The sequence below is a fragment of the Meleagris gallopavo genome, chromosome 12 (genome assembly GCF_905368555.1).
Source record: "Meleagris gallopavo chromosome 12, MGAL_WU_HG_1.1, whole genome shotgun sequence".
NCBI classification, from domain to species: Eukaryota; Metazoa; Chordata; class Aves; order Galliformes; family Phasianidae; genus Meleagris; species Meleagris gallopavo.
In genome coordinates, this window is record NC_139415.1 from 3,517,422 (window position 1) to 3,756,891 (window position 239,470).

Consider the following 239,470-nt stretch of genomic DNA (forward strand, 5'->3'; position numbering starts at 1 on the left):
GAACAAATGGTCTGAACTCACTCAGGCACATCATGTAGGACCCAAGCACAGATCCTGGATCATAAACACAATTCAGTGGAGCAGGCAGCACATTTAATCATACAAGACTCATAGCCAGGAGCCAGGAACTCCTCTGATCAGCTCCCAGAACAGCCTCAGGCCCAGCCCTGCAAACTACTACCTTCTTAGCATAAGATTTCCTGCTGCAAACAGCCCTACTGACTCCAGCAGTGCCACTCAAAGCTGGGGGCTTGAGCTCTCAGAGCCCAATTATCCATCGTTTTATCCTTGCGCTAAGAAACAAGAATGAGATTAGTTTAACTTACTGCTGCAAATCTGTTATTTGGAGATTTAGACTGTCAGGCTCCAACAGAAGCTTAAGGCACTACCAGAGCTTTTTAACACTTATTTTGCCTCCTAAAGGCACTTACATGGGAATGTAAAGCCACACATCCCCTTTCCATTCAGGTTGGTTTCGCAGCAGCCAATGAATCATGCAGTGGCTTGCAATGCTGCAAACTTCTGCCAAAATAAAAAAAAAAAAAAACAAAAAGAACCAAAACAACCCTTCCTCCACCCCCACCAAAACCCACCTCCCTATGACTCCCCTTTAACCTGACACCACCGTGTACTACTTCACCCTTTTACTGCTACACAAGCTGCTGAATCACTTCATTTCAATTGCTTGCTAAGAAGATCCTCTGATGATCTGGAGGGCTATTTATAACTGTCTCCTACCAAGCTCCTTACTGCTACAAGGATGCACAGCATCAGCTTTCAGTGATGTACTAAAGAAAAAAAAGGGATGAAAATTATTATGAAAGACATGCAATGCTTTTACTGAAAGCAGTTTTAGTGAACAATGAATTTTTCAAATGTTTGTCTTCCCTTGAGCGGTGGTCACTGCCTGCATCCATGTGGAAACACAATCAAGTGATGGGAATAGATACTCAGAGTATGGTCCCTCTAAGCAGCTGCTGATCCAAGCAAGTCTAAACCACAGCATTTCACTGCATTTTTTATGCATTAGCTTAATAGCAAACGAGAGACTATAAACCAGTGTGGTAACAGTGTACCCCAATGAGCCAGTGCCAATATACACATTTTACACAGCAATACCGACACAAGCATGATGAAAAATCACAGGAGAGTAAAATTTAAAAAATGTCCTAAAATGTGCATTTTATTCCATATCATTATACAATGTTTACATACAGGTATACTTTTAAAACTGCTCAAAAGAAAGTGTGAAAAATAAAGTGAGGCGAATATCGATTTGTAAGTTCCACCCCCTCCCCAAGCTCCACACAAATAAAATACATTTTAAACAATCTCTTCCAAATTTGTGTTTTCTCCTGAATTTATTGAATCTTTCATTTGAACATGAAAAATACAATTGAAGGAATACTCAAGCTGAAATGTTGACCTACACTTATGTAACGAGTCGCAAGTTTACAATTTAAAACCTTCATAAGCCTTTGTTTTACTATGTTGACGACATATCCTTTGTGCTACTGAAATAGAAGGCACAAAGTCCAAATCCTCACAGATCAGTAAAATGCTGATAAAAATAAATTACTGTGCTCAACAAATCCTGACTTGTCAGGTATCAAATAAAAGCCCCCAGTAGAGCTTTTTGATCCAAATAGCACCCTTTACACTGGATCTTTTTTGAAGATGCATCATTCTTGTTAAAAATTGTGGTTGGCACTTGAGGTGGGACGCTATCTGACACAGCCAGGATTCTCCCAAAAACTAAGCACTCCAATCACTGAACTCTCTACAAAGTGTAGGTAACATTTTGTTGGGAAATGGCACATTTAAACCATAATGAAATAGCTTAACCCGCATACAGCTTGCCCTTTTTGGTGTTTCCCTGACCCCTGCCTGATAATTGAGCTGATGTTCTTGTGACTGTGGCGAAACTAAAATAAAGACATGTTTATGGGGCTTCACGGCAAGCAGGTGTAAAAATAATAACAATGTGGTTGCTGCTAAGAAGGTTTTCACATGTTGTTTAACTCCAGTAAAGTTTGATCCAGCATCTGATGCATATTAAGGTTTTCTTCTTTGGCATGCGCCACTTTCTCTGTTGTGGGATCAGAAAATCAAAACATGAATAGCAGTTCTTCAGAGGCACTGATTCTCAGAACATGAAGGCATGCAGTGATCATTTCTAATTAAAGGCTCAGAAGGTGAGAAATATGCATGATCATAAATACTGATACCCTCGGAGAATACATCTAGAAAGAATTTCAAATTAAGAGAGCAAACAGCAAGCAATACAGCTTTAGAACTGTTTGCAGGTGCATCTGTTAAGAAAATGCACTGCGAACAGATGAGATTCTTGTATGTTCTGGAAGCTCTTTGATGCAAGAATGCAGGACAAGGAACAGAGGTTTTGTTTGTTTGTTTTAGGTTTTTGCTTTGTTTTTAAGTAGGGCAAGAAGAAAATAATTAGGTTCTTTGGAGATCCATACTTGAAATTCAGTGTAATTCAGAACTTCAAAAGAACAAACAAGAAATAAAACCAATCTTCTTCTAGTCAAGTGATTTTTAATAAATGTATTTCTTCTACAGCTTAAAAAAATAAAAAGTTAGTAGCTTTATGTTGCATGCACATTTTTATAGGACTATCATTCAACACACTTACATGATACAATAAATAAGCACAATGCTATAGAATTGCATCCTACCAGAATCCAGTAACAGTGACTTCACACTAATGCAGGCATACCTTTGAACAACTGACCAGGTAATTTTCAGGTGGAGCTTGCATTCCTAGCATGTTTTTTTTTTTTTTTTTTTTTTTTTCCCCTCTTTTTGTCAATGGCTTTTGTTTTTGCCCAATCCATAGTAATCCAAAATTAACGCACTGAAGTGTCCAGACAGCAAAACAGCTGTAAGTAAATTCTGTGCTGTTTTTGGAATAGGAATCCTGAACACTTTCCTCTCACCTACTTTCCAGTAAAGCTCTCAGGGATAATTCTGACACCAACAAAAAGGTGGGTCTCTGCACAAGCAAAGCTCTTTTTTTTTTTTTTTAATACTGCTCGTTAAGTCCTCTGAGTGTTTACTGAAGTAGAAAGAAGTTATTACTGCCCAGTCACATTAAGAGCAAACTGCTCCTCTAGTTTAGCTGTGCATACAGATAAACAAAAGCCTCATCAGAAGGAACAGTCTATTTTTCCAAGACAAAATTAGAATTTAATCCGTCAATATACCATGTAATCAATGGCCTGAAAAGTCAGTTTCTATGTTTCTTGCTCATTTCTACATTTACTGATTCATTCTCGAGGAACTTTTGGAAGAAGCAGTTTTAAAATAAGTTAACAACATAGTCACACTACTTTAATCCTCATTCAATGCCAGCTTTAGTTCATTAGTTAGGCGACTGTTTTGCTCAAGTTGCTGGTAGAGTTGGTCTGTACAGGCAGCAAGCAGGTTAGAAGGAAAAAAGAGGCAGAATGAAGACAGATTAGACAGAGAAAACAGATAAGTTAATAAAGAAACTGGTCACACCACAGACAGATCAGTAACAGAAACATTTTACCTTTGCTTCTAGAATCTTAGTAATTAAATAGCCACCCCAAGGAATGGCTATTGCAGCTGGCAATGGACTGGCTACCTCTCCTCTACAGAGAACAGCTGTGCAACAAGCAAGTGTGAATAGAAGAGCTATGGCTACATTCCTAGAAGAACGATGTCCTCCTTTAATCTCTACAAACAATGCATGGCAGATTGGTTTTATGAGTGCCAATTCTCTTTGTGAATAATTCAAGATGTGGTGGAACCTCATCTGACAGCTGGTAGAAAGCAACAGTGTCATAATCAATCTAACTAATGGCAGGAGAGATGCTGATAGCATGAACTGCCCTTAGGTTTCATTCTCATTATACTTCTACTATGGAATTTAACAACTGAAATGTTACTTCTGGTAGTGAAACATACGGTTATTATTGCTATAAACACACTCCAGTATCTTTAAACTGTCAAGTGGTACCTCATAAAAAAAAATCAACTCCAAAACACTCGGTGAAAATGAACAGGATGGTTCACTTTTATAGACAGAAAGAACACCCACAGTAATGTTGTGACAGTGAATTTTAGTTAGCATTCTGCAGAATGAAAGCAAGCTTTGTGAGAAGTTTTGACTATTTTTCCTCAAATTGTTAGTATTGATCTCAACAGTTTAGATTCAAACTGCACTTCTAACTTCTTGATCCTAGATTTCTACAGGAAATGACTGGTTCTTTTCCATAAGCTTCCTAGCAGCTTTCACAGAAATCATCTTCCCCACAGAGTCTGGTCACAGCAGCTCACAGCTACAGCACAGCATGCACAGTGAGCTGCTCTGCAGAGCCTGCCTGCACCGAGTGACAACAGCTCACTTCTCCCCACAGCCAGCTCAGTGGGAGCAGGACACAGTTCACATTCCTATTCTTGGACATCTGGATTTCTGTCTCTCTTATGAGGATAACATTAGACACTAAGACATACATGTAAAAAATCAGAGACCTCATAAATAACTTAAACTCTATTTTGTTTGGCACAATGTATTTAGTTGTTATTTAAACATGACAACAGAATTTCAATCAAGAACTTGATGCTTACCTTCATCACAGAGAATTACTCTCTTGATGTGAGGCAGAAACTTCCAGTATTTCACAACATCCAAAATGAGACTAAAAGTCTCAGGTCAAGTGTGGGAAGCATTTTCTGAGAGTACTGTAAGCTTTTAACTACTCACACACCTGTGGCTAGGCCACAACTATCTTACTTGGAGGAAGAGCCAAAGGTCTCTGCACGGAGCCACCTCAGGCAGAGCGAGGTGTCTGACAACTGGCATAGATCCCCTGGAGCTCAGCCTCAGCAGAACTACCCCTGTACACCATGCAGTCCAGGCAAATGAAGTGCCAGAGCCTACCCTGCACTTGTGTCAACAAGACACACACACCACTTGCTGCACACAGCCAGCCCTCGCGGGATGTATGAAGTTATGCACAGTTTAGGTCCGATGGTGCTGAAATATGCTACACTGAAAAACCAGAACAGCCAACATCAGTGCAGATGGGCCAGCTATGAACTGTGTGTGCAGCTATCTGGATAAATGTGCTGTATTGCCTGTTTCTAATACCCTGTCTAGCAATCCATCACTCCTACAATGAAGACAGCTGATTGTGTACGTTTGTTTGGTGGGAAGATTTAAAGTATGAAGAACAATCATGAAATTTCCACCTTTTTTATTATTACTAAGCTTCTACTCTGGATTTTACTTTACTTACTTCTTAAGAAATGAGTATTGAAAGGAGTTGAGATAAAAAACCACCGTGGACACAGTAAAACAAACTACAGAATCAGAGGCTGGGCTTGCTGTAGTGTAACATACACTGGCTGAGCTGATAAGTGATGAGTGATCAAATGTCTGAGCTTTCAAATCTGAAATCGGTGTTTGACACTGCATCTGATCCATCTAATTATTACATTAATCGTGAAAAGTTTCCTAGTCCAATTCTGAAACATTTTTCATAAATGAGAAGTCTAAGCTCATAAATCTAGGCTAAGCACAAGAGTGGAAAGCTACAGTAGTCTCTGTGCAACCTTAGATCACACCCTGCTGCTCAAGAGAAGCATAATGAAAAAAAAAAAGCAAGCAAGCAAAATCTTTGCAGAGGAATCCAGGTGTGAAAGAGGGGAACACTTCTTTCTGCAGAACATTCTGGAGCTTTTGATATTGACCCTTTAAATCTTTGATTTAACTCACTGAACAAATACATTTACTTAAAAGCAGAAAGTCTGAATCATCAGAGCTAGGAGAAGATGTAAAGAGAAAAGTCAAGGCCTTAAGTGCTCTCTCAGACATGCTCCCACGACCAAGTGACCCCAAGGCAGCAGTGTCTCTGCAGATATTGGCCCAACAATAACAACTGAAAAAATTCCCACTATATTTGTCATTTTAACTGCATCACAGTTTGAGAAAGGGAGAGAGCACAACAGGTCAGCATTAACCCCAAATACCAAGAATGGGCATTCTCACTGCTAGCACTGCCTTTGCATTGTCAACATTAAGGCAAAAGCATTTCTGGGAAAAAAAAGAAAAGTGAAACATGAACAAAAATGAAATCTCTGATGGCAAAAAGCAAAAAAAAAAAAAAAACCACACAACTTTTTATTTTTTTATTAATAACTAAAATAGCTATTTGAATAAATAAAAGGCAAGGGGATAGCCAAAGGAATACAGCTGGGATGTTTATTTTACATTTAGAGATGTAGAGTTTCTGTACAATAGAGCACAAAGAGCATATTCTGAAACAGGTGCTAGAAAGATAGAGCCAAGTAAGCTAGAAGACAGGACAGTGAACCATGAAACATCCAAAAGCTTGGAAAGATGTTTTATCCAACCCGATGAAGATGTCTTTGGAGAAGTGAAGCAAAGAAAATTATCTGCATAAAAAGAAAAAGTGAGATAAGGTAGGAAATAAAAAAAAGTGCAGTAAGAAGTCCAAAAAAAGCAATAACAGCACAGCAGAATCCAGCATGCCAGGATGACTACTAGTGAAATGCCACACCATGCTGGGATTGGAATGCTATAGCAATTTCCTCATGTACCAGAGGAGGACTACATTTTAAAGCTTGTTTTCCATCAGCAAATATCCCAAATGAAAAGCAAAACAAAACAAAACAAAAAAAAACAACAAAGCCACCAAAAACAAGTTGTAACCTCTGTTACAAAGGAGGGGGAAAAAAAACCATTTGTTCAAAAAGCTGAGCAAATACAGATGTGTTGGTACATAAAAAGTTGCTGAAGAGTGGGAGGGCAGTAATAAAGAAATGCAGGGATTAGAAAGGAAAAAAAAGGAAAAAAATAGTTAAAATATGGATGCATGCAAAACACATTTTTAGCTCTGAGCAAAGCTGCAGTACTGCTGAAAGTGCCAGCTTCCAAAAGAAACACTGGAACTGAATGTCACACCTCACAGGCATTTGAGAAAGCCACATCTCTTCTTTCCCATGCCAGCTGCATGGGGCTCATGCAAATGAAAGGGATGAGCATGGGAAGGGGGATTTAGCATAGCTGACCTCTGCTCAGAGTTTTATGTCAATGTGGGAAAAGATGGTATATATCAAACACCACGTGGATTACTCACACTCCTTGCAAATGATCACTTTCTGTTTTTTTTTCCCCACCTCAAACCCTTTCTCCCCTAGCTAAAGCTGGTATTATCACAACTCTGGGATTTACTAATTAATTACTATTGCCCTCCACAAGATACATACGAACAACCAGCACTACGCTTGTCACCTTTCTGGGTCTAAATCACAAGATGTCCTTACTTGTAATTTAGTGGTAGCAGTAGAAAATTCAACTGCAGTGGAATTCAATTCAAGCAGTTCAGGAAATTTAAGATCAACACAATCTACTCTTATTAACAGAGCTAATTCTAAGTCCCTCTGAAACTTCTGTAAAAGCTTTGGCAGAATAAAACCGTGAAGGCAAAAGAACACCCTCTGAGTGCAGCATGTGTTGAGATAACGACTGGCAAATTCAAAATGATGGTAAAAAATACTTGAACAGAGGTCAACTAGAAGGATAAATACAGAGCTACAAACAAATGGCAACCACAGGATATAAGAATCACTGATGCACACTGATAAAACACACATGAGCTCATCGATTAGCTTACAAAATCACCATGAGTATTTACCAGGCTTGGCACGACACCCACCCACACTCAGCCACAGTAAATAAATGGTTCATGGTATTTTGTACATCTAATCTCACTAAATAATGCATCTCCCACTACAAGGGAGTATAATTTCACAAAGCCAGAACCACACAATCAATGAGGGCAGAGAAGCAGGCACAGGCACAAGCTGGAAAGACATTTACATGGAAGTCATATCGTTGAGAGCATGGTCCAGCTCCTCGCTGATGGCTTTGTACTTCAGTTTCTGAGCATAAAGCTCATCTACAGTCCCCAAGGGAAGGTAGAGGTGCACAAGAAAATGGGAGTGTGATCATGGGATGGAATGAGAGGGCAGTGGTGTGGGATACCATCCAAAAGCAGCAGGAAAGGGTAGGAATGCACAGAAAGAAGCGTTGAGGCAGACAGGACAACAAAAAAAACAAAATACAAAATTAGGAAAGAATAAAAAAACAACAGTAAATAGTTTTCTGTGATAAGTTCATTAAACAGCACTGCCAGTGGACAACCTGTGATTTTGGTAAAACAAAGCATAGAAGGGAAGGAAAATCTGTTTCCTTGTCCTGGAAATTTGTTTTAATGCTCATCAGAAAGGCACACAGGAATTGCAAAAGTGAGTACCGTGGATAGGAGAGCTGAAAACAGGGCTCAAGGAAGATGCTAACTGTTTTAAGTACTTAGCTTTCTTCTCTGCTTCCTGAAACAGTAACCATACATTTCCCACCTGCTACCTAGCTATACTTCATACTCTTTATGTGTAAGCCTGCCATGCCAAGGTAATCAAACTACATAAAATCCTAGATTTGATAGAACACATTGAAGTAGTAAGCTCCATATAAACTTTAATTACCAAACTGCTGAATTATTTTCTCTGGAAGGAGAAAGCACATTCAGCTGCAGTTCTGAAAGATCTATCAAAACTTTAAAACAAACTCCATGTCTGTAAATGAGGTGTCCTTCTCAATAAGTATACAATCTATTAGCTTTACTAAAAAACCAGTAACTGTTGTTCTGCCCTGCCCTTATCAGAACAATAAATTAAGTCAGCTTGCTACATTTTAACTATTAGAAAACTAACACAGTTCTTTACCAGCTTTTTGGTAACATGATACTATTTATCTCATAATTTACCCTATGTATTTATATACTTCCAAGCAGAAGCGTGTAAAGCAAAAAAATGAAGAGTCTGGAAAAGACCAGAGAAAAAGGAACAGGCGAGAGCAAAACATTTCACCAGAAACGTTTAAGTTATCAATGTATTTGAATGGGAAATCGTTTTACCTTTTTTACTTTTTAAGTAGACCCATTTATGTAATCTGGACAGTTTAGGTGAGTAGGAGTTGGGTAGTGAATAAAACCAGGAGAATAGAAGACCTGTATCTCTTTAGTAAGCACAGAAAACAAAGATCCATACCTTCTAGATCATCAATGCTCTTCTCCAGCTTGGTTACTGACCTCTCAGCAAATTCAGCACGGGTCTCAGCCTGAAGTCAAGATCAATACAAACAATTGTAGGAAATACACACATGCTAGTTACAAATAGAGAAGCAACAATTCAAAGGAAAAAAAAAAAAAAAACGATGAGAAGAAGTAGATTTAAAATAAAACATTAAGATGATGCTCCTTTTTATGAGATATTCAATAATTAACTGTTCCCAAAGGGATATGTTCATCCTTAAAGAATTCAAGTGTTTTTTATATTAAAAGAATCAACATAGAGCTGTTATGTACAACAGATCTCCCAGTACAAATTTTACCTCCTTCAGTTTGTCAGTTAGAACTTTAATCTCCTCTTCATATTTGTCTTCTTTCTGTGAGTACTGTAATTAGAAAGAAAACCACTGCTATTAGACCAGGTATTCTATATATATAAAACACCACTCTTCTAATAGATCAACTGTATAAAAGGGAGTAATATGGGCCTAACTAGATTAATTCCACTTATCAGACTGTGATTGCACACAACTTATTACAAAAGCAGAATTTCCCTGGAATTGTATTCTAGCACTACACAGTGGAAAATGAGCAGAATTTAGCATTACAGTTTTGAAGAGGAATAGTATTTGGAGAAATTAAATGTTAGCACGTAAGTGCCATATTATATAAATAATATTTAACTCTTATAGGCTACTTAACAGAAGATTTATTCAAATAATACCAATTTATGTGGAACCAGGTTCTGATAACTACTTAATTCATATTTGACTGTAAGTCCAAATGCTTCTACTAACAAATGGCCTTGCTGAAATGCTGAAAAGTGATCAGCATATTAAAAAACATAACAAACCAAAAGGCCAATCCAGGGGACAGCATAAGGAACACGTTCTCATGTAAGTCTCTAGCCTACCTTCTCAGCCTGAGCCTCCAGCGACTTCAGGTTGTTGGTCACAGTTTTCAACTCCTCTTCAAGCTCAGCACATTTGCTGTTATTTCGGAAGGAAGGCAGGAAAGGGGTGGATGGAAGATTCAGTCAAGCAAAAGAAACAGAAGGAAAAAAAGGGGGGAAAAGATAGAGAAAAATGAAACAACTACAGAGCAAAAGAACGGCCTTAAAAGCAGCTGAATCCATCACAGACTGAAAGCGACTGTTTACGATGCCAAATTCCATTTTAAGTGTGCATTTCAACAATGGCCAGACGTAAGTTATTTACAGTCCTTGGCTTACACAGAAATATTTACAAAGCTTTTACAAATAAGACAGTTCAGCTTCTTTTTGGCTGCATAGGAGACCAGTTTTAAAGGTAAAAAATGAATTAACAAAAAAGAGACCAAAGAAAACAACCAAAGCAAGATGCAAGGAGTAGAGAGCATAGTGAGGATTTATTTGCTACTGAGTGAGCTAACTGGCTATGGAAGCTGAAAGACTCGGGTTGCAGTTAAACCTAAAAACTGTTTATTAGTATCAGTACCTTATCCTCTGCAGCCATTAATGCTTTCAAGGATTGATCCATTATTCTTAACTGTTCTTCCAGCTGTCGGACTTGGCTGTTAGTGAACACATGAAATGCACAAAAGCCATTCACAAAATCAGTGTGCAGGTACAGCATGCAGTGACAAAACACACGCGCACACATACAAACACATTTACTTCAGTGTTGACCATTTATTTCAACCATTGAAGAGCAAACATAGCCTTGAGCTGAACACACAGTGTACTGCCAATGTTTCCATGCTGTTACAGTTTCTGTCTTGTAGCACCTCACAGGATCTCAGGGACAATTGCACACTTACCTTTCCGATAGTTCAGCACGTTCCTCAGCCCGCTCCAGGTCACCCTCAATGATCACAAGCTTACGAGCCACCTACAGACACAGGCAAACAACAATCATGGATATCATTTTATTGCAGCCAACACCATCTGACCCTAGAATCCAAAGTGTGGATAAAGTACTCTAAGCTGCTCCCTGTGCCCCAAAACTGACCTCTTCATACTTGCGGTCGGCCTCTTCAGCAATGTGCTTAGCTTCTTTAAGCTGGATCTCTTGGATTTCCATCTTCTCTTCATCCTTCTGGGCTCTATTTTCAATGACCTTCATTCCTCTGAAAGAATGAAAAAACCCCAACCCAGTAAATAAAAAGTTCAGAGCTTGCCAGTTAATTTTCAGTTCTACCACTGACTGGAGTGTGTCTTTCAGGCAGATGTATTACAATGAATGAAGCACATCAGGCACTTGATTCTTCACACCCACCATCTAATCCTGTGTATTTACACCTCAGAAGTTTAAAGGAAAAGCAGCATGACTTACAAAGAAAGAGAAGTTAATTTGTTTTAACTCTTGCCATAATTCAACTCTGCCCAGAAACTCAACCACTTGACTATCCTTTTTTCTTTTAAATTCCTGGAAAACTGTTCTTGTAGAAAGATAAATAAATGGTCTTGCTTCTAAAGACCCAATAATATGACTGAAGACACCTGTATTTCTAACATTCACCGTGAGATAGCATACTCCAACTCCTGCAGGACTAACAGATATGTTTATGAGAAAACAAATTCCCATGAGTTTTCTCACGTCAGAGTCCTAAAGCACTGACCCAAAGCTCTCTGCACTCTGAGCAAGCAAAATTTAAACTCCTCCATGATAAGAAGTACAGTGAATTGCCCCCTCCTTCCACACAGATTTGACTCAAATTCTCTTCACACTGTCTGCGAGGTAGAAACAGATATGCAGAATACTTTGGATTCTTACCCAATATAAAGTACTATGAAAGTTACATAAAATATTATTTGCATTAGTAGAAGATATCTTTTAAATCCAACAAATCTTGAGTTCCTAAATGCGTCTGGAAATTCCAGCCTAAACCTAAAGGAATTTATGTGATCTCTCTCCTTTGTTCACCTTCAAGCACAAATCTTAACAGCAGGAGAACCAAAGCCTTTTCTAGCACTGGTTCTCCATGTAACATTTTCTAACCACAGTACAATTAAGAATCACTCAACAGCATGAGTACACATCAACTCTGTCACTTGTCATTCAAATACAGAGGTCTGGACTGGGTCCAACAATTTTCCCAGGAAGCAGTATGATATAACAAAAGCTCTAGCCCACTCTATCTTATCTTTACAGCTGAGACACGAACAAGTATTTAAGCCTGTGTGTGTATTCTGGACATCCCTCTAGACAAGCTGTGACTGAAGACTGTGTGACTGAAGTCCAAAGGCAGAGTGCATGACATATGCAGAGGGACATAGGAGTGGTTTAATTTATTTCCCTAACCCACACCCTAGCAATTACCACCTTTGTCATACAGACAATCCAGCTAATCACTTTCAAAAGTAACCCCACCCACCTTTCACTCTCATCTGCAGCCTTCTCAGCCTCTTCCAGCTTCTGCAGGGCAGTAGCCAAGCGCTCCTGAGCCCGATCCAACTCTTCCTCAACCAGCTGGATGCGTCTGTTCAGGGAAGCTACTTCACTCTCAGCCTAAGCACAGAAGAACAGAGGTTAGATCATAACAATGCACGCATGACCCTCTGCAGAGGATTACCCCATGTACCTAGTAGTGCTATTTAATGGCACTTCAATGGCTTCTGTCTTCATTCACTAAAAGTCCATAGACAGAGATGTGCATATCTTTACAATGTTTCTTTTTTATTAAGCAGATTAAGAAATGTGCAACTTATACATAGTCGTCCTAGTCCTGCTCTAGCACAGTCCCTAAATATGTTATCTTATTAGCAGACACAAACCAATCCTTACATCCTTTCTTCTTTCCTAGGAAATCAGCAGAAACTATCACAACCCTTACATATTACCTCAAATCCATTACTTTTGCCATATTTAGATAATAAATACTTATAATGTTACCTCAAGTTCCATAAAAAGAGCTCAAAGTAGGAGTGCAAAAACATACTTACATCAGCATCTGCAATGAGACAGCTCCTACAGGGATAGCCTAAGAGCATTTAGGCACCTCAACACTCACAAATGTGAGTTTTGTTTATAGGCAAGATACTCAGTAGCTAACAGGGTACCAGCAGAAGTTACATCTTGGAAGGGTCCTGTTAGCAACAATTGCTTAAAACATTTCATCCTCCTCTGTGCTGCCAACCTCAGAACTCCCCCAGATCCATCTCTCCTGCACAACATATCTGCTTATTCCTTCATACAGTAACACTCACAACGTGTCTACCTCTTATTACAAGCCTTTACTTCTAACATTTTCAAACCTACACTTCTTAAGTCGCAGAATACCAGCCTTTCCCTAATCATTCTGTTATTAAATGTTATTTCATTCTAAAGAAAGAACAAAAGCCATAAATTAACTATTAATCTAAATAGTTAATACTACCAGGAATAATAGTTATTTTGAATTAGTACTGAAAATGATCTTGCTATATGTGAGGATGTGCAAATCTGAATTTCCAGCAGGGGGGGAATTAAAAAACAACAAAAAACAGGGAAATCTATCCCACAAAAGTATCAGTTTGATGCTTTTCTTTTCTAAAATGTTTAAGGAACTGTTGATATTTGCTTGTTTTATTGCTGCTGAGGTACTCAGATACAGCTGGCTACTACCAGAATTCTGTTGTGCCCAACACCAGTAAGAACAACTTAGGCACTACAAAAGCAAAACAACCTCAGAGAGCAGTAACACTGCCATTGGAGTTGCTAGCAGTAACAGCAACATCTGGGAAGCAAATATAAGTATCTGAACATTCATGGGTGCTGGGAGTGAGCACACTAAGCCAGGAGTGGAGGAGACTACATTCTTACGCTTCCATATCAGCCCCCAAATTAAATCTTCACCTAGCCATGTAATCAAGCAATGGCATTCCAAACCTGCAGGTTTCAGGCTTTGAATAGTAAGAATTTGAACCTTTAGAGAAACAAAGCAGCAGGGGTGGTGGTAGAAATGTCCTTTCATTAACGTTACCCTTGGGAAATCTGTAATAGTACAAGTTAATTATTATCATGTCAAGACTTCTCATCACGATAAGCACACAGAATATGCTTAGAAACACTGGGTGACTAAAGTTCGAGTTTTTACTTCCTGCTCCACCACCAGTAATGTGCTGTGGGTTTCACCAACCAACCTTATATGGCCCCACTCACCCTTCCGCGGAGCAGGACTTCTTCCTTATATGGCAAGGAAGGAAAGAACCCCAGTGACATTAGGGGCACTCCCACAGCAAATATAACCTACTGCATTTTTGACACAGCACTCAGACACCACATATTTTTACAATGAGCGATGACATGGGCATGTTACAATTCCCTGTTAATTGCTACTGCTGTAAGAAAGACTGTTTTCCAGCTAATCATACAGTTGAAGAAGGAAAATCGTATTAGCAAGACAGCCACAGCCTGGTGAGACACAACCACAGTGACTTTTTGTAAAGGCAACGGCTGCTGCTCACAGACCCCATACTTCATCGATCTGGTTTAACAACCACAAGTTGTGAACTGTGATATGCTTTGGCTGCAGTTTCAGCTTTTGCATTGTTTGCATATCTGTACCTTGCGCAGGAAGAAATAAAATTAAAAAAACCCAGCAACAGCACTAGCCAGTCACATGCCATACACATACAGCACTGCACTAAGGGAAGGGTCAGGTTCACACCTCAGCTTGCTCGCTCCATGTTCTCACAGCCTCCCTCAGTCATGCAGAAATACAGCTGTGACAGTAAAAAAAAAAAAACAACCTGGCAGTAAGAAAGAAGCACAGGTCAGTATGTATCCATGAGTTCATTTTTCTGCATTTGTTCACTAAAGTGCTGATCCTCTCCAAACAAAAACTTTGTGCCACACAAACATACTGTGCAGAATTCCGTACAATCCACGTAAACCTGCTGCAGGCAACAGACTGACACTACCCTTAAGGATGCTAAGCCTCACCCCACAGTCAGGCTCTCATGGTAAGACTTCACAGGCAAGTGGGATTCCCTCCGGCACTGTGCCTTCTGCACCCAAAGGTGTCATCAGCACTCCCATGGCAGGGACACAGCAGCTAACCTAGTTTAGAACTATGTATGTTGCTGAAGGCATTCTTCACTCACAGAAAGTAGTTTAGAAAACAAATCCAGCTTTCTTTAAGACAGAAACCCTTACAGGTTAATCACGAAATCACAGAACTGTAGGGGTCAGAAGGACCCTCTGTGGATCTCCCCATCCAACCCTCTGCAAAAGCAGGTTCCCTACAGTAGGCTGCACAGGAAAACATCCAGGTAGGTTTTGAATGTCTGCAGAGATGACTTCCCCACCTCTCTGGGCTGTTCCAGTGCTCTGTCACCCTCACAGTAAAGAAGTTTTTCCTCACGTTCATATGGAACTTCCTGTGTTGGAGTTTATGCCCACTGCCTCGTCCTGTTGCTGGGCACCACCAAAGAGCCCAGCCCCATCCACTTGACTCCCACCCAACAGACACTGTTAAGTACTGATCAAATCTCCCCTCACCCTTCTCTCCGTACTGAACAGCCCCAGATCTCTCAGCCTTTCCTCATAATGCAGATGCTCCAAGCCCCCATCATCTTTGTGCCCCTCCGCTGGACTCTCACCAGCAGTCCTCTGCCTGTGGGGACCCACTTTCCAGATCTGCCCCACGATGTGGAGCGATGCCTTGCGATGCGATCTCTCACTCAAACAACATTACAAAGGCTACGTGCACTGCCTTGTGGGTCTGCTTCACAGCTGCACGGGTCAGGAGTCACATACGGTGCTCCTCTGCTCGAGCAGCTCTGAACGCTCACCAACACCAGACACTGCTTTTTTAAGCTCGCTGCCCAGAACACGAATAACAAACGAGTTATTTGGCATGAGTTCCCCGCAAACTCCGAAGATACGGTCACAAAGAGCACTCTACATTTTACAGAAAAAAAGAACTCCAGCCGCCACCATGCCCCAAGGTCAGCGCTATCGGCTTCGTGCCGCATCGGGCACCCACAGCCGCATCCACACCGATCTGCGCTGCCTACACCTGCCTGCCCTGCCCAAAGCTGCGCACACCGCTGCCCCGCAGCCCGGCCGGGCCCTCGGGCTGAGCTGAGCCCAGCTCCGCCCGCCGTGCCGCGGCCGCCGCTCGCAGGTACCGCCGTGCCGGGGAGCGGCTGCCCGCGGCCCTGAGACGCCCGGGGCCCTACCTCCTCCCGCAGGGCCCGCTCCTGGTCCACCTCCCGCTGCAGCCTGCCCGCCCGCTCCTCCGCGGCGTCCGCCTGCTCTTGCAGGCTGCGGATCTTCCTCCGCACGGCCTCGAGCGAGCTCATCGCCGCCATGCCCGCGCCGTCCGATCGGCTCCGACCCGCTCCGCGCCTCGCCGCCGGCCTGCGCCGCCTCCCTCCCTCCGCCCCGGCCCCGGAAGTCCTCCGCGCCGCGCCGCACACCGGGGCGGGGCCGGCGACAACGAGCGGGAGGGGAGCGGCGCTGGGAGGCGGCGGGGCAGCGCGCCGCTCCGCGCCGGGGTGGGGCGGGCGCCGGGCGAGGCCGGGGCCGGCGGGGAGAGGCTCGGCGGCGGGGCCGGGCCGCCAGGTGGGCGCGGGGGCTGTAGCGCCCTCTGGCGGCCGCCCCGCTCCCCGCCGTAGCCCCGCACCGCACCGGCCGAGCGGCGTAAAGCGATGCCGAGCGGCCGGCCGGCCGCCGTCCTTCGCCCGGGCGAGTTCCCGGGACGTGAGGAGCGGGGCTGAACGCGGGGCGGAAGGACGTGCCCCGCGCTGCCGAGGTGAGTCGGGCGGTGCTGCTCCCTCATCCCGTGTGAGGTTGCTCCGCCTCGGCAGCGGCGCTCCCTGCCCTGCTCTGCCCTTTTCCTGGGGCTCGGAACTATCCGAACGAGTCGAGCAAACACCGGGTCATGCAGTGCCCCAAGACACTTCACGTGGCCCAAAAGCACGGCAGCCTGACATTCCACGCACACCAGTAAGTACAGCGTTCTCTCAAGCCAGCTTCTCCACCCCGGGGTGACTGCACCCAACACCCGTCCCAACGAGCTCCCAAACGCTGCTCTCCAGCAAAGGGAAACAGCGCTGGGATTGGTCGGGGGGATCGTGCTTTTCAGGCAGGGAATCTGGTAGCACTGCTCTCGCCTTCATCCCCGGCGATTCCCAAATAGTCTGCATACTTTTCCTTATAAGGAATATCTCCCCTGGATCTGTATGCGGTTCCTTTGAACGAGCCCAATAAGGGCCCTGCTAGGAAGTGCCTCTCCTCCGTGCGGCCTCGCTCAGAAGACAGACATCTGATCCACATTACACACAGAACCTCTCTCTCATCCCTATGTGCGCTTATTATTGAGGTCTCTCTCAAAACTACACAACTTAATTGCTTCGCTTTATAGTTTGCTCTTTTAAAAAGTAAAGCAAGATAAAAGCACGTTGTCTTTGATGCCAAGTTGGCTTTAGTAACATTTCCCTTTCTAAAAGTATCCTTCCTCCACTTTGCTCTGTGACAACTCCTTAGCTTTGAGGCCGATTCTGAAAGCTGTGCTATAGGAAAAGGACGGTCGTGGCTTTGGAAGCGCTGCGATTTCACCACGTCCTGTAATTCAGACCCGAGATGTATTTGGAGAGAACTGGGTTGGACTGTAGGAGCCACGCTGCCCTGGGCCTTATCTGCAGGAACAGGAAATTTGCATTGCTCCATGCGTGAGTTACATTAATTAGATGTGTGTCAGGGGGCGGACAGGTGGGTGGGCTGAGGCCTGGGAGGGACACAGGCTCTTGCACTATTACCATATAAAGTGCTGAGCTATATATATCCCCCAGCCTGCTCCCAAGATCCCTGTCCTCTGAACTGCAAACCCAGCAAGTATCATCTTCCAATTTTCTCTCACACAAGACTGAACTTTTCTTTGAGGTGTGAAATCATCTTCAATTTTTCCAAGAATAAAAACTAGAAGCAGAGACTTTATCTGTGGGATGAGTGACTGAGCCCAACTAGCACCAGCACTAATGCATGTATGCCTACAACTCTCCTGCAGAAACAACCAGCAGCCCTTATTCTGCATCTGTGGGATGTACAGGATGTCCCAGCTGTCCCTCTCCCAGGCCTGTTAGCTCTCTGATTCTGTCTCATCGACTATCACAGCAATACTGTTCCAACCCAAGCTATTTTTCCCCATCATCTCAACTGACAATCCACAGCAAATGGAACAACAGCAAGTACACACAAAAAGCATGTGTTGAGTGAGCAGAAACCCAATCAATGCCTCGGACAATGTGCAAATCTCATGCAAGGAGGCAGTGCTGTGTCTCCCACCTCCCTGCCCAGGAGGTGCCAGGAGCCTGAGCCCAGCACAGCCGCAGAGCACTGCCTGGTGGGAGTCCTGGCTGTCCTGTGCAGTGGAGGTGCCTGTTCCTTGTATGAAGGGGGTGGTGGAAGGGACAGGGGTAACTTACATCTGTGGCCTTTTTGTCAGCCAGTTCCAACTTTTCCTGTGCATCTTTAAGGGACTCGGAGTATTTGTCCAGCTCATCCTCAGTGCCCTTCAGCTTCTTTTGCAGAGCCACCAGCTCGTCCTCCAGCTGTGACACGGGCGGAAGGTGGTGGAGAGGGGAGGGCAGGCAGGAAAAGGTGCAGCAGGCAATGTGATCGTGCAAAGGGAGAAGTGCGAGTGCAGAAGAGACAGAAAAGAACGGACGGACAGAGAGACAGAGAGAGAGAAAGAAGGAGAGACAGTTAGATTCTCTGTGCTTACAGTAAGGGCACGATACCTTGGCAGCATTCTCCTCTGCGGAGAGGAGGCTGTCCTCAGACTTGTGCAGCTCTTCCAGCACTTGGTCCCTCGAATCCTCCGTCACACGCAATTGCTTTTCCAATTGCACAATGTCATCCTCTAACTAGGTGCACAAGAGGAAATACAATGCACAGATACATTTCTCCCTGGGCACTGAAAAGGGGGAAGGTCATCTTTAAATCTCTCTCCTTTCCTCTGGCCTTCTCTGGGATCTCCAAGAAACTCACAACCATCATGCCTCCGACCCCCAAACTAACAAAACTCCATGTGTGCTGTTGGGGCGGCTTGGAGCAGACCAGGAAAATGGGACACATATCTGGAAAGAGGGGGAGCAGCTAGAACTGGACAAGTCTGCTGGATAGTGCTGGGGAAGGGGGGCACAAACTCAGCTTTAAGTCCTTTGCCAAATCACAGCATGTCTGTCCAGAGCTAACAGCTGCTCGAAGCAGTGTCCCTCAGCCATGCCCCTGTGACAAAGGCACGGAGGCCACGCTGCTGTGCCAGGACCCCTCCCCAGCAGGATGGAGCAGGGACACGTCTCCTGCCCGGCCCCGGGAGCCTCCAGCCACACGGCGTCAGAACGAAACTGTTTAGGGGAGTTTCAGTAGTTCAATCGGTCCTTCGGGCAATGGAAGGGGAGGTGGGGAAGGATACAATAAGGTACGTTAAAAAAAGGTTAGAGAAAGAGATCGCCTGGAAAGGCATGTGCCCCGGCACCAGTAACACCCGGTCTCTCGGTGCAGACCTGCTTGCTCCTCTCCTCCGCTGCCTTCTTGTCCGCTTCGGCTTGCTCGGCTCTGTCCAAGGCATTCTCCTTGTCCAGTTTCAGCATCTGCATCTTTTTCTTGATGGCATCCATGGCGGCGGTGGGTTAGGGCGCGTCCCGCGCGAAGTACAGCCGAAATCAGAGCAGGGAAAGCGGCGGCAGAGCCCCGATACGAATCCGAGCCGCGGCCCCGGGGAGCGCTGGGGCCAACGAGTGCGGGACGGGCGCCGGCGGAGTGCGGGCGGCGGGCGGGGAGCGCCTCACTGATATGGCCTTTCCCAGGGGGCTGACTGCATTCCTCAGGACATCCAATACTTTTTTGGAAAGGGTTTTTTTTTTTTTTTTTCCCCTCCCTCCTCCGTTTGTCCCTACCCCTTTCCCTCGCTTCGCTCGCCCTCGGCTTTTTTCGGCGGCTCGGCTCTCCCATTCGCTGCCGCCCGCCTTTTGACCGTGGATATGCCTATATATGGGATGTGACGGGCGAGGTAAGGCGGGGGAGAGGTTCGTTCCTGGTTCTAAGCGGGCAAGACGGGGCATTTCGCTGCTACTCCTGGGAGGAAAAAATAAATAAAAAAAGGGGGAAGGGCAGAGACTCGGGGCGGGGAACGGGAGCAGAGAGCCGTGGGGGCCGCTCAGAGCGGCTGCGATGCCGGGGTGGCTGGCAGCAGCACCGTGCCGGAGCCGCACGAACCCGTGGAAATGGTTGTTAAAAAGCAGAAGGGGCGCGGGGCGACAACGGGTCACGGCAAGCGCGCTCCGAGTCCTTCACCGCGCCCCGGGGCACGGGAGGACAGCACGGCGAGCGAGAGCTGCCGGCAGCCCGGGCACCAGGACCGCCGTGGTAATGCCAGCCCGGGACAGTGGCACGGCACGGCTCTGAGGCCGCAAGCGCTTCCCGGGCCGACCACGCTCCTCTACTGGACCGCAGTCGGGTTAAAGGGAGGGGAGCGGGGCTCAGCTGCCCCCGGAGCCGCGAAGCCCGGGGAAAGCCGGCGCACGGACCGGCTGCCACCGTGCCTCGCACCCTCCGCCTGCGACGCCAGCGAGAAACTGAGGCAGCGAAGAAAGACGAGCAACCTGGAGAACAATTAACAAACCACGTAATTAAGTAGAAACCGATTTTCGCTTGTGGCAGATGTCTGCCTCCTTAGCACACCGAGCAAGACGCAACACGCTCCGCCAGCACCACGCACGCTCCTTTACACAGCGCAGGAAGCACACGGACGTGCACGAGCCCCGAGGATTTGATTGCACAAAGAGAAAATTAAGCAGCCTCTTTGTCTGAGCTCACAACTTGCACCAGAAAATTCCTCCCTAGTGCCGTCATCGGCTCTGCTGAACCGATGTCACCGCGGCATGAGGGCTTGTGGCTTGCAGGACTGCAGGGCAAATAGGGGCAGCGGTCGGCAAAGCAGGCCGTGGGGCGGCTCCTGCACAGCCCACAGAGTTACGGCGCAGAGCTTCGGCTCCGAGCGACCGGATAGCAGAGCCCCCTGGGTTCTGAGCGCAGGTCATCTTCCTCTGCCCCTGAGAACGGCCTGAGTGTGGCTGCAGCCCCTGAACCGCACAGCGTTCATACGAGCTTACAGCCAGTCTCCGGGACGTGTGTGATGTTAATGCTGCTGGCAGAAGAGAAGCTTTCCTATTCCCATCCCTAAGATGGTTTCTTCCTGTATTCCCTAAAAAACAGACTCATCAGAGTAATAGCAAAGTAACAGAAATGATGTAAAAATAGCAAGAAAGACCTTTCTGGAGGGTGAAATTCCCACTTTTCCACACAATCCTTATTCATTAGTCCTTATTGCTTTAAAAAAAAAAAATACTGGCTAAACCTGCCTACATACAAACAGCACAGGCTGTAAATGTAAAGAGTGAATGTAAGAGTAAAAACGCCAGAGTACTGACAAAGCCTGCAGACTTATTTGCAGCAAATTCTTAAGCATAGTTTTGCTCTTGTTGCTTATCTTGCTTTTACTGTATGGCCAGTTATAATGCAAGGGCCCTTTAAAGTGCTTTGAATATTTAAAAGGCATTTAGTTATATTCTGTTCAACAACTTGATTATATTCTTAAATACATCAATGTTTTGTCCGGAGTTGAGGAGAACTTACCTCCACTGCCACAAAAAATTCCTTTAGAAGTGTATTGTGGCTGGGAATCCAGTGAGGCAGCCCTTTGCCTTTGGGTAAGCACATGTTGTGAAATTAAACAAACAGTGTCCTGTCTGGCTCATTTGGGAGTGGTGCTGATAGGCTCTTAAAGAATTCCTGTGCAGAGCCATTTTTCTACAAGAATGTTAATGATGACATGGGAACCTCTGGAATACATGAGAAAGTATGATATGGGGAAGAGGAAAGTGATAGAAAAAGAAAATGATACGGCCTGGAAGATGCCACCACCACAACAGCAAAACCAAATCCCGAGGCCCCATATGCATGAAAATGTCCAAAAATAAGCTTGGTTTAAGTCAAAGACAACTCTGCATCCACAGAGCTAAATTGGCTGACGTTTTTGTTGTTGTTTTTCTGTGGTACAGAATACGAAAAGTACAGACACATGTAAGCATGCCTGCTTTACCTTAATTAACAATTTGAATTGCTTGGAAATTTCCAGCTGGCAAAAAAAAGATAGGTTTGGAAATCAAGAAGCTTGTATAGTCACTCCCTTTTTAATTGGGACGTGAAGAAAGACTGTATACAAATTAATCTTGTATACTGAAAAAAGAAGGCAGCACAAAGCTTGTGTCTCTGACAAAACATTACTTCCCCCATGGCCACCCCACCGCTGCAGGAGCTGGCTCATCTCTCGTTGACAAATGGTGCACAAACACCCCAGCAGCAGTTTTACTCAGTTCTGCACCTCCTACACTGGTTTTGAGTTCTGTTATTTAAATCAGACTCTTCAGAACACCAAGGCAGCCAACACAAAGAACTGGCAAAACATATACATAAGCCATATACGCATACATCCATATACATACGCTGTATGTAAGTAAGTGATGTGGCACTTCAGGCTTCCCAACAATATTTTGTTTTCCAGGATGAGGCCAGAATCTGCTTCTATCACGATGTTCCTGCCATGCCATAGATCTCTTGACACAGGCAGAATTTGCCTTGAGAAGAATCTGCTTTTCTGTTCACAGTTGGACCAGCTGAAGGCGTTTCTCAACAGAGATGCTGATGCCATACGGAAGGGCAGGTAGACTCGCTTGGAAAAATCCTTCAAACAGAGTCTTTCTAAAAAACTGGAGTTGCCTCTTTTTTCTTTTCTTTTTTTTTTTTTTTTGGAATATGCAGGAAGTGACACCTAACTTCATGCTATACTGGTTCTTCCAGTTCTGTGAAAACATGCCTCTTAAAAGATGATGAAGGATTCGAATTAGGTCAGTCAGAATGAACCCATAAGACTACACGTGTCAGTAAAGTGTTCCCCCAGAGGGAGACAAATGTAAATAAAATACAAACATTTTGAAAAAGTTTCCGAGCCCTTTGCAGCCTTTCTAAAAATGGAAAGTTTATTTTGGATGAAGAGAGAAAGAGGACTATGGCTTATCAGTAAAAAGTGGGAAATAGGAAACATCTGGATTTACCTGGAAAATAAATTAAAAAATGGTACTCAATCAATAAGTAGGTTTTACTACCACAAGTAGTATATATTTAATCTTGTAAGGATCTCAAAGAACTTTGCACAAAGGGAGCTGAGGGACAATATTTCTATAAGTGTAGAAATGGCAAAACTTCCCTTGAAGAAACTGGTCATATATACTTAGCCTTGAGGCTACAGAAAGGCTTAAAATAGAAGGGAGGAATCCTGCTGGTCAGTTCTCTGCAGCTCCCAGTGGGCAGCAAAGGAGTACAGAAATACCCATGAACATGCCATCACACTTGAGAAATGCATGCTGTATCCTTTTAAAGGCTATCCATAGTATTCCTAAGGTAACTGTGAAGAGCGCTTCGGCTTTGGAAATTAAAGAACTGGGAGATGATCTGTTGGAAAACAAATCTCTGAATTCTTCTAAAATCCTTTTGATACTCTTCCCCGTCAGAACTAACGTGTTTCTGTTCAGTTGTCATTCAACGAGGCAACTCTATGAAATTTGTGAACTCCTTAAGGGTAAAAGTATTTATAGTACAGCCCTCTGCACCTGCCCTGATCTGTAATCCAAGGGTCTATTCAGATGCCACAGCAAATGCTAAGGAACTCATGACCTAACTCATGACCTAAGGGTCCTAAAATATCTCTGAGGTCTTCTTCTGCACAGCTCCTTTCACTCTAATTCCTTTTCAGCTGAGCAAATTTGAGTATCCCAGTATTTTGCACTGTTTTTTATTTTAAAATTGGGAACTTCGACTTAACTGATAGCTACCAAAACTACCTTAATTCTCGGGAAGTAATAAACAAGAATCAAGTAACACAGACAAAAACAAATACAACAACAAAACAAGGAAACAGAAGAACCAAAAAACAACCACTTTTGGTAAGATGTTTTCCCACACCCTTCCTTTTAGAGGTTCAGATAGTTTTAGGCTAGATAAAGAAAAGTCATTTCTTTCAAACTGCCTGTACTTACACATTGCTGTGCTTGTGCTCCACTCCGTTAAGTCTCTACAGAAGTCACTTAATTGAGTTCAACTACACTCATCTGGTACTTAACAAAAATAGTCTTGCAAAAAACATCCCATCCATTTCAATTTAAAGCACGTTAGTGTGAAAGAGAAAAGAATGCAAAGGAGGAAGGTCGCAGTAAAGAGCAAGTCATATGTTATGGGGGAAAAGGCTTCTATCTGGTTGTGCCAAAGTGCTCAACCGAAAAGAAGTGTGCATCAGCAGATCCAAAAGGAAGTAATTTGCTCCTGGGGAAAGGGCCCACCCATAACTTCATGTGGACATAGAAATGGCACTAAATACAAATGGATTTCCTTCTAAATTGCACTATATCAAATGATATCAGACTCAATTCTGCTGAATGCAAGGTGAGAAAAAAGTTGTTGAAATATCCACTGTCCTGGACAGTGCCTTCAATAGATGTAGCTCCATCCTTGTTAAGCAGCCCATTTGCCAGAGCTCTGAGCTATATATAGATAAATACACTATCGTTGTAGCATCTACTGCCACATCTATGTGATTATAAGCTATACCAGAGTATAGCTTTGCAGTTTTGTTGGAGATTCTCTTCTGGCAGAACAGTTACTCTACTGATCCTTAAAAGATCTGTGTTCCTGACCTGCAGGAACATATGATGAAAGTAAATAGTGGAGGAGAGCAGGAATGGAAGAAATAGCCAAGACACCCAATGATTTTTCTGACATCCACCCTTTGATACAATAGTACAAAAGGAGATATTATAGACATAGCAGGACAGACAGCTACCTCCCTTGTCTTGGCCACAGCTGAGAACACTAGAAGACTTTTAAGAATTTCCTGAAAGCAGATATCTAAGTTCACAGCAGGTGAAAGCTAGACAAGGAAAAGCAGCTCTTCTAAGTGTATCAGCAGAAGCTTCTAGGCTGTACATGTGAATGCTCATCTTCAGCCATGGTTTTTTTTTGTTTTTTGTTTTATGGAGGCTCTCGAACTGTCATACAACAACAATCAGACTGAATGTGGACAGCATGAAGGAAAATACATCCACATTCATGCAGCCTAAATTCCAGCTACCTGCTCATGACTGATAACCTAGGAAAGTAAAAAGTCTTCAGAGATTCTGAGCCAAGCAGAAACACTGGCATAGGTTTCCCATCTGGCTCTGGGATAAGCAAATTTTATATCACAGCACTTGATCATCAACATTTCCTCAATTTCAATTGGATTGGATGTATCATTCAAGAAAATAAGTCATTAAATTGCCAAAATGCATTATATGAGCCTAAAAGGTAAAAAAGATTATTTCTGAAAGACAGTAAACTTCCTGATTTGAACTGAATATTCACCTTGCTGGTGGTAAGATCCTGAGAACCAAATGACTACACCTTTAAATAACGTTATTCTTTTTTTTTTAGCTGGCCTACCAGGTCTGGCCCAAGGTTTTCATTACCCTACAAGATTACACACATAGGAGGAAAAAAAATAAAAAGTTCAAACGCATTCGCAGTCTAATATTCCCAATTCCACGATGTTTTTGGAGCAAATATAAGCAAATTGCTTACTTGAGCTTTGAGCTCCCTGTAGGAGCTTGGCAGAGCCAGTGAAAGTAAAGGTAGTGATTTTTGTGACATGGTCTCCTGCCCACTTTCCAGATGGCAATCAGCTAATTTTAACAATATTCAGCCAAACCTAGTAGGGACCAACTGGTATTGAGGCTATCTACCTAGTTTCTCATCCCTGCTGTCATTCTTCATGCATTTAAAGACTTAATTTAAAAATCTCTACTGTAATGTAGAGGGTTTTTTTTTCCTTTTTCTTTCTTTTTTTTTTTTAAGGGAGGAAAGACTGTGAAGAAAGATGCATTTAGCATTATTTTATAAGCAATAATTCATCATGTTGCTGTAGAAATAATGTTTTATCCCCTTCACTTTAGGCCTTGTGTTTGAACAGTGCAAAACCTGCTGACATAGCAAAAGAGCTGTGAAATTGTTTAGTCTCAGTTCAGGTAATTGTGTGCACTCAGGTACCACCTCTGTCCTTCCAACACATATCTCTGTGTATCCCACAATCCCAGCTTGTTCTTTCCCATCCTCCCTAATAGCAAATACACATTTCATATCACTCAGATCTTTGAGCTGGCAACTTGACGTGTTATTATTTAAACATGACAGATGATATTCAGTAATAATAAACATAGAAAAGTCAGTCCACTGGAATAACAAATACAGATTAATCTGTCCTCTCATTAGTTCCTTATCCTTTTTATCTCTGAAACCTTTCACTAATTCCTGGCAGTTAATGCTTTTCTGGTTAAAGCAGTTGATGTCCTCGTTAGTCTTCATGCTGCTTTTTTCTAAGGAAAGCTGTTTGGGCAGAACTCATGGGCCCTCTGTATAATTTACATTTACAGATTTGCCTCCCTCCATGAAATGAAAAAAATAGACTAAAGTCACTTTCTTGGAATTATTTCTGATTTGATGTCGAATGTGTTTCCCCAAAACTCAGAGGACATACTTTTATGTCACAGTGCAAGTCTAAAATTACCAGATCCAAAGGGAAGATGTGAAATAAGTTGTTGAATTCCACCAAGAATAATGTATTTCTTTAGAAAAAAATTACCTTTCTATCACTTAATTAAAGTCAGCTTACAAACCACGACGCCAAAGTGAAGAGCTTTCCATTTGCTTGGGAAAGCTATATGAGAATGCTGGATACCGGGTTGCCATAGAAATGCTGTACAGCAGCATCTGGGTAACAGCAGAGATCAGCATCTGCAGGCCCTTTGTAGAAGTAGTGTAATAGTTAATTCAGTATATCACAACACGCTTATTTCAGCATTCAGACAACAGTTTCAAGCATTAAGATCACTGCAGGTTGTTTGGAGCTTACAGCTTCTTTTCATTACGAAGGTAATACGGCCCTTATATTTCAAATTTACAGATCAATTTTAGGGAGCATTGTTTTGAAATATGTCTAAGACCTTGTGGTGTTCTTTGATTGCCAGTACTTCTCTCAGCTAATCGCTGGTGCTGTAACAACGCTTATCAAAACAACAGCAGCTTACAGGTGCCAACAATAAAAATGTTTGAAGAGGTAATCCTCTGCATGTCAACATGCTTAACATCCATTTCAACCATGCCATGGTCTGTATGAATTGTTAATCAAGTAGAATTGAAAACTGGCACGCAGATGCCATAACAGTTACAGCTGGATAGCAGGCAAAGCGCCAGCCAGAAGCTAAAGTTTCATTAGAAGCTATTTTAACATTCATGGGTCTAGGGGGACAAAAGGCTTAGCAAACAATTGGACTTGTGCTATTGCAGCTCTCTGCCAGAGTGATTCTTGACAGTTCGCGGCTGAAGTTAACAAGTTAAGAATCGTCTGCACACTGTTCCTCTGCAGCCACCAGCAGGCTTAACCAGAGACACAATTCCCCAGTGGCTTTTTTTGCCAAAATTTTACTTTGTTGATTACAGTTTCTCTTCAGCTGTTTATGAGAAGGAACAACAGTTTCTAACAGAGGCTGCACAACCAGCAGCATACTGAACACAAGTCCATATGAAGTTGAAGGCTGCTCACAAATTTTCTTCTCTAGCATGCAGCTCTACAGCACTGACTTCGAAAACACACAACTACCCAGCGCTAGGCAGATTTAGATGTTCTGGACTGACTGATCTGAGTTACAGAGATGAGTAGGACAGCACGTTCTGCTGCATTTGGTTACTGACAGAACAAGGTTCTGCACACCATCACCTGTTAATTCCAGACACCTTGCTGCAAACTGATAACCACTACAAAGCTAGGATATGTAAAGCAGAAGCAGTTTTTGTGTTCCTTACAGGCTGCCAATTCAACTTCTGCATAGGCAACTTTTAATTTTTTGCTACTGCGCCTTGCAGCCTGAATGCTTTTAAAGACAACACTTGGACAGTTTGCCATTTCTTTCGTCACCGAAACACCTGGCAGCACGTGACAGCTCTGAGACAACTGCACATTGGCACCAAGTACGGACCAGGAAAAGAAGATGTGTTTTTCGAATTCTACTACTATATTTGACTTTCAGTGCATAGCATGTGCATTTCATTTCAACATGTGTTGGCTTGCTGAAATTAATCCTGTGTCCAAAATTGGGGCATCTGCTAGGCAGTTAAATGTATTTGCTTTAGACAAGCAATCAGCCATACTTGTAATTGTTTCACATGTTTTTTTTCTTGTGCAAGCAAAGCATGAATTTCATTGTGTTGTTCTCCACAAGCTCACAAATCAGAGAAGCAGATCATACACATCACACATGAAACCTTCTTTTTCACTCTATATATTTTCCACACTACTTTGCTCTGAATAAAGACATGGCTGTCTGTATACTCCAGGGTATAAATGCATTTCCTGTACTTAAGGCAATGGTATCTGGTACATTTACCAGAATTATTATTTATTTTTTCCCTTCCCACAGTGTCACTTATTACTGGGTTCACTGCAGATCCTCTGGGCACGTGTATGTCACATAATGAGCACCCTGTGAAAATCCTCAAGCAGGAGTTAAACTCAGTGGCAGAACTGAAAGAAGTTTAGCTGCATGAAAACACGAAGGTATGCAGGCTAATTAACTTGCACCTAGAGCACTGCCAGGACACAAACTGTGCTTAGCATCTCTGCACAATACTGTGCTGCCCAGTGTAGATCAGCAGCTTGCTTGGAGCCAACTTGGGATCTCTGATATGGGAGGTCTTTTCTGCAGAGTAAGCTCGGTCTTTGTTTTCTCTAAATAAACAGGACCTCTTCTGTTCTGCAGAATACAACATCTGCATGAGTGTATAGTGAAAAATACTTACTTCTGATTTCTGCATGCTCTAAAGACAATAAATATAACATACTCCTGCACCATATGTTAGAAATAGAAATAATAAAATATAATCTGGTCAGAAATGTTATGTATGGCATATTTCATTTTAATGAAAAATATATTTTAAAACAAAAACAATGGGATCCTTCTGCCCCCAACCTGAGATGAATTAATTCTCAATATTGGCGTAGTGGTTTGGTACTGAGAACAAGATCTTTGTTCTTCTTTTTATTCTTTTTGAACTTTGGAAAACCTTACATTTCTCTCCTTCCTCTGTGCAGTTTATTTTGTTTAATAACTGGTTTTCAAAGCATGAAATCCTTAGGCTTTCAAGGATTCTGACAAAATGGTTGGGTGGATAAATGTATTTTTTTTTTTAAATAAGTAATTTATTCATAGATGAAAACACCACTTCCTCCATAGCTTTGACTATTATGCTTAAAATTAGGCAGAAACTAGGGATAAATGTAACTGTTTTGATAGATTGGATTCCAGAAATCTGACACAGTTTTCCTAATTAAAAGAGAAGCTTTATAAAAGCTCATGCAGTGAGCTTTTATATCAGAAGGAAGAAAGGACTCTTATTTTAAGTCAGAGCATGTCACTGATTCCCAGGCGGTGCCTTACCACGTCACTTACCCTCTATGTATCTCTGCTTCTGAATCTGTATACTATGAAAACATGTGGGGCTGGTCAGAACTTACTTGGGAAGCACCATCACAACTGTACACACAGTAACTGTATTGTTATCTTTTACTACACTGCTTGTTATCACGGGTCTGTCATAATTATTTCTAGCAGTCTATGAATCACATCTTAGCATCAGGATCAAGGGAAGAGAAATTTTTACTAATAAATTAAAAACATCAACATGAAACATTATTAAAATAACTGTAACTGAAATCTGTATGGAATCACACCAGTTCCTTTAGCAGTCTTCAAGATATTACAGCAGGAGATGATGAAAATTCTAAGGATTTAATTGAGCCAACTATTTCAGAGCGTGCTTAAAAACATGCTTACATTCAAATTCACTAACTATGAAAAGGAAACAATTACTCACTATTTTTTCTTGTGAGCACCCAACTTGAATTATCAGCCTTAAAAGAAAAGCAAATGCTTTTTCATACAACATGTAATTAAACTATGGAACTCTCTGCCACAGGATGCTTTGAAGGCCAACAGTATAAATAGGTTAAAAAGCCCCAACAAAACTACTACATGAATACACAGACTATTAGCTCATGAAAATTTGTTAAATGTGTTTGCTTGGATGGAAAACTGATCATGAAATCCCTAAACTGTGGCTGGAAGGAGTGAGGAAGACCAGACAGTGCAGCTGGGAAAGAAGCCTTTCATTGTGTTTTTTGTTTTTTTCAGTCCTTCCTTAACGATTTGCTAGCAAGTACCCCAATGCTCTCATGTTTCTTTGACCCAGTACCTATATTAATTTAATTTCTTTTCTCGCCAATTACCTCTTCTCTTGAGAAGCTTCAGAGGAGGACTAACCTGGAATACATGAATTTCCTGAAAACGAATAAATTCAGCAGATGATTAGGCAAGAATCTGCGATATGAGAAAGCAACTTCTGAAGACTGTATAATGCCCAAGAAGAAGGAGGAAATGTTCATTTTAAGAGAATCTCACTGTAACTATTGCTAACATCCAGGCCCAGTCCTTACAGACACTGTCTCTACACTGTGAAGCTTGCTGGTACACAATAAAGCTGCTACTATGATGTGCAGAACCCATTACTGGGAGAACAGCAGTGTTATTCTCAAGGTTTGATTAGATCCTCCCATGGAAAAAGTATACTGGAAGCATCAAGAGTATCAAAAGAGTTCATGAAAACTCACGGCGTAAATCTGTTTGGAGGAAAAAAATACTGTGCTGAACAACATGAAAAGAAATCTTCCACTCTCTAATTAAGAGTCAGCTAATAACAACACTGGAAACATGCTTCTTCTGACTACAGAGAGGAAATACAATCTTTACACATTAGACAATTTTCTACATTGAGACAACTAAAAAAATGAAGATTTCAAAAAAAAATTCCTATTTTTCCCTTCTGGTGGGAACCTCAGTTGTGAAGAATGTTAGCAGTTATCTTAAGGATACAATAAATCAGCATTGCTGTTTCTATGCAAAGAGATTACACTGTCATCATGTTTATCTACAAAACATTACATCTCAGTTAAAATACTTCTCTCCCTTATAGGGCCTGACACACTTCTCCTTGTCTTCCTCTCAGGGTGTAAGTCCTGTGTATAGACACCAGAGCTTTTGTTAGCACAGGGATATTTCCACAACGTACCACCAGTGTAAACAACAACAATATGCAAAGAATCATTCAAACCAAACATTGAAATTCACAGAACAAACAAAAACTCCAAGCAAAGTCAGTCTCTTTATAAACACCAACCAAGACAAGAAAAGTGCTAGAAGTATATGTGCTTGTGAAAATCATGTAAGTGAAAAAGAATTTATGAAAGTGTTTAGAATCTGGCATGTTGAGCTGAGTTTGTATGACAGATATTTCTGAGCACATCCTGTAAAGGTAGGTCTGGTTTAGGCTGCAGGATCTTATTCCTTCCCTTGTTTGTCAAACCTAGCTGACCTAGCTCACTAAATCTGCACAAAATAACTCAGTAACTCACAAAAAATCTGTAGGGCTTTTTGCTATTGATTGTTGTTTCCCAGTTCAGTGATCTGAATTTGCTCACCATGTCATCAGACAAAGCTGATGTGGCAAAAGGGAATGAATGGCCAAATGTGGAGCCGTCCATAAGTTGCATCAGCTAAGGTACCTCATGGAGCTTAGCTCTAGGTAATCTAGACAGCTGCCTTTGCAACCTGACAGGTTAGTGCCTTTCAATTTGAAGATATATAAAATTCCAACTAAGATGTCAAGCCTGTGAAGTTCATTTTAATCTGCAATATTTGATTTCTTGATTCTCTTCAGCTCCTAGAGAACCACGTACTACAGAAAGGGAACTGCTGCTGAACGTCTGGCAGAGCCAGCATCTTCCAGCCATCTAGTGAGAACCTAACTAATATACTATGTTATAAACATGCAGACTTGGATAGTGACAGATATGAAGTGTGCTACAGATTAATGTATCTCCCTGTATGCCCAGCTGGGTTGCTTATAAACTAGAACAAATTTCCTGCTGTTTTACTGATTGAATTCATCCCTGTTATCATGCATTTATATAAAGTAAACCATTTTTTCAGTGAAAAACTACCTTACCATTCTCATCACTCCAACCCAAAGCTTATTTTCTGGACAGGAAGCATTAACAACAGTTGAATTCCCATGGCACCATATGTGCTCTGTTTTGCACAGACCTGCCCAGAGGGCTAAATTGAAGAGCTTGACATTTGTCCCTCACCTTTCACCTCTGCTCAGTTTGTCCGTTTTGGAAGAATGGGAGTGAGCATGGAGGGGAGGAACTACCCATGTGTATATTATATTAGATATCAAGGAACACTCACTAACTGCTGTGTAACTCAAAAGCTGCTGCCTTGAAGCTTTACATCTTGTTCCAGAATGCCAGTTCACAAGTGTGGCACTTGTAGCTGAAGTCACTGTGATGCTTGTGGTACACCACACATCTGAGAAATGCAGCATCACAACATCACTGTCTGAAGGTTCTGAGAGGTTGTGGATGCCCCTCCCTGGAAGCATTCAAGGCTTGTCTGCATGGAGCTGTGAGCAACCTGATCTGGAGGGAGGTGTTTCTGCCTATGGCAGGGGGATTGGAACCTGGTGATCTTAAAGGTCCGTTTCAACCCAAACCATTCTACGATTTACAGGTTTTAATAAACTAATTCTATTTGTCTAAATGTTTTCAAGTCTGAACAAATGCTATGTGTGACCTGAAACTTTTTTTCTGTCTTCCTGGCTGTAGAATACATAGCACACAGGGATTTCCTAGCCTGAGTAAATGATACTTGCTAACAGAACATGCATACTGGGACATAAGGACATCATCCCAACATCATACAGTCAACAAAGCAACTACATTTCCTGGACAAACTCATCAGGACTTTAAAATGGCCTTCTATAGCACAACGCAAACATCATTTGAAGTGTCTGTTCAGCATCTATAGAAAATAGAATTTATGCTATTTAGCAAGACAAACTTAAGCTACTGAGTTTCTACTCAGACTACCAGGCCACACCGTGGTCAGCTTTGCCCCAGAGTGACTAACACAATTTGAGGCAAAGCAATCCCATTCATGTCAGGTGTCAGTAAAACATGGATTATGGCACTGCTCTTTCTTATGATTCAAATATGAGCGCTCATCGCCAAGTGCATTTGTTTTCTAAGATCTTAGGGCAACAGAATCCCATCCTGCATCACAGATAGCATAAGAAAGGAACTAATACCCTACGTTCACAGGTAACGTACAAAACAAAACTCTGACTGAGAACAGTTGATTCTTTGCTCCTTCACAGCAATTTGTTTGAACTTATAAAAACCTCACGGTTTATGTTATGCAGTATTGGAACTACACTGCTTATTTTTAAAGCAAAGTTAGACACCTGAGATAAAAAGAAAAACAAAGAAGTCACTCAGTGAGGTCTCTTCTCTGCCAGCTCAGCATCTTGCAGCTCAAAAACTTCAGGGGATTCTCCATTCAGAGTACAGCTGCTTCCTTTCCTAAATACCCTTTCTGTTACACTTCAGTGTTTTCTTGATTTAAGAAGATTTCCTAATTTTCTTTTAATCTCTCACTAACTTAAAAGTATTTTCTTGATGTCGTAATTCTTTATATTCCAAATACCCTCCCTTCCTCTGAGTTCCCTTATCATGTTAAAATTGTTTAAGTCATGAGGTACTGGCCAGACAGAAGCTAAACATTTATTTCCCAGACCAGCAGAAATATGACTAAAACAATTTCTGTGGCTATTCTCTTCACAACAGGCCACGTATTTCAGGGATAGCTGGAAATCTGTCTGCTGCAAGAGTTAAAATGATTGGGGGAAAAAAAGATGGTTTCAGGACAGCATAGGCTGCCTAGTAGACATTACATGTAGGCATAGAAAGCATTCACTGTGTACAGAATACACATCCAGAACTTCTCTGTATCCAGAAGTTCTCAAAGAAACCCTCTGCTATCAAAAGTCAATGGGCATTACAGGGTTTTGCAAATCCCTAATTGAATGAAAGAGAAAAATGAGGAAGAATAAACACAAGTATGCTTTTATTTATCCCTGTCATGGGCCGTGATGAAGTGCAAAAAAAAAAAAAAAAAAAGGAGAGGCAGAATGGAGGCAAAGTAGGGGGCAGAGTCCTGTGGCCTCCATTAATTCCATAAATACTCTGAAACCAGAATGATGTCAGGAATGTCTATCTTAAAACAACCACAAAGTCTTTTTCCTACTTTAAAATGACCAAATAGGTTAAATTCAAGTTTAAGAAAAAAAAAATCCTGGACTTCCTCTTTTAATGCCAAGTTTCTGTCTGCAAAAAATTTTTGTGGTTGTATATTAATCTGGTAAACACAGCATAGAAACGTTGTCAGTTGTTGTAATAGTTATTCCTACTGGTTCCTTACTGCCATAAAGTTGTTAAGATCTTAATTATCTATGGTTAATTATAACATCAAGATTAAAAAATAAATAATCTCCCTTCTAGTCATTTTCAAGAAAAGGAACCCATATCTGTCTGTAACACCAACACAGATAACATTTGGCCATTGGACCCCACGCTTTTGATCAGTACAATAAAAATAAACAAACAAAAATAAATAAACAGAGCACAATATGGCTACTGAAGACAACAAGTTGGTAAAACAAGGTGTTTCTTTACTCACATATGATATCTGTTGTAAGGTTAGAAACAAAAATGAGCGCCCAGTGTTAAAGCTATCATGTAAGCAAGTTTAGTAAAATATGTTAAGGGCCAGGAGTCTGGGCTAATTTCAAAGCAGATCCAAAGGAACTGAGCTTGAAGGGAGGAATTACATCCTTGTTCATTACTCAGAGGGGTAGGAATTTCCAGATTTCAGCCTAAACTTGTAAGAGGAAGCAAGAACAGGACAGGGCAGGGATACATTAAAGGCAGATTTTAAACGGAAACTGAATAAAATTTTAATGAGTAGCTTGACCAAACTGAATTTAACTGCTTCCAGCAGGACCCTGATACCTTGATATTATCTGAACTTGAGCTATGGGTGATGCAGTGAGGTTTAGAGTGATGAGGTAGCTTAGATGTTATACCAGTAGAGTACAATAAAATATACTTTCTGTTTTTGTTAACATGCAGTGGTTAGGATAAAGCAAATCAAAACTAAAATTAAGCAGTCCTCTCTTGGTGGAGTTGCAATAGGAATTTTTGATAAGGAAGTTTAGGATTTTAATTGTACTGTGCTAAAGTTCTGCATATGGGTGTATCTGCCTCTACCATGAGATGCATTTTTACAAAATGATTTTATGACAAATTTAAATAAAACATTTGTTTCAGTTAAATTCTTCCTGTTTTGATTCCTATTTTAAGGTTACCAGTAGTAAGGTGAAAGTCCTACTACTATTTTTTTTTTTTTTCCACTTTGCTGGAATCAGAATCAATATTTTTGGTCCAATTTGTTTGAGATTGCTACTTTTTCTTTTTTCCCCTCTACAGAACAAGAAATTGTGGAATGGAGTTTCTGTAGACAAACAGGCTAACAATGAAGACACTGTATTCCAGTTTGACTGTTAAGGGAGAAATCATATTAAACCATACAATTTAAAGAAAATTACTCAAAATGAGGAAGCTAGTCAAAAGAACACTGGCTCTAGATAATATGAAATTATTGTGATTCAGAATCCTAAATTCAAAATGTATGATTAAAAGTCCTTAGATTCTGTTATTTCAACAGCTACTCACAAAAGCCATCAGAAATTGTTAGAGATTTCATGTCCTCTCCTGTGATTTTAAATGGGTAGAAATGAGAAATGTAGATTAACAGAGTGGAGTAATGTACCTTGCAAAGAGCATTCTGAATTTCAGCTGTTTGTAACTGAATGTAACTGCTCATGAGAAAGATACGGGCTAATGGTGGGGAGTTCTGCTAAATAATTATTCATGCAGCTGATGAGATCTAAAAGATTACAACTCAAATGGGAAAGAGTATTATAAAATTAAAATGCTCTTCTAAAGTGAAAGGTGTGCGTTCACCTCTATTAGTGGGCAAAAGCAGAGTCGAGGCTGGTGAGGAAAGTGACTAAAGGAAAGATTTCTCACTGAAAAACACTAGGGTGAAAGGAACTATTTTAAAAAGGAGATTAACAACAACTAGATTATGTGAAAACAATAAATGGTGCGGGGAAAAAAAAAGACAGGAATTTCTCCTTGGCTATTCCCATGTTAAAAGGAAAATCAGACATTATGTAAGATGCTGGAAGTCCTAAAATGGATGAACAGAAAACTCGGCTAAAAGACGTTTAATCTATGAAATTTCTGCAGTTATAATTAAGGCTAAAACTTAGCAGATACAAATTAGGACCTAATGGCCACGAGATCATCAAGAATCCAAAACACCAAGGGAATTCTGCACAGCACACTTTTGCAGCCTTCCATGTTGCCTCTTTCCCCTCTTCAAATTAACAGACTTAAAATATAGACTCAGAGTATAAAGCTCCACGGTTCAGGGAGGAATTCAGTAATTAAAAAAAAATAAAAAATAAAATAAAAAAAAAACAGTCAGGTTATGTCAGAATTGTGCTTTACAAATATTCAGTATTCTCCTTGAAACATCTGCCTCTGACTATCAGAGACAGACTTCTGGACTACATAAATCATTGTTCTGAGCTGGCATGTCAAGTTTAGACTTAGCCTTTATATTGAGTATTTTGCTTTTCTGTCTCTCTATCTGTTAGAGACACAGTCAAAGCTTCCTGTGTTTATGGAATGTCTGCAAAAACCACTAACATTTTGGGTGGGGAAAACTGACCACAAGTGCTGAATGTTCAGAGATTGTCTCAAAATTCAGCCAGTGATTAAAAACAGGCTTTGGGAAAAGGAGAATCCCTCTCTTCCTCTTTTGGAGGAAGTGTACTGATTTAAATTATTTAAATGCATGCACTTTTTAAAAGGAAGATGAGGGATTTTAATTTCAATTTTTTTTTTTTTTTAAGTAAAGGAACAAATAAAGGAAGTTGTTTTTTTTTTCTTTTTTTTTTCCCTAGAAGCAAGAATTTGAGACTGTGTTGGCTTTGAACTGCAAGCTGTTTCATTCATGCTTGGATCCCAGTTGGGCATCTTCTCCCACTGTGTACACACATGCAAATAATCCTCAGTATTTTCTGTGGAGCAGGGGGAATAACAAGGAAAAAAACAAACACCCTACCGCTCTGCCCCAAATGCAAGCTAACTCCTTCAAGTCCTTAAAAAAGAACTACCACAACAGCTTGGGACTTTCTCTCTCTCCTGCATCCTCTCTGAGCAGTTAAGTGAAAGTTCATTGAGTGGAGCGTGGAATAAGTGTCACAGCCTTTGCTAGAGCCACAGTCCAGTGCCTTCTTTAAGAAATACACATTAAGCACCACGGCTGCAATGATTCCCACCCACATCTCCTTCAAAATACATCAGGTTGGTACTCCCCATACAGCAAGCTGTAATGAGGCAATACAATTAGCCTTAGTGCAGAACTGAGGAGGTGAAGCACAGAAAGGTGAAACCACTTGCCCACTGTAGGCATACTCACGAGAGAATGGACTTACACTCTGGTCTCCTAAGTATGAAAATAATGATCCAACTGCTGAAACGCCTCTTCCTAGAGATACATACTATTAATTCCCTACTTCGCATTCCTGACTGCCTTATTTAGGCTAAGACACCAGTCAGACATAGAAAAAAATCATGTAATATTGAAAAATATCCATTCTTCTTTATCTCATACTTGTTTTTGACGCAGTAAACAAACCTCTTTTCTTTGTAAGGACTCAATAGTACAACATTCATACAGGAGGAGCTCAGAACAAAGGAAAACAAAACTTCTGTAAGACAAATTGAAATGAAAGCTGAAGAAGGTTGTTTCCTCACAGCAATTCATCACATAAAAAATTTCAACTAGCTGCAACCCACTGTATTTCTTTCTCATTGCAGTGAACATGTGTACTGGACTCTATGAAGAGCTCTATGGAACGGCCCTACAAAACATTCCCTCTCTCCTTTTTCCAAGAGACAGTTCACCCAAAACAGAGCTAAGAGTTGTCCCTTGCCATTTGACAATTGCTAAATTGCATAGTTTAACTCACAATGTAACAAACACATCCAACTGAAAATGCAGAGGAATTTTAAGTAGGATAATGATGGTTACTCACATTGGACTTCAGTACGAAGATGGAGTTATCAGCAATAGCAGGTAGCTTAGACTTCTGTTTGTCACATACAGTATCTCTTGAAGTATCTTAGCACCCTCAAGGAACGTCAAGGAAGGAAGATGTTGAAATTTGAGCTTCAGTTCCATTTATTCAACCATTGCTTTGTTTCTGTGGAAACAGAAAAGCATTAAATGTGGAGCATATTCAACAAAGCACGCAAAATTAGCAGCAATAGTAACAACTACAGAGTCAAACCAGTATAGCGTAACTGCTTGTAAACAAAGAAGGTATTTACCATCTAAGTAAGATCTGCTCATGAGGATAATTTGTGTTAGGATGGTCTAATAATCCCCTCAACATTATTGCAAAACAGTGTCAGAAACTAAAAGTACCATTTCTTAGAATCTAAGGAGAAAGTAATTTTGGTAATAAAGGGAGAGCAGGGAGGAATCAATCCTTCTGTTCTTCGAGGACTGCTGTATAAAAAGTCATCTCCATTAACTTCCAGACACTGCTCTCTTAGCAGACAGCCTGTGGTGTCATTCACTCACCATGTTTTTCAAGCAGCTTGTTTCCTTTAATATGTGCATATATAAGGAGTTAGTTTTACTCCCTGCCTTTCCCACTGATGCTCATCTTTAAGCTATCCTCAAGTGCCTTGGCCAACTTAATTAGTCCAGTCAGGCCAGGCTCATTTCCCTGGCACCAGAACTTAACAGTTCTGGTCAGCAGACAGGTATTTGGGGTTGGTTTTATGTGGCTTCATTTTGAAATCATAAGAGGGAGGGAAAAAAAAAAAAGGTTCTCTAGCCTGGGGAGGTGTTGCCATGCATCTGTTTAAGACACAAGTAAAAGAGAAAATAACTTCATAACTTAATCTCATACTTCAGATTTTCACTACTGTAAGATTAGAACCAATGTGGAAGTAGTGGTAGTGGCTGTTTTTTTTTTTTTTTTTTTTCCCTGCATTAACAAACTGTAAAGTTGCAATTTAGTCAGAGATGCAGAAAGAGGAAACAGTTAAGGAACAGCACTCCTTGGCTAAGGCACACTAGTTGATGCAAAAAACGCACAATGAGCCCAATATAGTAGTTCTTCAACTGCATAAGCTACCAATTTATTACATGATTTATATTTCCCATTTATAAGTATGTGAAGGGAAGAAAAAGAATACTCCTTTGATGTAACAGATACTCTACAATGGCAAAGCTATTGTACATGGAACATGTTTACATTCTGTGGTGATAGGCAGCAGCATAGGCCTCTAATAACTTTAGAGCTACCTTTTCTGACATCTTCCCATTTTTGTTCTTGGAAGTGGGAAAACTTGCATTGTCCTGACATCACTGTCTAATAAACTGTGTTTCTCACCACAGCTAAACACTTGGAGGAATGCAGCTTTCCTGTGGCTATATTGCATCACTGCTGTGGGGCTGTGTCCCTTGCTTTAGACAGGCTGAACTTAGGAAGAAAGAACAGATTTTTGAACTCAGCTGCCAATGTGTAGTGAACAACGCCAGAGTCTGGGCTCTAAGTTGTGCCCCAGGAGAATTGATTTCTCTGCACTGATTTTATTCAAGCCCAAACCATTCTTTGATACTGCTTTTTAATACTGGTAGGTCAAGTGAAGTGACTCTTAAGCACATAGTTTTGTTAAGTAATTGTTTAAGGCAAGCTTTGGGACTGATAATAATTTATAGGGCGAGCTGCTTTTCCTTTAAATGCTGTGATCCAGAGAGCATTAAAATAAATGAAGTTTTACGTGGGCAAAAAGAATGGCAAGAAAAAAGCTTGGGATGAAATGCTTAACATTTTTCTTTTAATCTAAATTTGAGATTACTGGATAAATCACTTGGAAAAAAATATAGCAAATATGTCAATCCTCCATGAAATACACATCTTAAATCAGTATGCAGTAAAATAGCATCTTCTGTAGAAATATCACAGCTAGATAAGATACACCTTGCCAGAGACTCCTTCTATCTTAAGACTCTTTAGCAATCCCAGCACTTGATGCAGTGATCCTATGAATTTCCCATAGCAGTCAGTGGGAATGACTAACATTCTTTTCAGTGCTATCCTCAGTAGCGGACCCCTTGCACAGACTGCAAAAAACAATCTCTTAATCCCCTCCACTCAGTGCTGATCTAAAGGAGGAGATCAAAACACGACCCCTAGAATGACCTCAGCCTGCTCAGCAAGGGTCAGAGGTGTCAATCAGCTCCCTACAGGCCCTTGTTATTCTCTGAGGAATGCACTCTGCGTCAGACAAACAAGAAAACTCCTTTAGAAGTATGCAATACAGATACATGAGGATTACTGGCCATCTTCTTCATGAGATGTACACGCAAAACAGAGAGCAAAAATTACATGTATATGATCAGTTTACTGAGGCCAAATTCTTTCAATGCTTAATGTTTACATTTCAGTCATCAAATGATTTCTCAAAATACAGCAGAAGACACTAGTGGCACAGCTATTAAAAATAATTGCACAAATCAGCATAGAAAAAAAGACATCTCAAGCAGTTTGCTTCTGCTGCCAACTTGTTAAATGTACTATTTTCCATTTTTGAGCCTTAGAAAGGGGGAATAAAGCTGGGAACACGACTACATTAAAGACCACAATGCAGATTCCATTTTGTACGAGGTTGGATGAGAGGGGGAGAATTTAGATAGTTTTATAAGTCTAATTAAAGTATCTCTAACAGAAGTATCTGTTCAACTTGATTGTCTTGAAGATAAAAAAGGTTCATCCATTCACTCTTAGGAAAACTATGAACTAGCTGCTTGACTAATTAGCCTCTAATTACAGTGTCAGCAGTATAGAAACATGAACACGGTGGTAAAGAATGCATTACTTAATCCCTTTGACATACTTAAGTCGACTTACAAGCTATTCATTTATTTGAGGATAATTACTTATCTTTTGGCATATTTGTTCTGTTACTCTGTCAGGATTCTCCAGCTGTCCACTCACCCAAAAATGACATCTTTATCTGAAAACATGGATCTTTTGGACCAGTTATGAAGATTTTGATCTGTGTAAGACAATGTATAGCATTTGCTGCCTGTGACAAAACTCAGGTAAATGAGCAATGTCAGCATTAAAAAAAAAGCTCATACCTGAATGTGGAAGACCCCCTCAGTTTTCAGGCTCCATTCCCAAATACAATTTGTAAGTAGCTAGAGGGAACTCAAGGATTACAGCATCTTGGAGATGATCAGAACTGTGTAAGTTAATTCTGAAAAAATAAAAGCAACAAAACCCATATTATTATAAATCTCAGGAGCACACTATTTTTCTATTGCTTATCATATTTGTAAAGAAGCACACTTTTATACCAGTGCTTTTTCACTTGTACTCCCTAGACCAGTGGTGGCCTGAGATAAGCAAGAGAAGGAAGTCTGCAAAATAACTGGAAAAAAAAACCACCCTCAAATGAACAACCACAAAACAGAAACATGCATTTGATATTCTATTGCACTTACTTGAAGGAGACATCAAGCAAAATGAAAGAAACTACAAATTACAGAAGAACAGTTCAAATTTATCCTCATTTTTATCACCCTAACAATGTGTTTGATGGTCTTCCTATCATTTAGATGATGTCTAAACCACAGATTAGATAGAGACGAGGAAATATCTGAATAAGTCTCTCTACAAATGCACCTTGTCCTTCTACTTTCTTCCAGGCATCCAGTAGCAGGGAGAGAACCTTAGGCTCAAGGTTGGAAGAGGGCACTCACTCCTCACAGAAAACTGCAACTGCTGACCAGAAAAGCATTTATATGAAGAGTAAAACACTGATGGAGTCAAGGGGAAAGCGGGGGGCGTTAGAATCTTTGTGATTTTCCTTTCCTGCTTCTACACAGAGTAAGGATAAAGGCAAGCTGATAGTGGAACAGCAAAACCCAACCAGTCCACAGATTCAAAATCCTGCTGCAACATTCTAGGTCTTTTTTTACTGTAGTTTAGTGTCAGAAGCAATTGAAAAACATGTCAGCTAGATTGAGGATTTCCATCGGCAGAGTTAGCAAAGAGCGCTGTCTACCTTCAAAATCAACTTCTGGATCAGCTGACAAAAGTACAAAGGGAGATGTTACTTTAGGCACTGTCACTTCTGGCCAATTCTGCAAGGTTCTGCAGATGGTCAGGTCTGCCCATCTGAAGCATTTGAAAGATCCAAATGAGTGAGACGAAGAAAGTTCCAAGTGCAGAATCAACTAACTTATCACAAAAGTTAGCAATCTGACATTAGCCCTGACTGTTAATCACAAGTCTGCTAGAATATAAAGATTTGTTTCCCTTTACTAACTGAACATATGCCAGAATTTACTGGAAGTCAGCATAAGATCACATTTGCATTACAGCATTCATCTTGTCAGGTTACTTATTTTCTAAAGAGACAGTTGCCACTATAGTAAACAGATGCTACTGTCTGCACTTAACATGCTGAATCACAACAAACAAAAGAAATTGGAATGCAGTTCTTCCTAAGTAGCTTCCATGTACCATACCTTTCTAATGCCCATCTATGTCCAAAACCAGCTGTTTGTTCATTCACAGATTGTGTTTTAAAGTGCTGAGGGGTCTCAGAAATGATCAAATCATTTCTTGGGATGTCTTGTTTGATGCAATGAAAGCTCTCTGCCTCTCTGGCAGGAGAAAGCCTACGGGCTATGCTACCAACATTCTTATGGCATCGCATCCCGCAAACATAACTGAGCTAGTTTTGCTAGCACTGTTGGCACATCTCATATTTGTCTAGCTGCTAACTAAATTTTACAGCCAGTACTGCCCTAACTGTAACTACTCTCAGTGTCAAAATTGCTTGTTTAAGGAAAGACGCATTAAATCTTCAGTCAGAGCCTTTCAGTCTAATTATAGTTTCTGCTCTCATCTAGACTCTTGAAGGAATGTCTCCAAGAAAGGCATTTTCTAGGCATTTTCTTTTTTAAAATCTAAAGAGCAGAGATGGAGAAGCAGATTCATGCTTAAAACAGCTTGGAAGGAAACGCTTGGGATCCCCAGGGGGATTGAGAAACATGTGGGTTTGGGATGAAAAGAACCCAGCCAAGAACTAGCTGGCCACTTCCAGCTTTCACACCATAAATCATTACATTCTTTAATAGTTGGCCAGCTTTCACAAAAGGAAAGAAAATGAATACAGTAGGACGTAGCAGACAAGATACAGCATAGTCAAGGGCACACTGTGTCAGGTATCCTTTCATACTCGTAGTGGCAGTGCAAAGAAACAACTGGCAGGAGGCCCAGCATCTCTGTAAATCAATACAGCTGTTTATTCAAACCAAATGCCTGGCAAAAATATCAAGCTTTGATTGTTGTAGCAATTTCCAAAAGGAAATTAATAACATTTCAGGAGATGACAGCAAACCCATGTGAGAACAAAAGAATTCTTTCCAACTAAGTTTTTATTCAATGTAGGGCTTGCTTTCAGTTCACTGCTTCAAGGTAATAATAGACAGTACCCATTATTATTAGAATTGATTATCATAAAACCCAACAGATAACAAGACAGATATTCCTTCCCAAGTATTCCTGACAGTAGAAAGCTTCAAAATATATTTGCAGTCACAGACGGCATGTGTATAAGCTTCTTGGCAACGTGTGGGAATCAAATGCCTAGATTTACATTTGACTGCAAAGTCTGCTTAAGACTGGCATGGACATATGGTGCTGCAGTGCTACATAATCCTCTGGGTGAGAAGTCAGATTTGGCACGAATCTGGCCCGAGGTTCTGCCTGCATACAGGAGTAACTGCAGCAGGAGAACTGATTTTCTGCCATGTGATATCTCGCTCTAATCCATTTTTTCCCATTTGTGGCTAAGACAGCAGATACATAAATCACTGTTACAGTGAAGTAGGAAACCAAGAGAGAAGGATAACGTGCATCTTTAACTTCCCTTTCCAGACTATCCTGGGTCATACTAATGTTGATAGTATTTTTGCAATAAATAATTTGCTTTTTATTGTACAAGTGATCCCTTTCTATTTTCAAGGTTATTGTTAATTTTTTTAAATAACCTCCCAAGAGATGGAACTAGATATCTTATAAAAAACCACCACCAACAAAACAACAAACAAAAAAACCCACTATGACCTTTGCCATTTTTAAGCTATGTTGTTACAAAATTATTGAAAAGAATTTAATACAACAGGGCCGAGTAAATTTGACAACTGTAAATGAGCACTAGGAAAAAAACCTAAAAACTGTCCTTTTTACAATGACAATATTGTTTCACCATGGATGGGACTCACAACACAGACACTGGTCTGGCCCACTGTCAGAGTTACAAACCTCTTCTTTCAAAGTTACTGATTACATGCAAGAGGACTTCTGACTGGAGCAGCACTAAAAAGATCAAGGGTGAGAAAGCAGGAAATTCAGCAAATATAAATTACTACTGTAATTTACAGGGAAATCTGTAGGGAATCTGCTTTAGCAGCAGGGTTGGACTCCATCAATGATATTTCTAGGTCCTTTCTAAATCCTTCAATTCTGTGATTCTGTGATTCCTTTTTATCACACCTACTGCAGGAGTTATGGATTCCAGAACATTCATATATTTAAATAAAATCTGTGGTTACTGACACTGCCTATGGACAAGGCAGAAAAACAGCTTATTCCATGAAAGGCTGCCAAGCTGAAAGCAGGCAACATTAGGATGTTCAGAACAACCACTATAATAGCAAGGACCAGCAATCTGCTCTGAGAGACAGGATTCCTTTCATGCTCTGCAAACCCACTTGATTAAGAAGCACAAGGTCCATCTTGCTATTTTTAGTCTCTGTTTTTTGAAAAGAAACAAAGCCTGTATTCCCAAGGATCACAACTGCTCAAATGGCAGAAAAAAAGTTGTTTGCACTGTGTTGTGGAAGAGATTTGTAGGAGAAGACAGCCAAGGTCAGCATTAGGAAGTTAGGAGTCTGGTATTGTCCTTCATTCCTGCATTGATACATTGCTGCGACTTCTCAGATACAGCCATGATCTGAAAATAGGTGCAAGGCCATTTCATAAAAGTCCTTCAACTGGCGATAGAAGGTATCTAACCTTGTCAGACACAACTCAGAGAGTGTCTCACCTCTCACAATGAGAGGTGCAAAAGAAGTAGAGTTTTGTTCAGCATATTTGCTATTACTGTATTGTTACTGATATAACTTTTCCTTTATTGCTTTAAGCTTGATGATAGCCATAATAATCTAAGAGAAAAGGAGCACTGAAGATGCTCCCAGGTAAAGGTACTTCAGATGGCAACCTGCAGAATTTCTTCTAATCTATCACTTTCCCTTGCAGAAACTCCTGCATCCAAGTTGAAGCATAGATGCCCTATTGCACCTGTGCAAAACAAAGAATGTTGAAACATAAACAACCGTTTCACACAGGCTGTAATTGAGGTCTAAATTGCATCATTAAATGATTGTTTTGCCCTACATAACACACAGCCTGCAAACACAGGAACTCTATACCACAAACATAACCTTACATTACATCTAGCCTTCTCCCCTAGCTAGTGATCCTGGCCAGGATTAATCTTCATCTGTTTCAGTAAAAGAAGATGAAATGAGAAAATAAGCCTTACGTTACTTCAAACACTACTTGAATCTGGACTCAAAATCAGTTTAGCAGACAAAGCTGTAACAAGGAAAAAGAGATTAGAACATTATTTAAGAACAGAGATACAAAGTCTGATCTATCACAGCATCAACCTGGAAACGAGTGAAATTATTCCTTGTACTTGGCCCAAAATTAAAGCACTCAGTCTACAGTAAACTTTGATGTGTTTTGTGTTAAAGGATGTAATAGCTTCCCTGCTCAAAACAGTAATGCATTAAGTATGATAGTGCATTATTATGTCTTACATCATAGACAGGAGAGCAGTCTATTCCTCTTCTAAGGTAGAAGCTCTGTCCTGAACAATCTGACTGTTCCTTTCCCAAACCAGGAAAAATGTGCCTGTTTTGGTCTTCAGTAGGTCTGTTGCAATATTCTTAACCCTGTAATCAACAAAGAAGTACAGACAATCTCACTGCTGGCTGGAAGACATGGACTCCACGATACTAAATATATGACCAAGCACATACAAAAAACTTGCTTCTCAACATCATCAAAGGACTTATGATCAACAAGAACATAGATGATGTACGTGCTATTGGGAACACTGTGTGATCTTGGCCACTGGAATCACAGAATCACAAAATTGCAGGGGTTGGAAAGGACCATTGAGTCCAATCCCCCTGATACAGGGGATTGATACAGGGGGATGTAGGTTCCCTACAATAAGTCACACAGGCAGGTGTTCAGATGGGGGGACTTGAGTATCTCCATAGAATCTCTCCACAACCTCTCTGGGGAACCTGTTCCAGTGCTCCATCACCCTTACTGTAAAGTTCTTCTGCATGTTTCTATGATACTTCCTATGTTTAAGTTTTAGGCCATTGCTCCTTGTCCTGTTGCTACGCACCACTGAGAAGAGCCTGCCCTCATCCATTTGCCTCCTACCTCCCTTTAGATATTTATAAATATTCATCAGATCCTCCCCACAGTCTTCTTTTCCCCAGGCTGGACAGACTCAGGTTACTCATCCTTTCCTCACACAGGAGATGCTCCAAGCCCTGTATCATCTTTGTGGCCCTCCACTGAACTCCTTCACCTTCTATCTTTTTTGAAGTAAGAAGCCCAGAACTGAACACAGTATTCTAAATGTGGCTTCATCAGGGCAGAGTAGAGGGGGACGATCATCTCCCTTGACCTGCTGGCCATGCTCTTTTTAATGCAACCCAGGAAACCATTGGCCTACTTGGCTACAAGGGCACATTGCTGGCTCATGGCCAACCTGTTATTCATCAGAATACCCAGGTCCTTCTCCACAGAGCTCCTCTCTAGCAGGTCATTTCCTAACCTGTACAATACAGAGTAGGTCCTCACATTTTTCTATTTCAACTCCTTTCCTAAGTTTCAGAATGTAGATGTCACATCTGCTATGGAAAGACAATCCTATTACATCTAATGACTGGGGGATGGTACAACTTAGATCACATGACACTGGTCACTTCAGTCTCTCAAGTCCAAAACCCAACTCAATTTTGATCGTGCAAAACAGACTCTATGACTAGAAAAGAATAGCATGAGGGTCATTTGTAGATGAAGGACTTCATATTTCACAGAATCTCAGGATAGGATTCAGTGTTTAGACAGTGCTGTGAGAAACAGGCAGGAAATGTGTAACCTGCTCATCTTTGCATCAAACCAAGCATGTTGCTGACATTCAAACAGAAAAAAAATAAAAGCATCCTGGAATATTTTAATATAGTCTTTAAACAAAGGACCAAAGGAAATTTTAGCCCAGCTCTTCAGAAATAGAGTTCTAAAAGTAGCCCCTAGTGGGTGAAAGTGTATAAAATCATAGCCACCACTGAGGGAACTAAAAGTTATACTCAGCCTAAAAGAGCAGAAATAACAAGCTAGTGTTATATTCTAAAATACCCAGGTAGTTGCGATTCTATTAATAATAAAAACAAAATAAAAAGAGTTTGCGAATAGCATCAGTCGAGTAATGAATCACTTTATAGGGCAGCTGTGACCAGTGCAGTTGCAACATTACAGTTTATGTATTTGTCTATTTGATTGCTGCTGGTACTCTGTTTGCTACGTAGGTACAAAAGCTTCTCTCTTTCTGGATTGTGACACATCTCAGAATAGCAGACAGTGACTCCAGATAACCCATTTGCCATTATTGAGTTGATATTCAGGGAATGAGGATTTTAGAATAGACCTTCCTTATACAAACAAAATGCATTTCTCTGGATCTTTCCAGAACACTGATGGGAAGGCTCAGTCTCCTCTGCCATACCACCAACATCTGCCTCTGATGTCATAGGCCTACATAATAAAACAGGAGGCATTACTTTCAAAGCATTCCTCACACACGTGTTTATGCATATGCACATATGTATACACACATACACTACATTCCAGGTGTTAGAAATCTGCCTCTACATAAGTTTGAACAATTTTTTACTACTGTCCTCTAAATCAAAATAATGCTACTGCAGACAGTAAGTACTTGACGATCTATCTTAAAGTCACCAAAGTTTATCCTTTCTGTTTTACGCGTCTTACTTGACGTTCATGCTGAGTGAGCATATGATAGGATTCTTCTAAGATACCATACAAGGAGTGCTACAAAAATAAGAGCAGAGAAGATTCTTAGTTCAATTTAAATGCATTTTTAACTGAAACAAGCTCACCTCTACACTCATGGGGAACATGCAGCAAATACTGTAGCAAAGAGCAAGAGGATACATTCAGCTTTTCAAATCTACAAAATGCTGCAAGCTCACTGTTCTCATTTCTGTCACACTTCTACATACTTTCTCAGTCTATCATCACTCCAAAGCTGAATGCCAAAGTCAGATGTCAATAAAGATATGATTTAGAGCCATGGGCTGTGCACAGTATGCAAATCTCTATTTTTATAAGAAATTCAAAGTAGGGCCCGTGGTTTCTTCTGTCAGACAAAAAGAGACAGCATTTTCAAAGGCAACAGGTGGAAATTTGTTTTTGACAGTAGAAATTTTTCACCTAATACGGAACATGTGGAACACTTGCAATAGGATATAATATTGCCCTGCCATCAGGAAATTCCACTGGTGCTCTCTGGAGTGCTGGTTTAGGAAAAGAAAAAGGGAAAAAAGAAAATAAGAACAGGAATTGGCTAAGCAAAATATTTTTTCTGGATTCTGCACCAACAGATGCATTAGAATCACGCTACTTGCAGGGTAGGAGTGCTGGAAATTTGTGCACTTGCATACTCTGTAGCTTGAGAGAGAATATATGGAAACAGAGTTGTACAAAGCTTGTAAAGATTTATTTTGAAAAATGAAACAATAGCTTCAATCACATTTATGTAGTATAAAAAAATAACAGCATCTCACATTACTGTTGATGCAGAAGGTTGTTTAGATTTCCTAAACATTAGAAAGGACTTCAGTAGAAGAATTGATTTTGAGAGTAAGACAAATGTATTTCTTTTCTTGTGTAAGTTGCATTTCACAACAGGAACATTTTCAAATCTGAAGTTAGTTCTCGCAATGGCAGCTGTGCTTTCTTTTTATATGTTCTGAAAAAAGCTGAAAAAAGAAAGCAGACTTATAGCCCAGGGCTTTTCTCTCAATTGCCATGCACTGTTCTGTTAGGTCAATGCTTCCTGCAAAAGCAAATTTATTTGTTCATTTAAATTAAACAGAATATTTTATTTTCTTCCAATTTTCTGAATAACCTGGTTATTCAATTAGTAATAAATAACTAAATGGGGTTAAAGATTCCCTCAGAACCAACCCATTCCTGAATACATTCTAGAAGAAAGAAGTGGTTCTCTCATCTCCAGTGCAACATAGCTCATAACATGTTTGTTTTCCAAAGACACAGCTGTGGAAATGTATTGTGACTTGCACTGTCCTTTAATAGGTGTTGTATCAAGCACTGCATAGTTATCTTGTTGCTCTGGAATCTAGGCTTCGTGGAGGTACCTTAGCTTCTTGCTCCCATCATTACCATCTTTACCTTTCCAGATGTTATCTACTTTCTCACCAATCACACAACTCACTTTTCACACAAAAATGAAGAATATGGCACTTGGAAGTGTCAAAGACAGAGAACTGTTTATATTTGTCATCAATATCTTTGTTCACGCTATGTTGTGATCTCAAATATGGACAGACTCAAGAATAAAACCCAGTTCCCTGGAACTGGAGCTATAAATTCTAGACTATGTGGTTTGAATGGAAGGGATACTGGCAGCTTAAGTCACATGCTATAGTTAGCTTCTTTCTCAAAGGTGACATCACTGAAAAGCTTTTTGGCTAAACAACCATCTGGTCACCATTAGAGAACAATAAAGCCAGAGACAGTAAATAGCAAGGGGCATTACAGGATCTGGAAATGCGTGTCAATAAATTTTATAATCTGTGGACACAGCAGCCAGCGATCCAGGTGCTACTGATGAAAGCTTTTTCCTATCACTTCACGATCATTCCAATCACTTGTGGTTATTGCAGATTTAAATGACAATGCCTGCTAAGAGAAAAGATCTCTTACACGTTATTATGTTCTGCCTCGCCTGCTGCTCCAGCTAGATACAGTCCTATCATCTTTCCAGTCTTTGCAGAAATTAATGGCATCTCCTTTTGCTATCCGAAGGATGAATAACTTAAGCAACCTCATTTTATATGGCACAGTTAGGTACAGATTACAGGACTCCACTAAGATGAAATGTGAAACTAAATTTGATAGCAGCACCGAGATGAACCACTCAAACAGACAAAGTCTAGGTTTTACACTGTGTAGTATAAAAGGCATTTCCTTCTGCCCACAGTGAACAACAGTCTACAAGTCTTTATCATCCCTGGTTGAGATATTCAAGGAGGTTTTTAGCTCAGAGACTGAAATGCCTACAACAGTGTAAACATCTACATCTCCACCAAGCAGGTCATTAGAACTATGTGGGTAGATTTTTCCATCAAACTGTCCAGCAAGAGCTTAAAGTTTTAATTCCCTGTGTGGAGATGGATGTACATGGCAAGGAACCAAATACGCCATAAGTGACCAAAATGTTGCTAAAGAATGGCAAAGTAGGGGTGGAAGGAGCAGGGAAGTGTCCTTGGAGATGAAAAAGAGAAAGTATCAGCCAACAGATATCTGTTGAGTCACAACTAGAGTGGCTTTCAATTGCAGTAAAGAAGGGCATTTTAAGAACTCAATGCCAAAATTCCTTTCTTTCAAGAAAATTGAAACATTTATAAAAATATGGTATCTGTCATCTGGTATATGTCATTTTACAGAGAGGATGGTGGGGCACTAGAATAGGTTGGCCAGGTTAAGTCCCTTCCAATTCTAAGGATTCTGTGATTCGATGTGTCACAATAGGATAAGACAGACTGGCCTCAAGTCATGCCAGGGCAAGTTCCAGTTGGATATCAGGAAAAATTTCCTCTCTGAAATGTGGTCAGGCACTGGAATGGGCTGCCCAGGGAGGCGTTCAAGAAACACGTAGATGTGGTCATATGGAACATGGTTTAGTGGGTAACATTTGTGGTAGGTGGGCAGTTGGACTAGATGGTCTTAGAGATTTTTCCCAACCTTTATGATTCTGTGATATCTGAGGCAGTTGAGAGGACTGATTTCTCATTCAAAAGTTCCATGTATGCACAGCTGTACAAAAAGTTTTCTATTTCTGAGCTATTAAATAACTCCATTTCTGATTATCCTTCATCTTAAATACAGCCAGCCCCTGTAGTGAGCAAATATCTATAAAAATGTTCTGTAATCTGACCTGCTGAGTTTATGAAATTACTATCACTCTGGTAGTACTGATTTTTGCAGAAAGCATACTTAATTTCCTAGAGACATGCTGAAATATGATAACAGACATATGAATCACCATGGCTTACAGCAAGCAGAACATGAGCCAGCAATGTGCCCTCACAGTCCAGAAAGCCAAACATACCCTGGGCCGCATCAAAAGAAACATGGTTAGCAGGTTGAGGGAGGTGATCCTGCCCCTCTGCTCTGCACTGCTAAGACCTCACCTGGAGTACTGCATCCAGATGTTGAGTCCTCAGTAGAGGAGAAATGTGGACCTGGTAGAATGTGTCCAGAGAAGGGACACAAATGATCCAAGGGGTGGAACACCTCCCCTACAAGGACAGGCTGAGAGAGATGGGACTGCTCACTCTGGAGAGAAGCCTCTGGGGAGACCTTATAAGCAGCCTTCCAGGACCTGAAAAGGGAGGCTATAAGAAAGAAAGGGGCAAACTCTTTAACAGGATTTGCTGTGACAGGACAAGGGAAATGGTTTCAAACTAAAGAAGGGGAGATTTAGATTGGACATAAGGAATAAGTTCTTTACAGTAAAGGTGGTGAGGCACTAGAACAGCTTGCCCAGAGAGGTGCTGGATGCCCATTGGACACATTCAAGGTCAGGCTGGACCAGGCTCTGAGCAACCTGATCTAGCTGCAGATGTCCCTGTTCATGGCAGGGGAATTGGACTAGATGACCTTTAAAAGTCCCTTATAACTCAATTCTGTGACTCTATGAATTAAAGGAAGTACCCGTGAGCCAGGTGGACAGTTCCTCACTTAGAGGATCTTGGGAGTGGCATTCATATTATACTGACAAAAGCTGATAGGGAAAAGATAGGATAGAGGCCAGTCTATCATGTATCCTGCTTTACCTGGATATAACTTCCTACTCTTTTGCATATAAGGGAAGGCATAGTTATGCCTTTTGTTTCTGTCAGAGTAGTTATGTTGTCAGCAGTCCAGGTACTTCACTCCTCCAAGCTAAATGTATGAGTTTATACAATCTGAACTAAGAAGGTAACACTTCTCTGGCTGGGGCAGTAGCTAACTGGTAATATTTTGTAGGTTGGACAAGAGGCAGATGTACACCACAGGTTCACTGACAAGTTTCATTTGTCCAGTTCCTAAATTTACTGCTGGTAAATCTACATAAGAAGAACACACAGAAATAATCTCTGCCAAGTTGCTGTCAATTTGGGTAAAACCAGAGTCCTTGCAATAACAGCTGAAACAGGAGTGGGTAAGGTACATTACAGTCTGAAAGCCCAGTTATATATTCTTTCATCCTTCTAGCCCTGTCATACACTGGACGTTTGTTTAAAAAAGCAGCTTAAGATATACATTTAAAACATTTAATTTCTTCACTCAACGTTTTTCAGATCAAGGCTTCTCATTTAAAGCTGAGGAATGACTTGTACCTCAAAGGTTTGAGCTGTTGAGGCATTACTTATCAAAGACTTGTGACTAGTAAATACGCTATATTAATTACAAGAGATGCTTGCTCTGCAAATGCAGGGAGGGGTTTCAGTTTTCCAGCAATTCTCCTTTGCCCAGTTCTACATGCTCAACAGGTCTTTTTTATTGCAGCTCTAGGGATTCTATACGTTCAGGCACTGATAATAAGCAGAGGGGTTAGTGATGTGACCAAATGGAAGAGCAAGTCAGGGTTACAAAATGCTTCTCTGCTTGACACTAACATTAATTCTAAGACTTCTTGATATGAATTGAATCGTTTTTAAACAACACAGCCTTCAGCTCACTAATACATACGTACCAGCATACTAGTGATTCTAGTCTGGAAAACTCTTCTCCAGTCTGCCTGCTGGCTGCAAGTGCATTGATAGACAGGAAGTGTGTTCATCTTCTCTGAGCTTTTTCCATATCCATCAATGGAGAACGCTGGGTCTAAGAAGGGGATGCTGAATGTGCACCATTAGGAAATTGCTTGCCCCCTAATGGTTTGCTAGACCTTCAGCTTGGGAAGCTTCTAAACACAAGGCTAAGCTTGGTTTTAAGCACTGAATCAATTGCTTAGTATTTACATGAGCTCTGTCAAAGCGTTATGGCAGGGATCCTACGTTTTGCTCTCTGGGAAGATCTCCAGATAGGAAGGCTACAGATAACAACAGTAAGGCTTTCAGACAAGGATCTCCTCCTTGGTTATAAATCTGTTCTTTTAGAGGGCTAGGACTAACCTGAAATAATTTGCTTTGGCAGTCTGACAATGTTTGCACAATGCCTATTTGCTTTACACCTTGCTCATGCCAACACAATGAGCTACTTGCTTTCATTATCACTAAGTACATTACCAAACTTGAAAGAATGTGACTGTTAGAAATCAAGGAGGATCCCATAGCAATCCTCTGTTGAATACAATTAATTTTCCTTCTGCAAATTACCTGCACTTTTCAAAAGCTCAAAATTCAGAGTCAGCCTTATGGAATATGATAGGAAAAAGGGGACTGAGATGCAATATGGAACCTCTGTATTAGCAAACACCATTCACACAGGTCTCCGAACTAGCAGCCTGACATTTATTTTACCTCCTTACTCAGCTTCTTAGCTTGCCTCTACTAGATCTACACTCATCTGCAAAACTCTTCTGTCTTTAAGGGTTATGTCATCTTCATCCCAATAACATCTACTTACTACATCTACTTACTGGCATTGAGCTGCTAAAAACCTAGACTCCCTTCCTTGATTGTCTGCTTGCTAACGCTTGCTAACAAGTCAGTTCTTTAGATTTTAAGAAAAAAGTTAATTTTACTGGCATATGCATATATTCCTTGAGGCACACCCTCTCTTTTTAGTACTTTACAGCTCTAAAGAATGGGCTGTTTCCTTTGATATAACTGAATCCCCTGCAATTGTAAATAAGTGTAGAACATGACTAGTAACCTCCTCTCCCCCCCCCCCCCAAAAAAAAAATTAAAAAATCAAGGCAAGATCTGTGCAGTATATTTCTTCCTCTGTTCCATCTGTGTTTGAAAGACAGAAAAAACAGTTTCAGTGATCCACTTACATTCTAAAGCTTTCCAGCTACTGAAGGAGCATCCGGATAGATACTTCAGACTGCCTTCCAAACAGATACAATAGAAGTTCTCCACAGAGAGATCTCAGGAGCTTTTATAAAATAAGAGCTTGAGTGCTTCCACAGTTGCTCAGCAATCCCTTATCTCTCACTAGCTTTAAATTCAGAACTCAGATTTAAAACATCACAGGAACTTTTAGAGCTGATAGTTTACTAGTCTTTCATTACCTCCAGCAGAGTTGCTCTGCTGAATAACATGAACTGAAAGCTTCTATAAATTACGTGACAAGCGAAAGCAGGCAGATTTTCATTTCATATACACTGTATATAAAGGTATACCTACTTAAATCTATGCTTAAACACGATCATTTTCTTGCATACAACTTCTGATTCTGTGGGGTTTTTCATTTCTTTTTTTGAAGAGCAGAAGTAAAAAAATATTAAACCTCCTACAAGAAGGTTAAATGGTTCTTCCTGTCTTACAGAGTAAGAATACCAATATCTTCAGCAGGTTTTTTTTTTTTTTTTTTTTTTTCTTTTGAAGATTGACAAAAGGACAATCTCACACTGAGCTCCTTAAATTCTTTATGGAACTGGCTTCCAACCTCAAAAGTACATTCCAGATAGACTTATTTTGCCTTTCTCTAAAGAAATTCTGTTTTTACTATGACAGAACCAACATGACAAATTTCACAGCCCCTGTTCATCTTCTGTTTGGGAAGGGAATCTCAAAACAATCTCTGCTGTTCTACTATTATCAAATCTGACTGTATTTGTTTCCCACCTTTGACCTCATCAACCACTCAGAAATCCCTGTCTGAACACTTTCCGGCTGGTTTTCATGCATGCAGATGACATAATTTCCTGTTAAGTACACCACAAAATGTGACTCCTTATCATCTCTGATTAGTCAGATAGCTCCGTGCACAACCACAAAACAAGCAAAAACCAGCTATAAGTAATACTATAGCTCCTTAGTTTTTAATACTATCCTGCTTCCTACTCCTTATATGTAGGCTGGGCTAGCTGGATTTATTTACCCACGCTGAGGTTTAAAAATACTTATTTCCTTTGTCATTGCTTGTTTAAGGATTGCTGCTATGTGCAGTTCATAAATGCCAAAAGCTCCATGTCAAAGGTTACTTGTCTTGCTTCTAACTTGCCCCCAGGCACTAAAATTGGCTCCTGCTGCTCTCAGAGAGAGAAGCTTCCAAAAAAGTGAAGTCACTCCTTGAGTGACCATCTGCTACAATACAATATTTCTGAAATATCTAGACAGATTCTATATAATTTTTATACACGTTAAGACTTTGCAGCCCAATAAAAAGGAAGTAAACTGATATTTTTAATCAAATAAAACACCATGGAAGTAAAAACAACAACAAAACATAACTAACTTTCACAGCAGCATTGTTGTTCCTTACTTGTATTTACATTAACATAAAGCATAATACCTTTTCAGTACTTGCTTTCTAAATTAGACAAACACGCATAAAATCACTGGTGAATTTGGCACAGGATGTCTTATTCATCCCTTCACCTGTTCCTTGCCTCAGACGGAGTCATATATAGAACATATGTGTATAGAGTATACATAGAATATATATGATTCTCTCTGAGGATACATATACATATAGAATATCCCACGTTGGAAGAAAACCCCAAGGATCACAGTGTACAACTTCTTATATTGTGGTGCCCAAACCTGCATGCAGTGCTTGAGGTGAAGATACACCAGTGAAGTGCAGAGTGGGACAATTCCGTCCCTAACCTGCCTGGCATTGCCAGGCTGATACACCCCAGGGCACCCTGCTGGCTCACATTCAACTTGCCATCAACCAGAACCCCCAGATTCTTTCCTGTGGGGCTGGACTTCAGCTTTTCATCCTCTCAGCTGTACGTACAGCCAGGGTCACCCCCTTCTCAAGTGCAGAATCTGGCACTTGCTCTCGTTACACTTCATGTGGCTGGTGATTACCCAGCGCGTCAGTTTGTCAAGATCTCTCTGCAGGGCCTCTTCACCTGCAAAGGAGTCAACACTCCACCTAATTCAGTATGCACTTGAGTCCTGCATCCAAAACATTTATAAAAACATCAAAGAAAACTTGCTCTATAATAGAGCTCTGGGGAACTCCCCTAGTGGCTGGTCACCAGCTTGATGTAAGCTCATTTACTATATATAACCCTTTGAGCCAGCAGTTAACCCATAGTATAACGTAGTTGTCTAGCTGTATACTAGATATTTTGTTTCATATTTTGTATGAAACAGTTTTGAACACACTGTGGCACTGCTTTGGAAGTGATGATGCAACTGCTTCACAGTGTCTCTTACATTCAGCTGAGCCTGCAAAACTCTGGATAGTCTTCTGCTCCCAATAATTTCCATGCTTTTCTGATGTAAGAAGTTAGAAGAATTGATTATTTTACACTTCCCCTGTTCCATCAGCCCAGGAACCTACCGTTTTGAAGTTATTTAAAAACCTGATGGATTGCCTTTATATGAAACTCCAATGCTTTGATTACCAGTCCCATTTCAATAAAGTAAAACTTCTGTCAAAGTGCAATGCACGTAGAGAAATAAGCATTGCACTGAGTTCTTTGGGGTAAAAAGTTAGTAACATTGTACTTCTGAAATGGAATTCTTTGATATTTCATTCTTGTTTCAAAATCAACATTCTTCATTAAAGGTTAACAGAGCACACAACATACTAAAGAACTGAACAAATAGCTTCAGTGTATTCATAAGTATCTTCATCTTCTTTCCAGCAAAGCACGGTGGGGACAGCGTAATCCATTTCTAGCTATGTCTTCATATGTTAAATGATAAATACAGAGTTACAGACACATGACGAAGAACAAACCAAAACAAAACATTGCCACTTCAGCTACCTGCCAGAAGATACAGGTACGCTAGGTCAATTTTCTGCTGAACAGTTTCAGACACCCTCCTCTGATTATCATGCTCGTTTTCTAACCACTCCGTGAATATGTTTTTTGGCTTCATAATGCTCTGACACCTAAACTGTGAGCTACTCTGGAGAACAAATTGTTGCCTGATGTTTTCAAATCTGTTCAGGTTTTCTTATTGCTATTACAATGGTTCAAGAGCCAAAATGCCAAATGATAAGGAAGATTTACTTCCAGTGAGGGAAGTTACTATTCCAGGATGAAAAACATTCCATACTGCGAACTTAGATACGAAGCTAATCAATTTCTCAGTACTAGGGGTATGCAAAACACAACAGGTCATGAAAAATTCCTCTTTTCAAAGCTTCAACAAAAGGGGGAAACTTCTGGCAAATTCTGCAAGACTTTGAAATCCACCATGACATGCAAATTTCTTCATATTTTGCAGAGGAAAGGCAAGAATAAAGAACACTCCAAACTTCATCCAAGCTACCTCTTCCTTTTGAACGTTTTTAACTTCACTGGTACACGAGCTGTGAAAAATCAGAATTTCTTTTGGGGAGAGACTCTTGCTCTGTGTTGACACCACGAGATATGAATAGCTGAGAATTGAATTGATAGCTGTTTTCAGAATGGATGGAATTGAGGATAGTGCTATTAATTTATGACACCAGAAAAGAGAGGTAACAATTAGCACAAATGAAACATGAGAAATCCTTCACATAAGAAAGGCTGTAAAATATCTTGTAAGGAAAAGCTAGTCTACGCAACTTCTCGCAGTGAGCTAAGATCAACAACTCTGTCTTGATTCACATCTCTCTGGCATCACCAGCCATTTAAATTCCAGTAACAGAAAATAAAATGTTAATGCTTTGATGCCATCACTGAATATGGCTTCCTCTTTTGACGTGATTTACCCAAAGTATGTAGAACATGAGACTCACTCCTACCCATCTTCTATGTTCGTCGTTTCCTTTCTCCCTTGACAGCTGGCATATATAACAACTCTAATTTCATCTGTTAATGAAGCAAACGCTAAAAGTAAGGGTTTGGTAGGTATAAGTAGTATAAAGGTATTTAAGTTCAGCCCTGATCTTAACGGGGTCCTTCAGGAGGAGACTTTAAGATTTCCTCACATTTCCCATATTTCCTCTTTCTATTTAGACTGGCTATGCCCGTGATGGCTCTATACCTCCTAGCCAGCTTGGGAGCACAACGAAGTGAAAAGACCTGAAAGATGAAGGCTAACTGGATGTGATTTGTGTGAAGTTTTAGATTAGATGGTTTATTAGGAACATTTATTTTATAATTAAACTCCATTGTTTGTTGTAAAGGGACACCTATGTGCAGCTCAAGAATCAAAATCTCCCATTATGGCTGGTACTGCCACACCACGCGTGAATTTCTTTTTTAAATCCTGGCAGTTTTGATTTTAAATGAATCAGTCAGAGGTTCGGTGAAAGAAGCATGCAAGCATTAGCATTTGAATGCTGTTCTTCAATTCATTTTGCTATCAGTAAGTGCTGCAGCAGAAACAAAACTAAGGGAGGAAATTAGAAAGGTAAATCATAGGAAAAACACATGCCTGATATACTGCTTCTTCTGAAGCCCCCAAAATGGAAGTGTGGATCAGTATCACAGTGTTAACTCAACAGGCTTATATTCATTGCTGTGCTCTCTCTACTTGGTTCTGTGGGAAAGGCAATGGATGGAGGTGGCAAGAATGTATTCCCAATCTTAAGACCAGTTTGATATCAACCTCAGCAGTCATGATAGCAGTTTGATGGTGCAAACTCCACAAGAGCTGTAATCACAGGAGTAATTAAAATGGAGATGCACTATCAGCCTCTTCCTCCTGTTTCTTCCCTGGACAACAAGTGTTATTGCTGGGCAAACTGTGCTTACTACATACAGCAGTAAGTATCTCTGGCATGTGATACGTTTGTGCTTTTTGATATTCTCAAAAAATATAGCAGGAGCAGAGATGTGGTTTGCAAATCATCGACAGTGGTCTACATATCTTTTGTGCTGACAGATATTGGACCAAAAGTATTCAATCTTATTCACTTACCTCTGTTAACATATTTCCTGGATTTTCTACAGACGCCTCTGCTTCTGTATCCACACACATTCTGCTTTGCTTCAAGTTTGAACACTGGAAAAGAAATGCTCTATAGTTCTCTGCATATTCCAAAGGAATGCTCTTTAATCTGCAGAAAAAAAAACAAACCAACAATACAGTTCATTTTTTCCTAGGACCATTCCCAGAAACCTAGAATAATTACCTGAAGAACACATACTGACTCTTCATTATTGTAACCCTCTATACCTATCACAGATGTCAACATGTTGATGCTGTCAGTATTGATAAATAAATTACATGTCATTCCTCTCCAATGATCTGCACTGTAAAGGGGAACAATGTTATGCCACACTCCAAACATATACAGAGAGAACAGAAACCCTAAGAACCAAAACTGACAGTGAGACTGGAAGCAAGTGCATATTATCCCTCTGGTTACATACTATCCTAACCCATTCAGCTCTACCAAAGGTTCCTTTCATAGTAGTAAAGGAAAAGTGAAACAGCACTTATCATCTTTTGTCTGAACTTACATTTTAGTCATGGAAATCAGAACTTTTATTCTATTCTACACCAGTGATATGGAGTATTTTATGTACAGAATATTCTATTCTATACCACATGCCCTGCCAGTAGTGTCGCAAAAACTGTTGGTTTGGTTTCCTCATGGACTCCTAGCTCAGCCCGGAGAAGCATCTCACTCCCACATTCAGCCATAACTTGAAAAAGATACGCCAAAGAGGCTGTTCAAAATGTTCACTAGCCAGGGCAGGAAAAAGAAAAATATGAACAGTAAACCATTTCCCATTCCTTTCCATGGAGGCTACTTCCAAACCTTACACTCAAGCCTAGAACAAGTCAATTCAGAGGGCAAAATAACAAATTCCCTTGTCTGCCCTTCCTGCCTGGGAAGCTGGAGGGGAAGGGAACACCCTTCTTCTGATAAACACAGACCCAGCTTCCACTCCGGGCTCACACAGCCGAGCCCAGATTTGATAGGCTGACAGGAAGAATGGTAATTCCTCACTTGCAGAACACCTTTAACTTGGCTGTGATATCACACAGAGCAAACATAAGACAACCACTGGCTGTAAAGCCCCCAGCTCAAATCCTGAGCAGGAAAACAAATTCCAATACCTAGGATTTTTTGAATAACTGCTCAGCTACGTAGACACAGTATCCTTACAGGCAAATCACTGTGGACAGAGGAGAAATAGAGGAGCCAGTACAGTTCTTTGCTGAACTCAGAACTAGAGATGTTTCCTCTAGAAAAAAGAACAATCTCACAAAACCTCCCTGTTTCAAAAACATTCTCACAATTTCAAAAATCTCACTGGATTTTTGAAAGGAAATCACATGATGAAGCTATAGCAATGAAGACAAATATAATTCATATAAAATTAGGAAATATGAGTTAAATAATCTAAGAACTTCTACCAGAACAAAAGCTAGACCAAAAATAGATTTTTCCTGGCCAGAAAAAAAAAACAACACCTGTTTAGAATCAGTGGTCACACATGAAGCAGCTTAATTTAATCCAGTATGTGCAGATCATAATGCTTTGCACTTGCACACAAGGATGAAATAACATTTTGAAAATTCAGTTTAAAAACACTTCAGTACAACATGTTATAAACTGGATTCTTCTTTTTCTTTTTTATTTTAAGTCCACTTCCCCAAACTCTGAAAGGGGCTCAAGAAATCTACTTTTCCAGTCCTTGTTTCATATGGCCAACATGGCACATTAAATATAGTTAATCTGAAAATAACACAGGACAAGTGAGACAACTGTGTAATTACAAGATAAGGCAAAAGAGTTCATTTATGCTGTGAAGAAATTCCAGAATCAGTACTATGTTTACTTAAAAACATATCTCAGTATACAATCAAAACCAAACTATGAATAATCAAAAGTAGTTCATGCAAAAGGCCTGGAAAATAACTCAAGTTCTACAGCCAAATAATAGAACTGTCTCTAGAATTTCAGGCTCAAGTCTCTAGTCTATGCACCTCCTCTCACCTCCTGTAAAGAGGTCACACTTGTCACATCCCTATTGATTGGATTTAGAAGCAGAGCAGATCAGTGATTATTCCAGTAGTTACTGACACACCTTCAGAAAAATCTGTTCTCGGATGAACTATGATGCAACCCCAGCTGCTCCACTCCCAATTAATAACAGCGTAAAGGAATATTGCACAAAAAAAGTTTAGTATTGTGTATAATTTTTCACTGTGTGGTTTTGCCCAACAGTTTTCACTTGGCATTCTTTGTCTTAGAAAATCAGAAAACATCTTACTTCCTCTATAAGTGTCAGCAAGTGGAGGTAGTGGCACAGCTGAGTGATTTCTGAAAGCCTTGCCACTTACCCTTTACACCTTGCACAACATAGCACTGATATGGTTGGAATTGGACCCTCCTGACAGGATTTAGAGTTCTCTGAGGATTTTGTGCTGATTATATTTGAAAACATATTGTAATTTATCTAAGCAGCATAATTACTTTTGTTCCATCTATGCATGTCTCGTCACACTTAGTGGGGTTGCTCAATTTCTAGTCAGGCAACGCTGCTGCCTCTTTCAGTAATTACTCTGCTATCATCCTGCCTCCAGTGGGTAACCTCAGACCTGTGCTATCTATTCCCCTTTTCTTGTTACATTTTCCCTCTGCCATTGCTTTGAGAAGTACTCCACAACCACCACGGGCTGAGAAAAGCACATCCTAAATCATAACTCCCTACTGGCAATTTCTGAAGACGTTGCTTTGCATAGAGCAATACACACCAATGGGCTATGCTCAAAACCAAACCTTGACAACTGACAATGGAGAGAACAGAACATCTCATTTACCTTATTTTCCCTTAATGTAGCCACATTAGAACTTCAGGAAACAGCTTAATTGCTAGAAGAATAATCAACAAAGTGTTTTGTCTGAAAGCAGATACTGATTCTATGCTGAACTTCTACCAAAATATTCCCAAGCTCACAAGTGCATTGGATATACAAATTGCATGTAGCCCAGACTGCCAATTTGTTCTTGTCTGGCTTGAGACAACGCACTGAGAAGGATATTACGGGGCTGAGCTAACACTACATTTGACACAGTTTGCTCTATGTGCTTAAAGCTGTCATCAAGAACTTCGTCTTTCCAGCATGAGAGAAAAGTGCCTCTTCAAACTGCCATTTCTCAAGGCGAGTAGTATGAAGTACACAATGGCAACCAGGATTCCATTTCCTACTGTTGTAACTTTGAGAGGTTGTTTTCTTTGTTTGTTTTATTAAATAAGGCCAAGGGAAGACCTGGAAACAGGCATAGCTGTTCTGAATACAGAGGAAGGATCTGTGACCAGGGTACAGTGGTAGGAGATGTCACAGAGATGGGACAGCCTTCTATTCAGGTCATCAGCCATTTTCTATACAACTAATTATTTGTTAAGAATGCCATTTTCCACTATGACTCTGCTGACCTTCAATCAGTAATAAAATGTTTCACTTGCATTCAGAGACCTGACCTCAGCCTTGTATGGAATTTAGGAGCTCACAAAGAATGCAGTAAAGCTCTTGTCCCTTCACTGAGGCAAATATTCTTTAAGGAGAATAATGTTAGAGATCCTTTGAGAAATGTAGGAATTTCAAGATCAAGCTACAGGCTGGTTTCTAAGGGAAAATTAAGTTCTGCGTCCAGATTTTTTTTTCTAAAGTGTATTTTTCACAATGGTAGATAAAGTAAGCATTGAAAATACTAAGATGAAGAGAAAAATTTATTCATGGACCAAGTATAATGAACTTTCACAAACTAAGTTTTAGCACTACAAAGAAGATGATTTTGAACACTGCCGGGTTAATCTGTTTCTAGGAAGTAGATTCTAGGCTTCCTATCCACCTGATGCAATATGTTGCTCCTGCATGCAGAATCTCACAGCAGGAAGACTGTTGGACTGGTCGCTCCAAGGACTTCCCAAGGAAACTCCTGACCATGGGATTCATTTCTGCTAAAAAACTGGGTCATAAGCAAATTAGACTTCTACAGCTCTCCTCTGACAATGGTAGGTGGCTATCAAGAAAACTGTCTGAATGCAGGAGCTGGTGCAGGCCAGTTGGGCTCATCAGAAGGAAATGGCAGTTGGACAAGTACTGGGTGCATCCAGGTGTACAAATCCCAGCTCACTTGTTGCAACAAGACCCACAGCAGTCCAAGCTGTATAAGATGTATACTCTGACAAAAGTTACAGCAGCCAACTTTCACCTAGACTTTGAAAGAGTTTTAACTAAAAAAAGCCAATTTTTTTTTGGTTTTCCCACCTATCAGAGAGCTTTTTCAATGAAGTGTCTCAGATCTGAATTCATTGGTGTATTCATATCATGAGTCTAAGAATGCCTACTTACTTAGAAGAACAACAGCCTTTCATTCACTGACAGAATCAGGGTGATGTAAGGGAATCTGAATTAATATTTTCAGAATGCTATTTCAAAACAGGGTGTTTTTGAAGTGCACATTCTTAGGTAGACTGAAGGTACAAACACTGAAACTTTGGTTGCCAGATGAAAACTTCCATATCAAACCAGGATGAAGGTGGTGGTTTGTGAGGAAAACATCTGCCTAAAGCCTCCCATTTCTGCTCTTTTTCAGAACCAATGTTTCAAAATGAACATCTTAGCAATTGACAGCTTGCTTGTAAGAGACATTGCCGTGCTTTTCACCACTTTCCAATGATTGGTATATAACAAAAATGCAGCATGCTTTACAGATTTTCTGGAAAGTGTATTCTTTTACTGAGGTGCTTTGAGACAATTCATATATGGAATTCTCTAAAGCTTCAAGTTGCTTTGGAGATGGGAGAAAAAATTTCACCTCTTCACGCAGCCATCCTTCCTTGAGGTAGATATCTGATAGAGAAAGGCTGCTCAAACACTGGCTGGAAGAAATAAAGTCCAGGTTTTCCAGCACTGCAGACTAATTTTTTTGGTTCTTACTGTCTCCTGTTAAACAGGTACAGGCCTCTACTTCTCTGGCTTATACTTAGAGGGCCCCACTCACACAGGAAAGTAAAGTAGAGGCTTGATAAGATTTGATTTCAAGGCTGTTTCAAAACAAACACTTTGTAAAGAATGAGATCCAGTGCACAAAGCTATTTAATACTGAATGCAGGAATGGTTTTTGTCTCCTCTAGTCACTCTTCAAGTGAAGGCACCCCAGGCAAGAGGGGCAATGCAAACTAGAGGAGCCTAATCAGTCTAAATCAATGTTTGAGGAGCTCTGTAAACAGAGGGCATGTGGAAATGCTCTCCCCTGTTAGTTTCAAATAACACTGAATTTTTATTCTCAATGCCCAAAGTACTGAAAAAGCTTAAACTAGTGCATCAGCATCAGGCAGAGAGCTCTGAAACACTATTATCCAAGAAGAAAGCAGACAAATACCCAAAAATGTATACTGTACCTAGACTAGGAAGGGGCCAATAAAGAAAAGTGACTTTCCAAAGCTTCTGACACTACCTCCTATTGTAATTGTATGAGACTTTTAAAGTCTAAAACTCTGTGCAAGAACATCAGTGTACTTTGGAGTGGGTACTTGTGTTTGGAGGTCAGCTTTTGTATATGCTTCTCATCAGAAACCTGTGTCCTTCAGTCAACCTGGTCTCACCAGTGAAACTTGAAATCTTGCCCTATTCTACAAAGAGAAGGATGTGGAACTGCAATTCCCATTGCCCACTGCAAAGTGCCTAAGCACAACAAAGCTTGGCTGGCTGCAAGTAAGGGAACACAGCAAGCTTTCAGCCTCCTAAGCAGTACAACCCTTACAGGAAGCAGGCAGAACACCATATCTACGGTATCACTGTTTTCTTTCCATCATTCTGAAATTGTTAGTGCATACATTCAGAAACACAGTACCAGGTGTCACCACAGTTAATCCTAATAAAATTGTCAAATAGATTATCAGCATGAAATTTACTCCATGTAGTTAAACTTCTTCCTACTTCTTCCTTGCAAAAGGCATATTCCAGTGTTTACTGAAATTTGCAGGAGACTGCATCAGCTTTAAAGGCTTCTTCAATATTTTTAAGCTTCTCAGGAATTTCTCAACAGAGATGACAGATGAGATTAAACTTCAAATTTCAAATTAAATTCTTAGAAAACTTACTGCTGGGAAATCTCAAGAACAGGGATATTTGTTTGGAGTCAGTTTGGGCCAGAAAACAATTCTCAAAAGAGAAGGGAGTTGAAGAGAAGGTGCATGGATGAGATTTGAGGTTGGTTTAGGGGCACTTCTGCTTTCAGTGCTTTCCGTTCCCTCCTCAAAAATGTAAATTAACATATCAAATTCAGGGTGACATTTCTGATAAAGATCAGTTTAAATATAATACTGGAGGTCCTTCAACTGAACAATACAGAGTGAAAACATCATTTTTACCTGCAAAAACTGCCAGTGCAAGCTGCTGCTGAATCCAGATCAGACACTATTTGGCATGAAATCACCAGTGCATTTAATTCTTTCATTCACAGAAAACTTAATCTTATATGGAGTATGGCAATGTGGTGGATCACATTGTTGCAATGGTATAATAATGAGAAGGCATTAGATCAACAGGAATTGCGCTCCATGACAGGCTCTTGCTGAATGCAGAAGGCACATATTTCAAGTACAGTTAACACACAATATTAAAATGCTGTAAGGTAAACTATTTATTTTCTTCCACTAAAGCTCTATCTTTCCACATTTTCTATATGTGGAAAGAACAGAGGAACGTAATAAGAGAATAAAAGCTGTCCCGACATTTTCTATGCTTTCTCTATCAGATAATCTCTACCTTTTGCCCTCTGAAAGCCACTCCTTTTTCATTATGAAATTAATGCATTAATTAATGAGACAGCTACCTCAGTAGGAGTCAGCAAAATGCACTGAACTATTCCTTCCTCAACTAGATCAACACCTCCTAAGAAGCTGGAGAACTTCTAGTAGCCATAGCCAGCCTGTCACAGCTTGTTATATACTGGAACAGGGACCACAGTCAAAGAGCAATCAGCTCCTTTCCATTAGAATTCCTGCTATGGGACAAATCTTGCACTGCTCACTCCTGTGTTATGCTTACACCCTAGAGAACAGCACAGGTCAGTGTCTCTCCAGCTGTTGTGCCAAGCAAGCAAGAAATTGCTCTGGCCTAGAAGTAACATAAGAAATGACAGCACAGGGGGAGAAAAACAAATCCTCCCACTGCAATTCCAAGCAGAGACCAGAATCGCTGCTATACTGGGTAGGGATTTCTGGCAGAAAAGAGCACAAGTCTGCCATTTTTGTAGGGTAAACCAGGCAATGACAGATTCGCATGTCTGAGACAAGATCTTGAATCTTCCCTTTTTACTTCCCATATTTTGCCACTTCAAGGTCTGCTGAGTAACGGACATCCAGTCAACTGAAGAGACAGCCTCACACCAGTTTGCTGAGCAGTGTACTGCTGCTGCCTTATATTCTTCTGTCAAATTATATTCAAAACGAAGACAGACAGCAGATAACTTCATAATGGCTTCAGTTACCTTGAGCCTGGCTCATGGAACAGGCACACGCCTGGAGTTGGGCTTTAGGATAGACTCCGACATGCAGTAACCTTGTAAGACAGCTACGTTTCAGTAGCTCATAAAAGTGCAACCAGCACCTGCCACCATACAGCAAAATCCCAATATAGCGTTTAATAAATCAGAAACCTACCCCGATCCTGTCAGTCCAAAACTAGCCCTGCTCGACGGATGCCATTTTAACTCCACAGCCACCGCGAAAAGCTGGAAGGGCTCTCTCCTTTTTCCCCATCGAACATGTGGGGGGGTGGGGGTGCTGGAGGAGGAGACAGGTGCACCCGCGGGAGGGAGGGACTGCCTCGAGGGGCTGAAACTACAGAGGCAGCCGCTCGGCCGCACACCACCCTCAGCACCGCCGGCCCCTCAGTGCGGGAGGCGGGCTGGGTGCTGAGGCGCGAGGGAGCGCGCACTCACCTCGTGAGGCCCCGCCGCCATAGCAGGTCCACCTCTTCCTGGCAGCTGCCTTGAGCGCAGCTGAGCAACGAAGAGGTGGGACAGGCGGATACATCGAGGTGTTCAGGGTGTGTGCCTGCATGGTGGAGGATGCAACGTATACAGGTCTTAGCATTCAGGTCTTCCTATGTAAATAAGAAGGCCATGAGAGTACTGCTTTGCTCAATAGCATCTGAGTTGTTACTACGTGCTATTGGCCACAAAAATCTTTCTAATATGTATAGATAAAACCAACCACTGTGCTGTTGTAAGGCTCAGAGACAGTGGCAGAGGGAGAATGCAAAGCTCCACAGGCTTTGACTGTGCTCCAGAGAAACTGTCGCCACAGTGGCTTAAGGCATTACTGGTCCCACACAAGCACCGTGCCTCCAGGTGGGAGCTGCCATCCCTCGGCACAGGGAGCAGAAAGATGAGGTGTTCCCACTCTTCAGCTGCTGCAGTACATAATCCACATTGAGACAAAAAATGGATGTTGGTGGAGCAAAGACACTAACATGTGCAAGGGAAAGGCTCAAGCACAGATGCTGTTCTGAGGACAGTGAGCTTAGCAGGTGGACAGCAGGAGCAATCTTGGCTTCTATGGCTTTACTGAGTTGAGTCCTTGCCCGACTTAACTTGGATGGATCAGTGCTTGTCTGTCAAAGCCTCCAGTTTGGTAAAATACACCAAGCTTTGCAATGAACAGAGCCTGTCTGAAGCCTCTTCTGAAACACTCCATGAAAGGACAGCTTAGGTAAGATTCTGAACACTGACACAGAAATCTCATTTGTTCTGTATAAGTTTGAAACAGTAGCTATCTTTCCTTTCTCTACTCTGGAGTAACTTACTTGACTGTAGCTGTTTTCTGTGAGATAACAGAAGCTCCACTTTGATGTTCATGAACTTTCAGAGAGTTCTGAACATCTGGTAGCTCAAAAAAAAAAAAAAAATTGAAATCGTTGGCTCATATTAGACAATGATGGTGTTCCATGAGTTCCTGAGGCTGATTCCAGAGAGGAGACACCTGTACTGCCATGCTCTGTGTTTACTTGTACAGCACAGGTAGCCAAAGTAAAGGTAGTGTGGGAATTGTGCCTAATAGCACGCCTCAAAAATGGAGAAGTTGAAAGCGTAATAGTTGTAACAATCAGAAAGATCGATGTAGTAGAATAGCAATACAGAAGGTGTTATAACAAAGGAACTAGCACAAATGGAAAGGCATTACAAAGAGAAAAGTGCTCACCCATCCCTGAAGATTTAGGTTCACAGGGAAAACTCCACAAGGGAGAAATCCCCCCAACTAAAGATCCTTCCCTAGTGCCAGTTAGCCCTTAAATGTGGTCTAGGAAAGGTGCAACCAGGCTCCACCCCTTCCAGTCACACAGCTGAACTGCCTTCACCTGTGCTCCCAGGGCTGGCCCGATCCTTTCCCCAGGTGCTCAGTCAGTGGTTCAGGCCAGGACTCAGCAATTTCCATGCAGCATTAAAGAGGTAAGTTACACTGTAATATTCTTAAGAAGCTAATTCTGGAGAAACAGCAAACTCACTACTATATTGGCAATGTGGACTGGATTTTAAATTGCAGGTTATATTCATCTAGTTGAGTAACTTAGAAAGAACAATGACCACTTCTCAGAGTTACTTGAACAATCGGTGAAATTATGCCTGGTATTATCTGTTGTCTACAGAGCAAATCTGGTTGAAGACTTGTGTAATGTCTGGACCAACAGCAAAATAAATCTTTTGTATAATACAATGCAATTTTAAAAACCAGTATATATGCAGAAGAGAAGGTGATTTCTGGTATCTGTAGAACTACAGAATATAAAATCTTCAAATTTAGGGTAGGTTTTAACACTAAAATATAGGTTTTTTTTTCTTTCATTCTTTCTTTCTTTCTTTCTTTTTTTTTTTCCCCAGGATTAAATACAGTGTTACAGACAATTGTATCCCACACGTGCCCACGCATAATATTCTGACTGAAGTAAGACTTGGTGTCTTAAAAAGAAATTGTTGAAGTATCACGTGAAAATAGCAATATCCCCACAGGTTTCTTAAGTGAGGCAGGGAAATAACTAGATAAGTGACTGGTAGTCTTACATTTTTTTTCTTTTAGTACTCTCAAAACAGCACCACAACAGTATGTTCAGACTCATGCTTCATGCAAACCATAGTCCAGCGGTATGTGTCTACTTCACCGTCATCATAGCATTGCTGCTTAGAATCTCTGATCCAAAGTTTGCATGGGGAGATGGGTCCGCTTAGATATTTAAAAACTCTTGGCTAGTCTTCTCTCTTTCAAAATCACTAGTGAAACAATGAACAGCCTCTGAGGGAATAACATGCTTAGGTAGACAGCAGAGAGAACAGACGAGGTGCCAGCAGATGGCACTCAAGAATGTGAGCAAGCACTCCTGAGCAAGCAGAGAAAATGGTTGTGTGGTGCACTGTCCAGTACTTGCATGCAGGCTGTATGTGCCCTGTATGTTCCTAGACTGAACTCACGAAGAGTAATTAGTAGTGCTTTCAGTGTTTCACATCTTTAATCGGGAATATAAATCCTGTCTTCAGCTTAGGAAATCTTCACATGTGGGACCAAAGTACTCTATGAAGTAGCTTCTTTCTGGATTTGGATTAAAACCAGGTTTTGCTGCATCATGGATAAGCTGAGCCATTGCTTCTAATTTTTTTGCCAAGCTCTAGAAATTTTATTGCCTCTTCCTTAGGTCCTGGCAGTCAGATTGAGGAAATGAAACTTGGATGCTTTATGTGTTAAGAGCTCTTTCTAAAGGACAGCTTTGGTCTCTAGCCTGCTACTCTTTACTGAGATCACTGCAGAAGGTTATTTCTACTTATGAAATAAGTTAATGTCCTCCTATAATTTGATTTTAATTAATAACACTAAAGAGATTCTGTCTGCTAGAATTTTACTGTTGGAGTCTAGGAAATGTTTGGAAAGAAACATCAGGCTCTGTCTGTCACCGACCTTAAATCACCTCAGATCTACCAGCTAACCTTCCAACTTGCAAGAGGTCATGACTTCAGTTGATGCGGAAGATAAAGTTGCATCTTAGAAGGGTGACTTTAACTAAGGAAGGGAGTCTTGCTACTCTAATTAATGAAGTTTGCCCCTCATTTGCTAAGACTTTTCGTCTATGATTTATACCTGGACCATAGGGAATTTGAAGGGTTTTTTCCTTCTTCTTACACTGTGACTGTGTTGAATATATCCAGCATTCTTACACTCTGGAGTTTTCAAAGTGCCTGAGTCATACTTTTGCTTGTGTTTCTTTGGTCTAATATGGGCAGGTAAAAAAGAAGTCTGCCAATGCCAAAAGCTTTTTCTAGCGCTCTCCCTCTAAGGCTTACAGACTGAATATTAAACTCTGGGCTAAAGTCCAGCATGCTGAATCCACAGAGGTTTCATAAGTTAAATAAAAGAATTAAAAAATATTTCTGCAGTTTCAAGTCTATCCATAGCACCATGGGACTGAATGTGGCATGGATATGAAGCTCTTGAAAAAGTCGAATGCAATTTCCCCTATGAATATAGCTGTACAGTGGTTTAAAAACTTAGCACTTAAATTGTATCTGCTGAAAGCTTGGTATGCAAGTTAACATGACAGTATTTTTCTTTTGGTCTGAAGTATGGTTTAAATTGGTAATACCGTTTCAAAATGTTTTTGTGGTTTATATTCTGGTGGTTTTCATTTATTTGTTTATTTTTGTTGTTGTTTAATAGCCCATGAAAATAGGGCTTAATTAGAAAGCTGACATTTTTGTACCGATCTGTTTTTCTCTGAGAAAGGCAAAGAAATGAGCCACACATGCACACACAGGCAGCATTTCTGGCTTCCAGCCCACTCTGAGATTAGCCTGCAGAAAAATTTATTGCCTATTTCCAGAGAGGTCATCTGCCATTCACAAATGTCTTAATTATTTGAGATAAATTACCACAACTCCAGTTGCCATACATCTGTGGATAGATTTTCCTCCAAAATATGTAGTCACCCTGATTGAGGGAAGAGTTGGTTAAAAAGTGGGACTGAACTAAGTAAAAGAAAATAAAAATACTTAGTTGAAAATTATACATCTGTGTTTACACCTAGACTATTATGTGAGATAGTGGCCTGGAAACTTGCACAGAAATTCAACTCTGAATCCATCTGTTTGTTTATGTTCTGATTTTGAGCAAGTCCTGCTTTACTGAGTTTTCTTTTCCCCATCAGTTTTGGCTGGTAGTCCTAGTTAAGACAAAGAGATTAACTAGGATTCTTCTCTAAACACTGGTTAGTATAGTTGATCTGATTGCATTATGGATTATGGTCCTTGCTGTGTGGTTTGAAGGCACCTTGCAGTGAGACTGAAAATTAAAATAGTTTTCATTCTGAAGACCTGGTCTGTCTGGGAGACAGCAAGTCCCTGTGGAGCCTGTAGGGCCATTGGAAGCCTGGCAAGAATTTTGATTCCATGTTGTAGAGAGACATTGTGGAGGAACTGAGGAGAGACTTTTTATACGGGCATTTAGTGACAGGAGGAGGGGAAATGGTTTTAAACCGGAAGAGGGTAGATTTAGACTAGATATCAGGAAGAAATTCTTTACTGTTAGGGTGGCGGGACACTGGAACAGGTTGCCCAGCAAGGCTGTGTATACCCCTTCCCTGAAAGCATTCAAGGCCAGGCTGGATAGGGCTGTGAGCAAGCTGGTTTAGAGGGAGGTGTTCCTGCCTATAGCAGGGGGATTGGAATGAGGTGATCTTAAAGGTCATTCCACGATTCTATGAAACATATATTTATACTGTGGCTATATAAATAAAGCCTTAGGGGACTCAAGTGGAGAACATATCTATATAAAAACTCAGAATCATTTAAGTTAGGGTTTGGAGATAAGTACTACAGAACTGTCATGGAATCTGGAAAAAAGACTAGATAAAAGAGTGGATAGAGTGAGATACAATCAGCACAGCTGGAGATACTAACTGGGCCAAATGAAAGGCATGAAAAATGAAGCTGAAGTAATAAAAAGCAAACAAAGCAGGCTGGATGAAATGGTGGAAATAGAAAGCAAGCAAAGAGGACCCAGAAGGGCAACCACTGCTCGGCCTATGCAACAACCATTCCTAAATGAATTCTGCACAAGCTTGCTGAAAATGAGCAAAAGGTTCTGTAAGTGATGTATGCTGCAGAAGAGAAACAATAAGTGAAAATGTGATGCAAGTTGTATACTGCAGGAAAGATGACCTGCAAGATAACTGTACACATATTTTCCCAAGTTGCATAGTCCTATGCATACTCAATAATCATTTGTAGATGGTGGATTGATCTTTAAGCTATTAGCCAAAATTCCACAGAAGGCAAACGGTATCTTCATTAGAACTTGCAGCAGAGAGGAGGGGTCCAACATTTGATTAAGAAGCTGGCTTGCACTGGTCTAAATTTGAAGTAAGCTCATTTCCCAAGATAGAAGAAAAAAATCCAAATCTGGGGATGTTTGCTTGTGGCAGTTTTGTGCTTGTTTTTGTTTTACTTCCCTTCAGATCACAGTTAAAATGCTTTAGCAACAAGAAAGTCTTGATTCTGATTTTACAAGGCATTTCATACCAGGACAACTTCACAGACTGTAGTTGAATTACTTCCAAATATGCTAGCGTAAATGACTCAGAATTAGACCCAGGGTTTCATGGCTTCATAATTGTTCAGGCTCCTGAATGACGCGTTTTCTTATAAGTGACATGGGCACATGCAGAAGTTGGAGCATTGATGGAGATCAGTTCTAAACAATTGCTGTTGTGAATAAAATTTATAAACAGCTGACATTCATTGCACTTGTACATTCTCTCCTCTCTGAGTGCTAACATGTTGCCTGCCTGCATTAAAGCATATATAATTCAATGTTTATTTTCACACAATTCAAATGGCTACCACAAATGGCAATTCATACAATCATGAAAGCAAACAAATGGTAAAATGGACACGTGATAGGAGAAAAAAAAATCATTTGATAGAATTCTGTCTTAATGAGACAGCCAAGAGCCTCACAGTATTCTGTCTCGCCTGTGGGATCCCAGTGCAAGTGACAGGTCTTGGCAGACAGCTTCTGAAGAGAGGCAAAAGCATCATACTGAGCTCACAACTGCAGTCAGTCTTGGCAGATGCTATTTCATTGCCATACTTGGGATTTCTCACTGGGGATGAGGTTCCAGCTGCTCCCTGAAGCTGAATAAGGAAGTGTGAGTGAACACAGTCTTACGTTATCCTTCTCATTTGGGAGTATTTGAAATCTAATCCTTGACAATGACAGGACAAGACAAAACTGTGACAAAATAATATGATGGAAATTTTAATTTTGAACCTTTGCTTTCTCTTCCTGTCCAAAATTACTTTTTGAAAGTAATTCTTCACAGTCATCTGAGTGGAAAAATCTATAAATATCAAAGCAAGTTCCTTTCAGCACTGAAACTAGTTTCCAGCCAAGCTGAACAGATTATATCTGGAGTTAAACAGATACCTCTGAAAGCTATGGTTGAGGAAAACACTAAGTAAATCAAGATTGTGGTGCCTTGACATTAAATTCTTATAAACTGCAGTTTCATTACTTCCCATATTGCCTTTTTCAATTTTAATTTCCATATTCAAGGACAGGAAAGGTGCTCATGTTCAGGTAACTAGGTACTAATGATAAATATTGATTCATCTATTTCTAACATCCCATTTAATAGGCTTTGTTTTTAATATATCCTTTAATCTGGGAATTATTTTATTCATTCTGAAGGTACATCTGGTATTGATTCGACAGCGTTTAATCTTGATTTTAATATTTGTTTTTGCATGCAGTTAATCCATTTAATGGGTATTTTTAAGAGAGTTTGAAGAAACATATCGAAATACACATTTCAATCCATATGAAAACATTGTCATATAGAAAATCTGCTGGTCATATCAAGGTGAAGGGCAAAGAAGTAATCAGACCACAGATTTATCCGTTGGCTGCATTCTTTGAATTTAGAGTTCCTCAACTATAGGAATGGGAATCCTGCTACTTAGAACAACTCCAATTATCTATCCTTAGGCTTGCTGAGATTCTATTTTAAAGAACAAGGGTCAGTACCTGGCAAACTTAGCTGGCTGTAATACTACAGTAGGATTTAGGATGGATTATAATAGCTGGTTTCAATGACACTGCATTTGGCTTTATGCTAGCTAGGTGTCCAGCCCAATAAATCTGAAAGTGTGACGAACAGGAGCTCTTTATACATCTACATATACATATATATATTTATATGTATGTATGTAGTGAAAGGCAAACCCAACTATATGCCTGTAGATGTATGCAGAAATAACAGATTTATAGGGCAAATCTTTTGGTACTAAACAACACAGTTTATCCTATAGCTATTTTAGAAGGTTTTATTTCAGACTTCTTCTAGTCCTGTGTGGACTGAACGTCTGTTGATGGTCAGTCCATAGCTTCTGTTTCATCCAAAAGGTACCTAACCTAGTCTCTGTGCCCCAAGACCACCCAACAATATGAACAAAAGCACAGCAAATGAGGTTAACAGAAGTTCACATCAATGCTACATTTGATTTGATTTAAAATGCTAATGAAGTTGCATGCTTTGTCCTTGCTGCAGTGTGTATTTGAGTGGGTGATGCAGTGCAGTACCGTTCTCAAAGAGAAATCTTCAGTACCATTAGATGTCAATGATATCTAAATCAGTAATTTCTCTTACGTACATCACTTTGATTTTTCCCATGTATTTAACTGCCATTTCAAGTTCATTGCTTTCTAGGGTGGCTTTAAATCACATTTAAATTTCTTGTGGCACCTGAAGCTTATAATACCACACCATAAATGTACTATGCTGTCCATTCTGTTTACAGATGAGAAAATGTTTCCTTTTCAGCCTTTTTTTTTTTTTTTTAAAGTGAACAGTCTCTATGTCGTTAGTTAACTCAGTCAATTTTCACTGGCCTGTAAATGAGAAGGGAAAATAAAATATGCTAAGCTGAAGCTAAAATACCAAGACATACTTCACTGATTTACTGGGGAATAAACAAAGGACAGATCTTGCCTTTTATAGATGTGAGCTTCTCTGTGCCAGAGTTGTATAATCTGCCTTTGCCAAAGTTACATTACTACACACAACAGTGTTTACAGGCCTTTAAAATCACAATCTCTCTTAAATTCCATTAATTTTTTTTTTTTTTTTTTAAACCTATGTTTAAATACCTCACCAAAAGAAATTTTCCATCATGGGTAGGCTGTCACAAAGGAATCTACAGCAAAATAATATTTTGCTGATAAATGAAGATGCTCTGTCTCCTCCCAGGAAACAGTATTTGCATGTAGATATTTCTGATTTAACATAGCAAATACATTGCTCCATAAATGTCAAGGACAGTAGGATGCCCAAGACTGGCCTGAATATTTAGAAAAGAACAATAAAATCCCAGCTCTTAGAACAGCCCTAATGCTGCAACAGTTGAGATCCATAGCACTCAGAGTGTAGAGAGAAGACCATCCAAAGTCACACTGAAAGCTCAGGGCACCACAAACCCAACAATTTAGCACTGTCAGCGTTCCCACTGTGCATCCTAGTATTGTGTACTCAGGTACATTTCACATACTAGGATCCTCAGTATCTGTCAGAATGTCATAAACCTCATTGTTACTGTAATAAAATCTGTGAATATTTTTATAAAGTGAAAAAATCAATCATTCAATCACTTTTTGGTTAAATATATGCTTCAAAGACCCAGCTGTACATAGTCACTTGGATTTAATTTTTTCTTTGTTCCATTTGGCAATTTTTTCTCCCTCGTATCGTCACTCTGCTTCAGTTGTGGACAGAACTGAGGCTGTGGTTTAAATTCAGCTATCCAAGCTTCCTAAGCAGAACACCAGCACAGCCAAAGCCTTCAGCTGGCAGAGTTTTCCAAGACATGCAGAGAATTTTGAGGCAATCTGAGTAGTTCTTTTCTCACATGCCTCTTTCCCAGCTTCCCATACAGTCATTCGGATGGCTACCATTAGCTGCCTATTTACATTTGACAGTTCAAGAGGCAAGTGGCAACAGTAAGCTGGGTCTGCCAGATAGCAAGATGATGATGCACATTTTGGATTGTTTGTCACTGGCCACTGGAATGAGCTAGAACACAGAGCTTTAACCAAATACCCTTAGGCTGGAGCTATTTTAGAGCTGCCTCTAGCAGCCTACCTGGCAACAGCCTCTGACATATATATGCTTTATTAGTGCAAAACTTATCCTACTGTGCATTGATTGTACCCCCAAAAGTTATGGTGATAACTTCACTGTTGGATTTCTGCTGCTGAGATAAGAGCACGGCTTGAATGTTTGCTGCAGAAGTATTAATGAGAGACAATCTTTGAGTGCATGTTACTTGAACAATCAAAAAAAAAAAAAATTACAGATTTATAGAATTCCAGAATATTCTTGAATCTGATGGATTTTGCTTTCTGAACTATATTTTTAAGATATACAGTAAAAGTCCTGGCCCCAGTGCTAGAAAAGGTGAATACTAAGCTTTTAATGTTTATTTAAGTTTTTAAATCAGTTATATAATGTCATCCAACCTTGCGCTGACTGGCTACAGGTATTTTACCCATAGACAAGTTTTCCTCTGAAACCTACTAATCACATGAGAGCTTGAACTGATTACATCCTTATATTTTCCAAAATCTGTTCTACATTTTCCTTTTCCAAGAGCAATGGCATAAACTAGCATGACCTATGTTAAATTGATTTTAATTAAATCATTTCAGTTTATACTGGTTGAGCATTTGGCCAAAAATCCATCCCAAGAACAGCCACTATTTCACTTTGGCACAATTTCTCTACTGTGCTCCAACTCCTATGAGGAGTTGGGGAGAGGAAGAAAAAACATCTATCCACTTGCATTCAAAACCAGATGTACCCAACTTATGTACGTTCCCAAATAATCAATTCTTGGGAGGTAGGGGAAAATGACATTTTCTTTGCTTTAGATTCTTGGCCAAGTTTGTTCTAAGCAACGCAGAGCCTCCAGTCCTGGCAGGAAGCAGGTATACTTCTACAGAGAAAACATGCAGACAATCATTGGTCTTTAGTATCTACATCTAGCAGATTATGTAGCTGCTGTCCCCAGTAACACGTGTAAAACACTTGACACCAGTGAGTGCCAGACAACGTGTTACTGAGCTGAGGATGATAAGCATATCTCCAATAGCAATAACTGTTGTAACTTATCCAGCACATTCCCTGACCAATTAACATCTTAACTGCACATGCATTGCCTGAAGGACATACGGAATTTGACAAGGGATTAGACTAGATAACTTGGCATTATTTTTATCGTGATCCTACCAGTGTTGCATCTTGCTTCTATAAAGATATTCTTAACAGCATTCCTGCTGGGAAACAAGCTTCCGTCTGTTACTGTTGTTTCCCAGGTTAAGTTTATACTCTTGGCAAGTGGAAATAGGGACACTCCTGAGTGATACTAACACAGCAGACTACTCTCTTTTACTTACTAACTTGATATGCATTCTAGTGTGCTGTAGAAAACATTCCCAGCACATTAATTAGAAAGTGACACTGAACTAGGATGTCCTTTACAGTCCCGTTTACCTGCAACTATCTGTAGAGATAAAAACATAAGTACACATTAGAGGCTGATTCAACCTCCTTCAGAAAAAAAGGAGTCCCAAACTGGGGTTCCTCTTTTCTAAAAGAACTGATTGGTGTAATTCATATTTACACCTCTGCAAAGCTCTCTAGAAACCAAGACAGTGTAAGATCAAATCACTTCTCAAGTCTTCAGTGTGTTTAATTTTGCCATCTATCTCTGTGAGTTTTGTGTGTCATTTTATAGATTGGCTACGAAGCGTAGAGAACAAAACTAGCAACTAAGGTCATTCAGGGACTGGAATGGGCTGCCCAGGGAGGTGGTGAAGTCACTGACCCTGCTTTTCAAGGAACGTTTGGATGTTGCACTGAGGGACATGGTTTAGGGACATGGTAACTGGTGATAGGAGGATGGTTGGACTGGGTAATCTTTTAGGTGTTTTCCACCTACAAGAGTGATTCTATGATTGTTCACAGGAAATCTGTGAGAAGATGAACTACTGAACAGGTTAATCTCCTGACACCATCACTAGTATGGTACAGAAGGTTAGCCTTTGTCACTGCAATGGACTTTGAAAGAAACCATGGAGTGTCCCTGCTGAGAGTGCCACGATCATCGTTTTGTTTCTGAATACTTCCCAGTGCTGTATGAATGCATTTGTGTGTACACTTAAAGGGACAGATGAAGGGAATCAGTCTGGGACACCAATTACAGCTTTGATCAGTTTGTTTATGGTACTGTGATGTTAATTGAGAAGAACAAATCTCCACTCTGGGTGACTTAAAGAATACAGCTCCTTTCCTTACCATGGGGGGCTGTGAAATCCCTTGGGATGAACAGTCTTGGTGAATACTTGGCAGGTTGCAAGGTATTTTTTGGTTAAAAATAATAGTTGGTGCTCTTTGGATGCCTTTGATTCCAACTCACTTCACTCACTGCTGTGCTAGAAGTCATACTTGGTGAATTTCTGATGTTAGCACATGAAGAGCTCAAGGCAGAGCAGCACACCTTTTAACTGAGTGGAGAAAAGTGGTGAGAATTAAGAACACAATTATTCAGTGTGGATTTTTACAAGAATATAGAAAACAACATTCAGCTTCTTAGTTAAAAAACATGGAAAAAGTAAAAAAAACTAACACAGAAAGCTTTTCATGCGAGGAATTAATTTTCTTTGCATGCCACAGCTATCACCAGGACTCATTCAAAGTTTATAGCTGCATTTTCAGAAGTGCTACACTACAACATCTGCAGGACAAGATACAGCACATCTTTCAGTCAGAGGGACCACTCCTTCCTTCAAATAAAGAAGAATCTCCATGTCTTACATAATAAAACATCTACCCTTTTACCCTTCAAAGCCTGTAGACATAGCCTCTTTGGACAGGATTACATCGTGGAACATCCATATCAGGTTTTAGATACCTGTACCTATCTATCTAAATAATGAGACAGTCTTAAGACTGTCTATTCCATTGAAGTGGCAAGTTAAAATTTGCAGGTGGCCACAAAACTGAACGTGGCTATGAAATCATATAATCATCATAGAGTGGTTTGGGTTTGAACGGACCCCAAGGATCAAGTTCCAACCCCCCTGCTGCAAGCAGGGTTGCCAGTCACTAGATCAACTACTAGACCAGGCTGCCTAGGGCCCCCAACCTGGCCTTAAACACCTCCAGGGATAGGGCATCCACAGCATCTCTGGGCAGCCTGTTCCAGCACCTCGCCACTCTCCCAGTAAAAAACTTCCCCTAATACCTAATCTAAATCTCCCCTCCTTTAAATCTTCCCCCTTGTCCTATCACTATCTACCCTTGCAAAAAGTTGATTTCCCTCATGCTTATAAACTCCCTTTAAATATTGGAAGGCCGCAATGAGATCTCCCTGCAGCCTTTTCTTGTCCCAGCTGAACAAACCCAGTTCAGCCTATTTTCATAGCAGTGCTCCAGCCATCTGATCATCTTTGTGGCCTCCCTTGGGCATTCTCCAAAAGCTCCACATCTTTTCTGTATTGGGGGTCCCAGATTTGGATGCAGTAAAGTAAGAGATGGCAGGATAGCACAAGTCACTTTTTCTCTGGTGAAACGAGTTCCTCTTTCTATGGTCAGCCTTTTCCTGCACCTGAAGAGACCTCTCTATGTGATATTAGTTTTGTTTAAAGGAAACCAAACTGACAAAATGAAAACCCCCAATCCTTCAAAATGATTTTATAGGCCCAGTAAATATTTTTAACTTGTTGTTAGGAGCATAGAATCTTTGTGGAAAGCTATTATGTAGTGTCAGACTACATCAATGTCCTGTACTAGAAGCAGGAGTATTTCAAAAATGCTATGTGGTAAAAAGACAAAGAAATTTCATTACCCTTTCCAACTGTATGGTTCTTATGAAGGTCAAAAATGTTCAGGCATAACACTGAAGTTACAGAATTAAAAGGGTTGGAAGCAACCTCTAGAGATTATCAAGTCCAACCCCTCCTGCAAAGCAGGCTCCCTGCAGGAGGCTACACAGGTAGGTGTTCAGATGGGTTTTCAATATCTCCAGAGGAGACTCCACAACCTCCTTGGGCAGCCCATTCCAGTGCTCCGTCACCTTCACAGTGAAGAAATCACAGATATCCTTTGCATATTACTGTGGAACTTCCTATGCTCAAGTTTATGGCTGTTTCCCCTTGTCCTGTCCCCACAGACTGCTGAAAAGAGATTGGCCATGTCTCTTTGACTCCCACACTTAAGATGTTTAAAAACATTAATAAGATCCCCTTATCCAAATACCTTCTTTTCATTTTGATTCAGCTGTCTTCAGAAATGCTTGCTTATAATGCTTAGCTCACTGAGAAATCACCTAAAAATTTCTTCACCTTCCCTAGGAAACGTGGAATTGACTGCTGCTCAAGGTGCATTGGCCTCAGGCCTCATTGGGGTGTCTAGCTCCAGAGGACTAAGGGTTTGCATCGTAATGGAAGTATGGTCTCAGACAGGGATTCCATTCCCCAGGGCTATACCCTGCAGCAAGAGAATTAAGACATAATCCATAATCTCTTCCATTCTTTCAAGAAAAACACTCACTGTACAAAATAGAGGTTTGATTCTTTCTCTGCTGACAAAAAGCCAACCAGGGCCCCAGGAACTACAGCAAGCAATAAAGAACAGACAGCTTCTAGAGATGGGGCTGGTACCAATACATGCAAGTAGACATTAATTTACAAAGCCAAGTATCACTTTTAAAGAGGCATCTCATGAAATTACCAAGGATTTGGGGTCTATTAAACACAAAAAACCTGTGAGACTTTCCTGGTCTCCAGCTTTGTTTTCTGTTACATTTTAGGAGCAAAGAAGTAGATTTATATACACTTGCCACTTATTGTTCTCCAACCTGATTCCATCACTCACTCTTTAGCATAAAGAGCTTTCAGACTACTGGAGTTACATTCCAAATTCTTTCCCTTCTTTACTAAGCACTTCAGGTCCACAATATGATGTTCTATTTCGCAGCATAAAGAAGTTCCCTTAAAACCATAAAATGTGACATATTGCTATTCCAGGCTTTCCCCTGCTCTTGTTGTATGACTCCCTCTTTTCCTTACGCACCATAATTCTCTAGGAAGAAAGTCAAAACTCCCTGATCAATTATGGAAGAAAATCATAACACTTAAATACAGTTAAGCTGCAGAATCTGGTAGACTTGCATCATTCAGAGATTACTATGCACTACTGTCATCTGGAGTAGCCCCTAAAATCTTATGCAAGAAAATATTATACAAGTTCAAAGCTAGAAACTGAGAGAAAATATTATTTAAGTGAGGGAGAAATGTACAGGGACTGACTTAAGTTGTACTGAAAGTCATTTTTCTGTTTCATTTTTAAATCAGTCAGTATCTCTTAAAAGCTGCTTGACAGCTTTGAAGATGGAAAGCAGATCTCTCTAATGCATGTCGAGCAGCAACCCAGGAATGCTAGCATGTTCATAAGCCTTCTCTACAGCTAGAGAAGGACTGTGAAGAGAAGTGGCCAAATATGGTATTGCTTCAGCATCTCAAAATGCCTCAGGGGTTGCATGTGTCTGAGTAGCAGTAGGTTCACCTCATCACACACACACAAAGTAACAGAGAACATTTACAACTGCAGCTATTCCCTCTGCATTTTTACCACTCAAATTACCAATAGTTGCACCTAACCCTGTCTCCTCCCTCCTTTAAAAAAAATAAAGATAGTAGCTTGGATGGATGCAGTGTGATAGCTAGAAGATAGATAACTGAAGCAACTAAGCCCCTGCCAGAGGGTCAGTGTTGGCACATGCAAAGAAGCAAGTCTACATAGCTCTGCTTTTGGAAGGCTTTCACAGCTTTGTGCAGAGTTATCTGCTGCTGCAAGATGACAACTGCTGGTTTTCAAGTTAGCAGCTGAATAGCATTTGTAATGGTCAGTCTTTCAATGCGGACATGGTAGATAATTTAGAATAGCGACAGATGTGAGAGATTGACATCCAGATCAGTCTTATAATGGAGAAAAGGGTGATATCAATTTGTGTACAAAATGAATCTCTGCCTTTCTTATCGTGGCAATGATTTGTACCTCAAAGAAGAGTTAGCTGTGACATGAAAGAAAGTATAGACTTAGTGTTAGCTTCCTCTATTTGCACAGCTGGATTTCTCAGCAGCACAGTCTGGAGATATTCAAGTCCTAAATGGGAGACTGGACACCAGATGTAGTCATATGAAAAACAAAATGCTTCTGAGGAAGGCCTTCTCATCTCTTTACCATGGTTAATAGTTACCACAGCTGAGAAACTCCCCTTGTTTGTGTCCTTCTCACGTTAAGAGCAGTTGATTCTGTGCTGAACTGCAGAAATAAGAAAAATGGTTTAATTCAAATGTGGGAGAGGGAAGAAGCTATCTGCTGCTTCATTTCCTGGGTATCACAAGGAGGGGGCAGGAATGGAACACAGCTGTGATGCTGAGCAGCTTGGCTAAGCATTATGCTGAACTATTCCAAGGTATGTTAAAAGCATGCAATGTTCACTGGTTGGCCTACTTCACCCAAAATATCTTATGGGAATGTAAATGAAGAGAAAGCAATATAAGTTAGAAAATAATCTAAGAACCAAAATTAGCATTAACATTTATTCAGTTTCTCAAGTAATTATGTAACCTTTTTTTTTTTTTTTTTTTTTTTTTTTAAGAGCAGTTTAGATGTGAGGCCAAATTTACTCTCTGCCCTAAGTGTATCATTAACCTTAATGTCTCACGCTAATAAGAAAAATGAGTGCCATTGTCTGTACTCCGTAAGAAAATAGGAAATTTCCAAGAACTATTCAGCTCAATGGTGAAAGAAATTCAGCTCTCAGGCTTGGGGGCTTTAAGTTACTAACAGAAATTTTGCACAGTGACATAGTCATTTCTGCTTAGGACAATTTCTGCTTAGCACTAGTGATAACAAGTAGAGGGGCATGTTTGGCATATGAAGGCAGAGGCATAAATTTCACCCAGTTCTTTGTTCTTTTGTTTCCCAGCATTAGCCGAATTCTTCCCCTTTTCCATGATTTAAGAGCTCTTGCAGATGTTTTAGATTTCTTCTAATCATAGTTAAACACTACTTACATTTTTTTTTTAAACATGCAATATATAATTTTGCGTTAAGTTCGAGCTTTCCAAGGCCTATGCTGCCCTGTGCTTTTTGTTCTCATGTTACCCATTATATGTCTTGTTGGCCAAAAATTATATCCACAAATATTTTCAGCCTTTACTCATTTTGCCTGTCTATAGACATTTCATCTATCTATTAGTACACGGGCACTAAGTGGAACTGTGGACACTAGTATATTTGCAGTTTTACACTTTTCCTGGAGAAAAACTGACAGTTCAATATTGCTTGCTGAAGAAGAGATGAATAGTAGTTGTGCTTGTAGAATCAAGTTGGACAGCACAGATAGCATCTGTAGCCATGAGTTAGCTGTGCAGTCCATCAGCCTCTGCTCTCCATACCCAAGATGAAGTTCCTAACTATGTGCTCTGCCGCTGTCCAAACCCTGCTTGGAAGACTGCAGGTTTCAGACCACCTTGCTGCCCACACAGAGGAGCTAACAAATCAAATCAGCTCCGAGAGGAAGCAGGGAATCCAGAACAACATTAACAAATCTAATGAAGTTTCTCTACTTCCTCCTTCCTTCCCTTCAGTCTTGCAGCTTTTTTCAAGCAAAGCCAAGTTAGGTGGTTTCAAGCACCAGTATCCCAGAAACACTGCTTAGGATTTATAGAGCTTACATTTGTTTTTCTCTTATGTTCAGTCCAAGGGCAAGCAACAAATAGGAAACGAAACAGGCAATCTTCACCCAAAATGACTTCCTGAAACAATGATTTCCTCAGTAGTTTATCTCCCTCCTGAGGGCAAAGAGGGAGTGTGAACAGATCGACATGGGCAGGAAATGTGTTCAAGTAAAACACTCCCTCAGTGAGTGAATGCAAAAGACAACAGAAGTGGGTCATTCACTCAGGCATACAAGAACTGTCGGCACTAGCAGGCATGGCTGAGAGGAGAGAGGCTCTGTTGAAGAGCTCAGGGCAAGCCTCCAAGTTCACAGTCAAATCATCACCAGAGTTAAGTGGAGAGAGAGCCTTAGTAAAACAGGTCCGAGTTTCTACAGTGCGAGCCCTTCTCTATACCAGTTAGTTGAATCTTATCTGTTACTGCATTCGCCCAGCTAGTTGGACGTTGCCTGTAATTCCAGGCTGTATTCCATGGTGAAATGGTGCATTCTACAATGCCTACAAAGACATTGAATTATCCTTTATGGCTGGGTAAACAATCCAGAGAAAACAGATACTACTTTTTCCTTAGAAGAAAGGAGTTATTTGCAGCACATATAGAATTTTCAAGGGAAGAGGCAGTTGTATTCTCCATGACAGTTTAGCCATACCTGCACTCCAGGGTACAGTTTGCATGTAGAGGAGTTGGCTGCATATGACAAGTTTGCCTGGCACATGGAAGCAAATAGGATCAAGAGAACTTTGACATGATTCTTCCCCATACAGCACAGGCTCACGTGATACGTTAAGTTACTAAGCTACAAGCAACGTCATCTAGACTCTTCCTCTGCTATTTCTCTCCATGGATCTTTGGAGCAGATTTCCTAAAAGATTTTCTGTAGAGCTGTGTGCTTCTGAAAACTTTTAAGAGCTCTCTGCTTGTAGCAGTCATCATTTTCCAGACCTTGTTAAATGTTATTCTGGGCACTGTTCTATACCCTTGAGAAATTCCTTACTAAGCAACCAGTGACCCCATAACCTTCATTTTCGTGGGATGAGGCAATGGCCAGTTCATGTTCAGGAAGTACAGTGGGCTGAGCAGAACGTGAAACGAGCTGCTGAAATTCCCATGTCAGCATTTTATTTCCAATCTATTGAGGGTAAGATTTCAAAGCACAGAACCGTCCTTTAAGTTCTCTCTTTTATGAGGTCAGGCTAAATGCTTCCCTTTTATATATGAGGAGAGGGTAATCTTTGCCAGAGTCCACACTGAGTTTGCTCTTGTTTTGATTTATGTTTTGGTTGAGAGCTCTGTGTGGCAGGAAATGCAACTTTCAACAATAGTTCAGGCTTTGTTAGAAAATGTCCCCTTTAAGAAAAACAGTGGACTTAAAAGCATTGAAGCAGAGCAGCAGCAGCAGAGAAGCACCCAGTTAAAATACACTGCCTACAGGCTCTCAAGTAATCTTCCTTTCTGTCTAGTCCTCAGCTTCAAGACTCCATGCTTGATTTTGGGAATACTCTAAGTGAAAGAATAAGATGGAAAAAAGTTCATAAGAGTAGGCCAGGCTGTGAGAAGAAGGATTTCAACAGAGATTTCAACTCCGGCCTAACTGTAAGGAAGCATATAAAATCCAGGACTGCATGAGAGGAATCCTGTAAGATATTCTTTGCAGTACTTCTTGTTTTTTCTTGCCTAGTTGGTTAAACCAACTCCCAACACAGTCTGCAGGAAGCTCCAGGAAAGCATTGGAAAGTCCATTAAAACCGGAAGATTGGATGAAGGAATATGAAAACGTTCAGTGATGGTACTTGCAGAGAAATGAACAGAATGCACTAACCCAATTGTCCGTAGTTTGCCTTGACTGCAGGCACAAGCAAGGTCCTGAAGTCCACACTACTTTTAAGATTACAGCAGAAGTGGCTTGAACACTAATTTCAGCCATGTAGAGCATAGTTGTATCTGATCTTACAGAACAGATTGTTTCACATGATATGTGTATGAGAACAATGTCATGTTCTCATATTCCATGAAATACAGTCCCACTGGATGGAGAAAGCACAGCATCACGCTGGAACACTATTCCCCAAGAGCTCAGTTAAGTTTTCACAGCCCCCAGTAATGGGGAAATTGTTTAGAATTCAGGCTGATTAACCTATGAAAATACCTCTGGCTTACCATCACACATTTCAGTGTCAATTTGTAAGAGAAAGAAGCAGAAGGGCCCTGTCTAAACCTGTTTCTCAGCTGTGATGTCAAAAGAAGCTTGACTGCTACTCCCCTCTAGCCATACTTAAAGACAAGTCCAGTGTTTCCTGGTCTGATGACCATGAAATATCATCTTATGTAAACTCATTCACAACCAGTACATACCAATTCTTATGCTAACTGTTCTGAATTTAAATAGCTCTGTTTCCCAACTCTGTACTTACCTTCTTGCTGTTCTTAGGCAACAGATTCATATCCTCTCTCAGACTCTTTAGCAAAAAATCTCCACCTTGCTCCCATGACACTTCCCTCTCCTTTCAATATCAGAATTTATTACCCTTAGAAATGCTGTGGTTTGCCAGCTCAAGATTTCTGATCACAGGGATTTCTGCAGGAAAAAATAAAAATAAATAATCAGTGCATTCAGCACTGACACCTAGAATTAGTTCTAGGGGAACTAGCTTTGTTACTGAGCTCACTGGGGCTCTGTGGAAGTGTTTGGGCTGAAGAGCTGCCAACAGAATTTTGAGAAAACACGTCTTTTTCTTCGAAAATCCAAATGAGACGACAGAAATTGCTGCTGATGGAAGAGGTTGCACTTGAAACTGGACAAGTACTGCTAACTCATTAGAATTTTCCAGGGACCATGTAACACTTGTGGAAACAAGCCTTCAGCAGATGCAAGATTACTCCTCAAGAACAGACTATATATGTTCTTAGTCTAGAAGGGAACAAAATCAGAAGAATTTGATGCTAAGTAGTGGGGAAAAAAAAAAAAAAAAGAAAAAAAGCCAGACATTTTCTGGATGTCTGTCTTATGAGAAGGACTAGCCAGGGATGAGTTATTTGTCTTTGAGCTATACAGCTGTTAAAGTTCCAAGAAATGAAGTCACAGCTTTCAACATGCTCTGGTTATAGCATGTGTTTATGTTTCAACTCTGAAGGTGGCCCTGCTTCTCAGAAATACACAGAAGTCTCAAAGGCCACCATCTATGTATCTGCAAGATCAGAAGGGACCAAAGCAACAACTGAGCATACCTTATTTTAAATGTAATCCTGTAATTCAGTGAGTCCTACTATCATTACCAACAGCATCACTGCAGTCTGACTTACCTCTTCCAAGACTTGGGGAAACTTGTTTGCAGAGCAAGGCCATCCCAGCATCACAGAACACTAGTATTCAGTTGACAGTGGCTTTTGCTGTATGAATTTTGTGGTTAACTTTTACTAGCAGGGAACAACTACAGTCTTGGCTTGGAAATAAAAATCTGAAACAAACCTCAAATACTTTGAGATAGTTTTCTTAATTTATGTATTTTCAGTGTTTCTCTAGGAATTTGAAAGTAGCACAGCATTTCCTGACCCTGAAACTTGTGCCAGCATTTACCTTGCAGGAAAACCTGAGTGTATCTACCATAACCTTTATTGTTTCCTTTTTTCAACAGTATCTTTCATAGTGTCAGTAGAAAAATCAGAAGTTGTTATCTAATGCTTTACACCTTGCTCTTGCTCAGTGAAGTTCTTTTCTCTACCACAGGAATTAGACTTTTCTGTGGAGTGATGTCTGGCATCTTTCTAGCCACATTTCTAGTACACATTCACACATATCCAAATCTTTGCTGGCACCTTGATACCACTGCAGTGCAGATATCTCTCTGCAAAACCCACTGCTGCCAGTATCCCTCCCTCCACTCAAAAGGCAATTAATACATTTAAACCCACCCAACATGTTAAGCACACAAAAAGAAGAGTGTGAAACAACTGAATACAAGTGAATATTTGTTGTGTTTATCTACTGACATAATAAATTTACTCATTATAAATCTACCTGAGGACCAAAGACTGAACTTTGCTGTTAGCAAACACTTTCAAAAAAGGGCTACATGTTGAAGATCCTCTTTTTAGTGATTGCTACCCTTCGGAAAGGGAAGAAGATCTGAAAAGGCTCTGACCTCTTCTGGTACAAGAGCACTAGCAGCCTATATTGCCTCACAAATTGTTTAGTCTAGAAGGTGCTCAGCATATTTACAGTTTTTCTAGTGGAACAGGAAACTCCTCAAAAGGAAGTTTTGCATCCAGGCTCTTTTTAGATAACAAGATCTTGGACAAACCAAAATATGACTGGTCTTGTCGTATAATAAGGAGCTACTCACATGACTTTGAAGAGATCAGAGATGACTCCTGAACAGTCAGATTTACCAGAAAATTCTCTCTGTGGCTAGAATTGATGGGTCAACAGGATCTGGAAGTATCACAGACATCATAGCAGTGGTTTGGCAAGAGAATTACCCTAAATAGCCTTAATATCACCAAATAATAGAGAATAGAAGTGGGAACCTAAGCCAAACACAACAGAATGACTTTGAAGCTGTTCCTCTGTGATCTTCTGTTTGAAATTGCCTATTTTCTTTCCCCTCAACTTTGGTATCTGAAATGATGATCTCAATAACACACAGTTCTAGATCTGAAGAGATCAGCAGTACATAAGAGATATTAGCAACATGTTCATACCAGAGTTCTCATTCATTTTCATTTTCCCAAGGCAAAAAGAAACATGCTTAAAGTTATGCTGGCCCACAAACTGAAATCACTAGTGATTTCATGAAGCAAAATTTCAGGCTTGTCTTGAAAAATATATCGAATTTGTTGCCTGATATTCCTCCGTCTTAACTTATAACAGATATTGCTACAACGTCTGCACTGCTTAAATTTACATAATTTCAAATCTATTCATTCTAATTTCAAATTCTATTCATCTATTCTATTCACTGACCATACGTGAAGGGTCAAATTTTGTTCCTATAATGCAGTTTCATGAATTTAGGGATTGAGTGTCATATCACTAATAGCAGTTGATACTTCAGATAACTTCAGAAGATGTAGCGTTCCTGATTTTGGTAACAAATCTCTAAGAGCTCTAGTTTCTCCCCAGATAGAAACAACTGTGACTAACACTCCGTGCACTGAAACATGCTGACTTTCAAGGAACAAAAGCCTATCACGAGTAGCTGAAAGCAGACAAAACCAATTACAAAAGGAAACAAAACAAAAAACAATTAAAAAAAACAAAATAACACACACACACACACACACACACAAAACCAAAAACCAACCAGCCAAACAAAACAATGAAACAAAGCAAAAAAAACCCAGACAGGAGAGAAATAAACATTTATCTGAAATCTCCAATGATTTTATGGGACAAAAGTTCAGTCCAGGCTTGAAGAACACACTCATTTAGTTTCCTAATGAGCTTCTGTCTTAAGTCATAACCAAAATACTCCCACGGTGACTGGATTAATCCAATTCCAAATTTCAAGTCCATTAATCATTAAATTGTTAGTAATGAACTTCCCCCCCAGTAAAGGATACAGAAATATCACAAGGATAAGCATTTAACATACACTTGAGCTACCAGATGTCTCACACCAGCTTTAAAATGCATGCCATGTTGTGGTTCTTTTTTTAACATAGCCAATAATTTTTTTCATAGAAAAATAGAACTAGATACAATCCTCAGACTGGATCTAGAGAAACTGCACTAGCGTGTTAGAAATATAGTGTAATTTCATGTTTTTACTGTTAAAAATATAGACAAAGGATGGATATTTAGAAGAGACAAGATTCTCATACTTCTATAGCCAATGGCAAAAAGTAACTGCAGACAAGACAGGAGTAATTGCTGTGGTGCTGTGGTGTCTAATTCTCACATAGATGACTAAAGGTATCTGTAACTGAACTTCAAAACTGGTTCTGTTGCTAAAAGTGTTCCAGTAGAAGGCCTCAGTGCCTCAGGATTTTCATCAGATTTTGTGGGCAGCAAAATAAAATAGGAGGCTGATTTAAATAACCTGCAAGAACTCTGTCCAAATTATTATAGCTGTCTCTTCTCTTGTAGAAAATGACAGAAAAATAAAGCATTAAATAAAAACTGGAGAATAACTGAGGCTAGTGCATAACAGGAGTAGTTGCATGAGGCAAAGCCATAGCGCTGTGCACGGATTGCCGCAGATTAATTTCAGCTCTGGAAGACAGGATGTTTATCTAAAGCATTGGCAGTGAAAGACAGAGTTGTTCTTGGCACCAATCACAATCACTGTTTAAGTCCCTCTGCTATATAGTTACAGGAAAAGAATGCATCTGATTTCTGTGGAGCTAACATAGTACCAAAACTTTAATGCAAAAAATAACGTAGAGCAGTTAGCAACAAAATGGTATATAAATATTAACCTGTTCCTTGACAAGGCCTCTGCTGGTCTATCTTGTTCTTGGCTCACAGTAAGTAACTTGTTATTTCATTCAGTGCAACCTGCTCAGTGGACCCAAACAAACCATCTCTTCTCCTGCAACATAATTTCACTTTTATGTAAAATACAGTAAAATTTGCTCTTATCAAAATGAGAGCTACTCATCTGTAGTGTTTTTTGGTCCACAAGTAAAAAAATAAATCTTCTCTAAGAGCAGAGTATTCCTACCAATTCTTGAAAACCACAACAGTAATATTGGGCTGGATATGATGGAGAAGACTGTGCTGACTAGCAGCATGCAGTAAAGCTTATGGGTTCTGAGTGTCTGAAACATCATACTTTGGGAAATCCCATGAGGATGGGCTTAAATCACATTTAAGTTAAAAATACAGGAGAATACAGGAGAAAGAATCTGAAGGAGTTTCTTCTTTTTAAACAACGTAAATATGTGCTATAACATTTCCTGAACTGGAACATAAATATCTTTTCTGCTTCACAAACAAAGCATATGAAACTATCATCTGACAGTACATTCATAATAAATTGCAATTCATTTGGTGTGAAACTGGAAAAGTTACATCCACTGCCCCAGAATCTGACCAATCTTTCAAGACTTAAGCAGATCAACTATATGATTACTTATGTGCAAGTAAACATTTTATTCAATAACTTACAAATAAGATATGCAGTTTCAATTGAAAGATTGTCAACTATAATGCTGGAACAAACAACTGCATGGATTTTTTTAATTGATTCACTGCACATTACAAGCAGTTCTGCCTGAAAAAGATTGCATACTGTATTCAGAGAAGATGAAGCACACTAGCTGTGCTTATTTCAAAACGAAAGGATTATATGAACAGCCTAGAAAGCACTGAATAGTGATCTGTGCAGGATCACAGATTACAATTAACATTATGAAGTCCTGCATTTTAAAAGCAAGAACTGTATTAAGAAAACAATATATTTTTATTTTTACTATCTTTATGCAGCATCTTTTCCAAACTTCAGAACACTTTTGAGACTGCTAAATCAACATTTAATTCTGTACTGCAAACAAATTTTCATCTTCCAAAGTTCTGGATTTCTGAGCTTGAAGTTCTACCTAACACTTTCAATAAAGAGATTTTGACTTTATAGGAACATAAATTACAGGTAATGACAAAAGAAAACCTCTTCATATAGGATAAACTCTCACAGTAGACGTTTTAGGACACTGAGAAATCACCAGCTCCTCCTATCAATTTTTAAAATAAGTAAATATACTTAAAGAAAATAACGCGTAAAGAATTATAATGTCTGATGTATAAACCTTATGTTATCCAAACTAGCAGTGGGCAAACCCCACGTATTATTGTGGATAAGAATCCTGTAAAAAAAACAAAACACCACAGTTTAGTCTTAAAGTCTTCAGGTATTACTGTGCAAGCACAAAGAATTAATTTCTCTTGCACCTCTGAAGTTGTTTCAACACATACTGAAATCATGCTGCACAGAAAATAAGGACAGCAAATTCCCCAAATGCTTTTTCTAGTAATTTAAATTATCTTAAATGTTCAGTACTTTAAATAGGTATTTTGAAAGAATTTAGCCTAAAACATGCATAGTGCCTCTGCATCTGCCATTTCATTACTAAGCTAACCAGCCCTGAAAACAGAGCATCTTCAGCCTTGTTTCCACCATGGAGACCACAGAGAAGTAAGTCACCATATTCTCAGCAACAAGATACATACATCTGGTGATGGATCCAACTGACAAGCAATGCAAAAAAAATCCCAATGAGTGCAGCAAAATCAAAACCAGCCACCCTGCCAACAGCAGTGTCAGACTACCAGTAAAGCAACTAATCAGAATTCTGGAATAGATTTCATGTAGATGAAGTACCCTATATGTACGTAAGAGCTGCACATGACATGGAAAACTGTTGAATAATACAGAAACCGTAACGTACATAAAAGCAACGTCAGCCTTCCCTCCAAAATAACCAAGGAACATGGCAACAGAACCAAACATTAGGCACCTTTGAATAACTGGCATTTGTCTTTTATATATACGTGTAGTTAACATGGTTTAAAGATACTGAAGAATTACTGACATACGAAGTAAGCATTCATATTTATGTCTGTGCAGAAGAGCTGTACATAGAACTTCTGCCAAATGGGAATTCTGCCTTTTCCCCACACTGCAGAAAGATACTTCTGCCTTATTTCAATGAAGTAGTAAAAGAATCCTTTGCATGACAACAAGTGCAACATAAGTCACAAATACTTTCATACAAAACCAAAACAACAGAAGAGGAATTCCTTCAAGGGCTTATTGTTGGCATAGAGGAAAACGCAATATATTATTTATACATTTTTGCTGGTGTAGACAAAATACAGTGTATTATTTAGACATTTTTGTTGGTGTAGACAAAAACACAATGTATTATTTAATTTTGTGTCCAGATAAGAACTACACATAATGGTGCAACAATGTGACTATGAACTCCTCTGTACCTTTCTTGGGTGTAAAACTGTAATGGAAAAAGTGAGAGTTCACTATTCCTAGACATTCCGATATATACTTACAAAGATGCTGGAGGTTCTTCCACTGCAACAAAGTGTACTAATTTGAGATAAAACAGAAGTCTCTGCTGCTTTATTAGTTTTTAAAAAGTGTGACAAAATGTCAAGTACTTGTAGCTCAATAAGTGAAATAATAATCTTCAGTTAAAATGACTCATGCTGTCAGATATAAACTGTCACTTGTTTATCATTCCCACTGTTTAAGACATGGTTGCTTCTTCCTGCTCACTGAGCTTGGCTATATCCGATCAGTCCTGTTATTAAATTTCTCTGGTGCTGAAACATTGTGGTCCAAGAACTCCCCTGCAGTATCTGCTTTATGCAGAAGCTCCTCAATGCACACAGCTTAGCACCACCTTTATCATGCCTTCTGGAGACCTCTCTATAGCTCACATAAAGCTGTAAACAGCTATTACACAGAGTCCAACAGTTTGTTGACTACAACTGCTAAGAGCCCTGATCTGACACCCAGAAGCTGAATTAGGCCATACTCTGCCAATACTAGAACTACTAGCTACTGAAGAAATGAATGCTGTTGTGCCTCAGTACCAGGTCTTCCTGCATGGTACAGAACAAAATGGCACGAGTCTGGAGGTGCATTCCTCCACCACCTTGATAAGCGTAGGGATGTTACCTCTGGGTCTGAAATATCCCTGTGTGACTCTACCCTGTGCTGCATGTACTTAGTGACATTTGCTCAAGGATCTCTGTAGTGTTCTTCATTCAGTAATGCTCTGTGCCCAAGGACAGAGTTCACATGTTAAATGAAATATAGCTCATGAGCCAGATGCAGCCTGTGCATCTATCACTTCTAAGGCAATTCATCAGAATTCACTGTGGATACTAAGGTTAGTCAAATTAGCCATTTGCAGCAGACTAGCATCTCAAATGACCTAATAGCTTCTGCACTTGGCATCAACCTTCGTGCCACAGAAATGCGTTGTTCCACAAGCAGGAACAACTACCACATGTTTAACTTACACTGCTGTGAGTACTGAAAAGTAAGTTACAGAAGTCGCATCAAATACAGGCAAATAATTTGGTAATCATTACACAGTTACAGAAGGACAAAACATTTGCAGTACAAAGCATAAAAATATTTAAACCTGTAGATTTAGAAAAAATTAGGGAAGGTAAGTTTAGTGATGGCATGAGCCATACTTCTGGTGTAAACATTTTATCAGTTTGGTCCAATTAAAAGTGAAAACGTGCTCACAAGCTATATGTATTTTGAGTGAGGAGGTTTCTAGAATATTTATGCTTTCCCTCATTAGGAATTAAGTAAAGAAGATGCAGAAAGGGGAAGGAACTGATGAAACAAGAGTCCAGCCATCAATTTTTGCTTTAAATCTCTTCTTACTTCAAAGCTTCTGACGTAGAAAAGGAAAAGCTTAGACACGATAAAATGTTCCATTCAAATTATTTCCTGGGCACTTGGGGAAAACAACACTAGACTATTTGTACACAAACAACTTTGAGGCATTTTGCTTTTAATTTGCATACAATTTCTTAAAGTGAAATCCACATGAAGAAGGGTGAGATACAACAGAGCCCATTTATCGTTTCACAAGTTAACAGCACAAAGTAAACATCTGCCTTGCTTATTAATTAACCTTCATCCCTTACCCCAACTTGTCACTTCCTGCTGCAAGTTTCCATGCCAAACAAATGCACGGACTAGTTCCAAACTCCACAGACGTGCACATCTGGACTTCAGTGGTACTGCAAATTATAACAGCAAGAATAAATTGAAATAGAAAGCTTTCAGATAAGTTTATGTTCTCTGAATGTTTCCCAGATCAAGACTCAAAGTTCACAGTAAAAAAAACCTCACTGAGCTGTTCAAGTTCAGCTACTTAGCTGACTGTGTTTCCTCTGTGGAGCACATAGCTAAGGAGAAAAAAGAATAATACTTCCTTGTCCGATAAGAGGGAGTACTAAATCTGAAACAGATAGGCCTCAAAACAAGTGTGCTGAAATGGACTTTCCAAACACCTTTATCTGGTACACAATTAGAGCATGCTCTTCCCATCCATAGTATGATAAAATATCCTAGCCATGCAATTCCCACATATAGCTGCATTTGACCAGGATTTTGGCTTCTTTCAAACTGGCAAATACTATTCCGATCAAAATATATTACAGCATTATATATACCTACAGTAAAATACTGTCATGGTACTAAGAACAGTGTCATCTTTCTTCTTGCTTTGATGAAACTAAATAGGTCAAACACAGCTTGAAAGAGGAGCAGTAACAAATCTGTCTGGAAGATCTATCAAAAAAACAGAGATGGGAATGTGAGGCTACCTGAATTAAAAAAAAGAAAAAAAACTGCAAAGAAGCTTGACCTACCAGCAGCAGCAGAAAATCTCTGTCACCTGGAGCTGTCTTTATTTAGGCCTTAGAAAAATAAAACTGATTTACCTTTCTACCTAAGATTCTGTGACACTATTCACTGAATTCACTGTGTAACAGTTGAAAGAAAAAAAATATTAATTGTGCTGAATTGGAAATTGCAGAACTCAGAACTGCCTGCATCTGATAGTAAGGGTTTGTGTATGGACACAAGCCTACACTTCATAGCACATCTGTCAATGCCAGCAGTTCTATCTGGGATCTACCTTTTTTTTCCCCTCTCAGTGTAGATTATCCAACAGTTCAACTGAATCTGAAATATTTCAGTACCAGAGAAGAAACTCTGCCAAAAAGAAAATCTTCATACACACTAATACTTATTAATTCTGTAATCATGTTTCCTATATATTTAACACTAGTGTGACAAAATTCTTGGTAATTATATGTCATGCAAGTAACTTAAATGAAAAGTTAGCACTATCTAAACCCATAAGCATATCACTAGGAGTTACTTCTGAGTCTACAAGACAAATATTTCTGCAATATTGACTAGGTGGGTATGCTCATAACATAATAGGCTCAGTTGGAGGTATGTAACAGGTATCTAAAGACAGCACAGCCTTCAGAAGCACTGTAGCAGCAACACCTTTGACCTAAATAGATTTGACTTTTTTTTTTTTTTTTTTTTTTGAAGAGGGTTTGAACGGAGGTACACTGGAAATTGTTGTTAGGAAAAATGATGGTTCTGTAGTTACTCAAATAGTTTAGCTTTTATTACTTAAAGTTGCTGTAGTTTGTGTTCTTTCTCTGACAGGATAAAATGTTTTTACTCACTCTACCCATGTTGCTATTGTTTAGGTCACAACAGAGATATTGAAAACATACAGTACCTTTCTGCAGCTGCTTATTCCTTCTCTGCAATTCTTTGGTGAGTACATTTTCATCAATTCCAAGTATGAAAATAAACTCCCTAGAGTCCAAAATTTTATTTTTTATATTACAAGAAAGGTCTACTTGTAAATCACTTATTCTTTTCTCCTACAATACCCACAGGTTTCAAAACAAAATAATTACAAATGAAATTATTAGAATACCAAGAGTTGTGATAGTCTTCTGTTGTACTGGGGTATTTCCCTTTTTTAACTAGCATACATTCTAACAGAAATCCCACAGTACAAACCAGATAATTTAAACTAGAAAACAAAACACAAACTACTCAGTCCAATGTGAGAGCATGTGTATGTGTGTATAATACTGTAAAAGTAGTCACACATTAGAGGTATATAATTGGAACAGCATTTTCCTTCATGAACCTGCTATTATTGAGGCAGTGACAAGGTTTCCATTTCTTTGTTTTCTGCGCTATTGCCACATTTTGTGAACCATAATACTGCACAAGCAGAAGCTTGTTGCTATCAGGTAAGGAGTAATAATACTAGTGCAAACAGGTGCAGAGAATTTCTCCAGTTTTGGGATGAACTAGTTATATAACAGACAGGCCAGGCATTTTCTTCAAAAGCACACTTGTGCATCTTTCCCACTCAGACATACATCCTTTTCTGTCTTGGTCTTCTTATTACAAGGGTGGGTGGGGGAGAACCACCAGCTCATGTGGTATTTATCACAGGCATGATTTCTTGATTGTTTTCCTACTAATATTATGAACATTTTATATCAAGTCAAGGAACAATAAATGTGTCAAGCATCAAGAAAGTGACAATAATACTGATTTAAAATATTCAGTAAAAAGAGAAAGATTCTCTTCTGAGATGTAAGTCCAGGAAGGAACAGGAATGAACTTAATACTGTACCATTACTTGATCATCACAGAATGCACTCCCAGATGACAAAGAACAAGTAGTTATTGCTCTCTGTTCATCCAAAACTGTGATAGGCAGTTTATTTAGGTAAGTGCTTGACATACCGAATGTTGTCAGATCAGTTCTCCCTTTACTGTCCCCCCTTAGCTTATTTCTTTAAAAGGAAATTTTTTAAAAAGAGGAATAAAGGAAAAAAGGCAAGAAGAAAATCTCAGCAGGCTAACCCTCATCTTCTCTCAGCTCTGTGGGGAGAAATTTGTATTGCTGTTGGCGGATCTGAGCAAGTTTTTTCCTCGCCTCTTCCAGCTCTCTTTCCTTCTTCAACATTTCTTCTTGGGCTGCAATGATCTAGAAAAAGAAGCATTAATTATGACAGAAATGAATGCAGTCTGTAAAACAACTTTTCTATGACACTAGTTTCACAATGGCTGTAAGCATTTTCCAGAGAAGTTTCAATGACTTCAGTAGGAATTGCTCGAACGCTTTCCAGGTTCCAACAAGAACAGTACTTTATTCCCTCTTGTTTCTTTTAGAGAACTAAGTAGACTCTTCCAGCAGTTTTCCCATACATCCATGTTGGATTTTACAGTGCTATGCTCTCCACAGCACTGAGTGAGGGGTTACCAAAAACTGGATATTCATTTTTCCAGGTATTCATAGTATTTTTCTGCATCTTGAAATGTAAGAAAAGAAAATACCATGGACACGCAGAAATAACAAGGTTCAGTACATTTTAAAAGGTAACCACAGTACATGCTGATCCAAATTCACAACATCGAATTCAGAAGCTAGTATAACCTCAGACCCTTGGAATCTATTATTTTCTCATATTAAGGTTAGGGTAATGAAATTTCATCATTCTTATCTCTTATTATCTTTGTCTTTGATGATGACACATATGCAAAACTGATGTTTCAGTAAGACTATGGGATATTTCAAGGGCTTTATAGAGGTTTGAAAAGAACCATTAATTTAATTGGGAAAAAAAAAAAAGATATTGTACTATTGCAGCTGCTTTTATGGTAAAAGCTCAGTGAAGAGATGCAGTCATGCTATATTATTTCACTTTGCTGCTGTCAGTGGTTACCTAACAGTGAGTCATCAAGCAACTCGCAGATTTCTAGGAAGCTTTGTCTAGTCCACAATACAGCATATGGACATTGTAACACTATGCTGCTTATCCATGAGACAGTTTTTCTCTGCTATAGTTTTTCACAATTGTACCAACCTGAGCAATGCCACCCACAAATTTTGTTTTGACCACAACGTCATCATCTTCTGCTTTTCCAAAAGCTGCTTTTTGGGCTGCCCTGACAAGATTGTCTGATGCTCTCTTGACAGCATTCCCTGCAGCCTTGGGAAAAGACAAAAGAAATTTAGTAATAATAAAAAAGGCATAATTGTAACATCAGTTCTTCTGACCACCAAAACTGAAACATCTTTGCTTAACTGTGCAATAATTGGTTATCCTTCTTTTTGATTTGTTTCCATGAAAAGCAAATTAATCTTCAAAAATCAGTGCTTTGGTCAAAATCCATCTTCCTTAATAGAGCTAAAAGGCAGAGGTGCACACGGAAGTGTAAATTATATCTTCCATATACCACTGGCAGTTCTTTAAACTGCCCCCATAAGTCACATTTCATATTTCAATATTTTGTATTTCAAAGATTTGACCTATACCACCTCCTTGGTTCTTACTGGAATCCTTCTTCCTACCTCTCCATCATCAGTAATTGAACACAGGCAAGAAATCTCTAGGCTGATGAGGATTTAGAGCTGAGAGGTATCATGGATTACTCATTCTGAGAGACTGACTGAGAGACTGAGCTATATGTTCTACTCAGTTGTACACAGAAATACTGAAAAGTGGATTCCGTAAATGTATTTCAAGTGCGTTAGGAAAGAAACAACTTCACAGAACGGGATAGGCCACCATTCAAAGACATTTCCACCTCCTGAGCAAAAGAAACAGTTGTGAAGAATTTAGTAGAGATACCAGAAGGAACATGTTACCTAGACTCCTGTAGTAACAGGCTAAATCATCATTCATGGAAAACACAGTTCAAATGCCTGCTCACAAACCTTGCTGTTGTTTGTAGGGGTAGGAAAGAAAAAGGTAATATACTCAAACCTAACCCATTGACTACACTAAATGAAAACATTTGTGCTACGGGCATAGCCAGCTGAAAAATCATAGTACATCTGGCAAATCCACCAGTAAAAATATCTGATAGATATCAACTAAATAGTTTAACTATGATAAAGGATCCTGTTCCAAGCACAAACTGCTTTTCCCTTCATTATTCATTTTAGGACAAATGCAACACTTGGTAAAGTGGCAAAGTTCAATTTCAGTCAGTGCTTGGACTTCTTTCCATATTCCCTTCCAACTTTTCACATTCCATGTCTATTTAATAATATTTGCCTACAGTGACTAAGTATCCTGAATTTCCTGACAGAGCTGAGAAAATATGGTCTCTAGTACATGATTTTGTTCCTCTTCGTATTCTTTCTTCTGCATTTAAAATTCATTCACACTTATCTCAAAGTTTGGATATAAAATGAAGATTGAATTACAGTCAGAACTATCTACCAGCTCTGATACCTCCCACCACAGACCCATGACAAGTCAATCCATATGAATTCACTTTATAGCACTAAAACCATCTCATCTCCAAGGTTAACATTAAGATGCCACCACTGTCTCCAAAAACAAAAGATTTTATATACTCCTACATTTTCTACTCCTAAGTACTTAACCCACTTTTCTATTTGGAAAAAAAAAGATATTATCAGTTTCTGTTGCTCAAACAGATACTCAATTACATGTATTTCTATGAGACTTGATTCAGTCTATCCATACACCAACTGTTATAGTGAGTGTCCATTAGTAACACCTCTGGAAATAACAAAAAAGGGGAAATTCCACTATCACCAAAGATTCTCTATGTTGGTGGTGTAAATAAATAAATAAATAAATAAATAAAAGGAGCTGAAGTAGTTCTTACATTCCAAGCTGAACCTGCAAGACTGAACTCAGAAAAGGCTGCAGCCATTTTTAAAATGAATACTCTTAAAACAGTAGACTTAATTCCTCCTCATAACTCAGTGCTAATTCAGTAGAATTTCATACAAACTCAACATGAAATGACATGTAATGCAAAAGGAAACAATTTTCACTCAAAAATGTTATGATAGACTATAGTTGAGATATTGCTTCAGTGGTTCTTTGTCTTAATTTCCTTTTTTGTTTTTGGTCTGATGACAATTCACCACTTTAGAAACATTCTGCTTGTAATTGATGTCGCTTGCCTCCTAGAAACAAAGGAAAACTAACCACAAGCCTAGCTGGAAGCACTGAAGTGATTACTTTGTTGAACATATACATATAATCTTGCAGAAGTCAGAAAATATACTTGTGCAACCAACTTAAGCATGCTTATCAGTTTGCAGGCTGTTTGCAAGGAGTCTAACTGAATACAGAACAATTGCAGAAAAACTCACTATATTCAGTTGCCACAAAAATGCACACAGTAAACATTCTCAGCTGGAGTATTCCTGAGATTGACCATGAGGATGAGCCTATTGATACTGCATCTAAACCAGGGCTAGGCACAGACTAGTACCTACTTGCATTTCTCAGCATCATTCAAAAGTGAAGAATAAAACAAGCAGTGAAGTGAGCTTCAGCTACTGCCGAATAATGCCCAATGCACAATCACTTGATCTTTGATGAACGGTAGTCTCCCCTAGAATCTTACAAAGAAGAAAAACTGGACTGAAGTCTGAAAACACAGAAAACTTCCTAATATTTTGGATTTGTCCACGCAGTACTAAAACAATGTGTACATTGCGCTACTACGGGTTTTTGGTAATAAAGAAACAAGTACCTGCAGCCTCCTCATGGCTTCAGAGTCATGATCAGCCTTCACTTTGCAAGCCACAAGCAATTGTGCTGTAGAAGCTGCGACTTGTTTTGCAGATGAGATGAGCTTCTCCTCACTAGCGTGGCCTTGTACTGAAGCATTAGCTGCTTCACAAAGATTGCTGGTTGCAGCTGCCACCATTCGGGCCTAGGAGTCGGTAAAGAAAGTCACTGCGTATTGTCACAGGATATAGTTTCTTTAGAGAAGGTGCTACCTTCACTAATATTTTCAAGTCCACCATAAGAGAAGTAGTTACTCACAGCGGAAATAAGTCCCTGAGACCACTGTCCATCATCAGCTGCATTTGCAGGGATTGCTCCAACCTGGAAAAACAGTTCAGAGATGACTTACAGTGAAACAGAAAGTCTTAGATTTAAGCATGCAACAAATAGTGGAAAAAGGAGAACACCTGTAGCTGTGACTGTGCAGTACACAACACAAAGGCCACCTGAAAGTTAGTAGTCAGCAAGCATACTTTCAGCTTGAACTGTCCCATCCTTTAATCACATTTAGAAATCCCAGAGTAATATCTGTTGCACTGTAATCTTTGGCATAAGCAACACTGAACAGTGGATCACAATTAGTGATCTTTAATACAAGTTATTTCTGTCTTTACCACACATTTACACTATTTCTGAATCTCTTCTGATCCTAGCATTAGAAAAGGTACCAAATAGGATGTGGATCCATATGGATGCTAACTCTAACTGCCTTCATGCTTAATAGTGATATTTGAGGAAAGCATCCCATTTTTCTTCTTAGTTTAACCACTGAAGAGTCCATGGCATCAGCAGTACTAGCAACAAACAACAAACAATTTTCTTTCCACTTCAGGTGAAATAAAAAAAATTCTTACCACCAAGTAGGAAATTTATGTGGGACAAGAATATGCCTGGTTCACAGATATCCATATATCCCACCACTTCCAGACCAGTCAAAAGATCAGTGAGAAATCTAAGCCAACAGTAATTACCCCCTACTGTTCAGTACTAGAGCAATGGATATACAGCAGATCAAATTTGTCCTTCCTCCTACATACTGGAGCCCACATGCCTCAGAAAGTTTCTAGAAAAAGCAAATGGCTTCCCCCAGTATCAACAATGAAATCCTCCCACCTGACACACTGAAGCCATTCACTATGGGCAAGAATTTGGTCAATCATTGTAGAAGGAATCACCTCCTCTACATCTGGCTGTACTTCTATGGAGGTACAGGCCACCACAGGTGTCCGAGGATACCCAAAAGTGACAATTATCTAAAAACCAATAATCAGTAAAGACCGAAAAGAGAGAAAGAACATGACGTTGGGCTTCATTATATCAGAATTATCTTAATGGCCTTATTTATTTGTGAATCATAATGAGAGGAACTTGCACAAACAATTCTGAAGTTTTTTGTTGTTGTTGTTGGTTTTTTTCTCCCATTGGGGCTAATTTCTTCCTTTATATATCCTAGCCTCATTCGCTGGCACAGGAGAACAGATTCTCCATGGAGGCAGGCTAACACTAACACTAAAATATGCAGTGCAAACCCCTCTATAGAATAATAAGGAATAGAGAAAAATGACTATATATTCAGTAAAACAGACTGAACAGATTTGTTAATATGACACTAAATTTGACAGGTGTACTCCTATTAGAATAGTAAACTACAGCTTTCCTCTAACAGATAGATTAAAATGATGTTTGTTTTCATTTTTAAGCAGTTTGCATTAATCACTCCCAAGCTCCTTTCCTTCTGTATTAACATGGAACAGTTAAGATTCCTCTCTGATGCTTTTCCTGTTGCAACTTGTCCTTTTTACCCACCTTTCCCTGTGCCACCAGTTCTCTCTGTGCTGCTGAAGCTGACTTCACAAGGGCACTGGTAGCAGCTGCAATGGATTTAGCTGCTTCCAAGATCTGTTCTTCAAAATCCAGAGTCTCATCTGCTTGCTATAACCAAGAAAAAAACAATGTCACGCATTATCCACAAAAAAACAGTTGCATTTGCAGATCAAGAACATATGCAAGCAGTGACAAAATTTCGAAACACAGGAGTAGATTCAAAAAGAGGTACAACATGTTCTGCAAAGGAATTTCACATGGTCCACAGCTAAGAATTAACATAAGTGAACCTAAATACTAAGTTGCAGCTGTGGTTGATCCATGTGAAATTGGAGATCACACAAGATAAATCAAGAATTGTCTTCAACTTTCTAATAAATTACACTCCACTGGGCATACTCGAAATTACATTCAGAAAAGTCTGCAAAGACTTTTCTATGCCTTCACATCTCAAAATTATCTTTATAGCACTACAATATTGGCTTCCAGAATCACTAAATTAGATGAAGTGTTTTCTAAATACTTAAAGACATAAGACATTAAAAAAGAACAGTGGTAGGTGTATATTGTCTCATACACCTGTACTAAGAAATGTAACACAGACACCAAGCAAAAGAATGGGTTCAGCAGCTTTTGTTAAGAGCTGTTACTACACAGAGAGCAGCATTGTGCAGCAGTCTGGTTCAGTCGTCTTGAAGATACAAAGTTCCAAAGACTTGTCAGGAATGCTTGAATCATCCAAACATATTTTTACACAAGCATGTGTAAATATATCAAATCTTCCTAATGAGGTTTCTAACTTGTTAAATGCAAACGTGATGCGCCATAAAAACAACTTACTCGACTTTCTATATTCTTTGGCATATATTAAAATTGTTTATCCATTTAAGCATGCATACTAGTTTCTAAACAGTTAACAAAACAGATAGAAAAGTAACCTTCTTTTTTTATATAGCAACAAAATAAACTAGTGTAATTTCTTGACTGTGATCCAATCACAAGCCTACCAGAATCCAACAGGGCAGGACTGCTGGATATGATACCACAACAGACCACCTTGGGACACACAAGGTTTTTGAAGTACAGGTTGTTTTTTTTTCCCAACTTATGCAACCACCACATTCTTGTGTCAAGTAATGACTTTAGGAATATGAGCAATTGTGCTTGAGTTAGAAAATTGGGCACTTCATTTGCAAGGCTAAATGCATACATCTGCTTTTAAGCAAGATTTTTTCTCCGGTTGCTACCACCTGATTAAATAATAGTCACTTATAAAAAATAAAGGTAAGTAATTGTAATTAATTACAAAATAGCATAAAGCAATGCTCAATCCTACAGCATTTCATATCATTGCTACCATACAAACTAAAACAAATACAGGAGATGAAACTGTAGTGTCCATGGACAGCATAAAATCTGAAAATTAATAACTGACGCATAGATGAAATTGCTTGGCACTTCAAATTATTTCTTATTAGGAAGAGCCACCTAGTGCAAAGAAAAAGATTTGTCTTGCTGTTAGGCTAATCACATCAACTGAAGGGCATGTCTTTATAAAATGAACAACTCACATTCCATCTAAATTTTTGTCTACGCCTGCAAATGTAAAATCACAAACATTAGATCTAAATAGTGATCACATTGAGCTTCTCAGACCTCCAATACCTACATTTCCTGTCATTGCATAACTCCTCCTAGTTATAGAAAAAAAGAAAAAAAAAAAAAAACGATTCACATTTGATCCACCATGTGAAGAGTTTATTTTTGAACTGGCTTTAACTATACTCAAACTGTAGTATTTCTGATGAGTTTTCATTTTCTCTAAGAATGCCTTATTTTCTAGTCCTTCCCTTCAGCATTTTTAAGTATGACATCTAAGGGCTGGACGTGTATGCCTGAGATGGAGTAGAAGGAATGCTTAGTCAGCACCATGGCTGTGTTTACCTTCCTGTACCTACCTAAAAACTTTCCTCAGCTATAGGGACATGTAGGAGTCCAAGACTAAGCACACAGTAAAGAGCCCTACAAGAAATGTCATTTTTCTGCTTACTCTCATTATTAAAGACTGTATCATGGTAGGTTCATGCTCATCAATAGTGCTTTCACAGCTTGTATCACTTCACAGCCTTTATGAACAAAGTCACAAACAAATGATACGATAGCAGAAAAGTTTACATTGTAATATTTTGAGTTACTTTAGAGAGCTATTTGTTATTTCTCTAGAAAATCAGACGTGTGAGACCAGTGAACCTTTCCTTCTTCAGATAGCCACCTTAAGACAGCACTGCTTCTTCCATAAGCTTAAACTAATAAGCTATTATTGACTATGTATGGGTGTAAGTGGATTGGAAGATGAGGTCACCAGAACAGACAAGCCAAAACAGGCTAGCTACAAAGTCTGCAGTATAAAAACGTTGATTATGCTATTAAAAAGGATATAATTTGTTTCTGTACTTTCTTTTGACATGTTTTCTACAGAATCTCCTTTATTTGGGGTGGCATAAATAAAGTCAGGGTTAATAGGAGAACAAATAAACCCCAATGTCACTGCTAAACATTAGAAAAAATTATGAAAGACAAACCATTTTCTTTTCAAGTAGCTCTCACCTTCTATTCCATAAAGAGGAAATCTATCTGGATAAGGTAGTGCACTGAGCCACGAAAAACACAGTAACCATTTCAGAGAAAGCTCTTGGCATAGCTGCTGCTTGCTACCATAAAAGGCCCTACACAACTTATAAGTCCTCCAAAGAGGAGCTGATACTGATAAAGGAGCACTATGTAGATGTATTTAAAATCAGATTTGATTATGAGTCTGCAAGAAGTCTTCTAAGCCTGCTTGAGAGTGAATGTACTCCTTCATATTGCCTTTTACTATGTTAAAACCCCCGGAGACAGGGCAGGACACTGTAGGAATATGTTTGATATATAGTTGGATTAAATAACAACCTAATATATCAAACATATCACACAGAGTCCTGCAGAAAAAGACATCCAGATTTGATTCATCTTGGGGAAAAAAAAAAAGGATAAACTGCTGAAAGCTAGCAGCAGGGAACTCTTATTGACTACTGAAGACTCTTGTGTTTGAAGGCATATGCCTACATAGAAGCATAAAGAGCATACCAACAGAATAGTGTACATACTGCAATGCTCTCTGCTGTTGTGTCTTGTCTACAGCACCATTTTCCTTAGTGTTCTTTTTTCAGTATTAACAAAGCATATTGTTTTAATTACTTTTTTTTTTTTTTTCCGGCAAAACATTAGAAATTTTAGGAGTCTGTTATTTTACAGTCAGGTTCATATTTACAGAATGAGGGGCAAGAGGTGGCTGCATGGGACAATTGGTGCAAAAATACTAAGAGGAAACAGGAAAAAAAAAATTAAAAAATATAGAAGTACCAAAAAATTTAAGACAGTGGAACAAACTAGGAAAAAAAACCCCTACCTTCAACCACTGATGTTCTCTTTAGAGATAACAGACAAACTGGAAAAAACAAAGATGAAAATTTGAAGCCTAAATGAAGCTCACCCGAAAATAGAGAATCAGCCACCAATTAACAATGAAGAAGATGGTGGGCTGCAGGCAGGTTATTCTAAAATAATCAACAAAGGACTTCTCTGCCAGTTTACTTAATGATGATTATTACTAACCAAAGGAAGATACTGGACTAGCTGGACCAGCTATCTGTTCCATTGTAGAAGACAGCTACTACTGCTTCATTTCTTGTACTAAGCATAAGTAAAATCTATTCTATCAACCCTATTACCTAGCCTAGGTATTCACACTACAACACCATGTATGTTGTCAAAGACTCGAGCATCAGAAAGACAGAGGCTGTTCAGTGCACGCAATCCTGCTCTCAGAAGACACTAGGTAACACTGGTCTTGTCCAAAATTTAACTTTTCAACAGGAAAACTGTTATTTGAGCCACTCTGCAATCTTCTCATACCTTTGATGTACATTACAATTCATATTGTGAAAGAGATTAAGCACTGAAGTACAGATTTGAAGGGTTGTTAGATATCCAAATTAAGCAAAATATGAATTTTACTTGATGAAAATGACAAATAAGCAGACCAATAAATCAGAGAGGCTGGATGCTCAAATTAACATGTTAAATGAGGAGCAGGTGTGGGATCTGTATTCACTAGAAAATTACAATGACCCTGAAGTGGCTTAGATATTGTAAAGAAACTGCTCCGTGGTAACCAGGCAACACACATATGCTATTGTGCAGTCAGTGTATAGAAAAGGTGATGGAGGACTCTTCCTCTCCTCCAACTCAGCCTGTGTCCTCTGCTCTGCAGAATCTCATTATAAGGAACCATTTTTTTCTTTGTAAACAAAATGGATGCACTTGTTAAAAAACGCAGACAAAGAGCATTTCTTTTTCATGGACTAATTTATTCCTGTCACCAAATGCAGAAAAAAGGGTCCTCAAAGAGAGAAGCTACCAAGAACTATTTCTGATGAGCCTGAATGGCAGGATACCATTCTGTGTTGAAAACAAAAATTCCAAACAATTCCTGAGGGCCTGCTTTTTAGAAAGATTTTTCATTAGCCTTAGAAAATAGTTTTGTACCTACAAAACAGCTCAAGCAGGAAAGTAGACATAGTCCTACCTGAATTAAATTATACAAAGCTAAAGCGTAATTTCATTTTAGAGATAGAATTATATGCAACAGTTATTTCTTCTAATGCCTGTCTCTTATTCCACGTAGGCAAAAGGTAGCAATTCTTAGTGATCCAGTCACATGAACCATGCAAACAGACAGAACTAACAGCTGTGTCATACATTCCCACTGTCTCACTCATGAAGACAGTTGACTTTATTTTGTGTAATATATTCAGACAGGTTTGAAATTACCTGGCAAGATGCAACACTACCTGCTTTCATAGAGAACTGTAATTCATTTTTCTTCAGGAAAATTGAAGAAGAAGGGTGATACGACATATGTGATTTGATACCAAAGTATTTACTCTTTTAGCACGGAATAAAACATTAGGCTTTTAAACAATCTGAAAATTCTGAAGCTCTTGCGTTCTGCTCAATCCTTTCTATGTTGTTGCTGCTGCTTTATCCCACTATGCTGCACATGTTCAGATGAGAACAAAAGCTCCTCACAGGGGTGCAAGTGAGAACGACTTTTCATAACAGTAAAATAAGTTTGGAAACAGAAAGCTAAATAATTAACAGTAATTATACTGTAACACAAGCATTTGTAATCCTCAGCTTTTCTTCCTTTGCTTGCTCATGTCTTGTACTTGACTTGCTCCCTGAAAAGCATCTTTTTAACCTTTTCCTTCAGAGGTAAGTCTTACCTTGTGCTGCATCTAGTGGTACTGAGACAGATGCAAATTTTTTATTTTTTATGCCATTGTTATGGACGGTAACAAACAGCAAGCCACCATATAGGCTGCGTGCATCATCTACCTTATTACCTTCAAAGAAACAATCGGGATAGACACTCACCTTTGGCTTGGCTCTTGGTTTCAGCTGCTCTAACTTCTTTGCTGCAGCCTCAATTGATGCTGCAGCTCCCAGTAGCTCTGTCTCCGCAATGACTGTTGGGTCTTCTGGATCCACCCACTCTGTCCCTGAAATTAATGGAAAGGAAGACAATAACTTCAGCGCCTCTGTGAGCTGCCATTCAAACAGGGTGATTTCCAATCACATTTCAAGTGTCAAATACAGAACGCATTCTGTAGAAAGCTCCTTTTAATAACACAATAGAACAAAATGCTATAATTTACGCTGAGTGTAATATTGCTTAAAAAAAGGTACTTAGCAGGAATATTCTGCTAAGAAAGTAATTTAAGAACTGCATAATCAAAGCAGCTGGGAACAAAATTATCACTCAGGTTCCAGATACCTGGACTCCTACTAAGTCCTTGACCAAATCTGTGAGGTAGAGTGAGAAATCTAAGAGAGTGGTAAAGATGGTATGTATACAAACAACAGCCAATCCGGCACAGCACTCTTCAGAGTCTCTTTTTTGGCACTGGTTAGAGGTGAATCTAGTATTGAATGAAGAAAGTGTGGGTTTTGACAATGTGTTTCTAATGCATTGTAGAAAAGGCCAATAGTAAGTCCTGTTACACCATCAAAGGTTGTCTTTGCTGCTGTTGAGTTTTTTGCATTACTCTTAGCTAAAAGAAATTCTGTAGGCCTACAGAGTGAATGCTTGGCTGGAGATCATCTTAAATATTTACAAGTTATCAGTACACCCTTACTTTCAATTTCAGAACATTATTCTCTGATGACAAGATATAGAAAGCATCCACGTTCTTGACTGAGGGAAGCAATGAAAGTCCAAAGTAACATCAGCTTGGGGGAAGAGAAGGAAAGCAGAAAGAAAACTTCTGAGACCAGAAACAGCAAGGGGAGAAAGTGGCATCATAGCCCTTCCAGTACTTGAAGGGGGCCTACAAGAAAGCTAAGGAGAGACTTTTTACAAGGGCATGTTGCAACAGGACTAGGGACAACAGTTTTAAACTAGAAGAGGGTAGATTTAGACTAGATATTAAGAAGAAATTCTTTACTGTGAAGGTGGTGGGACACCAGAACAGGTTGTGGATGCCCCCTCCCTGGAAGCATTCAAGGCCAGGCTGGATGAATGGGGCTTTGAGCGACCTGGGCTAGAGGGAGGTGTCCCTGCCTAGAGCAGGGGGGTTAGAACTACATAATCTTAAAGGTCCCTTCCAACCCAAACCAGATTCTATGAAAAAGAATGGGAAGAAGTGTACAAAAGACAAAGGAAGACTGAGCTACAATGTTTGCTTTATTTTTTCAATCTCATAAGGACTTGTAATACTTACTGAAATTTGATACAAGTTTGAGAGAACCTTACAATAAAACATCAACTAAAACATTAACTACTATTAAAGAAGAATGGATAGGAAGATACTGGCACTTTGCATCAAGAACAGCATAACCTATTTCTGATTCATGGAACACAAGAGAAAATACAAAAAAACTTGAGTGCTTATGGGTTCACACTGAATATAAAAGAAGGCAGTTTCTACTATGGATGACTGAATCACAGGGGACTACAAAATGTCCTGTTCTGACTTACGATGTGCTGGCAGAAATTTAAAATACACAGCTTTGTAATCCTAGACAGCTATGTCTCATGTCGACAGTACTCACTCACTCTCTCTCTCCCCCTTCTATATATACACATACATAAATATATATACACATATACATAAAATATGAAACACAGGAACATTACCTGAAACAATTTCTCTGCTCAATTGGTGTACAAGATGAAGGAATTCTTTATTAAACCCTAACTTTGGCCACAAAAGCGGGGAAAAAAATAATGGCATTTTTTGTTAGAGGCAGCATACAGAAATACACACAAATCCAAACTCGCAAAACGCAGGAATTCCTCTCGAAAAAAAAAAAAAAAAAAACACCTTTAACAAAGGTGTAAACATTTACAATCAAAATCAGTTAGGAGATAATTCTATCATGTGTCAATAAAAGTTACCTACTAATAGCCAAAAACCATTTTACTTTAAATGAAGAAACTAGTAAAGTAACGAAAAAAATCTCTATAGGCAAAATGTAAAAAAGGAATTGAAAAAAAGAACAAGTGTAGTTTGATTTTAATGAATATGAATTAAAGATCCAGAAATTACTGGATATAGATGTCTCCAAGGATAAGGACAACGAGTTTTTTTAAAACCAGTTGGAGAATTGGAAAACTCTGATATTGGCTTGGCTTATTAGTAAATGAAAAAGGAAATTTCCAAGCATATGAAAAAATGCAGAAAAAGGGTGAAGTGTTCAATAAATTTACCTGGAGAGGAAGAAAGCATAATGAAAGGGACTGTTACATGAAACAGAGTAAAAAAAAATTAAGACTGAGAGGAATAATAAAACATAGCTGGGAATTAATAATTTATTTCCTATGACAAGTATCACATTCCAAGGAACGTATATTGATTCAAACAAGAGTTAACTGAGGAAATCACACAGTATATACTACAGAGAATATGAGATAAATAATTACAGCATTCATAGAATCATGAAATCACAGAATGGCCTGGGTAGAAAAGGACCACAATGCTCATCTGGTTCCAACTCCCTGCTATGTGCAGGATCACCAACCACCAGACCAGGCTGACCAGAGCCACATCCAGCCTGGCCAGAAGGGATGGGGCATCCACAGCCTCCTTGGGCAATCAGTGCATCACTGCCCTCTGTGTGAAAAACTTCCTCCTCACATCTAACCTAAACCTCCCATCTCAGTTTAAAACCATTCCCCCTTGTCCTATCACTATCCATCCTTGTGAATAGCTGTTCTCCCCCTCTCCTATTTATATGCTCCCTTCAAGTACTGGAAGGAAGGTCTCCACAATGAGGTCTCTCCCCAGAGCCTTCTCTTCTCCATGCTTAACAATCCCAGTTCCCTCATCCATTCCTCATAGGAGAGATGCTCCAGCGCCCTGATCTTCTTAGTGGCTCTAAGATTCTCTGGACCATCTTAGGAAAGAATGATTGTACAAATTTACTAGAAACCTTTTTGGAAAAGCAGGATTGAAAAAACGTGATTACACTGTTTCATTCAAAATACTTTTCTGTAACAGTCAACAAACATTGAAATTAGAATGCTTGTATGCCTTTTTGATGGCTGTGAATGCTTGCTTAGAGTAAAGTTTCCTGTTTATCTTGTATTAGATATGCTTTAACAGCAGCAGTCTAATTTGCATGCATATATATATAATACGCATTTCCCTATCTTTTTATAATTACTTCTCTGAAAATGCAATTCATCTTATTTAAAATGAAAAATGTTAGAATTGTTATCCTAAGAGTTTGCACAGGTCATTTTCTCAGTATTTGAGAAAATACCACAAATCTAAGAACAGCAAACTTTGACTAAGCAATGCAATTCTCTATATCGAGTGCTGAATTTAAGCTTGTCTGCAAGTTGCTCAATCCTAAAGAGTTCAGGAAATCATCCAGACCACGATTTCTCAAGTCTCATTGTTTCAGTAGCACACTTTGCCAGGACAGGACCCACACAGAGGGCCATATGCACAACATACCAAAAGTTTATGTCATTACTAGAAGCTGAGTATTAATTCAGCCAGATGATGACATCCCCTTTTATTTGAAGCTGTGAAGCAGTTATCACCACAAGGAACGTATATTGTGAGAACAAATAAGAGTGCAGGGAGAGAAACCAGCCATTCAACTACAGTCCAACTCCCAGTTCAGTAAAAATTCTATTAAATTTTGTTTTCTGCTACTGTGGTTCTTGAGTGCTAAACTTGATGGTTCTACCTTCAAAGGCCACATGCTTTACAGATGATTTAGAACAAAGTATATGAAATGAAGCAGGGTCAAACTGCTATTACAAACACTGTGGATATTTTTGCACAGATTATACATGCTACAAGCTACTCAAGAAATGCAAATTAATCATTAAAACTTTACTGGCAAGGTCATGTACACTATGCTCTGAACTTGAATAAATTTGTTCCTTGCTACACACGTACAAAAAATTACTGCCTTCTCTAATTGTAAACTAACATGGAAGTATCATCACTAAGATCATATTAATGACATTAGTGACTCGTACTCATGTGAATACTGGCAGAGAAGTATGTTACCAAGACACATAGAACAGATTTAAAAGGGGCTTTGTTAACTTTTGGTTTTGGTTTAAAGTTAAAAAAACAACAACAACAACAACAAAATCATTTCTGGAGTAAAAAGCACATTGTGCCAGTAACCAAGGCTATCCAACTCACCCTTCATAGCTTCTGCTGACTGAATAAGCTCTGTAACAGCACTGGCAACCCGCTTGGAGAAAGCAGCCAACTGATGCTTTAGCTCTGGTGTTGGTTTTTGAAGGATCTAGAGAAAAAGATAAAACATAATAATTCACATTAGTAAGGGTCCCAGGAACACTGGAATGTTCCCAAAACATTAACTGCAGGGAGTTGGACTAGATGGCCTTCAGAGGTCCCTTCAAACTCTAAGGATTCTACGATTCTAAAACACGATACTCTTTTTACAGTAAATCACTGTAAACCACCTGGATTACTTCCAGACTGCATCTCTGTCACAACTCCAAGAGTTAGAACTCAGGGGAAAGAAAGCAAAAGTCCCTAGATCTAAAATCTGGTAATTTACTTGGTTTGAAGTTCCAATGAAAAAGGTTGTTTTTTTTCTTTTCATGTACATTACAGGTCCTACTTCATTTATGAAGATAATCATGGATGCATTATGTGTGTTTATGACTAATTCTAGACAGGTTCGTGCAAATAGTCAAGATGAAGTTACCATTCTACCCATCTTTTTTTCCAAATAGACATTATTCTTTTCAATTTTGGTTGTAATTTGGGTCAAGGTCACTTTCCTAAGATTGCAAGAATTTGGGAGGGGACAACATTCTGAGTTTTATTCTAAAGAAAGTAAAGAGGCTTAAGAAAAGAAAGGCCTGTTTCTCTTGTAGAACAGAGCAGAATGTGGAAAATAAAGAGGAATAAAGTAAGCAAAAATTGACAGAAATCCTTGTCCTATTCTGGTATTTAATCTGAAACATTACTGTGACCAACAGAAGACCAAATCCGAAAAATCCCTTAAAGTACTTAAAAACTAAAAATATATGACATATCTAATGTTAAATTACATACTGCCATGCAGCTCTAGGAATTACATTAATAAATTCAGTCTTTCATTGCTAGTGGCAAGCATAAACGTAACTGTGGCTTCGTGTCTATGCTCTGCATATTTCAACAAGTTGATGTAATTGATTAGACGTGACATATTCTCAGCAGTAAGCCAGACTTGGATTTGCTAATCCAAGTTGCAAATTTCAGTTTCATATGTTTCAATACGTCTTCTTAAAGTCATTTAAAAGAAATCTCTAGCAGTTCATGAAGCTGATTTAAATTACCTCCAGAAACTTCAATATCTCAAAAACCTTTGTTCTAACACAGATTATTGCTTTCTACAGTTGTAATAGCAACAGAAGAGCAATATGTTATTTGATAATTACTTATTGCCAAGAAAAAACAAATGAATACAGGATGCATGTGTTTGGATTTAAGTGGCAATTTTTTTTTCAGAACTTTGGGTGCATCACATCTGGTATGAATTGGAAAGCTCTGTGAAATGGTGCTAACTTGGGGTTTTGGGATGACATTGGTAAATGCCTCTTATTTTCCTGGAATCTGCAAAAGGCATGTGAAAATGCTTTCATAAAGTTTTCATAACGTTTTTGGTCTAGAGAACTAGAGTTTGTTTAATACATCTAATGCTTAGCGTGGGCTTAAAAGAATACTGAAATATCTTATTTTAATTTCTTTTTTGGGAACCATTTTTAGATCAGTACCCTTACAGCCTCCACAACTGCTTCAGAATTCAACCCCATTTAGTTCTTCCAGACACCCTTCTGTCTCGTGGTTTGAGCTGAAGTGCTGAGTTTGCTCTAGATTGTTTTCCTGAACAACAAAACTGTTCATAAAGTATGTTACTAACAGCCACTACAGAAAGAGAGATTTTTCTTTTTGGAAGGGTCCAGCACATGCATGCAACCTCCTGCTTACCAGGAGGACATGTTCCAAGAGTTCCAGGTATCCCAGCGTACATTCTGTTCCAAAGCGCAGGGCTCTCTCTCGAACTTCTTGACTCACCTCCTGGTGATATGATGCTTGCTGAGGAGGCAAAACAACATCAGTACCCCAAAAGTGCCCCAAGGAGGTTAAGGAAAGAGAAGGGATTTCTCCTAAAACGCAGAAGACATTTGAACTTGAGAGCCAGCCATTTCTACCATAAACAGACAAGCAAACTGGGCTCGAAGAGAAGCAGAGCTCCAGATCTGAAAACAACACTGAAAATACATTTCTTATTAGTTCTTCTTTAGGCGTTCTCAGCAGTAATACTACTTCTTTTATCAGTGAAAAACAAATAGAGAATCCTCTGAAGAACACTCTGAAAACAGAGGAGAATTTATGATGTATTTTAATGAAAATATTTATCTTGGAAAATATCTTGAGACTGGAATGGGCTCTTGGGTTGTACGCACACTGTTCTACAGTGCAAGGTTTGTGCCACCGTGGCTTTTCCTGTCTACTAATATCAACAAAAATCAAAATCCTAAGTGTCGTTTTGCAACTCAAAAATGGATATTTACATCTTCAGGTTAGAAATGTGCTAAAACTCTATTTTATTTTAAGGCTATGCAGTCAGTCTTGAAGGAAATAAAACAGAAATAGTAATCTGGTTCAGACTCAAAAGCACTGGATCCAGAACACTTTGTACCAATCAGAGTTCAAGTACCAGCCAAGAGTTTTCTAAAAGCCTTATATTTTATAAAATACAATTCTATGTCACTGGGGACCTTTTTACTGAAGGTAAGTGCTGACTGTCAACATGTAAAACTTCCAAGAGTAAGTAAAAATGAGCATTTCCTCTCACAGAACAGCCCCATCCACCCGTGCAGCTTTCTGTCTTTGATTAGGACTGGAGATTATCTCATTGCTTGTGTATTTTGAGTATTCTCTGCAAATCCTCCACATTCAGAACAAGTGCTCTTGTGAGCTGGACCTGCAACTTGTCTATGGGCACCCTCTGCTGGGAAGTTCAAGATCAGCAGGGCACAGTACACAGATGATTTGTCACCATCAACTCCTCGAATCTTGTCAATAAACAATATGAAGGGAAAGAAGTTAACAAGATGGGATTCTCCCCACCTCCAGCATACCTCAAACAAATTACAAAGGTCCAGAAAATCCAGTACAGTTTACTTTTTATTTTCAAAATGGAGCAGAAGACTTCCCCAGTGTTCCTTATGAAGATACTATAAACACCTTAAAAAGTTTCTTGAGTGCTTAGATATAAACTTCCTTTTGTGCTTTGCATACGTAACCAAGTCTGATATTAGAGTACTTCTGGAAGCATTTTTGAGATTCACTGAATCTTAAACCACTTACTTTGCATTAGTCTAAAAACATTTTTGGAATCTAGAGACGTACTAATAGAAATCTCACTAGATCAGTTAGGACTTGTAATAGAACTTTTTACTTTCCCAGACATGCACACCAAGCCTGCCATCTTAAACTGAAAAATGTTTCTAAAGATGTAGAAAACATATTTCCTTCTGCCAAGCTTCTCTCTGCTAATAACTCTTATTTTCTCTATATATGCTTTCAAAATATTGAGAGCACTATCTCTCATTCCACAACTCCTAGACCATCAGCAGTGGAGTAAAATGTACAAATAGAGTCACAGAAACAAAGAATCATGGCTGTTGGAAGGAATTCTGGGAATACATTTAGCCCAACCTCCTTTTGCAGGGTCTTTATTAAATTCAGACCAAACTGCTTAGATCTTGTCTTAGTTGGGTCTTGGAAACCTCCAAAGAGATGGAAATGTTGGAAATTAGGATAGAAATCAGATTCTTGTTCCAATGACTAATTAATTACTAGTGAAACGTAGGTGGAACTTCTCTTAAGTTTCAGTTTTTTACTGCTGTGTTTTATTCTCCTGCTACGCATTCTCCTAGAAGTTTCAGTTAAGTGGATTTTGCCTAAGACATAATATGAAATAGTTCTCATGTAATTAGCATTGTTGTTTACATTTACTGTGAAAATTATTTTTGTTAAGCTTCTGAGGTCTGCAAGTTGACAGGGCAAAATCAAAATCTGAAGCCTGAAATGTATTCAAGAACTGTCAGACACTAAAATTCAGTTTTAAGTTCTTATATAACTTGTACTTTTATATGATGATCATTAAAAAAACCCACAATACAATAAACCCTTCCATGTAGCAAGAATTAAGCTACAAGTAATCTGGGACTGACTTTGGCAGGGATGTGATGAAATAAAATTCCCACACGTCAGAGAGCACTGTCATTTTCCTGCCAGCTTCCATACGTGTAAAGGCAAAGTAGATGAATAGAATTTACAGACAAAGACACTTATTTCTGTAGCCTAAAAGGAATTGCTTCATAAGGTCTTTGTAATCCCAACATTTTAAATTTATGCTTAGATCCTTTTTATGATCAGAGAAAAGATAAATGACTATTATGTCATTTATACAACATATGCATGGCCTCTTCTCCAAGTTTTGCAGATCTGCTTCTGAAAGTTGTCTAGTTCAAGTTTAGAAAACAGGGTATCAATATTTTCATTGCAAATGCAAAGCACGTTTTGTAAACCACAAAAGAAACTGAGCCAACTGCTAGGTTTAGTAAAAGGAGAAAGAAGTAAATAGACCTGAATGGCTCCTTCCACTGGTGGATTCCTAGAAGTACTGAAATCAGTGGTACTGAAATATTTCTGACCACAGCATTATTCTTATATTCTACAATTTGGATTCACTGCTTGTCTTCCAGTTAAATAAAAAGACTGAAAACAATGAAAATTCAGGTCATTTACAACCTCTCATTTTCATAAAAATAAAACAGTGATCATTAGTGGTTGTTTTTTTTTTTTTTTTCTTAGCACAGAAAAATCCTCTGATAGAAATGTTATCACATCACCTTATAATTATTATAACCATTAACTTTCTCATCTAGAAAGTAAAACACTAACAAAAGAAAACTGAACAAAATCTGTAAATTAAAGAGATGTACAGAGAAGGAGAAAAATAAAATAGAGAGGGGAAAAAAAATATATCAGTCTTAGACATGGAAGCAATTCTTTACCTTACAAGCTGTTAGCATGTCAGCTACTGCTTTGCGGCTGAGATTTGCTGTAGCAATCACATCCTCCTGTCTGCATGAGTTCCCAGCTGCCACAGCTTTGGCTGTTGCCATGGTGATTCCTTTCGTCATCCGGATTGATTCTTCAGGTGATGATGTCTTTTCTGGAACCTCATTTGACTGAAACACCTTTAAGTGAAAGCAGGAGGAAAGCTTGATACCCACCCATCAAGTCAAAACAGAACAACTCAAACAGAGAAAAAGAGACAGCAACTGGATGCAGACTTCCATTAGCAGGAAACTAGAAACATATTCATAGTACTTCAATATCATTCTCATTTGTTGTGAGCCTGGTCCTGATAAGCCTGCTTACCTACAGACAATACAGAGAAACCACTACTGAGCCCCTGTTGCCAAAACCAGCACAGTGCAGAATAGCCAGAGAACATCACTAAAGTATTCAAACGTCTCTTAAAAAAATGGAGGAGGAGGAAAGATAAAAATTGTATTTTCTCTTACTCTACATTTAGTCTCCATTAGAATCATAAAGACCCCATTTTTCATAAAGACTTGCATGAAAATAGTTTAAATTCCGACAACACACAACACCTATGAATGGAAGAACACATTAACAGTTTTAAGATATAAAAGATAACACATAAACAGTTTTAAGATGATAAAAGATAGGAAACCTTACTTTGAGCTCATATTTCACATTTCCAAGTTTTACTCCATTTGCTTGCCATTCTTTCACTCTGCAGCAGCAATTCAGATGACACCATCAGGAGATGTTTTCTGTACTACACGCATTGCAAACAATGCTTTGGGAGTACCTCTTCATCTTAAGCATGCTAGTGGTTACAGAACCCAGATGTCTTGACAACCAATTAGCCTGGTCTATCCCATGCTCCTGATCAATCAACTTTCACTTTCTCTCTTCAGAAATGGAAGCAATATTAAAAAACAGTCTAATCAAATATGTGGATGACATTACTCAGTGTTGTTCAGATTCAGTCCCTGGAGTTCCAGGTCAAGTTTGAAACACTTTCCTAAACTCGTATGTGCCATTCTTGCTTCCTTTCTACACCAACCCAGCACTCTGCTTTTCTTCCCACAAAAGCACTACCACAGGCCCATTCCTTAGCAAAGCTGACAAAAGGAAAAGGAGGAGGAGGAATATTTCAAAGAGATACCAACTAGACTGAGAAAACACACATGATAACCCTTCAAATATAGACCTGATACATTTTAGAATTTATGCAAAGGAATGACATTCTGCTTTTAGTCATCCAGATTTTCATAAGGATACATAACAGCGACGCGCTAGAAATCATAGAATCACCTAGGTTAGAAAAGCTCCTCAAGATCAAGTTCAACCATCAACCTGACCTACTGAGTCCTAACACTAAACCAGGGCCCTTACAGCCGCATCTACACATCTCTTAAATACTTCCAGGGAATGAGACTCCAACTCCTACATGGTCAGCCCACTCCAGTGCTTGACTGCTCTCTGTGAAGAAATTTTTCCTATTATCCAATCTAAATCTCCCCTGGCACAACTTCAGATGGTTTTCTTGCACCCTATCACACATTACTTCAAAAAATACACCAACACCCTCTCCTTGCTGCAACCTTCTCTCAGGTAGTTGTAGAGAGCAATAACGTCTCCTCTCAGTCTCCTTTTCTCCACACTAAACAACCCCCATTCCCTCAATTACTTCTTATAAGTCTTGCTTTCTAGTCCCTTCATCAGCATTGTTGCTCTTCTCTGCACATGCTTGGGCAACTCAATATCCTTGTAGTGAGAGGCTTAAAACTGAACACAGAGTTTGAGATGTGGTCTCATAAGTGCCAAGTACAGAGGGACAATTACTTCCCTAGTCCTGCTGGTCACACCATTTCTGATACAACCACCTGCTTTTCATAAATGCATGCTGGCTACATCTGATCACTCAATTGTCCCATTTATGCCATATGATGACATTCAAGATGACTTACCCCATAAAATGCCCTGCTATCAGACTGATTCTTCTGCAATCCCCTGAGTTATCCTTCCTGCCCTTTGTGTAGATTGCAGACAAATTCGCTACCCTCCAGTCAAGGGGAATCTCTCTGGTTAGCCAGGACTACTGGTTAATTATTAAAATTGTACATTCCAGATAAGATACTAAACTAGGAGCTTTTACCACCTGCTGAAAATATCTGAATTCCCAACAGGTATACAAAAATGTTAAGTTTCTTTTTGTTTTCTTTTCCCCTCTTCCCCAGTAAAGATTAATTTCTTGCTTAAAAGAGCACTGTTTTCATCATGAAAAACAGATGCTTTCCGGAGAGCCTCTGAGAAGACAATACCATGTCAGGTGCAGTTACACTCTAAATGTTGTCAATGCACACACAACATACAATGAAGTATTTCCCAATGAAGACATTGTCTATAGATATTTTTTATAGATAGATATGTTTATAGATATTTTTTAAATGGATTTTAATCAAGGAAAGGGGGAAAGAAGAGCCTTTTTCACAAACAAGTATTAATTTATGTCACTGAGTACTAGTGTACTAGTGGAAGAGTAACTGAAAGATGCAGCTACTGTTTAAACTATTATATCTTAAAGAGGAAGGAAACTAACTGTCAAGATCTAACACCTAATTTGGAAGGTAATGTCAATTCCTTTTCTGATAAAATATGAGATACCAGGCTATTTATCACTGGTAATATCATTTCTTAATAAAGAAAAGACAGAAATAAGATTAAACTGCAGGCTTTGATAAAGAGACATTCTGAAAGTCAAGATCAATAAAAAGCGAACAACATTTGACTTAGAAAATAAGGTAAGCAGTGAAAGCTTAATGTCTAAACAACAAAGCCTTTTCCAGATTTTTTATGTGACACTAGCATCTCAAATCTCACAGTGGAAACCATTAACATCTCAAAGTAGACTGAAGAAGACATACACATCTCAAAGAAGCTGAAGAAGCATGTAATTGTATTTTCAGAGATGACATACAACGAATGGAGGTAATGAAACTGCATCTAATTCACTGCAGAGCTTGAGGACTCCCCATGCAGCCTGGTCTGATGAGTTTACTTTCAAAAGCTGCTATGCATGGTTATTTTTATTCTTTACCGTGAGTTCCTGTTTGATGTACTCAATTGTGGCCTCAAGAGCTCTTGTCCCTCGAGTTGCTTCATCTTCTACTGCTTTAACAGTCTTCAAAAGTGATGTGACATTTGTTACCATCACCTGAAAAACAGAAAGGTGAAGAAAAAATGCACAATTCATTCCTCCCATCTTACAGAGATGGCATGTTATGAATCAAGGCAAATTAATATAGTTGTCTTATTACTTCTAGTGTGGCCTAAAAAACAGCATGAACTGTACTTATTATGTGAATAAATATTGACTCTTCTTTTGGCCAGCTTATGAGAGCTCCCTGTAAGTTGCAAAAAATGTGGCATGTCTTACTACAAAATGATACTGCATTTGTTTTTCCCAGGAGAAACTCAATAGTCATAATACAGAGAATAACCTAACAGTCATTGCAGATTGCAGATGTAATATCGTCTCAATCTCCACATCTGGAAATATTTTGTAAGACAGTTTTAAGATCTTTCTGAGGCAAATGTCAAAATATATCTCAGATGCAAGGAAAATGTGGCACAAAAATATCAGACGTGGTGGAATCTGAGTGCTTTTTGAGCTTTTACATCTATGTACTTCCTGGAAACATCTAGGAGAGAGGGATCATTAGTCTTCATAAGCATAATGACTCACCACAGGGTTTTTGGTGTTGTGCTCCCCACCCCTCAAAGCTGCAAGGCCTAAACAAGAAGGGTAACATACTCACATCTTGAGCATATGTCATCATTCAGATTCCAGGACTGAAGTAACAGTTCTTATTATATAAATTGCAGTCTGTAATGGTACAAAAACTGGCCCTTTTGGGATTGCAAAAGATGTTTCTGTTTAGAAAGATTACAGTTCTTCCATCAAGAATACAAGCCATATGACAACCCACAAAGACTGACATGGTAACTCAGTAGCATCTTCTTATTTTCATATACATCCCAGAATGCTACTGATACACCTCAAGGAACCAGAAATTGCTGAAATCCAAAGTTAAGCTGTCTAGGAAGCATGACTGGACCTGATACTTGCAAATAAAAAGTAAGAACAAGATTTCATACCTTGGCAGCCCCCTTCAGCTGGTACATGGATGGGTCATCTGCTGGCTTGCTGGCAGCTCCTTTTGTAGCACCAATGAGGTCAGAAAGGGCCTTTGCAACATCCTTGATAGCATTGATCAGGACAACCTATAGGAATGAGAAACAGACATAAGGCTCAGTCAAGAAATGGATTAAAGTACGATGAAGACTTCCCAGATAATATATAGACACTACAACAGCCTATTATTTTAGGGTACTATTTCAATAACTCCTCCAAATTTGTCCTTTTCACCAGCAGAAAATCAGATGTTGTAAGTATTTTTCTAAACTTCAGAGCAGTTGTTCATTTTAAGAAAAAATAACACATAAAAGAAAAAATAAAAATCTCAGGGGAAAAAAAGTGGAACAAATACTTCTCAATAATTGCATTTTTGTCGCAGTACATAAAATAAGAACACAGCTTCATTTTTGCCTGATTTTGTTCACTGTAATTTGTGTACAAATAAAGTCATTGATACTCCTGAAAAGTTTATTAGCTTTTGGTAGCTCAGATGCTTTATGGCCAAGGAAATATGGAAAGAACCCATGACATAAGACGTGTCAATGTGATTTGCTGTTTCCCAGCTGACTACGCTGTACAGCACTAGCACTGTAAGACTACCTGACATGATAGTTTCAGGTTAAGTCAGCTTTGCCTCTATAGAAAAATGCTGTAATGGCATTGGGTGCTACAGTTATTAGAAATGCTCCATTTAGGACAATTTCCAGCTGGTAATATAAAATTGCTCCAAAAAATATCTATTTGTAACTAATAGCAATTTATTCTAAGTACTGTATCCTCAGCTACATAGAAATACAATGTGAGATAAAACTTCTACATCTGTAAATGTCATTTAAGGAAACTCTTCTGTTAAAAACAAGTATTTCCAGCAGAGTTTTTCTAGACAGGAAAATCTTGGAAGTTTACTCCATCATAGAGGTCAAAACTGAACGCAGAACCCTTCCAGAGCCTTATTTGAGATAATCCACACTGAAGGCTAAAGTTATTGCATTAAATTAAAAACAACATAGATACAGCTACAAAATACTGAGAGCTTGTTAGCCTATGCAAGTAACATACAGTGCCCATCCCAGCTGCCAGATCAATAAAGAACCTTGAAGCGATGCATATCTATCTACAACAAAATGAGGTAAGTCAGGATTCCTATCACAACATAATAAAACTAAGATAAACACTTCATAAAAAGTATCTGAGTGCAAAGACATCAATGAAATAAAAGCAAAAAACTTATACAGAAGCTTGTCTATTTCTGCTCCATGTTCCAGGGTCTTAATTGTATTCTAAAAAATAAGCAATGCCTGATCCAAAAAAGTCCCCAAAGAGATGAACCCTTCAATTTTGACTTCAAGTACTAATCTCACAAGGTCTTATCAAACAAAAACCTTCTCTAGCCTCTTTTTCAACTTCTGTAAATTCCTTTGGTTCCTTAAGAGTATCAGAAAAACCTTAAGAACATCTCACCTGTGTTTCAGGGTCATCTGATCCCAAGCTAGCTGCTCCCAGTTTTACTACCTCAGCAAGCTGGGTGATGGTGTTAGCTGATGACTGAGCCGCTTGAGCCAGTTTGTCCTGACTTGAAGCAGCACCGGAAACCAACAATTTTGTATCTTCAACTAAGGCTTTTGCTGTTTTCAGGATATTTTCCCTGCAGCAAAAAGAAGGAAGCAGACAAGGGAGTGGAAAAGGAAAAAAACATTTCTCAACATTATGCTCACTAACCGCTATGAGGAAGAGCTGATATAAGTCATTGTGCCAGTGTCCACTCATGACAATGTATCACAAGCCAGATAGCAATTAAAAAAGCAAAAAATGACAACTCTTAAAATGATAGCATTACATTTTGAGTAAGATGCAAGGCAGTCAGTGAAGTTACTCAGTCTCGATAAGAAGTGAGATAGGGTTAACAGTAGGATAGATTGCTCCATTTTAACTATGGAATCAAATCTGGCCATGCTGTAAAGAAACTACTTGTCAAACCTCTGCTTTAAACAGCATATAATGAAGAAATGCAAATAATTAAGGAGGGAGGGACACAGTAGCTAGAATGGCAAAAGGAGGAATGTGACTGAGTTAGTGCTCCCCTTTGCTGCCACCACCATATAAGTCCAAAACACGTCTGGAGAAAAAGAAGAAACCATTTTGAGAACATGCTTCATGCATAAGACAAGTTAACTGAGAGCTCTAATTGCATTCAAGTAAAATGTCAGTCTAGAAATTAACTGCACAAGAAGCCAGTGACTAATATTTTCTATGTCACTCAGCATAGCAGAGGGACAGACTGTTGTTCCAGGGTATGCTTCAACTAAGTATTAAATTCCACTACTGCCACCTTAAATAACACACATTAAGAAACTAAAAGATTGGTCTAAGACAACCATTTTAGTCTTCACTCACTTTCAGTTATCTAAACTGAGAAATGAGTCATTGCCATCCCTCTCCCACTTTAAAAAAAATAACATTCCAGGAACATGGGAAGGGAACACTCAGTACTTATACTTCATGCTCAAACGAATTAAGAAGTAATACTTAAAAACATTATTATTCTTCAGTCTAAATGAGTTAAATCCTGCTCTTTAACATGAAAAACTTCCTGAGTTTGCTCATCCATCTCCTTTCTAAACAAATAAGCTGGTTTGAAGAAAAAGAATAATATCCACTATACAATAAGAAAATACTCTGGAACAAGAAGAATGCCAGATTTACTCCACATAAGCCAAAACTGCACCAAAAGAAAAAGCTTTAAACGCTGTTTAAAACCACTGTAATTTCTGTTTTAATATAGATGAAGAAGCGCTATGTTTTAAATTAAATGTGCTCACAGACAATTTTAATTCATAAATATTCTTTAAGAGGAAATTGAGGCCAGTCTTCAGTACCTACCCATAAACCAATAAAACAAGCATTTGTCCTGTGAACTTAAGAAAATGAGCCCTGACATTCACTCTGTAGAACAGCAGCAACTTACACACCACTGCATCTTGCCTCTTTCCTGAGCAACTCCTGTAACAAGGTGGGAAATAAATGCTGACTATGCAACTGCTGTGCTGGCCAACTAGGTTGCTATGTAATTGTTCAGTTAATAAATTGTGGCTGTGAAGCCTCGAGTTTTACAGCAAAGGAAGTCAGTCAGATGGCATAAATCTCTTAATATGCTGAAAAATGCAGTGAGATTATTGCATGCCAGATGCTACTAGAAGGAAAAACTTGCTTATCTCCCCCAAAAGGAAAACATGGCATAGCTGCACCCTATGCATCACTGCTGCTTACAAACATTAAACATATAAAGCATTTAGCAAGACAAACTAGCAGTCAGAATCAGCTGTTGGAAAAAACGTATAGAGAAGATTCCTCTTTAATGTCATGGATCACTGATTCACCCTACTGGAATGACAGCGAATGCTAGTTTATACACTGATGAAGCTTAATCAAAAACAAAAAGGACAAATCAGAGTTACAATTGTGGTTATCTGCTGGAAGTGCTCTTAGTAGATGTTCTCCATCTGTTTAAAATTCTTTCCTCACAGAAATAACAAAGTGAAGTTTGCTGTCCTCTACACATATCCTATTTTTCCCACTTCTATTCACATTCTTCTGCTTCATTTGACTGCATTCCTGGGAATCTAGTAAAGTAAATATTTACCTCCATATGCCTTTTGCTTCTGCCAGTTCCATTCTTTCCCTTTGCATGCACTATTTGTTTTCATTTATACTGACCTGTGGTCTGCAAATGATTCGTTGTTTTCAGCATTAAGGGTTCCAGCAGTAGCAAACATGATAGTGGTGTCTAGATCTGCAATTATCCCAGACACAGCACTGGCTGCAGTAATACAAGCTTGCGTGCCTTTGTTTCCTGCTTGAAGAGCAGATAAAACTAGGGAGACCTGGAAACAACATAAAGGAATAAGATTGTGATTGAAATAAAGCCTATTATCTGATATTGAGTCAAGCTAGCTTTTAACAGTAGAAGCCCATTACTGCAATTTGTCATTCATACAAAGACAGGTTTGATTGGGCACTATATACAATAAATGACATCATAAAGGCCTTATCAACATCAATTTTAAGTATAAAGAATTACGTTTGGCAATCAATACTACAAGCATGCATCTTCCTTACTATCTGTAAGAAAGGAAAGGTGTCCCTGCTACAATAAACAAGAATTCAAATTATCTTGCAAAGCTTTGTGCTGTCAATAAGCAGCCTGCTCACATTTACTTCAGAGTCAAAATCGCTTTTCCATCATCTCTGGTACTGCTTGGTAATGCAACCACGGGGTTGAAGAACTTGCTTTGTGAGTCTGTGTTGTCTTACAGACAGTAGTAAAGGAGGTACACCTCTGCTGGCTGATGCTATGTAACTGCTATTGCTGAGGTGAGATCCCTCCTCCCTGCTGTTAATAAATACACACTTTGTACAAGATGTGAGGAAAATCATGGCTCTGAGTCAATATCTTGTACTGTTCATAAACACAATGCAGTGCTATAGTGTTAAGATGCCATTGCCACTCCGATTTACCTTCAAAGAAACACTCACTTGAAAACAATCACTATCTGGCAACAAACATCTGCATCCCAACAACACTTAGGACTGAACAAATGCAATCCTATATCCTTCCCCTTCTTCCCCCAAATACTGCTTTTGTAGTAGAATCACTTGAATTGGAAGGGACCCTTAAAACCATCTAGTCCAACACCCTGCAATGAACGGGGACTGTTCTGGATCTACTATCTGTAGATAGATCGGGTTGCTCAGAGCCTGGTCCAGCCTGACCTTGAATGTCTCCATGGACAGGGCATCTACCTCTTCTCTGAGCAACCTGTTTCAGTGCCTCGCGGCCCTTAACGTAAGAAATCTTCCTTATATCCAATCTAGATCTCCCCTCTTTTACTTTGAAACCATCTCCCTTGTCCGTTACAGCAGACACTGCTAAAGAATGGGACAGACTCTTTCTTTGCCTTTCCCTTCAGATACTGAAAGGCCACTATTGGGTCTCCCTGGGATCCTCATCCAGGGATATTTATACTAACCTCTAATAGTACAGTTCTGAGATTATGTACAAACTTTTCCCCTGAACAGGTGCCTGTGATTCACTATTAATGTCATTTACAACTGTAATTCTCCTTACAAGAAACTCTGCCTTTGTTCAAATTTAGAATTGCTGATAATCTGGGGTACAACACAGTAGAGAAGTTGTACATCTGAGAGCATACTAACACAGGCTGAACAAGTGATGTTCCATGAAATCTAAATGAAGCTGGCATTCAATTCTCCATTTTCATTTCCCCCCAAAGGCGAACTACATATCACACACATCCAAGACCAAGAAAACCAAGACAGGCTGAAGATGCTATTCTAAGCGCATTAGAATGGCCCAGAGAGCAGAGAGAATGCTGATACAGAAAGAAAGTATCTTCAAACAGCCTCATTGTGTTATCTGTGGCCATCTACATGGACTTAAGTGTTTCCAGGGGAAGTGTCTCATAAGACAAGTGCCATCTCCTGCCTTAAGAATAGTCTCCCTCTGGTATAAGGATGAAGTTTTAAAACAGGATTAGTACTGATTTAGTACATACAGTGTAGTGAATATTTGAAAGAAATGAAACAAAGTAAATTTACTTTAATTGAGTCAATATTCTAGTATAATGGTAAGTTTTATATATAAAATAACTAGTGCCTATACAACTAGACTGACTGATTCCTTGAGGTTAATATCCTACCTTTTCAGTCACAGCACGAGCACATTCTATCAGTTCCCTTTTGGTGTAACTGTCTGTAGGGCAAATCTGGAGAGCTCCAGCTTTTTGCACGAGAAAGATACAGCCGTGACCAAGTTCTTGCACCCGAGTCTTGATCTGGAACCCTATCTAGATGATAAAGGAGGCACAGGGTAGAAGGGAGAAAAGTAAGTAAATGTCACACTAGTACACATTTGTGTCAACACAAATAGAAATACAGTCACTCTGGTGATTCTTTATTATGAATATTCTGCCCATCAATGTATTTTCTGCAGAGACTGGGTAGATTTAATATAGTCTGTTCCCATAGTAGAACCCTGGAAAAGACCTACTTATAAAACTGAAGTGCTAGTGAATTGGTCCAGGGGACAAGAACACATCTATAAGCCTAACATGGTTAGCGTAACACATTTATCCAAGTCAAGACTACTTAATTCAAGCACACACAACTTCACCAAAAAGGTTGCATGCATTTGAATAAGTTAATTTCCCAGAATCTCAAAGCAGAAAAGTTACTGTCAGCATGAGATGTCTTACAGGTATTCATGATGAGTAAAAAGAAAATGCCTACTCTACACTGCTGAAACCAGGTTGAATAATACATGAATTCTTTCATTCATTTCTGAGTCAAGTACAGATTCTCAACACTCCACCAATGTTCATCAGTATAAAGACAAACGCAAGCTATTGCTTTCTGTTTAGCTACTGAGTGTGGAGCACTGAAGTAGTCTATCAGTGGTAAAATTACCAAGTCAAAATCCCTAAGTAGATCTTTTATCTAGATAATCTGATACATCTGGTGACAGTGATACCATCTTACCAGATCTGAACCAAGTCTTTCTATGCTCCATAATCAGAGGAATTCAATGAAAAGAAGAGAGCACAAAGGATTTATGTTTTGCTCACAGAATATGCAGCACCTACTATGGCTGGCCATGCCATGGAGGCAAACCACAAGCACAAGAAGCACAATGGCATGTAAAGAAGTCCCTTCCTCCACGTGATATTCTGATTCTATGGTGCGAAAGATGCCCTGGCAGACAAAGACAATTGTGTTCCTACTGTTTGCCCATATCCCACTTTCAGAACAGGAAGTTAGACTTGAAATCTCTTACAGCAAAAAACAAACAAAAACAAAAAAATCCCACAACATATATGTAATTCATTAGACCCCATGAGATGAAGAGCTTTCTTTGTGTTTGCAAATTGTTTCTAAGTTACCTGGAGGAATTCCTCCCACTGCTGTCTATTATTATGAGCTGTTTGTTTTTGAAACTAGATGGAGGGGTTTTTATTATTTGATCAAGTAATTTGTACAAAAAGGCATGAAAGCACAAAAAAAAGTAAAATGCTGCTCTTCTTGCATAATCCCTTATGATTGTTAAAAACCTGTTGATTCCTAGTAGGAAACTTGTTCCATAGGCATTTTCCGTGCATCGAAAGGACTTAAAAGAAACAGAAGCTAAAACAGGTTAAAATTTCCAATGATCATCAAAAATGTTTCACAGTAACTCCTACTTCCTATTCCACTACACTCACACATGGTAATGTGAAGGCTGAGATGTGCTGTCAGTAAATATGCACTCTGTAGCACAACGCACAGCTCAGCTGTAGCCTACAAAGCCACAGAGAAAAGAGACCATATTTTGGCTCAATGTAAAGAGTGATGTCAAACACAAATCAGATCTCTTCATAAATTATAATAAACAGTACTTATGAGACTTGTCTGTAACTAAATGCTGATACTTTAAGGTTCCATGCAGTCTTGAAAAGACAATATTTTGTTAGGTTCAGGACCTCAGGCCCTGCTATTGTCCCAGAGGGCAGAGCTCAGTGCAGCCCTCTGTGAGGAGCTACAGCTACTGTGAGGCCTTGCCTCAGCTCCTCTGCTTTGGGCTGTGAGACCTCAGCCACTCCTCATATATCCTACTCTCTAGACCTTTCACCATCACTGTGTCAGAATCAGCAACAGCTGCAACCATATTACTGCAACTGAGTGATGTGATTACCTCCTGTTATTTTGCTCTATATGTATTTTATTCACTACAGTAAAGGAATACCCATGTTGGTGCCATTGTATGCACAGAATAAAGAGGTCTAAAAGCTGCAGACCTCCTCTGGTTCAGCGGTAGCTGCAGCCATTCGGCCCTGGAGAGCCAAATGCCCATAGTCATTGGTCATTTGTGATGCAAGTCCTCCCAACTCTTCCGGGTTAGTAACCGACTTAGTCATCTGAAAAAAGAACACAGGCAAGAGAAAAATGACAGGCATGAGAATAATCTGTTAATACACTCCAGTTTAGAAGCACACTCATTTATTTGATCACACTGATGAAGTGAGGAAAAACGCCTAAAGTGTAAGGGAGTTGTTCTCCAGTAAGAATTCTGTGAGGAAACTCAAGCAAGCATGCTTTATTAGAGTCACGATAATCAGGCACTCGCAGAACATCTGGAATAATCAAGGAGCAGCAGTTAGATCTCGCAGTTCACTCTTTGACACAGTGGAGCAATAGGCCGGCTGCACAGTTATTCCCATTGGATGACAAAGTGGGATTTATCTTTCAGAGCCACCTTATGATGTCAAAGGTGAGCCAGCCTGTGTCAATCTCAGCTGCTGTGGCACAGGAGCATAACAATTGAGAAAGTCCCAGGATCAATGCAAGACATTTCTAAAATGTGAGAAGAAGGATAAAGTATACCTTGGTATATACATAACTGTGCATCTTTCTGGAAAATATCTACTTTTTAGACAAAAATATTTCTTCTTTGTCCAGTTTATGTTAGCAAGAGGCATGAGATTTCTTCCATGGGGACACAACTAGTTTTAAACAAATTCTTACTATTTGCAAATAAACGGTCATATCATAGAGAGCAGTAATATGGACTGCAGAACTGAATAATTTCTTAAAGATCATCTCTCCACAGGACATTTTTGCATCTAGCATACACAAATAATCCTCCATCCCTCCTGAAAACAAAGAAAGTGTTCTTCAAAACTCAAACACTTCATTTTGTTACACAGAATAACAGTGGTTTAATTAAAAACATTTTTTTTCCTTCGTTGTTTTTAAACGCAGATAAGCTCCACAAATGCATGAAAAAACACTATAATATCTTAATCTGTATTCATTCATAAACATTATAGGGATCTGAAAAAATTGATGTTATTTCATGGGCTAAATTAAATAGCAGCACACACTGTGAAAGGTCAACCTGAAGTCATCAATAAATGTATGGCAGTATTTTGGTGATAATTAAACAGACTGACCAAAAGGTATTTAAGTAAAACATTTTCTTTGTATTTCTAACACAAAACAAGTAAATAAAACGTATTTTTGTAGAAGAGCCACAACACAACCCAGAGACCCAGCGCTCCTAGAGAACACCCCTATCAGCACATCTGTAAGGTCACCTGAGCGTATTTTACAAAATCGTTTTTTTAATTCTTCCTAAATAGATAAGGCTATAGGAAATCAGCATGACAAAGAGTTACACATCAGCGTGTAAAGCATTCCACAATTCCTAAATACACAGAAGAGTTTTTCATCAGATCTAGCCAAAATTCTTACCATTTCCTGTGCTGTAATGGCAATGGCTTTAGAGTATTTCACCACAGTGGTCTGATAATCAACAAATGTTCCCTTGTGATCTGCAGGTGTACTTTCATCCAGCTGCAGAAATGTGCGAAAATTATGGGAAAAAAAAAACTTCATAATAAATGACAAACTTTCCACATAACACTGAAATTATGTATTCATTTTAATACCCTCTCTTGGACTAAATGCACCAGGAGACATATATATGGAACTCTAAAAAATGCTTTACATTATCTCATGACTGTCAAATAGAATCTAGATAATTTTTTTTTTTTTTTTTTTTTTTTTTTTTAACTTAAAGTCTTTGAGTGCAAGGCCAACTTGCATGGAAAGTTCATATCAACTCTTACTGTTCTCAACAAATGTAGAAAGCTACAGGAAGAATTAACTCTGAGGAAAAAAATAAGTAAGATTCCCTTATGAGTTAACAGCTATGGTTCTGCATGCCGTTAGAATGCACATCCACACAAAAAACATGCCAACAAACAAGAAATGCAAAAAGATGAATTATTTGGTTCAGCTCATTTATACTTTACAACTGCAACATTCCAGAGTGGCACCTTTCAAAAGGTAGAAAAACTGCTTAGGCTTTACTGTTTTCCCCATTGGCACTAATCTGCTTCAAGGCAAACCAGCTGATCACTTACACACACTAACATAAAAGGTGAATAGGAAAAAGGATAACAATTAGAAATTCAGATGACCTGTAACTACGACTTTCTTTCACTACCAGTATGGTACCAGACTAAAACATTCCCAACTCATTCTAACCACCACCTGCTACCCAGTTTAGAATTATGAACACCATCCTATGCTGACATTGATTTCACAATTTGTATTACATCTGAAACAATCTCTGGATTGCCTGTTTTTCCATGTCAACTGCCACATACTGAAATGAATTAACAGTATCTCCTACACTTCAGATCTGGTGCCAAGGAAAACCATGCTCTGTTCTTCTCTGCTCACCTTGCTCATTGCCTCTGTTATCGAATCTACCATACCTCCAACCATGCCTACTTCACTAGCAGCTTCATTTAAGGTAACCATGATATCATCCACAGCCTCTTTCATCAGTTGAGCTGCCTCAGTAATTGCATCATGAGTATGTGATGCCTGAAATAGAGAGAATAACAAGATAAAAAATTAAACCAAAAACATTCTGTCAAAAAAAGGAAAAAGATTTTAAAGCCTTGTCTTAACCCCAAGTCTCTGTAATAAAAAAGGTTGTAAAAATCAAAACTTGTTTAAGCAAAGACACTAAAAATTGAAGAAAAAATCAACTGCAACATCTGCAAACAAATTAAAGAGTAGGTGCTCCATCACACAGCTGTTCCTCAAGATACTGTGCATGCTGCACCTGCCCCTGTCCAGTAGGTGCAGGAGCACCTCAAGGCACTGGGCACACCATACCCACCCCTTACTGAGCAGGAATGTGCATACCTCTAAGTGCTGAGTGGGGAGATTTGTGCCCTCTGTCATTTATTCCACCAGTGTCCAACTGTTTTCCAAGTCTTCTTTAACACCTTACCTCAATTTTGGTACTATGTCCACTGAAAGACCCATTTTACCCTCTGACTTCTCATTGCTATGCAGTGACCATACCTTGGGATTTCCTCCTCCTTCTTTGGCTGCATACAACATCTGTAAGGCAGACTCTGCTAATGTCTTGCTCTGGTCCAACACTGTCATTTGTTGCTGATGATCCAGAGTTTTGGATGCTACGCCAACTGCAGCTAACACCAAGGGTTCAAAGTAACTTGCCAGCTGCGTAACCTAGGAAAGCCAAAACAACATAATCAACAGTCATATTAAGACTATTTCAGAACTGAGATGAAGAATGCTACTCTCTAATTCAACTCAGATTAGCTAAAGTAGCACACTGTTGTAATGTGTAAGAGCTGTCCATTTAGTTTGTAATATATGCCAGGGTGATTTTGTGAGTCATGAGTTTTCAGTTCTGTAATAATGCAGTGTTTCTCCCCTCAGAAGCACACAGTTGAGGGTTCATATCAGCTGAAATCACTTTCAACACTGACTTGATATCCTTACGGGTTCCTTCCAACTCAGGATATTCTATGATTCAGTGATCGTAAGTTGCACAGTCCTTAGCAGTGCAAAGAAAACAAGTCAGCCCTGTGCAACAGTTCAACCTTCAATTACACACAACAGGTCATCAGTGGCACTGCACTGGATTTGTACAGTTCTGTTCACCTCAAAGACTGTTGAGATTCACGTCCTTCAAGCCCTAATCTAACCTGCACTGGATTATCATGCAGACTTGGAGAGTTCTCTCATGAATAAGATGCCATAAAAGGCAGAAGCTCTACCATTTCCCTAGACACAGGTCATCACTTCTCATGCATTAACTGTAGTACAAGGCAGCCACTTTGCTAAGGAGATGGATGGTTGAGTGCCTGCAACAAAGTGGTAGGCTGACAGGGCATGCTACAAAGATTACGTGCCAGGCACAGACTATGTGCCGAGTTAACTACTTGGGTTCAATACTTTGTTTAAAATACTGAAAGACACTTCGCTACGCAAGAAACTTCTGTTGAGGTAATTGACTCTTCAGAAATGTGTGTACTCAGCATCTTTTTTCCTCCTTTCTGACCCAATTTACACTGGTATGAGGAAACATCTGCTTTTGGCTAAACAACAGTTCAAAGAACACGATGAATTTAGTAGCTTCAAGTTACATCTCTCTGAAGCTTTTCCAGAGGAAAACAACAAAAACGCTAAGATCAGAAAGCACATATTTCACAAACATAAGATCTTTTAAACTGCACCCAGGTGAACAGCAGGAGCCATACCTTTTGCATTCAGAAGTACTAGAATACTAGAGTAAACTGCTTATATGCACTTTGGTAAACGTTTATCAAATGAGTGAGAGAAGGAATGTGACTACCTGTTATCTTCAGCCATGTCTAGTCAGTAGAAATAGTCTCCCTCAGAAAGTGGTAAGCAAGCACTTCACACTGCTTAGAAACAAGTCTAAGCCTCCATCTTTGCTTTTCCCTTCTCTTTCTTAATTTGTCCTTTCTCCACTAATCTCTCCCACACCAAAAACTTCAGCGGATGTGCCTTGCTTATGGCTGAAAACATAAACAATCTTTAGTTGGTCTCAGCCCCAAGTATTGAGAAATCCCAGATCTTCTTTCCTTCCAAGTACATTCCTTTTCTCTTTCAAATGAAGTGAGAAGCATTGCTTTATTGTGGTCTGCCCTTTCTGTCCAACTGTTCAAGACTTCGTTAGGACTGCACCTTGTGCCCAAGCTGTGCTGCCTCTCCCCGAGCTGCGGTTGCTATTGGATCAATCAGATGGCCAATTTCCTGAACGACTGATGTCAGCTGCTCCTGTAGAGCCTAATGAAAAGAGAAGTTGTCAGTTACTGTTACAGCTGTACATTAATCAAGTCATGCCACACCATAACAATCAGACTTTGACGATCTAAAATACTCCAAACAGTTAAATGACCCACTACACCATGATACAAACATCCATGCTGCCCATCTGATTTCCATGATCATTTCTTCTCCTTTATCTAACTTCAACTACAAGAACATTGAGGTAGGCCCTGCTGCTGTAAACAGCATTGATACGGCAGGTTTGGGGAACAAGGGAAAAGGTGGCTCCCTCCAGTTGATCGCAGGAAATTCAGGAGCAGCTGCCTTATATCATTGCAATATGGCAGCCCCCAACCCCCCCAAACACAAAACAAACAGAAAAACACAACAAACAAGGAAAGAAAACAAACAAATATAACATCTGTTCTTGCCCTGCCTAGGGGTCAGTATCACTGCACTTAGAGGAACCAGCTGGAGCTCCTATTTAAATGTGAAGAGATATTTCTCAAAGTAGACAATACAGCACAAGAGCTCTGCTGTAGACTGTGAAACCAACAGCAGAAATTCAGCAGTGGAGAAAGAAAAAAAATAATTTATTACATTAATAAAGAAAGACATTGTAATTTAAATCACTGGTCTTCCAGTAATAAATAAATTTCAAAAACATTCTAACTTTCATGCAGCAAGTTGTCAGGAAAACATTAAATATCAGTCAGTCACATCAGCAAAGGAAACCAAAATAATACAATGGTGGTCTTTAAAAATAACTACTTTCACCACTGCTTTTGGCCAATGACTCTATTACCTTTCCAGAAGCAACACAGTTTGGCCAGGATGTGCTTTTACCCAGAAAGACTTCAGTGACAAATTCTCCCCTCAGGCATAGATTCTGCTAAGTGCTTGGCTTTACATGTTCAAACACACAAATGCTGCAGGATGAACGTGACTGAGCAGTGTTCCTCTGTTACTACATCACCTCCCTTACCTCAACTGAGATGTCATCCCTTGTGGCCAGACTCTGACTGACAGCTGCAAGTGAGGCCTGCTCAATGTCTCTGATGCATCTGTTGATCCCATCTATAGAGTAATCACATTCTCTCTGGCCTGGGGCCTTATCCCTGAAAGACAGCAGTGGTAAATTTGATCATGCTAGGAAGGAGACAGGCCCTATCCTGACTGTATACCAGTGCTCTTCATTAACTAGGGATACATAAAGCACGTGGGAGGAGGGCACAATGCTTAAGTTAGCTTTGTCGTATTGACAAGACTTGGACTTATGCACTGAGTACTTCACACACGGAGGAAATCTCCTCAGGCTAGTTAGGTAATTAGCCCAATAGAAAATGTCAGCATGAAAAGGCAACAGACAACAGGAGGAAATATTTCTGTGCAATTGACCGATCCAGAAAACAGTTCCTTTGGTATTATCTTTTACACCCAATTCCCTGGTATCTGTTAATGAAGATTAGTTTCCAGATAGTTTCTCCTGACAGTTTGCTATTTCAGCAAACGATTAATTCAAATGCATAACTCCTTAGTGCACTATGCTCTGACAATTTTAATATTGAATTGATATTGAAAGGCAAAAGATGGAGTTTAAAAGACGAGTTTAAAAGTTTTCAATAAGTAATGGATATACAGGTTTAGTCCAAACATTAACAAATGTTCACGCTTTCTAACAGCATACTTGCAACAAAGCCAAGAAGATTACAACATCGAATGGGTAACAGAAATCCACTATATACAACTACCATCTCACCTACCCACCAAAACTACTCTTTACCACACACTATGCTGTTAAGCAGTCTGGATGGAAATCACATTAGCTAATCTTGTTATTCCACAGCATGCCCTCCTATGTTTACCTTTAACTGGATCACAGGTGGAACAGGTGAAAAACAGCAGAACGTTGATTACAATTAAACAGCATACATCACTCAAGTTATTTCCATTAGTGAAGAATATCACAGCACCATGGGCCACAGAGTATTATGCTTCATTTTTCCTTTATTTGAACAGCTTAAATCTTGACATAAAAGCATTTACTATGGAAGACATACCTGATAGAGGTGATAAGACTCTTTATAGAATCTGAGACAGTATGGGAATGCCCAGCTAGCACTGACCATGTAGGAGGGTCTTTTGGATTGATTGCTAGAGAACGAGCTGTTTTGATCAATAAAGAAGAGCTCTCCAACATTGTTTTAGCAGAAACTAGAATTGGCTCCTGCGCTCGTGATCCCTATGATCAAAAGGCAAAAGATCACAAAGAACATTTATATCATTATTTGAGTTTGTCCACACGTTCTGATACTGAAAAAAATAAAAGGTTTAACTGGCAGCAGTGAAATAACACGATCATTTCTTGTTTTATACTACAATATTTACTGATAATCAACATGCAAATAGTGGTTGTGAATGCAGTTCAACTGGTTCTCTGCACCATACTTCAAAAACTACTTTACAAGTTTACAAAGACACCACTGAGCTGATAAACAGGACAAAGTAGAAACATTTCACTAATTGTAGACTACAGAGATATCATTTAACCAACTTTTTGTCACATAACTAGCAAGATCCAAGCAAGAGTATTCTTTTCACAGGAGTTACTTTGATTAGAATATTCTAATTGAATCATCATTTTCACAATTATTTTATCTCCAGTAAACTGGTAAGCTCAAGGATCACAGGATTGGAAGGCAGGATAAGATTAGAGACCCATAACATTTAGATTGCAACAGTTACTGTATTATCTAGTATTTCCAGCTAGTTCTGTGGTTTCCAACAGCAGGAAAAAGAAGTTGTAACAGTAACAATACATTATCTTTATTTTTACCAATGCTTTTATAAGCTTGAAGGATTTTTTCCCCTTAAAAATAACTTTTACTAGTTAGGATAGATACTAATCTGTTCTAGTTTCAGGGTTGAGGACACAACTCTCAAAAATACAGATAACCTATAAGAAGTTTCTCTTTGCAAAATGTCAGGTTTTTGTCATCATGACTTTGCATCGTTTTTGGAACTAAGAGAGCACAGTGACATCCATTCAATTCTTTGCAGAACTAATTATTCTTGAGGGAAAAGGGGAGGTTTATTACTTCATTGCACGGAAGCATCCAGCTAACAAGACAAAGAACTCACCCTTCCCATGTTACTTCACTAACACGAAGCTGCCAGTGCTTACTAGAGCATAACTCTTTTTATTTTACTGGTGCAAAATTCAACGCTGAAGGTTAAGCAAAAGACTGCAAAACATCCTAGGAAGATGGAGACATGTTTCAGGGCAAAGTCTCTACACTCCCTGTCTGCCAGCAGACAATGAAATCAGTGTCAGGATCAAACTGTCACATCCTGCCTTACCTCAGTGCTGATCTGTGCTGGGATGCTGACAAATTCTGGATTTGAAGCAAATGCTGTCAGGTTTTCCACAGCCTCTATCAATGGCGCGGTAGCAATTCTGCATTTGTTGCGATTCTCTTCAGAGAAATCACCATCCAGGGCCTAGAAGTTAAAGCATGGTTGAGTTCTGTGTGAATGGGTTTATATGCAAAATCAAATATGATAGTTTAATTCCTTATGAGTTTAAACTGTTGTGCTAATGACATTTGAAATTTGAAACTTCTCACAGAAACAACTCTGATGTGAAGAAGGTGATTTTAACCCTGCTTTTTTTTTTTTTTTAACTTAGATTATTACTGACCCGAAAGTTAACACAGCTGCTTTACTTCATAAGACTGAACAAGTGCTTTAAATCATAATCTCAGAAATACTTTAGTATGAAGGACCTTCTGTGTAACCTTCCAGGCTCAGGAGCAAAACTATTTTCACCAGAATTTCAATTGTGGATCAGCTAATGGACTCAGATTCATCAGTTCTCTATACCTTAGCAAGTATTACTTTTTGCTTATAAGAAGCAAAACTACCCCCTGCCACAACGGAGGCAGGTATCTAGAAAATACATGACCATTAACAGAAGACTATTAAACAGCAGCAACATAAACTACTCTGGATATTAAGCAATACAACACCATTTTAAACCTTCACATTCGGCTGTTTGCACACTATTCTGATGGTGCCAGCTCATTATGAACATCAACACACAACTATTTCATCTCATAATGAATAGGCCAGCTGCCTTTCTGTTAACATTGCCCAGTTCTTTCCATTTTGACTATACGACACAGCTATATCCCTTGTCATATTTTTCAGATCAGACCTCCAGAAGTGTAATTAAACATTTCTTAAAACATAAATCACAGGTTAAATGATACTGATAACTGTTCTGATTCTGAAGAAAAAATGCAGCATGATTAAGCAGCACTTGTACCTTGATAGTCTTAACCAGGTTAGCGGTGCTGTTTGCAACTTCCTTGGCAGATTGCACAAAGTGTCTCTTGGCAACAGGATTTGCTGTCTTTGATGAAGCAATGCGACAAGCATTGCACAGAGCAGAAGTATGTTTGGCCACAATTGTGGCAGCTGACAATACCTATCAAAATAGATGACACAAAACAAACAGACTGTCAGAACAGCATGACAGTTACTATACCCTAGCTCTGCAAAGCTACAGTTCAAAGCAGAACTCCTTTGCTTGGTCACAAACAAAATGTATAACCCAACAGTGACAGTCTCACCACAATCCTCTGGAATTACCTGTGAAGGACTGCTTGCTGGATCTACCAAATTCTGGCAAGCCATCTGGATTGCTTGATTGGCTCTAGCAAATTGAATTGGGTCAACAAGACCCTGCTGACCTGCCTGACTGTTGGGATCTGAAATGCCAACCAGGTAAGCAGCCTAGAAATCAAGAAAGGAAGAAAAAAAAAAAAAAATCTATGAAACAACGCTAAATTTATCTTGTCTTTCTGCTAAGCTTGACATGTTGCATACGGTGTTTATTCAAAAATTATACCGAAAAGTACTATGAACACAGTAATACATCTCCAGAATCTGATGAAAACAGGACATTTCACCCACTACACTTCCAAAATTTGACTAGTGAAAACAAAACCATCCTGTTTACTTAGGCAGCTGGTCTCCCTGGAAAAGTTATTTTTCCACTTGGACAGTCAATGGAAAAGCTTTAACTATCATGAACACTACTAAGTTACTTACTGGATTTGCCACAGCTGGTGGTGGAAAGGGTTTTGATGAAGGCAGAGCAGAAAGTCAGTTTTACTTTTCTTCACTACTGTTTCATATGTAAAGCCAACAAACACCTCCCTGCATTCCTTCTCACCAGCCAAAGCCAGGACACAACAACAAACATGTGGCTGCGAATTGACCATCACATTTGTGGGGGTGGTCGTCAGCTACAGCTCAAGATGCCTTACAGCCAAATTTATTTTCTTTCTTAATTTGAGATTGTTTCATGCCTCTCAACAAGGAGAAATTGTCTGGACTGTCAAAACAGTGTTTGAAGATTGCTTTTAATCAACTTACATTATAGATAATACACTACCTATTACCTCCATATGTCGGTAAAGCAACCTAGGGTTAGATGAAGTCCACAATGAGACATTCTGTATTTGTGGAAATAAAAAAGCAGTTTCCAGATGCATAGCATGACTCCCCACAGCCTGATGCTTTACTGAAAGGGCTGTATCTGCTTTAATCATAAGGAAGAGGATCTCAAGAGAGCAAGAAAGCAATTATAAGGTCCAAACACAGTGACCATCTCTTGACTCTTTTTGGTTATTCAGACAGCATCTGCTTGGCCCAAATGAAGTAAATCTCAGATTCACACATGCATAACATCCACTTTCTTAAAAATAAAAACAAAAAAAAGCATACATTTGCTTTGCAGACTTCAATTTTACAGGCTTCAACAGCTTACCTGAGCTGCTGCCTCTGTGAGGCCGCAAAGAGCCTTGGATGCAACTCCAACACATTCTCCAAAGACCAAAAGATCCCCGGTTTTCGCATTCTGGGAAATGCCTGCCATAGATTCTCCAAGAGCCTCAGAAATTAAGAAAGGAAAGTAAGCTTCTCAATGTCTCCCTACCAGTAAAAGGCAAATGATTTCTGGTCCTGAACCAGCTCTTGCCCCACAGATCTGCTTGACTCAGCTTCTAGAAATGTTAGCTAATTAATAAGCTCATGGATTTGAGGACATTCTTTTGTGTGGTGTGAGGAATAAAGATACGCAGATTAACACTGTATTTACAATGCCAAGAACTAACACTGTTAGAGCTCTAGTGACTATGAGGATACAGAAATAACCCTCAATAATTTTTCTATCATACAATAATCATTACAGCTAGCCTGGCTCTAAGTAGGTTTCACAGATTTCAGAACATGACAACCATACCAGCAACTGCTTTCAACGCATTCTGAATCTTCTTTGCCCCTAAGCCCACTGAAACTCCCTGAAGGTGGAATTGCATCTAATCTACTGGGACCATCTGGATGTCAGAATGCACACTAACTCTTAAAGCATCTCACCAAATTCAGTTCATCTCCTTTTAAAATTCAAAATAAGATTTGACCACAACAGAACAGGAATGACAGACATATCCCCAATCCCTTAAGTATTCTCTTTTTCTTTTAGGGAACAAAGAATTTGAAACAATCCCAATGATTAAGTAATAAAAACACCAAAAGCAAAGCTTCTGAGCAAGATGTATGACATGACATAGTATGCTTAAAAATAACTTAAGAGATTCCATAAAGATCTTCTAGTGTACTGGAATATCTGGAGTGCTCAGAAATTTCTCTAAGCTGTTTCACACAGAACAGTACAATGGTATTTCATTACCACGGCTCCCATTTACACTCTGGGCATTTCCAATAGCTGCAGTCAAAACATATCATGATGTATGACATGCTGTATAGTGTCTAACAAACAGGAGAAGAAGAGAGGGGGAGGCTGTACCAGCACTGCATGCCAATCACATAGTTAAAAACGTTACCAAGGTAAAAAGCTTTGGAATGATGAATAAAATGAAACGACCTCTCTCATAGCCTGACCTCAGGCTAAGTTTTACCAAGGAAAGCAACATACATTTTAGAATAGACCGTGCTATGTTTTCAACATGTTCAATATGTATGTGGAAATGTATAATAATATACTTTACAATTGTCACAGAGATAGGAAAAGGAAGTTACCTTTGAGTTCTCCATTACACCCTCAATACAATCAAAATACGAGAGGTCGCTCACAGGCTCATTGGGGTTATCCAGCATTCCCTTCACTGTCTAAAGAAAGGGAAGAAACTGTGGCTTAGTGACATAGGCTGAAGTAGTAAGCTGAGAAAAACATACACCATCACAACTGTCCTTCTTATTTCAGTGTGGTCACAACTTTGTCTTCAGCAAGCAAATAAAACTACAGCCATGGAGAGCTCAAATACAGATGTACAAATGACACCTTAAATGCTACCCCACCACAACTGCACTGTGGTACAAACTCATTTTTGCACTACAAATCTGCTGGAAGTATAACCTTATGTAAATTAGCCTGCATTTGTTAAGACTGACCTATAGTCAATAACACTTGGCTGACATCAGGCAACCTGGTTTTGTGTCTATTCTGAACAGACTAATAAATGTTTTCAGTAATATTTTAACATCTAATAACTGGAATTAAAAGGCTAAGTGGTAGGAGAACAAGATATCATTAAAGTGCTGCCAAGATACAAAAAGGGCTGTTAAACTAAATTGCAACTTAATCACCTGATGGCCTCCTCCTATAGTTAAAAGGACCCAAAGCATAGTTCCCTCTGTCAAAAACTGCAAGTGTGAGATTTAACTTTTTTTTCCTGAAATGAATCTGATATCTAGAAATAAAAAAGTAAAAATTAGTCATATCTTCACTTAGAAGATTTATTTGCATAAAGTTGTAAAAAGCTACAAGCAACAGAAGACAATAATTCTCTTATGCTTGAAAAATCTGCAAGGTGCCTCTTTCCAAGTTTGAAAGGAGAAAACCTCTCCAAATACCAAGCAAAAATGACTTAGCAACCTTTCTGAAGAAAGTGAAGTCTGTATGTTGAAAAGATCCTAATATCTGTATGTTATGATATTCATCTTGCACATGAAGGAAATCTGGGCATAAATTTAAGCCATTAGATCTGTACCAGAATTCAACTCCTAAAATTAAAACATACCTACAATATTTTTAAAGGCTCAGACATCTTTTTCTAAGTTATAGCTTAGCAGTCTTTAAAGTCTAACAGCAATTAAAGTGTGAGAACAAGACGATGTGAAAAAGAGTCATATGTAGAAAATAATTTCCAGTTCTCACAGCGATTCCTCATCGTTGTGCCTCATCCTTACAGAACTAGTTGGGAAGTAAGCTACTTCCTGCAATATCTGCACTACTGTGGAAACAGAAGCCCTCAGAACATGAGGAAACAACAGCAGAACAAGTCAGTCAGCACAACTTCACGCTGACAGGTAACATGTATTTGAGATTGTTTCAACACCTTTGCATACTCTATGAACCTGCCAGCTGAAATTCTGAAAAAATTTTATTGCCTCCATGGAGGCCATACAGTAAGGTCTTCTCAAGACATTATTTCAGAATCTCCAGGAAAGACTACAAAACGTGCTGACAAACTATCAAGTCCAAGCTGAAATACACTGAGAGTCTAAGTAGCGCTGGAAGTAACAACCTGCTAAAAGCATAAAATCAAGGAACTGCAGCTCCCCCCTTCAGTGCACTGCTGGTCCTGGGAATGTCCAACCCGTTGTGACTCCTTTTTAATTCACAGTAATTATGAATAATCTTGACTAAAAACTGTACTTTCTGGGAAGCAGAGAAGAGGGAGAAGGAGACACGTCAGCAAATTTCACTCTGGCCAAAACCGTAAGAGGTTCAGAGAGGTTCTATGCTTACCTTGAATGCAATTAAAACCTCTGCCACAGATATCAAGTGAGAAGACAGTGACAGCAGCCAATCAAAGAAAACAGGGGAAAAACAAACATTTGGGGCCCATGTTCTTCAACAGAACTTTCTGGAATGTAGTAATACCTCCAGTTCTCTGAGTGCATTGTCACATTCCTTCTGCCCGGGAGCCTGCTGGGTGCACAGCGTGATGAGCTGGTTTATGCTCTCAGTCACAGCTCTAGGGAAAGTAGAAGGGAAAAGATATATTTTCAAGTTGAACTACTCTTCTTATTGAAGCTCTTATTTCAATAACTGCATATTACAATGCTTTCAAGCTTTTGTGTTCTGCTTCTATTTTTCTTCCCACAGTTTGGGGAATAACCCTGTAGTAAAATAACCGACGTAAAGACCGCTTCTTTAACAAGCTTTATAACGCAAAAAGACCTCTCACTAAGGCATTTGATAGTGATCAACATTTGAGGCAATTGCAAACAACTTAGATGTTAGTCCAGAAGAAACAGAAGCTCAATTTCAGTGACATTTACTTTGTGTGTCCGTGGCATTGAGGTTCCAGCTCACACCATGTGGACCTACTGGAGCAAACAGCTGTGCCTAGCAAACAGGCTGCTGGCGCCAAATACCTCAAATTTCTTTGAATACATCATATCAATACTTGGACCCTGCATGGCTCTCAGCCCCTGCCACAGTTCTAATTGTCTGAGGAAGTCAAGAGAAATGGCTCCAAGAGGGAAGAAAAGCCATTGAAAAGGGTAGGATTATCAATTAAAACTAGGTCAAAGGGGCAGAACAGAAAAAAATACAAGAAAATTAATCATAGCACTATAAATGGTGAGAGCAAAAATAAGTCAAGTTGGTGGGAAGAAGTTGTGCCTTGTTTGTTCATTTTCATATGATTTTCACAGAGAAGAGAAAGCAGAACTATTTGACCTGACCATATCACAACAGCAAAGAAAAGAGCCCTAGCAAACTTCGTCACAACCACTGCATTTGCAAAGATCTGAGAAGGAAAACACAGTGCCTAAACTGCACTGAATGCAATCCTATTACACTTTGTTGCTATCTAGTGTCCTTAAGAATGCAGACATACCTTCACACACGAACACCATGGCAAAAGAGACCATCTAAAGACTGTACTGCTTGTCCCCCCCTTTTTTATTGAATGTTCCTACAGAGGGAATATCAGTCTGGCAGAACCTGATAAACAGGTGGGCTTCACTAGAGACACTAACTACACTTATACTCCAAAGAAATAGGAATACTCCAACTCTAAAGCAGAAATCCATAGCAGTCTAGTGCTGTGCCATAAACACAGCCTCATGCAACTCCTTCATTTTAAGCAGTGTACCTTTGATTACCTACAGCTTGTCTAGAAGCCTACGTATTTCTGGGGAGCCAAGATGGATGTCAGAACATTTTTGTCAAGAACATAACAATAAAACAGCATACCTTACTTCTCAAAGTATTAAAAGAGTGGATTTTTTTTCTTTTTTTTTTAATTATTAGATATTGAAGAGTGATGATTCCAAGGTCCAGGACAAATATCAGCCTCCTTTTCCTTAAGAAAGCAACAGCCTCAACTTAATCACTTCCTCTTCATACTAATCTTTGAGGGAGTAAATATTTCGGAAGGCAATAATACTAAGAGCAACATACAAATTTCATTTCAGACATCAATCTGATACAATACTGACACTTCTAGGAAAAAGTGCTTCAGCAGTCTTCTTTCAGTTTTATATTTGAACATTCAACTAAAAGCCTTCGTAACAAAGTAAGTTCATTGGATAAAAAGACATGAAAAAAAATTTGGGAAAAAAGTAAATGAAAAGCGATTATCCAGTCAAAAACACTGAAAGGCAGTGTTATTTTTCAAATAAGCACTGAGAACCATGACCAAGAAATGGGGTCTTAGAGATGAAATTCAAAGCATGGTTAAAAATCTTTAAAAGTAAGGTTATCTTTGACCAAATAAATCTATTGTATCACCCAATCCTTTCAGGTCCTCTTGATCATATGCACTCCCATTATAGATAGCCACACTGATTTTTAAATACAGCTTATACAAGGACATGCATTCTGTTCTTTTCTTTCTTAAGGGCATCTTGCCAGAACACAGATGGAAAGAAAAGTAAAACACATTCGTTCCTTTAAAAAAACAGGCCAACTCTTCAACTAGTGATTACCTCCATCAATGCTAACAAGTCATGCCTGATAAGGAACTACCGCAAAATGAGCAGTTTTCCTAGGACCGACATTCATTTCAACAGAAGTGCAGGTTCCAACCACTCAGTAAACTGACAGTATCAGAAGAACATATTTAAAGAGCAGAGGAAAGCAAATACCTTAAGCAAAGCCTAAAAAAGCAAAGCATCCTTACCTGGCTGCTGCCGCTAATAGATTCTTGGCATTAGGAGCTCCAGGATCAACAGACAGAGACTTGGCAGCCAGTAAAAGCTTGCTGGAAGCCATAGAGATGCTCTTGAGGTTACCTATTACTTGAATCTGGTCTTCTTTCGTCTGAAAAGCCATAGCAGCATAACATTAAGTGCCTAGATTGCAATACAGAGGATGCAGAAACATTATTTGGAAACCCATTTTGTTCATCCACCTGAAATCACTGACATGCAAAGGGCCATAGTCCAGAGGAAGACATGGACCAAAGCCTTTGTTCATCCAGACAGGTGCCTCTAGCTCCATTCACATAACAGAACAAGAAACCCATATAACAAATAGCTTCATTTCTAACAATGGCAGTATTCACAAAGGAGCAGTGGAGAAACTTTACTACTTGTTGAACACAGCTTTCATTGTCAAGATTCTCACACATCTCTGCCTGGCACAGCTGATCCACATTACTCCATCAGTGTGTACTGTCTGTATTCTAACATCCCATGTAAACCACAAGCTCTCTCGCATCCAACTGGGATTACTTACACAGAAAGATTCCTCCAGAAAGTCCTCAGTTACAAGAAACTAAATTTCTATAAGCCTACTTCAGACCATCAGAACGCTTACTATTACCCATTCACTTTGTGCCATTGTTCAGAAATGGATAACCTTCACATGTGTACAATTACAGGGAGTACAGCAAAATCACAGCAAATAGCTAGAACTAGATTCTTCCTTTAGTCGTCAGTAGAAGTGAATTTGTTCCAATAGTCTGTTTAAGGTTTAAAGAAGCTGTCTATTACTCAGTTGATGTGAATAGTTTTTCATCTATATTTACATTCTACTCTGCTCCCTACTCTCATCTGGTACTGCTTCTGTACAGGCCAAATAACTAGGCATAGACAGAAGGCATTCTCTATTGAAAGATGTCACTAATTGCTAAGATCATTTTAATTCATTATGACAGCATGACAGGCAAATCCTGAAGGTCCACAATATCACCTGGAATTCTCCTTTCAAGAAGCAGCTTACATCATTGTTTCTACCTTTGCCTGCATCGAACTGCCTCAGATAAAACATTCTAAAACTTAATGAGAGATACTGGAGATTAAATTTCACAGAATCAGCTGGTATTCAGTATCTACCTCACTTCACAAATGTGAACCCAGTTATTAAGGTTTCATGAAGAACAACCAACAGTTACTGCCTGATCTCTCTACTCAGCATTATCTGAAACGCACCTGCTTTATAGAGGCACTTCATAGGTGGCTTTGAAGGACCAGTACACTCCAGCTAGTGTTTCTTTCAGAAACAATTTTTAGGTTTACAAGTTCTGCTTACTAACTAGGAACAAAAGAGCCTACAAATTCTTTTTACTACATCCTCCCTGCTCACATAATACATGACTCTACCTCATACACTGGCATTTGTTATGTTAAACCATCTCCAAAAGACCAACTAGCATTGTTCAGTATGCCTAAACCCAGTAAGATAATGAAGGAAACATCTTCATCTTCAAATGAGAACCCAGATGACTAGGAATAAACTAGATAAAGTAACAACATCCCTGAATGCTACTGAGTTTATCAGAACAGCACTCTTCCAGATTTTTAATCAGTAAACATCAGGTGCTGCTGTCACATGCATGGCACTTCTGCTCCTCACACACTTGTTCCATGCTGTAGTAGGTCTGCAGTACAAGTCTGGATTTTAAACACATCTTCTTGTCCTTCCACCTAACGCATTTGAACTGTAGCATGTGTCAAATGTTGAACAATGATTACATAAAATACGTTCCAGAGTAGTTCTACCCAAATAGAGGCAACTATTTCCATAACCTCTGAGAAGTTCAGCAGGTCTTCATATCTCCAGATATGCAGGTCATAAATCGGTTAGCAAACAGACCAAACCAGACAGGTGAACATTAAGTCACACTTCTGACTGGTCACAGAAACAAATACACAAATGTTGAGTTCACTCTGGATGACTGCTGCTGTCACATTTGGACACGCTTACATTAGCACATTGTACTGTGTTCCCAGGACAGCCTTGTTCCCCGTTAGCAAGATGAAAAAAAAACAACAGAAAAAAAAACTTACTTGAGCTTGTCCAGCCATTTCAATACCAGCATCAAGAAATTCATCGAAATCATCACTGAATTTTCCAGATGCTGCAGCCAGTTCCCCACTTTGGCCCCGTGTAGCATGGACAACTTCTCCTGCTGACTGATTCAAATCTGCTGCTGCCTGATTCAGCTCACTCTGAGCTTCTTGAAATGACTTAGAGCTTGGAGGTAGCTGTAAGAGATCGAGAGCTGTATTACTGTCCACCGAATCACACTAGCTCTCTGTGACTGCAATGTTCAACACAATTCAAGAACACTAAATGCAAACAGCAGTGTCACAAACTAGAATGGAGTACTGCATCCGAATGTCGGCTGATTCAGTTCTGAAGGCAAAATATCCAACTACAGGATAGTCATCAACAAGGAATCTAGACAGTGAGCTGTTTCTTTCAAGGGACAGACCATTAAGCAAGCTTTTAAAGGGACAGATAAGATGTCAGTAATTTAACTAACTGGGAAATTCCAAGTGTTGAACTCAGTGGAAAAAGTCGGAGAAGTTTTGTTCTCCATGTCATTGCTCACTTCCACAAACAAGACTTCCAGAACAACATGCAAGTATCAGCAGTTCTTCGGTGACTAAATTTAGCCTTGACTTGATCTGACCAAGCAGCATTGCACAAACACTAACACAAAATTCCTTCTTCAACCACAGGGTAGCAGGATCACTGATAGATGAGACTGAGTTGCTCAAATCACATAACCTTTCAACAAATCAGCAGTGTTCAAATGTTTTTTGTGTTTGTTTTTTTTTTTTGCGACCCTTCTCTGCCCATTCCTGATAATGAATTAAGAGAACAGATTTCTTAAAACTGCATAATAAACAAACCATACATGAAGTATACTTCAGGCACATTCGCTACATAATAATTTGATACATGGGGAACCCAGATCAGCTCTTCTGAAATTTATTTTTATGGTAAAAGACTTCTCACCAAATCAACAAGGAGCTTCTTGCTAGACTCCCCAATACTCTTCAAAGCCACATCCACATCCTTTTGTCCAGGTAGACAATTCACACAGTTATTCAATGAGTGAGACACTGCTTTTGCCACCTACAACACAAGTAAACACAATTGCACTGAGAAAGGCCTAAGCAATCATTTAGCTTACCAACGGAGGCATAAACTATAGCCAATTTTTACAGTTCTGACCCCAAGGTCATTTTTGAGGCTTGCAAGCTCCTGGGTTGCACACCTTTAGTCTAGCAATCACAAACTATGCATACTCATTTGATAGGATTGTGTTGGCAGGGCAGCATCAGGAATAAAGGCTTCACCACCCCAGCTACAGGAAAGCCCCAGAAGTTAACCACATACTGATCAGTCTTCAAAAGCAGTTGCAGCACTTGTATAGAAAATGTGTTCACTTTTTGAGTATAACATGAATACAGATCCTTTTATTAATGGTGAGTTTAAAAGGTGTTTTGTCTTGCACTTAATTACACTTTTGCCTCCTTTGTTTTTCTGAAAGATGACTAAAATACACTTTAGCACCAACTACATTGTTTGATGCAAGACATTGAAAGCTGCTAGAAGTACCAGCCAGCTCTGATATTTCTCACAGCCTGATGTACTACAGTTTTTCTCTTACTGTTTAGTGCTGTATTCTATGGAATTTTATTGGACTGTCCACAATTCACCCAGCTGCTGAAGTCACAACTTACCTGGGCTAATCTCTGCTGACTGTCTGCGTCTCCTGGTGCAGCAAGGGCCTGCTTTGCCTCCTGAATAAGCATAGCAGAGCCTTCCATGACATCCCTTGCTGAATCCAACATTGCATGTGCTGCTACAGGGTCAGTAGTTGATGCTGCAACCCCACGTGCTGCCTGAGCCAACGTCTTCAAAGCCTGAGCAGTTTCTCTGGCAGCAACTCCTATGTTCAGATTTCATTGAGGAATCTATTAGTACTTTAAAGGCAATTCTTGTATTTTATGACAGCTAAATTTGGAGGTTATTATTCCACCGCAACACAGCATTCCAAATACAGTTTAAAAGACAACTTTAAAATGTGAACATATTTGAAGTATACAGCATCATTTGCTGAGAAAAATGCCTGCAGTGAAACCATGAAGTCAATATTATGCCCCAAAGAGGACGTTCTGAGGCAGCTTTAAATCAGTGGTCAAATCCCAGTGAAGCAGAGGTAAAGAAGAAAAAGCAAAAAATTGGAAATAAGAGTCCTACTGCAAGCTAGGGGAGAAAGTGATTGATGACTTCAAAGCTGCAGCATCTCTGCCACTCTGCAAAACATGACTTTGGGATTTTGGAGAATAGAGAGAAAAATGGCTAAAGTTCAAGCAATTAAAAGCTAAATAAAATGAGATTACTAAGGATAAGGCAACCTGATACCACATAATCCCAGTATGAATACACACTTATAAAAATAAATTCAGTCAGAGAATGTCATGTAATTACTTTCAATATGCAATGGAAAGAAACTTACTATCACAGCCATAGGCAAGAAGGAATGCTTAAGTAGTGGAGGTAAGCTATAAAGACCTTCTATCACTGATAAACAGCAGAAAACACTAACATTATTAAACGCCTTGCTCTTTTCAGTGCAAAAACCCTTTAACATAACAAAACACTATATAATAAAAAAAATTTCCCAGCTGAACCATTGTTATAGCTTGATGTTGAGGGTTAGATTCAGCTATTGGATATCAGCTGCAATTACCTGCATTCCTTATCAGATATCCAGTACTAACTTTCGCTTAACTATGGAACAGAAACAAGCCATCTTAATCCAATTAATGTGCTTCAAATGAAAGCAAATACAAGTTACATAGCTCTGATGCATTAACAATCAATGAAATCTTAATTGTTGTAATGAATTCTGTCAGTATTAAGAACATTCTGCTGAAGCATTTGCATCAATAACACAATGAAAAATTAACACGACGAAGGAAATGGAACATTATATCATTTCAGTGTAAACCCTTTTTTTCCCCATGTGAGAAACATTCCTCTTACTAAGTTGTTTTCTGTTCCTAAAACTGCAAGTACATAAATTGGGGCAGATAATGAAGAGAACAGACCAGAGTACATGTCAACATTCCCCACTGGCTTTTCCCCAGACTACGCGGAAGTTATATTAATGAGTCAGAAAGACTGGTTGCATTACACACGGGAGATGGCAACATCTAGTAAGACACAAACTGTCTTAGACATCACCAAACCATCTCAAGAATATGTTCACATCTTGTATAATCTTATATTTCAAAACACATCCAAAGACCCTTTCAGTCTTCTGAAAGGAAACAGAAACATTTCAGTGGTGCTGACATTTAAATTGAACTATATTTTAATTCTGTCCTTTGGAAAGAGTTTGTAATATATTTTTGAAAACAACAGATGTCTCAGTCTATTCTGATTATGTACATATAGCAGACTGCAACACTTTTTTATGAAGCACATTATTTACATTAGCAATCTGCTGAACTTGCCAAAATTCACTATCAGCATAAAGAGGTGAGCAATTCCTTCACTTCAGCAGTTTGTGATGAGAAAGCCTTCTAACAAGCATTTTATGGGAAGCAGAGTTTTCAGACACTATAAATAAAACAGTACCTGTGTAGTGCTCGTTGCCTTGAGCAGCACAAGTTAGTAACTGGGCCATTGATGAACCAACTGCTTTGGATGTGCTTCCCAGATCCTGAGCACATTTCTCAAGCTGTAAAAAATAGCAAAGGACAGAATTCTTTGCTTAAGAATATCTGAAACACACTTGCTTTCTAAGCAGTATTAAAAAATTCCTCTCTCTCCAAAACCAAACTTTTATCTCAGCTACAGGGCACATGTGGTTAGTCTGAAGACTTATTAGCATGTTTTCTCAGTTCATGTTGAAATAAAATTACATATAGGTCTTATAAACAATAAAACTAGAATTAAAATATCTCATAATTAGCAAGTGAAATAAGTAACTAAGTTTTTGGTGAGAATAGTGCTTTTACCAAATAAAACATTTCATAAACCTACCAGAAGATCAACTTGTAAGTTCTCATCTTTGTCCCCACTGAAAAGAAAATATCTTTTTGAAAGGACTACAACATGACTGCTAAACTGTATTTTGCTCAATACAGGAGGAGGACCTATATTCCTGTATTTCTGCTAAAAAATATTCAGTGTAGTAAGAATATATACTCTTAAAAAGAGAATCAGTGTAAAATCCTGCCAGCATGATCATTATCCAATGTCTCATGACATGTTTTGTCTCAAACATTTAAAATGCTAACAGTAACTTTGTTTTTAAATGAAGGATATCCTTTATTAATTACAGTTTCTCCTGGAAGAGGCTTTAACTGTCCATCCACAGCTGCCATCTTTGCATCTTGCAGTTCACTTTTGAGGGTCTGGACCGTATTTAAAGCAGAATCAATTTCCATTGGGCCACATGCTTCATGAGCCTATTCAGAAATCAGATCAATAGCACTGTTAGCACATGTAAGCCATTATAGAAACAGTAAATGCTTCACATACAATCCTTCCAGCATATCTATCAGTTTCATGACTTCAGGGGCCCCTATACATCATGGCTTCCAAACTACTGCACAATACCCTTAGTGTGTGAATAGACTAACATGCTGGTAAAAGCCACCACAGAATGCAATGCACCCAGTATATCCTCGCTTTCCCTAAAGAGTTTTCTTTCTTTTTTCTTTTTTCTTCTTTAAATCACTACATGAACTTTGGAAATCTGTATTGATGGGGCTCCTCTGTGTGTGCCCCCCTACCATCTTGCTGGTTCAGCAATGATAACATGAGTTTTTCAGTTATCTTGTCAGTTATTGCTCTCCTTTCTATTATTGCAGAGGAGCTACATGGAACTCAGAGAAAACTGTTGACCAAGAACAACACTGAAGCATAAACTTCCTGAGCATGAGTCATTTCCTGTTGGGTGCAGGGGGAAGACAGTGAGCCAAGAAGGAGTGAACCCCCTACCACTCCTTGGGCCATCTTGCTTTAGCTAATTAGAACTACTACGACCTACCTTCTGGGAGGCAGTCCGTAGCTCAGCTAAGCTGGTCGCAAGGTTCTTTGCACACTGACTTAGCTGCATGGCTGCTGCCTGGTCAGTCACAGTAGGTACTGCAGCTTTAGCAGATGCCACCATTTTACTTCCAGGCTGTCCAAACAAAAGCCAGGAACACAAATTTTACTAGCTAATTTTCTTGGGGTGAGACTCAGTATTTAAAGAACATGCTGTTTCCTCCATTTACACAACAGTGAGGTTTCTACATCTTCTGTAATGACCACTTCATGCACTGCTCCTTAACCATGCACCTCCTAGGCTGCAGTCTCCCATTCATATCATAACTCCACATTGCAGTGTCTGCTGCAGCAGGAACCATTCATGCCTTGTTGGGACATCAGTCACTTTGTAGTAAGCAATGTCCTGTAAGTACCAATGGCCTGTAAGTACTTGTGCAGACCGTGTGAAAACACTTGAATTTGCAGTTTTGCTGTTCAGCATCTAAGTGACATCTAAGTGCCCACAGAGGACAAATGGCAAATCTCTTTCAATGTTTCCAAATATTAAATTCTTTCAAAATCCCATCCATGAAGCAAGTAACACAAGCAATGATTCCACAGGGTTGGCTGCTTACATAATTAATGTACTTTCCTGATTCATATCATCACTGTAGTTCACAAATACAGGCACAGAGGAGACAGATCATTTCAATGATTCCAAAGTAACCACACAGCAAAATACAAAGAGTGACAATACTGTCATATCTCTGCTACATGGGACCATAAAGAACCTGCTAATAGCATTCAATGAAAGGGTTTATTTCCACTTCACTTTTAAAGGTATAGATGATGCCAATTAACAATAGTGTTAATACACAGACAACTCTTCAGTTTGTTTCCTGTACTGTCAACAAGATACTCAATAGTGTTATCAACATCCTTTCTCTCTTCTTTTTCATTTTATAACAAACAGACTCAAAATGCATGCTTTGAGCAGAAACCAAGATCTGCTACATCTGCAGGCTAATATCTAAAACCTGTGGTAATATTCCCTCTCTGTCATTTTTGAAGAATTCTGGAGATTGCTGCTGCAGCACCACAACTCTGGCTTCATTACAAATGGTTACGACAGCATCTGTTACATTCAGACCTAAGCTTAGAAAGATGCTGAACTGTCACCACCTTGTCCATTAAATTCTTTCTGAAAAAGCAAATGCCATTCAAATGAATGCTTCCTGTCTGCATACTCCAGTTTTCTTGTTACTTATATTCGAAACTTTGACAGTTTTCATTCGCCTCAAGTTCAACATGCTTCAGCTATCTGACCAAACTAAACTCTCCCTAGCCATGGCTCCCCATCTGTGATGAACTTCATTACATTGTTCTTATCTGTTTACTGCTTATTTGTCACAAATAAAAACAAAGAGAACTAAGAAGTGCTATTTGTTCTGACGGAATCTACTACAGAGGTTTACTTCACCTGAAGGAAGTTCTGGCTGGAGTTTATCAGAGCAAGCTGTGCACTGAGGTCTTCTGCCTGAGCCTGACTTCCTCTCACACCTTGCACCAACTGAGGAATGTGGTCTGCAACGTTCTATGGTAAACAAAGGGAGAAACAAAGCATATCAATATGAACAAACCCCTTGACATAAATCAAACTCTTTCCACATCCCCAGTAAGGATGACTGGTAAAATTCACAGATACAATACCCTTATGCCTTCACAAAATCTGCTTAGGAGTCCACGAAACTGAATTATTACATAACAGGATTTCTCAGAAACATTCCACTCTTATTTAGAAATATTTGTTTATGTTACTCAGTTTAAAGATCCTACAAGACAGCCAAGATTCTTCTGATTAGTTATGTGCTTACACAGCATTTAGAATGACTTTGTTTGCATGCATAAATGTTAGTAGGTTTTCAAATGAGCATCTTGCTTTAAGAAAAACAAAATTGAGCACCTCAGCCTACTTTTCCTTGGCAATCTTAATTACAGTAGAGCTGTAGCATTCTGAAACTTGCATTGTCAAAACATTATTCCTGGAGTGCCCAAACTCATGCTCACATTACTCCTTGTCTGTCCACATTCATCTTACCTTGGCAGTGCAATACTGAATGCCCCCCCCTCAACATACCAAAGTAGCCCACCCTATCTAATAAATCATAATCAGGATCAATTTAGAATAAATTGTAATGTATGGAGTGAATCAGCTTCTTCTTTCTTTTTAATTATTCATGCTAAAATAGTAGCTTCCTGAAACACAATCTTGAGACATACTCGAGCTCTCTTATTTATTTTATATTGTGGTTTGGTTCTCATTCCCCGCATAACTGCTCTTAAGAAGAATATGATTTTGCCTTCTATTACCCTCTCTTCAACTTTTACTTTTTTTTTAATACAATTTCATTAAAAACTACAAAGTAACATTTGTCTAGCATTAGTTAGAAACTAAGCTGTAAAATGTAGCATAAAACCAAAAGAGAACAGCTTCTTGACACAAGGACTCTGAATTTTAGCTCAGAACTATAAAGACACACTTGACTTCAGGTATTTGGCATTGAGTTGTGACAGGTTTACCTTACAGCTCTGCACAAGTTGCTGATGGGCTGCAGTGTTCTTATTTGAAACAGCTGCATTCTGAGAAGCTGCAATAGTTTGAGTAGCAGCAGCTGCAGCTTGTTTAGCTGCAATCTAAGGATGAAAGGAAACAGTTAAAAACTTAGTAGTTAGTGAGTAATTCAGAGTATGAAGTACTCTAAAAATACTGAGAAATCTTCTTCAAATGCCTGCAATTTTTGTTATCATCAACCTTCCCTCCTTGCAAAATTAAAAATTCCAACAACTTATCCAAGATGTTCCAACACATTATACGATACTCTTCTTTAACAGGCCCACTACATAAAACCACGTATGTAAGTTCATTCTCACCATCACACACTTCATTCCTATGTAAGGTGATCTGTATTATCAGGGCATTATAAAAATCACCTTCTCCATAAAGTTTTCTTGAATTCAGTTAGCAAATTTGAGGCATGATTTATTTCCTAAAATACTTCTGATTTTTTATTCTCTAGAAAGCAGCTTAAATACACTTATGAAAAACTGTTATTTAGTTAGATTATCTTGTTTGTCTAATCTTGTTGTATATAAATAATTTTCAGACTACTGAAAAAAAAAGCATTTTAAAATAGATATAATGAAAGATTATTTTTTTTAAATCTGTCTTTTCTACATTTCAGCTGAGAACAGGAAAATAAAATCTGGCCTAAAACCAAACTATGGATAAATTTCATCTACAGTGCCTTTCTTGCCTTGGCTCTGCCATCGGTTGCTATGCATCTTCTCAATTTTATTTCTGTGTTTTTTTTTTTTGATTCTGTGAGTGACTTAACATTTTATTTGGATATAGTGCATTTTGACATACCTTCATAAGGAACTTTACATGAAACTCTGGCACATATACTGATAAAAAGCACTAAAGGATATTCTGCGTCAGTGACAGATCATATAGATAATTAAAACAGTTTTAGCTCAGCTGTTTGAAAACTAAACTTTTCTGATTATATGGCTAAGCCACCATCAATTATTTTCTGAATCAAATGCTTACACCACTTTTACTACATCAGTGTTAAAAACTCTTCAATTTTCCATATCTGACAACTATGATGTCATATGCTAGCATTTTAAATTTCAAGCCTTGTATTCTAGAACTGATCTTACAGTGCTTAGCACTTTTCCTGAAGTATGCATTTCTAATTACTTCCACTTATCTAGAGGTTTATCAAAATAAACCGAAAATTCAACAGTATGTGTTTCCAACCTCTAATCTGTTGACAATTTTCTTCTTGATGGCATTTTGTGCAGCAGCATTTGTAGCAACCCGCAGTCCCTCCGCTGCTTCTCGCAGACGCTGCTGCTGATCCTCATTTTCAGGATTGGCTGCAGCTCCCTGCACAAAATTTTGGAGCAAAATCATCAGTCACATAAGCTGATCTTGAAGAGGTGAATATAGAATCTTTAGTTACAGTCTGCTACATTGGCCTTTATTTTCTTTATATTACCTTATCCAAAACTAGAACATTGGACTATGAGAAGAGGAGTTAACTACAAAACAAGTCTAAGCAGAAAAATTTGTTATGAAACGTTGCTCATGTTGTTTACTGATACTTTAGTACTTCAAGGAAGTGGAACATCTGCTTTGTATACTACTTTTTGCATCGTGTTCTACTTCAGATGTCTGGGGAAAAAGTTGTTATGTAAAAGGATGCTTCTGTGATCTGTAAAATACATTATATGAAAAAATGAAAAAAAAAATGATGGAGGTTTTGTCCATCTGAAGTCTGAGAAAGTACTGGAAAGTCAAGCTATGATTGTAGCCTGCCATATAGTTCTTCTAGAGGCCTAGGAGAATGGCTAGCCCGGATTTGTAAACACCTTTTGAGTACAGGATCTAGGTCTCAATTCAAGGAACAAACCCACCTTGTGAATTTAAATAAGTTTCTAGCACAGAAAGGACAGAGGAGTCTAAATATTTGCCTGTCCTGTGAGAGCAGACATGGAGTAGGGGCTGGGGAGGTGCACACAGGATACAACACTTACAACAATCCCTAGTCAGAGGAAACTGTTCCTGAAAGAAACAGAGGCAAAGCAGCACTGTTATGGCTTCTGCCAGTTGACAGAGATTGTTGTGGTTTTTTGTTCTATTTGAGCTGGAAGACTGGTAAAGGATTTTGCATCATAGTGGCCATGACTGGTGGTAACAGCTCAAACTAGCTTGGGTCATGACAACCCTACACACAGATCAGCAAAGCAGAACAGGAAGAGTTTTCAGAAGCAGGTAATTACCAAGCAGATAATTTATACAAACTTTTGGATACTCCATTAAGTGCAAAACACCTCCAGGACCAAAAAAAACAGTTTCTACTATAACATACTACATGCCTGCTCTTCTTTGTGCCTAACTACACCATTTTAAGCTGACAATTGCTTCAATTTCCCCATACCTTTGCAGCTTCAACCATGCGGGCTGTAGAATCTGCAAGGAGCTTTGCAGCTGCTAGGAGCTTTTTTGAGTTTTCCATGTCAATTTCTGCTTCAGCATCTGACCTCATTGCATTGACGAGATCTGAAGTTGCTTGAGCCAGCACCCTGGCCTGCCGTACCATTTCACCTATGATATGCAAATATGTTTTTACTGTCCTACTCTTGGCATTTGAGCTTCAGTTTCAGAAGTTAACAAGATGAACATAACGTAACATTTGCTGAAGTGTTCTTTTGATTTCGAAAAGCACAGGTAAGTAGTTCACAACTTAGGAGCTTCACAAAGTCTTGATGACAGTGTATGTGATGGAAACTGCTACAGGGGACATGCAGAAGAGACGCAGTATTTATAGTAGATAACTAGACAAAAAGCAAAATAGAGTCTGTCAAGCTCAGGCAGACTCTTGGCACAGCGAAGATTAACAATAATGCTCACAAATTACAGCCAAGATTTTACTTCTTTAATAAAAATTACCCCCTCTTGCTTATTCTTTTAGGGCATTTGTTTTGGGAAATTATCTTCTATCTAACAATGTAAACTAGACTAGGAGCTCTTTCAGGAAGGACTCAACATTAATAAGGTGTTTCCAGTCAAAACAACAAGGGGTGTTTGGGTCAAAGGTCCAATTATTTTCAAATTTAAAAAAAAAAATTAGAAAGAAAACCAAAGCCATATTTTTTTCAGGTGCAAAGCTGACGTGTGAGGCTACAGCACTAAATGTAGAAAATGAAAGCGTAGTAGCTATTACCAGGTATTTCCAAGTGTCTACTTTTGCAAGCAATGTTTTATCCAAATGTCTAACTCAGCTCCCATTCCACATTTTCTGCAGTTAACAGTCCCTTTAAATGCTTTTTGCTACAATATTAGGCCAGCAAATCAAACTTAAGGAATAATCTGATTAGTAGTGATATAGCAGTCCCAAGCCAAACCATCCAGATCATGATTGTAAGGCTACAAGTAATTGGAAACACCACCTGAAATCTGAATGGCTTTTACTAAAATCCAAGTCAGCAAGCATAACAAGATACTTGACTGTGAAAGGAAACATTACCAAGATTATCCTGTATTGCATCCTTCTGTACAGAAGCTGAATGGTTTATAAATGTCATAAAACTTAACACATTTCATCATTCATATATCTATAATTAGATTCCTTAGGATAGCTACAGAACATTACAATAAATTCCATCAGCTTTCAGTGGGAAGATTAAGAACAGTTTAGTAAGCAGCGCATCTTTTAAAAATCTTAATCAATCAGATTTCCCAAAGAAGCTTCTTCTAGGGGCAAAATACACTGAGAACTCAAATTACTTCCCTGCACGAGTTCCGCTAGGAGAGTGTTGCGCAGCTCAAATGAGTTCCTTGAAATAAACATGGGAAATAATCTGAATTTACAAGACAAGTTTAATTGGCTCATACTGGCAGTACCACAAATAAAACTGTGATAGTGAAGTACTTAACTTCCCAGCCTTGTGTTCGGATAACACAAAAGAAAAAGCAGACAAAAACCCTAAAAATCCCAAGAGATACCACAACTGCTTTTTAAAATTGATGCCAGTTTTAAACATTAAATGAATTGTATAGATATCAAATAACACTGTCCCTTCTTATTGATAATTCATCCCATTTTTAACTATTGAAGTTTCAATTTAATTTCTTACTTCCTTACTAGAAGGTCATATTGGGTCATTTAAATGTTACACACCTCAAGCCTGCTGGTTCTAGCAGCTGCACACTTTAGAAACATCATAAGAATAAGCACTCGGGTATCTGTCTACCTATTCAGAGATGAGAACTTGCTGCACAGTTTTGTTGAGTGAAGCAGTAAAAGAAAACAGGTGGAATACTGAAGTGACAGGTTAGCACAGCTTTCACTGTTGTTGAAGAATATTCATTCTATCTAGCACAGAGCTATGTGCATTTCACTGATACAATGTCATGGGTTGAACATCGACCTAGAAGTACAGTACTCTATTTGAAACGTGCACATCTCTGAATCATGAAAAGCTACTATCCACGAGAGAGACTTACCAGCATCCCCCATTGAACTGAAAATACTCTCCGTGACACACATGATGGTATCTGTGGCCTGATCATAGCGTCCAATAGGCTCTCCCCTGCTTGCAAACTGGCGGACATGCTGCAAGAGGTCATTCAGGGCTTGGCTGACAATGCTGGCAGCTGCACTGACCTGCTTCAGTAACTCAGTGTCATCTGTGGCAGCCTGGCAGGCCCTCACACAGTTCTCCACTGAACGATCCACCAGTTTTCCTGCCTCGATCAGCTGTTCCTGGCACACTGGAGAGCTGATGGTAGGACTCACAACCTGCATGTGGAAGGGAGACAAAGCATTCAGAAAACATCTTCTTTGCAAGTTTTCCAATTGCTGCTAAACAAAACATCTATTACATTACTGTTTTCCTTAGACAGAAAACCCTGAAGTTAGTATTTAAATTGGTAATTTCAGACATCTAAATCAGGAATCTAGGCCCTGGAAATTTATTTTCATTTAGGTGTCAAAAAAGGAGGCCGCCACTTCATTCTACATCTTCAGCAGCTACTGACTTAAGCAAACGCTACACAGTGGTTCTGGGTGGTAAGCAAGCACTGAACTCCTCTAAAATAAATGTACACTTGACACAATTCCGTACTCTGGAGTTTCAAAGAAAAAGGAAGTTTAATTGGAATTGATTTGTAAAGCCTTCTGATACCAGCCTCTTGTTTGTTTGTTACAAGAGAGTACTTGGCACAGACCAAATAGCATTCTACTCATGAAGTTACAAAGACAGGTAATAAATTCTGTAATCTATTGGAAACAATCCCCCTTATTTCATTCAGGCATACCTAGACAACTTTTAGCAATGGCAAAATTGTGTATATCTTCTTAGGAAAAACTGTATGCCACTGCCTATCTTATTCTGTACTGAAGAAATTTATAGGCAGTAACAATGCCAAGTCCACATAATGAAAATTCATACATATTCATTAAAAATCTCTTACAGCCAAAGCAACAAGGTGAAAATATTGAAAATGTAATAGTTAAAATGGGCCATTAGTTTTATTATGAGCCACCTGGATGTTTCAGAACAGCTGAATACCCATTTACCAACACAATCCTACAGAAGCAGAACCTGCAGATTTCACAAGCAGTTTCTAAAATAAGAATTGTAAATTGCTTTAATTTTTAATGGGAAGCAATTGTTGGCCAAAAGCAATTAAAACAGTTGAGCTACTGCAAAACACAGTAAATACATTTGAAATCAACATCACTAACTTAATTTTGATTAAGTTTTAGGTTATGTGAATTCATTGAAATTTTAGGCTTCAACAGAAAACTTGCATAGCCCCCCAGGCAAGTCTTACTTCTTATACCAATACTACTGAAGTTTGTCCTTTGCTCATTACCATCAATTCAACAGATGAGCTATATTATTTATGGAACCTTCTTTGGCGATTATGGCAGCACCTCACATCCTCTGGGCCACTCTTGGCTACACTTACAGGAGACTATTTATTTATCAGCAAGTCTGATATCAACTAAGTTTACAACTCTGATATTACCACAGTATATTGCCTGAGACTACCAGGAACATACAGAAGGATGCACCCAGACAGATGCTTTGCCACATCATTAACACTGCTAGCCTCACCTTGGCACAAGCCACAAGCTGGGAAGTAGAGAGTGCACACTGTGTAGCAGCAGCAATCACTCTGTTCTGCAGGACTGTATCTTCAGCAACCTGTGCTACATTCTTGGCCTTCAACACTAACATAGCGGCAGCATTTGCAACAGCTTTGGCCAGACTCATCAGAACATCCTAGAAAAATAAAGAGAAAACTCAGTCTTATAAGCATAAGAGTATGCTTTGCTGATGTAAGATAAAGTCATCTCAAGGTAAACAAAAAAAAAATTCTATTCATTAAAACAAAATCATCACTTCAAGAAAGGCAGCAAACGTAGCTATTTCTTAGAAAACTGGATAAAACAATCATTGCTTTATTTTCACCATCAAATTACTGGACAAGTATGAACCATCAAACTTGAAAATGGCTAGGAGCCAACAGAAAACATGTAACAATTTGGGACATGGAGCTGTTCATCTTCACCTCTGGAGAATACAGTACCAGGACAGAAAGATCTGGAGTTTAGCATTAAACATGCTAAATGTGGTAAAAAGATGAAAGCCTCAAGGAGCAAACTGCTAACTAAAGACAGACAGTACTTGAAGTTAATACTAAATTTGAGTACTTAATTGTGATTAACAGTAGAACTCCATTTTTGAAGATGCCATTTCCAATTAAATTATTTCATAATTTACAAAGTAAAATCATTCCTGATCAAAAACACATGTAACAGATCTTAATCCCAGAACATTTTTCCCCTTGTATAATAACACTTTAGTTTCTTGAAGATGAAAAATTAAAACACAAATACTGCAGAAATAGTTCAGAAAATTTCTTCCTCTTTTCCCATTTAAAATGCTACATTTCATATACTACTTTTTTTTTTTTTTTTTTTTTAAGTGGGATGGAGCTGTGAAGAGACACTATAGATACGTCTGTGTAATTTTCATTTGGGAGCAGAAATGGATTTTAATTTCAGAAACTGAAAAAAACATATTTTCATTTTAAGACATAAAGGCATCATAAACCACCCCTCTCCTTACCCATCTACAATTCTTTCATTTACCCAAAGAAGAAAGCAGAGGGTAGCAATACATATAAAACTAGCAATACAAATGATAACTCTGATGAAACCTGCAGACAGATTTACTAGTGCATCAAGGGTTTAAACTGGCCTGTAAGTTCTATTTTGCATAAAATATCCTCCAGAGGTCCATCTTTTGCTGTAGAATACTTCCCCTTATTTCTCAATCAAACCTGTTGTTGGCATTGAGTGGGGAAAAAAATGTTTTTAACGATGCATCTAAGGAGAACAACTTTAAACTGCTAACTGTGTGATTAAACAGGCATTATCCTTTGACAATCAATAATATTAATCACCTTGTAATAAAGCTACATAGTTCTGACAGTAACAAGCAATCCCTTCTTTACCTGGAACCTTTCATCTGTTTCATTCTCTCCAATCTGTCTCAGTAGCTCTCCACTGGCTTGCCCAATGCTTCCAGCTGCAGTCAAAACTGTCTGTCGAGGCTGGAAAAATAATAGTGAAATGAGTTATTTGAAAGAAAATGAGCTTTACTTAAAACTTTGGATTTCCTCAAGGAATATCTGCATTAGCATGCAATCAACATGACTAAGAAAAATTATATCAATGATTCTTTGGAAAAATCTTCATTTTTCCCTATACACAGCTGGTTTATTTTGGGAGTTTCACCTACAGAATGTGAGATGAACTTGGAATAATTTGAATAGTCATTACTGTAATGACCACAGAAAAATAAGGATGGACAGTCAATACACCAACTGATCTTAAACAGCAGATTTCACATTTCTTCAGAACAAATACCTGAAGAGATGAAAAGTGAACTAGCTTCAGATTTGAATTCACAACAAACTGATCCAGATATCCTATCCAGGTTAGTACCTCTTTCATTTCTGGAAAACTATCATAGAGGTTAACTTCTCATTTTATTTGTCAAAGATAACAAACATAGTATAGAAATAAATCAGAAAAGAGTATCTCTTCATTTCCCGCTGGCCTCAAAATGGACCCACCGTTGACCAATCCTGACCCAATGATTTACATTGGCTATGCCTTTGTGGTAACATTATTCTAGAAAGTGGAAATGTGCTGCACAGCAACAGCTGGAAGAGAGGAGTGGGAAAATGTAGAGACACCACCCTGCAGGCACCAAGGTCTATGAAGAAGAAGGGGAGTTCCAGGCACTGGATGAGAAGTCCAGTGTTAAATCATCACACTCACCTCTCCTGAAGTAGGCTGAACAGCCTTCAGCAAGTCTGAGACAGCAATGGCCAATGTTCGAGCAGCTTTCAGGAGGTCCTCTCCACTTCCAACTTCATCATCCATGAGAGCAGCAAGCAGTTTCACACCTTTAGACATCTCGGTGAGGTTGGAAGAGATGGTTGTAATTGCACATCCCACAGCAGTGTAGTCAGTGTCAACAGGGTCACCTGTAGAGCAAATATTTCTCATGAGAAGAACGCTTCAGTGGTTAAAAAGGAAAGTGAGGCGGCCACTCTGTGCTACGATCTGGTGAGAGACAGCAGATAGATGTGAAGATGGCCAAACAAAGCCTACTAAATAATTTCAGAGTCATTTAAAAACTAAGGTCTGCTATAATTTTTCCAATCTTCATATGTCTCTTAAATAGAATTACTCTTCACCCAAGTAATTTGCTGAAAAGTCTATGGTTTCAGCTATCTTTTCAATTTCAACCTTCAAAGAACTGAAAGTAACCTAGAATTAACCCCTTTAAATCACTCAGCTCCTTCAATTTGTAATTTGCCAAAGCAAAAATATTGTCAATAAATATCTACAATCTCTAACAAGTGTTAAACAAGTAATGCTCTTTTGTAGTAACACTGCAGAGAGTGCTCTGCTGAATAAGCAAGCTACACTTTATTTTCATCAGTGCAGTACTCTCAGCATTAACGATGATAAAACGAAAATCAGAAAATTGTACTGGTAGGGATAGCTTGTTTTGCATGTCAGTGCACACAGGTATTGGACTATTTTGAAAAAAACTTCTCACAAACTCCCTAACAGTCAGTCCCTATGAAATTTGAATTGGACTGATAAATAATTAGGAGACTGCAAGCAAGTCCTTCCCTTTGAAATTTACCTGCTGTAAGGTTAACAACAGAAGCAGTTCCTGCAGTGATAGCGTCAACCTGAGAGTGTATTTCATGTTTTGATTCATCAACCTTGTTCTGAACCCATACTCTTGATGCCTGAAGAGCAAGAACAAAAAACAAGAATGAAAGACTGCAGTAACACCATAAACAGCGTATTCATGAAAGATTATGACTCTTTACTGACAGTCTCCTGTTAATTGCCGTTTCTTGATCTGACCTCCTGACTTAGCCTGGATCAAAAGTTACAGAATCATATATTACTCTTTTTCATTTGGTCATATTTTTCAAGGTTTGGGAGGCGGTCGCACTCATCATAAGTATTGTTCATAGTTTGCCTTTATTTGTACATATGCACAGGAAACAAAGAGAACCTCAAAGTTATGCAAGGATGGTTGCTACAACCAATCTCAGAAGACTGAAAGTGAGTTGGAGCAGTGTACGCTTACTCCTTATAGCACAAAACATTTAAAAGCTTTAGAGATATCATTTTATCTCCAGAGACAATTACTAATCTGGTCTATAAACTCCCCAAGCATTAACATCTATTTCTATGGAGACTAGAAAAACTCACCATGTCCTGCCCTAGAGGTGGTAGGTTATCAACCTCACTGAGGTCAGCTTGAGCTTGTTGAACAGCATGCATGCTGGTATTAATAGTCCCCATTAAGGCCTGTTGAGCTGAAGTCTGAAAGGCAGAACAAGGAAATAGCTATGCCATGTTCCAGAGGACACTTCAAGCAGGTGTTACTTAGCCATTAAAAGACAGAAAGCGACAATTATACAAGCTAGGATCTCCCTGATGCAGTGGAGAAGGTAAAGTTCACCGAAACTCTTCTCACAGCCCTGATCCTGCCTATACCATTTTACACTCACACTCCTCTTTACTTGCACACATTTATAAAATGTTAAACTTGCAGCCACCAAGGTCAAACAGCTACACATACTGCCCTTCTAGTAGTAAATCATGAGCTTAAGTATTGAGTATACTCTATATAGCCTACTTAAGCTTTTTGATATTCTTAATTTAAATAAGAAAACTCAGCATCAACTTTAAGCCTCCTAGAAAATTTTAAATTGGTAGACCATTGACAAGCTGCATATGAGCGTTTTTTTCTAAAACTGTTTACTTTTGACAGTCTTTAAAATGTTTTTTTAAAGCTCCTGACTACTGTATTAACTACTTGGAACTAAAGAAAAGGCTGGAAAAGCTAGTTTCAAGACAAATGAAGAAGTCATTCAAAATGTATCTAAATACTTCAGGGTTGCTCAAAATACATATTCAGTAAGACAGCCAGTACATCACACTCGACACCACCCCCCTGCTCTTAGCAACATGGATAACATCCTGTTTCCAGCTACTTGCAAAACCAACAGGATTCAAATGCAGATACAGAACAAGAAGGTTGCTCACAAGAGGGGGCATATGTCCTCTGTGCATCTGACCAATCGTGACCTGTTGCTGAGGAGAAGGCATGATGCCAACATTGAAAGTTTCTGGGCCACTGGACCCTGAACGCATAACAGCTGGTAGTGCTACAGAGCCATGCTCTACCTTCCCTGTTCGGTTGAACTGTTGCTGTAAGATGGTAGACCTAAAAGAAAATGAATGAGTGAATAAATAAACAGACAGCTAGATGGATAAGAAAATAAATAAATAAAATAGAAAATTGCAATAAGGAATTAGTCATCTCCTGTAAGTCCTACCAGATGTTCTTCCTTTAGGATTTTAAACTGCATTTCACATCATTTGGAGAAGCTAAAAAATTTCAGTCTTTTCTTCCAACCATTTTCTAGTACTTTAGAAAAAAAATACATCTGCAGCTTTCAGTAGATCAAATATCAATAGCACTAATGAGCAAGCAGCAAGGAAAGAAGGTAATGCACAGTTTTGGTATATATGGAACAAAAGCTTTACCTAAGATGTTTCACAGGCAGAATTAGAACAAGGTTTATAGTATAACAGACTGTTCTGTTTTAACTGTGTCAGAGGCTGATCAAAAGCACAATTGCTTTGGAGATGGTTTTTGTGAGCAACCTCTACATTTGGGATAAAAAGTAACATTACTTCCTTCTTTACACACATATGCACACAGTACTTGCCAATAATCTGGAAGTCCAGATTATTACTCTACCCTCACGAGGCCCCATCGGGAGTCCAGGTCTGGGGCCCCCAGCACAAGAAAGATGCAGAGTTGTTGGAGAGGGTCCAGAGGAGAGCCACAAAGATGCTCAGGGGGCTGGAGCATCCCTTCTATGAAGACAGGCTGAGGGAGCTGGGCTTGTTTGGCTTAGGGAAGAGAAGGTTCCAGGGAGACCTCACTGCAGCTTTCCAAAACTTAGAGAACTTTTGAACAGCAAAGAAGTCATCTTTTTACACAGGTAGACAGTGACAGGACAAGGGGCAATGGTTTTAAACTAAACAAGGGTAGGTTTACATTAAATATCGGGGGAAAATTTTCACTGAGAGAGTGGTAAAGTACTGGTGCAGGCTTCCCAGAGAAGCCATGGATGCCCCATAAGTGGAGGTACTCAAGACAAGTTGCCCTGGGCAACCAGATGTAGTGCTTGATTTAGTGGGTGGCAACCCCACCTGTGGTAGGGTGGTTGATCCTTGAGGTCCTTTTCAAACCAAGCCATTCTATGATGACTTATAGTCTGAGCTCCATTGTTCAAGAATCAACTTACCATAAATTGGTACCAGTGCTTGTTGCCTTAACAAGCATTTTTACTATAGAAAAACCTACCTTACACAATCCTATCATGAAGCTAGAAGTCTGCAAAATTGCCTGGAGGCAGTGCTCGCTTCTGTTGAACTACTCTGTAAACAATTTCTGAAGTGTAATAACTATACTGTATTTTGAGTGATGAAAAAAGTTGCCATTGCTAATGGATGTAGCACAAATATTTAGTCCTGTTGTACACACTCACTTCTTCGGTGAAACAGATTCTTCCAACATGGTTGATTCCTCATCACCTTCAAGACCAAATCTATCTTTACTTTGTTTCTAGAGGGGAAAAAAAAACCCACAAAGTTAAACAATATAAGTAGCTTCTTGACTGCTCTCTCTCCTGTATTTTCTTGCCATTTATCAGAAATCTAGTCAAATAAATTGCAGTCTTGTCCAGTGCTGAAAACTAGCACTGGACAAGTTAGTTAGAACTGCTCATTTTTGAAAGAGTGTGACAATATAGCCTTCACCTTGGAAGAGGTTAAATTGTCCTTCAGCATCTAACAGACCAAGTTCTAAGTCCTGGAAGACTAAGTGCACAAAGAGAAAAAGCTGTGTCATCTTATGACTCAAGATCAGCCAACTAGAACGCAGCTACAAACTACCTTAAGAATCCTGAAATGTCATTATATAGGGCTACCTACCACTAGGAAACACATATCCATAGGAAAGGTGTATTTAACAAGGTACCAAGTTCTTTTACCACAGTTACTTCATATACCTGATCAATCTGACTTTGATCTCAAGATCTGACTTTGAGGAAGGGCTGGGTTTTGTTTGTTTGTTGTTTTAACTTTATAATGTCAAAAAGGAGGTAAAAGTACACAAAAGCATTAAATTACTCTAAGCCTCTAGAAAACAAACAGGAAACTATAAAAAGTTATAAAGGCATAGCCTTGTAAAAAATAGTCAGTTTCCACTGGTGACCTAGTGCCAATACATAGCTTTCCTTCTAACTCGTTAAATGACTTGCACTCCAAATATTCAGAAGGCAAGAGGGAAACGCTCCCTGATTTAGAAACCTTAGGATTCTTAAATACATTTAAGAGGAACTCTTCATGCATATCCACATATATGCACACAAACTTTCTTCTGAAAAGTCCTTACTGTTTGAGTGTATGCATGAAACAGCCTACTTCTAGTTGATGATATCTTGCTTCCAGATTAGCAAGAAATAAAAAAAACCAAAACAACTGGATTAAAAACCAAGTAAAAGCTACTCGGGATTCCTTGTCAACTTGTGAAAAACAACTTATCACTAAAACTGCAGTATAAGAGTTTGCGCAATTTATTTTTTTAAAAGGAGCAATAGTTCAGGAAGAAAAAAATGTTACCAATCCACATCAGAATATATGAACTGAAATAGTCGTAAAGACATCAAGAATCATTAACATTATGCATCTGAGAGATGAACCATACTTCATGACATGCATCAATGAGGCAAGTTGGCTCAACAACTGGAAACTGTATGCTTCTCATGTGCACCATGAAGCATCATAGGTATTTACTACTTAATCTGTTCAAACTTCATCCATTTTTAAATTGGCTTTGTCAACAGACTGTAAAGAAGAAATCAAAGACTGGAAATGAGTAGAAACATGCACATCTGCTCTATCAGAGACTGCTTTTGTTTGAAATTACAGAGCAAAGCTATATGTGAAGTTTAAGAGAGTGAGAATTGAGTATTAAACTGTCTGCGGAAGCTTGCTGCTTATTTAACATATTAAGTCTGAGATTGACAACCCCAAAGAAAACACTTTTTGGATTCTTCCTCAAACTCTGATTTCACAACACTTGATGTTACATCCCACACCGCATGAACAAGGGCAACAAATTCCCCTAAGCTACCTAGTTTTCTGTCATTCCTTGGCTATTAAAAATCTGCTAGAGCAAATTATTAAGGTTCAGCCAAACTGCATCGAATAAAAACTTTGCAAGGAGTAAACAGTGCTAACTGAAATACTTCAGAGCACAACATTATTTACTTGTGAATATTAATTCTGAAGATTCATATCAGCCTCTCCTCTCTTACCAGGCACACTTCACAAAAATAAATTTCAAGGCACTCTTCACAAACACCAATTTCCTCCCTCTCTCTGCAGAAAGGAAATTTATATCTTTGCTTTACTGACCACAGTATTTGATATGCAGTTTGTCAAAAAATGACCTATTTACTCATTTTTGCCAAAATACTTGCTTGGCTTTGACATAATATATGCAACAGACAAGACAATTATTACACAGTCTTTAACATAGTTTTAAAAGCTGATCATTTCTTCCAACTTAATTCATTGCTTTGGTCCAAAGCGTGAAAGAGCTAGCTTAAAAGGAGACTTTTTAAAAACAGTTCCTTGGATATGCACTCATAGACAGAAGTTCACCTTCCATATGAAGCTGAACCCAAGCCCAGGTGTGTTGTATTGACTCTGACCCATACTACTTCTATAGTTAACAATCTTGATATCTTCCAGAAACAACCACGTACAGTGAACAGAAATAGCTTATCGTACTTAAATGTAAAAGTAAATAATGCCAAACACTGGATAGTACTGACTTCTGTCTGAGAAAAACTGCAGCTTGCACTCATTCAAGCTTTGGCACTGCTATACAGTGATTTTACAGCATTTTTCCTAGACATCATCCTAATATTATACCTTCTTCAGGATGATATCAATATAACCCGCAATTAACTGAGAGATCTGCTCCCCTTCAGTGGTCTGTACTGAGTAATAGCTTTCCTGATATTCACCAAAATCCTGGAAAAAAAAAGAATAAAATTAACTCCTTGAAAACACAGGATAAATAAATAAACAGTACCAAATGCGAAATAATTCCAATTTTAAAATGGCTCGTATAGACACTTGATTATATCTAACAGTAGATGAAACTACTCCAAGACTATATATAGAAGTAAGGAGGAGAGAAGGATGTTTTTATTAGTGCCTAAAATAAGATTCTCAAATCCAAATGGCACAAGAGCAATAGATATTTAGCCTGACTTTGTCAGTCTTAGACACTGAATGGAAGAGGAAACCTGAGAACTGTATTCTAAAGTATATCTCCCATGCCAATGGAAATCATATCCATTAGAGTTCTTTATAATTTATGTTCATACCCTGAAAGCCACAAATTGCATTTTTAATGGTAATCAACATAAGGGGTTAAGCAGGGGTTAACAATGTTTCCCATAACAGTATTGTTGTTAGGCACAGAACAGATTTAAAGAGTGCTTTTTGGGAAACTGATCCATGTAACAACATCAGAACACAGACTGACCCTAGACTCCAAGATGGGCCAACTTATTACTATAGTACTCTGTGGCTCTACTTAATTCTAGAGAATTCCAGATATAAAAAATTATGTTAAATAAATTGTTGAGATTGCAAGTCTATCTTCCTTTCCCTATGCCACATAGATCCTTCTTCCTTCTGAAATGCACAGAAAGATTACCAGAGTAAAGCTTTTAGGTGAGGCAGCCCAGCGTTTCACAGTTGTCAGTGGCCATTCCTGCAACACTTCTTTGGTCTTCTCATCCACACGCATCACTGAGTCCTTGGTGACACCCAGCAAACGAGGAACCAGCTTGTTTTTACCTTTCATTTTTTCCTAAACCAGGATGCAAAAGATTGTTTTCATTAAACTGCAGCATGCCAGAGAAGGAAAGAAAAAATCATGATGAATACACTGAAAAAGAGAAGCATGCAGATGAAAAAAATTTGAGCTACCAAGTTCAGTTTTTCCAGCCACAGAAAGCAATATTTCAAGCAATGCATTAACATCATCAAGTTCTTGTCTTTACTTCATTTTTACCAAGCAGATCAGAATACACTCCATTTTCTGTCTCCTAGTAAATAGAAGCATTTTAGGGAGGAAATCTTTGGAAGTCACTGGAAAAAAAAACATGACAGCAGCCCTTCTAGAAAGAAGCCTTCACAAGTAAAACCATATTAGAGAAGCTGAGTGGGAAACTGGAAGACTGAGAAGCTGAGTTACCATCAGTTTTTGCTCTCAGCCTCTCCACTTCTCTACAAAACATCTGGAGAGTAAAAAAAACAGGAAGGGTAACTGGGATTTATTCGGGCTGTAAATAAAACAAGATCAGCCATAATTTGTCCCACATTCTGGATTTAAAATTTTTGTTATTTTCAATCCACAAGAGCATCCTAACTCATGCCATGGGAAGGGGACAGAATTAATCAGAATGCTACAAGTTTCTCTGTCTTATTGGGCATTCCACCTCTTCAGTTTTTTAAGGTCACAGAACATAGACCACAAACAACAATTTGCTACAAAATCTATAATAAAATAATAACTTGATTCATAATAAACAGCAAAAATTCCAAGATTCCTACATTCCGTACAATAGACACTGGCCTACGATACTGAAAATGAACACAGCTTTGGATAGGGCTGAAAAGACATTTCACAGCCAGGTTGCTAGCTCAACAGCTCCTCTGAAGAGCTGAGACTGCTTTCTTCACTAAAATTAACTAACAAGACATTTTTCCTTAAAGGAAACAAAAAGAAAAAGTAATTATTTCAATACTCCATGAATATTATAATCCTCTGCTTGTTTTTCATTCTATTTTCACCTATCCGCTTCCAGAGTATTTACAGGTGACTTTAGGAAAAGGCAAGATATTGACATTCAGCTACCTACAATGACTCATAACCACAACTGAGGCAACCTAAGAGTGAGAACTTTTTCCTATGTTTAGCCTCCTTTTATTTATATGTCAGGAATTACTGGACACTGAAACATTAGTGCTTCAGTCCAACTTTAACAGTAAAGCATCAGAATCTTGGTATCAATTTGTTTCATCATCTTTAGACCACAGTCCCCCTTATTGTAAAGACTAAGAAAAATTAATCATGCAACTGATGAAGTTCTTCATCAGATGCAGGTGTCAGAATGCAATTCATACTACCATTAAATAGAAGCAGCTTTCGAGGTTTTTTTTCTTGTGTGTGTGTGTGTGTGTGAGTGAAGACTCCTATGATTGAAGTACTTTGTGACCAAAAGATAAAAGGAGAAATGTCCATGTAAAGAAGTAAAATCAAGACTAAAGTTTCTTTCTGGAATTCAGTACAAGTATAAAACTGAAACGATCCTCTCTCATATGGTCATTTAAGCTTTTTATTTTTTCTCCCAAATGTTGCTTACAGAAAGGTTTAGAAACCTTTGACCTTTGTTTAGTGGAGAAACTGAGGTAATATATAACCAAGCACATAATACAGTCAGCAAGAGCTAACAGAAACCAACCTTAACAAGAAAAAAGGACACTCCGTAGGTCCGCAGGGAACGAGCTAGCTTCACATACTTCACTTTGGCTTCTATTTCACTCATCTCACCACAGTTTTTATGTTCCTGCAATGAGAATTCGGTATCATTTAGAAATAACATTCTTTCTGGAAACAAAATTAAACTGATAAAAGGCAACAAGTTTTTTATGCTTAGTTAATAATTGTCCAAATTAAAACACTTGAAACAATAGTGGGTAGAAATGTAAGAATGACTGTATGTAGTAATTTCTGATATCAAAGTATACAATAACCATGACCATCATCTATTCTATCTGTGCCTCAATCAAGCAGATTTAACCTAGTTCTGAAACAGTTTAAATTATGGGTATTGCTACTATTTGATACCAGTAGGTTTCATATTGTCAATGTCTCTTTAATTATACTATAAATCATTTAAAGCTCATTTAAAAATCCTAGCACCCACAATTTATTCTGGGAACAGACTATTTGTGCTTTGTGCTCTAAACCTCTGATTCATAGTTTCATGAGACTCATGCCTTCTAACTTCTTGTCTCTTGAATGGGTTCCCTGTGGGCTTTTGTTTTTTCCTTTTTCTTTGCCAGCTGCACCCTTATCCACAATTACATCACTAACTGAAAAGAATTCTACAGGTGATTTTTTTTTCAAAACAGTTCAACCTGAAACATCTAGGTATCTTATAACTCCATTTCTATTTAGTATTTAAACAATATACTCATGACATCTTCTTACCTGCAAGAAATGACAATTACCAATACTACCCTATCCAAACCTCCTACCAACATCTGCCCTCCAGTTCTGCTGAAAATCCTGTCTTGACCTGCCACTATTCAAGTACTGTTTGTGGGTTTCCCTGGAACACTCCATCTCCCTTCACAATCATCTTCATCTTCCGAACTGCTGGTTGCCATCTCCTCCGTGCTGATTGATGGCAGCAGGGGGAGCACCAGCAACATGGGAAACATTTCCCTACTCTTGCTTAAGTTCCCACCTTAAAACTCCACAGAGGAGCACTGAGAGGAGCAATTGCAACTCTAGAAATCTTCTTGCATCCCAAGAATGCAGACTGATCAGATCTCTCAAATTCAGCATAGAACATGCTTAGGATCCCTGAGGAACATGGAGCATAGTCATTGTAAATGATTTAGAGAAAGTCATCTGCCAAACTAAAAAATTTTATAACTCAGGAGAATAGTTTATGCTTTCCAAAGAGACAGCTTAGTTACTCTGACTTAATGTTGTAGCTTGACGAGAGTCAAAGCCCTCACTGATCAAAATCCATACACTGAAGTACATTCTTGAAACTACTCAGACCTTGGTAAGTAATTTGCTATCAGTCCCACACTTGGACATGAATGAGACTTCTTTGCTTAAACTACAATGTCATCATCACCAGCTAAAAGTATACAGAAAAGTGTACCTTCGATGTAAATGAAGTGCATCTTCATTTACAAGCATGTATTACAAACTCCAGTCTGAAGATTTACCACGCTACAGAATTCATTATGAGTGTTACAGACATTCCTATGTATACTTTCCTAAGTATCTGACCTCCTGCTGCTCTTCTACTTCTCTTTCAAGACTGCAATTCACTGGTACATCTTTGCAGAAACTGTATGACTTGATTTCAGCTGCTGACCTCAGAATTTTCAAATTAAGATTACACTCCCAAATTCATATTTCAATCAGCACAGGCATTTAGGGCATCTACAGCACTCAAGTTTGAGAACAATTCCAACAGTATTAGTATACTGGAGACTCAACTGCTTTAAGTCTTTTACAACTGTGTGATTTCCAGGTACATCACTGAATTAAAAGTATTAGCTGGAAAACTCCATATTACTTGAAGCTCATAACTAAACAGTGAGTGCATGAAAGACTGTGCAGAAGTAGTGAAAATGGTTTTCCTAAATGTGCTTCTGCTTTAGTACAAAAACACATCCTTACATTTCAATGCAACTGAGAAAAAGGTCTTACTAATATTTTCTCTGTCCTCTTCAACAAAGTACACTGACTAGTCATCAGTGAAGGAAAAACAATCAGGACAAAAACCAGTCAGTTTTTCAGTCTCACAATTACCTGAAATATTCTTTTTTCAGCCCCTCTTTGTTTGGTATATTCTTTAGGTAGGAATTCTTTTAGGCTAGGAAACAAACAAACAAATATTATAGTGCCTTCTTGAGAAGGGATGCTTTCCACACTTCTTTATTGCTACTATGTCACTCAACCTTCCTGAACTGGACATAAAATACCTGTATTGTCTTTAAACTAAAAAGACAGCAAAATGCTTAAAAAATGGAAATAATCACAGAATCATAGAATGGCCTGGGTTGAAAAGGACCACAATGCTCATCTGGTTTCAAACTCCCTGCTATGTGCAGGGTCGCCAACCAGCAGACCAGGCTGCCCAGAGCCACATCCAGCCTGGCCTTGAATGCCTCCAGGGATGGGGCATCCACAACCTCCTTGGGCAACCTGTACTCCCTAGCTCTGGCATAACAAAAGTTTTAGTACTCTTAAATCTAATTCTAGATGGTCAACTTGTGGCTCTTGAGCTGCAGAGAAATTCAGAGCAGTTCTGATGCAAGGGGCTTACATGTCTAATGTACATGACATGAGAATGGGGTTGCATTAACAGGACAGAATCCACCAAATAACATTAATTTTGGCTTTCCAAGAAAGCAGGAAGGGCTTCCATGGCCAACATCACCATGTGATTGGGAAAAACAGCTGCATAGCTAACTGGCATTCTGGGGAAAGCTGGCACCCTGTAATGCCTAATAAGCCACAGCCAAAGGTCCCCCCTCAGCAGATGGAGCGCTGATTTATGCAGTAAGGCTCCTGCCACAGAAAACACATGGGATCTCTGCTCTGAATGCTAAAATGCATTTAGATTGTGACAACCTAACAATAGTTACACTTCAAGCCACCCAAATGTATAAGTTAACAGTGTTTACTCTAAAAATCCAGGTTTGTGTTTGTGTTCTACATGAGGTCCAAACTGGATCTGTGCTTGAAAGCCTCCAAACTCACAGGCCTTTTCAAAGGAGACAGGATGGGAACCATTCAGAATGTCATCACGAGCCTATACGAGGTAAAGAAAGACATATCAAGGACACTCAAGGTAATTAGTTCATCTCTGAAATTCCTTAGAAGTTTAAGCACAGGCCAAGAGTCCAGCAACAGTTTTCTGTCTGAATGTCTTTGTTATATTAGTCATAAACACATCCACAATGGAATAATAAACAAAGGGCTAGATTCTTTCCTGGTTAATATCTAGAGAGACATTCTGAAATAATGACTGTAAAATCTTTCATCAAGAAGTGGACTGACAAACATTTCCTTCAAGATGTATATACAAAATAGAACTTAAATTTATACACACACTTATGTGCATACATATACATTTATATACACATATATGTATACATATATGTGGGTATGCATACATACACAGCTTAAAAGCTCTTATCTTACCACCCTGTAATAGCAGCAAAAATGATCTGCATAACTCACAATTAAAAAAACAAACAGCAAGAGGTGAGGGTAAACAGCATTTTTCTCCTCCCTATTTACATTTTGTGGTCATAGAAGATAATGGATTTTTTAGCTCTAGAATAGAATGCTCAGCTATCAGTACAGAAAACAATGACAAGACAGTAACTATGAACATTGTTGTAGGTGCACATACTGAAAGAAGTATCTAATGAGCAAGAGAATAACTCCGAGTGATAATCCTCAAAAATTCTTAAAAATTTAGTGGAGACTTCCAAGCAATATCGTTTTTACAACTTGCCACAGAGTTGTAAAATGTAATTTAGAGCAATCTCACTTGAATCAGTTGCAAGTATAACAACTGAACATCCAATTAAATAAATAAATAAAACCATTCATTTATTACAAAACAGAATAAATTGTTTAAAACTTTACTGATATCAAACTGCACAGTAGCCAACTGCACTGGAGTATGCAGTTAGAAACCATCTTCTGCAAAAAAAATCACTTATCTTTGCTAGGGTTTAAACATCTTCAACAGTGTGGGGAACCCACCTGAGTGGGCTACCACTGTGTTAAACGATACAGTCCACTTCAAGCAGGAAGCCCACCTGCTGTGTGTTGTCTAGGTTGCAAACTGCAAAGAGCACGAGGGAGACATTCTTCATTGACCAGGCAGAGAGTAAAGAGGTAAAAAAGCAGAAAGCTGAATGCAAGTTTGAAATGACGTTCCATGTTATAAAGAATTTGAAGACCTATGCCCAATAACTTAAAAGACTGATCTAAAGACATTATTGAATGTTTTAAGGAAATCAGGAGAAAGCAAATCCTACACAGCTAGAACTGTGGTTCATACAGCGTACCTGAACATAAAGCAAATTCAGTTGAACAGGATCTCTCGAATCCACGTTCTGGTCTGAATAAAAGAACTTCCGTCTCAACAGCAGTGTTTCGTTCTCGTCAACTCCTTGCTCTCTAAACGTTCGGCTATGATCCAGCCAATTTACTGCAACAGAATCAGGCACACACACTCTTTAATATGCCCCGTTGCCTGTGTTGATAGCTATTGTGAACATAATATGAAAATTGCCCTTTCCACTGGAGGGGCATACACCAAATAAAATATTGCTTTTATTTATGTTTCTAGTCAGTATTGATGGTTGCTACAAATGAGAATTCAATGAAAGAACAGCATGCTGTGAAACAAGAATTTACTACAGTGCAAAACACCGGGAATACCTTTGAAGAAATAACAGCAAAATTGATGTTTCAGTACTAAATTCAGACCTACACATCTGCACAGTGCAATTATTTGAAAGTTCACCAACACATTTGTTCCACCAATTCTTTGCTCACTTTACTTTTCCTTGAATACATTCTGAAACATCTCCCACCCAGTAAAAGTTAATCTTAGTCCCCAGATGTTAAAACAAAGAGGTTCTCATCACTTTGCATAGAAAATAAGTCAAATATTGTCTTAGTCCTAACTCTAGTTACACTTAATGAGTTTACTTTCAAAGACTTAACAACCTTAAGATGGCTTTCAGTAGGCATCAAAAGTTAGACATCCTACTTGAACGAAGGTGTGAAAAAGGCCCATATGAAAATAAAAATACTCCCTTTCCAACTAAATTATAACCCCACAACCAAAAAGCAACACAACAACAAAAACTTGAAAAGTCAAAGTCTCAAAGGTAGAGGCAACAGTTTGTCTATTTAACTCAGTTTAAAAGTACACAGCAGTTGAAGACACCATATATGAACAGATGCAATACAAACAGGGATAAACTGCATCACACTGAAGAAGCCTAAATTGCATTCCTGTATGCATTTCTTGTCCTATTCTGCGGAAAAACAGTAGTGCAAGAATCATCCTGGAACGCAGTACTCACAATCATCATCTGTATGAAGCTTTGCCTTCAATTTTTCCATTTTTCTTTCATCACGCAACAACGTTCTATCTTTCTTAAGTGTTCCTGTACTCTCTTCTTTCTTTTCTTCAATGCTCTCCTGGATTAAAGAATATTCCTCATAATTTGTTATTCCTGGAATTATAAATAAACCCAGTGTTTGTAACAAGAATTTAATACATTTTAGAATAGATAAAGTTATTTTCCACACATCAAAACACTGGTGGTTCATTTCAAGTATAAGAAAGACACTACAGAGGAAATGCAAATCAGAGCACCCAGGTTATGGGGAACAGGATCCCAAAAATAACCTACAACTCCTACATTGACGGTTCTGTACCTGGCATTGTACATTACTTCTCTGTATGCTGCATTTGTCAATTTCAGAAAGATATCACTTCTGTTTATGTATTTGTAATATACTGCGAGAAACCACCAGATTAAGAACATGAGAGAACGTAAAGCAGCAGTAAATTCCAGAAAGGAGAAGCACCATGGTAAAATTGTTTTCATAGATGCCTACCATCATTTCCTGAGAACTGAGTAATATCAGCTTGCCAACTAAGTGCAGAAGCTAGAAGAGCAGACTGAGGAATCAATGTATTTACATATATATATATATATATATTTATTTATTTATTAAAGATTTTTAGAACTCTTGACTTGTCCTGTGACTTTTACATGAAAATTAATTGAAAGATCAGTCCACAGCATTCATACGAGCTGTGTTGCTCTGATTTTTGTTCCATTCATCTTTCTCTACCGTTCGGTAATGCACATTTATGTTTAATACTTGCCTATTTGACTACATTGTGAAAAATTACTCAAAACTTCTTTTTAAAGTAAATTAATTGCATTTATTGGAATTTAGCATAGGAACATTGTAAATAGATACATTTAGATTTAGCTTAATTCACTTTGCAGACAAATTATTCCCAATCAATTTAAAACCACTAATTCAAAATGAGAGTTATGCAAGGATGTAACATAATTCAAACTGTTCTATACTGAATGCATATTTACAGTTATCTTTGAATAAGTTTATCAAAACATCTGTTTAGGTAAATGTAAAAGCAGACTATAACCAATAGAACACATTTTAGCCCAACTCCTTCTCTGGATAGTTTCCATATGCAGCTATGTAAGCACTACAGTATTGTGACCGAACTTAAGGTTAAGGTACTATATTACAACTCAAGTATATTTCAGGATTAACAGCTTCTATGATATTAATGTTGAGTTCAAATTTAGTTCTATTTCTCTACTACCTAGAGGTAAGCTTATGTAAGAAGCTGCACATAACTCTACTGTCACAAAACCCCACGTCCTCAAATGCCAAATAAATAAATGTTTAAGGACATAACTAATTCTCAGCTGACTACCACAAGAAAAACTGGACAACAGCTTTGAAAAGGGTTTGGTAAATGTTAGCTGATAACAAATTCCAATAGTGTTTGAACATGCACCGATTTATATGTAGCATTTAAGATGTCAACAGGACAAATAAAAAAAAGAAATTCTTGAATATGTAGGTTCCAGAATCTTACCTATCCTGCTGCAAATGGTAACAAGCAATTCACCAACAGTTTTAGAATCATCCACCATGACTGTTTTCACTGAACCATCCAACATACGTATTTTCTGAGGTCTCTGTTTCTTTTTGTACTCCAGTACATCCTAGGAAGTAAACAGTACAGTTTCTATGTGTTTATGGAAGCCACAACAAAAAATCAACTCAATAGAGTAGATATTTGAAGAATGATTTCTCTTAATTTTTTATGCTCACGGTGCATCAGCCTCAGGAAAAGACTTAAAATTCTCCTACTCCTCTGAATGCTAAACATTTTTCTTGCTAAGTTGGGAAACAAATTTTCTAAAAACATGCTGATCAAAGAAACAGACTTGTACCATACCCCATTTCTCAGCATGTAATAATCCAGTGTTCTTCCAGCTTCCAGCCATATACCTTTACGAGGATCTTCATCCGACAAGAACAATCCATAGTCTGAGGCTGTGGAACAGAGACAGCTTATTGAAAAGTATCAAACTTCATAACACAAATGTAGTTTCAGTTAAGGTTATTCAGCTTCATACTTACACTTTAATTACATTTACCTCCCATTCTTAACAAACTTATAAAAGAGATATTTTTTGGTCCTTCAGAAAATATTTAGATTTGCAGCTGATATCAGAACAGAGCAGGTATAAGAGAAGACTTGAAAATAGCTTCACTAAGCAAGAGCATTTATTTCAGTTGGACAATTTGTATTATATTTACAGTTAGGTCCCTCCAGCAAAACCTTTTCTGAATGGTCATAGAACCTTCTTACAGGGTCTATATCCTTGCAGATCCAAAAATACAAACAGTTGGGATTTAATCACTATTAATCACTATTTTAAGCAGCAGTTCTATTTCCAAATATAATTTGTTTTCAACCCATAACATATTGAGTTTAGGATAAATTTCTAAATCTTTTTTGGTAAATGCTCCAGGTTTACACACTGAAAAAGATGCAATGCTTTTAGACTTACATGCATAACAACACTCTCAGAATAAACCTGCAGTTATCATAGGCTAAGCATATTCCCACCAATTTTTTCAGAATCACAAGTAAATGGTAGAATCCTAACAGCCACAGAAGGCCAAACTCAGGCATGAAAGACTAAACTTCAGGTATACAAACTGAAGATCACAACTGCCAACTCCAGCTCTACTAACTTATCTCTTCTCGATTAAGATGACGCATGAACATTCTTCAATAAATCCACTCTCTCAAACAGCATAAGCTACTGTTCATCAGCTGAGATTGCAGTAGTTGTGGTCCTAACGTTTAAGATAATGCCTGTTTTCACAAAAGCTGGCCAGCTGTGTGCACATTCTGTCCCGCAGTGCAGGGATGGTGCCTTGTTTATCTTCAGCCATACAATCACACCCTCTGATCAGAATGTCAGGTAAAGATAGCCACAGTTTTTGGACAATGTCTCAACTTAACTGTGGTGTATAACAATAATTTACACATATCCAAGAGCTTAATTAATGAAAGTGTAACTGAAAGATACCAAGTTTTGAAGAAAGAGCCCAGCTCGATAAGAAGAATTTTTCCTACAAACCTAATTTAAAAACCTCACTGAAAAGCCAAGTGATCCATACAGAGATTTTATGGACACAAATTCAGCACAGAACCAGTTATATACAATTTTAGAATCTGTGCCTATAAATAGCTTCTGACCTTTACAAGCAGACAAAGTGCCTTATGCAAAGCACAGAATTAGCAAGGAAGCATAGACTGCTCTAATTTTCATTTCTGGGGAATGCACCTCAGTAATGAAATGGCAGTGGCTATGTAGCTTGCATGTGAGTAACACAGTCATCATCTCTGTCCCAGTGAGCATGCTTGCTGCAGAAGAGAAATGTGTACAGCTGACAGTCAAACCACGGGATAACTCTTTCTGTTCTGCAGGTACAAGTTTGATTAGTCTGTACTGTACCGCTATGAGTTTTCCAAACAGGCAAAGAAACATTTTAACAGCCACAATGAAGAGGAAAGGATATGTTGTATCTATTCACTGCAACTTCAGAAAGGTGTTTTAGTTTGCAACTGTGCTACCAACTCATATGAAGAAAAAACCCGACATACAACCTCAAGAGAATTCCTTGGCTTCTCTATGCAATTCATGAGATTAAGGGATATTTTTTACTGAGTTTCTCTGAACTAAAGAGCTACTCAAAAGAACTGCCTTAGAGATCAGTATAGAAAAATGCATGCACTATATCTGAAAAATTGATGTTCTAACTAGACTTCCTAAGGGCTCCTAAAATGGGTAAGCATAACAAGTAAAACTGATATCACCCATTACTAGCAAGTTGTTTCTAAAAGTTGAGATAAGGTTTTCAAAAAACCTCAGAAGTTAGAAAACTGTGCGTAAAAAATAAGCAAACTGTTTTAAAGATTACATTCTAATCGCATTATACGCAGTACAGAATCAAAGGATTCCAAACAATCTGGATTTCTGGACAACTTTGGCTACATTTAAGCCAGACTTTTTTTGCCTGAGTGAACAAAGTGTGTTTTCATCTAATTTGATTTGACTAATACATATCAGAGTTCTGAATATTATTTTATTTAATGAGTTTCAAACATCTTCCTTTGTGCACTTTGGAGATGACCAGCCACGTTTGGTAATTCTATGTTGCCCTTCCTTTGCTGAAGTACAAGTCTACCTCAATTTTCCTAGAAAGCACAGCTTTAAACATTGCTTTAAAAAGATGGTACCACAACTATTTTTCATTAGCCTGTCAGAGAACAGAGTGAGATCTGACAAGGCTGGTGGAAATGCGTGCACAGAGAAAATGATCCTTCAGACAAACAATTTATGTAAAAAGTCAATGTTTCAAAGGAAAAAAAGAAAAAAGAAAAAAAAAAGCCCATTGTAGAGAAGGACCATTGTAGAGAACTCCACTGTGAAAAGGAAGGAAAAAAACCCCATCTTCATTAACTTAAAAATCTTTCCTTTTTATCCAGAGTCTTATTCAAACAAAAACACAAACCCTCCAACCTGAAAGATAAATGGAGGAAGAGAATAGGCTGTAAAATTTATAACAAAAATCAGTCTGTGTTTATTTTTTAGGAACTCACCTTGCCCCATCTGAGCCTCTGGCACTCGTTCACGAATAACTCTACAGGCATCATACACTGCAGTGGATGGTTCAAACTGCATCGTCTTCACAACATTGCATTGGCGGACGCAGATCTTCAAGGAAAGGGCTACCATGGTGTCAAATCACTTGCAATTCCCTACTGAAGTGTCTGAAAGAGCAGTGATGCATTCATTATTGCTCAGAATTTCAACTTAATGTATTAATGTTCTCAAACTTCTCATTTAAGAATGAAATGAGTTCACTGGAATGATATGTTCACAAATACATTCTACATGAAGTCCTACTAGCATCATCAAGCTACAAACTATCCCCCCAAACAGATATTTCTCTTGGCATACTGGAAATTCACTGTCAGAAAAGGTGTGTATCCATTCCTAAAGATTAATATTTTGTTCAAGATATGTCAAAATGCTGCACAAGAATAGAATTTACTGTTCACATTTACTGCTTTTCCTCACCAGAAGCCAATATTTACTACTAGGAGAAAAGAAACTTCATAATTTTTAATGAATTCATTTTTCAATCTTCAATATGACATTTAATAACAAACTCAAATCATTGGTCAATTTTTCAGATAATATGCTAATTTCAAATCAGAACTGTTATTTTTCCTTCTCCTTTTCAGATCCTGACACATGGGGGCAAGGAAACAGGAAGGAGTAGGTTGCTTTCCAAAGGCAAAGGCTACACATTTTCAGGTGCTTCCCCTAACGATGAAAATGACTTTTCTCTCAGCTCACCTTCTTGTTAGCATGTTAGATTAACTGGCAACTAACATCTCAGAGCAATCGCATAAACAAAAGCAGATTCACAAGTATGCAATACTGTGTGTTCTTTTCAAGTCTCTAGAAAATAAATCCATTAGATTTTTTTTATCCCGTTGTGCAACTACTGAAAGTTTCAAGAAGTTATTTTTCATTTGAGTTCTATTTTAGAAACATCACTGAATTTGACAGCATTTGTCTACAGAAACAGGAAGATACAAATGCTTTTTGTTCTGTTTCATTTTATAGATGGTCTGGGTTTTGTCTCAAGTGTCTTCCCTTGCTGTCATGACACTCCAAACCACACTCCCATCACTGGACTTTCTGTAACTATCTCCAAGAACTCTACAGAACTAAAGCCCTTTCTCACTTGCTGAAATAGGAAAGAACCATCACTCATATTTCAACAATGTTAAGAAAACAAAACTCCAAAGCACTGAGCTTCTCCAAGACACAAACAACAGACAAATCATCTCTCTACTGATACTATTTAGGAGTCACTTTTGCTCTAAGATGTCATCTTCCACTATATTTCTGGAGCAGCTCATTCATCTGCATCTTGATAAGCAACATCATGCTACTTTTTTTTTTTTTAATTAGTTTTAGAACCACTCCGTACCAGTACAAAATGCCAGACTGTGTCAGATGCTAAGACTGTCTGACAAAGGGCTGAATGAGAGAAATGTGCAAGGAGTAATGTGAAGTGTTTTCCAAATCCAAGAGTGCCTGATAAAAACCTGAATTTTGAGCCAATCTTTCTAGGTGAAGGTCTGTAAATAAATGAAGATCTTTCCCTAGTAATGCTTAAAACCCTCCAAAACAGTTCTTACTTCAAGATTCAACCATTCAGAATAGTAGCAGCAGAAAATAAATGCAGGAGAAAAAACTGCTCCCTCCTCTGTCTGCAGAGGAATTTAATGCAGCTCTCCCTATTTGCTATTCTTCTTTAGAAGAGTAAGAGATATAAACTGACACAAATGAACAGAAGTTCACAAGAACTACAAAAAGCTCCCCTCTCCTCTGCTTTTTCTATTCCATCCAAAGGTGAGACTCACCAGCCACCTGTATTGCGTCTTAAATCTTGAGCTGATATCTCGTTCAAATACTACTCCTTAAAGAAGGAAGGACCAAAACATACTGACAGTCTGGTCTCCTTCAAACTCAATGCTCCTGTTTTTGGATGTCCCAAAAGATACTTTATTCTGAAAAGAGTTATGAAGGGAACCTATTGGCTTCTTCCAGCACTGTGTTCTCAAAAATCAAAGACAGGTTTTCATCTGTCACCTTCAGATTACCCTCAAGCTCTAAACATCCCCACCTGGTTTTCAGCAGGAGCTGAGATAGTTTCCATCTTCTGGGTAACAGCTCAAACAGGAGAGCTGCTTTTTCTCAACAAACAAACAAACAAACAAACAAAAACAAAACAAAAAAAAACCCACCCTCCATATTCCCTAATTCACACCACATTTAAATATTTCTCTGTGCGGGTAATGGACTCCCTTTTTTTCCTCCCCAGTACTACTCACTTTCTGGAATAATGGACCAAAAAAACCTACAGGATTCTTTTGATTTAGAAATAACTGTTTTGCCTTGTATAACATCTAATACCCTGTAAGCAAAGGAGCAGACAATTTCTAAATCAGACCATGACTGATCTGTGCTTGCAAGGCTGGAGATAGAAATAATAAGTTATGGACCTCACAGGACTGGGAGAGGTAACACAAGCTCCAAACTCAGTGAGTGAACCCAGTATTAACAGTATGTGTGAACACCAAGGCCTGCAGCTGAATCCTCACACTGCCTGTGCTCTGGGAAGTCCTGACCAAACAGGAGTATAAGTAGTGGCTGAAACATGGTAAGCAGGTGTCCTTGTGCCCAGAGATAGCCTGGACAGACCATGACAACAAGCAAAGCTATTTCAAGTGTAACAACAAATATATTGCTGAACACTGAAAAGACCTACAAGTGAGGCAGTGTTAAAGTTCTTCAGAGAGCAGCAACAACAGGCTGTGGGGATGCCTGCCATTCCAGCTGCAGCTCAGCACTGGTAACTGCTATGACAGCCCACTACGTTCCAGCTCCAGAATTTAACAGCTGCCAACATTTCTGTTTGCACAATCACATTCACCCAATTCTGCCACTTTTTTTTTCCTATGTTGGCCATCATATTTAAGAAGAATCATTTCCTTAGTTTTGACAGAACTGGGTTATGGGCTGATTATCTAACATACCTTGCCAGACAATACAATGCACTAGTCATCTTCAGCAGAGGAACAGGAGCACCAAGCGGTAATCACCCTCATTGGGTCTCATTTGGACCACCAAGAGACCAGCAAGTCACTAACTTGGGAGGATAAAACTTGCAGCAGGCACCCATGCTTCCACTTGCACAGCCTAAACTGAATTTTCAGCAAATGCTACTTTATTTTCCCAAAAGCTTCTTCCTTGAAACAAGTTCATAAAATGCTGTTCTACTGATTTAGTGATCTGATAGAAAATGAGCCGGAAAACATAAAGGTAATGATGGATAGCAAGTCACAAGGCAACAAGTCAAACAAAAACAAATAAAGTCCCCTTGAAATGCCTCCAAATTAACAAGAACAAAGTCAATGTCAAAACATACCCACTCTCTTCTTCTACTGGAAATGCATTTGAAATGCTTCTCCCTCCTGGTGTCAAGTAACAAATACACAAATTCCACAGCACATTCCCTGAGAAGCTAAATAGCAACTGAGTGCCCAGCTGTGCTGGATAGGGAAAGTGGCACTGGCATTGAGACTACCCCATCAGCTGCTGTGCAAAGAAACAGAAGGGGAAGTGTAATGATCTCAAAAAACATTTTACAAGGACTCTCAAGAGACATGTAACCCAGGATAAAAGGCTGTGCCTCTGAATATTGACAAGAACAAAAGTTTGCATCATGTAATTCAAGTAAAAATCAACCATCATCAAGCTAAAAGCACACAATAAAACAGTAGTATGATGGCTTACGAGATACACGAGAGATTTAAAAGAAATGAGATTTACAGGGGTCACCACTTAGCAAACACTGACCTCTCTGATCATCCACACACATCCTCGTCTCATTTGTATCATCCCTACCCCCGTGCCTGGGGTGTCTGGCAGCTGAGGAAATATATATATTTTGAGCTACACTGCTAAGCAAACAGAAAATACAGATCATTTATTTTCTTACTTTCTTAGTTTAATACTATCTCTGGTTAATGTTATGATGATATGAACGCTCCTTTGCCTTCCATTTCCCACCCTTGCTAATGGAATGTTTTAAGTAAAGTGCAGGTCGAACTAGCTGCATTTCTTCAATAGGCAAATGTGGAACAACTAACATTGACACGTCAAATATGAACTACACCCATCAGCAAAGTTGCCACTGTCTGTGCTGTTGGTGAAAAACAAAGCTCTGCTATGATTTTGCAGCAATCTGTCTTCCTGTAGATGTTCCTTAACTCATTTATTTAAGCTTGAGCAAACACACATCTAGGTCATAAGACTCACAGTCTAAAAGCCTACATTTATACATATTACTATAGGCAAAGCTATGCATTTTTATAATACAGTAACTTCCTAAGAAAACCCCGTGGGTCAGAAGTTCTCCATTCATCTTAGTGCCCTTGTCATTGCCTTGGAGGCACCAGACATATAGAACATGTTACCTTTTCAACTGCTCATGACAGCTGAACATCTAATTCTCCTGCAACATACCGAACATTTCTTCGGTGGGTTGGTACCTGTTAAGATCTTAAGTAAGAAGTACTCAAAACCACAAACCTTGTTGTAATATTAACTACATATCTTATTTCCAAAATTATAAACGTAAATCAAAGTGCTATCTTTCACAATCAATGATGGGACCACAGGGCAGGCAGGAAGATGGTTGTGCAGGCGTTTAGATTAACAGAACATACCTTACTACAAACTCAACGGTACTTTAACCAGTTTGGTCAATGCTACTGTTGTCATCTTTTGTACTTATCCTACAAAAGGTCACACTCCACCGAACTGCTCTCAAAGGTGCTGTTAATTTTCTTAGTACACTAGGCAGATTCTCTGCAGGATCACTGTATAGTACCTGTCTGATAAATTGTGGTCGTGCCTTGCCATTCATAGAATTGCTCAGCTTGGAAAAGACCTTAAAGATCATTGAGTCCAACCACGACCTAACCAAACTGCCTTAACAACCCTCCACTAAATCATGTCCCTGAGCACCACCTTCAAACGGTTTTTAAACACATCCAGGGATGATGACTCAACCACTCCGTAGGCAGCCCTTTCTGTAAAGAAGATTTTCCTGATATCCAATCTAAACTTATCCTGGCGCAACTTAGGGCCATTTCCCCTCATCCTGAGAGAGGATGGAAATGCATTCCCCTGAGAACAATGTAGAGAGGTGCTTCAGGAAGAATTATCACTTACATCCAAACGACTTATGTGTGTATGCTGAACTCAAAGTCCAATTAGTATTTCACTGGTGAATTCAGAAGGGAGCAGTACACACTATTCTGGCAGCCAGAAATAAAAAAGTCCCCGTTCTCTTCAAATTATCTTAAAGATGAGAGGAACAACAGTAAACATTAACTCCTGTTCTATGAGTATAAAGGTATCAGCTTTAGAAGTGATCAAAAGTAGACAAAGACTCAGGCACTGTGCACTGTTTGGGGTGGCTAGTCAGAAGTCTTTAAGTAAGCAAACAAAATAACTACAAGTCTTCCTTCCATCACTTAACATAAAAGTCACTTAATGCTATTCCATGGAACATTCTTTATTCTATGCTTGTAAAGTGAACGTGGACAATTAAATGCAAGATCTTTTACAGATCCCCACCCACAAGAAAAGACCCACTTAACCACGGGGCCTATATATACACACACACCACATCCTGATAAGCAAGCTTGCATTTAAATCCCTCAAGAATATCTGCAAACTCACAACACTTATGTGCAGTGTGCAATACTAAGTCTTAAAAACAGGTAACTTGAAAAACAGTAAGTTAAAGGTGAACGAGGGCAAGCTTAAGAAGCTACTGTAAAAGTAGCCTTTAATTATTAGCAGGCACTGATCATGCCTTTTTCAGTTCACAGTCATACAGGAGCATCACCTTTTTTGCTCAGTACATGGAAGTCCTTTTAAGCAAGATTATGTAAGAGAACAAAATACTTGAATCTAATTGTTATTCATAGGACAGTCATTCTATTATCAATTCAACTACAGTTTGCTTTTCAACTCAAAAGACAAATTTGCAAACTTATATTAATGTACCTTCAAAATAAAAAGTAAATTACAAGGTATCATGAGAGGAGTACCATTGTTGTGAACCATCCAAAATAGCTTTTGGATAACAGAAGGTGAGAGTTTGACTGAAAGAAGCTCTAGTTTGGAAGTCCTTAGTTTCATGAGTTAGAAGCCTTGACACAGCAGTCAACAACTAAACTCTTTAAAAAGGCCCTCCAGGCTTTTGTTCCTATTTGGCAAGAGCAGAACAGAAGAAAGCTGAAGTAAGGGAGTATGAGTTTTGTACGAGTCAGAAGAGGTGAAGCAGCATCCTTTTGCTAGATTCCTCTATAAATGCAGTGCTTCCCCTTTAGGCCTGAGACCTTTTAAGCCTCGCCTGGTAGGACAGCAATGAAGATATTCACGGATGCTAAAACTTATGCAGTACTGAGATACAGATGTGTGCACTTATTTTTAAAGGGGGAGGAAAAAAACAAACAACAGCCTGCTTGAGGCGCTAATCTACATTCATATCAAGAGCTACAACTTGTTTGAAGTCAGATACATACTTAATTTTGAATATATTTCTGGGAATTTAAAAGCACATAAGTGAATTTAAAAGGATAGAATAAATTAAGATAATGATTCTTTCTTTCTCTATGGAAGAATTAAAGCAATACAAAATTGATTTTCCACAGCAGATTTAATTGTTTCAAGCATTCCATCCACATATTCTAAATCACACTGACAGTGGCAGTAGGTCAAACTACCAAGTGGGCTGCTAAATCCAGGCTTGCAGAATTCTGCGTATTCACTCCATTTTCAAGCGATGAAATCCATGAAATTTTAAAGAAAGTTCTTAAGCCTTATGTCTAGTTGTGGTTTTGAACGTACTCACTTCAATGATTTGTTTTATTGCATTTATTCTAAGTCAAAGTTCTGGCCATATCTGTCACTTCTTGACGACTTCCCCAAAGTACAATGTGATAAACCAACTTGTCAGAGTTGTTAACATAGTCATTAAGTGACACAGCCAAGATGTGACCTACTGGATTTGTCTAATAGGTCTAACTATTATTCCACATTTCTTCATTCTTTTTCAAGTGAAATGAGGGCACAACTTGCCTTCAGAAGCAGTTGTGCTACATGGAAAATAAAAACTGAATCCTGTGATGGGCTGTATATGGAATAGTTCTCTAATCTCGCTGATCTGAAATGCTGCACTTGAGAGGCACTGAAGTTGCTTTCAGTAAATTTTGATCAATTTCTCCCAGCAGTCAGTTAATACATTCTAAACACTAAAACAGGAAGTGAGGCAGAGGGAAAAAAAAAAAACACACAGTAAGCACAAAATGTTATTTGGATGAATTAAGTGCTATCTAGTAATTAGTATTCCACATAATTAAGTAAGAACTCAGAAGAACTTGAAGGAAGACAGCACAAAGTATGGCAGTTATGCTGCTGATTTCATCAAATGGGTCTTTAAAATACGTTTTTCTGCCTTATAATATTTAAACTCAAAATTAAATCAATTGCTACCTGAACCTAACTTATTAATAATTCATTTCTGTTTCTACCGTGGAAATGCTCTTGATTCCATTTCCTGTAATAATACTCTCATGAGCAATCACAACATGAATCAATACACAATTACCACCATTTCTGTACGAATTATACTTTTAATAATGTTCATGTCATAGAGACAAAATTTACAGAAAATCAGTAAAAAACCACAACAAAATACTGTGAAGACAGCAATGATAATCCAACATACATCCTTCCCTACAAAAGTAGCCATGTAGAATGGTGATACTTCCATTCCATCTTGACAAGTCAATAGACACCACAGCTGACACACAATCTATGAGCCAAGTCATGCAGGTCATGCATATCAAACTGAACAACAGTAGATCATGTAATCTTCTCCTAACACATTCAAAAAGTTACCAGAAAAAGATTTTCCTAGTCTTACAACCTCCATCATTACTTCAAATTTACTGTGAATGCACCTACCAACCATAGTTTGCACTATCTAGAATACCAGAGGATTTTCAGATAGTATGGCAGCAAGTCTGAATGAGCTTAGTGCATACTCTTTTCACTTCCTGATGCTAGCAAATGAATAGAGCATAGGAGGAAAGGAGATAAAGACAGTGTTTTTCTACTTTACAATTTCAGGCTACCATAGATGCTGAAAGCTAGTTGTAATTGTTTTTAACACCAGATTTCTGGCTGAAACATCAGTCTTTCCTCTATCTCGACTACAAAACGATTTAGATTTAGGGAAAGAAAAGAAAAAGAACACTACTCTTTCAACAGAAAACAAACAAAAAACAGGGAATGACTGAAAAAGAAAACTCCAAGAAATACGTAGAGACTCAGAAGGAAGAGCAACAGTAAAGAAACAAGACCTATAAACTATAGAGAGCAAAAGGCTCAGTTACTACCACAAATAATGACATGAATGAAAACAGAAAAGGTGAGCAGTGGCAGCATGCTTGCACTTATGAAATCAACATTCTTGAAGCGTTCCTGAGGATTACTGTACACTAGCTAACTTCAATCCGGTAGATTTTTGGACTTTGTAAGGCCACGTGTTACTCCAGCAAGATACCATCCTTTTATATTTCAGCTCTAATAGGTTTGTAAGGATTCAAACACCTTTGAAGAATTGTTACACGTGAAAGGGTAAGAGATACATGCTGACAATGAAAGCTGTTAAAACTGGACATGGTCTAACTACTGCACTCAATGAGGATAGAATTCTTAAAGTCTAGGAGAATTCATCCCCCCAAACCAGGAAAAAGACACAGTTACAGCCTTCCTGGTAAGAATTCAGTCTCCCTCTCTTTTTTTTTTTTTTCCTTTCTTTTTTTTTTTTCTTTTTAAATAAAAATCACAGAGCAGCATCACGAAAAAAAATCAAGCAGCCAAAAAATAGAAAAGCAGAGACACATGAGAAATCTAACATTCATCAGTGACTGGTTCAAGCAAGCAACTCAGCCTTCATTTATTTCCAGAATAAAAGTATTTCCCAAGGTAAAAAGGTGACAACTAATGGAAAAGGAGATAATAACATTACAGAGTGGTGTAATCTCTATGAAAATTTATGAATCTGGTTCAAGGTTGAGGACAGCCTACATCTCTGAAGAAACTAGGATGGAACTCCAAAGCATCTCCTACTGCATGGATAAAAAGGAAAAGAACTTAAAATATTGCTGGGCTTTTAGTAGGGCTTAGCAGTGTGCAAGTCAAGTAGGTTATAATTGGTCTAAGACACTGTCAACTATGTGCTAATCTCAGGTCAAAACTGTACCTCCATCAAACGTGCTCATAAAGAGACCCTGACAGTGATCTTCCTTAAAAGTTCATGGTCCAATTAGATTCTTCAGATGGCTGAGCTCAAACTCATAAATTGTTTCTAGGAAGGCCTATTTCAAGATGCACATGGAACACTGGATGAATCTTATACCACATAACTATCTGCTCATTCTTAAAATGAAAAATGTTACATAAGTATTGTATGTAAGAATAGATACTCTGTACTTACATAAACATTTAAATATACATGTATATCTGTATGAAACTTATGAAAAAACACTTGCACAGGCAATTGAAAATATATTATACAGGCTAGTGCTTTTGACACAGGCACAAATTCACATTTAGACGTGCTGAATTCCAATTAGGACTCTCATCTAAAGTCCACTATCCAAGAAGATTACTGAGTATATTCTCTGCATAAACCATCTCTCCAGTAAGCTTGGTTCCTTAAGCCAGAATAAAATAGCCTACCAAGACCTCCCTTATGTCAGCTCATGGACAATAGTAGTGATGGAGAAAGCAATTCAACAGGGCTATTTAGGTGAGAATCAGAAGAAGGCCATATAGGGGTCAATTTTCTCTTACATTACGTTTCTCTTGCATTAGTACCTTGATTAAAACAAACAAACAAACAAACAAAAAAATAAAAAAAAACAAACTGCTGAATCTGGAAGACAGGAAAGATTAGATTCCTTAAGTCCTTAAGTAAAATCCAAGTAAACACATTGTTTATCACTAACTCTGAAAAATCTTCTAAGGAATGGAATTTGTGCAATGACAATCACACAACATTAAACCTGATTAAGAGAATTTCCAGAGATTTTATCTTTTGCTCTCCTTTAATCCAGCACATGCATGCAAAAAATAAATTGAAATGTTTCTTACTACCCAAACTCTTTTCCAGCAGTGATTCCACCAGTGAAAATGGTTACTTCCTTCTATTAACAAAATATTATTTTAGCTCAGAATTGTACAGAATCACTAAACGTTCAATTTCCACTCTTCATCCATACTGTTCACTGACTTCTACATACTGGAAAGGACATAGTCCGGACAAGCTTTAGATGCAGATTTATGTTTTGTCTGACTAGCTCAGGTCAAAGCTTTAGAAAGATCTTAAATTAATTTCACAATCAGGACTTACAGCCATCAAGCAAGATCCAATGAGAAGAGGTCTCTGAATTCAAGTGCAGTTTGTTCTCCTATCACTCACTTACATATGCAACATGCAGAAGCACTGACATATTACTAACAGAGAAGAGGGACTTTGAGTAATTCATTTATGAATCAGGTCAACATGAATGAACTGAAAACATTTGCAGGGGAAAATCTTCTTTCACAGTTAAGAATCCCAATACTGAGAATATTCCCAAAAATATCTGTTATTTCTGATTAGCAAGGAGTTATCAAAGCGGTTCAGTCACTTACACAGCCAGACATAATTAGCCTGACTGATGTAAGAGATGCTTTAAAAAAATAATTTCTTATATCAAAGCCTAATTAACATATTTTGCCACGCTATTTCATTAAACATTTGATAACAGGAATTTACTAACAGTATCACTGAAATGAGGAAAACATTGGCATTGCAAAAGAGGACCTAATGTAGTGATAATTCATAAATACACTCTGGTTACAGCATTCTTTTTGGCAGTCTTTATTATAAGAATTCCCCATAAATACTTGATTCCAACTAAAAAATATCAAGAACAAAGTAGAGCTACTAGTCTTCTCTTAACAGCTACAAATAAAATGAAATAAATAGCCTAAGCAACTATTTACTCTTTAATGATTTTACTTCATTTAACCTTGTCCCAAGACATAGCTGGTAATAAACTGAAATGCTGCTTCATTTACAGGCCATTTTAAAAGTTCACTGTAGATATTTTTCAAATATGGAGAAGGGCAAGACAAAATTCCATTAGCAAAATTTCAGTACTGCAAGCACCATTTGCAAATGAGGAATCAGAGCCAGGGACACATTTAGAGCAATAATGTGCACAAGGTCAAAATTACTCCAACAAATCAAGAAACTAGAGTATGATTTAACAACATTTTGTCCGAAGCCAGGCTTACCACTTCAGCATTCACTTCCCATAGCATTATAGTCTAGAAATTTATCTGTTTAGTCTAGAAATGATTTTTCTTTTTTTTTTTTCTTCTTTTTTTTCCTCCAGTTACCTCTCTCACATGTATTAAAATGAAGCCAAGTCATCATCTCAGCTATTTGTTCTCATACCAGAGAAAGGCACAGCCCTTCTTTCTGAGGCTTAGAGAACTCATTTATTTTGTATTATCTTCCAGTCTCCCTGGAAACTGTTTAAAAATAGTCAGAAGATGTAATGGTCAGGTTAGTCTCCTGGCTGTTATTCACAATGTTTACTTGGAGCTTCAATATTCATGCATCACATTTGATTTTCACCTTGATTTCTTTTCACACATACATCCACAGCTGTATATATTTCATACATTACCAACATATACAGGCAGCAGATAAAGGTTTTTAATTACTATAATTATTCTCTATCATACTGCATAAAAAAGTCAAAGTAACAGAATCTTACCTCAAAATTAAACTTCATTTCACAAAAAATAAGGCTGTCTCAATGTACTATTTGACCACGCAGGATGCTTTCAGTAACCAGGTCTGTAACACAGGAAACAAACAAGTTACTTTCTTATCCCCAGTCCATTCATTTCAAGATTTGAAGTGCCTTCTGCCAGCACACTGAAAAGGAAGCAACTCAGGAAACTGTGAGTTTCCTTTTCTCTTTTAGAACTGGAATATGCATTGCCAAAGAAAATAGTCTGAGATGATCCAATTCAAGCTAGGCTTCCAAATTACTCACATTAAAAGTTCATTACGAATGAGATCCGAGTTCATAGAGGTAAGCACCTTGAAATTGTCTAGTCACTTGATAAAAAGCTTGCAGCACAAGCCTGAGTGTTAACATAAATAAAGCAATCACAGTCCCTCACATAGTACTATTTTGCAATAAAACTGCTTTTCTGTGGCTTAAAGTCTCCTTATGAAGTACCTCAGCATAGTAAACACCTAAACAAAATTCTCTCTTGGCTACTTCCCTTCACAGTGCACTTCATTTTGAAAGTATGATTGCAGAAAAACAGAGTTAAAGTTTCTCTTTTATTTTTAAAAGAAAGAGAAGGGGAAAAAATATATATCTATTTCAAGGTTTTGGCTGTTTGGGGAAGGTGAGCTTTGTTACTTGGGCTGGTTTTAGGTTTTGCATTCCTCTGCTCTGAGGCTTTGGGGAGGAACTTGTTCTTTGTTTTTAATTCAAACAAAACCTAACTTAATGTGGAAGTTTAATACACAACTCATGCAGACGAGCAAATCAGTTGGAACAAAAATAAATTGCAATATATATTATTTTTCCATGCAACGTTATGAAATTAACAATACCTTCTATCTACGTCAACGATTACAAAATTGGTCACTGCTCCAGGCAAAGCAATGTGTCTCAAGAAATAAAAAGCCAGGTTAGATGGAGCTCTGGGCAACTTAATCTTGTACTTGACCTAGTGGTTGGCAACCCTGTCTGCAGCAAAGGGGTTGGAACTTGATGATCCTTGAGGTTCCTTCCAACCCAAGCCATTCTACGATTCAATGACCTAAAACTTGCTGCTAGAAATGACCTGTGTATGTTCCATATGTATGTTCTGTGACTGCAATCACTGAAAGGTTTCACCCTCACTTTTAAATCTCTTGGAGCAGCTATCCAAATTTGAAACTAGTTCACATATTCCTTTAGAAAGATCAGGAAGTTGCGGAAAAAACTTACACGTCTATACAAAAGTCCATGGCAACAAAAGAAGACCTGCAGCATTTAAACAACCAAAGCTGGCAAATACACTACCAGGAGAGTAAGTTCAATGTCTTTTCCTTGGCAAGGCTGGTTAGAAAGGCGATTCTTTGTTCCCCTTCCTGTGGACTTTTAAGGAACCATAACTGTATGCCAAACAGCTCCTAGCTATGGCTCAGACAAAATGCAGTCTGCATTCAGATATTTCAGCATCCGCCCAGAAGTTGGCATTACAACAGTTTGCTTTTATAACCAGATGCCTCACACGTGGTCAACTTTCAACGCAGACCAGGTTATTTTAATGTACATCAAGAAGGTATGTGTAAGCTGAATTATAAGACACACCATCGGTGAGCACTACAAAGATTTTTCTGCTAATATTTAAGGTGAAGACAAAAGCAAGGTCAGTGTTGTGCTGAATATCTAATGCCTTCCCGTGTGAAGCTACGTCATCATGCAAATAATTCAACGGAAGGCAACTTTTAGTTTATTTATTATTGTAAGATGATAGCGGACTGTTCAGCACAGCCCATCAATTTGCTAGTCACTCAGGAAACCAGTAATCACTTTTCCAAGCTTCCACATACTTATCTCTCTACTTTTTTTAATTTGTTTTAAATGCAATTCTAAAGTATTTCAATTACTTTCAACATTTATACCTTTCTTCATGTTCAGCTCTGTTATGAGGCTGTGAGAGCACCAAACATCAGGTTGGCAGCATTCCACCTTCACAGAGTCCTCAACTGAAGCTGATACTTAACAGACTTGCATCAAAAACCATCTCATATTTATGGGACAGCATCTCATATTTATGGGACAACAACAGCAGAAGTAGTAGAGAAATGAATCTGAGTATTGCTGCTTTCTAGTTACACCTGGTCCCCCAAACAAGTTTTCCAATTTAATACAAGCTGTTCATTCATCAGGGCTGGGAAGCTGCTGTGAAACCTGCTCTTTTCAGATGCAATTCTGTAACAGAACTTATTCCTGTTGCTAAAGAAAAACCATATCTTGTTTTCAAGTTTTAAACCAAAAATAGAATTATAGTTTCTCTGCTGTGACAGAACTCGAAATAGATTTTTCTCTAGTTTACCAAGGAGGTTTAACCAATGTTAATCCTAAATGTGACTATGAAGGATGAAGGTGAATGAACTGCCCTCAAAAGTTTTACAATAGTAGAATGAACAAAACACCACATCTGCACATATTACTAAGCAATCTGATGATCACGTTTCAAAATTACAACTTCATCTAAAACATGAGATTTAATTATATGAATATTTAACAGAAGAAAAATGTATGAACATGGTAGAGTCCTAAAGAAAAATCAACTGTTTATCCTATGTTCCATTTTAAGACTGGCTTGAACAAACGTGACTGTGGGAAGGATGTTCATTTTTCAAGTGGGCCTGTTGCTGCTGAAGATACAATATACTTTTTTTAAAAAAATCTTGCCAAGTGACAATTGTAACTAAACAGCCTGGGATGATTAATCACTGCTTACATAGTCTATTGTCCTCACCTGGAATGCAGCCAGAAATGAAACTCAGCTGCCCAAAACCCCAGTCAGCAGATGAGCTGTGCTGCAGCCTGGGTTCGCTATCACTGAGTGCACTCACCAACATTCTTAGCCTGCTGTGGAATAGGGGTGATGAGTTCATCAAGCACCAAACTCCACAAGTTTACACAGAACTCAACGGGCTGAGCATTCCAACTCAAAGAGGAGTCTAACTCCTCCCCACTCTTTTTTTCTTTTAAAATCGGCTGCAGCTGCGTAAGTATGAATTTATTTTGGTTCAAGTGCTACTAATGTTATTTACAGAAAAAAAGAATATCAAGTACAGCAGAAAACCACAGGAAAAGTGTGATTTCTCAATTCCATTTCAGAACCTCACACTGTGAATTAGACATGCTCCAAAAGTAATGCCTTCTATTTATTTCATTGAAAGTGACAACAGATACAACGAGCAAAACAACACTGTTTGATAGAGCAAATTCTCAGATACAAAAACATTATTTCTTCAACACAGTCATGATCATTAGCTTTTTATTTTTATCAGCAATGAACAAGAGCCTACATGCTGCACTCATAAAAATCCACACCAGAAGAGGTGACCCACCATCACTGCTGAAATGCACCACCCACTGCCTCACTGTGCTCACACCCACTGGTCTCCATTAACATTAAGCAAGCACTGTTGGATGCCAGTGGTGCCATTTTTTTCTGCATGGAGTAATTCAGTGTGGCCTTCCAGCACTTGAAGGGAGCATATAAACAGGAGGAGAATGGCTGTTTACAAGGGTGGATAGTGATAGGTCAAGGGGGGATGGTTTTAAACCGAGACAGGGGAGGTTTAGGTTGGATGTTAGGAGGAAGTTTTTCACACAGAACAGGTTGCCCAAGGAGGCTGTGGATGCCCCATCCCTGGAGGCATTCAAGGCCAGGCTGGATGTGGCTCTGGGCAGCCTGGTCTGCTGGTTGGTGATTCTGCACATAGCAGGGGGTTGGAACTGGATGAGCATTGTGGTCCTTTTCAATGCAGGCAGTTCTATTCATCCACACTTCCACATCAGACTCCATTCTGTCAGAAAGTTCCTCTGCTGCCATCTGTGGCACAGCAACAAAATGTAGTGAAATACTGACTGGAGGGTTCAACCTCTACTGCCGTACCACTCTCATCTTCCTCTGATGTTGCTGGCCAACACAATAAAATAGGAGGGATTACTTAGGAGCTGTCCTCACACGATTTTCCCCCTTACAGATAGTTCAGCTAGTCTGTATTCACAAAGCTCTTGGTGCTCCTGCGTTTTACTTCAGCAGTATCTGCACTGGCACCTCTCTGAGACTGTGAAGGTAAATACCAGCCTCCCCCCATACTGTGTTGTTTCCATTCACATATTTTCTCTGTGGTTGTATCTTACCACTGTAGGCAAAGCTAGCTAATCCCAGGATATCAGGAAAATCAGGTAACTCCTCACCTTGAATTTGGGAGTTTTTATTGATCTATCTGAATTCCAAACACATAAACTGTGCTTTGTTTTTTGTAACTCAAGTGGTGCTACTAAACAGTGTGTGAAGTTTGAATAGTCATTTAACCTCGACAGCCAACTTCTGTTAACTAACACTGTAATATTCTAGTTTAATCAGCATCTTACATTCGCTGCATTTACTAAAACCAAACATTTCTGTGTCTTTTTGTCTTCCAGTAGTATCTGTTCAAAATAACAATTACAAACAAACTTCTTGTTTGTTCTTTTTTAATACTGTGTAGTTAACAGCTGTGTCAGATCTCACAAATGATCAGAAATCACCTACTCAAAAAATGTTTTCAGCATATAGGCAATTTTTTACTATCCTTCAGCTGAAATTATACTCTCAAATACAATTCTTCCCTTAACATTTGTAACCAAAATAACTTCAACAATGTAAAGTTTATGAAAACGGTGCTTCAGTGTGTGAAGTATCCCATCTTGGTTTTCCTCCTTCATACCTCACAGGTGGAGCCAACACAGCCTCACAATCACCTGCTAAAAGCCAGCTCTCAACCTTAGAGGCTCTAACTACTGCTTTGCTCTCTCAGGTCTTAACTATTGCTCTGAGATTGAAAGACTTGTCAGTCTTTACCGCATCCTATAAACATGGGATAGCTCCAGGTCTGAACAGGCTCAACAAGTAAATTTTGCAACACAAGGGATAAGTATGGTATTAATTTCTTCTCAAGGTATGTCTGTATACAAGGTTGAAGAAACTGCCTGTTCCGACCATTTAAAGCCATCTATACTCTGATGCATTTTCAGGATAACAAAAGTCTCCAATCTCTTACATGATGATACTGAACTTCTTTCTGCAATAAATGAAACACTCTGTTTTCATCAACTTTAAGTTTTTGTCAGGCAAGTGTTGCTTTCCTTCGGATTCCCACTTTACTAATGGGAAGTTCTCTTTCCCCAAACTTCTATTCCTCAAACTTCATTCAGAGTTGTCATTCTCTACGTAACCAGCTCTAATTTTGTTGCCTGCTAGGAAGAGAAGATCTTATTTAATGTGTTCAATTATCTCTGTGGGAGCTGGAGACCAAAGAAGGTTTACCAAACTAGAAATGTTAACTTACTTCCACTTTATTATTACCACTAGAAAAAGCTCCAGCAAATACTCACATTCAGTCACGGTTGTTAAGTTCTTTGAAATGCATGTGCCCGGAACAGTATGTCATCCTGGCATCAAATTGCAGTGCCTTCCCTTGATGCCAGAAAGTCTGACTTGACTGATTCACCAGAGTAATGTGAAATATAAGGCAGTCATGCTTTAGTGCCCTCCTGAGAAGACAGGCAGTAGCACGGCGTTACCTGTCAAACTCACCTATACTTCCATCATGACGTGAACAACTTTTGCCTTACAAAGTGTTCACAGTCTGGCAATGATTAACTGCTTCAACATAAGCCAGGCTCACTATGTCTGCAAGGAGTTTGCTGGAATAGTCTTTTAATAACAGAACTCAGCTTTTTTCCAATAATGTGATATCTGGTAAATGAAACTGACAGATAGTAATGTAAAATAACACTTTTGAATCACAAGTACCCAGCAGTTTCTACATCAGGGTACCATTCCCACTAACTGTAACTTCTGATCTTTCCTGGCATGGAGTCTGCACTGAAGTTATCCTTTATTTACAACTGGACAAACTGCAAGCTGTTCAACAACTATAAGCAAGAAGTTACACCTATTTTTCATGGAAGCATAAGGAGTAGCTTATGTCGGTACAGTTGCACTTCCTGCTGGCTTCTGACACCTGAGCAGTGTAGAACCCCACAGTATCAGAAAGAAAAACCTCCATACAAAGTGTGTTTTCTTCTCACTCTGTGATGCCATACATTCAGAATATCCAAATACGTACCTGGACATAAGTTAGAATTCAGATTTCTTACCCAATTATGCTGATATACACTACAATAACAATTATTCAGCAACCCCTGATAAAGCCTCACTGATTCAGCTGAAGCTATTCAACCTCAGCAATTCTATTGCAATATAAATAAGCAACAAGCATATTTGCATTGTCTTCGTTAAAAAAAAAAAAAGCATGAATTCAACTGTCATAAGTAATTACTATCAAAAAAATATACAGGAACTTCTTTTTCCTGTACTATTAAGTCATGAATTATTCAGGCTGCAAACATTTCTAAATAAGCAACATGTACAGTAGGTAAAGTAGGTTGCATTCCCCTTCAAGGCACTCATCCAAGAAGGGCATAACAACCCATGATATAACAAGTACTGCTCCCAATCTCCATTCAAGCTTTCCCCTCCAAAAAAATGCATTTCACTTTCAAATACCTCTTCTCCCACTCCACCTCTCCAAGAATAGAAGTCATCCAATTATTAACCCTCCATTCTTACAGCTGGTCTATGGAAGAATTTATCCTATACAGCAATTGCAACCACCATTGTTTTTGTACTTTGGCTTTATTAAACTTCTTCAGAAGAAATACTTAAAATTTTCCTGTTGATCTACTATACACATGGTAGGTTTGAGCCCCATAGAAAATCAAACTATGGGCTTGAAACCGTATGAAGTTAGTAAGCAAGCATGTGAGAATGAGAGATCTACAAGGCCAGCCCATTCCTTCACAACAAGCACTAAAAAGCATAGGTAAAACAAGGAACAGCATGTATTTTTAAACCTAAATTTAGCACTGAAGCACAAGCTATTATTTAACTAGAATAAATAATACATATGTATCTGTAGCCACTTTTAAGCTTCAGAATGAGCTAACTGCTGTAACTCTGTTGTCTGTACATATGTACCTCACCTCTAGGCTTAGTGGGCAGCAGTGCTCTTGGAGTCAAGACACAGCTCCAAGAAAGAAAACAGAGGCGGAACTTAAAAATGGATGCCAATCAATGCTCTATTTCTGCATCTTGAGTCTAGATAGTTCAGGCTACGTAATGTCTCTACATGCTGTACATTTTGATGTCTGGTTGACACCAACCTCATTGGAACAGATTTCTAATCATGTATTTCATGTGAGAAACTACAAAGGCCTTTCAGCAGGCTCAGTTTGCAAGTTTTGTAAACATTAACTTAAGAATTAAGGTGTTTCACCACTCATTTTCTGTATATGCATTGAGAATTTATTTAATTTAAGAACACTAAGATACAGGAGTACTAAACTACAGCTAAAAAAAATGCACCTTCCTTCATAGTCCTTTTAAAAGTCAAGTAGAAGGGTGACATTTCTAAGGATGGATCCCATGTATAAATAAAGAGTGCACACAAGAAAAGGGATAGCAAAGAACAACACATGAAGTTTCAGAGCCGGCACTATTCTTGAACAATTCCAAGTCATAGTGTTCACTGTTATTTGCAACGGTATGTTTTCAGAGACCTGCTGTCCACCTGCAGTTTGTCACTTAGTAGAGACACAGCAGAGATGGATTTAGATTCAGAAATGCACACAGGCACTGAGCTCTACACACTGAAGACTGAAAGTGACGGCTCCTTAACAAATGACTTCACGACAGTCATTGTGGAAAGTAACAGATTCAGTTAAAACCTGAGCCTTATCTACCAAGTTACTGCATCTCAGCTAAGACACAAACAAATGCAATCCTCAAGTTTCAGGCCTGAAACGTTGGAAATTCAGAAGATACAGTGGTGACCTCCTGGCTGCACCAGTTTTTAATGCCATCATCATTAGCTTTTCTGTTTCGCTCTCCTTCATCTGGACTCTGTTCTACAGCTCTAGTTACCAACTAGACAGAGCGGAGCAGTTCTGAAGGAGCGACCATAAACAGGGCTTTATTCAAACTGTAAATAGCTTCAAAGCTTTTATCCATCTTTCTTCCCTCGGGATTGGCAGCAGCAAGTAGGTTTAATCTGTCTGCAGACATGGACAGCAGACATTCTTATTCACTGCTGCTATTGTTTGCAGTGGAACTGCAGACTGTTGCTATTGTTAGTAGTGCTATTACTAGTTAATGAACACAAACTGCGTGGGCCACAGAAATCCTTGCAGGAAGAGTAATAGAGGTGATTGACTCCAATTACAGACAGTTAAACTGATAAAGTTTATTGCATTACCAATATTCTATTTACTTACATAACTCATTTTTACAAGTGATAACACAAGGTTATAATGAAGTTACGAGATCGTCTCCAATGTGACCACTTCCATATCGAATCATGATGTGAAATTCATATGGAATTTTGGCTACATGCCTGCACAAGAAGTCACCAGCAATATGTGCAGCAACGGTTTCAGGATCTCAGGTTTATGCCCAGGGCTGGTGCCTGAGCTGGATAAACAATAAAAACAACCCTTCAAAGGGCAGGTAAAAAAAATACGACGAGGTTTGTGCTTACATAAATTCCTCACAGTGTGTTACCACAGGACAATTGCTGTTCACATGGTGCAATTCTCAAACTATGCTCAGCACAGAATTTACCAACAAAACTACAGTCCATTTACACCGTAGCAAAGAAAGCATACAATTTATCTCTTTGGCATGGCTAAAGAGGAGTTTGCCAACTTTCCAAACATTCCTCGAAAGCTGGGTTGCTCTATATTTGCACCCAGAAGGTTAGTACAGTATTGTTTTGGAAGCTCCAGGATGTGTTGGAAATTCATTCTCAATATAAACAACCCAGATTTTTATTTTTATACCCTCCTCACTGTTTCACTAGAGTGAAGTCATTCCACTTAAGAGCAGTATTTTGTATACTTACTTTCAGATAAAGCTATTTAATACTTATTTTAGGCAGCATATTAACTATCCTGATGGTAAGAAACGTACCAGAGTAACATACTTAAATACCAAAAGTTTCCATGTGCCTCCCTCTCCAAATAACAGCTATTTTTCAAGTCAGCAAAGTCTCAGCAAAGTCTCATCAAGCACGTTAAGAAGCTTAATGGCTATTTAACAGATTAGGGGTTCACTTTCTTGCAAGAGGTACAATTCTTTTGATATAACTTGAAAAAGAAAGAAGCAGTTTTATCACTGCTACTCATTAGAATTCTCCAATGACTGAGAATTCAGTAGCTGTACGAAATGTACACAACTGCTGTACACCACATCAGACTGACAAAGTTTCTCTTTCGGCCTGCTGTGTCTTAAGGTCCATAAGTTAATATTTCAGATAAAAACAGCACATCTTCAGGTCCTAGCATAACCATATTTTTATGCTTACTACTTTACAGCTGCACTCACACTGTCTCAGGAGTCACTATTTGGAATCACCATTTAAATGGGTGAAGAAGAAGAGGCAATGTTGAAAACACTTATGTAAGAAATGCATGCAGCTTATGCTATTGACTAAAATCAAAGACAAAAGAAGTTGAGCTTCCCTGCCACTCCACTACTGCAATAAAAAAAAGAAAAGATGTCTTCTTTTGACTGAACTAAGCTTTCTCAGATGTTTCTGGGCTAAGGCACTGTCCAAGCTATGTAGGAGTACACAAAATAACCCATTTCAGAATGAGTTATCAATTTCTAACTACATGCTCTACGTTTTGTTTGGTGTGGGTTGTTTGGTTTTTTTTTTGTTTGTTTGTTAGTTTTAAACACACAGTTTATATTTATTCAGTAACAAAGAATGCGTAACTCCATCACACTTCTGCCCTGAAATGATCTTTCTCAGATCCTTGAACTGAATCAACCTTCCAATTGTGTATACAGGTCATGTAACTCAGAGATGCCTCAATCTATGTGAGTATCCACACAGCTGTGACTGCGCTCCAGCAAGGTGACATGGCTGAAAAACAAACAAGCAAGCAAACAAAAGAACAACAACAAAAACCCACCAACCACATTTCAGCAACAAGTCAAGGTGTTCCTACAGAAGAGTAGACTGAAACTTGCCTAAAATTTCCACTGAAAAAATCTACCAAAAAATATTTCCACTGGGTTTTGCATTCATTTTCCTAGAGTTTCAGAAAGAAAAAAAAAACAAACAGGAAAAATCCCAAACCCAAGCAATTTACTGGCTGGTCTTCTTGAAAATTCTCAATGTGTCACTGTGACCCTCTCACAATCTGTACAGAACTTAGTCCTAAGAGAGAAAAAGGCAAAACCATTGCACTCTTACTCCCCAGTACACCATAGCACTGCAGCATCTTCAGAATATTATACAGTTGCTGTCCAAATTCCAATGTTTTTTCATACACCATTTGCCCAAGGGATTGATTCCTCTGCATTCTGAAAGCACATCTGAACTGCCTATCGCTTCCAGATTTTGAAAGGAGAAATTACTGTTATAACTCAGCTGAGTTGTCTTAATAAAAGCCCTGCTAAAAGCTCTCTGGTTTTCATCCCAGAGTCTTACTTCAGATTAAATACATTTCCTGTGCAGTAATTTTCCAAGTATATAAAGCTCATATTCTAGTCCTGGGAAATACAATTCATGTAATAAGAATAAGGAATATAACAGCATTTCCATTGCAGTTTGCTTCGAATACGTGCAAAATATTTGGGAACATCAGCTACTGCACATACTGCTTCCTAATCAAGGATCTGAAACACTACATTCAGAATTTGCAATAAGCACAAAATTTGATAATCATGACTAGCGCCCAATTCTGCACTTTATGGCTTTATCATATCAAGGTAGCACACAGCTAAAGACTGATTTTGCTGTCCCAGATACACGATTGAAGTCAAACAAGTGCAACAGCCAACACAGAGACCTGCTCAAGTTAATGATAAATGAAGCTGATGTATAATATCTCCACAGCTGCAGATCTAGCAATGCCACAGCCCAGCTACCAGCCTGATCCTAGTTATCAGAGCACAGACATCAATCAGGCTGCAAAAAAAAAAAAAAAAAAACAAAAAAAAAACAAAAAAAAAAAACAGGAATTTACCCAGCTCTTTCTCCCTGAAGTCACAGACCATAAAATTAAAATACAGGAATCTACTGAGAATACAACTGGTTTTGTTGAACACAACAAAATACCTGTTTGGGAACATTAACTTTCTCCACAGACTACAGGAATGTAAGAACCAACATTAAGTAAATGATTACCATGAAGCTAGGCATGAACCTTGAATGAACGGAGGAGCTGAGCATGTCCATGAAAAAATGGTGATGTTATGCAACTGCTTTTTGGTAGACAGAACGTAGCAGGTCAATAGGACAAACAGGATGATCAGAACTCAAATTCCATCTCCGTTGCTGTTTCTAACCCTGTGCATCAGTTCCTACATGGATTTTGTCATGAAAAATTTAAAGCGCTCCTGATTAACCCACTTCTGTCACAGCATGCTTAAAAGTAAAGCCCCTGACTTGGCAGAAAATCCAGAGCAGCCCAAGTGAGGGATGCAGTGCAGACAAAGCGAGAAGCCAGCAACAAAACTGAGCTACTACTGAGACAGGAATTAGGTAATTGCCTGCCCATGACTAAAACAGTCATTGAAGCAATATTTAGCGTGCAAGCATTTTCAAGCATCTGACTTGAAACTAGACAGTACAAGACTACGAGAGTGTTTCTTAAAACCATCTACCTTTTTATCAAGTTACTGAAAGCAGAAGACAGCTGCAGAATGTCCTTCAGCATCAGTTTAGCATCATTCACCATTATTTTCTGAGTTGATTTTCACTCCAGCTGCTCTCATGAAGGATGAGCACTCAAGTCTCCTATCACCAGGTGTTACTGGCTAGTCAGATAGCGCTTTGCTGTACAGATAGATGGCCAACAAGCTTTTAAAAGCAACTCAAGCCAAGAATATCAAAGCCGAGCCTTGCTTCTTGACCGACAAGATTGAGGAGGGCCATGAAGCAAGAACTACATCTCTGGTTGACACATCTCCCTCTGGCATGTGGCCCTGACCTAAGTGCAACCTGCATTTAAGAGGGACAACAGAGAAAACTAAATGAAATATAGCCCTAACGTAGTTTAAAAAGACCCACAGATGGGCTGAGGAACAAAGAATTTCAGAGTTGGAAGGAAGTGAGGCCTGCAATGCACTGAGCTCAGCAGAACAGCATTTTTTGAATCCAGAATACGAGGCTTTTTCACTGCAGAGGTGTCAAAAGCACCCTGCAGTGTGATGCAGGCTGAGAGGCAGCTTATTGGTGTCCCAAAGACCTGGACACTCTCCTGGAAGCACAGTTTTGCTGAACTTTTCCTCTTCACGTTGCAATGGAGATTTTCCCTTTAACTTTCATTTACAGCAGCAACTGCTCCACAACAGCTTTCCAGTTCCACCCACCAGATTCTGCTTTGAAATACCAATTCTCACAACATCTTCCAAGCCTCTCCCCTTCCTCTCCACTGGGACTTAACAAACTCACCCAGCTTTGCCAGTGATCCACGAAATAAGCAGTTGCTGCTGTCATGCAGTCCATTTTTTACTAATTTCTGCATGCAGTCACATAACATGACCCCTCTGGGGACTACTATTACTAAGCTGTCAGTCCTAAGGAGCTCCAGTAATTACAGAGACGCCCTGGCCTCAAATTACCTTCCAAAGAGGACAGCATATTAACAACCAAGCAATACTACTCACTGCAAAATAAGGCTGAACACTGACAGTAATTAAATGACAACTGCAAAAGTTTAGAAAAGTTGCTTTCTACTTTCACATCTTCCTTTTTGGTTCCAAAAGCTCTGCTTTATTTCAGGTTGTCCAGAACAAACTTGCACTGCAATTCCTGAGCCTTCCTTTCCCACTGAAGATGCTGGGTACAGTGGGAAGAGTTTCAGAACAACGAGAAAAGGCCTCAATAACTGTAGCACATTTCAGCCACAGTGAAAGTTACAGCTGTGACTTTAGTTTACCAAATTTTGGTAATGCGATACAAGTTCACACGGCACTTAAATTATCCCAGAGTATGAAATCCATGATTCTGTGGCTATTAACTCAAAAAAGAAAATATTCAAAGGGTGCTTGCTCAATGTTAAATACTGTAGCAACAACAAATCTCCAAAAATGAAACATAACTTGCCAAACAGCTCAGTGGACTAACATCATCCAGTCTCCCACAGAATTCCTCCTCCCACACAACTGCAAGTTTGAAAGACGTTCAAAATGGATGTTATCCTAGATTTTCTTCAACTGAAAATAAGATTTGTAGAAAATACTCACACCACAATGTTAATCAACAAGTAATTAAGTTTACAAACAAAAACAAGTTTTTAAAACAAAAGTAGAAATTGCAAGTTAAGTACTTACTGTGTTATAAAATACATGCTGAAAGTAATCAGAAACGTAATTTCTTTTACTAAACAAATTAGTCATCACAGTAGTTCTCTCATTTATTTCTTAAGAATGCACAATGTTAGGCTGGTCAACACAATGACCTAAAAGCTTTGAGTATTTTTAGATTTTGTTGTTTGGGGAAGGGCGTACTTAAAACATCAGTGAAAGCAATGTCTTTCATGCAAAAAAATAAAATAAAATAAAATAAAATCTAAAAACCAATCAGATTAGCTCAAGATTTAGACTGCATGCATCAAGCAAGATGTATCAGCTTATATGCATACTTGGTAAGGATCTGCACTGGTAGGTGCACCTTTTATCTTCTCTATGCTATGCGCGCTTGGTTAGCATACATTCAGATTCAATTAGCAGGGCACTGGACAGCTATTTGAAATCCTCACTTCATCAGTTCTAACCAAAGATTTTAGTTTGATTTGCTAAGTATCAGACTGAGCATCACGGATTTGAGCTCAGGAGAAGCCAGGCACCCTTAAGGAACCTTCAGTACAATTTAGTAAGGCTGATATTTGTGCTCATCTCTTACCACTACACTGAACCAGTTTTTCAGGTTGTTTTTAAGAAATGCTGGAGAAACTGTTCCTACACAAGTGTTCTTGGCTGTCTTAAAAAGCAAAGCAGCTCCTCCACACTCTAGGAAGCCTTTGTACTTATTTGCAATATCAAGCATCAAAAAACAACCACATTTTTACACCTCTTAAGATTCAACTTGTTCACAGCAGAAACTGCCACGTTACACAAGTCACCTCAAGGCCACATCAGCACTCTCGTGGCTTTCTTCATGGAAATGAAGAGGGTGACGTGAACCTACCTGATAAATATTGAGGACTGCAAATAGCAGTTTTTGAAACACTTCCATTACTGTGTGGAAAACCAAAAATGACTGAAATGTTTTAAGCAGCAGGCATCCTTTTCGTTTCCTATTTGCTGCCTCACAGAGACAAGGTCACTTCTAGCAGCCCACAGTTTGATATAAACATCTCTAACTTTGCTGCAATTGTCAAGAAAATGGCCTGACATCCAGGTCCATTTTACGAATGTTGGTTTGCAATTAACATGCATTAGAATATGGTTGTCCTGGAAGGGGCCTACAAAGACCACCTGGTCCAGCTGCCTGAGAACTTCAGATCTAACCAAAAACTAAAGCAAATCATTGAGGGCATTACCTCCTGAACAGGCATGTCCAACCCGAGGCCCACATGCAGCCCATCCCCTGCCCCATGCCATCATGGTGGCAGCTGGCACACGCTCATCACTCAGCACCAAACCAAACTTCCCACTGTGATAAAGGAATTTGAGAACAAGATTTAAGATAGCAAAAAAATTTACCTTTTTTGTATATATACGCAATGCCATTTCCAGTCAGCAAAAATACATGATCTCCTAAGTATCTGCTATGTAGGGAAAAGCAATGAAATGTAAAGGTTGCTATGTAACTACCTAAAGACTCACCTGTGAAATTCAGTTTGCAAAACTACCTCACTTTCTAGCTTGCTCTCTCTCTCCTCAGTATAACACTTAACATGCTCAGAGTCATTGAGGAGGCTCCTACATGAAAACTGATCTGGTTTAAAATCTGAGCGTAATTCAGCTGCCAGGAACACAAGTCACCACCCTACCTCTGGAATACAGTACCAGATTAACTGTTGGAAGTTAACAGAGAAAGCTTTGATGAAGAGTAGAGCCTAAAGAGTAGCACTTCTCTCCATAGTGTTGTACAATCCATGCACTCAATTGCCACCACAGAGGCTTTGTCAAGAGATGGCTTTTCCCTCATTCCATGTTTTATAACTAGACAAAAAAATCAAACTGCTTAATTAGCAGGTAAAATTTTATGCAGCAATTATACCACAATCCACACTCATCGTGCATTTCCACATTAACATTCAATTAACACATTCCACTGTGGAAGATTTAACTACCACCATCTCTATCATTAAATGGAGCAAGATGAGACATCTTTTGCTTGCATTGGTATTATGACAAACAACGTGTTGGGCACCTACAACCAATTATACACAATCTACAATACTACTTATACACAATCTGACACCTTATTACTTAAGCTTTTGCATATCTACTGCAAACTAAACACTACTGCTATCCTAAATTGATTTGCTTCACATTAACGCTGTTTTGCTCACAGTTATGCACCTAACAGAGTCTCAGGCAAGCACAAGAATAAATTGAAATTCAGTAGAATAGAATCATAGAGCAGAAATAACATGACCTCATGAAAAATGACTGCTTTCTTGCTGTAGCTGTGAAAAGACTGAGGCCGTCATTATTTGGAAAGTTAATTTCTGAATGCTGAACTTATCAGCATTGCTTCTAGGATATATTTAGCTGCTGTACTGTAGCTCTCATCTCAGATTACACTACTACATAAGTTTAAAAGCAACACGTGATCATAAAGCTGTTAAGAGTAAACATGCAAGCCCTAAGGAAAAGTTTGTGTGGACTAAGTTAACCCACATGTACACATAAAGCTTAGGCATTACAGAGGAGGACTTCAGTAACTAGTTTATCACACTTTCCATCTCTCAAAAGGTACTTGCAAACTAATTTCACTATTTATGACTAGAAGAGATGAATAGCTCCCCTCATTACTGGAGAATAGCCTTTCCAAAACAGGCAGATAGAAATAGACGCAATATACTCTCCTCTCACAGGTTCAGCTTTCTTTCCAAGTCCTTTATCCACAATGATCCCCACAAATCGCATAAGAGAAAGGATCAGAATTGGGTATTCACTCCGTATGCCCAAACCAAGAAATCTTTCCCAGCCTAACACTGCAAAGCTCAGAAGTCAGAGTGGTTCAGCAGCATTCTTTCTATGGATATGGTAAGGCAGGAAATGTGCAGCCTCAACAAGCACCAGTAACACATATGATCTGAAAGCCAAAAAGAAAATAGTAGGCTGAAGGAGAAAGACACTGGAAAGAGTTTGACAGCAGTTCTTCCTTCCGCACAGTACATTTGAAAAGACAGTTTGTGGCTGCCTCACTTGAAGATACGAAGTATCTTAAGCCACAGGAGTCTGAACCACAGTCTTCTGTAGAAGAGACCACTTGATAACTTATCTGCTCCCAAAAAAACTGCTTAAAAAAAAAAAAAAAAAAAGAAAGGTAGTATATATTACAGATAAAAGAATAAAAGATTACATTTTCATTCCTCTGTAGCATTTTCACTGTCTTCAACTTTGGAAAGTCTCAGTGCCTCTGTTCAGAATATTTAGAAGTCAAGAGTTTTAATCCATGAGTTCAACTTAGTTTAAAACTCAAACTGTCCAAGTTACTTGTGCAATAAGTATCAACACCTGATGATAATTTAGCATCCATCTGCAGAATGAACTATGGAGAAGTGCAATCAAATAAATCATTCTTTACATAAAATCTCTGTAAGAAGAGCCAGAATTTTGAGTTAAACACACGCACACATCATGGGACATAGTCATTTATCCAGAATAAAAGGATAACATAGCAAAGCTTATTAACAAGCAAGACCTGCAATCTAAATTCACTTCTGCTTTTAAATTTCACTATCCAACATTAAGCACTTTTGAACACATGCTTCCATGCTCTGGTATAGAACAGCCAAACACTGCCTGCAAGAGCAGTGTTTATCAGCACATAAACAGTCACAGACCAGAAGACAATAAATAAGTATCAGTACAGCAGTAAGGACATGAAGTGATCCTTAGTGGAGAAAATCCCAGACAAGACTGAGTGGTCATACTTCATAATCAAGCTGGTACTCAAACTCAAGCTAGCATTCAAACCAATAAGGAAAACTTATATTAAGAATCAACTGTATCGACACAAAGTCATGTCAAAGGAGAGAGGAATGACAGTGGAGAATAAGAGACAGTTTCATTCACACACAAATATTGTGGTGCCTAGAAATAATCTCAACTGAAACACTTGGAAAGCTAAACTACTACACTACTCCTTGTTAAAGAAAATTCAAAGCAGTGTTAGATGAAGAACATTTACAGATTGGGGTAACGGATGAAGACATCGACAGATTCACGTGAAGGGATTACATTCTGAAAGCACTGGAAGAAGAACTGCAGTTCCCAGTCCTGTGTGAAGCACACTTGGACTAAAATGCTTTCATGTTCCTCCCTCCAGCCATCATACAGCTGGTGGCTGTATGGGAACTGCTGATCATGGCCTGAACCTCTGATTGACCACCTGAGGCAAGCAATGAGTCAGCCCCAGTCATAGCACAGGCAAAATTCACCTGTGCTCCCAGGAAGGGATGGAGCTTGCCTGCGCCTCTCCTAGATCCCATTTAAGGATTGACAGCCACTGAGGAAGGATCTGTCTGCAGATTGCTCCTTGTGGAGTTCTCTGCGAGCCTACAACACTGGTGAGCATTTTCATTTATTTTGATTATCTTTCCACCATGATAACCTTACTAAGCCTAACATCTGTATACTTATTGACTTTACAATAGCAAACATAATCCAGTATTTCCTATTTCTAAACTGCCACAGTATGAAATTCTTGCAGCAACGCTTTTTTTTTTTTGTTCAAATGTTTCTCTAGAACCTGAATATTGCAGGATGACTGTTGTTTGAAAGACCACCTAGTGGTTAGTATGGCATTCCCACTAAGGAACATCTTACAGACAATACTAGAGACAAACGCTTCTTTCTTTTCCAGTATTGTTGCTAAAATATTTAATTTAGCACCCATTACTTGAATTCTCCATTTCCCTATGGGTAATGCACCATTTCTGCCAGAATATTTGTTCAAATATAGTTGTTACACTTTGCAACAACACACTAAAGTAAAACAGCAAAGGCGTGTCATGGGGACCCAACAGCCTCCTACTTATTTTAGGGACCCATATTAAGTTGTCTGAAATAACAGACATGAAACATTACATTCAGCTGTTCACTGAAGCAAACATACACTGGAGATGACACACTTGAATGCCTGATCTAAAACGACCTTTGAAATGTCTGCTAAAACTCCAGCTACAGAGATGTCCAGAAAGGGAACTAGTGAAGAACAGACAAAGCAACAGAGCTTGCTGAGCATGAGATCAGCGAGGGAACCAAGTCAACTGCTACAACGCTTCAGTTTCTGAAGCCAGCCTTGACATACTGACAGAAATATTTCATCTAATGTGGCACTTCTTGGTCATTTAGAAAGAACACTGCTTGGACTCCTAGAGTTGTTGCCAAACTAGGCAACTGCAATAAATTACAAACAAAATCTTCCCATGCTTTTATCATGCATCACTATACTAACAAACACATGTTAGGTGCATAGGCATGAGGTGAAACACCATGTACACTACACAATACCCTGTCAAAGACAAAAATTCCTAATATGTAACTTCAGATTATTGAGTTGCATCCTGTTATATTCAGTTAGCTTAAACTTAACATGCTAAGTCTACAATCTTTCCTTACAGAATGCAGAGCTTTAAGTGAAAGCAAGGTATTCCCCCATACCACAGTACTTACAGATTCTTTTGAGCCAATCTGGGATCTCAGAATACTGGAACGGATCAACAGAACAGTCCAGCAGCAAGAAAGACATTGATGTTGTCCAGTGGCATAGCACTGTTGGAGGGACCACCACTACCCTTCTCTTTCAGCCCCCCAAAATAAACCAAGCCAACAAAGCAGCACCATTTTAAATATTCTAAATGAAAAGGTAAGTGAAAGCAACAGCAAGTTATGTCATTGCTCTCTGGAGTAACAGGCACACCAAGCCAAACAACAAAGAAAAAAAAACCTTGGAATATGGCAGTAAAATGACCCATGCTCTAGTTCTTCAAAGTTAAATTATTAGCAAACCAGGGATGGTGAGACCTAACAGCAGCAACTGCTACCAAACACATGCAAGGAACTGCAAACAGACAGGGTTTAATCAACACTTCTAGGAGTGGAGATGAGAACAGAAAGAGGAAACTCGGTAGATAATAATTTTAGGATCTGCAGTGTCACTATTTATATCGCCCAATGCTTGTGGGTAGGAAAATTATCATTATTTTCAATGTGACTGTGATAAACTACAGGAAATCTGCAAGTCCTCAGGCACCTCAAAGTTGCTTGTGAATCCAGCTTCCTTTAAACATCAGCCATTTTTCCTTGCTGATATCTGACAGATAGATCATATACTTCAAGGTAGTCAAAATCCGCAGTGTTTTGGCCAAATCATAACAGAACACCATTTTAAAATGCTGTATTTTAGAAGCTTTTTTAAAAGGCTATATTTTACTCTCACACAACTCAGCCATTTGACATTAACAGACTTGGGCTAGAACTTAACATAAGCAAACTAAGCAAAAAATTACACTGGAGCCACTAAAGGAATAAACACTGCAATGAAAAGAAATACTTTCAGCCTACAAGTGTTTGAGCATTGATGCTATGGTGTTAACTTGATGAGAAATGCACCATCTACAGCTGAGGTGCTATTTCATGGACTTCATCTCCCTTTCAAATTGCTGAAATCCAGATTATATGGGTCTAACAAAGAACTTTTCTGATATCAGCAATGGCCTTTGAAACCTGTAACATACTAAGCTTTTAAGGATTACTGGCAGTGTTTCAATGTCTTAGAAGCCAGTGATGCAAATACATATGCAACCACGTATACGCATGATAACAGTGTACCTTTCATTACTCCCAGTTACAAACAGGCCACTGCTGCATGCAGTTTGAGGCTCCAAGGTTTATTTTACAAGCGGTTAGCTTTTCACAAAAAGATCTAGAAAGTGAAGTCATTTGTTTGTCTTGAAACTATAGCAGCCGTCATTACTACTCACTCGACAATTGTTGCTCGTCTGTGTAGTAAAGCTGGGCATTACAGAAGGCAGTCATTCACAGCGTGAGTGTCTGATTGCTTTGCATCCAGCACAGAAGAGGATCAGATTCCACTATTCTACAACTACTCAGAGTAATCTACAAAACCAAGAAAGTAATGTAAGATACTAACTTTTCCCCTTTGATTATAATATCTGAAAGTGCCTTTCAGTTTTAAGGCTCAGGAGAGGAAGGTGCTTCACAGACAAAGATGGATGAACTAAAAGCCATTTCATCTAACGTCTTTACAGATAAGGGTAGTAACAGCTTCATTTAAGAAAGCTGAAGGCACGCCAGAAATAACGGGGGATTCAAAGCAAACTTACACTACAACCAACCTTTAGTTTACCTCTAGTCCTTACTGGAACTATCATACCCTTCCTGACATAAGACTAAAACCTTACTTTATTTCCTTCTCCCACAGTTCTGTCCGTTGCATGACTCCAAATCAAATATATAGGCTGACATTGAGAAAGTCTAAAACTTTGACTCAACTACTAATCAAATATCTGCAGCTGTAACAGAAAACTGCATGTGATTTGCCTGCTAGAGGAATGCTAACTAGAGATCAACATACAGCTCATGGAGTGGTATGATTTCTTCACACAACATTTAGATGGTTAAGACAGACAAGATCTTTCCTCATGTCTATACTCAACTCATGCAAACACTAAGACAGAGCTCTATACCCTCTGCCACCAGGCTGATGATGTAAAGCAGCAAAAGCATCTCACCTACAAACAGAGTCATTTATTTCAGTGAACTCATGATGTGCCATCAATCAACTTGAATAAGCATACTTATTGAAACTAACAGTTATCATGTAAGCTTCTACCTGGAAGCACTGAAAATTATCTGAAAGAAACATCATTCAGCATGGAGAAACTACTCAGCAGACTCCTCATAACCAGGTGACAGATGTTCACTTTCAACAGCTTCCTTTTAATATTAATAATAGAGGTTTGCTGTAATTTATCTTGGCTGCTTTGTAATACCAATACTACCAGCCTTAAGGACACGAGATGTCATTTGACAAAGGGCATAAGAAGGTTTCCACTTTATCACTTACATACGAAAGAAGTATCAGCCTACAAGAAATGATCAGCTTTCTCACTGTATTGAAAGTTCAATCTAAGAAAGCAACTCTTAACTCTCATATTACTTGCTTGTCATATGACAGCAGATAAGTCATTATCAACACACTCTCATTTATCACAACCAAACACACTATACATGTTTCCTCCCCTTAGTTTTCTCAGAACTGACTTGAAAATATTGTTTCCTTATTCATTAGGATCCATAAAGATGAATAATGAGGAAAAAAAAAAATCACTTAAAAAGATTCAGAAGTTACCAGATAGTATAATTTCATATTCAGCACACACACCCAAAAGCCACGAAACATCAAGCCAAAGGCATAATCAGTATTCAAAGAGCATCACCCATTTCAAAGGCGTACCAAATGGAAAATTTTCAGGTGTCATGCTTTCTCCAATAACAGCTAAAAAACTACTAAATTGTCATCACTAAATTGTCATTATCAATAACAGTGTTTAAGAATTCCAGGATTTATTTTTTTTCTTAAACAGCTGTGTTATTAAACCTCAAGATAACATATTCTGCAGTGCAGCTTGGGAAGAAGAGTGGTTGGAAAAAAAGATAGAAAAGAATGACCCCATAAGTTTCCAGTGTTACAAATAATGATTACAGAAGGGAATAATTTTAAAGAGGACGTGTTAAAAATGAGTGGGTAAAAATTAAAACTTGACTCCTTTAGGACTATTTTAACATTTGATTCATATTGAAATGAAGGAAACAGAGGGCTTAGTATGCAATCATAGATGTTTTCTGCTGACATCACTTCCCTCTGCTTCCTCTGCAAACATCCATTACAAGTAAAATTATCACCATGAGCTATTCTAAGACAAAACTCCTGAGATGCATAAGCTTACACACAGCACCTTCTCACCACAGCATCTTCTGAATAGATGAACAGCAGATAGCTCGTACTTCTGGAAAGGCACAGCTTTCAATTGTCTTTGTCAAATGCCTTACTGAGACATCCTAAAATTGATGTATTTTACTCTTTCACATTATGAAAATCTTAGCTAGTCCAAGCATACTGTTTGGACAACCAGTGGTAGCCAGCTAAACATGAAACACTTTATGATTGCATCCCTACAGACAGCTTGGAGAGGAAGAATTCAGATCATGTTTCCATCCAGCAGCAGCTGACACAAAAGGAAAAGCTAGATTCATCAGCAGCACACTCCTATCTTCAGTCTAATCTCTGTATTCACACCAGTCAGTAAACACAAATCTAAAATCAAACAGTTAAAAATGGCATATTGGTGTTTCCCTCTTAAAGTTACCATCATGAGCAGTTTTGAAGTGTTTCTGAAGGCATAACTCATGCAAAGTTTAGCTATTTACATGCGTGTTGCTTAGCTTTACCAGTAACAAGCAAGCACATCATCTACACACCTGAAAACAGGCACTGCGGCAGGTAGGTGGCTGCTTCACCTGCACCTCCTCCTGACTCTGCATCCTTCCCTTCCACTTTCCTTTCTAAGAAGGTAGCAACAGTTTCTCTCAACCAGGAGCAGTTATGTAAAAGATGTAGATTTCAGCTGTTGTCCTTTCCCAGCAATCCTTAACAAAAACTAGATGCCCCTGCCATATCTCTTCCTGAAACTTAGGGGTCAATCTCACCACCTCCAATTCTTACTAATCATTTAGTGTAAAACATATTCTGGCTTTTGTACCTTCCACTGTTTTCCAGCCCCTTGTGTTTGGCTACCTGTAGAAACTGGACAGATCAATACGATGGAAAAGATGTTACAACAAACGTGATGACAGAAGGATCAGCACAATAGAAAGGTGCTACAAAGGAAGGGAAGAAGATTGCTCACCCATACCAGAAGATTCCAGGTTCACTGGGTGAAGCTCCACCAAGGAGGGATCTCCAGAAAGAGATTCCCCAGGTCTAAGAGAGGTGCAGCCAGGCTCCACTCCTTCTGGTCACACAGCTGCACTGCCTTCACCTGTGCTCCCAAGACTGGCCGGGTCCTTTCCCCAGGTGCTCAATCAGTGGGTCAGGCCAGGACTCAGCAGTTCCCATACACTACGTAACTTCTGTCTGCAAAGCTAATCTTAAGTGATATACCAAGTAATTATTTCCATACTACATGTCATCGTTTTGGAGATTAAGAGACAGAAATCTATCTTAATAGTAAGTCTAGAAGTCTAGCACTCTATAAAATGATGCCATTTCATACAAGATGCAATGATCCTTGAAATACAGAACACAAGTATGCTACAGACTTGGACAATACCCTTCTATCAGTATAACAGGTTTGACTGTGTGAGTCCAAGACTTTCTAGGACAATCACATGCAATTTCATGGCCAGCAAGCACAGTCAGCATTGTTAGAACACAATACTAAAAAAAAAAAAAAAAAAAAAAACAAAAACAACAACAACAACAACAACAAAAACTGCCTGGGAAAGGTTTCGGGCTACACGAAGACTTTTAAGAAATCATAAAGCTTTGAGAGATGTTTTAGGTAGGTTTCCTGCCATCATTTCAACTCTTCCACCATGACTCTAAGAATAACAACAGACCTGGAAGTGCATACAGGAAAAATAGTCAAGCCTTTACACCCTTCGTTATGTAGACGCAGACATTTAGGATCAACTTGGCAAGCTGTCATCCAGTGAACATAGGGTTATTAACATGCACTTCAAAGTGTACTGGCATTAATGAAGCTGCCCACAAAGCATGTCAGCCTCCAATGGATTACTTGTGTTAAAAGAAAGGGTACATATTGGTAATGATCAATACTGCATAGTTTGTTTCTTTTACTGACCCAAGGTTTGTGCTAGAAGTACGTATGCCTGTGTATAAAAAAAACAGGAATAATTAATTCTAGGACCTCCTACACAGAACTGGCTCTCTGGAATACATAAAGTAATGCTTAATGGACATTCGATTGAGAAAAATTAATTAGGACACTGGTTGATTAAAATAATTTCAACAGAATGAAAGTCCATCTGTATGCATGCCCCGATGAGTTGCAATACAATGCATAGCAATTGCAGCAATCCAAGTTATTACATACCTATCTGGCTCTACAATATAAGTGAGACAAAATTAAGTCAAGTAGAGCATCCTGCCTATGAACAAGCATCAGCTGAGCTAACAAACCTCAAACAAATTCTAACCTCAGATAAAAAGAAATGCTAACTGCCTGGAATTACAGTTGCATGAAGTGTTCAGCCTCTCCAATTCTGATGCACTATGCCAGCTGTAAGAGCTGTATCCTTTGATCCTACCAAGTATGCCAACTGCAATTAACTAAGTGCAGAACTATCACGGCATTTAACCAATATTTAAACTGTCATTTCTAAAACTGTCTAAATAAGAAGGCTAAGCTGTAATTGGTACCTTAACAATACCAGCACCATAAAGAGTAGTCCATCTAGACAGTTCTTAACAATGCTTAGCCAGCTTCTCCAGTGACCAGCCTGAGTCCATGCAGTGAAATTCCTTTCAGAAGCATCATCGTGTTCTTCAGGAGCACATTTGGAATAAACTTCACAAGAAGATTCAAAGAATAAAGTCTTCAAAATCAAATTCCCTGAAGTAGGTGCATTAACAACAATCTTCCTCTACAGCATAACTTGAAGCCACCAGGAACTCCCAGCAGCAATAAAGCTAACTCAAATCTTTCACACTCCCATGGGAAAGGTCTGCAGAATCAACGCAAGACCTGCTATTGCTTCTACAGCTCAATTAACATTCAAGACTGGTAGGTTTCAAATGCTCTCTGTAAATGCTAACTGTTTCTCTCGCAGCTTCTTCTCCTACCCTTCTGCAGTTCTGGAAATTCATCCAACATCACCTTGCTCACTTCTCTCTGCAGCAGACAATTTCACTCTACAGCGCATAATAACACAGCATCTCCACATTTGCACCGTTCTCCTCATGTTGACGTGGCTATGACTCAAAGCCTTTAAAACACAGGGTTCTTAGCTTGCTTCATATACATTTTCCCTTATGCGTATAAAATTTAACCCAGCCAAGATAACAGCTCAATGTCTCAATTAACAAATCACCAAATGGTATTTAAAAATTACTTCTGTCAAAACCATGAATGTGGAAACCATTATATAACTCTGACGACTGCTGAGTCGGTTGTATCTGCACTCAAAATGGATGCCTGAAGTCCATCCTTCCCATCTTCTTCTCCCATCTGCTCCCTTTAGCTCCAGATGTGATGGAGGTAAAAAGCACAGACATTCTCAGAACAGTCCTCACAGCCTCCAAAATCTGCCATCTAGATGGTTTTAGATATCGTTACTGAAAAATAATTTGCTTTGCTTCTCATATAACCTGTGTTTAATACCTTGTGACAAGAACACTCATCACTGTTACAATGCCCATACCACTCAGTGTAGGTTAGCAAGCTAGTGAAAGATGGCTTACCCACAGCAACGGATGACATTTGAGAGGTGGTTATTTTTCTCTTAGTGAAACTGGCCAAAATGTACAAAATGGATAAGAAAATTTTCAAACCTTTGAAATGGAAAGCTTTTCTTCAGCAGAAAACACATTTACCTTCTTTTCCTCTATCTTTTGCTATGTCCATTGGAAAGTCAGGAGAAGACAACAATGAAACAACAATGACATACTAAGAAAAAAAACAACAGTGATACACAGGGAAAAAAAACCACGTTAATTATTTCTAAATAACTCAAAGAAGAGACAGGGATGGCTAAGAAAGAACAAATCTCCTCACAATGTATTAGCTCCCAACTAGATTTTTTGTTTTAATCCTATCCCCTCTCAACCAAGTTTTAGGAGAGATAGAAATAAGTATCAGGAAAAAACATCAACAGTAAACTGACCACTACAACTGCTAAGTTGTATACGACAACTTATTTTAAAACAATCACAGAAGAAACTGAATGGTGTATACTGAATTCTGCTCAAATAACTATTTCCTTCTGAAATGAAGGAGACATATCAGATTAATAACTCACACAGAAGAGCAGGATGATACCAGTTTTACAAATGTGATGCTGTGTAACCTGAATCCAGCTGAAGGTCTGAAGCACACTTCATCTCCAGATGTAACTCATTGCACCAGTTAGAACTGGAAGCTCATAATGCTGGAGGACACAGCTATCTACACTTAAGAAGCAGAGCACTTCTATGAAGAGGAATAGATTCCCTGGGGGATTCAGCTCTTCTCAGCTGGCACTGCCCCAGTCCCATCCTTCACTTTACCTGGCTGTATCCAAGGTACCCAGAAGGCCCACAGTGCTAAGCCAGCTTTGATGCCTTTAATGAGGAAATACTCAAGCAAACGTGCTCCAGAGAAAGCAAGAAATGGCTCCAAGTATTTCTCTATCAGATATGGTCATCATTCAAGCCTACGATCAACAAAGAAGTTCCAAGTTAGGCTGTTCCTTTCACTGCTGTCAACTGTGCTGGAAAGGTGAACTCACAGGCATGGTAATGCACATTACAATGAGCTTTTTCTGTCAAAGGTTTTTACAGATCTGCCTAGCAGACTTCACCATCACAGCTTCAGAACACAATCAGTGTTACATTCACACTCCTAGCTATGAAGAGCATCCATGGAAACTTCTACAAAAGGCAAATGGCACGAGTTTCTCTCTTCCTTTAAACAAATCATAATTCTCACTTCCTCTCAAAATTCACTCATTTCACCCGTTTCAGCTCAAGCCTTCTACACTATAAGACTTAATGTAATGAAAGTGGATTCATGAATAATTTATACAAGAGATGTCAGATAACTTATTGCAATGCTTATAGAAAACCTCAAGACACATGTGGAAAGGAAAAAAATGTTTTCCTAATAAATTGGATATGACAGCTGCCTCCACTTTCTACATTGGTAACCAACAACAATTCTCCACAGTGTGACAGTATGCTATTTCTCAGCTGCAGAAATATAACCAGAGAAAATAGATTCCTTCAATATTGGTAGCTAAGAAGCTACGAAAAGTGTACAGTAGCAAAAAGTTCACCATCCCATCCTTAAAGAACTGGATACCAAGTGTTCCCAATGTTGACATAACTCAAATTTTTGAAGTAGCTCGAGTGTGACTGATAATTGGATTTTTCACATCTTATCAAGATGTTCTCTCATAGCTAAAGGAGCACTGTATATTCAGGTTCCCTGTAAACATATGAACATATCTTCTAGCCTCAGATACTATCAGTGCCAAAGGTCTTCATCAGCATCAGTTTTAGCACAGGTAATTACACAGCACAGACCTTCATGAACACAAGGAAACAGCCTGGCTTACAGCAAAACCAGGAACGCTGAGCTGCTCTGGAATTATAGCAGGCTTTGTCCTCCTCCCAGCTCTCATTTAAGCCTTAGCTCCCGATAAATGCCACAGATACAACTATTGCAGCCTACTGCATTTAGCTGCAATAAATAGGGGCTTTGTTTCCACGTCTGAAGAACAGAAAGAAGGCCCACCCCACACATTTGTGCAAGCAAACTGGAATGCAACAGCATAAAGGTCTTCAACTATTAGTGGCTTCACATTTACAAAACACAAATTTGTTACTAACTTGTCAAAGCTGAAGACTTAATGCATTACCCCTTCTCATTAAAACGCACTGTATATACCACAAACATACGTACAAACAGCATATAACAGATGCTTTTAGTCTACTTGACTGTCAGATAATTGCTCACATATTCAAATGCACACTGACACCAGCAACTTCCACTGCACTGCAAAGAATCAGAAAAGCGTGAATACTCATAAAAGGTTGCATTGCACCTTTTTCCCCCTATCTCCTTCTGATTATACCTTAAGATTTAAAGACTGTAGTCTTGTTTCCTCTGATCATTTCAGAACTCCCACTAAAACCTCCCTAAGAAATGTTGTTCCACAAGAAGTATAACTGAAAAAGGTGATACTCCAAATCTGAGACGCCTTCTGTAAGCATGGAAGGCACATGATTGCAGTACTCCAAGTGATCACTGTTATTAACACCAGCTCTACATGCTAAACATTGTTAAGGGAAATTCCCAAATACGTGGTCAGGAGAAGCAACAGTTTCAATTTTTACAGAAGCACCATATTCAAATACGTTTAATTAAAGAGGAGATCATGACTCTTGACCTTTCCTTAGTTTCCACAGACAAGATATATGAGTGCAGGGGTTCTTTAATAACTTTAAAACGTAGAATGCTTTCTTGGAAAGATGAAGAGAGAAAATATTATGGTGGAGAGAAAAGAATTGGCTAAGGAGAAGAATGAAGAGAAGAGAGATTAGTTTCATTTAGCAAATAACAGTCGGGAAGTGGCAAACGAAAGTAACAGTTATGGCTTAATGGGAAACATCTATGTAAACAGGAGCTGTAGTTAACAGAGGAGACGTTGGTCTTAAGAGAAAATTTTGGATATCAATCTTTGTGCTGAAGGCTATGAGAGTGATTCAAGTTTCTGTAATCCTTTCTGAAAACAAAGGCTGCTATTCAACCAAAAACCCCTATGTTTAATATTTCAGTCATCTCAAAGTTTGTGACCAATAGCTGCCTCTGTAAAAAAGTTCATAACCACAGAACTGAACTCACAGTAAAGCAGCCTCATTCGTCTGTTTTTTCCTCACATTCCAAGTGTTCAGATCTGATCACAAATCAGATGAGCAGACTCTGGAACCTCATCTCCATCTTCTACTGGTGACCTGTGTCAGGGGTAGGAGGGAAGCTCACCCAGGTGGGCATTTTCAGCAAAGGAAGGGGAGAAGGCAGAGGAACCGGAAGTACTACATGTAACCATCCTAATCCAAAGCCCTGGACTAATTACTAGGACTGCTTGTCTGTCACTGCCTGATGCTGGGACCTCGCCCACCAACACCTCCACAGACATCAAACATTTCAAAATGAACTGCATTGCTGCTTTTGTAACTTTACCAGTGGGTACAGTAGCTGTTCTTACATTTGGCACCATAATCCCTGTCCATTACTTCTCTTTAGGGGCAAAAGGAAAAATAAAATCATCTGGTTACACAATTCTGAAAAAATATATGCAGTGTAACCATGATGAAAAATGTCCTTCCATCAGTGGTACCCAAAAAACATCAGGAAATTAGATCAATACACTAGTTAACATGATAGTATAGAAAGAATTAAGTTTTAAGCCTACTAAACAGATGGAATCACCTCTCCGACAGAAGGCAGTTTTCAACAGCTGAAACTGAAATAAAGTAGTAATTTGGATCAAGAGTTTTCCCCTAGAAGTAGCAGAAGTTATTGCCAATGTACCTTTGGGGAGAAAATTATTCTGGCTACTACCACAGACATCGTGGTCACCTAGGAACAGTCCTGCATGTACAGACAAGGAATGAGCACTGAAACCAGCGATAAAACAGTGAACACATCCAAAGGATGAGTTACTATTAGTTGCTGCAGCAGTTTTAGCTCCAGCATTTTGATTTAAAAGGCATACATAACGAAAGTCCAAAGCTGTTAAATCACAAAATCTCAAATGTCTAAGAGAGAATTACAATCTAATGACCAAAGGGATGGGTGTGGAGAGGTGGGGCACCAGTGGAGGAGATGCTGTGCAAAAACAATCACTGCTCACGATGACCTGGTTGTGCCAGTCATGGAGAGCCTGAATCAGACAAATCAGATATCATCATCTCTGAAAAGAGTAAAAGGACAGAGATGGACTGACAAGAGCCTACTCGCAGCTCACCTTTTTCAGGCTAATTCTAATTTCTCTCACAGTTTTACTACCTTGATTTGGGAAATGATATAGAACAAATACTCAAGTCAGATTCGTTATCCCTTCAGTTCAGCCAGAAACCGAGCTTAACCACATTTTCCCTTCAACAACTGAATGACACCATGCACAGAATACTGGCATTTATTGATTTTGCTGTATTACCCACCTACCTGGTACAAAACATTTTACACTGTAATACAGGACTTGTGCTTTTCATTCTGTGCACCAGAAATCACTGACTTAGAACTCATATTCCAATGGCAGTGCTTCCAACAACCTAACTTAATTACACAAAATCCAGAGATACAAGCAGCATGATCAGGGGAGTGCTAGTAACTTCACCAGCTCACAGCTCAAAGTATACTGGTTCTGGAGTACAGCTTGTTGGCAGGAAGGCACAGAGCACTGTAAGACAAAGTTTGAACACAAAAGCTGTGAACGGAGGGAGGGAGTTGCAGGGGAATCCCCTTCTTTCTCACTTCTATTTACAACTGAAGGCAAGTAAGGTCATTTCCAATTTAACACTCAGTTCTCAGAGCAGCTTCTGCTGGAGAGGGAGAAAGTAACAAAAGTTATATGTATTTCAAACAAAATGCCTCAAGGCAACAAGTGGTAAACTTGATAAGCTATTCATAAACTCTGTAGGACAAATGACACTGACTATCTACAAGACAGTAGTGACCAAGTCAGTAGTTGGGGTTCTGTGTGTTATTTTAATGTCAAACGCAATGAACTCTAAAGTGTCTGGCATGGAAATGAGGAGTAAAGAAGTAAAACTAACACTAGCTTCCTTATCAGCAATAGGAAAGAATATACTCTTCATTGGTTGGGCTTATTTGAAACTTCTTTTAGACTTCAAGTGTCCTTTAGAAAGCAGGCTTCAGTAGTTGGAAACATTCTTTCAAAGGGAGTCTCCAGCCCAACCTAGAAAGGGAGTGTGAGATTAAATACATCTTCATCTCACCAGACAGCAAACAAGACTCATCCCTAAACATGGTAAGAATTTATAGCAATTTCTCTACATGATTCAATACCTGTCAATCCATGAATAAAATCCCTACCCTTACGCAGAACATAATGAACTGAGAAGAAAATTGCATTAGTGACAATTATTCAGTCTGTGCTGGTCGGTAATAAGCATTTCTCACCAGCATTTGGAAGGAGTTATTGCAAACCATATTCAACCAAAACCACAAGGACTGTTTTTAGTATCAGCACCAAGCAATTGAAACAAATGCTCCCTAGAAAGCACAGCTAAGGGAGAACCAAAGAAGAGCAGGTACCCATGCTGTCAGTGGTCAACTCACAAAAGAAAGAACTGCTTTCCATGGAGCTCAGGTGCTCCAAGCTTGCTAAATGGACATGAATATTTGTGGCTTTTCCCAACGACATTCATCTGAAGTCCTGAAACTGTCACCTAGCTAAAGAGACACAATCGCCACAAGTTTTACTGCAGCAGGATTAGCTCTTTCCAAAGCAGGATTCTAACTTCAGTTGTGCTCACCACGCATGCAGGCACTCATTTTCCAAGGAATGACCCCTTTGTTTTCACAAGCTGTACTTCAGCATGAACCTACTAAACATTTCAGCAGTGCTGAACTGTTTGGGAAGGCAGAGAAAAAGAAAAAAAAAAAAAAGAGGAAAACATACGTACACATTTACACTAAATACATGAACTCCACAAATAACAGATGCAGGTATTTACAGACAAAAAGTTAAACATCAAAATCCAAGACATTTATTTTTGAATGTTGTGCTACGTAGTAACAAAGAATAACTGACAATCAATCAACAAAATCTTGTATTTTCCTCCTTTTTACCACTAAAGAGAAGCAAGAAACTCAGAAGCACACACTTAACGTTCTTCTTAACTAAGTTTAAACTGAATTAGCAACATACAAAATCCTAAACAAGGCACAAGTGGAGAGCAAGCCAGAAACTAAAAGCCTCACTGTAGGTCATTGAGTCAAAGTGACATTAATGCTCAGGAAGCTGGAAGAAACTTGTAGTTACATGTCACTGCAAGATGAGATCAGTTTTATCCCTATTAATATATATTAAAAAAAGATGTATCCCCAGGTAAAATGGCCTGAATACACTTCTGACCTTTCCTGAACTGCTGGCTATCAAGACAAAATATTGCTAGGTGTGTAACTCACCTCAGTATGATCAAGCTGGATTCCTAATACTCACTGTTAGCAATAGTAACTCACTTATGAAGGTCAAAAGCTGCACTTCCCTTATGAAAAATAACCAAATTTGTCATCATAAAGCATTTCAGTAAAATACATTTTAGAAATAATAGTTTTCAGGTTATTACCCCAGTACGTTCCAAACCCAAGCCTATAATAGGAAACACTTCACATACTTAACATATAACACCAGTGTTTAATACAATAGTCATGTTCACCTATGCTGTTCGTTTAGCTTGCTAAACAGTAAATTCATAAAAATATGTTGCTACATTTGAATTATGATTTTATTATTTGCTATTCAGTGATGCCCTGAACAGCGCTGGATTCTAAGTGCCATCTGTAAGGAAACAGAATCCCTACTACACTAAGATCAGGCTTGCCATTTGTTGAATAAGCTTAAAGTAACACCTACCATCAGTAAATCTTGATGGGGCACATCCAGAAACTGCTGGTTTTTTTATGCAATGATGTGATAAACAATAGGTTTCCTGAGAAAAGGCATACTTCTGCAGATTAAGAAGAGTTTTAAAATTAATGCTGATGTGCAAAATCTGTTCTCTAGGCTTCTCGTGTCATCAGAACACAGCAATTGAGACTTGTCATTATGTTCAGTGAATATATAAGGGGTTAGGGAGATACAAGTTTAATTAAGCTTCAAACTCAAGGTACAGGTCAATATCTGCCTTCAGAGTCAGTATTTCAGATCCATACCTGATATTTGGTCTTAGGAACTAATTTGCTATGGCATAATTACATAATTACTTCTCCCTCAACCACCAAAGTCTCTGCCTTCACTTCTGACAGAACAAACAAATATCTACGATGCTCCTGAGAAGGGAAGAACAGTCATCACTCAGCCAACACTACATATCCAATGCAAGGAAAAAAACTGTCTCAACTTTAACTGTGCTAAGGACCCCTAATGAGCTGCCCATATGGCTACCCCAGCTTTGATCCCCAAAAGAGTCCCAGAGCCCACAGATTGGCTACAGGCTATAAGAAGAGAACGCAGTGCCACGTGGGGATAACTTGGCCTTAAACTACCAACCTTACTTTTCCCACAGAGAGAGAATGAGAATGCAGAAACAACTGATGCCAATAATTCACTGATACAGGATTGGATAATTCTGTATAAAGGCTTACTGCAAAAAAAAAAAAAAAGAAAAACAGTGCCAGAACACAACTCACTTGCAAACGCTTCAGCAGCTCATGCACAAATAATAGCCCTCTTGCCACTGACTTGTAATGGCCACATTGGAGCATTCAAATCAATACCACAGCCTTGCTATCCAACTCGTTTTTTAAAGTTTTCATAAACTTTATAGAAAGTTACTGTGCTAAGATACAGAACTTTGCAAAAACTTCAGCAGCTGCTCTATGTGTGCACACGTACATCTACAATTCTAAGTCACTTGGAGATACCTTGAAAATGAATCTCTAAAATTTCCAGCAGCAAATTCCCCACACAAGGCCTCCACTCATTGCCAGAGGCACAGAAGATAAAGCCTCAGTTGCTCAGCTTGTCCCCAGCATCTGCCATGTAAAGCAGCACCCATTGCTGCTTGCTACTATTCATTCCTGTCCCAAAAGGAGTTAGGTCTCATAGAATAAGCCTAAAGATAAGTGTCACAAATAAAAGCAAGATAAGCTAAATTGGAGACACTTCCTACAAAGGAATTTCACTCTAAAAGAAAAAAAACAAAACACCTAACTGTAAACCACACAGAAATAAATGTTGGTACCATAGAGTCAGAGCTTCTCAAGATCTGCTTCTACGTAGAGATGGGTGCTCACTGTACCTTGCCATGCTGGTACAAAGACTACTTCACAGGTAGCAACACTATTTTGTTTTAAATAATGAGGTACTCCTTGAGCAAAAAATTTTAATCAAGAGTTTAGTCAAGAAAAGATCAGTCTGTATCGCTCTACTGTAAATCTTCAGTCTTTACAAAGCTGTGACTACAGGTAAAAAACCTACTTCTCATTTTTCCTTTTATCCATGTAATTTCTGTGCTCATTCTACATTTTGCCTTTGGTTTTAGGAAGTTCCTTGTAAACAACTGAAAAAGAAACCACCTGTTTAGCCTTCCCTTTGTACTAAAGGTCTGTTATCTACAATCCCACCTTGTTTCTGCATCCTCTTCAGGGGCCGAAGCTGCATTTCACTCCTGACAACCCACATGGCAGCTACAGAGAGCCGAGCTGTACATGGAGATACACTTTTTGGGTGGGTACCAAGACAGTATTGGAGCCTGATAGCAGATGTTTAGCAGGTACTTGAAATTTATCTTTAAGGGAAGTTCTGTAGCTTCAGGATGAAAACTACACGGTAGTGGCTGCTAAACAAACTGAATAAGAATCGCTGTGTCTTCTTAGAAGTCCCAAACAAAAGAAAACAAACAAACAAAAGACTACAATCACTTAAGAATGCTTATTTCTACAAGTTTACCTGGCATGATCAGAGGCCACACTTCACAAAGGGGTGCTCATTAAACTTAGAATGTTGTCACAACACACAGAGGTCACATTACCAAACGCTAGCTTTTAAATACAGGAATGTGAGGTTAGCAAAGACAAGGAATGCTAACCAGGGAAATGCACCGGTGGTTTAGGGCTCTCTGTAGCTGTGATCTCGCCCAACCCAGCTCCGCTCTGGCCCCAAGAACTGCTATTATGCATTTCATGCACAGAGACTAGGCAAGATTTCAGTTTTCCTTCAAAATCCACATACGTTAACTGGTACAATCATGGCAAAACCGACAACTTTTTTCTAACATACAGTTGTGCAAGGACACTGAATCATGAATGCATCAATCCAACACCTGAGCAAACAGACTTCAAACCCTTGCCCCGCTTTGATCACCTGCAGTTGAATACAAACACCACCACTCGTGGCCTCACCAGTAGCTCTCCAGTTCCCAGGTGAGGAAACCAGTTACATAACACACAGATCTAGTTCACACAAGAAGTAAGACAAAAATAAAAACAGGGCTTCATTCTTCAGGTGTAGAGCATGCAGAGCAAGAGGAGGCCCCCAAAATTACGGCCTAAATTGAAGAAATTAAGAACAAGCAAGAGACCTTACCTAGCTGCAAGACAGTGAAACCCAGAAATCAGATCCACACAGATGGGCTATGGCATGTCATTACCATGCTGTCAGCAGTGATAGAAGTAAATGCCTAATAGAGCCAAGGAAGACAAGATAACAGACAACCAAGAATGGTAAACAGGTCTCTGGAAGAACAAAACATCACTCACCAGCACAGCGTGTGTTAATCCATCTGAACCGATCCCATACACGACCATATCCTCTTCATACAATGGCCTCAGATAAGGCCCATTAGACTCTGCAGTTCTCCTCCTCTCCTCTTAATACCTGGGTTTGCAGTACTTAATTTGTAGTCTGGCCTGTCCAATATCACATGCAAAATTTAGTTAACCACTTTCTTCACAGGTTTCAGTCTTCTCTTCAGTTATACTTCTTTGGTCCCTTTCAGCTGCTTTTAGATCTGGTTAGGATCTCCCTCAACACATAATTCACTTCCACTCACACTGACTTGGACAATTACTTCCAACTGCAAACAATAAAAAAACTTTACTTGCTGCTTTTTAAAATCTACAATTTTCCAGAGGGTGGGTACATAGACAACCTCGGGTTCTCCTTTAGGGTCTGTACATCCTCAGCAAACACACACAGCACTTCCCAGTTGTACTATAAACACCAAAACAAAGTGATCTCATTTTCCACAGCCTTTGCCTTTTCAGAACGAAGCTGGGCATTTCTCTCTCCCTCCCTGTAACACTGCCTTCAGTGATATCCTAACTTAGGAGGTTTGCCACTGGTTCCTTCTGCTCTGCCCCCGCATTCCTGCTGTGCAGCAGCAGTGACCACTTGATCCCTTCCTCAGATAGCTCAGATACCTCCTGCTAATGGGAGATGAGTCTTTATACTGTGAATTTAATTAATACAAGATAATTTTGTAGTCAAAAATAGGAAAATCACAAGGCATGGCAGAACTTGCAGGCTACAGGGAACTGCAGCATCCAAGTTCTGATTCCTGATCTCATTTATTTATAAATTCATTTACAACCTTGTTCATGAATTTACATTATTTCCTATTACTTCAGTGTTTTTACCTTTACTTATTGTTTCCATTCCGTACCACGATCACATTCCTACTGCCACTCTTCCCATTAGATTACTGTAGGTCTTTTCTTCATCCGGGCCACCAATTCATTCTCCTCTTTCCCTCTGCCAATTACCACCTCGCTGTTTCCCCTTAGGCAGTATTTGGCTTATTTTAATTGGACAAAGGTACCTGCCACCAGTGCCCCTAAGGACAACTAATGTACACACCGGTACATATTTGAGCCTGATTTTTAGCACCAGTAAGTCTTCAAACTGTTTCATGCTTATGTATTTCATCTACATTCAAACCCTCCAGAAAAACAACACAGCTTTTCCATCTCTGCGAACAGCTAGATTCCACCTGAAACAAAGGGAAATTCACCATCTTACCAGCTCCCAGCAAAGGTAAGAAATCTGCCGACATACAAACACACACTGAGGGAAGCACTGTGCAACACAGAAGGCCCTCCTACCCTGAGGACAACCCTATTATGTAATAGGCTCTCACATCTCTCAGCAGGAATACCCCACAGTAACAAACACCCCTCTCTCAGCTGTTAAAAATGTAAATTGTTATTCACCTTGAAAAACTAAATGGCCCATGTAATACCATTGATTCTTTATCATCTCACCTGTTATTTGCTGTGTTTAGAAGAGTGGGACCCTCCTGGCTTCTTCCTGTGCTAAATGTCACTTCTCTATGGAAATAAAATCTCAATCTTGCAAAAGCTGCCAAATAGAAAGACACATGGTCCATTTACCATTCCCTTCAACTCCCATTGCTTCCTGCTGCCCAAACACAGAAAGCTGAGCTACCCACTGAGAATGCCAGCGAGGCAGTTCCAAGTGCCAGGCTGACCCACCCTGGCAGAAATTCGACTGGTTGCTGCCAAGAAAAGGGACTCCAAGTAAGAAGCCAACATCATAGTACTGTACAGATATTTTAAGGCACCATATTGTATGATCACCCTCAGCCTGTAGTCAGTCAGGGTGTTTTCTGGCTAAAAACAAACAAAAAAAGAAGCACTGGAGCTTTGAGAATCGAGGGGGTGGATCTCTGGGGATGGAATCCCAGCTTGCAGCTGGAAGTGGAAAACATCAAAATGTTATCACAATTGCTTCAAGTATGCAAGCTAATTCAAACTCAATTCCAAGATAAGCATGTGTGCACACAGCACAGCCGGGGAAAAGGCTCTGACACAGCCATGAAATGGGTTTTCAGCAGCATTAGCAGGGACAGCAATCTAGAACGTTCAGTGTTCGCAGTGACAAGTTTGGCACCAAACGTAACCACAGGCTCATGGCCACAACCTCATTCCCAAGCCTCACTCAAAAGGCATCTGCTTATTACACTCGGCGATGGAAGGACACAATTCTCTAACTCTTGATCAGACCCAGGACTGCAGCACACGTGGGCTGGTCTGGGCCTTGCAGGTCGTGAGCTGCCAGTGGCTTGGGCTCCTTTCAACACACCCAGATTTTTTCCCTTTTTTTTTTTTTCTTTCCCCAATTCTTTTTTTTTTTTTTTTTTTTTTCCCTGAGAAAGGAGTACATTATTTAACGGCAGCAATAAAAAAAGCTTAAAAGCAACGTGATGTTCATACCCATAACAACCTCATGCATAGAGTTGCAATTGGTGAGACTATTATGCTTCGCATAGCTTTGTATTCAGGAACTGGGCGAGTCCCCAAAAAAAAAAAACAAAAAAAAAACCAACCCTCTTCTCTCTCATTTACATTTCCCCGCCACTTAGAGTTCTTCAATTTACTTCACATTCTTATCACTGTGTGTGGTCAAAAAGAAAATTCCAGAAGCAAAACCCTGCATTCCCCTCAAATACAAGCAGACAGGACTATCTGAAGCCATGTCCAGCCATATAGCAGTAACATTTGTTCCAACTGACATACTGTAACTCAGAAACAAAACCTAACATGCAAAACACTGCACACTGGGACCGCCTCCCTCCATTTCCAACAACACACAACTGTTCTGTTTGCTGTTCTCAATTTGCATCAGCACTCTATTGTCTGCAGAAACATGTATAAACAGACTTGCCAAATCTTGACAGGATTCATGAGCAGAGGAAAAAAAAAAAAAAAAGAACTTTTGAAAGCTGAATACAGGGCTCTCACACATCTCTCCCTTTGCTAATTATATTCCAGAGCAAATGCAGCATCTGGATAAGAACTTCTTCACAAGAAACAGCCTTTATTTAAACACATCAGGACATCTACATAGCTGGCAATTACAAAACTCCAAGGCTGGGAAAGACAAGGAGCTGAGAACTGCTCCCAGCAGTGGCTTTGGTACCTTAATGCTAACACAGCGGATTGGAACGATGCTTCAGTGTGGGTCCTTTCCAGCTCAGGATATTCTATGCTTCCATGCTACGCTGCAGCAAATGGTGCTGCCTGCATTTTATCACAAACACACAATACTGCTATCACAGCAGCTATCTGGCACTGAAGGTATCTGCCACAGTAAGGGATGGAGGTGGCTGCCTGTACTACTGCTGAGCTGTGATGACTAATTAAGAACTAGCATTTTTGGAAGCTACCCAGATCTTGCATTTGCTCAGATTTTATAGATATATATTGGATAGGTAAGCATATAGATTAACACAGTCCAAACATTAATGCTTCAGATCATCCTTGCTATGCTGAGTCGACTTTTTGGAGAAACCATATCAAACAAGAAAAAGTTTTCACAGCAAAAACTAAGCCATCAGGAAGACTACGCAGATCTCGGGACGCCACAGCCAGATCTCTCAAGCCCACTTCTCTCTCTCTCCAAGAATAAAGATAAAAAAAGAATCAAATAGACTGCAGTGCTGTTTTATACTATTCAGTTATATTTTTAACTACAAATGCCTTTTCTAATCTAAGCAGAATTTGGTGATTAAACACGTTGGCATATGATGAAAGAAGTCTAAGTAAAACTGCATAGCAAACCAAGCTCAGAGTTAAAGTACTTAATTCTTTGCAGTCCAAACGCAAATTCGTCTTTCCCAGTATCTTCTACTGCTAACCAACTACGTATCCATCGCGTTCTCCAAAAAACCTCTCACCCTCTGAGGCACTACTACAGTCCAATGGCAACATTTCAAATCAACTTAAATTAAGCCGTACCACATTCCATTACGTGATATCACGCAACAGATGTTACACTCCGAACACACAGGACAGTTATGCAGAAGTATTCCAGGGAAAGTGCCACTATTTAGATGATAAAACGTATGGGTATCCCATTAAAAATTGCCATATTCTTTATCAAGTTTTACACAAAGATGCAGAACTTAAATAATGACCAAGTTTGTCACAGAAACCCAGAGACTCCGACTGACAACCAGAAACAAGTGCTCTTATCTTACTTCGGCTCAGTGATTTTGCCACCAACAGATAAGCTGGGAGAAAAATTCAGCACTTCGGCAGTCAGCAGTTAAAGGAGCTGTCGTGAAGTTCACGTGAAATGCACTTCCCAAAGGAAAGAAGCCTTTTCCCAGCTCTGTGGTAACCTTCAATCTCAAGGCACTGCCTCAAAGATTTCATACATTCAAGGCTAGAGGGGAAGTAGTTTGGACAGCTTCATTCACTGCTAACCTAGCTAACAGCTGCACTGATTGCAGAGCCTCAGACCATTACCTCAAACGCGAAAGCTTTCCACATCCTGCCATTTGTAAGGTATTCCTGCCTAACACTGAAGCTTTTACTTGTACTCAGAACATACACATGGCCATACAACTGAAAATAAATGTTATTTTACTTAAGCAAGAGCAATCTGATAGACCTCTTGTGCTATATTTCATCACACGGACATTTTCCATAGCTAATGGGCTGTCTCAACCACACAGACCTCCCGATGCCCTGAAGTACCGCGCCATGCTTTCAAACTTTGAGCCGGCTTGAAACTTAACAGGCTCAGAGTTGGCTCTAAGACACGGGTCTGTAACATAAGCTTTTAAACAAGTCGGAGGTTTTGAATGAACGTTCCTATTATCTTCTCAGATACACACTATGCAGCGGCAGGGTTTTAACACACAACAAACCACGCGGAGCAAACCAAGCGAATAGAAGGGCTACGGGGATGTAGGGGGGCAGCAAGGCGGGGGCAGCGACCCTCCGAGCACGCAGGAGCTCAGCCACGAGGCCGGGCCGACGGGGCAGGAGCAGAGCGCTGGCGGGCAGCACCCCGAGCCGGGCCGAGCCCAGCCGAGCGCGTCCCCTGCTTCTCTGCCCACGGGAGCGGCCCCCGCCCCGCCTCCGCGCCCCGGCCTGCGGGAAGAGGCACGTGCACACTCGCGCGGCCGTACCGCGACGGACACGGGCGCGTACAGCGAGGTACGGCCGTCCTTGGGAGGTCGCCGCTTCGCACCGCGCCGCGAGGATTTTCCTCCATCGCGGCGCATGGAGGCGGACGGCTCCGCGCGCCCGCCCGCTATGGGGGGCTGGGGCTGCGCCTCCCGCTGCGGGGAGGATCCCGAAAGAGCCAGGGTTTCCCCGGCGCCCGGTCCCGCTCCCGGCGAGGGGAAGGCGAGGCGGAGCCGCTCGTTCCTTCCCGGGGCTCGGCTCTCCCGGCGGCCGCGGCGCTCCAACTTGTTGTGCGGGCGGCGTTTCGCGCGGCTCCACCGGCACCGCAGCGCCGATCCGGGAGCGGCCGAGCTCTGCACGCTGGGGGCGGCACGGCGCGGAGCCTCCCCTCCCTACCCCCCGCTCTCCGCGGCGCAGCGCGGACCGACGCTCCGCGCAGCGGTCAGGACGGGGGTCCGACGGGACTCCTACCGACAAGGGCGTTACTGCAGCATCGCCTCGCCTCGCCCCGCCGCCGCTCGTCTCCTTCCTCCCTTCTTTCCTTCCTCCCCTCCTTCCCCCCGCTCCCGCCGGCTCCGCAGCCGCCGCCGCTGCGGACTCCAGCGCAGACCCCCGCCGGGAGGACAGGAAGCGCGTCATCACTCCGGGACCGCTCCGACGCCCTCCGCCCGGCTCTCGGCGCGGGCAGCCCGGGCTGCTCGCCTTCTCGCCCCCGCGGAACGCGGCCGTTCCCTCCGCCGAAGCGCGCGGGGCCCAGCCCGTACCTGGGCGCGAGGCAGCGGGCTGAGCGCGGCCCTCGCCGACGAGATGCGGCGGCGCCTCTCGCGCGCGCCCGTCCGGATCCGCGGTTACGTGGGGCGGGCGGCGGCTCCTGAAGGAGAACGAGAAGGGCCGGGAGGAAAAAGAAAAAACAAAAACGAGCGGTGAGGACCGAACCGGGCCCGGGGAGGCGGCAGAACCGCACGCCGCCGCCGCTCCCCTTAGGGGCCGTGAGGCGCCTCCCGCCCGCGGCTCCGTGCAGCCGCTCTTCCCGCCCGCACCGCCCCGGCGCGTGGCACCGGCAATCCCAGCCGCGCTGCTGCGGGAGCTGGCGAAGCCCGGAGGTCCCTCAGCGTGCCTTTGCTGCTGTGCCGGTGGTTGGCGTGCCAAGACACCTGTATTGACAGGAGAAACGGGATGGCTTTGCAAATGTGTGCAAATATGAAATACCTGCATGCAGATGAGGGCTCTGTCAGCGCAGCTGTACTTCAAAATCACGCACCCAAGTAACGGAACGCGGTGCAGCTGGAGCACAGCGTCAGACCTGTCTCTGCAACCAAAGCAAAGAGCCAGCCAGTGGCTGTTGGGCCTTCAGAAGAAAGAGCTGCTCAGGGGCACGAGCCGAGTGGTTTTGTTCTGTTTGCATTGCACAGTGCTGTAACAATTCATGAGAACATCATAATACACACCAATATAGTAATGATATTGTAACAATAACAGAGGTCTATCAACTGGCCCTTCCAGGAAACAGTATTTGTTATTTCAGCCATGAGAAACAGCCATACTTGAGTGGCAGCAAATCCAGAGAACACACAGACAGATTGCTGGCTGCCTCACGTCATTTCAGCTCACTGAAACTTGCATGTGGGCACATTTCTTCTGGAAATCTTTTGGCCTTTTGATTCTATCCAGTTCCTACCAGGCTCCCGGAGCACAGAATCACACAGCCATGAGCACACCACACCCCAAAGCAGGTTCCCTACAGCATGTTACATAGGAAAGCACCCAGGTGGGCTTGGAGTATCTTCAGAGCAGACCCCACCACCTCTCTGGGCTGCCTGTTCCAGTGCTCTGTAACCCTAAAAGCAAAGCATTTCTCACATTCAAATAGAACTTCCTGTGTTCCAATTCGTGCTCACTGCCCCTTACCCTGTTACTGAGCCCCAAGCACTCATCCCCTTGGCACCACCCCTTATATACCAACAAGCACGTGTAAGCTATAACTGTCAGGCCCTTCTGCCAGCTGTGCAGTATGAGACCTGAGTATCTGCAGGACACAATAATTTCTGAGGCTGAATCTGGCCATAGTTACATGACTGGCAATTTTTTCAGTTTGTAACAGGGTGGAAAAGTTACTTTCTTTTTTTTTTTTCTTCTTTTTTTTCTTTTTCTTTCCAGAATAGAACATTTTTTGGTTTTACTCATACTCAGATGACATTTTAAAACGGAAACATTCTAACACCTTTCCAATATTTTGCTCTTTCATTTCCCTAGCTGCAAAATTGCAGAGCCTTTGCAGTAAGTGTAGTTTGTCAGAGCGAGAGTGCAGCCTGCTGTGCTCCTGGGATGTGGCTGGGACTGGCAGGTGGTGCCAGGAGTGCTCTCCAGCAGTGTGAGGTGGGACGGCAAGGCCAGGGGCATACATCCAGCCTGGGAGGCAGACGTTAAGTAGCCCTCAAACCCAGTGGAATGAAACGGCTACATAAACCATCTATAAGTCTGTCTTGCTTGTTCAGAGCCCTGCATTCATCCTTCTACTGAAAATATTTTAGGATTCTACTACTTCAAATAGCCCATGGAGGACAGCAATTCAGTGATGCTTCAGGCACAGCATAGCTTAGGTGTGCACGCAGGGCTTCCTCTGCTGTATGCTGTGAGCAATGTCCTAAGCTGCCATCCCAGATACATTTTAAATCTCTGTCTCAGAACACATCCATTAAAATGCAGCACAAATCATACTCAAGCATGTAGATTAGTGTGTGTGTGTATTACTATGTCAATGAGCATATGCATTTCCACTGTGGTGTGGCAGATTGAGAGAACTGACAGTGATAAAATAATCTTCCATTTTAAAAATGAGTGTTCTGCCACTTAGCAAGACACTTCAAGTGCCTCCGTGGAAATCACTTACAAGGCTCAGGAAGCATGATTCCTGCAGGATAAACTGACTGGGCAAAAATAAATAACAGAACTAACCAACCAAGCAGCTAGCAGATGTTGGGACTAAGATGTGACCAGAGCAAAAACTGCATTAGGAGGCTTAGAAAGATGAAGTAACAAGGAATAGCTAAAAAACAACAGCATTTGTATGGAGTCCAACTCGTCGGTGAGTTGGCAAAAAGCAGCACTGTCACTATTAAACATCAGTAAGCAGTAACATTACAGCCCTTGTTGCACAGACAGCCTATTGTTGCTCTGACCAGCCTCACATAGGCCTCCACCCACACGGCACCAGGGCTCCAAATAAGCTCACCATTAGGGGTGTAATGCCTGTAGAACCCAGCTTACAGGACTTTCTGTTTCTGCCTTGTTGTGGTGAGTGTGTTGCTGTACTGACATTGTTTAATTGTTTGGTTTTTGGCTTGAATTTGACTTCTAGCCAACAGTAAAATGACTTATTTCTTTCAAGAGCTTGCCACTGAACTCTGTAGTGGTAACTCTGTAGTGGTACTCTGGAGTGTGAAAGATGAATAGA

At 39.3% G+C, this 239,470-nt stretch overlaps 3 protein-coding genes and 1 long non-coding RNA gene across 27 annotated transcripts; 1 reads left to right on the plus strand and 3 right to left on the minus strand.

The window, feature by feature from the left end:
* Nucleotides 1-1,156: 1,156 nt before the first annotated feature.
* Nucleotides 1,157-19,899, minus strand: TPM1 (tropomyosin 1). 16 transcript variants are annotated; one of them, XM_085234041.1, is made up of 9 exons: nucleotides 19,615-19,899; nucleotides 18,532-18,657; nucleotides 12,495-12,628; nucleotides 11,129-11,246; nucleotides 10,938-11,008; nucleotides 10,616-10,691; nucleotides 9,464-9,526; nucleotides 9,121-9,190; nucleotides 1,157-2,089 (listed from the first exon to the last, which is right to left on the minus strand). In XM_085234041.1, exons 1-9 carry the CDS (start codon nucleotides 19,726-19,728, stop codon nucleotides 2,007-2,009), a joined length of 855 nt encoding a protein of 284 aa, XP_085090167.1. In that variant the 5' UTR covers nucleotides 19,729-19,899; the 3' UTR covers nucleotides 1,157-2,006. The 16 variants fall into 16 exon arrangements, with proteins under 16 accessions (XP_085090167.1, XP_085090158.1, XP_085090164.1 ...); XM_085234032.1 differs by lacking the exon at nucleotides 10,616-10,691 and adding an exon at nucleotides 10,054-10,129 and having other exon boundaries at nucleotides 18,532-18,972; nucleotides 19,615-19,896; XM_085234038.1 differs by lacking the exon at nucleotides 10,616-10,691 and adding an exon at nucleotides 10,054-10,129 and having other exon boundaries at nucleotides 19,615-19,895.
* LOC116217086 (uncharacterized) lies at nucleotides 16,415-31,495 on the plus strand. Of its 3 annotated transcripts, XR_014885926.1 has the most exons (3): nucleotides 16,415-17,053; nucleotides 22,674-22,832; nucleotides 22,931-31,495. XR_014885926.1 is itself a non-coding variant. In XM_085234052.1 (2 exons), the coding sequence occupies exons 1-2, from the start codon at nucleotides 16,415-16,417 to the stop codon at nucleotides 22,719-22,721; spliced, it is 687 nt and encodes a 228-aa protein (XP_085090178.1). In that variant the 3' UTR covers nucleotides 22,722-31,495. The 3 variants fall into 3 exon arrangements, 1 of the variants encoding a protein (XP_085090178.1); XM_085234052.1 differs by having other exon boundaries at nucleotides 22,674-31,495; XR_014885927.1 differs by lacking the exon at nucleotides 16,415-17,053 and adding an exon at nucleotides 20,002-20,120 and having other exon boundaries at nucleotides 22,674-31,495.
* A 2,349-nt stretch (nucleotides 31,496-33,844) lies between these two features.
* LOC146543531 (uncharacterized) lies at nucleotides 33,845-59,954 on the minus strand. The gene is made up of 3 exons (XR_014885928.1): nucleotides 59,773-59,954; nucleotides 41,503-41,621; nucleotides 33,845-38,545 (listed from the first exon to the last, which is right to left on the minus strand). It is a non-coding gene; the product is annotated as an uncharacterized LOC146543531 (long non-coding RNA).
* Nucleotides 59,955-91,742: 31,788 nt separating this feature from the next.
* Nucleotides 91,743-236,919, minus strand: TLN2 (talin 2). Of its 7 annotated transcripts, XM_085233625.1 has the most exons (60): nucleotides 236,488-236,630; nucleotides 195,295-195,377; nucleotides 183,391-183,561; nucleotides 180,667-180,764; nucleotides 180,301-180,430; nucleotides 178,736-178,888; nucleotides 177,707-177,849; nucleotides 176,306-176,433; nucleotides 175,428-175,491; nucleotides 173,329-173,433; nucleotides 171,516-171,671; nucleotides 170,720-170,821; nucleotides 168,265-168,341; nucleotides 166,748-166,928; nucleotides 165,908-166,021; nucleotides 165,324-165,432; nucleotides 164,444-164,652; nucleotides 163,612-163,710; nucleotides 162,207-162,374; nucleotides 160,588-160,882; nucleotides 158,519-158,685; nucleotides 157,336-157,464; nucleotides 156,093-156,206; nucleotides 154,993-155,106; nucleotides 153,532-153,666; nucleotides 152,819-152,947; nucleotides 152,112-152,214; nucleotides 150,206-150,414; nucleotides 149,475-149,594; nucleotides 148,517-148,714; nucleotides 146,407-146,546; nucleotides 144,156-144,249; nucleotides 142,289-142,378; nucleotides 141,018-141,140; nucleotides 139,835-139,978; nucleotides 139,509-139,670; nucleotides 138,542-138,682; nucleotides 137,242-137,423; nucleotides 136,167-136,299; nucleotides 135,098-135,199; nucleotides 133,439-133,609; nucleotides 132,803-132,949; nucleotides 131,807-131,908; nucleotides 130,351-130,470; nucleotides 128,221-128,367; nucleotides 126,218-126,384; nucleotides 123,965-124,148; nucleotides 122,464-122,589; nucleotides 121,403-121,519; nucleotides 118,278-118,463; nucleotides 115,177-115,284; nucleotides 113,374-113,479; nucleotides 109,079-109,203; nucleotides 103,583-103,708; nucleotides 102,035-102,097; nucleotides 101,739-101,921; nucleotides 99,077-99,202; nucleotides 98,073-98,196; nucleotides 96,919-96,998; nucleotides 91,743-95,392 (listed from the first exon to the last, which is right to left on the minus strand). In XM_085233625.1, the coding sequence occupies exons 3-60, from the start codon at nucleotides 183,524-183,526 to the stop codon at nucleotides 95,384-95,386; spliced, it is 7,713 nt and encodes a 2,570-aa protein (XP_085089751.1). In that variant the 5' UTR covers nucleotides 183,527-183,561; nucleotides 195,295-195,377; nucleotides 236,488-236,630; the 3' UTR covers nucleotides 91,743-95,383. The 7 variants fall into 7 exon arrangements, with proteins under 7 accessions (XP_085089751.1, XP_085089748.1, XP_085089750.1 ...); XM_085233622.1 differs by lacking the exon at nucleotides 236,488-236,630 and adding an exon at nucleotides 236,781-236,919 and having other exon boundaries at nucleotides 91,743-96,998; XM_085233624.1 differs by lacking the exon at nucleotides 96,919-96,998.
* Nucleotides 236,920-239,470: the final 2,551 nt, after the last annotated feature.

Coding starts and splice junctions, on each gene's coding strand:
- TLN2 (XM_085233622.1), bottom strand. CDS start 183,526: ATGGTAGCCCTTTCCTTGAAGATCTGCGTCCGCCAATGCAATGTTGTG. Junction 171,672..173,328: donor TGTCCTTTTTTCTTGTTAAG/GTTGGTTTCTGT, acceptor ATCCTGGTTTAG/GAAAAAATGAAAGGTAAAAA. Junction 160,883..162,206: donor AGCTTGTGGCTTGTGCCAAG/GTGAGGCTAGCA, acceptor TTCCACATGCAG/GTTGTGAGTCCTACCATCAG.
- LOC116217086 (XM_085234052.1), top strand. CDS start 16,415: ATGCCCGCGCCGTCCGATCGGCTCCGACCCGCTCCGCGCCTCGCCGCC. Junction 17,054..22,673: donor CTGACATTCCACGCACACCA/GTAAGTACAGCG, acceptor TTTGTTTTCCAG/GATGAGGCCAGAATCTGCTT.
- TPM1 (XM_085234032.1), bottom strand. CDS start 19,728: ATGGATGCCATCAAGAAAAAGATGCAGATGCTGAAACTGGACAAGGAG. Junction 18,973..19,614: donor CGGAGGAGAGGAGCAAGCAG/GTCTGCACCGAG, acceptor TTGTGCACCTAG/TTAGAGGATGACATTGTGCA. Junction 9,527..10,053: donor TGGAGGCTCAGGCTGAGAAG/GTAGGCTAGAGA, acceptor TTCTAATTACAG/TACTCACAGAAAGAAGACAA.